Source organism: Podarcis raffonei, chromosome 2 (assembly GCF_027172205.1).
Source record: "Podarcis raffonei isolate rPodRaf1 chromosome 2, rPodRaf1.pri, whole genome shotgun sequence".
NCBI lineage: Eukaryota > Metazoa > Chordata > Lepidosauria > Squamata > Lacertidae > Podarcis > Podarcis raffonei.
The window spans coordinates 36,586,445-36,814,068 of record NC_070603.1 but is presented as its reverse complement, the minus strand read 5'-3'; the positions used below and the strand labels follow the sequence as shown (position 1 = coordinate 36,814,068).

At 44.0% G+C, this 227,624-nt stretch overlaps 5 protein-coding genes across 13 annotated transcripts; 2 read left to right on the top strand and 3 right to left on the bottom strand.

Annotated features, from left to right (window-relative positions):
• Positions 1-7,141: 7,141 nt before the first annotated feature.
• On the bottom strand, positions 7,142-15,686 carry LOC128403584 (eukaryotic translation initiation factor 3 subunit A-like). Its single transcript, XM_053368485.1, has 4 exons — positions 15,367-15,686; positions 14,801-15,296; positions 9,218-9,305; positions 7,142-7,773 (listed from the first exon to the last, which is right to left on the bottom strand). Exons 1-4 carry the CDS (start codon positions 15,684-15,686, stop codon positions 7,697-7,699), a joined length of 981 nt encoding a protein of 326 aa, XP_053224460.1. The 3' UTR covers positions 7,142-7,696.
• Positions 15,190-77,748, top strand: RHBDF2 (rhomboid 5 homolog 2). Its single transcript, XM_053376018.1, has 18 exons — positions 15,190-15,421; positions 53,299-53,457; positions 54,690-54,820; positions 56,125-56,317; positions 57,165-57,377; positions 58,985-59,113; positions 59,867-59,997; positions 60,510-60,716; positions 61,075-61,186; positions 62,527-62,601; positions 63,200-63,361; positions 64,238-64,344; positions 64,472-64,535; positions 66,293-66,387; positions 66,919-66,994; positions 67,198-67,298; positions 68,474-68,627; positions 75,995-77,748. Exons 2-18 carry the CDS (start codon positions 53,323-53,325, stop codon positions 76,412-76,414), a joined length of 2,505 nt encoding a protein of 834 aa, XP_053231993.1. The 5' UTR covers positions 15,190-15,421; positions 53,299-53,322; the 3' UTR covers positions 76,415-77,748.
• Positions 77,749-79,472: 1,724 nt separating this feature from the next.
• AANAT (aralkylamine N-acetyltransferase) lies at positions 79,473-95,947 on the bottom strand. 2 transcript variants are annotated; one of them, XM_053376017.1, is made up of 5 exons: positions 95,363-95,947; positions 89,621-89,696; positions 84,465-84,733; positions 83,006-83,160; positions 79,473-80,882 (listed from the first exon to the last, which is right to left on the bottom strand). In XM_053376017.1, the coding sequence occupies exons 3-5, from the start codon at positions 84,619-84,621 to the stop codon at positions 80,577-80,579; spliced, it is 618 nt and encodes a 205-aa protein (XP_053231992.1). In that variant the 5' UTR covers positions 84,622-84,733; positions 89,621-89,696; positions 95,363-95,947; the 3' UTR covers positions 79,473-80,576. The 2 variants fall into 2 exon arrangements, with proteins under 2 accessions (XP_053231992.1, XP_053231991.1); XM_053376016.1 differs by lacking the exon at positions 95,363-95,947 and having other exon boundaries at positions 89,621-90,655.
• Positions 95,948-96,237: 290 nt separating this feature from the next.
• Positions 96,238-181,868, top strand: UBE2O (ubiquitin conjugating enzyme E2 O). Of its 6 annotated transcripts, none has more exons than XM_053376009.1 (20): positions 96,238-96,821; positions 128,298-128,357; positions 131,057-131,167; positions 132,484-132,581; positions 134,096-134,159; positions 136,190-136,333; positions 137,161-137,270; positions 137,785-137,935; positions 140,540-140,581; positions 143,290-143,798; positions 145,442-145,596; positions 146,864-146,976; positions 147,647-147,775; positions 148,745-148,834; positions 153,412-154,078; positions 155,069-155,205; positions 156,015-156,218; positions 157,420-157,477; positions 162,914-162,991; positions 181,816-181,868. In XM_053376009.1, exons 1-20 carry the CDS (start codon positions 96,432-96,434, stop codon positions 181,851-181,853), a joined length of 3,348 nt encoding a protein of 1,115 aa, XP_053231984.1. In that variant the 5' UTR covers positions 96,238-96,431; the 3' UTR covers positions 181,854-181,868. The 6 variants fall into 6 exon arrangements, with proteins under 6 accessions (XP_053231984.1, XP_053231986.1, XP_053231985.1 ...); XM_053376011.1 differs by lacking the exon at positions 181,816-181,868 and adding an exon at positions 176,831-177,671; XM_053376010.1 differs by lacking the exon at positions 181,816-181,868 and adding an exon at positions 164,804-164,900.
• SPHK1 (sphingosine kinase 1) lies at positions 165,665-213,350 on the bottom strand. Of its 3 annotated transcripts, none has more exons than XM_053376012.1 (7): positions 213,244-213,350; positions 203,365-203,495; positions 200,235-200,876; positions 173,971-174,120; positions 172,365-172,459; positions 169,955-170,070; positions 165,665-166,917 (listed from the first exon to the last, which is right to left on the bottom strand). In XM_053376012.1, the coding sequence occupies exons 2-7, from the start codon at positions 203,381-203,383 to the stop codon at positions 166,083-166,085; spliced, it is 1,857 nt and encodes a 618-aa protein (XP_053231987.1). In that variant the 5' UTR covers positions 203,384-203,495; positions 213,244-213,350; the 3' UTR covers positions 165,665-166,082. The 3 variants fall into 3 exon arrangements, with proteins under 3 accessions (XP_053231987.1, XP_053231988.1, XP_053231989.1); XM_053376013.1 differs by having other exon boundaries at positions 203,365-203,519; positions 213,244-213,343; XM_053376014.1 differs by lacking the exon at positions 200,235-200,876.
• Between the last annotated feature and the right edge of the window lie 14,274 nt (positions 213,351-227,624).

The following is a 227,624-nucleotide window of genomic DNA, read 5'->3' as shown; positions in this document are numbered from 1 at the left end:
TCCCAAGGCAGGAATTGAGCCAGCAGATAATTCAGGAATTCAGGAGCCGCAGGAAGACTGATGGAGCATGGAGACTGCCCTATGTTCTCAAACCACAACTTTGTTTGGTTGGGGGATTTTTGTGCATCATGGTTTTCCCTTGGCCTGGTGATGGTTCCTCTGTTCTGCCTGTCTTCAAGTAAGGAGCAGCATGTTTATGGAAAGTGTCAGTGGCTTCTCTCTGCACGCTTGTCTGAACCTGAAGCCGAGAAGAGCTCTGAGTGCCACAAACTATTTTCATTAGCACCTGTGATTACAATGTTTATCTACAGCTATCTGTCAGGCAAATTTAGATTTCTCATTTGAGAAAAGGCAGTGAGGGAAATGAACTGGCAAAGCAGCTTCTGCATGCGGGAAAAGTTATTTGCAAAATGCCCCTTGGTGTCTGTTTCCTGTCTCTTTTCAGCTGCTACCAGACTGGCGTCTCCCTGCGCTACTAATCGTTGCTGTAACACACAAAGGAATTGCAATTGGCTTTCCACACTATTGGAGATATAGCGCTTTCCCTATGTGTATATATTCCATCTACCCCAGTGAGAAAGGGAAGATATAATTCATTTGAGTGGCCATCTAAAGCAAAATTGAGGGATCCTTTTTTAAAAACAACAATTATTTAGCATAAATCATTAGCACCAAAAGACATTCATTTAAGCATGCTTGCCTGATTACTGCCTACGAAATCTCAAAAAACAAAGTGTTGCAGCTTTTGTTTTGGATCAGAAAATAGGAAAAGTTTAATTAGAAGAAGAAGAGAAAGAAAAAAACACTTGCAGGTAAAGTGTCTCCACTGCATGATTTAAAACAGAATACTATGATACCTAACCATTTTGCCCTTTTTCTATCCTGTCATGCCTCCCAAGGGAGCATAACTGACAAAACAAAACAAGACATTAATAATAAGAACATTCAAAACATCAAACAGATCCTAAATTTTAAATAAAAAAGCAGAAAACAACCCCCCCCCAGACCACCAATCATACTCCAAAGGTCTGGACATGTAGGGGAGTTTTCATATTGTGCCTGAGAATTGCAATAGTGAGAGGGATGTGGGAGTTCCAAAAAAAGGGGTGTCACCACTGAGGATGCCCTGTCTCGTGTGATTATTCTCCTCACTACCACCCATGACAGAAAACAAGCAGGGCCTATTCCGCGGATGACAAAATCTAAATTGGATGTTATTGGAGAAGTCCATTCCTTCTAGAAGTTGAAGGTGTCTCTTTAATGGACACCAGTGGCTATAAGAACATACCTGCTCAATGGCTTCTGGTGGTTGGTAGGAACTGGCTATGACATATCTCAGCTGTTTGGGTGAGGGCTGGAGCCACACTAACTGTTTGGCAGCTGGAACACAGCCTTCCAATGGAATTTTGCTATTATTATCCATTATTGCTAGTATTATTCTAAGGTCTCAGGGCAGGTTACAACAATTTAAAATACAACATTACAAGCAGTTTGAAACAGCTAAGGGCTCTGAATATAGGATACTTCCAGACTATTGCTATTGTTGAGTGAGATTCAATCACATACTGGCAAATTCTGGCTGCATAATTGAAGTTGATCGCAGACCCTCCATGTGCCCTTATTTTCCAGGGACAGTCCCAGATTTACAGAAGCCATCCCAGTTTCTGATTTGATCCCAGAATGCCCCGCTTTTCCTTAGGGCATCCATATTTTCATCGGAGAAATGTTGGAGGGTATGGACTTATGTGACCCCTGTGTCAAGGAGATAAGTACGGTAAGTAGATAGCCTTTAGAAGACATCTGGAGGCCCCCCAGGACAAAGATTTTTTAAAATGTTTAATGTTTTATTATGCTTTTACATTTGTTGGAAGGCCACCCAGAGTGACTGGGGCAACCCAGTCAGATAGGCGGGGTATTATTATTATTATTATTATTATTATTATTATTATTTATGACGTCCCTATTTTCATCAGAGAAAAGTTGAAGGGTATGTAATTGGGAGGTCTTAGGCACCAAACCTGCTTTCCCAAAAGATCAGACTTTTTGCAATAAGGAAAGTGACAGGAAAACGCACAGGGAAGGGTGGGGTAACACAGGCCTCGACACCATGTTATCTAGCCTCCCCACAAACAAATCTGATTAATGCTAATGAAAAATCTAACATTGTCTAATCTCCCCACAAACAAATCAGAACAAATGCTCATTAAATAGCCAACTCTCAGCTAACCTCCCTGAGGGCAAATCAGGATGAAGGCTCAGAGGCTCAATAAACAGGTCATTTGTGACTCTCCTCGAACAGGTCATAGAATCATAATCTGGAAGTACTTTTAGGGAACTGGTGCTACATGCATTACAAATAAGCTATGCCTTGTTTGGGTCCCTGCCTTCTGCTTCTTCCTCCTGAAACTTCCAACCATTCCATAAAGTGGAGACTCGCAAGACAATGATAGGCTCCTCATACTCTTGTGTCTACGACAGAAGCCATCCCTGCCCTTATGAAAAGGGCTCACTGCCCATCCCCCTCTCTCCTGCAGCAGTCTCCCCACACACCGGCCCACTGGCTCCCTCTGTAAGAAGCCTTCCAAGCAGCTGGATTGGTGCTTCGCTCAGCTACTGTGCTGGTTATAAATAATATCTTAATCTTCGCTGACAAAACACAGCTGGGGTTCTGGCTGTGCACCAGAGTGAACATCTCCCAAGCAATCAAGTGGAGGGGGGGGTTGGCTGGGGGATAATATTCATGATTTTAAGCTCATCAGGCGGGGGGGGGCATTCCCTTTGGCTGCTTCCAAAGGACCGTTTTCTCTGGAAACTTGTTTGCACGTAAAAACCAGCAGCACATTGTTAATCCTGGGCAAACTCCTCTCTCTGTTCCTTCTCTAGCATTGGCTCTTGTAGCGAGCACCTGGCCTCTGAAGCTACGTGCATTCTTCCCAAGTGAACATATGCCAAGGGAAATTGGAAGCTCCACCCAGATGTGTTGCGTTGCTGTTCATACACAAGGTCAGGCGCTGCAGAATCGGCGGATTGAAGACTTCTGTCTGTTGCTATCTTATCGTCAGCCTGGATAGCTCAGTTGGTTAGAGCGGGGTGCTGATAACGCCAAGGTTGCAGGTTCGATCCCTGTATGGGATGACTGCATATTCCTGCTTTGCAGGGGATTGGGTGAATTAATTAATTAATTGATTGATTGATTGATTGATTGATTGATTAACTGGCTGGGTTTCCTGTTAAGTTGTGGGTGAACATATCAGACGACACAGCGATTCTTCAAACAGCTCTTGTTTATTCACAGGCCAAAACAGAACTGAACTGAAGGGTTCAGCCAGCCGGCTTATATAGAGCTCTACTAGAACACAACAGTAACCATTTTCCGTAACTATCCAATCACTAAACGTCACTTTCGATCCCTTATTTGCATATGTGGACCTGAACTATCTACAGTATCCCCCTGCTGGCCCAGGGTGAGAACTTCAGTACAAAATACCCCTCCCCACCGAGATAAGGCATTAGTTACAATCGTAATGGTTTCCTTATATACAGAACCCAGGGTGAGAACTTCAGTACATAACATTTCCCAATGGAATATTAAAAACACATCAAACATTATTGATGATCCTCAGGGTCCCTTCCAACTCTATGATTCTGTTGTAGCCCCTGCCCTCTTACAGGAGACAAGAGGCAATAAACATATCCAAAAGAAGGAGGAGGGAAATTTCAAATGAGGCAGCTAGTCTTCGAGGTAGTTTTTTTGCATAGTCCAGACACTAAAGGAGGGAATTCCAAGAGGAGGATTTATCCTTGCTCCATAAACTCGACCACTTTGCAGACCAGTGATCGAGAAGCGCTGGAAACCAATGCTGACAGCGTAAGTCTGAATTGCAAGCTTGCTCCCAGGCAAGTCCCACTGCCCCTAGGAAGCCTATTTAAACGGCAGCCGAAGACACGCATCACTTGCAGACTGGCCACCTGAAAAATGAAAGCGCCTCCAAGGACCGTTTCATACTTACACAGAGCAGACGTTGGCAGATGTCTTCCCAGGACGCCTGCTTGGGGAATGGTAACGCTGACACCATGAGCTGAAGTGGGAGAGATGTCTCTGCAGAACCTGTAGTGGCTGCGTGGACTCAGTGGCGCCAAAGCCATATGGAAGGTCTCCAGCTTGGTTCATTGAACACACGTCCCCATGTGCTTTCTAATGTGCATCGGATGTGACTGGAAAGCGGTTGGCCTTTTGAAGTCTAAAATTGTTTGTTTCAAAGAGCACACACACACCCTCCATCATCCACTACTTGCTATTACAGTGGTACCTCGGGTTAAGTACTTAATTCGTTCTGGAGGTCCGTTCTTAACCTGAAACTGTTCTTAACCTGAAGCACCACTTTAGCTAATGGGGCCTCCTGCTGCTGCCACGCTGCCGGAGCACGATTTCTGTTCTCATCCTGAAGCAAAGTTCTTAAACCGAAGCACTATTTCTGGGTTAGCAGAGTGTGTAACCTGAAGCGTATGTAACCTGAAGCGTATGTAACCCGAGGTACCACTGTATTCTACTCCTCTTTTATGTGGTTTTCCCTTCCTCTTGCTCCCCGCTTCCTAGTCAGGGTTCAGGGCAACCAAAATAATCAAGGGGATGGAGCAACTCCCTCTAGGAAGAAAGGTTGCAGCATTTGGGGCTTTTTAGTTTTGAGAAAAAGGCGAGTAAGAGGCGACATGACAGAGGTGTATAAAATCATGTGCAGCATGGAGAAAGTGGAGAAAGGTTTCTCCCTTTCTCATAACACCAGAACTCATAGACATCAATGAAGCGAAATGTTGGAAGATTCAAAACTGATGAAAGAAAATCCTTCCTCACGCAGTGCATAGTGAAACTATGGAACCTGCTCTCCCAGGAGGCAGTCACTGAAGTGTAGGTGGGTTCCCACAAGGCAAGACACAGTGATAACAGCAAGAACCTTTATTGAACAAACAGAACTGGACAACTACTGCTTATATACATTTCTGAAGGCCTGGGCCACTCCCACTCCAAACGGGATTGGCTGTCCAAACTTCCAAGCTGCGAATCATAAGTCAGAGTTTAAGGGCCAATGGCAGAGGCCCAAATCCTGAAATGTTCTGTGATTGGATATCACATATCGAATCAGAACACAGGGGCTCAGAATCCTTAGTCCAGACTCAAGCTCAGGCAAACACAGGCCACTGAATACATAACACCGGCATGGCCACCAATGTGGATGGCTTTAAAAGAGGATTAGACAAATTCATCAAGAAAAGGGCAGTTGCTGGATACCAACCATTATAACTATGCTCTATCTCCACAGTTGGAGGCAGCAATGCTTCTGAATGCCAGTTGCTGGAAACCACAGGAGGGAAGACTGCTCTTTGGCTTGAATCCTGCTTGTGGGTTTTCCATAGGCATCTGGTTGACCACTGCGAGAACAGGATGCAGGACTAGATGGACCACTGGCCTGATCCAGCAGGCTCTTATGTTCTCAAGTGGGTTTGCCCAATTGCTGTTACTGCTTTTGTATTTTGTGATCGAAGGGAAACCCAATGGTACAACTTTAAGTACTCTCACGGCTCCAAAGCTACTCTGCACTTCCCGGGGAGCAAGCCCCATTTTCTACAGTGGGCCTTCCTTCTGCCCACTAGGGTGTGCTTGCACGTGGTCTTAAACACAGCCCATCTGTTTATCCGTTTGAGCGGCCCAAGTTCTTCTCCATTGACCTCTCGACTTCATCTCCCAGTGCAACCTGGATCTTGAGAACGTGCCTCCTGCTTTTGAAATCCCTACGGGGCCTATTTCTGGGACCAGACCAGGGGATCTATTTATAGCCGCGATGTCTCACTGGGCGGACATTTATGTGGGAATAAAGATCAGAACATCTAAACCATGCTCCAGCAAAATGTGCCAGGGGGAAGCGTGTTGTCTTCCTGTTGAACTAAAGTACTGTACTCCCATAGTCCCTGGCACATGTTTATGCTTTGGGAAAGCAGTAAAACAAAAATATCCCACTGGGCAGTCAAATGTAATCACTAATGCTTCCTTACCGCACTGTGTGCGTGTGCTTGAGAGCGGCAAAGACAAACACTCCTCTATGCTGCTCCGGTGCCTTTCGTGGAAGGCTGTAGAGCATGAGACCAGTTTTTTAATAGGTTTGTGCAGAGTTCAGCAGAAGGAGAAGTTAGTTTCACCAAATGTCCAACACTTCACTTTAGGGAAGGATCCATAGCTCAGTGTGTTGCATGCAGAAAGTCTCCATTCATGGGCATTGCTACGTACTTCAAAGTCTTAGGGCACAGGCTTGTAACACAAATTTGCACAGGCAAATGTTTATGCTTAGATACAAATTTAGGCCAACTTTCAGAGGGGGAAAACACAAACTCTGCCTCTTTGCTGTCAGGGCTTCTTCTAAACCACATGGTGCCAACAAGATAATCTGTAACCAATACAGTTTATTTAAATTTATATGCTGCTTGATTGTAAAAGGTAAAAAGGCAAAGGACCCCTAGATGGTTAAGTCCAGTCAAAGGCAACTATGGGGTTGTGGCGCTCATCTCGCTTTCAGGCCAATGGAGCTGGCATTTGTCCACAGTCAGTTTTCCAGGTCATGTGGCCAGCATGACTAAACTGCTACTGGCGCAACAGAACACTGTGACGGAAACCAAAGCGCATGGAAACGCCATTTACCTTCCCACCGCAGCAGTACATATATATCTACTTGCACTGCCGTGCTTTCGAACTGCTAGCTTGGCAGAAGCTGGGACAGAGCAACGGGAAAGAACTGCTGCTTATGTACATATTAAAACTAAAACAAACATTGTCCGACATTTTAAATAACTCTTTTTCATTCTCTTACTTTCTCTCAAACTTACCATTTATTTAGACAATTTACATGTTGCTTCATTGCAGTGGCCCCTAAGCAGTGTACAAGGAACGGAATACAATATAAATTGGTTTAAACTATTAAATCATAATTCATTTATTATGCCTGCTGGAACAAAGAGTCTTCAGTAGATGCTGGAAGTTGTGATAGGCTTGGCAGCAAATACGATGCTCAGGAGTCACAGTTCAGGAGGTCCAGAGAAGGGCAGGAAATGACAAAGATGCCCAAATAAGCTTCCCACTCCACTGGCCTGAAGGGTGAGAGGTGGTGTTCTTACTCCCAAGACTCTCTCACCTTACAGGAATGTCAAGCTTGCAAGGTTGCACTCCACCAACATTGGGTGGGTCTGCTCTCATCTGCCTTATGGACAATGCTACATTTTCCTGTCGGGTCCCTGCCTCCTCCTTTTCAGTCTCCCCCCCTCAGCTGATCAAAGCCTTCTCCAGTCACCTCTAAGTCTCTCTGCTCCTGAGCAGGTCAGAAGGCAGAGCTGGCATCTCTGGTCCCACTTCTAAAGTGACTGAAGTCAGGGTGGAAAGGGCAGAGCCCCCCTCCTCCAACCCAGCTCCCTGCCATTCAGCCCCCTCCTCCATTTCTTCCTCTTCCTGCTCCTCCTGCATCGCAGCCTGCCAATCCAAGCCTGTGAGGCTCAGGACATAGTCTTGCTGCAGTCCCCACACTGCCATGCTGTTGGCAGGAGAAAGGGCCCTGGGACTCTCAGAGCCCTAGCAATCTTATCAAGTGCCTGGGTGCTACGGTAATGCCATAGATAGCAAAGTTGATGAGCTCCAGATATTGATGAATTGCAACTCCTATGGGACCGACGGATGACGGAGTCCAGTAACATCTGAGGGGTGCCAGGTTGACACTTGCTGCCATTTTTTCAAACCTGGAAGGAGAATCGGAGATCTGAGTAAATGCGACCCGACTCTGAAAATAGGTTCCTGGCTCGTCAGACTCTTTTTATTCTGAAAACATTTTACGGAAATGTTCCAGAAAAAATGAACTTTCATTTTTGTACCAAAACATCAGCGAGAACTGGTTTATCTACTACGGGGCCTTTATGTAACATCTGTCATTATAGCTGGAGAGGGTAGGAAAACAACATTTGCAAAGGATTTAGCCAGAGCAACAGTGGGCTCAGACTGCCCTCTGGTGTTCAAAACAGGGATAAGTGAAAAATGAAATGATCCTCTTAGCAGATACAGTGGTACCTCAGGTTAAGAACTTAATTCGTTCTGGAGGTCTGTTCTTAACCTGAAACTGTTCTTAACCTGAGGTACCACTTTAGCTAATGGGGCCTCCCGCTGCCACCATGCGATTTCTGTTCTCATCCTGAAGCAAAGTTCTTAACCTGAGGTACTATTTCTGGGTTAGCAGAGTCTGTAACCTAAAGCGTACCTAAAGGTACCACTGTATTTTATTCAGAGTTCCTCTAGACATGATTTTTGTTCATAATGATATTGGGGCAGTTACACGCATTCCTGCTGTCATTATTTACAGCTGCAAAAGTGTGTTTTTTTTGGGGGGGTGCTGTATTTCCCTTAGGTCTCTGCTGAAATCCTGCGTACTACAAATCCTTTCATGCTACAAATATTCTGGGGTTGTTTTCTTGTCCCACTTTATTTATTTATTTATTGCATTTACATCCCACCTTCCCCCCCGCAGCTGCTCCTTACATAGTTTTCTCCCCCCTCCTCATTGAATCCCTACAACAACCCTGTGAGGTAGGTTAGTCTGAGAGGCAGCAACTGACTCAAGGTCACTACGCAGTGAGCTTCATGGCCAAGTGGGAATTTGAACCCTGGTCTCCCAGATCCTTGCCTGATGCTCTAACCATTAGGCCACACTGGCTCTTCTTCTATAGTGCCAAAGTACAAGAGAGCCCCTCCAGATTGCAATAATGCAGCAGCATTGGGAAAGCACCGCAGAACATCTAACAAAGCAGAATGGTGTGTTGAGGGTCAAGTATAAATCCAAACACATGGAGAAGGGGGTGCCATCCACAGTGTCACATCTCAAAGCGCAGGGACGAGGCAAGGCAAACGGTTCAAACAAGTTCAGAGGTGATATCAAAACTATCTGCTCCCTCTTGACTTTTTCATTCAACTTCCTATCAAGCTGTTAGACTTTTGCATTCCTGAGATCCCATTATCAATACAGCACATTTAGTATCAAACCAAATCTCAAAATGGGAGAGAACTCCCCTTCCCCCAAATATGTGGGGAATATTATTAGGATGTCTCCCAAACAATGTTCATCAGATGCACATCTAGGGTTGTGCTCTGTGATCTTCCCTGAGCAGTGAAATTTAGGGCATTCTGGCTACCCACCTTCTAGGACTCCCTTCCTAAGAGTTGGTGCCTGGCTGATTCTCTTCCAGCGATGAAGAACTTTCAGCTTCGGGAGACACTTTGGTTCCTGGAGGAGGAGTAGATGAAACAACTTTTATTGGACCTCATGTTTGGTCTGATTCTTTGCTTTCAGAATCTGTTTACAGTTGTTCATTCTAGGATGTTTGTTTTGTAGTGTTGGCTGAATTACTGTAAGCCTCTTTCGGGTCCTGATAAGGCTGGTTAAGCAGCAGGTTGTAGATCAAGGGTGGGGTATCCCAAACTGGGAGGCTGAGTGTGGTTTTCATGGTCTCGTCTGTGGCTGTATCTCCACACTGAGGCTCCAGTCCAAATCATGTCTCAGGAGAGCTATAGCCTGGTGGCCAGGACTCAGGACCCAGGAAGGCTTTCCTATTACAGGTGCCTCGGGTTAAGAACTTAATTTGTTCTGGAGGTCCGATCTTAACCTGGAACTGTTCTTAACCTGAAGCACCACTTTAACTAATGGGGCCTCCCGCTGCTGCTATGCTGCCGGAGCACAATTTTTGTTCTCATCCTGAAGCAAAGTTCTTAACCTGAGGTACTATTTCTGGGTTGGCGGAGTCTGTAACCTGAAGCGTCTGTAACCTTAAGCGTCTGTAACCCGAGGTACCAGTGTATATATTCTGGGTTTAACAAGACATGGGACCCTCACCTGAGCCTTCTCCAGCTGAGGAATCACACACCTCCTCCCCAAGCTAGCAAGCCCCATCTAGACCTGGAAACGATGCCTTATGAGGAACGGCTAAGGGAGCTGGGCATGTTTAGCCTGGAGAAGAGGAGGTTAAAGGGTGATATGATAGCCATGTTCAAATATATAAAAGGATGTCACATAGAGGAGGGAGAAAGGTTGTTTTCCGCTGCTCCAGAGAAGCGGACACGGAGCAATGGATCCAAACTACAAGAAAGAAGATTCCACCTAAACATTAGGAAGAACTTCCTGACAGTAAGAGCTGTTCGACAGTGGAATTTGCTGCCAAGGAGTGTGGTGGAGTCTCCTTCTTTGGAGGTCTTTAAGCAGAGGCTTGACAACCATATGTCAGGAGTGCTCTGATGGTGTTTCCTGCTTGGCAGGGGGTTGGACTCGATGGCCCTTGTGGTCTCTTCCAACTCTATGATTCTATGATTCTAGACTGTGGATTCTTGCCTGTCTTCCCTCAAAACTGACAGCTGTAAGTTCCGGGGTGATACGTCCCATTTTTCCACTTGAGGCAAAACAGGAGGTGCCACCGTGCTCTGCCACACCACCACCAGAGGGACACTCACCACCACTGCCCCTGAGAACTGCCTTGCGTCCCAGACCACTTCCTCACCCACCCCTTGATTGGGATTGAAATTAAAACAGTCTTTTTTTTTTTAACTTCCTCTTCTATTTCTATATTGCTTAATATTTCTTCATTCAATCTCCATCAACATTGTGATCTCACCTCCCCATGTAGGATTACCATTATTGTGATCTGATAAAGGCCTTGGTGATCATTTTTTATTTTACTCTTGACCCTTATTCTTCCCTCCCACCTCCCCCTTTCCTCCTTACCCCTCTCTGTCTCTACCTATCTACTCTCCTTCTTCACTTATTATTATTATTTATTTATTGAATTTATAGACCGCCCTATACCCGAAGGTCTCTGGGCAGTTCACATAAAAGATCAACATAAAAACCACAATATATATAATCAAAATAAATACAACCCAATAACACCCCCCCAAAAAAGCCACATTTTAAAACGGTCTAGGATGTCAATCAGGTCAACCAAAGGCCTGCTTAAAAAGGAACGTTTTTGCCTGGCACCTAAAGGCACCAGGTGAGCTTCCCTGGGGAGCCACTGCAGAGAAGGCCTGTTCTCATGTTGCCATCCTCAGGACCTCTAAAGGAGGAGGCACAAGAGGGCCTTAGAAGATGATCTCAGGGTCCAGGTAGGTTCATATGGAAAGAGGCGGTTCTTGAGGTATTGTGGTTCTGAGCTGTTTTAAGGCTTTATAGGTCAAAACCAGCACTTTGAATTGGGCCCAGAAACTAATTGGTAGCCAGTGCAGTCGGATCAGGATTGGTGTAATATGCTGTCTTGCTCCAGTGAGCAACTGGACCACTGAATTCTGCACTAGCTGAACTTTCCAAACCGTCTTCAGAGGCAGCCCAACGTATAACACATTGCAGTAATCTAACCTTGAGGTTACCAGAGCACAGACACTAGTTAAGCTATCCCTGTCCAGATAGGGATGTAGCTGGGCCACCAGCCGAAGCTGATGAAAGGCACTCTGGGCCACTGAGGCCACCTGAACCTTGAGCGACAGCAAAGGAGTCAGGAACCCCCCCAAGCTACGAACCTGCCCCTTCAGGGGAAGCGTAACCCCATCAAGAGCAGGGGATCTCCCACCCATCTGGTCTAGGGAACCACCCACTAACAGTGCCTCAGACTTTCCTGGATTGAGTTTCAGGTTGTTGGCTCACATTACTGAGGCAAGACACTGGTCCAGCACTTCCACTGCCTCACCTGCAGAAACTGCATTTCCTCTTTCTCCTTCTTCCACCTCCTCTTGTTGACATTCTACTGATTGTCCAAAGTCTTTTTTATATTGTCTCACAAATGATCTGGCTTTCATTACTTCCACACATCCTTGTTTATTTCCTTTACTTACATCATAGGAGCCCACACAACACAAAACACTGTTGCTGCATGTAGGTTTTATTTTGTTTTTTTTAATCTTATATTTTAGAAATGTACATCCATGGGGTTTTTTTCTTTAAATTTTTTTTGGGCCCCCAAGAGAGTGGGGCCCTAAGCTATAGTTTGTTTAGCTTATACGTAAATCCGACACTGCCTCTGGGTATTCCCACTGGAATGAAACCTTTCTCTTCTTGTGTCAAGAATTTGTATTCATCCCTTTAAAAAAAAGAAGTCTTACCGGGATTTCCTTTAAGATGATGATTTTTTGTTCCTGAATTACCAGTCCTTTCCGAAAGTGGGCTTGCAGTTCATTATCCTTGAAATTTCTGGAATTGAATATCACTAGACAGCCACCTGGTAATCTCTTACTTTTTGCACAAGGTGATTTCACTCTGTAAATTTTATCCACTGCTCTGTTGGCATCTTCCTCTTCACTTTCCAGTAAATTTGCTAGATAATGTATAATAATTTCTGATTTGTACATTTGGATGCTCAGGCATGTGAAGTACCAGATTTACATATAAGCTAAAGAAGCTATAGCTTAGGGCCCCACTCTCTTGGGGGTCCCCCAAAAAATTAAAAGAAAAAAACTGGATGTACATTTCCAAAATATTAGATAAAAAACAAATAAAATAAAATGTACATACAGCAACAGGGTTTCGTGTTGTGTAGGCTCCTATGATGTAAGTAATGGGACCCGCCTGCTAGCCTGATCCCTAAAGTATCACTGGTTTGCTCATTTCTGCATGGATTGGTTGCATGGCAACATGTACAAGTGGCTTTAGATACCTATTAGGTCCATAAATTACCATATAGCATATATTCAACACAAAAAAACAGCAACAATTAGTTGTTGACAAAGGACAGCTGGATACATAAAGGGCCCCATTACCCTTCAATAGTAGGGCCTCATCAAACCTAAATCCGGCCCTGGGCATGTGTCATCAGTCATCTTTGCTTTTTGTCAGCTTATTCCTTTGCTCTCTTTCAGTTCTATTGCAATGGTTACTCTCCCTTGTCCTTGAGTGCAGCTGTTGTTTTGCCTAAGTTATTATAGATTATTTCTCCTAACTTTCTCCTTAGGTAGAATTTGGGAACACTCAAACATAAATGATACTGGCCCTTATTAAAATATTGTTCTTTTAAAGCCCAGTTTATCAACTATTTGCAGATTCCATTTACTGTCTCTTTTTTCTTTTACAAAGTTTTTTTTTGTCCTGCTTGCACACAAATAATTTCCAAGTTCTATTAATTTAATTGTCCGTTTTCTCCTCTATGCTTTTATGCACAGAGATGGGGGGTAAGGAAGTTGTCTTGTCTCAGAAAACACAAGGTATCAAATACAGTAGTACCTCGGTTCGCGAATGTAATCCATTCCGGAAAACCGTTCGACTTCCGAAATGTTTGAAAACCGAGGCGCAAAGGGCTGGCTGCAAGTTCAATTGGAAAAATTGGAAAACACGCAGTAGAAGCCGTTTGACTTCTGAGGCGCGTTCAAAGATGGAAGCAATTATTTCTGGGTTTTTGGCATTCGAAAACTGGAATGTTCAGCTTCCGAGACACTCAAAAACTGAGGTACCACTGTAAATCATAAGCGTCTTATTTTTTATTCTTATGTTTCCTCCTTAACGCAAGTCTATCTTCTGAGTTTTGTGCGTCCTCTTTAGACATAAAGAAAAATGGAATGCATGGGGTCTGTTGTTACATTCTAACGGTAATCTTTCCTTTCTCTCATACTTTCTGCTATTTGCTTGTCCTGTTTATGGTTTTTCAACCTTGTAAACTTTTTTGTCCCAGGTGAAGCATGCAGAGGGTATCCAAAGCATCCATTGAGGATCCTAGCCTGTGTGGGTGTGTGTACGCAAATCCGTGGGTGTGAGAGTGTGCCAAACTGGGTCTTTGACTGGATCTAGACACGTCAAAGACATGTTTCAGTTAAACGCGCAGCAAACTTTGTATGAGAAATTGAGTAAAAGCACAAACAGAGCTCCATAGCACCATCCGGTGTCACTTGAGTATCTAAGGTCAGACAGGAATTTTGCACATTTCTAGTGCCATGGCACTCATAAACTCTAGTCATCACCCTTTTGTTTCTTCTGCTTTCCTGGATAGACAGCTACCACCCTATGCAAGCTTATTGGAAGCATTTCCCGCTGTGTATTTTCTGGCTAGATCACACACCATACATATAAAACCCATGACTTCTCACCAAAGAATCCTGGGAATTGTAGTTTAAGGGTACCGGGAACTGTAGTTTGTGACAAGGAAATCCAGCTCCCAGAATTCTTTGGGGAAAGGCATGTACTTTAAATGTGCATTAGATGTACTTTGAGTCTATGGTATGGATCCGCCATCACAGTTCAGAAGAGACCAGCTGAAATCGAGCTAATTATGATTACTTTACTTTCAGGGGCTGTATGATTTACGCAACTGGGTCTAACTCAGTGGTTTTCAACGAGTGGGTCAGGACCCACTAGTGAGTTGCAGTCTGATCCAAGGCAGGTCACGACAGAAGCACTACCACCATGCACATATGTGGTAAAAGATTAAGAAATGGATCCCCCAAATGCATGTTTGAGTTAAAATTATGTCTTGGGTCTGAAAAGGTTGAAGACACCTGATCTGACACACTTCGTGCGTGCAAATCCAGTCCACAAGCCTATTAATAAAACAGGTGTGCGGGAGAAGTGGTGATTGTGTGGATAAATTAATCAAAATTAAAGTGGATATTTTGGAGAACATCTCCCCGGCAGGATGGGATGAGGGTGGGAAGACGGAATCCACAACATCTGGAATGAAAAGCTGCACCCGATTTTCCACCGAAACCTCGCCGGTAACCAGGCGGGAGCGCGGCAGCCACGCCCCGATTCCGTACCGAGTTTGGCGCGCAAAAGCGCATGGAAGCGCAGGGCGGCGTTCCGAAGCAGCGGCGCGTCTGGGGAGCGGGACAAACCGAATTGGCTGCGAGGGGCCTTTGGGAAAGCGGCGGCGGCTCCCCGAGGCCACAGGGCCCTTTCACCTGCCGAAGGGGGGCGGCGCCCTTCCCCTTCTCCCCGCCCCCTCGGCGCCTCCGCCCCGCTCCTTCCCCAGGTAGAGCGTCGTCGAGGGGCGGCGCGCTGGCTCGGGCGCTTCCTCTCCGGCGGCTCCGGGGCGGGGAGGGAAGGCAGCAGAGGGAGGCGCTCCAGCGACCCGGCCGGGAGGTGGTTTTGCCCTCGTGTTGGGCGAGCACGCCTCGCTTCCTTTCCGCCGGCTTCCTTGTTTGACAGTCGAGCGGGGCAATCCGGTCCCTCCCGCCGCTCTCCGCCCCACCCACCTGCCCGCCCGCCCGCCTGCCTGCGCCCTTTTCCCAACGGCGACGCGCAGCCTGAGCGCTGGAGGTGGAGGGTCGGAAACAGATGAGTGGAAGGAAGGCGGGCGCGCGGGAACGGCCTGGCGACTCGCATCGACGGCGCTGAGGCGGCCGAAGGCAGCGCAACTTCCGCGGGGTCGCCGCTAAGTAAGTGTCTGCGCGGCTTGCTCCCTTTCTCTTTGCCCCGTCTGTTGCTGCTGGGGCTGCTTCTTCCACCACCGCCTCCTCCTCCTTTCTCTTTCTCCTTTCCGCTCGCCTGTGTCACTTGCTTCCTCTCTGAAATAGTTTCTTGAGTAGGTGTGAATGGTTTCTTGCCTGGGTCCTCCTTCGCCTTTTTTTGTTCCCGCGCTTCCTCCCCTTTCTCTCTCCCCGCGCACCCGCCCCTGTCCCGACAGTGTGTATTTCTGGCCATGTTGCAAGGCTGCGTCTCCTTCCTCAGCCTGCCTGTTTCCCCGCCGGGGATGAGGTGCTACTAAGGCAGCATGGATGCAGCTTGGAAGTTCCCTCATTTCATCATGCACTTGCCTTGGGCCTTCTCTCTTCCTTGTCACTTGGCTTCTCTTTCCGCCCACCCGCCCCGAAGTTTTATTCCAGTGACAAACCAGCAGATCTCTCCTCCAATTCTTTCTTTCCCCCAACTTTTCTGTAAGTTTGAGCAGTAGGAAACCTCTAGCTATGGATAACGCATGTATGCCATGTTTATTTGCTCAGAAGGTGAAAATAGTTCACAGTGAAAATGTATGCCATATTTATTTACTCAGAAATAGGCTTGATATCTGCATGGTTTACTTCCAAGTAAGTGTACAGAGGGTTTGCAGTGTTGGTTGTGTCCTCGTTCGTTTTATTTCTGATATGTTAAAGTATTTTTTTTATAAGCCAAATATCCTGCTTTCTATCACCATGCAGAAAGGGAAAATAAGTCAAGGTGGCCTTTAGCAGTAAAAAATAAATAAAAACAGAAGCACAACATACATTAGGCCACCATCATGATAAAACGCAAGCGGTAACTATGTTAGTCCATTGCAGCAGACACAGCAAAAAGGTCTGTGGCCTAATTTTGGAGGGGGGGGAGAACAGCAAGGCAATCCTAGCAGAGTCTTGTGGTGCTTTGAAGGCTCATTGCTTCTACAATCCTAGCCATGCCTCCTCAGAAATAAACACTATTGACTGCGGTGGGGCTTATTCCCAGATAGGTGTGCTTATGATTGCAACTTTTTATGAAGCAAGTTTCTGTGAACTAGGGTCCACATCATCAGATGCATAACACAAGGAGCTACCGATTCTAGCAAAAGCAGCAATTCAAAAGGCCAGAACTAAGATAGAGATAAATAGAAATAGCATTTACTTACCTGCAGAAGCGCGGGTGGCGCTGTGGATTAAAGCCTCAGCGCCTAGGACTTGCTGATCATCAGGTTGGTGGTTCGAATCCCCGTGGCGGGGTGCGCTCCCGTCGCTCGGTCCCAGCGCCTGCCAACCTAGCAGTTCGAAAGCACCCTCGGGTGCAAGTAGATAAATAGGGACCGCTTACTAGCGGGAAGGTAAACGGCGTTCCGTGTGCTGCGCTGGCTCGCCAGATGCAGCTTGTCACGCTGGCCACGTGACCCGGAAGTGTCTGCGGACAGCGCTGGCTCCCGGCCTCTAGAGTGAGATGAGTGCACAACCCTAGAGTCTGTCAAGACTGGCCCGTACGGGCAGGGGTACCTTTACCTTTACCTGCAGAAGATTAGTTTTTTCATGTACAGACTTTTTAAAAAGTCTGCAATGCAGGAATCTTTTCCCCAATGTGGGGCTCAAACCTATGACCCTGAAATTAGAGTCTCATGGCCCATCAAAAATCCCAAAGTTGTATACTCATGAGAAGGTCATGGACACATCCAATTGTATGCATGGTCCTTTCCTTGCAATTGGGGGCCTTGATTAGCCAGTGTTTCCCATTGCATGGCAGAGCCCTTTGTGCATAGGACCCTTTCTTCTTAATGTTTTACATGGCATTGCAGAGGGCTGTGCTAATCAGGGGTGCTCTCCCCCCACACACATTCTCAGTGTACAAGAAAAAAATTTGACCACTTATCTGCTGCATCCAGTGCCAGATAACTGCATAGGATTACAGCCTATTAAGTAGAGTGGGTTGGTGCTATTGCACTGCAAAGTATAGGTTGAGTCATTGAAGCATCCATTTAAAGTAGATACTCAAAGAATCCTGGGAATTATAGTTTACCCCACATACAGAGCTACAGCTCCCACTAACTACAGTTCCCAGGATTCTTGGGGTTGGGGATAATGTGCTTTATATGTATGGTATGTATGCGGCTGAAGATGTGTAGCCATGATTGTCAGATGCATTATTTACAAACTCATGGGAAAGTCTTTTGTGGAAAAGGGCAGTCATGGTAGAGACATGAGTGTGCAAATTTGCTTCCTTTATATTGGCATTCTTTATGTTGGCACAAATCTGCATCCATTATATCTAGTGGTTAGACGTTATAATGCTATTGCAAATATTGCACAACTTAGTACATTAGGCTGATATCACAAGTAATACCTCTGTAATGATGGTGCATTCTAAACCTTACCCAGTTGGGGTTAGGCATATCTCGCTTTGTGGTGAATGTGTGTTTTTGCACTAGGGTGGAATGACTATGAATTACAACTCATCAGTTCTGTTATCTGCTGCTTGAAGATTACAGATGTTTATCATGCTGCATACCACTGTTGTCGGTGCCAAGACCGTATGTGTTACTGCAAACACTGCCTTGTCAATGGTCACTGCAATTGATTTTCTTATACATAATTATATCTGATCTTTTAGCATTTGGTTTGACCTCATTCCTCTCTGTTCCCATCCCACCCAACTGTGGGTGTATCACACATGCCTGACAAGTTAGAATTATGCTTCATGCATTTGAAGTGGACTCTGGTCCTTGGAAGGTTATCGCAAAAAATTGCTCTTGCCTTTCAGGTGGTATAATACTGTCTTCTTTTCTAAAACAGGTATCACCAGCCCAGTGTCTGCAGATACAGTGGTACCTCGAGTTACAAACGCCTCAGGTTACAAACACTTCAGGTTACATACTCCGCTAACCTGAAAGAGTTACCTCGAGTTGAGAACTTTGCCCCAGGATGAGAACGGAAATCGTGTGCCAGCGGCAGCAAGAGGCCCCATTAGCGAAAGCACGCCTCTAGTTAAGAACAGTTTCAGGTTAAGAATGGACCTCCGGAACGAATTAAGTTCGTAACTAGACGTACCACTGTACTGGCTTTCACTGGTGCCCCACAATCTGAGCTTATTTTGTGACTTGTACCCTCACAGTCTCTCAAAATTCAAAATGGGTCCCCTGGTCCAAAAAGGTTAGCAACCTCCTGTCCTGAAGAAATTGTAGAAATCTGAGTTTTCCACTAACAAGGCACTGAATCCTGCCCACTGTACTTCTTGTTCCTGTGAATAGCCTGGCTGCTGCATTCTGCACTAGCTGCAGCTTCTAGACCCGATACAAGGGCAGCTCCACATGAAGCACATTACAGTACAGTAATCAAGCCTTGAGGTTAGCAATACATGTAGTGGTCAGGCTTTTGTGCTTCAGGAATGGCCACAGCTGAAATATCAGCCCGAGTTACAGAGATTAGAGATACAGCTACTTTAGCTTGTTAAATTACTTGTGTTGTTTACATCTTCCTTTATGTGAGCTTGTAGACTTGGGGTTTTTAACAGCTTTTTAATGGGGGGCTTCAAGAACTCTTACAGGGAATTTCCTAAATGTGTTATTGAAAGCAGAAACTGCAGTTTGGCAAATGGTGCAAGTCTGTGAGTTCCAAAATACACCATTTATCCTTGTTGTTTATTGCAGTTTCACTTAAATATCCTAAGAAAGCGCTTACTAGAGTCTTTCCTGCATATGATCATTGATCTTCAATGTCACCTAATAATATTTCTTAGTCTTTGGACAAGGCCAGTGAACTTAAATAAAATCTGCCTTTGAACCATTGATCTTCAGCAGTAAAACCAGTATTAACCTAAAATAGATTATTAAGATGCTGCTGTAACGTCTTGTTGCTGAAGTATCTTGTACTGAGATGCTGTAAGGCTGTAAATGTTCATTTTTGTGTGATGAGAGAGTCATGCCCGAGATCACCAAATGAAACTTGGTGAGATGACTACATCTGATTTGATATTATGGCTTTCGCATTCTACAGTGCCTGGAAAATGAACTCATAGCAGTAAAGTGTGGGTTGTGATGCAGCGGAAAACTCCCTTCCTGCCATCTGGCCAGGAACTCTGCCTTGCTGTTTTGTGTATGTGTGTGTTTAACAGATCATTTGCCTGGGATGTGCCTAGTAGAAGCTGAAACCTAGATGGATACACTGTATTTACTCTGGAGATGTAAGTCCTGAATGTTCATGATTCTATGTGTTGGACTAGGCCAGTGTTTCCCAAACTTGGGTCTTCCAGCTGTTTTTGGACTACAACTCCCATCATCTCTAGCTAGCAGGACCAGTGTTCAGGGGTGATGGGAATTGTAGTCCAAAAACAGCTGGAGACCCAAGTTTGGGAAACACTGGGCTAGGCCTTGCGGGAGACCAGGGTTCAAACATCTATCCAGTCATGAAGCTCACTGGATGACCTTCAGCCAGTCAGCCTAATTTGCCTCACAGGGTTGTTGTGTGGGGATTAAATTAGGAGGGGAGAAACTCTGTATGCTATCTTGAGCTCCTTGGAGAAAAAGGTGGTATAGAAATGCAATACAGTGGTACCTCGGGTTAAGTACTTAATTTGTTCCGGAGGTCCGTTCTTAACCTGAAACTGTTCTTAACCTGAAGCACCGCTTTAGCTAATGGGGCCTCCTGCTACCGCCGCGCCGCTGGAGCCCGATTTTTGTTCTTATCCTGAAGCAAAGTTCTTAACCTGAAGCACTATTTCTGGCTTAGTAGAGTGTGTAACCTCAAGCGTATGTAACCTGAGGTATCACTGTAAATAAAAAATACTGGATTGTTGGCAAGATTGAGAGAATGCTGTTCAAAAGTGATATGAACAGTTTTAAAGTTCTCTATAAATACTTACTACCTGCTAACTCTCGCATACAAAATGGTCCTTAGCTCTCAAAAAAAATTGAGAAATGACTCTAAGAATGAGGACCAGGAAGAGTGCAGAACAGTGGCTTCCATCACCCATGAGCTCTTACTAAAAGTAATGCTTCAGGGCCTAAGCTGTGTATAGCAGCTACAGTGGTTTCTTCCATTTGGTCAAACAGCACTTTTGATGGGTGCTATCTGTGAATTCCGTTGATTATAAGGCTTGTGGCTTACACCCACTGCTTAATGACCAAACGGCTTCTACTGGGTTCCATATAAATAGAAACCTATAATGAGCAATTAATATAAGGCTATTAAATGATGCTGAATCATAAGTGCTTCTGCTTGGTGAGGCTTTAACCTACTCATCAGCCCAAGCCCTTTCTGTTTTTTCCAGAGCTGTGGAGGAAACTGTTGCTTTCGGTTTACTTGGGCATGTTGTGAAACTGGTAGAAAAGTCATCTTGTCTTTGAGATCTCATTTGTCTTGAGCGTTCTGGGAATAATACCGTAATGCTTTTACTTCATTTTTAGAAAACCACTCCCCTTTTAATTTTCCCTTGTAACTTAGACATCATTGGTCTGTTTGCCATATTAATTTTTAAATGGCCCAAACAACGTTCTGCAGAATTGTTACATCTGACAAAGTGGGCCCTAGTTTAATGTATGAAAGATGTGCTCAGTGTGCCACAAAAAATGTCTTTTTTTTTATTCTGCAGTGTTTTTCTTGCCTACTGATTCTGAGTTATTAGAGAGGGTTTAAATAACTTTCTCTGTTGCACCACATACCTTAGGAAGAGCAAACCATGACCCCCCCTTTTCTTGCAAAGTCTAACTTCCCACTTTGTATTAAAAACATATGAACATGCCAGCTAGTTCTCTGTTTTCCCATTCTATGTGATTGCATTGAGGAAGAAGTTGTGTGTAGGGTATTTACCAAAGAGGGAAGACAATGCAACACTTATATCTTAAAGCAGGGGTAGAGAACCCCCATCAGCCCTAGCATATGTTCAGGGACAAGGGAAGTTATAGTCCAGCAACATCTGGAAGACCACAGATGTTCACCACCTGTGTCTTAAAGGCTTTTGGATCTCATTAGGATAGTGGCAGGGTTTGCCACTGTTTTCAGAGAAATGTCCTAAGTTACTCTGTAGTGTTTGCATGTTACCTATAAATGATGTGAATGCCTTGTAGCTCGGAGAAGACCAATGAAGAAAAACTTCCTTGTGGTGCCAAATGATTCCTCCATTTTCCTATTTGCTCAGATAAGATCAGTATCTTGTGCACAAAAGCTCAAAGAAAGAATGAAGCTGACAAGATTCCTGTTTTGTGTAGTATTTCCTGCTGTTTTTCATACATGCATAAAAAGGAGCAAATATAGAAAACTCTCCAAAAATTCACATATCCTGGTTTTTTTAGCCCCAGCTAAGTAGCAGACAGTGTTTATTAAAACAAAAACAAAAAAATGTATTATATTTTTGTCCCACCCTTTCTCTAGAATGCTCAGGACATGATCAGTCAGGCTCCAGTTCCTCCCTGCCCCCGATGACTCTATCTCCCATCAGTTCCAGGCAGCATGGTCAATAATCAGAGATTATGGCAATTGTATTGGAACATCTGGAGGGCCCATAGTTGGGTAAGATTACCATTCATGGTTCTTTCCCGCCCTGGGGAGACTTCAAAGAAGTGTGTCTAGCCCAAGGTCACCCAGCAGCTGCATGTGGAGGAGCGGAGACGCGAACCCGGTTCACCAGATTACGAGTCTACCACTCTTAACCACTACACCATAACATTAAAACTTCACAAAACACTGACTAGTGAAAACAACTCAAAAGTTTTTTTAGAATGAAAAGGTCCCCAGCTAAACGCAGTCTGATAAGTGGGCTTCAAAGATGAGTTGCTGTGTTTCCTTCAGCACTTGGTCAGTTATGCCATCTTTTCCAGTCTGGCCAGAATCTGTGGTCCCAGCAAAGGAGCTGAAACAAATGAGGAGATGACCAGAGGGAGAGCCCAGTTTGCCAGACACCCAGCATGATAGAACCAATCTTGATCGTGCAATAGAATTCTACCCATTTAATGTGTGTTGCAATGTTGCTTTCCTAACTGGTTTTTGCAGCTTTTCTGAAAGTCTGTCAGCGCAAAAACGCCTCCCTTCCTGGGAAGTCAGGCACTGTGCTGGCAGCCTCATCTTGTTAGTGACAGGAAGCTGACTCTGCACAGACCTGTCATTGTGCAAGCTGAATATCCTGGGAGCAGGCAAAGACAAAATGCCCATTTCCAGCAAGGCTGTGGACATCTGTGCATTCGGGTCTACGTTCTTGACAAGGAAACATTGCCTATCTGATGATCAAATCTGCATCTTAACAGTAGAAAAGCATATAGCAGGAAATTTCTTAGGAGATGAGGGGGAATCTACACCAGCTTAAAGTTTCTAAGACTGGCTCGTCAGTAGACCAGTTTCAACACAAACCGTGCCTGCCCTGGAAGAATACGCATGTAAAAAATCTGAGCATAAGATATCTGTGGATGTTTTTCTTTCAGAAAAATGCATGAGGAGAGTGGGGGCAGAAGTCTAGTGTTTGCTTATTACAATATGCATTCTTGTGTGATGTTTGACACCTAGCGTATACAGTGGTACCTCGGGTTACATACGCTTCAGGTTACATACGCTTCAAGTTACAGACTCCGCTAACCCAGAAATAGTGCTTCAGGTTAAGAACTTTGCTTCAGGTTGAGAACAGAAATCGTGCTCCGGCGGCAGCTGGAGGCCCCATTAGCTAAAGTGGTGCTTCAGGTTAAGAACAGTTTCAGGTTAAGTACAGACCTCCGGAACGAATTAAGTACTTAATCCGAGGTACCACTGTATATCTTGAGTTTCTAACACTGCTTCAGCTTCGAGCTGCAAAGCAGGCATGGCAAAGATGTCTTCTACGGGCCATTCTGTTAGGAGGAAAAAATGCGGGAAATTGCCTTGGTGCTTGCTTAGCCTTGCCAACTGTTTCACAGCCTTGCGATTCTGTGAACAACATGTATTAATGGAAGTTTTGGATGTGGTTGCCCTCTTTCTTTTTCCTCTTCTTCTTCCCAGAGCCATGCAACAGCTGCTGGACTCCCACCCTGAATCCCCGGCAGGCTCTTGCATCTGCCTTCTTGCTTTCCAAAGGGTGGGTGTTCGCTGACATTCTCCTGTCAGATCAGGAACTTTCCCCCTACACAGCTGTGTTTTTAAATTGTGTTCAGCGGCTGGTGGAAGAATCCTGCAAACTTCATAAGCAAGTGCTACAGAGGGTATGGTATGTTCAGATGCCTTTTGGGGGAAATTCTCTTCATTTGCTTCCGCTCTCCGCTTAGAAGAGTGTGAATAATTACAGCGGAAACGTTTGTAATGGCTTTTCCATAATGTATGGCTGGTCTCATATCTGGAAGCAAACGATCCACAGTGTAACCTGACCCCCCCCCCCCAACATTGCAGGTGGGGGGCAGTGACAACTGTATTCTGTTTCTAGAAGTGAAACTAGCTGTGGTGGGGGATGGAGAGCAAAGGAAGGCATGTTGCTCCATAATGGAGAAAAATGTCCGAACAAGGTTCTCCTATATACACACACACACACATTATTCCTAGTTATGTATACTGTTGGGTTAGTGGTAGAAGGATGTAAAGTGGTATAGCTAAGAAGAAACTATGAATGTGCTTCCATTTTATATCCAATGTATTTAGTATTTTAAGGGTTCCTCCAAACCTGAAACTTAAATAAGCACAAGTACAGTGGTACCTCAGGTTATGGACTCTTCAGGTTACAGACTCTGCTAACCCAGAAATAGTACCTCGGGTTAAGAACTTTGCTTCAGGATGAGAACAGAAATCGCAAGGAGGCGGTGCGGCGGCAGCAGCGGGAGGCCCCATTAGCTAAAGTGGTACCTCAGGTTAAGAACAGTTTCAGGTTAAGAACGGACCTCCGGAACGAATTAAGTTCTTAACCCGAGGTACCACTGTACTGAGAATTCTGAATTTGAAAAGCTTCTGTTAAATATTCAGTTATATTTCTTTTTGAGAGCTGTTATTGCAGTTGAAATGCATCTGACTAAATTTCACATGAAACTTGCACATAGATCTACTTGACTGTGTTCAGATAATTCTTGGCCTCTCTTCCGCCTTGCTTCCTGTAAGCTTCCCCTTTTCCTGTCCAAGAGAAACTCGCCACCACAGCCTGCAGCATATTCATCCTACATGCACAGAGCTAACTTAGTCCCAGCTTTCCATGCCTACCTGCTTCTACTGCTAGCACCTGAAAGTCTGAAAAAGGAGAGGCTCCTGTTCTGACCTGAAAGGGTCCAACTTTTCTTATTAGGCCTCACTAACTGAATGATGTTGGCTTAGGTGGAGGGAGGAAGACAGGAGAGGTGTAGATTCATAATGACTGAGATTCTCCAATAGACATCAAGACACCTTCCAGTGCAAACCTAACCATAGTCTGCTCAGAAACAAGTCCTACTGAATACAATGGGACTTATTCCCAGGTAAGTAATCTTAGGACTGCAGGCTTTGTTATTAGGAAAGTTTAGAATACCTCCATGTTTAAGGGTTGATATGCATGGTCTTGTTCTGCGTTTATAACAACTTTGAACTAATACCGTACCCCAGAGGGATTTGTGGGGACTTGGCCCCCTCAGGGAGATTTCAGGGTCCTTTCTTGAACTTTGAGGGATTTTTTAAAAATGCAAGCATTCAGCCTGTTTACTTGTGTGGCGATAGAAGGAAAAGCAGTAGTCGATATCCTACATCTTCCCCCACCCCACCCCCCCAGTCTTCCGGCCAGTGGATAAAATGTGATATTTTTATCTTACAGTTAAACCTCGGTTCCCGAATGCCTCTGTTACCGTACGTTTTGGCTCCTGAATGCCAAAAATCTGGAAGTAAATGTTCCGGTGTCTGAACGTTTTCCAAAACCCGAGTGTATGACGCAGCTTCTGCTTGAGTGCAGGAAGCTCTTGCAACCAATCAGAAGCCGCGCCTCGGTTGTTGAACGTTTCGGAAGTCGAACGGTTTTCCGGAATGGATTATGTTCGACAACCGAGGTTTGACTGTACAGTGGTACCTCGGGTTAAGAACTTAATTCGTTCCGGAGGTCCGCTCTTAACCTGAAACTGTTCTTAACCTGAGGTACCACTTTAGTTAATGGGGCCTCCCGCGCCACCGCAGAACGATTTCTGTTCTCATCCTGAAGCAAAGTTATTAACCCAAGGTACTATTTCTGGGTTAGTGGAGTCTGTAACCTGAAGCATCTGTAACCTGAAGCATCTGTAACCCGAGGTACCACTGTATTAGTATTCAGTACAATCAACTTTTTCAAATATATAAACCTGTTAATCTATCCCTAGAAAAGTTCTGGCTGTTTTGCATGGGTTCACACCCATCCACTCACTATGTCCATAAGAGCATAAGAAGAACCCTGCTGGATCAGGTGAATGGCCCATCTAGTCCAGCATCCTGTTTTCATGGGGGCAGACCAGGTGTCTGGTGTTCATGCAAGCAGGACTTAAGCGCAGCAGCACTGCCCACCTGCAATTCCCAGAAACTGGTATTCAAAGAGCTCCAACAGTTTAGGTAGACCACAGCCGTCCTGGCTAGCAGCTGCTGATAATCTTTGTTGAATCCTTTTTTAAAGCCACACAAGACACCACAGCCTCTGCAGTAGTGAGTTCCATAGTTAAACTCCATGAAGAAGTACTCGGTGACCTCCCCCCACAAAGAAGTATGTATGTGCTCCCAAGCCACAAAAGTTCTGGTTGCAGGCTTGGCCCGACTTCTGAGACTGCAGCTGCTGAGCAGCTGGTCAGCACAGATCTTCTCACAGTGTGAGCTGTGGTATGACTGGTTGTGTGCCTTGAAGCCTACCAGCTTCTTCTTCGTTGCAAGGAGCGGGACAAAGAGAGCCTTGGTCTCTGTCTGGTTTTTGTACTATACTGGTTTAAGAGAAAGTGCCAGATTTAAGTTGGCAGTCCTGTGCACACTTAGCTGGGAGTAAGACCCATTGAAATCAATAGGATTGACATTTCAGTGGATGCATATAGGACTGCTCTGTAAACAACAGCAACAAGTGTTTCTCCAGTCAAAAGCATGCCATTGAATTTTATTGATTCCGTCCCGTTCTGAGACACGCAGCAAGAATGGGAAAGAACACATGTTGTGCGAGGGAAACATAATTGTCAAACCAGAAGCATTGGCAGGTGGCCCGGAAACAAGTGTGATATTGGATACTTTTGACATATTAGATTTCTGCTGTTGTGGCTGGAGTTGAGGTGCAGCCTGAAGCCAAAAGGACTGGCCTTGCTCCTCTTCCTTATTGGATGTGTAGAAAAGTAAAAGTTGGCTGCAGAGCCAACCCTAGTTCACTAGAGAAAAGTGCCCATGATGAAGGCCAGTAACTTGGTGGGTAGAGCACCTGCCCTTTCCGTCCAAAAGGTCCCTGGCATTTCCAGTCAGGATGAGCCATTGCCAGTCAGTGTAGACAATATTCAGCTAAAACAGGGTTTCCCAAACTTGGGTCTGTTGTTGGTCTACAACTCCCATCATCCCTAGCTAGCAGGACTCTGGTCAGGGATTATGAGAATCGTAGTCCAAAAACAGCTGGAGACCCAAGTTTGGGAAACCCCAAACTAGACAGATTGCTGGTCTGGTTTGGTATAAGGCAACTGCCTATGTCTGCAATCCGATTGGGCTCTTCGGAGTTTGTGGTTTGGGTGCCCCTTTGAGGGAGTTAAATAGGTCACTGCTGGGACTGTTTTTAATGCTCCAGCACTTTGGCCAGATTTGCACCAGTGTGGCAAGTGTAGGTTGAGCTGTGGGATTGTGTTGAAATTGTTGGGATGTGCACTGATCGGAAACAAAGCAGTATGTCCACCCCAAAGCATTTGCAGGTGCAAACAGTATTGGAAGTGGGATGTGTCTAACCTCCCCGATACTGTCAAGACCACAAACCATCACAAATGCACAATAAAAAGGATATCTGGAGGACTCCTATGTTCCTGTACTGCCTCTGGCAGTTGGCAGCTGAGCTCTTGCTCTTGTGGTTCAGGCACCTCTTCTCACTACTCCAAATATCACTGAGCCAGGAACATTGGGGGTCATGTGGTGCATGTTCGTCCTCAACTGTCTGGGCATAACTTGCTCAGTCAAACACTTTTTTTTTTATGTGGTTGTTGGTGCTGGGGGATTATTTGAGATTATCTCTGTAATTCATAGGCTGGCATGAGTGTGACCTTATTATATTGGCTCTGACATGAGTGTGACCTTATTTTATTAGCTCTTGGCTAAGCATTGTCATGTGCTATCTGTAAATCTGACCAGCTCTGATTTGCTTGCCTCTGCTGGAACAGCCTGCTTTTTAAATCTGGGCAGGAAGTGAAAGCTGCTATACAGTATGAAGTTGTGCCATTTTCATGGAAAATATACCCTTTGAAGAATAGTGTTGTCAGACCCATTTTTCTCTACACCCACTCTCTTTTTCTGTAATGGTTAAATCTTGCCACACAGGCTCCTTCTCTTCTTTTTTTTATAAAAATTTTATAAAGATTTTTACATTACAAAATAGAAAAAGAAAAAAGTAAACATACAAAATAAAAGTAGTTAAAAACAATCAATCTTTTCATCACAATATTTTTCATTTACTTGTTTCTCGGACCTCCTTATACCTCCCTTTTTTGTATTCCAGTTCAAATTATTAGCTCAGCAGTTTCTTTCCCTCTTTATTCTACCCAGATCTTTAATCTTAAATTATTATATCCTTGAATTTGTACTTATAAACAACCATTTTTTCATATTCTTTTATACCATTACAGCTAGAAACCACTTAAATTCTATCCGACATCATTCAACATTCATTAATTTTACAATATTTCTGTAAATAGTCCTTAAATTTCTTCCAGTCTTCTTCCACTGACTCTTCTCCCTGGTCTCGGATCCTGCCAGTCATTTCCGCCAATTCCATGTAGTCCATCACCTTCATCTGCCATTCTTCCAGAGTGGGTAAATCTTGTGTCTTCCAATACTTTGCAATAAGTATTCTTGCTGCTGTTGTAGCGTACATAAAGAAAGTTCTATCCTTCTTTAACACCGATTGGTCAACTATGCCCAGGAGAAAGGCCTCTGGTTTCTTCAAGAAGGTATATTTAAATACCTTTTTCAATTCATTATATATCGTCTCCCAGAAAGCCTTAATCCTTGGGCACGTCCACCAAAGGTGAAAGAATGTACCTTCAGTTTCCTTACATTTCCAACATTTATTATCGGGCAAATGGTAGATTTTTGCTAGCTTGACTGGGGTCATGTACCACCTGTATATCATTTTCATATATTCTCTCTTAAGGCATTACATGCCGTAAACTTCATACCTGTGGTCCATAACTGTTCCCAGTCAGCAAACATAATATTGTGTCCAATATCTTGTGCCCATTTAATCATAACAGATTTCACCGTTTCGTCCTGAGTATTCCATTTCAACAGCAAGTTATACATCCTTGACAAAGTCTTAGTTTTGGATTCTAACAGTTCTGTTTCTAATTTTGATTTTTCCACCTGGAAGCCAATTTTCTTGTCCAAATTGTATGCCTCCATTATCTGATAATAATGAAGCCAGTCTCGCACTTTGTTCTTTAGTTTCTCAAAACTCTGCAGTTTTAGTCTATCGCCATCTTTTCCCAAAATTTCCCAATATTTCGGCCATTTAACCTCCATATTGAGCTTTTTCTGAGCTTTCGCTTCCCTCGGTGACAGCCACCTTGGGGTTTTATTTTCCAATAAATCCTTATATCTTATCCAAACGTTAAACAATGCTTTTCTAACAATATGGTTTTTTATCCTTTATGCGCTTTGACCTTATCATACCACAAATATGCATGCCATCCAAATACATTGTTAAAACCTTCCAAATCCAAAATGTCTGTGTTTTCAAGAAGTAGCCATTCTTTCAACCAGCAAAAAGCTGCTGATTCATAATAAAGTTTAAAGTCTGGCAGGGCAAATCCACCTCTTTCCTTTACATCTGTTAATATTTTAAATTTTATTCTAGGCTTCTTGCCCTGCCAGACAAATCTAGAAATATCTCTCTGCCACTTCTTGAAACAGTCCACCTTGTCCACAATTTGCAATGCCTGAAACAAAAACAACATTCTAGGCAATACATTCATTTTTATAGCAGCAATACGGCCCAGCAATGAAAGCTTCAAATTTGATCAGATTTCTAAATCTTTTTTCACTTCAACCCAGCATTTTTCATAGTTATCTTTGAATAAATTCCCATTTTTTGCTGTCATGTTTATCCCCAGGTATTTAACTTTCTTAACCACTGTTAAACCTGTCATGTTCTGAAACCTCTCTCAATTGGTGATAAATTTTTCTCTAAAACCTTGGTTTTTGACTTATTCAGTTTAAACCCTGCGACCTGACCAAATTCTTGAATCAGTTCTAAAACCCTTTTAGTACTAGATTCTGGCTCCTGTAACGTCAATACTAAATCATCTGCAAATGCTCTCAGTTTGTACTGTTTGGCTCCGACCTGTATACCCTTAACCAACCCTTCTAATCATGTTCACCAATTGCATATTCTGAATGGCACCTTCTATCTCCTGTTCAGTTATTTTATGGCTCAACATTAATTTATTTTCTTGAGAGATTTTTTGTAATCCATTTTTTTCCAAAAATCGGTCTACATCGGTTTCTCTCTGTTGCCCTTGTGTGTATAGTTGTTTGAAGTACCTCTGGAAGCAATTTCTGATCTCAGCTGGGTTCTGTATGTTCCTTCCTTCCACTTCTAAATTAGTGATTGTATTTAGTTTTTGTCTTTTTTTCATTTGCCAAGCCAACAGTTCCCCACATTTATTAGCTGACTCAAATGTCTTTTGTCTCATTTGTTTAATTTTCCATTCAATCTCTTGGTTCATCATTTTCATCAATTGTACTTGATATAACTTTATTTCTCTCAAGATCTCCTGCGACTTGGTTTTGCTCTCAATTTTTTTTCACCTTCCTTTATTTCCTCCAAAATTTTTTCCTTCTTCTCATTCTGGATTCTCTTTTTTAGTGCGTTCTGTTGTATCAAGAACCCTCTCATAACAGCCTTGCTAGCGTCCCAGATTACTCTTTTTTCCACATTGGTGTTCATATTTATCTCAAAGTAGTCTCTCAAGGTTTTTTGGGCCTTCTTTAACACTTCTTCATCTCTAAATAAGGTGTCATTCATCCTCCATCTGAAGGAACCAGTTGGTATTAGTTTCATTTCCATCTTGACAGCGTTATGGTCGGAGCAGGTTTTTGGGCAGATTTCCACTTTTCTAGTCTTTGGTGCCATTCCTCTAGTTACCCATATTTGGTCAATTCTAGTCCATGTCATTTTGGCTTCAGAAAAGAAGGTTCCCTCCTTAGCCAAGGGGTTCTTTATTCTCCAAATATCAACTAAGTCCAAGTTGTCTGTCATCTCGAAAAAAGTTTTCGGTAGTCTACCATCTTTGGTGACTACCTGTTTTTGTGCCTTGTCCATATGTGTAGATACCACTCCATTCATGTCTCCCAGCAAAATTACATTGTAATCCAAATAGTCCATCAGGATCTCATGCAACTTTTTTAAAAAATCAGATTTCCCCTCATTTGGTGCGTAGACACCTACTATCAAAAATTTTTCTCCCTGTGTTTGAATTTCACTGCCACAAATCTTCCTTGGTCATCTTTAAAGATAAATTTCGGTTGTAATCTCTCTTTTGCATAAATCACAACTCTTTTTTTTACCTTGTCCGATGAAATAAACTCCTGACCAAGTCTTTTATTAATCAATAGTTTCCTGTGTAGCCTTGTTATATGTGTTTCTTGTAAACAAATCAGATCCAATTGTTCCTTTTTTAATAAATGAAAGACAGATCTCCTTTTCTGAGGGGAGTTCAGACCGTTACAATTCCAACTTAATAGTTGCAGAGCCATGATGTAGTTACTGTGCTTCTCCTCCAACTGCACCCAGTGCACACAGGCTCCTTCTCCCCCTACCTCTTTCTCCAACCCCACCTCCCTCCCCCAGCTCCAGTGTGACACCCCAGAATGTTCTGAGCAGTCTTTCTGAAGCTCATTCACTTCTTCTGGAGGACTAGAATTTTGGGAAATAGTGGTTCTAGTGTTGGGCATGGGAGACTGGCTCCAAATCTCTGCTTGGTCACAAAGCTCACTGGATGACCTTGGACCAGTCATTGCTCCTTAGCCTCAGATAACTCATTGGGTGGTTGTGAGGAAAACAAGAAGGGGGAGAAGGAGAACCATTGGTGCCATCTTGAGCTCCTTGGAGGGAAAGTGGGATATAAACATAATTAAAAAATAAAAGTGGCCACTTGTTGCATTGGGATGGAAGGAAATGTAGTAGAGGTGGTTCTGACAAGTGGCACGCCGTGCCAAGAAGTCATAAAAGTAAGAATGGCCAGTTTTATTTTGTCTCTTTGTGGCCTAGTGAGTTGTCTACATCATGTAATATTGAGGAGCTGGGCTTCTTGACAAAAAGGAAAGGTGGTGCTCTCTGTGTAAAAGAGCAGGTGAGATGTTCCTCAACCAGGACCTCACATTTCTGACTCTACTGCAAGCTCCTGCTGGATAAGGCAAAGGGATTATCACAGCATATCTCGTTCTGGCTGTACCAATACATATCAGTGGTAGTAGCGTGGATGGTGAACTTGAAGGGAGACTGTTCCCTCGGACGTGACACAAACGTACTGTTAGTTACCTTGCCTTCAGCCCAGGAATGCTCTTCAGGGATAGATGCCCAGTGCAGAAGAATCTTTGTGTTGCCCGAGTTGCATGATGAAGGGATGTCTTGCACAGTGTTTGAACTTTGGTGTATGTGCTTTTATGCCTCACCTCCATATGTTGAGATTGTAGGAAATTTTAATGGAACATGAATTCATTCATTACAAAGGGTGCATGTTTCAATGGGAAGTGATGGGGATTTATAAAGAGGAATTGCTCTTGTAGCTCACCAAGATACATATGCTGAAAGCCCTTCTAGAGTTATGTGTGTGTTCATTTTTAAAAGAGGAAATCTTGGCCAGTCTGAGGCCACAACATAGTCAAAATTCTACATAGGTGCAGAGGGAGCTTTCATTCCCCTCTCTTTCAGGAGTGTTGCGTTTGTATCTTCTTTTAGAAATCTAAAAATATGTCAGACCCCTAACACTGATTTTAAATTAATTTTCTGTGAAACTTCCCTCCCTTAAAAAAAATAAAAAATGCATGGAACCCTCTGAGAGGTTTTTCTGCTGTGAGGAAGCAATGGGGAGAACTTCCCCATCTTGTGAATACATGTGGAACAAAATGCAAACTAAAGGAAAGCAAAAAAGAACTATGACGTTAATAGTTGTTTTATCAGTTCTATCCTGGGAACTGGTGTGGAATGATACTGCCCTGTCCTGCTTTGGGGGGGGTAAAAATTGCTGTGTTTTCAGCTATATCATTCTGTTGAGCATGTGTATGTTAATTCCAATGTGGCTGCTGAATGTGTATGGAATTCTTATGTCCTAAAAAATGTCATTAAATGGAACCAACATGTCACTACGAAACACAGAGCCTGAGTGCTATTTTTGTCTAAACTATTTTTATATGTGCTGAATTGATGGCAGAGTCTAATCCAGATTCTGGTCAATTTTTATGGTGAAGCTTTTTCTTTCCTCTCCCAAATAGAAAGGTACTTTGGGATTGTTTAGAATACTCAGAAACTCCGGTCAAATTTTATATTTGATGTCTGCATTCTTCCTAGTTCGATTAGGGTCAAGTTTAAAGCACATTTAAGGTAGTTTGAAAGCACATGGCTTCGTCTAAAGAATCTTGGGAACTGTAATTCATCCCTACCAGAGCACTCTCAACAAACTACAGTTCCCAGGATTCTTTGGAAGAAGCCATGTGATTTAAATGTACGGTATCAATGTAACCTAGATCACAGATGGGGAACCTGTGGCCTTGCAGGTATTAGACTCCAAGGGTCAGGGATGATGGGAGTTGTAGTACAACATCTGGAGGACCATGATTTCCCAACATTGCAACAGATACTGCTGCTCTTTCCATTTCCTTGTGTGAAAAGGCTGCAGGTTTTCGTTTTTGTTTTTATCAATGGTGATATACTGATTTCAGACTAAATTAGTGTGTGCATTATTCGGAGCACAAGGTTTCAACATGTTATCTCTCCCCCTCCCCTTATCCTCCATGTAGTAATGCTCTGGTTACTTTACAAATATGCTGAGTCTTTCTTACATGTAGCTCAGAAAGTGGAGAATGGTCATCTTGCAATGCTTCTCATAATAGTTGTGACCTGTTTTTTCTTCTTCCCTGCACCACCCTTAACAGTGAGAAGAGGAAGGCAGTTTCCTGGTAAGACTTTGATGCCCTAAGACCGAGCACTCTGACTTCTGCATTTCCCAGCCTGACTGGGCTGTATGGGGTGAAACTGCTTGCTGTGCAGCAAACCACCTCTTAGCATGAGGCTACCCTAGGGAAGGGTCACCTGCTGCAGCCAAGTCCAACACTGGTGGGAATTCACATGGCTCAAACATGGGTCATCTTACTAACGCAAACACACTTGGTTTTGTGTCTGCACAGGCAGCCCCCTACTTCCCTTTTCTGCCTAGGCTGGGGTTAGTAGTGATGTCATTCTTCCTGACTTCTTTGCACTGTAGGTTATGACGGGACATTTAAAAAGCAAATGGCTTGCTAAGGTCTCTTGACACATATGCACCGCACTCTGCAACTGCCTAGCTTTGTAGTCAGAGTGCAGAACAGGCGGATATTGAGCATAAGCTGTGAGGAACAGCTTAGCCTTGCTGCAGTCATAAGACGTGAGCTCCTCCAGTGAGTTTCTCGCCCCTAATCACCACAGGAATGCTGGTAGAGCAGGGGTAGCCAACGTGGTGCCCTCCAGGAGTTAATGGTACTCCATCTGGTGTTATTGAACTACATCTGCTGATGGAACTCCTCGTTTAGAACATCATAAGAGCCTGTTGGATCAGGCCACAGGGGCTCACCTAGTCCAGCATCCTGTTTTCACAGTGGCCTGTTAGATGCCAATGAGAAACCTGCAAGCAGGATTCAAGAACAAGAGCAGTCTCCCTTCTGGCCGTTTCCAGCAATTGGAATGCAGAAGCATTATTGCCTCTGGTTGTGAAAGCAGAGCAGAGCCATCATAGCTAATAGCCATCGTGCTAGATTGCATGCTTTGGCTGTTGGTGGCGCAAATCATTCTGCAGAAACCATTTCCAGTGATTTTTGTGTTATGTTTGTAACTTGTGCTGAGATGTTTGACGCTGCAGCAAGAAGAAAACACTGGTGTTGTGTATTTTTTATCTAGAACTTCAGTTAACTGTATCAATTTTTCATTGTATCCTGTAGCTTTACTAGTCTTTTTTTATTATTTTGAACTTGACCCTTTGATAATAACTTGAGAATTGACATTGAAAACAGGCAGGTATGTCTGAACTTGAAAATGTGCTGCCTGTCCAGTAAGAGAAGACTTGTGAAAATATTCTGGCGGGGCAGCAGATTCCCATGAAAACATTTCCTTGTATCGCACACCACTGGGTCTCATTAAAATTTCTTCCTCGGCTGATTCACTCACCACCTCCATGATCTGTTCCTTTTCTTAATGTGAAGCAAAGACGTGAGCTTGTTCTCTCCCCCCCCCCCCAACCCTGCATTAAATGTTAGTAGGTAGGCCAGTATAACCTTCCAGGTTACAAATAGTTGGAGTCCAGGGAGAAAAGATGGTTTTTGTTCTGCAGCTGCTGGATAGCTCAGTCAGTAGAGCATGAAACTCTTAACCTCATGGTTGTGAATTCAAGCCTCACATTGGGCAAAAGATTCCTGTATTGCAGGAATTTGGATTAGATGACTTTGGTGGTCCCTTCCAACGCTATGATTTTATGGTTCTTATCAGCAATGGGGAGCCTCAGGTAAAGAGGGCAATTGCTTTCCTCCAGGCCTCTCTCCGTGGCTCTTAGGAGTCAAGTGATAAACCCCTCTGAGCCATGCCCCCTATCCAGCCCTTCTTTTCACTCTCCTTGGCTAGAATGGGACCTTGGAATCGGAGAAAGCTGTTTGGTTTCCTGGATGGAGGGCTATGAGAGAGCGTGTGTTAAGGAACTACCCCACTGAGTGCACAGGTAAAGCTCGCGTTTATAGCTCTGACCTCTTCTGCCTCTGGTCCCACACACATAATTTTTATTTGCATTCTGCCTTGCCACAGTTCAAACCATGCTCAAAGCGGCTTACAACATGAAACAAATACATGACCACAACATAATGAAAGTAGCTGTAAACAATAAATTAAACTTTTAAATATACACAACCAAACTGAACAATTTCCACATGAATCAAAACAAGGTCTAAAATAAAGATACAAAAAGACAACAGCAGTAATCTCCTCTGCCCTGAACCCTCCATAAAAGGCCCCCAAACAGCACCCCAGCCTCAGCTGTTGTAGCTGCAGTCAGTCAGGGCCCTACCCTCCAAGGCCAGTGGGAAAAGGCCTGCAAAGTCTTCCAGGATTCACAGCCAAGATGGTCTGTGGCCTCCTCAGCAGCCACAGCCCATAAATCACTGGCATATGCCTTCACTGCCGCCATGTGGTCCCTAGTCGGAAAAAGGTTCCTCACCTCAGTGCTGGATGGTCTCTATTTAGTGCTTGCTGTTTGGGATTCCATCGAAGAGTCCATTACTTTGATGGCGCTTCTGTCCTGGTGTGGTTCCCTCTTGCTCCCTCTTGCTTCCATTTATGTGCTGTCCTTTGGGGCATGGCTTCTGTTGATGAGGGCAAAGTTAGACATAAGCCAGTCTCATTTCTTGCCCCCCCACCCCCCACCCATGAGCCTTCTGCTGTATTCGGGCCTTGTCTGGGTTGTTTCAGATCTCTTTCTTCCCACTCCCATGTCTCTGTCATCTTTCTCATCCTATCTCTTGGCTATTTCCTGCTGTGTCTTGTTTTCGCAGGAAGCAGAAGCAGGGGGCGAGGCGATGGTAGTGGCTAAGCAAACATGTTGCTGCCAGCTGCATTTTGGAACAGACGGCATTCTAGTAGGGCATTAACATTATTAGATATTTATATTTCCCTAACTGGGACTCAAGGCGGCTTACAGATAAAAATAGGAACAGCTGAAAACATTTAAAAACAATTAAATGTTGATATGAGTTAAAACTCTCTGTAAAATACACCGATAATTACCTACTGATGAGGAATTAGTGAGACCCTGACATTGTCACAAGATTCTCTTCAGAAGCATAAAACCATCCCTGTCTTGGGAGTATCGGATTTGAGTTCACTGAGAATAGAGTCCTCTTTGTGGCCCCATTACAAGTTTTTGGCTTTAATGTTCTTTAATAAGAGCTGGGGGTGGCAAGCCTCAAAATGGCACTGAAAAATAATACCGAGAACCTTAATGTTTCAGTGCAAATCTTCATTGGGGGCATAAGAATTCAATTAGCTGAGCAATTTTGCCTCACCAGAATAACAACAAACTGAATTCTTGTGTCTCCGAGGAAGGTTCCTCTGAAACGTGCTGAGCAATTTAATACATTATTAAAAGTTTTCCTATTTTTCAGAACCCACCCCTCTTGTAGTTCCTCCTGAAGTAAGAAATGGTCCTCTTAAAACGGGAGTGTGGCTGCACTGCAGACTGGGGCAACAATGGAATTGCCATGGCTGGCAGTCTTTGAGCCACTGCCATCAATGCAGGCATGGCATATTCTTGTGCTTGCCATGGAATAGTTTGTGGAATTCTGCTTCTTGCTTCAGTCCAAGGAGAACAGGCAGGTCTGCTTGGAAACTGGTGTTCTCACCACCATTCCTCCTTGTTGGCCTTTCCATGAGCCCAGAAAGACTGGCTTATGTCACTCAGTCTTGCCAATTTCTTTTGTCACACTGTGGTAGGAAGCTTCTCTCTTATTAGATATTTCCTGCCCACCTGTGTGTTTTCTAAACCACCCGGATGGCCCTAGTATGTTTTACTGCTCTGTAACGTTTCCCTTTTAATTCTTTAATTTTGGCATTCATTCACCGCTGCCCAAAGATATTTTGCTGCCAGAACTTGCATCATCCCTGCCCATTGACCACACTGGCTGGAGAAACATTTATCTGAAGCCCAGCAGCATATACAGTGGTACCTTGGGTTAAGAACTTAATTCGTTCCGGAGGTCCGTTCTTAACCTGAAACTGTTCTTAACCTGAGGTACCACTTTAGCTAATGGGGCCTCCCTCTGCTGCCATGCCGCTGCCACACAATTTCGGTTCTCGTCCTGAAGCAAAGTTATTAACCCAAGGTACTATTTCTGGGTTAGTGGAGTCTGTAACCTGAAGCGTCTGTAACACAAGGTACCACTGTATTAGCATTCAAATTAATTGTACTTATTCCTGGTAGAAAATCCTTTCATTGCTGATTATACTCCACGGGGGGCCTTAAAAGGCATTGCTAAACCATACCTTTATTTGCCCGGTGCATTTGGGAGCTCACTCTGGTCCACAAGTCACAGTTTGGCTGTCCCCATGAAATATTTTCCTCGCAACTCCAGTGTTTGACAGCACAAGGCAGTAGCAGTAAGATGATGGGGAAAGCTGGCTGTGGAGGTCTGCTGTGTCCAGAAATGTGTACATACACAGTCTTGGGAGGAATGTGTTGAAACACTAGCACTGACATCACTACCACAGATTTAACCACACTGAAACTTGCAAATGGATGGGTTCCACCCCACCCCCTTTCCTGGAAAAAAAAGAAGAAACCTCTATATGCATTTGAAAGCCTTCTTTGATGAGCCTGCCTTGCTGCCGCCCAGATAGTCTGTTATCATCGGGAATAGGACCTTGGTGATGACGCCTGGGTGACAAGGAGACGCTTGATAGGAAAGGAGACTGGGCAAGAAGCAGTTCTTTGAAACCAGCTGCGGGCGTATTGCACAACAGTGATGAATGTATGTGAGTTCACTTCCTACATTTCATTCTTCCAGAAATAGCTGTTGTCAGTGACATATTTTTTTAAAGGTCAGTTCTTTGTGCTGACTGTATTTAACTGTGCTTTACGATGACCTATGTTGGGGAGGGAAGGAGCTTTGACGGGGCATTAAACAGAGGAAGGTGGCCGCTTCAGGCACTGAATTTGGGTGCCATGAAAAGGCAATAGTAAATGGTTGGCTAGTCTGTTGTGGTGGTGTTGTGTTTTTAATGTCAGGGTGGGGGAGAAACACTTGTGGGATTTTCTGTCTGGGGTACCAAAATAACTTGGCTTGGTTTCAGATAATGCACACCTTGGCTTTCAGGGAAGGGACACTTTTGCTGCTCCACTTCAGGTAGCAAAATGCTAACAGCTTTTCAATAACATGTGACAATTCTGCCTCATTTTCAACACTTGGGATGGCAGTCCTGGAAGGAATCCTACCTTCTTCAGTCAAAGTTTCCCAACCTCCCATGGTTAATGTGATTTAAGTGAAATATTTGTTCCAAATATTCCAGTTTAAACCCTGAATGTTTAAAACCCAGTTCTTTCCTCAAAGTCCTCACCAAAAACCTTATTTTCTGAAGGATATCTTTATTACCTTGCCTACTTTTTCATTTGGGTTTTTAAGTTCAGTGGTTTTTTCTTTTTAGTTTTAGAAGCTAGAAAGAATATATACTGAGAAGCCACAATGAGGCATTCTCATTTGGTCAGCTTAAAAAAGTGTGAACTCTTTCCCAGCATTTGTCATACATTCATGCAGGCAAACTGAGGCAAGGGTTGGTTGTATGCAAAACATACACTGAGTTAAAAAAAATAAACTTGCCTCTTCCTCTTTGTGGAGATGGTTTTGCAGCCTGCCAGTTGTCAAAGAAAGAATGTCTGTTGCTGAAGGGGGACAATACAACCTGCCTCAATGTGTTCAAACAAGTCTTCAGTCCCTTGGTGCCAGATGGGAGCTCCACCATTTGGACCTCAGTACCAGCAATTAGCAGGCATGGCCATCCATTTAAAACTGACAAGACAGGCAGAGTTTTATTATTACTGTTATTATTATATCTGGGCACCAGGAGTAGCAAGCTAGGATTAAAATTTATTGCCTCTGTTGGCAAGTGGCACTGGTCTCCATCATAACCTCAGGTTTTGACAGCAATAGTAAGCTGAACTTCTTTATCTTGTTTTATTGTGGCATTGGGATCCTAGTCTCTCCAATTGGAGTCTGCTGGGATCATACAATTTATTTTGGGATCCTACATTCAACTCTGTGCAGCTGGTTCTAAAACAATGACTGATTTGATTTGATATATATTTATTGTTTCTATGGTGTCTGTCTTATTAGATACCTGGTGTAAATTGGTTAGCTGAAAACTTATCTATGAAACTCACCTTCATCGCTGCTAGTCTAGCCTGCCTCACTTCTCTCTTCTGGTTCATAGTGTACTCACTTCCACACACTTTCTTAGCTCATTAGAGAGACTTCTGGGTTGAGGCCTTAATATTCTGTTGCTGACAAATTTCTAAGAGCCGTGTTATTATTACTTTTATTCTGTGGCACAGCTCTCAGTGATGTGTCCCACAGGTGGCCGCCAGTTTTGAACTTCATTTTTATGTGCGTAAGAAAAAGCAGATTAGATTGTGCATGTTCCACTTGGCTGCAAACAACTGTTACAGAACTTGGTGTGTGTGACTCTCAGGTGTTGGTTTCATATGCAAACTTAGACCTCCTGGTGATTGGGCCTAGACAATAGCCACTTTGCTATTGGGCTTGGAAATAAAAGAGGTATTCACATATGTTCCAAATAAGTTGTCAAAAGCGTCTTAAAGCTTTTCCCCAAGTTATTGATGCTAGCTGCTCATTTTGGTTGCAAATGCATTAAAACTAATGGACCTAAGTCATGTCCATTAATTTCAGCGCTGTGACTCAGAGTACAACTAAAGTTGGCAGTCACCCGGTGTCCTTTCCCCCAGAGGATTTTAGAAACTGCCTTTCTTAAAGTGCACCGAAACTTACCAGGTGTACTCCATCAAAATAAATCAATCAATCTCTCAAGGAAAGTCCCCAGTCATGCAAAACCAGGGTTGTTGTTTTTCTGGCCTTATTTTCATGCCTTTTAACCCTTATGCTTCCCTATCACACTTTGACATCTGAGCCATTTCGTGAGATCTTTACTGTAGAAACTGTATCTGATCAAGGAGCATATTCTTGAAAAGCAGAGTTTGGAGGAAGGTATTGAGGTAAGAAGATGGAGATCCAAGTTAAGTGGTCTGGGCAGAGGCAGTGGCAGAAGAAGGGGGTGCAGTAGGTGCGGGCCGCCCCAGGTGTCACCACTGGGGGTGTGTGACAAAATGCTGGGTGGCACTCACCATGGGGTCTGCAGTGCGCCTGAGCCACACGTCTCTCCTGGGCAGAGGGCCCAGTATTGGATAGTGGCAACCTGTGCTTTAGCCTTGATGTCTTGGGCTGCTTTATGGAATTAAGCACAGTATCTTGTTGGGGCAAGGCTGCTTAGAGTTCTGTTGTGAGGCAGTTGTGAAGCACCCAGCCCAAAAGTTACTTCAGTGTCTGGCATTTCTCTTGGGAGTTTTGAAGGGCAAGGCTTTCTAGTACTAACCAAATGAGGAATATATGATATTTATTATTTTTACTTGGTCACCTCTTCCTGTTTAAAGGAGCTTTGCTAAATCTCTTTTGAAATGCCACCTGCTGTGTGTATTTTAATATGGTACATATTTTGTCTTTTTGATAGCAGAGAATGAAATGCTGCCCCCCCCTAGTTTGTGCTGTCCCTTTTTACAAGACAAGGAAGTCACTAATTCCTATCTCTATTTTTTCTTTATGCTGGAAATCAATAGAGTGTTCCTACCCCACGCCCCCTCACACCCACACCCACCCCTGTTCTGCCCTGGTACAGTACTCCATTGGAAAGTGCAGTTGGAGTACCGTACCAAAAAATGGAGAAGGATATTGAAAACAAAAACTTTCATTTAATTACACAGTGAATTTTTGTGATCACCGTCAGGTTTGCAGCAGCACAGTCTTTGTTTTAATTCTGGAGCGTTTGCCTTGTTCAGTTTTTATTTATTTAAAAACAATAGTATCAAATGTCAAGGTCCTGGGCTTCTTCTTTTGAATCCTTCAATAACATTGTGCCACATCTGCATAAAGCCCAAATGTATACAAGCACAGAGATTATTCACAATGGCAATAACTCGTGATAATCATCCTATCTCTGTTCTGCTAATTTATTTCATTGCCTGTTACTGCATTTGTGAGGGTGGGGCTCGTCGTACTTGTATACACACTTTGAGTTTTGCCCAGACATGTTTGAGACTAAGTCTCTTGCACTGAATGGCCCTTTAGCTTCACTGAATACATATGTGTAATATTTTTATTGCACATGCATACATGTTATGTGCACATGCACACAGGTGTAATGTAAAAGGTAAAGGGACCCCTGACCATTTGGTCCAGTCATGGCCGACTCGGGGGTTGCGGCGTTCATCTCGCTTTATTGGCCAAGGGAGCCAGCGTACAGCTTCCGGGTCATGTGGCCAGCATGACTAAGCCGCTTCTGGCGAACCAGAGCAGCACATGGAAACGCCGTTTACCTTCCTGCCGGAGCAGTACCTATTTATCTACTTGCACTTTGATGTGCTTTCGAACTGCTAGGTTGGCAGGAGCTGGGACCGAGCAACGGGAGCACACACCGTCGTGGGGATTCGAACTGCCGACCTTCTGATCGGCAAGTCCTAGGCTCTGTGGTTTAATCCACAGCGCCACCCGCATCCGTGTAATGTAAATCTACCAGCTAATTTAGCTCCATAATTTAAGTGGGCTCTGTTCAACGGCAGCTTTCACTGGGAATCGAGGTGACACCTGGCCTGTTTCCTAGAATTGTTGGTTTGTGTCTTGGTTTTGTTCCCTCCTATTATGTGTTTCCAGCTCAAAATAATATACTCTCCCTTCACTGCTTCTGGTAATGTGATGCTCTGAAACATCCTTGTCCTTGGGCCAGCATGAGTAAGGAATGTCACCCTGTAATTGCCCTTAAGCCTTCTGGCTACCGAACAGTGCAAACAGGTGCTGCCTGGGTAGGCTTCGGAGAGAGCTGTGTTGGGACTTGTTGAATGAAACTTCTCCAGTAGGCAGGGATTCCCCATGTATTCCTTGGGGCGAGGCTAGGAGGGTAGGTAGGATTTTTCTTTAGAATTCGCCTGCTTCCCATTCCTAGGATTGGCCCTTGTCCTGTTATTGTTTTTGGAGCTGATTCAATTCTTGGCTTGGCACCTGCTTGACAGAATATATTTGAGAAGGGTGGGAAGTGGCTGCTAGCTGTGGCATGTCGCTGTAACCCTGAATGCTGTTGGACAGGGAGGAATAAAGCTGGTAATTAGAACAAAAACTGGGAAGTTGATGCCAGTGATAAAACTGTGACAAACCTTCATCTGGGCTGTACCACTTCAGGCTATGGAAAGGGGCTCATGCGGTAGTATGTTCCACCATTTTAAAAAGCCACCTCTCCAGACAAAAACGGAACAAAACTAGATGTCAGGAAGAATGGTTTAAGCCTTGTCCCTGTTGCATTATCGAGAGAGAGGGTGAGGTGGGGGGAGAACAGGGCCTTTGCTGTATACCGGGGTAGGCAACCTAAGGCCCGTGGGCCGGATGCGGCCCAGTCACCTTCTCAATCTGGCTCATGGACGGTCCAGGAATCAGCGTGTTTTTACATGAGTAGAATGTGTGCTTTTATTTAAAAAGCATCTCTGGGTCTGAGGGACAGTGGACCGGCCCACGGCTGAAAAAGGTTGCTGACCCCTGCTGTATACAGTGTGGCACAGCCCCTCAAAGAGTGTCAGCTGGGGCTTTTGGGTTCTTTCAAATACAGTGGTACCTCGGGTTACATACGCTTCAGGTTACATACACTTCAGGTTACAGACTCCGCTAACCCAGAAATAGTACCTCAGGTTAAGAACTTTGCTTCAGGATGAGAACAGAAATCGTGCTCCGGCGCAGCGGCAGCAGGAGGCCCCATTAGCTAAAGTGGTGCTTCAGGTTAAGAACAGTTTCAGGTTAAGAACGGACCTCCGGAACGAATTAAGTATGTAACCAGAGGTACCACTGTACAAAGAGATGGTTGGGGGCCTTGAACCAAAAAACCTTAGAGACAAAGTATATGTTTAACTCGGTTTTTCTTAGATAGCAACTGAACTCTTTAATAATATGCTCCCTGCAACGAGAAGTTCCGGGGACAGCGCTAAAGGGTTTAGTTTTCCTCTTTGGATGATCTCCTCTCTCTTTTAGTTGCAAATGTACAAGTAAAGCACTGTAGAAGCATACAGTCAGTCCTGGGACAAGCAGCAGATCCCCAGAGAGCCACTTAAGCTGACCCCACCCCAAGGCTCAGTTTCAGTTAGTTCCAAAGTAGAAACTCTCAGCCCACTCTTTTTCTGACACTGTCTCTGACAGTTCTGAGGCAACTGTCGGGGATTTTTACACACACATATCCCTCTGCAGTGTCTTTGGTTTGAGGAGCCACCCCCTACAGTTGGATTACCCATAAAGCCCTCCAGATGTTGTTGGCCTCAAAATCCCATCAGCCTCAGCCACCATGGCCAGTGGTGTGGGATGATGGGAGTTGTAGTCCAGCATACCTGAAGGAGCGTCTCCACCCCCATCGGACACCAGACACTGAGGTCCAGCTCCAAGGGCCTTCTGGCGGTTCCCTTACTGCAAGAAGCAAAGTTACAAGAAACGAGGGCCTTCTCGGTAGTGGCACCCACCCTGTGGAATGCTTCTCATCAGATGCAAAGGAAATAAAGAACTACCTGAATTTTAGAAGATATTTGAAGGCAACCCTGTTTAGGGAAGTTTTTAATATTTGACGTTTTATCATGCTTTTAATTTTCTGTTGGGAACTGCTCAGAGTGGCTGGGGAAACCCAGCCAGATGGGCAGGTTATAAATAATAAATTTATATCATTATATTATCCCCCATCCCGACAACTGTTCCACCAAAAGGCATCACTGTTGTCAGTTGCCTCTTTGCGAGCTATTGCTTGGTGAAGCATACAGGAGATTCGTTTAATGTGAAAGGAGGAGGGAAGTGGAGGTTGTATCCCAAGTATGGTTAAGAATTTGGAGAGCCACCTCTGTGGCGCCTCCAAGTGTCTCCATCTCTCCTTTCCACTTGCTACTACCAAACCTTACAGGTAACTTTGTGCTTTCTGGATTTTCAAGGCGTGCAGTCTCCCTCCCATTTTGCCTGACTGCATGTGCATGTTGTGTCATGAAATGGCTGGTCACTGGCTGCGTTCTTCTCACTTGCCACTTTCAATGTCCTCCTTCTTCTTCTTTTGAAGCTTTCATTCCTCCTGTAGGTAAAAAAAATAAAAATCTCAGGCACTCATTGTCCTTAGGCTTGCCAGTGAGTCATGTCTGCTTTTCTCCCGCCAGCCCAGCCACTCAGCTGTGCCATCTCTATAAGCTGGCATTGTGAAAGCCTTCTTGGTTTGGCACAACGAGCCGGGCAGGACCTTGCATTGTTATGGAAACCAGCTGAGATATGTCAGCAATGTTGGTAACATGGCAAAAGGCATCTCAGACATCTGTTCCGCTGTTGCTGACCTTGTTCTGATAAACCGTTGCACGATCTCTTACTTGTTCTGCTTTCAGTGCCTCCTCTCCTCCTTCTTCCCCCTCTGCTGCTCCAAGGTGTTGACTATTGCGACTGACAAGTCTGGCTGGTGTGCTGTCTCCCTTCCTGAGGGAAAATAAATCTCTCCCCTAACTCCCCACAGAGACTTTGAAGGGGAAACTTTCCATCCAGCTTAAGCCTCTCTTTTGCCTGATGGATCCATTCCAAGGTGTTAGCTATAAACATGTAAGCAAACTGAATAAAGAGCACCAGTGTTTCTCTTGTGCGTGTGTGTTACATGATCAGGCAGCTTTGAAGGATTTCTGCTACCATAGTGCAGTAATGATCTAAGTTTTCAAATTATAGAGCCAAGCCAAATGGCTTTGCTTGATGTTCAAAGCTTATGAATTTTCCATTGGCTGCCAAGTCTTGGCAGAAGGAAGTTTGGGAAATGGAATATTTTTAATAAAAAAAGTTGTTTGGGAGTGCATAATGTAATTTAAGTTGAATTTAAATTCAAATGTAACCTGAAAAAACATTCCTTCCTGATTTGTCCTTGCAGTGACTAAATAATATTCAGTGGCATAATCTACAGTGGGTTATAAAAACCACTTTTGCCTGGTAAACTATTCCTTTATGTGGTCTTTGTTTACAGGCCACAGGCCAGGCTTACGTATTAGTGACTGAAACTTTCAGGGCCAACCACTTCCTATGTGGCAGAGCGCTCAGAATGCCAGGCCACGATTCGTTAAAGTTAACCACAAGCTGTCCCACACACTTTCAAACAAACCATGACTTGTTTCTCCAAAGTTTGGCTGGTGTTTTCCATCTATTCTTGCAATATGTTCTTTAGGCTCGGTGACCTTTAGGTTCACGTGGGCAAGTTAGTGACCAAAGAAACCATGATTAAGGAAGGGTCCTGGATTCACATGTAATGCTAGCCATAGATAAAACAAACCAAGGTTTATAAGAAACCATAGTTTCAGACTGTATTTTGTTGGCAGTAAGCAAAGTCTGGATAAGTCACAGGATGGAGTTCACACATAATAAACCACTGGTTAATAAAATATGCCTTAGCATTAGGTGCAGACCGGTGTCGGGCAACCATGTTAAATAGAGTATTACAGATGCCAGGATGGCCTCAGTTAACTCAAGAGGGGGGTGATGTCACATTCTAAAAGACCCTCTAGTTTCTGAGCATGACGGTCTCTGTCCATAACAATTGCACATGAGTTCCTGCTCATAGTTTTTTCACTCTAATGCTTTCTGAGGTGGCATAGTGTGGGTTGTCAGTGCCCGGGGGCCACGTGGAGGTGGGGGACAGATGGACAGAGTACGCATGCTCATTCAACTGCCTAACGGCATCCGCGTCACTCAGGAGATTGCAGATACAGAGATGAGAAAAGAAGAGTCATTCTGTTTTCTGGAGAGGCCACTTCCTGGTTTGCATGGAGATGCCGTTTTCAATGGAGTCCAGGAACAGGAGTGCGCAGCTGTATTGAGGCAGTACTGGGTGTTTGAAAATTTTCACCCCTAACAATTTTGCGCTCACCCTGTGACACCCCCCCCCGACCTACACTATGCCAGTGGCTTTATGTTCCTAAAAACATTGGGTCATAAAGAAAATAGGGTGCACATTTGCACATATGAAGATTAGATGCAGAGATAAATGCATGACATGTCCTGAGATCCCTATGGGTTTCATTTGGAGAGTGAGTAGGATGAAGGACTTCTAATTCCAACAGGTATTGGCACTCTCAAGCCCTGGGAAATATTGGTGGGGCATTAAGTTCCATTTCTTTATGTCCCTGTGCATGCAGCTGTAGACATTTCCTGCTCTCCTGTTTCTGTGACCACAGTGGACAGCATAGGCCATGCGGTGGTCTCATCGAAGGACAACTTCAGAATCAGATTGTCTATCCGTTCGACAGGCATCTCACTGTACCCTGAGACAAATTCTATCTCATAAAATACCTCCTCACACATTCCTGATTGGTTGCTTGCCTAGATGTGGTACATTGCTGACTGTGTGGATACAATAGGTAACAGGCTCTCCACATAGTTGCAGTCATCCGTTGAAAAGTATGTAAGCGACCACCATTATAGCTAAATAGCACCTGCCACTATTGCTAATGATACTTCCTTGGTTACACAAATATGCCTTGGTTATACAAATATTGTTGCTGTTTGGTGGTGCATTGTTATTGTTTTAATAAGAAAGTTTGGGTCCATCTAGGATCTCGACTGCCTTTTCCCAGTAGCTTATGAGTCAGGGGATTGTGCCTTTGGAAGTGAGGACTCTTGCTAATTTGCTAGTAGTTCTAGGAAGGAGGTTGGATTGAAGTGGAAAGGGAAGCTGATCCTCTCCTGATGACTCAGTTGCATCATGGAAAATCTCTTAAGACAATGCTGAGAGCTGGGCTTGGGGTTGTCCTTGCACAATCTCAGCCAGTCTCTCTTTCTTTCTTACTCTCTGTCTTTTGGTGTCATACACTTTCTGAGAGAATGAAAGGGTAAACTATGCCGCTTTGCTCAGCCTGACTTAAAGCCTCATGCGCCGTGAAGGAAATTAAGAGTTAACTCGTGAAAGTGATGCATAGAAATTCTTGGGTTTTTGCTTTAATACCAAAGTCGCTGAGATTGATGACCTATCTAACATCATGCCTTTCATATGACATGAACATATGTGTACAAGAGCATGTATGGTTATAGAATCATATAGAAGTGTAGAGTTGGAAGGGACCCTGAAGGTCCTCTAGTCCAGCCCCCTGCAATGCAGGAATCCTACCCACAGCTGTCTTTGGGTGGGCTCGAACCACCAACCTTTTGGTTAACAGCCAGATGCACTGACCCATTGTGCCACCTGAGGGACTCCTATAAGGAAAGGGATGCTTCCAACAACCAGCTGTTAACACTCAAAAGACAGGGAAAGCCCTGGGGAAACAACAACACTCCTCCTCCTCTGCCAGCCACGTAGACTTGCACCTGGTTCTCTGCACTTGTTCAGCGGCATCAACCAGGTGAATGTAGATAACTAGTAGGAGCTGGAGTACGGTGCATTTGAAATGCTGCAGGAGCACTTCCAATCCTCAGAATAAGCGCTGCATGCAGAAGTGGCCCTTAGAGCCAACTTGAGCATCGTTGGAGTTTTGTCTGTACTGCATTTCTATTCGGGGAGATGATGAAGGTGGAAGGCAAAGCATGACTGTACGCGGGATTGTTGACACAAAACTCCTGGAAAGACTGTCTGCATGGCTGTTTGTATGGCAGTTGTGCCTCTTCCATCAGCCCCAAAGACCTCTGTTGTTTGCTGATTCTGCTTTCCCGTTATGTGGGTTGAATGGACTATAAACATTTCCTTTCCCCTTGAAGTTCGGAGATGGCTCTGGCTATAAAGCATATTATGGATGACATAAGCAGCTTGAGGCGCCAGTTCCCTCGGTGCACCATTGACATGAGCTCTCTTTGCTTGCCCACTCAAGCACTTTTGAGAATTGCCGGATAGGATGCTCATTCCCCCTGGATGCTTCTGGTCCTGGGTTATTGATTACGGTGCTCTTCTTGCTGAGAGGGACCTCCTTAAACATTTATGGTCTCATCATCTCCCTTGAAATATATGGGGGTATCTGTAATGTGCTCCCGGTGGGATACTTTGCTACAGAAGCTGCTGCTCTTTCCAAGCCTCGGAACATAAGGGGAATCTTATTGCAAGATAGCCACAGTCTTTCTTTTATTTTCTTTCTGTCAGTATTTATACCTCACCCTTCGAATAAGTTGTTAGGGCAGCGTAAAGTAAAATATTCAGAAATTTGTTAAATAACAATTATGTTAGAATTAACTGAAAACAGCAGCGCCCAGGTAAAAGAATAGTTTTAAAGCCTGCATACTGTGAATCAACAGCTGGGAATCCTTTCCACCCTGAGGGCAACATTCCTCCATGGCTGGAGCAATGGATGTGACTCTTCCCTTTTGTGCAGCAGGTTACATTCCAGCTGCACAAGTGCCATAGGTTTGAACACACATACCCCCTTCAATGCAAGCTAGAAACTGCATTACAGCTCAGATACCTTCCAGCCTGGTAAAAGCACTTAAGGGAGACATGGGCAAGGGATGGTGAGGAGTGTGGCCTGGGTTAAGGAGTGTGGTCTAGAGAGAGTCCCAAGGGTTAGCTGGAGCAACCACATTTGGCTCTTTGGCCGGTGGTTCCTCCACTGCTGCTAGAGAGCTGGTTCAAGGGACAAGAAGTCTCTGGTGCAGCATCTGGAGGGAGGGCTGTTCCTGTCCGCGTTCAAAACTCCCATTGTTCTAGGCATATTTTGCGACAGGGAATTTCATTAGCACGAGCAGTTTCTGAACTCTGGGCACAATAGTTCGCCTAACATTTCAAGATTAAAACTGCAGAGTGGAAGGAAAGGAGGACCTAATTCTGCCTCCCCACTTCCAGCTACTCTGAAGACTGGAGAAGAGACTCTCTTAAGAATATTGGGGGGGGGGATGAACAAGGGAAGGACCATGTGAAAAATGAACATAACATTTTAGCTGCAGTTCATTTCCACCTTTGTATTCTTGTTATAGACTTTCCGTTGTTGTGCCCATAGCCTGTTTTAAAGGTGCCATTTAGCTCCTAGCTTCCCTATCTCACTATCTAACACTGGTTCCTGTGTGACATTGCTACTGGATGTAGACTGGACTTTCAGAGTTGTTTTAGCCTGAAGCTGAATTAATTTGAGGATGGGATGTAGTGGAAGAGGGAGCATGAAATATGGGATAGGCTTATGCTTTTTATTTGCAAACCAGCCTGCAAACTTTGGTTGAAGGGTGGTATAGAAATTTAATAAGTAACAATGGAATAAATAGCCTCTTGCAGCAAGAAACAAAAAACTGTCAGGAGAGTTGTACAGCATCTTAAAAAATACTTAGCAGATTTATTGGTGTCATGAGGTTTTGTGGGCTCACCTTGTGAGATTTTTGAAGTTGGCTATATCCTGGGTTGGCAGAGAGAGATGGCTTCCCATGAGTATGAACGTGGAGGAGAAAAGGGTACAGAGTTGGGCCAAAAGGTCATGAAATGCCTGTGACATTTCCATGTAACGTTTAGCTGTATACAAGAGAAGTGCAGTGACCATTATGGCTGTTGTGAATGGTCAGTGTGCTTTTGAACTTTGAGTAGAAATGTCACAGACTGTATGTCTTGTATTCTGTGGCCTTTTAGCTTCACTGTTTACCATTTTTTTCCTTCTATACCCACACAGTAAAGACTGCGGTTTGTTTGTAGGCTAGCTGAGAAAGCTTTGAAAGTGTGCTGCCGCCACCTTGTGGCTATTTATTTCATTATCAATGCATTTGAGATGAACTTTCCATGTCTGGAGGAAATATAATATACCGTATTTTTCGCTTTATAAGACGCACCAGACCACAAGACGCACCTAGTTTTTGGAGGAGGAAAACAAGAAAAAAAATATTCTGAATCTCAGAAGCCAAAACAGCAAGAGGGATCGCTGCGCAGTGAAAGCAGCAATCCCTCTTGCTGTTCTGGCTTCTGGTATAGCTGTGCAGCCTGCATTCGCTCCATAAGACGCACACACACTCCCCCTTACTTTTTAGGAGGGAAAAAATGAGCCAGTGTGGTGTAGTGGTTAAGAGCGGTAGTCACGTAATCTGGGGAACCGGGTTCGCGTCTCCGCTCCTCCACATGCAGCTGCTGGGTGACCTTGGGCCAGTCACACTTCTTTGAAGTCTCTCAGCCCCACTCACCTCACAGAGTGTTTGTTGTGGGGGAGGAAGGGAAAGGAGAATGTTATCCGCTTTGAGACTCCTGAAGGGGAGTGAAAGGCGGGATATCAAATCCAAACTCTTTTTCTTCTTCTTCTTCTTATAGAGCAAAAAATACGGTACTTTCGACTTTGGAGTGTGAAAGGGACTTTTAGAGTATGTTTTCCTATTGCTTAAGCTTTCAGCTCAAGAGATCTCCTCTGCCTTGCCTCCTGCTTGCTGTGTCCATATGGCATATCTGAAAAACCTTACCCCTAGTGTCAGGAATTGAACATCCAAGATGCACGGGAGTTTCATAAAGGTGAAATATTGAAGGCACAAATGCAGACAGCTGGAGGCATCTATGAATTTTGGGGAGGTTAATCCTGGAGAAAGGAACAGCACACTGACCAGTGAGAAATTGGTTTTTTTAGAATGCTTCTGAAATAGCAGGGCATTTGCTGGTTGAGGGATGGTGGTCATAGCAAACATAAAGCAAACCAAGCAGCTCTAAACCATGGTTTGCTTACTTGTATATTTGGTAGCTCAAACCATGGCATGCTGGGTGTTTTTAAATTCTGGTTAACTCCAAACAATAGTTGATTTGGTTAGGATGTTTGAATGGAATGGAGCTTTAGAGAGAGATCACTGACCTGAAACCTACAATAGCTGGATCACCATCTACTTTGTACCAATAAGATGTTGTCACTTTTGTGTGTTGCCTCCTTTTGCTACCTGTCTGGAGGCGTTAACCCTTCTCATGCTAGTGTTGACCGATCTCTGGGCTTAGACAGCCTAACCTACATAGCTTCAATCGCAGAGTGGGTGAGACCACTGAGCTGGATCGTTAACCCTGGCTTGACCCACTCTGCAGCATTAATCCCATCCAGAGTCTTCCCATCTTGTTGTGTGGGAAGCCCCTTGTTAATGTGACTGCCGGCATTGGCTGTATGTTCTGCCTTGCACCTGCAGAGGATGAGATCATTGGCCATCCTGAATAAAGCCAGGATTATTAAAGAAGGCGCTAGGGGCTCCCTTGTGTAACACACTTAGGCTGATTGGGAAATAGCACCAGTTCTTAAGGTATTCAGGCAAATGGTGCCTACCCTGGGCTTGGCGACAGGAAGAATGTTGATTGTTTTTGCCCATGGGGTTTCATGTGGTGATGCAATGCAGCCCCATCTGGCTTGGAAGCTGGGGAAATTCCAATGTACTCTGTACAAATGGAGATCTAATCCCTACAGGGGCAGAGGGGAACCTGGAGGCGTGGCTTTCAAGCCCAAAAGCACTAATAAAAAAGAAACACGGCGCATACTAACACCAAACGTTATGGCTAGGTCTTGTGTATTATTGTGGCTAGGGCCACGTGTATCCTCCATGCTAATGTCACCCTCCCCCAAAAACTGGGAAAATTCTACATCCAGGCAATTAAATTTTACAAGAGAAACAAATCTGCAAAGCCTCTTCTGCAAATGCATGCCACTGACTGATGAACTTCACATGCCTTTTCTTGTTTCACATAAGTTATCCTGCAACATTTATTGTGCATGGGTCTAATTTTGCTAGTTATAAGAGAGAATGTGTGTGTGTGTCAAGGGGGTGGCACTACAAAGCCAATAAGAGAGGACATGGCCTACTTGTTCCCATCATGACAGAAACAGTTTTCCTGAAAATGGAATTCAGCCTGGTGCTGTGGCTTAAACCACAGAGCCTAGGACTTGCCGATCAGAAGGTCGGCAGTTCAAATCCCCGTGACGGGGTGAGCTCCCGTTGCTCGGTCCCTGCTCCTGCCAACCTAGCAGTTCGAAAGCACGTCAAAGTGCAAGTAGATAAATAGGTACCACTCTGGTGGGAAGGTAAACGGTGTTTCCGTGTGCTGCTCTGGTTCGCCAGAAGCGGCTTAGTCATGCTAACCACATGACCCGGAAGCTGTACGCTGGCTCCCTCGGCCAATACAGCGAGATGAGCACCGCAACCCCAGAATCAGTCACAACTGGACCTAATGGTCAGGGTTCCCTTTACCTTTACCTACCAGCTGTGGCACTGTATCCAACATGGACACTATCCCTATTTGTTGCCTCTTTGTTGTTGTATTACTGGGTGTTTACGAAGGCATGGTACCAATGAATTGATAATAAATATTGATATGCAGCTGAGCTGGAGTTCTCCCACTGACTCATGTGTTCCTGCATTGGTCCTGGATGCGTACCAAGTTTTCTGTCCCTTCTTAAGCAACAATAGTATGCAGCTCTTTAGAGGTTCTGATAAACCATGAAAGTAGACATAAGACAGAGTGGTCCCCTTGATAGCCTCAATATTTAATCCGCCTTTAAAAGAAAAAATTAGAGGAAGCAGTTTTTCCACTTTGCTTGCAGAAGGTCCTCACAGGTTTAATCCCTGGCATCTCCAGTGAGAGCCGGGAAGGATCCTGCCTGAAGCCCTGGAGAGCCACTGCTAGTTACTGCAGACAATACTGAGAAAGGTCGGACTCTGTATAAGGCAGCTTCTTGTGCTTCTTCTTTTGGGCTTCAGCCCAGGAGTTCTGTAGGACCCTGACTCCTGTTTCTTTCCCCTCCTATCAGGCTGACTAAATAATCCAATTCAACATGGCGGACAGTGACAAGAATGGGACCAGGCGCTCCAGTACCAGCAGCAGTCGCCTACAGAGCAAGAAGCCCCCAAACCTGTCCATCACAATTCCACCCGTGGAAGCAGCCGAGGATGTGAACAGCCAAACAGTGGTATGTCTGACTACAGTTTTCCCTAAATGCTTACGGGCCTGTTTCATGTCTATGGTTACTTGAGATGGAGAGGTGTCTGTTAGTTGCTGTCAGGATCTTGAAGTTAAATCTGATTCCGCCACACCTGCCAAATTGCTTTTGCCCATGTGCTGTCACAAGCTGCAATGTGACCATGGATATTTAACCAGTGCATTGGCACTTAGAGAAGCATCCTTTGTGGCTTCTATGTAGAAATCTAGACTGCCTTTTCTGGAAGCTCAAAAAAGATTGTGTGCCACCTCAGGCATGTGGAAAGACCCCTCTCTTTTGGGGACTGGGACTAAATGGACCCATGGGGTTCAGGTATAGCTCTTGCATTTTATGGATACACATTATGACTTGGGGAGGAACATCCTTCCCCAAAACAAATAACTGTCAGAGATTACTGGCCAGTTGAGTTTTCTTAAAAATGCACCTTCACACCATGCTGTGTTTGAGCCCCAGATATTCTCGCTTACACTCACAGCACCTTTGAGGTAGGGGAAAATAAGAGTCCCTTCCTGAATCAGTGAGGAGCAGACATCCTTCATGAGCCCTGCTTTGCCCTAAGTTCCAGCAAATTTCTTTTTTACTCCAAATATTCAATCAAGACACTTCCTGAATGTTACTAATAGTGTAGAACCTTCAGCCATACCTTAAGTCCATTTCTTTCTCTCTCGTCCACAGCCCCCCCAGTTGTAAACTGCATAAAAAGTGAAGCTTTGTAATCAAACATGCATGATGCTCCACATAGATGTGTGATTTCACATAACGCCCTGCCTCCATACCTACATACCTGTATGCATCTAGCACTATCCTGGCCACCTATCCAGGCTCCCTATCCAAGTACAGTGGTACTTTGGAAGCTGAACAGAATCCGTTCCAGAAGGCTGTTCAACTTCAAAACGTTTGGAAGCTGCGCCGGACATTCGGGTTCCAAAAGAACGTTCGCAAACCAGAACACTCACTTCCAGGTTTGCGGCGCTCAGGAGCCAAAACGTTTTGAGTGCCAAAGTGTTTGGATTCCAAGGTACAATTGTAGTCAAGAAGATTCTTCTGGTTTTCTCCCTCCCTGGTTGAGGAGTGTGATTTGTAGTTATGGGAGCTGCATAACAAGGACAGACCTCAGGATATTGCCCATTCATCAGTTGGGTGTTCTGTGTCTGAATCATATCTTCCTTACAATCTTTCTTTGACTTTAACATTTCTTCTAGCCTCTGAAGAAGAACCCAGTTTATCAGAAGAGTGTGAGCCTCCAAGAGTCCAGGATGAAACGGCAGGACAGCAACTTTGAAAGACATCCTGGCTTGCACAGGCAAACTTCACTGTCCCACAGTATTCGCAAGTAAGGAGATGCCTAGGCCGCCATTTTGGGTTGGGTGGGGGTGATGGCCATGAAAGGTGTTTTTTTCCTTACCTTTGAAGGCATTGAGCAGAGTTACTGCTTGGCGTTCTTGGTTCTCTTGTCCCTTACTTTGAAGGCAGAGTCTGTACTGAGATAATCATGAGCTTTCACAACAGGCCATGTTGTGGACTCCAAAATTTTGCTCATGGTGATAATTATTTTGACAAGAAGAATGCTTCAAAATAAGGTGTTGCTTTTGGGCCTTGCTTTGTTCAGAAGACTTGAGATCTGCTTCACACAAGGAAAGTGGAAGCAGATGCATTTTAAGTATTTTGTCCATACCTCCTTATACAGTGGTACCTTGGGTTACATACGCTTGAGGTTACGTGCGCTTGAGGTTACAGTCTCCATTAACCAAGAAATAGTACCTCGGGTTAAGAACTTTGCTTCAGGATGAGAACAGAAATCATGCTCCGGCGGCCCGGCGACAGCAGCAGGCCCCATTAGCTAAAGTGGTGCTTCAGGTTAAGAACAGTTTCAGGTTAAGAACGGACCTCCGGAACAAATTAAGTACTTAACCCGAGGTACCACTGTACTGCATAAAATGAGACAGACAAATGTCATTTCCCCGCTCTTTCCATCTTATGTACAAGCCATAAATATAAGCCTATGTGTTGGGAATCAGTTATGACTCCCTGCAGTGTATGTATGTTCCTGTGGTGTGCACTTGCTAGAAAAAGACAGGTTGCTGATAATACAACTGATGCTCTTCTCACAGTAGACTTTTTAAATGAGGCAGTGTGTGTATGCTGAAAGCTTTTGCAGAAGTGGGGAGGATTGCCACTCAGGCAATGTTTCCTAAATTTGGGTTTCCTGATGTTTTTGGACTACAACTCCCATCATCCGTAGCTAGCAGGACCAGTGGTCAGGGATGATGGGAAATGTAGTCCAAAAACAGCTGGAGACCCAAGTTTGGGAAACCCTGCACTGGAGCATGTCATTGGGGAAGGGGACAAAAGCAGTGCAGGTTCATGGGGCATCGCAACGTGGATATTTATGTGTCAAGCCACAGGTTAGCTGGTTTGGTTTCTGAGGAATAAGAAGCCATCTCTCCCCCAGAGTCGCTGCCATGCGGAAACCCTCCCAGAGGGCAGCCATTTTGGAAGGCAAGGGTGGAGAGTTTCTGGAGGAAAGATCTTGTTAGACTGGGTGCAGGCTGTTGGCGTCTTCCAGGCAATGTTAACCTGGGCTACTTTGCTGGGCTTCTTCATGTGTGTTGTCCTTTTTCTGTTTCCTACACCCAGGGGAGCAGCTCAGTGGTTTGGAGTCAGCAGCGACTGTGACGGAAAGCGGCAGCATTGGCAGCGCAAAAGCCTGCAGCACTGCAGCCTGCGGTATGGGAAGCTCAAACCTGCCTACCGAGAAATGGAGCTGCCCAGCCAGGAAGTGCCTTCCTTCCAAGGCACAGAGTCTCCAAAGCCACAGAAAATGCCCAAGGTTGGTCACCCCTTGGTGGTGGAGCTGGTTGCCTTGTGCTTCAGAGCACAAATGGATCAGCTACTCCTGGATTTGCTTGTGGGAGCGGAGCTGGATTTAGATCCCAATTTGGATATAGTGCTTGCTGGAGGAGGGCTGGTAGAGCATGTGCCTTGCATGAAGGAGGTCCCAGGTTCCATGCATGGCATGTCCTCTTGAAAGGACCAAGTAAGAGGTGATGTTGAAAGACCTCTGCCTAAGATGCTGCAACGCCACTGCCCATCAGAGGAGACAGAAATACAAGGCTAAATTCTCCAGCAGCCTTCCTTCCTTTGTTTGTTTAGTTGTATATTAGTTGTGGAGGTAGGTGGTGGTGGTGATAATAATAATAATAATAATAATAATAATAATAATAATAATAATATATTATTTATTTATTTATTTATTTATACATGCATACATACCCCGCCCATCTGGCTGGATTTCCCCAGCCACTGTGGGCAGCTTCCAACAAAATATTAAAATACAGTAATGCATCAAACATTAAAAGCTTCCCTAAACAGGGCTGCCTTCAGATGTCTTCTAAAATCTGGTAGTTGCTGTTCTCTTTGACATCTGGTGGGAGGGCGTTCCACAGGGCGGGTGCCACTACCGAGAAGGCCCTCTTCCTGGTTCCCTGTAACTCGGCTTCTCGCAGTGAGGGGACTGCCAGAAGGCCCTCAGTGCTGGACCTCAGTGTCCGGGCAGAATGATGGGGTTGGAGACGCTCCTTCAGATAATACTGGACAGAGGTGAGGCAAGTCACAAGGCTGCTACATGGAGGATAATGGATAATGGCAGCCATTTGGGCTCTTGTTTGGTCTTTCAGATTGTTGATCCCCTGGCCCGAGGCCGTCCCTTCCGGCACCCGGATGAGATGGATCGCCCACGCACTCCACACCCTGCCCTGGCCCCAGTGACCCCTGGCGTCATGTCCTTGACATCGTTTGGCAGCGTACGGTCCGGCTACGGCCGCCTTCCCCGCAGGAAGAGGGAATCGGTGGCCCATATGAGTTTCAAGGCAGCTGCAGCTATAATCAGAGTGAGTTGTTTTGTTTTGTTCCACTCCTCTTTCTTTACTGCTGTAGAAGATGCTTTTTGTGTGTGTGGGTGCTGCTTCCTTACCCCTCTTCTCAGCAACAGTACAACCAGATATCTGAAAACACGGGGAGTTTGTGTTGTCCTTCTTCAGAAGTTTCAATTTGGGTGAAAAACGAAATAAAGAGAAATCCTAGTATTCTCCAGTTCTTTCCAAGTAATCTTATTCCTTCTGATATCATGGCTGTGAAGCTCCATGCGGGATAAAGTTTTTTGAGTGGGTTGGGCTTTTTTGTGTGTGGTGTGGAATAAAATATGATATATGTCCATATGAAAGTATGTCGTAGGCCCACCCCAACACATGCTTTTTAAAGGGTAGAATGGTATCATAGTAATCACCGTGAGCAGAAAAGAAAAACTTGTTTTGTAGGATCAACACAAGCTCCTACTTCGCAAACAAGGTCATTGATAATACTGTACATTTAGCTGGCAAAATGTGCTAAATTGATACCAAATCCTAATTTCAGTGAGACCCCGAGAGCCAGTGATCGTTGGGCAGAATCCAGTGTTGTGCAACTGCACTTCCACTCAGACAATGGAGCTCCCTTTTTCTTTTTAAATAGTTGTTATAATTTCAACCCTTCAGAGCAGATATTTGAGAGCATGAGGGGAAGCCCAAAGTGCAAAGATAAATCCATTCTGCTTGTGCACAGAGAAGCATTAGACTCTAAGGCTGGAATTAACCCTGCTTCCCTAGAAGTAAGCCCCATTAAATTCAGTTTGACTTACTTCTGAGTAGACATGATTAGGATTGCACTGTTAATCCTTGGGGTGGGCGCATTGCTTGGCATCTCCAAGCCCTTTTTTCAACTTTTAAATTCAGAACTTAAATAGACTACTCCAGATGGCATGGGATGCCAATGCCTTTTGATTCTGAACTTTCAAAAGTAAGTTGGTTGTTGTTGCTGCTGCTGCTGCTCTTCTGTGCTGTTTTTAGTGTCAGACTGGTGGATCTTTTCAAAACACTCTTGCTTTCAATCAACCTTTTAGAAGCATTGGAAATCCTGACAGACGCACAGCTATGGATTGTGACATAATCCCGTGATCTGCCAACATGAGCCATTAATTAATTAATTTTATTTGCTTATTTGAAGCATTTCCCCTCTCCCCCCCCCCATACACAAACATTGAAAAAGCAGTTTACAAACCATCCATAAGAAGATAATAAATCAGAAGAACCACCAGATGATGCTGTTGTATGGCTCAGAGGAAGTGAGGCAGGCTAGGACTGAGAACAACCGCCTTGGAAACCATTCAGTATTAGTGCTTGGTTTTTCTCTGTGCAAAGCTACCCTCCTGATATTTGTGCAATTGGCTTGTATCCCAACAGTCTGGCTGAACAGGATGCTGGTGTAGCTGTGTTGCTCTTGTGTGTCGTTCTCAGTTAACCCATATTTGTAGGTTCAAGAGTCTCGACGTGAACTCTTCACCTTGCCCTTTCCATCTTCAAAAGGGCAGCACCCCAGTAACGAACACCAGGACCTCTTGACTATTAATAGAAAGTGTTTCGAACTTGCTCACTCACTGTTCCAATTTGATTTCTCTGAAAAGGGACGTTCGGTTCTGGAGCCCTCAGCACCGAAGCGGAGGTGCAACAAGCAGAGCTTTATGTATCCCAGCTTCATGGATGAGGATGTGGTAGATGGCATGGATACGTTTGACTCCTCGTTCTTCAGCAAGGCAAGCATGGTTCCATGGCCTCCCTGCTCCACCCCTTCCCAAGACACACCCCCCACCCCCGCTTTGATGATGTCTCAGGACTACCACCACCACCATAATCTCTCATGGGGAAAGAACTGCGACCATTTCTCAATGAAGCCCCTCTGTTGGCTGTAGGAGGATCTTAGCTTTACTGAATCCCCGCTCCCATCCCTCCCCTCTTGCCTAATGGGATGCCGAAGCTGTTTTCTTCTTTCATATTCATGTACTGCTTTTTCCCCATGGAGCAGCCACAGTGCATTCACTGAAACCAGCCAGCTAAAATAATGCAACATTTAAGCAATTGATCCATGTGTTGTTGTTAGCCACAAATCTTCCCATCATCTGTTAAGATGGACTTAATTGACCAATGTCTGGAACGTGTGCATGTTGTTTCCTGTAACTGCCTGCAATGGTGCTGCAGCTAGCATTGTTCCAGTGGCTCTCATAAAGTTGGGCAACTATGTCGGTCATTTAACAAGACTGAGTCTTGTTCTTGCCAACTAGACAATGACAAGCAGAGGGTTGTTTCCAGTGAGACTTCCCCATCTCCCCTCAAAATCTGCTCTGGAAGCTCCTCCAACCCTCTGGAACAGATTTTGAGGATGTGTGGGGAGCGGGGGCTTCAGGGAGAAGTAGAGGAGGGGGAAAGTTCCATTGCACAAGCAGAAGTCTGTTGTTCTGATAGAAGCAGTGTTGGATATAACCCAACATTTCTGTATCTCTTTCTTGCAGGTTGACGCTCATGATGAGTTGTGCTCCATGCCAGATGATGTGTTTGAGTCCCCACCGCTCTCTGCCACTTACTTCCGAGGGCTTCCTCAGCCAGAGGATGGCAAGTCACCTGATGCTGAGCAGCCATTTCAGTAAGTCTTGGGTTCCGCTTCAGAACGGCCCCAAGATCTTCATAGCAATGCATTTCTGCAAGTCTCTTCAGCCTGTAGCCATATCTAAGAGATTGCCACCAGCAGCATTGCATGGAAGTGAAGGCAAACATTTATCCTCAATGCCTACAGTGCGATGGTTGGCTAGCCAAGAAACTGCCTCTTTGGAGGTGGCCCCCCTGATTGTGGAATCCTCTTGCCAAAGAGGCTTGCCTGGTGCCTGCTTTGTCATATCAGAAACAGCAACCCCCCCAAAAAGAAAGATCTGGGGGATGGGAATGGGGATGTAGGGGAGGCAAAACAAAACCACATTTGATGCCTGAGCAAATGGGTGCTCTCCTAAAATACAGGAGAAGAAACCCACCCTCTATATTTATGGGGGGCAGTGGTGGGGACAGAAGCATTTTAAATCATTGGTATTCAGGAATGGTTCAGTTTGGGCATCTGTGCTGCTTCCGTACTTCAAATCACATAAGCCCTTTCTTCTCTTTCAGGCGGGCAGGACCTTCTCGGGGTCTGCCAGCGGTGGCAGCTGGTCCAAAACGGGGAAAGCGGATTGCTTCCCGGGTGAAACACTTTGCCTTCGACCGCAAGAAGCGATACTACGGGCTGGGAGTGGTGGGCAAGTGGCTGAACAGGACGTATCGGCGGAGCATCAGCAGCATGGTGCGCTCCCAGCTGGAGCTCACGGACAGCCACAGGTGAGAGCATGACTTGCTCACTTAAAGCATGCTGCCGCCGTCACTATAACCCATCATCTGCTTGCAGGAGTCTGAACAAGGCTTTGACCATCTTGCAAAAACCCTCCTGGTTCCACAGTGGTTCCTTTTTTCTTTTTTTAAATGACAAGGAACATAACTGCATCACCTCATTGGTTCCTAGCTGCTGTGCATTCCTTCAGTTCTGTATGTCAGATTAGATGTGTCTTTGCACGTCTCAGGCAAAGTCCTTCAAGGTGTACATTGCTAAGAGTATTTTGTTAATGAAAGCTCTTCTAGGAATAACCATGGCCTGTGGTGCTTGTCTCCTCTCCCACTTTTTCTTCCATGTCGTGACTAGACCCTACTTCACCTACTGGATCACCTTCGTCCATATCATCATCACCCTTCTGATCATTTGCACCTATGGGATTGCTCCCATTGGCTTTGCCCAGCATCTGACAACAGCATTGGTGAGTCTTAACTATGTGAATGGCATTCTACAGTACTGTCCTTTAAAAAGCCTCAGAGTGGCTAATAACAATTAAAAACATCAGATCACTACAATGCAAATAATTTAGATGGGCCTTTGGTGTGATCCTGCAGGGCTGTTCCTAGTCCAGCTGAAGAGATTCACTTTCTCCATTTGTGGGAAACCAATTGATTAGTGGTTACAGTGACCTTGTTGAACGTTGACAGCTGCCAGTCAACCAATGTTGGCCTGCGGCAGCTGGGAAAATTAAGAATCTGATCCACTGGCCAGATCCAGGTCCTCACCCCTGCCATAAAGAGTCTGAGATCTGAGATAACATTGACCTCTTAAGGAAGTATATCCATAATGAAGGAGTCACCACTTAGAGTGCTCTGCCTCTTTTACCAGCCAAGTATTAGACAAGCACACATGCAGTTGGTGGCATTCTGCAATATACCCTGGACCCAATCTTCTTAGGACTTGAAAGGTCAAAAACAGCACTGTGGATTGTACCTCAAAACTGTATGGCTCCCAGTGTAGGGCTTTCAGCACAGATGTTATGGTTTTTCTAAAACTAGCTGCAAACGACAGGCCAAGTGCTGGCACATTTTGGAGTGGCTGGCATTTCCAGAGTCTACCAAGGCAGCCCTCTATCAAGCAGAAACAAATAGCAGTGCTCTCTGGACTCCCCCTCCCAAAATAAAACATGGCCTGTGAGTTTCATTAAGGTGGTTGGCTAAGTGTCTGCGGATTTGTGGTTGAAGACAAAAGACGGCACATCCATCACATTCAGTATTCATATTTATATTTGATTGTGTTTTCATTGCTTCTTTTAATTTATTGTATTACAGATTTAACCCTATGAAATTCAAATTGTAACACAATAAAATGTGATCTGCAAGAAATACAAGAAGCAATTAAAATCATACAGCACCTAGCACTGTGCACTACAATTGCTGCCACAGGCAGAAAAACCATTTAAGTGGTCTGCCAAGATCCTCAGCAATTTTCAAGTTGCCCATAGAGTGGGAATCACTGCTGTAGAGTGAACTGGCTATCTAGGAGTCAAAAGCTTTGCAAAAAATTGCAACTAGAAATACCAGCATATCTAAACAGAATAACTTGACATTAAACAAGCAAGAATTGAATGTATCCTGCCAGATGTGTGACACTGTGGTCACAAATGCAGTTCAGCTAAAGTTTTGGGTTAGGCCTCCTTTAGCTTGGCATGGAATCCCACCTGCCTTCCCTGATGGCAGAGCGGGGAGAGTCCGATCTGTCCTTTGTCTCTGGGTGCTTGCCCCATCTCTTAGCCAGGGAATTTCTCTGCTGTGTCTACAGGTGCTGCGAAACAAAGGCGTCTATGAGAGTGTGAAGTACATGCAGCAAGAGAACTTCTGGATTGGCCCAAGCTCGGTAAATGTTGTGCTTCTGTTTCGTTTGCCTTGTTGAGATCATGCTGTTTAAAGGAAATTCAGTGTACAGCTCTTCAGAGTGCCTTGAATCATCCACACCCCCATAAAGCTTGCCTTACACTAGACCGTAGCTTGTCTGGAGTGAAATGAAGCATGATTTGCTGGTTTGGACAGAACACTAAACCAGGGATGTTGGATTGTTTCTCCTGTGTGCTACTAGGGAGGAGCAAAGTGACCTAGAATAACTTTGGCTTGCCTTGATACAGTGGTACCTCGGGTTACATACGCTTCAGGTTACAGACTCCGCTAACCCAGAAATATTACCTCGGGTTAAGAACTTTGCTTCAGGGTGAGAACAGAAATTGTGCTCTGGCAGCACGGTGGCAGCAGGAGGCCCCATTAGCTAAAGTGGTGCTTCAGGTTAAGAAGAGTTTCAGGTTAAGAACGGACCTCCGGAACTAATTAAGTACTTAACCCAAGGTACCACTGTATATGGATGAGGCCGACATGATGCCAGGGTGGCAGCGTTGGCGTTGAGAAGTTAGTCTGCCAAACTTCTTTTTCATTGTGACTCTCCCCGCCACCCCTTTTCGTTTCAGATTGACTTGATCCACCTGGGAGCCAAGTACTCTCCCTGCATGAGGAAGGACCAACAGATTGAGAAGTTGATCCAGAAAGAGAGGGATCAAGAACGCGAGTCAGGTTGCTGCGTCCAGAATGACAACTCTGGTTGTGTTCAGACTCTGCAGGTGGACTGCTCAGTGAGTGAAATTGCGTCAGGGTTTCTCTGGTAGCAGCAACTAACTCCTTTAAACGTTCGCATAATATTTCAATCTGTGGCTTGATGGCCCTGCATTAACGTTGCCTTTATCTGTCATGCCATGAGAGGTCTCAGTTCTCTGGATGATAAGGCAGAGGGGCACTACTTGAGTAGGAAAATGCCCCTTTGCCATCAGTATTGTTTGCTCACATTTTGGATAAATTGCAATTTATGTGACCAGCCAGAGCCCAGAGAAGTTAATGATTGCTTCAGATTTACAAAACCGTTCATAGAATGGCGCTGTGGGTTAAACCACAGAGCCTAGGGCTTGCCGATCAGAAGGTCAGCGGTTCAAATCCCCGCGACGGGGTATGCTCCTGTTGCTCGGTCCCTGCTCCTGCCAACCTAGCAGTTCGAAAGCACGAAGTGCAAGTAGATAAATAGGTACCGCTCAGGCAGGAAGGTAAATGGTGTTTCCGTGTGCTGCTCTGGTTCGCCAGAAGTGGCTTAGTCATGCTGGCCACATGACCCGGAAGCTGTACGCCGGCTCCCTCGGTCAGTAAAGTGAGATGAGCGTCGCAACCCCAGAATCGTCCATGACTGGACCTAACTGTCAGGGGTCCCTTTACCTTTACCTTTATGTCTTATAATTGGTATGTTTTGGCGGAGGCAGGCCTGAGGTAACACATTCTCAGTGATGTCCCCAGCCGTTAAGAAAATATTTCCTGTGTCAAGTGGAACATTTGTATGAGCAGGCCTCTCTGGTGGGATTCTGCTCCTTTGAAAAATAAAAGTGTGTGAGAGAGAAATGAGCACTAATTATGTATGTACGAGTGAGAGAGAAATTTAGAAAGCCGTTTCTTTGTTTCGCGCATAGGAAACACTGGCTACTTTTGTAAAGTGGCCGGATAATTCACCAGCTTTTGACCTCAACAATTCCAGTCGGAAGAGGATTTCAGGAGCTGTGTGCGCTCAGGATCCCAGGTAAGAAGGGGCATGTGGAGGGGGGGAAGAGAGGGGATACATATGTTTAGAGCTGTAGTGGAGCTGGGGGAGGTGATGCTGTGTATGGTAACCCCTCATTACTTGTTGGCTATCTGTCCCCCAACAGGACTTGTGAGGAACCTGCTTCAAATCTGCCACACATCTGGCCTGATGACATCACCAAGTGGCCGGTAAATATTCCTTCCTTCCTTCTTTAAATTGTTTGGCACAAATTTATCTTGCAAAATATTTGTACGGTGCAAACAGAGGTGGATGCCCTTTTAGAAACTTTTGCCGAGTGTGGGCGGGGGGGGGGGGCGCACACACACCACACACACACACACACACACAGAAGTGATTTGTTTATGACTGCCATGTTATCTAATGCAAAGTCCAAGCTGCTTCATGGAGACTGCCTTACGAATGGGACAGTCCACTGAGGAAGGCATTGGACATATACTGCATGCAGCTGCATGCATGCATCCCTGTCCATCAAACTCAAGCAAGGAAAGACTTGGGTACGCTAGTCTTTTGCATGGCATGCAAGGCTGAACTTTAACAGAGATGGTCTTACTGAAAGACAAAGGTTTGAGGTTTGAGATTCCCCCTTTATTTCCAGATGCATGGAGACGTGGATGAAGAGGGAAGAAGGCTGTAGCTGTGCATTGTGTGTGTGTGTGTGTGTGTGTGTGTGTATTTTAAGGAATGTATTTACATGTGCACATACAGTGGTACCTCTGGTTACGAACTTAATTTGTTCCAGAAGTCCATTTTTAACCTGAAACTGTTCTTAACCTGAGGTACCACTTCAGCTAATAGGGCCTCCCATTGCCGCCGCGCTGCTGGCACACAATTTCTGTTCTCAACCTGATGTAAAGTTCTTAACCCGAGGTACTACTTCCGGGTTAGCGGAGTCTGTAACCCGAGGTTTTTGTAACCCAAGGTACCACTGTACACGCAAATGCACACGCTCAAACGCCAATCTCTTCTTCCATTTTCCTTCTGCCTTCCAGTGAAATGGATCCTAAATCTTTCTGTGTGTAGGATTATAGACTCTAGTAAGCTTTTTAAAAAAATCACAGCCCAGGACTTGGTGATATCATGATTCACACCCCTAGATACATGGACATGTTCCACCTAGTTGCTGTCAATTAAATTTTGGACAGAAGATAAGGTAGAAACACTCACTGTAGTTAGGTAGTACCTGCTAGAAGGATAAACTGTGGTGTTCTCATGTTCTCACCCACACTTGACTAATGACTCATGATGGCTGAATCCTGGTTTGGTTGATGATGAAATGGTACTACTCAAACCTCTTTTATTCCTCTCTGTTGTAACCCACACCAAACTAAATACTGTTGGTAGACGGTATTGTTTGTTGCTATGTTATGCATTTTTGGGGGGTGTTTTTTCTATTGCAAACTGTCCTGTGATCCTCAGATGAAGGGAGGCATAGCAATTTTATGAGTAAATAAGCAAATTTCTCCTAGCAAATCTTTCCGCTTGGTGATTGCCTGTTGGAAAATAATGTGCTCTGGCTGGAGGACTAGTCATGAGAAAATAGCTAGGGGTCTTAGAATCCCTGAACCTGAGTTTATACTAGATGTGCAAACAATTTTAAGAGGACTGTTGGTTTAGGACAGGGACAGGAGAACCTCTGCCCCCTACCAAATGTTGTTAGTCTCCAACTCCCATCAGCCCCAGACAACCTAGCCCATTGTCAGGGGTGATGGGAATTGGAACCCTGCATCATTGGATGCTTTATGGGCTCCTAATCTCTGGTTTAGGATATCCTCTTGTTTGTGTTCCAATCTGTCTGTCGCCTGGTAGGTCATTGTAGTAACTGACAGTAGTGGTTAAATGATAAAACTGGCAAGTATGCTGAAGGTAAATTACACATGGATTTACTTAAAGCCTTTTATTCTAATTGTAAACCTTTTATTTACAGATATGTACTGATCAGGCCAAAAGTAACCACACTGGGTTGTTACATATAGACTGTGACATCAAAGGAAGGCCATGCTGTCTTGGAACCAAAGGCAGGTAAGTACTCACGTCTCATGCGGCCCTAAGTGATGGTGTTAGCAGCCACAGACCTGCCTGCTTCTCTTATTTGGGTAGGAACTTGCCTTTGATCCAGTCAGCTTCCTTAGCAATCCTAGGTCAGTTAAGGGAAATTATCCTTTCTTAACATGCTGAATTACAAAGGACACTCAGCAACGCCAGAGCTGAGCTTTTAGAAAGCTTGTATCGTCAGAATCCTGAGATCTAGCTCCTTAGGTTTAGGTAGGTAAAAGAAGAAATAATTTCAACTTAGGAGTCACCAATGTTTTTTGGCCAGTGAGTAGATTTGGAATTTTGAGGAAGTGGCATGGGCACCAGTCACAAAATGGCTGCCATGGGGTGTGGTAAATCCAAAAAGGCTGCTGTGGGGGGGGGGTGGCATAATGGCCTGTGTAGGAGAGACTGAGCAGGGAAAGCAAACAGTCTACTTTGGATTGTTAAGGGGATATTAACTGAGACTTTCCACAGGAACTAAACCCCTATAACGACATTTCTCTCTCTTTGTACTAGTTGTCAGATCACTACTCGAGAGTACTGCGAATTCATGCATGGCTACTTTCATGAAGAAGCAACTCTCTGCTCACAGGCAAGTAATGTCCCAGGGTTTGTAGGTGGGAAATCCTCTTAAAGTTCAGCCCCTGCTTGAAGTTAATATGACCACTTACATGCTAGGAAAGTCCAGTAAGAAGGTGAACGAGCATCAATTCCATCACAGCAAAACTGGGTTCAGAGGGTTCCATTTGTCTACATGCTTTAATGCTCTCTCTCTCTCCCCTCCCCTCCCCCCAGGTACACTGCATGGATGAGGTGTGTGGCCTCTTGCCGTTTCGGAACCCAGAGAGTCCTGATCAGATTTATAGACTCTGGTTGTCCTTATTTCTTCATGCAGGGTAGGTGAGAAGATTGTGGGGAGTGCAGTGCCTTGGGTCTGAGCCTTTTGGGCTCTGTGGCTGGTTTTTTGTTTTGCCTGTCAAAGCCTTTTCATTGAAGCTTTTATATTCCACACATTTTTCAAGACCTTGTGCAGTTATTTTCTCCCCAGCACTCTGCTGCGTTGGTCAGTCAGGCAGAGAGATGGTGGCTGTGAATGATTAAGAATTTGAACCCTGGTCTCCCCAGTCCTTGTTAGACACTCTGCCCAGTGTACCACTCCAGCTGATCACTGGTTTCAGGTGCCTTTGGCCCTGCCTTGCCTGTCAAGCTGCAAGGAATAGATTGAAATCTGCCTGAATTTCTTTTGCATTAGGAATCTCAGGCTCTAGAGACATTCCACCTTCTAACTTTGTTTCTGTGACACCGCATCCTTCCTGGATTCCTGTTCTGTTATTATAACTGACACACCTGTTTCTGTCAGTCTCACCCAGACAGTTTAAATGGGACAATTCTGGTTGTGGCCTGGATTTATGGTCTTGGGTTTATTGCTCAGGACTTTATCTTGCAAGGATGCCTAACCTATCCTTGGGCCTTTGCCCCCTTCCCGACCCTCTAAATTTGACCTTTGATTCTGTGACTGAGTCCTGGCAACGTGCCCTGGCAAACTGTCCCTTTTTGAATATTGACTTCACAACCACTTGCACAAATCCAGGGATGTTTCTCAAATTGCCAAAGGCCCATAGATAGATAGATAACTTTATTCGCATTAGCCAACGACCATGGCAACATAAAACAAGCAATATATAAAAATAAAAAAGACAGCAATGGGTAAAAATGGCAATCAAATGACCAAGATTATCGTTCAGATAGTGGCCCTTAATCTCATTGCACCCTCGATAAACCTAGCAACCTTTGCTGTTGTCTGATCATTTTGATCTGATAAAAGAAAGAACAATGTGGCCTCAGATGGGCAGCCTGGGATGGTAAGAGTGGGGTAATGATCTCATTCCCCAGATCTTTATAAAGGGGACAGGACAGGAGAACATGAGCCACTGATTCAAGATTGCCAAAGGCCCATTTAGCATGACGGACATTACTTGTGAGTTTTTCAGATAAGAGCGGAGGAAGGAATGCTGTTGCGATGCCAACTAGGAGCTCAAATGCAAAGCATCCGTCTGTCTTTGCCCTGTAGGGTTATCCACTGCCTGGTGTCGGTGATTTTTCAGATGACAGTCCTCAGGGATTTGGAGAAGCTGGCAGGCTGGCATAGAATCTCCATCATTTACATCCTCAGTGGCATCACAGGCAATCTGGCGAGTGCCATCTTCCTTCCATACAGAGCAGAGGTAAGTGCCACCTTCATGCAGTGGGGAGGTTAAAACCCCCTTTTTGGAGAGTAACTAAATAGTGAACTCCTTATCTGAGCAGCAGTTCTTATGGATGCACTCTCAAGAAGGAGAAATCAGCAGGCTCTGGCTGGCTGGCTAGCTCAGGGGTCAACAAACTTTTTCAGCAGGGGGCCAGTCCACTGTCCCTCAGACCTTGTGCCCCACAAATAACCCAGAGATGCATTTTAAATAAAAGCACACATTCTACTCATGTAAAAACATGCTGATTCCCGGACCGTCCGCGGACCAGATTTTGAAGGCGATTGGGCCAGATCTGGCCTTAGTTTGCCTACCCATGGGCCAGCTGGACCAATTGAATGAGAGCACTCCATACAGCAGCATTTTGTCTTCATGTGACTTCCTCTTGTGTGTGACAACCTAAGTAGAAAATGCCCCAGCTGTATTCAGAACTGGGCATGCCCATGGAATCAGAAGTGCCGGAAGACCTAAAGCCTGCAGCCCTGCAGATGTGGTAGGACTACAACTCCCATCATCCCTGACCATTTGCTATGCTGTCTAGGGGTGATGGGGATTTGGAGGCCCTTGAGATCTGGCAGGCTGCAGGTTTCCCCCATCCCTATGTTTAAAGGGAAGGGGGTTCGATAAGTCTGAGCAGCCGGCAAGAATGCCTTTCCTCTATACAACAAGCACTGAAACTGACAGTGCAGAAATGAGGTTGATAATGAGCAGTGTGTGTGATCCATACGATGCCATTGTGATTTTAGTAAACTGGACATAGGAAGCTGCCTTTTACTGAGTTAGACCATTTGTCCATCTAGCTTGGTATTGTCTACAGTGACTCTCTAGGATTTCAGGCATGTTTCTGGCTTTCTGTGTACAGAGGGAAAGGCCTGTGCATTGGCAAGCATTGAAATATACACTCCCCACTTGATGTCTGGAGACGGGCAGTCCCAAGAGGGCTTGTTTCATTTGATATTTCAGCATATTTGAGTAGGCCTCCCCATAGCTCTCTTGGCCATTATGGAGTCAGTGCCCTCTTCTGCACTCATTTTTGATAGGTGGCTGACGAGTTGCTCCTGACAACCCTTTGAATGCCTGGAAAAGAAAACGCAAAGAAGCGGTGGGGTTGTGCATGCAAGCCTTGCCCCAGCGTTTGCATCGATTTGTGAAGGTCTAAAGAGGGCTTCTATCTAGGAAACCCCCTGTTGGAAACCTCTATGTGCTTGGAAATCCTGCACACTTTTAAGTTGTGTTCATCTGAACGTGCTCAGATGCCCCCTTCAGGCCTTCATCCTTGATGCAGGAAGATCTTGGTGGTGCATGGCAGGACCAGGATATTGGACAAAGCGCACACACACCCTGCACACTCCCTCTGCCCCCACAATTGTTGCTTAGAAATGAAGGTGGACTTTTGTCATCTGCCATGGAAACATCTGGGTCCATTGTCAATCTTACTGTGGAGCAAACTGGCTAATGGGGTTTTAAAAGGGAAATCTGTGAGCTGCATCTGGCACATTGGCCTCCTGTTGCGTTCCCTCGCCTTGGAGGGATTATTTCAGGAGCTGCTTTCCCTTAGATCTATCCTCCCACCTCCTCTGCTCCTCTCGGCCCACGTGAAGGTGATGTTACTGCAGGTGAGTGATGTCATGGCCCTGAGTGAGCTGCCAGCTGGCCAGCTGCCAGCTGACTCCTGACATCGCCCAGGCACGTGAGAGCAAAAAGAAGCTCTGCTTTGGTTTCCTTGAAGATATGAGAAAGGAGATTTTGCAGAGAGTCATAAGCAGCTACAGCCAGCAAGGTGGAGCTATCCTTTTACTCAAGCTTTAAATTTCCCTTCCACGCGATTTGTGTGTATGTGTTCTTGCATGCTCTTCAACACAAAGGGCTCTCAGAGTGTCTCTCAAACCAATGTCAGGTAATAAAGCATCTCTCCAATGTCATGTTCCTCTGGAGCAAAGGTGGTCTGGCTCAGTGTGGTGTTCAAGCTGGAAGGGCCTTCCCCTTGCAGGCAGTGACCAGCTCCTGTGTACCAAGGCTGGGAAAACTCAGGCTAGAGGGGATGCTTGTAAACCTCAAGACCCCTCGTTGTGTCCCTCATGAAACTTCCAGGCTACAGCCTTCCACTTCCCTGCTCCAAACCCTCCACGAGTGCTTTTGACTTGAATGTGTGGTGATGCCCCTTGCTTGACTGGATGGGATGTTGTTGTTGTTTAGTCGTTTAGACGTGTTTGACTCTTCGTGACCCCATGGACCAGAGCACACCAGGCACTCCTGTCTTCCACTGCCTCCCGCAGTTGATAGAGGGGTGTTTATGTGTGTAGGCCTGACCTTCTGTTTGTAGCTAGAATGTACTCTACTGTACATCATATATGTGGCTCCAGTTAGTTTTGCCTCTGACCCCACCCACCCCAGCATGTGGCCCCCAGAAAGTTGTTCATTATGGAATGTAACCCTTGGTATGGGAAAGATTCACCGCCACTGCTATCTATACTAAGACTAAACTCATTGTTTGAGTGCCTATTCAAATGGCATTGTCCATACACAAGGGATATATATGTGTGTGTTTATACTACTCTGAGAGCTCTTTCACAACACACTTGCATGGATGTTGTGGGGTGGGGGGAGTCATCTATGCAATAACACTGATGGTGACTCTTCAAAAATTAGTGTGAATTAGCCTTTAGCTGTCTAGTGTCTTATCAACCCTTTGGAGAACTAATTGCACTTTAATCCTCCAGAGGATGGTGAAAGAAGCTTACAACTGTGGGCTTGTGTGTGTTTTTTTAAAAAAAAAAATAATCCCAATGGACCTTGACTTGAAGATAAATGTGCTTTGGATCAGAACTTTAGACTTCCTGTTTGGAAGAAAGAGGGATGGCAGAAACCTCTGCACCTGCAAAGTGACAAAAGAATATTGTCTTGTACGTAATTTCATTAGAAAGACTTAAATAGATATTCTACGTATGTACGCAATTCAGCTCTCCTGGCAAAAAAAAAAGAAGGCCATTATATGAGAAACTAAGAAGCTTACAGCAAGGTAGATGCTGACAGTGAGGTGTCAGTGCCTCTTTTTGGCTGGCTGTTGTGGACAGCCTCCCTGGTTTTATTCTCTTCAGTCAGATGTGGGAGCGAAGTGATGCTTTAGCAATTGCAGCTGTCTGGTTTCCATGTGCTGGACCAGCACATGCTGGCTGCCCTATTTGTTCACACGTGAGGGTGCCCACCCCGCCTTTTATAGTTGATGGAACAGGCAGGTGGCTAATCTGACGTCCTGACAGGCTCTAAAGGAGATCACCCATCTAATCCCTTGGATCTCATCAGCAGCTTCTCCACCTACAGCCTTGTGGGGCAGCGGCTGCAGCCGGCTGCTGAGTCACTGCAAGCTCCTGAGCCTTCTCCTTCTGAAATAACTCTCAAGCATTGCAGCTTCATTCCATCCTTAGGCACACCAGCCTGGGGGGGCCCACCTTGATAGGGCATTTGCCTGGAAACTGGGATGAGCTAATGCAACCTGTGTGACTTGGTGGTTGCACCAAGGATGGCAGCCCTTGGTGGTTTTAGGGGCTGCCCTATGTTGTTAAGTTCATATTTTAAAAAAGGAATGATCTGCCAACTGGAAACTACCATATAATTGAAGAGGTACCATTACTTGTCGGTGTGGTGTTCATTTTTTGGTTTTTTAAATAATACTTTATTATGCAGACTATTTACAGTCTTCGTATGTGGTACCGTTTTATAGGTACCGTATTTTTCGCCCTATAGGACGCACTTTTTCCCCTCCAAAAATGAAGGGGAAATGTGTGTGCGTCCTATGGGGCGAATGCAGGCTTCAGGAAGCTATCCGCAAGTCTTGCAAGCCCGGCGGGAGGTCCCGCAGGCTCGCAAGGCTTGCGGACAGCAGTCCACAGCCCAAAAGCTCGGGGCACAGCGGGGAGGCGCAGCGCCGCCACCCCGCTATTCCTCGACCTGCTTCTCCCCCCTGCCAGCCCCACAACCTCGGGGGATAGCGGGGTGGCGGAGCGCCGCCACCCCGCTATTCCCGGACCTGATCTGGAGGCTGGCGGGGGGGAGATGCAAGCTTGCTTCTCCCCCCCACCAGCCCCACAAGCTCGGGGGATAGCGGGGTAGCGGAGCGCTGCCACCCCGCTATTCCCGGACCTGATCTGGAGGCTGGCGGGGGGGAGAAGCAAGCTTGCTTCTCCCCCCCACCAGCCCCACAAGCTCGGGGGATAGCGGGGTAGTGGAGCGCCGCCACCCCGCTATTCCCGGACCTGATCTGGAGGCTGGCGGGGGGGGGAGATGCAAGCTTGCTTCTCCCCCCCACCAGCCCCACAAGCTCGGGGGATAGCGGGGTAGCGGAGCGCCGCCACCCTGCTATTCCCGGACCTGATCTGGAGGCTGGGGGGGGGGGAGCAAGCTTGCTTCTCCCCCCCGCCAGCCCCACAAACTTGGGGGACACGAGGCAAGCTGCTGCCCCACGGAGCCTAGAGAGGCTGTCCCTGAAGGCAGAAGAGGGAGACGGAGCGCTCCATCTAACTCTTCTAGCTTGGGGATGGCTGCGCAAACCTGGGGGGGGGAAATAAAATTTTTTTCCTTGATTTCCCCCCAAAAAAGCTAGGTGCGTCCTATAGGGCGAAAAATACGGTAAATGGAGTGTTTTCACCTTCAGTTTCTTAAACTTATCTCTTCATTTGGTTGTCAAAATGAATGGCATTCTAACATGAAGAGGTTATTGTTAATCACTTTGCACAACTCTAGTTCCCCGGCATGAAACTTTTTAAACTGCTAAGCACACACACACACCCCTTTACCAGTACTCTGTGCGCACAGAAGGCGCAAACTCTTGGTGCTTAGGAAAACTGGATGCTGCCACTGGTCTAAATGATTGAAATTTACTCAGTTCACTCTGCTTCTAGGCAAGGAGCTGTACTGGCCATTGTCATTCTACTCCAGCTTCTGTGTCCTCACCAGATGTTGCCCATTAGTTTTGAGGCAATCTTCATGAGGAGTATATATCCTGCTTTTTGACTAGAACCCTCAAGCCAGCTAAGAACTTCTATAAAATACAACAGATACAACGAAAACCACATGCTCGCAAAACAACCAGCCCAGCTGAAATAGAGACATTATAACTCGTAGTATTGTTGTTTTAGTGCTACTGCTACTACTACAAAATCCTGTTATTCACAGGTTTCTGAATTCTGGGCTTGGTGCCAAAATGAAGCAGTGCTACTGCTCTTGAACAAAATTGCAGAAAACATTGCCTTGGCCTTAACCTATGTCCCTCAGGATGTATGGGGCATACTAACCACAGGACTTGCTTCTGCATGTGGTTGGTTGATTGATTGATTGATTGATTGATTGATTGATTGATTGTCTGTATCCCTGAGTGCAGGCAGAGGAGAGCATAGAGTATTCCATTCCTGCAGGACCCCCATCTCCTTTAATCCAGCACTTGGGGAAGGCACAAGGAAATTAAGGCCATTCTGAAGGGCTCCAATCAGCCAAGATGGGCTGCACACTCTTTGCTGAGTTCTAGCATCCCAGCACAATAGCCTGACTTTCATGGGGCTGGTTGGCCCATCCTTTGCCAACTGAGTGGCCTCTGGTTGTTTTGGACGACAACTTCATTGTGCTGGCTGGAACTGATGGGAGCAGCAGGCCAAAATATCTGGCAAGGACTCGATTATCTAGTGAATTTATGGTCCCTTGATTTAGACAAACACACTGTAACCTTGAATAACCTTTAATTTCCCCCTTGTTTTAATATGACTCGGGCCTTTCTCTTTTGCTGTATGAGTTCTAGGGCCTAAACCAAGGTAAAAACATAGCAAAGAACCCCAAGTATGCTTTATTTTGACTTGGCAGTTCTGTGCTCTGCTCAAGACCTATGAGCTGAATTCTGAATATTGGTGTTTCTAAGTGTTGCTCTGATGGAAGGAAAGTTTCAGTGTGACTCTGTCCAGTTCTGTTTGAGGACAGGGAAGGTGGCTTGCACAGTGGGGATTAGCTGCTGAATGATGGCAGAAGTCAAAGCCCATGTGAAAGAAAGTAGGTGATGCAGATTGAGATCTAAACTTCCTTTGTTTTAGGCTACAGGAAATGTTTAGCTCTCATGGTTGGGCAAGATATTTTTGTAAACGTTCGTGCAAAGGGCCTGGCGTTCAGGTAGGGACTGTCAGCCGTACCTGTTTAGCTACGTACCTGTATCTCATGAATTCCAAATGTTGTTTTTAATTATTATTTTTTAAACCCTACGAAAACTCAAATATCAGATTGAGAATAAAGCATGCAATATTTTGCAAAATGACCAACATGCCCTTTGATGCCGAACTTGCATGTTTGGTCCCCCCCCCCAAAAAAAGGGGTTTCTTTAGCACAGATTGAGAAATCTTTTAGGGCAGAACAGAAGGGCCCTGCCATGCAAAACATAACATCATCATCATCATCATCATTATTATTATTAAATTTATATACTGTACACCCTTCATCTGAAGATCTTTAGTGATTATAGTGCAACCTTTACAAAACCAGGATGAAGACTTCCATCCTAAACTCATGTAATAGGGAGAGAATCTAACTAAATTCATAGAATACATATGTTTAAGCTTGTGCTATCTGGAATTGACGCTGGAATTGACACTGGAATTGACACTGCTGTTACCTTCCAGGGCAAGGAAACCTGTGGGCCTCCATATGTTGGATTGCAACTTTTAGCATCCCTGACCACTGGAGTTGATGGCAGCTAGGAATCCAACAACCCCTGGAGAGCCAGAGATTTTCCCCACCCCTCCTTTGGGCGTCAAAGGGTTGGGTCATAAGTACGGCTTATTACAACCCCCAACCTCCCGACTTGTTGCCCTGATGAGTTGCTTTCATCCCGTTTTGTCCTCTGAGCTCTAGCTCAGTGTTCTCTACTCTGAGTGGCAACATCAAGTTCTTAAGCTCTCCTCCCACTGAATGTGGGGCTTTGTTTGTGTACAAATATGTGTCCCACCTGAGACATTTGCTGGTAGAGGCCAAAACTTGCTCTTGGCACTGTGATCTGAGGGATTTGAAACCACAACCCCAGAGGAAATGAAACTGAACCTAGGTTCAAGATCTGAACCTCAAAGTTCTTGCAGTGGAACCAATACTCATTCCCCTTGATCAACAAACCAACCGTTAAGGCTTAATGAGAATAACGGTAAGATTACCATGCAGCACAATAAATCACTGTACTAACAGCTTCTGGGACTCTGCTGCCCATTTGCTTTTCCAGGGTTCTCTGTTGTGGAGAGAGGAGAAAGCCTGGCTGGCCTAAGAGCGGACTGCATCTTGCGTGATTTATTTTTAAGTTTCTTTTTCCTCCTTCCCTCTTCTAGGTGGGCCCTGCAGGATCCCAGTTCGGCTTGTTAGCCTGCCTTTTTGTGGAGCTTTTCCAGAGCTGGCAGGTCCTCGAGAAGCCCATGAAGGCTTTCCTGAACCTTTCTGGGATCGTCCTCTTCCTCTTCCTCTGCGGCCTCCTGCCATGGATTGACAACATTGCACACATCTTTGGCTTCCTGAGCGGCCTGCTGCTCTCTTTCGCCTTCCTGCCCTACATCACCTTTGGCACGATGGACAAGTACCGCAAGAGAGTCATGATCATCGTCTCAATGCTGGTCTTCGTCGGGCTCTTCGCATCTCTGGTGATCTGGCTCTATGTGTACCCTATTAACTGGCACTGGATTGAGCACCTCACTTGCCTGCCTTTCACTGACAGGTTCTGCGAGAAGTATGATCTGAACCAGGTCTTGCATTGATGGAGCTGGGAGGCTGTGGAATGGGGCTTGCAGGAGAGGATTTTAAACTTGGGATACCTGTCGGATGTTGAGCAGCAGTGGAATAGACAGAGGCAACACTGGCAGTCAAAAAAGGCAAAACATCTGCACTTCTCCAGCTTTCCCTGTACCACTCGTGAAACATTCACGCTCCAAGTGCTGAAGCAGAACACCTGTTACCTTTTGCAAAACTCCTAGGTGCAAGGGATAAAGTCATAAGCCAACCTGTCTCTTGTATGTTCCTCTCTGACAGTTCTGGGCACCAAGCAGCCATCATTGAGAGGTATAGCTTTGAAGCAACATCACCCTGTTGGTGTCCGAATTGGGTCAGAGTCTCTTACGAGAGGCTTCTCCACTACAGTGCCTGCAGCGGGTGGCAATCTTTGCTGAAGTTTCGATGTTGCGATAACCACCAACCATTTGGAATGTAGTAGAGAATCTACAAGCTCTGCCTCTTAGGTTGAGTTCCTTTCTATGAGCTGCCAAAGCAACCAATCCCATCCTTCATCCATAGGACTGACTAGGTCCTTTGTGGGATGGAGGCCTGGGAGGCAGTCACTTCAAAAGAGCACTTTAGTGATGAGGCAACATCCTGTTGAACTGCTCGTATTTACCGTCTGCCTGTGTCTATGGTTTCCTACTTGAAGTTCCTCCTTTTATGCAACTCCTGGTTTTTGGAGCCCCTTTCCTAATTGCCTTATGGCACAAGATGGTGCTTGGACTTTGTGGCAATCTTCCCTGCCTTAGTGCCTTTTTGTGGTACTGTGAATTGTACTGTGAAAACCAACAACCTGGTCTTTTTTGCCCAAGGGATATTTTATATGCATTTCTCTTCTCCCCTGCCCCTTCTTTACATTTGCGATCTCTGCTACCAAACACTTTATGGCAAGTAGCGTTGATGCTTTGAAAGAAACCTTGTGCCATCTGGAAGAAGTGCTAGTACCTCGTCCAGTATTTATACGGAGTGAATTTAAATTTCTGTAGCAGACTTGAAGGATAACTTCACTCTGATAAAGAGGCCAGGCTCACGCTGTAGCGACAGATGAGATTGTTGTGTGGAGGGTGGAGGAGGATATTTTTGGTCTAAATAAATTAAATTTAAATTTATCAAAAGCAAATGTGTGTGTTTTTTAAAAATGTGATTTATTTAGTGCCTTGTGTAAACCTTTTAGCCAGGGATGGAAATAGCTTGTCTTGTAAGTGGCCCCACGTAATAGACGTTGGTAAATCTACAAAATGTTGTTGCTTCAGTGACTGACTTTATTTTTAGAATGCATTTATGAAGAAAAAATGTATTAAAGAAACCCCAAACCCTCCCTTTTATTTAATGTGTAATTCCTTGCAGTTCTCTAGATTTAGCAAGTTTTCATGAGATTGCCACCAGAGCACAGGAGGTCCATGGGGTAAGGCCCCATTGCAGGTATATCTAGGTCTACCTACAGCTGTCATTCAGCTAATGTCTGGAAGAGCCCTAGCCTTCTTATGTTGCTCACATTGTCTAACCAGCCACTTCCCAAGTTGCATTACCCTGTGCCCTTGCCAGCCGCCTTCTGTATACCACTCGGATGTCCCTCAGGACCTTCAGCTGATCGCAATATAAGTATTTTTAACTTCTTGCAACCTTTCTCTCCACCTCCCATCAAGGTCTTAAACCTGCCCCATTGCCTGCACAAAATTACATTCCACCATCTTATCACTGCCTGATTTGATTACATAATTGGGAGTGGTGAAGGAAGGGTGTATAAAAAGCAAGACCCTCTTAGAAAAAAAACCTGTTATTTATTTGCTGACTCAACAAAGTGAAAAATGGCATGCAAAGGGTTGTGGGAGGGGGAGAAAGCAAATGCTTTTTCTTGCTTAGTGGAAGGAGCTACAAGTGTTGATCAGCGTCCAGGGCTAACCCGCATGCCTTGGGCACCAAGATAACATACATTTCAATCCAGCCATTTTACAGTTAGTATAACCTCAAACAGATTACACTTATTTCACTTGTGAAACCCTTCCCCAACCCCAGAGCTTTTAAGAAACAGGCACCTGCTCTGGCCATGAGAAAGGCATATAAGAAACCCATCTTAAGTAGATCACTTTGGGATCCAAAACTTGCTCCTCCTCAGTTTTTGCTTTCCCTGCAACTGTAATGTGTAGGTAATCTAGCACAAGAGAATGCCCATGTTTGCACCGGACCATAACTAAACTTAAAAAGCATTTCTACTTTAGTTGTAGCCACTGAGCTACAACGCATGCAACTATGAAAGCTGTGTCATGGTGGTTTTTGCCGACTTCCAAACATCATTTCCCTAGGCCTGCCTTGTTTCATGGTGGGGGCACATTCCTTCCTTACATTCAGTGCAGACTAGATTAATTACTGAAGATGCATGTTGGACTCTGTCCTTAAACTCGATATGCAGACCTCTAGTTCATGCTGAAGGAGCCAATTTACCTTTCAAGGGACAGGAAACATGGCAAAGGCCTACCCACTCGCCAAACATCAAAAGGATGAGGAGGGTCAGGAAGCATATTGGGTGCTAGCAGCTGGACCCCACCCAACACCCACTATGTGCTATTTATCTCTGTGGGTGTGATGAGCATTGTACACATGAGCATCCCCTCCTCTCCCACCACCATGAATGATCATCAGCTCTTACATATGAGCACCTGCTAATATCGACACAGTCCTCCCAGGGGCATAGGGACATACTCATTCTCGGGGCATGCGCCGAGTGCTTTTGCTTCAGCAGTAAGTCACTGCATTTCAAAGCATGTACATTAACTGCAATGAGTTAAGTACTCGCTGCACAGCCTCAAATTTAACAAATCCATTGCTCCTGCTAGTTGTAGACCTTTGTTGCACCTGGGCGGCAGGAGGAGGAGGAGGGAGGAGGTTCTGCACCTCTGTGCTGTGGGTAGCTCTTGTCAAAGCCAGAAAGGGAAACACCCTAAAGCAAATGTGGCTTGCCCCTTGTCAACAGGGACTTGGATTTATCTGTCAGGCAAATACTTATCTGGGGAGGAACTCGGCTAAGAAAGAAGCCTGCTCTGGTTTTAGCACATAGACCACATTTATATACATATTTTTACAGAATATACAAGCACAGATTCCATGCATTTCACAACAACAGAGCAGCCAGTGCAAGAAGACATGGAGTTTCTCCACTGCAAGCAAAGAGACAACAATTTCATCTGCGACGGCTGCTCCTTTCCAAAGGCAAACAGTAATTCTACAAAATGGCAGATGTAACTGAATGATTCTACTTCTCAAGTAATGTTTTTCCTAATTGCTCTATTAATTCCAAAAATAGCATGCAGTCTGCTACAACAGAAACCACACTTTTGAGAACAGAAAGCTTGATTTCTGGAAGCATTTGTATATGCCAATATTGTGACTTGCTTCATAGTTATAGATGCAGCATTTGTCTTCTTACAACCATTTTGATGGGTGATGGTAACCACCAATGTCATAAGGCAGAAAGGCAGCTGGGGCCCTGGTTGACAGTCTGGTTACTCTGAAAGTTGCCAAATTCTAACCTGCAGACCTATAGTGTACTGGCAACAACAGTCACTTAGTTGCTCCCTTAGTTGATGGGAATAATGCTTAGCGGCTACAACTTCACCACCATGTCATGCTGTTGTCATCTTCATAGCTAAATTGAGGAAAGAGCAGTTACTGCCTTTCATTGCCCCATGTATACAATGGTCACTGCTGCAGGGCGCAAATTCAGCTAAGACACAAATGAGAAGACAACTGGGGTGCATTTTAGCTACCAGTTTGAAAGGCAGTTGTGAGGTTACAATGCTACGACACCTATTACTGGCTACTAAAACGCTACTACGCATTAAAATCTGTGTTGCCTTTGCAGCAATGGCTATGATAGGAGTTGCTTGGGTTAACATATCAATCTGCGTATTGCAGTGGTTCTCAAACTTCTTAAAAAGGGACCCATCAGTAACTTTAATATGTGTGTGTAGGCTCACTTGCCTAATTCACCACTGATGTGGAAGTTCCTTATCCCAGAGAAGAGAACTTGGCAACTTTGTGACCCACCCATCAGACTCCCCTGACCCATTGGTGGGAATCATTGGGAAACTGGGCTTCTTTGCCTCCAAGAACACCAGCCAGATGTGGATGGAAATGGGAGGCACCTCCTCAGCAACCACTGTTTCTGCGCATGAAGGCATGGCCACGAACGGCATAGTCCATCTCGATGAAGGTCAGAGAGCCCACCGTGATCTCACAGGGGCCCAATGCCTTGAAGCCACACTTGGAGTAGAAGGGGACGAGAAAATCCTCACACATCAGTGTGGCTCGACGCACGTACGGCAGGCAGCACAGGTACTGCAGGTAGCGCCACATCAAGATGGAGCCCTTGCCTTGCTGGCGGAAGGTACGGTGGACTGCCAGAACATGGATATGGACTGTGGATCCATGAGGCTTGTGCAGGGTCAGAGCATCCTGCCGAGGGAGGAGAAAGAGAGAAGATGGTTGTTAAGAGATGTGGTCCACCCACTGTTAACACCCTAGCGCAGACTGTCTCTACTACTTATAGTAGACAAGGGACAACTTTCTTCTATAGGATGATGATGATGAAGAATCAAATAGTTTCTTGACTGGCATGCATTGGGAAAGCCACTGGTTCCAAATCACATTGTACTTGATTTAGGCTAATGTGATGAGATTCATGCGGCGGGAGAAAGAGCTGAAATGCTCTAATATTTAGAGCAGGAGTGAGGAACCTATGGCATTTTTGACTGCAAGCCTCATCATTTCTAACCCGTGGCCATGCTGGCTGGGGCTGCTGGGAGTTGGAGTCCAACAACTACAGGAGGGCCACAGGTTCACCCACTCCCAATTTAAAGAGAGCTGTGCAGCCTCTTCAGTATTCAGAATGTTAAAAAGTGAAATGCTCGTTTCACACTGAATCCAGCATCTGCCTTAGAGCTGCTCCAGGGCAAGACTCCTGATCAGTAGTCTTCTCAAGGAGAATAATGTGGTTTCTTATTAATGCATTTATGTGTTTGTACAGGTACCATACTGGCTCATGCCTGCAAAAATCCCAAATCCTCTAGAGTCCCATCAGGGAAAAAGCAGGGTATAAATATAACAACAACGTTGGCTTTTAAAGCAGATACTGCTGGGTAATGAAAAATTGTTTTGTTGGAGCGCCATTACACTTGTTCCACAGTGGGGCAGCATACTGGCTTGTGAAAACTGAATGAACTTCAGCAGCTGAGTGAAGGGATGTTAAAGTGTGGGGCAAGCATGATACTAGCCCATTCACCAAAGCATGTGAAAAGTAAGAGAAGAGTTCCCAAGCCATATGTACTACAGCAGGCTTCCTCAACCTAGGCCCTCCAGATGTTGTCGGCCTACAACTCCCATGATCCCTAGCTAGCAGGACCAGTGGTCAGGGATGATGGGAATTGTAGTCTCAAAACATCTGGAGGGCCGAGGTTGAGGAAGCCTGTACTACAGTGGTACCTCGGTTTTCAAACAGCTTAGTTCACAAACAACTTGGAATTCGAACGCCACAAACCCAGAAGTAGATGTTCCGGTTTACAAACTTTTTTCAGTGCCACACTTCCGTTCTGAGTGCCCCAGCTCCTGCTTGCATGGGATTAGGAGCTGGATGGGGCTGCTCACCTGGAGAGGTGTAGGCTCTGTCACACTTTTCCATTGAGGGGTGCGTGGCTGCATTCACCTCAATAAAGAAGTTTAAAGGAGCATCGGTGGCAATGCAGAGACAGCCGAACAGCTGCCTCAGCAGCGGTTTAGGGGTTCTCTGATGCAGCTGCCGGGCTGCCTCCACCTTCACCACCCCAGCAACTATTCTGTTTGGCTGCCTTCAGGTGGTACATGGGCTCCGATGCTGACGTGGGGGCTCCTTTAAACTTCTCCCTTGAGCGGAGAAGTTTAAAGGAGCCCACAGACGCAAACCCCTCAATGGAAAGTGTGACGGAGCCTGCACCTCCCCAGCTGAGCAGCCCCATCCAACTCCTACTTGCGTGCAAGCAAGAGCGGGGCTGGGGATCTCTCAGCTGGGAAGCAGAGGCTTCATGTTCCACAGCTGAGCATTTTAAATTAAAACTGAAACTATCCAGAAAACCACAAAGCCAACAAACTTGCAACTCATGAAAAAGCAGCAACACAACAAATTGAAAAAACAAACCAACCGCAAATGAATCAAAATCACAAAAAATAAAACAACAGTGACCCTAACCCTAATTCTAATCCTTCCCCTAACCCAATCCTAAAATTAACCCTAGCCCTAACCCAGAAATGGTATTGTTAGATAATAAAATTCATGTTAATTTGCTGTTTTAGGGGTTGTTTTTAAAAGTCTGGAACAGATTAATCCATTTTGCACTACTTTCTATGAGAAAGCATGCCATGGTTTTGGAACGCTTTGGTTTTAGAACGGACTTCCAGGATGGATTAAGTTTGAGAACCAAGGTACCATTGTACTCTCCATCAGTATAAGAAGGTGATGTGTCTTTACGCCAGAGTCTGTCTATGTTCTCTCTCTGTCAGTTACGTAATGGGAAAGTGATGCATTTAAAAGGATTTCCATTTCCTACCTGGCTGAGTCGTTCCTGATCCCAGAGAGAGCCAATAATGAAAGCAACAAGCCGGCCTTCTTCAAACCAGCCGAGCGACAGCTCCGGACACAAGTTCAGAAAGTGGCGAATCTCATCCAGGTGGAGGGGGCAGTCTCCCGACACCGAAATGAATGCTGTAGAGGACAACAGAGAGAGGAGTTGAAGGGTTAATGTCATGCTGCTGTCTAGATCCAGGCTGCAGTTTCCTGGTCGCTGGAGACATGTTAGACCTGACCTGAGAACAAAAGTTCAAAAATGGAACTAGGTGGAAGGTTGGAACTGAATTCCTGAATCTAGTGGGCTGCAGTTTTCAGGGTAATTTGATTCCTATTTGACTTTTGTTTGCTTCTGTTCAATAAGTGAAAGCTGAGGTTCCTGGGGGTGGGCAAGACAGAATAGTTAACCCTTCCCACTGGTGGTGAAATTTATTGGTGGCATCTTTTATTAGAATTCTTCATCAGGTAGAGGAGAAAGGTAAGCCCATTCTAAGCTAGGCCAGGCATATTTTATAAACTTCAGTAGCCTACCTTCAGCTTCCCATTGCAGGATGAGCTGAGTCATACCTCAGTGGGATAAATCTATTGTCTTATTAGGATACCTTTGATACTAACAAGTATTTCTCTCTCAGCAGCTGCCAGTCTGACCTAGCACTTAGTGCACCATCATATTCAAATACATTTATTTCCTTTGTCTTCCTTTGTTTTTTGTTTGTTTGTTTGTTTTTAAACTCAGTTCCAGAATATTCAAATTTGGCTGCAAAACTCAAAATGTCCATAACGGGATTTGTTTAGCCACCCAAGTACGAATAAAGACACCTGAATTTGACCACCAGTTTTCAGATCTTACCACTGAAATTCAGATGTGGAAAACATTAATTTCCATCTGTCAGGCTTTTGAGTAGGTGGCCTGTAAGGAGCACATTCACTCAGCCTCCACTTCCCTAATGCTTCTGACTGATCTTTAGTGTGCTACTGATGCTCCAGTTTATCAATGATCTCGATGCTTCCATTACTTTTTCACCTGAGAGGTTAGGAATGTGATTCTTCCCACACTGTACACGTCCATTTTTGACTTTCTTCCTGCATTCAATCTTACACTGAACACTCTAAACACTTGGGAGCTGTAAGCCATATCTGGGTGATTCCCATAATGCCGCATGCCTGATAGGCACAAGAAGGCCGACATTCCAGCCCCTCTCTTGCTGTGTCTTGGTGTTAAATTGCTCACGTTAAGCAAGCTGGCTGCCACTTGTGTAACCTATTTGCTTGGATGTTTTCCCTTCCACCTCCTGCCTTTTCTTTCCTCTCCTACTCTGCCCTCAATAAAGGACCCCAAGTAACTCAGTGCTTCTAAAGTACAGAAGTGCCTTTTATTTATTTGGGGGATGAGGTGGAGGGCGGTTCAGAAAACGTAGGAGACAAAGGAATTGGCGCCTTACCTTCTCTCTCTATTTCGAACACACTGATGGCATCCTCGGGGGTGAGGCACCGGAACTCGCTGGCGGGCAGAGTGTGCCTGCGTTGGCGCCCAGGGGAGCTCCGCGGAGGTTTGAGGTGGATGGGCTTGAGAAACGGCAGGGCGCTGATCACAGACATCTTCTCTAGTTTATTCCTGTGCCTTCTGTAAATGCTCTGCCCGCTTTTGGAGTAGCCGCGCTGCTATTTCAGTCCACCACCTCCAGAGCAGTCAGCCAGCAGCTGAAAATACCTGCAAAATGCATATCAAGTTAAGTCGCTTGCGTCTCTTTATATAGGCACACACATCCGCTGAGACTTCAGGCACCTTAGTCCTCATCATCACCACCAGTGCTGTGAAAACGGAAGGTCCGTCAGGTCGCAGAGGTGGGTCCTCGCTAATGTCCGACTCACAAAAGCAGAAATCCAGCAAATGCCCAGATGCTGTGCATTAGAGCAGTAATGACAGGGGGGCGGAATCAGAAGTGGCTTTTATAGCTTGGAGGCTTGCTGGCAAGGTTAAGTGGCAAGATAGTCAGGGTTAATACTGACGTGGGCTGTGAAGGAATAGTTATTCTGAGGTCACCAAGAAGCTGGATTGGATGACTCAAAAGCGCTCTTAGGACCTAATCCTGACAGATACAGATCGCTTCCTGCTAGATGCTGGGTGCCTCAGATTGCAGGGGCACAAGACAGAGCTCAGAGTCAGGAAGAGCATGCTGGGTCTCCGCACAGAATCAGACTCTTAATGCTGTCAAACCAATCTTCCGCCTTCTGGAAAGCTTTCCTGTGATTGTTAATTAACCAGCCAAATCAAAAGATGTGAGACCAGAGTTATTTTCCCTTTGAAAGAAGAAAGCAATTGTGGGAATGAGGGTTTCTTCTTTCAAAGGAAAATAAAGGTACAGCAGAGTGCTCTTAAGAGATAGCCAGGGTGGGAACCTTAATCTTTTGAAAGGGCAAGTTAATCAGGTGCTCTTGTGGAAAGGCTGCTGCAGACAATCCCTTTACCGAGAAATCAGCTTTCTTAAACCCACCAGCCAATGACAGAGAGCCAGCAAAACGTTCCAAATCGGTTTGGGAAATGATGCTCTCTGCCTGGTTGCCCTGTTCTGTTGTGAATGTCCTATGCTTCTATAAACACCAAGTATTGCCTTCATTTTGGGCTGGTGTCTTAAATGCCCCTTACAGAGGAATGGGGGAAGGGACATATTTTGGGCAATTCCTCCTCTCCCTTGCAGCCCTCAAGCCACTAAATCTGCTCCAGAGGTTTGGGGGAGTCTCCAGAGCAGATCTAGGAAGGAGGGGGGAATTTCTGACCAAAGCCTTACCATCAGCTGAGCACCACCATTGGATGCAACCCAATATCCTTGGAGAACAGAAGTCTTTTCCTTTTCCATTACTTTACAGCAGGGATGCAGAACCTGTGACCCTCCACCTGGTGTTGGTCTCCAGCTCCCATCATCCCTCACCGGCTTGATCAATGGTCAGGAATGATGGAAGTGGGGTCCCAGCTACATCCGAAGAGTCACAGGTTCCTCATCCCTGGTCAACTATGACAGCTCCAAAAGCTACATGGAGCACCCTTTTTTCCAGACACTGTAATTCAAGAGATTCACCCGTTTCTACCATTATTTTTTTTTCAATCTAGCAAGCCTGGCTCCTTCCTAAACTTTAACTTTTTATGTACAAGGATACCTCTTGTTTATTCTTTCAAGCTTTGAAATCAACAACTATATCCCCGAAGCATATTTCTCATACATTTTACACCAAATGGCCTGTGTGGGTTTGGGCAGATGTCTAATGAGCTATAATATCTACAGGAAAGCAGCAGCCAAACCATGCTGGTGCATCTTACGATTTATTCACATTGCCTATTTTGGGCAATCATTATAGACCTAGCGCTTGCCAAGCTCTGAACTGAGTTGGAGGCATCAAGGAGCATGCATGATTCATGATGTCTATTTTGGGCAAAATCTGCCAGGTTCAGGGCCTGTGGTCTGAAAGTGTTCACGATGTCAGACCAAACCTGGGCTCCAAATGTCATGTTAGGCTTTCTCCATGAAGTTTTGCTCAACTTGGGATATATGCCTAGCACAATTTGTTGCAGAGAAGGGCTACAGCTCAGTGGCAGGGCATCTGTTTTGCATGCCAAATGCCCCTGGCATCTTCAGGAAGAAGATATCTGAAACCCTGGGGAACTGCTGTCAGTCAGGGTAGAGAATACTGAGATAGATGGACCAAGGGTCTACATACATGGATATGTAGTTCCCAAGTTTCCATGCAAAGAGAAAAAGCATAGCTGCATCATTACTGATAATTAACGGGTGTTCACTTTCCTATCTAACTGCAGGCTAGCAATGTGGCTAATGGGATCTGAAGTAAAAGCCAAACAAAATAATTGCAGCACTAGCAGCTGTGGGTGAACTGAAAAGGGTGGGCAGGGCTGTTTGAGTGCTGCCATTTCCTGGGATTGTGTGGGTTCGTGCTCCTACGGCCCTGTGAGTGCCCATGCGGGAGCTTTTGACGCAGCTTCGTTGCAGAGGTGATGACCCCTAAACACCTAGGGAACAATGAGAATGCCATATACGTGCCTGTGCTCAATGTATGACATCTCAGTGTGCCGTTTCTCAATGTGCTTTGCAGAGTGAAAGGGAACCGAGGGACAGGTCAGGTGAAGGAGATTAGCCCATTCATTATGACAGGTCCTGGAGCTTAGTGCATAGTCGTGACAAGTGATCGGGACACAGATGTCTTATGCAACCCTCTCAACTATCTTTCTAGGGACAGAATGTATGTGGTTGTTGGCAAAATAAGAGCCAATAGGAAGTGACAGCAGTGATAAGGGTAACTCCAGATTTGGTCAAATCTGCCCAGTTTGGCTGGTTCAAGTCTTCCTTAATATACAGGCTTATTGCACACTCCATAACCTGTCCACCTTCTGAGCTGTGAACTCAGCTGAGGGTATCTGTTGATGGCAAAGGCTGCTAGGTTTGGGGTCTTCTGCATGAAACTGATTTCAGCAGCATACCATGGGTTGCATCCAATGAAATTGCCCCATTAACGTAAGCACTTCTGCCTGTGCAACAGGACTTTTTCTCCCTGCACACACCGCTGTGACCCCCCCAACCTTTTCTGGGTTCCCCCCAATCCTCCAGAGCAGATTTTGGGGAGTGGGTGGGAAATACACGGGGAAAGAAAGTCCTGATGCATAGGTGGAAGTCCTTGATACAGCCCCATATGCATGCAGCACAAGCTATAATAATAATTTATCCCACATGAACTTTTGCAAAAAAAAACTTAAAAAATGGATTAGGTGACAAAAATCTGGAGCCTTTCTGTCTAGCATCAGATGCCGAATCGTAATAGGGATTTTATTTTCACCAGCAAACTACAATATTTCTGAGGCTTTATGTTTTTTAAATGCAGAGTGACTGAATTTGAATTTAACTTTGGGAGTAACTTCCATGCAAGGCTTAGGATTTCTCCCCAGCTGTACTGAAAGACCCCATAGGACAAGATCTGGGAAATTCTTAGGCAACCTACAGGGCTAACTGGATGCTGCAATCTATAAAAGTGCAGAAAGTGCTACTGGATGCTGATCTTTTCATACAGCATTCATGGAGCACAAGAATATAATGATAGAAAAGGCAGGCTTCGTGAATCCAGAATAACATAGCCAATGGGCCTAAATGCTCTTTTCACACAAGGGGAGGTGATTCAAGCAGAAGCACGGACCTTTATCCAAGGCACAAACAGAAAGAACAGACTGTCCCTGACTTTAATTATAATGGTCTTTCAAGCCAACACCATATGTGGCACCATGGAGATTGACATCTCTCATTCATAATCATGCCCTAGAAGATTATATGTATCTCTAGATATAGAGATGTACAATCCATATTTATGTGCACAGAATAGGCTCTCATATGCACTCTCAGAATGGACATGCCTAGTAAATTTAACCACAAACTATCTGCATTGGAGTCACTAATTTACCGTAGTTCTACTGGGAAATGTGAGGATGCTTTCTGATTACAAGCCACAAGTTGAGATCTGGGAATTCCTTCATGTTTCCTTTTCCCCAGACTTGAAAGCATTAATAAATATGTAATAACAGATTAGCTGCTGATCCAAGAATACAGATTTCAATTAAAAGTGCCCCCTTGCAGAAGGTTTTCAGTGTTGGTAGCATTTTTGTTTGGGGGAAAAGGAATCAGAAAATGTGTTTCTCAATTATTATTAGGGCCACAAATCATTTGCCTAAACTGCAACCTTCATCAAATATCCCTGTCTATAATTTGCTTTGACATTATGTAATATTTATATTAGGTAACTGTTACTCCAACAATCAATCAGTTAAAAGCAAGATTAAAACCTCAATCCTACACCTACTGGGTGGAATTCACCTAACCCAGCCCCATCAGAGACACCCTGCACAAGGACTTCTGCTTGCGCAATGGGGTCCTCACTCTCCAACCTCCACCCCAGACTGGCTTGGGAGAACCCCAGAAACAGCACAGAAGGCGGAGGAAAGCGAGGTCATTCTAACTGGCAAGCTGAAATCCTTGTGCAGACAGGACGCTTGGAAGAGAGCAACTCTGAATTCCACCTGCAGTCTTTAGGATTACAAGCTGCGGCCTTGGACACTGCTAACTCAGCTTATGTTCCATACATAATGTGTGTCTATATTGTATATAAAATTTGCACGGAACCATGAACAAGACTGTGTCTAATAGTAACAAATAACAGTAAAAAGAAAATGGTTATGATTTAATGCAAAGCTGCATGCATGTAAGCCCTGTTTAACTAGTGCCTGTATTTAGTTACTACCTAGCTGAATATGATGATTTTGCTAAAACATACAAACCAAAATTGGGGTGGGGACACAGTTTCCAGATTAGCAATAAACGAAACACACAGAACTGTGGAGGGGCCTGTGCCCTCCAATTAGTCTGTGATATTTTTCCTCTTGTAATCATTTAAAGTAACAGCTATTCAAAAAAAACCCTCTGCTGCTATAGAAAATAAGTGCATTCCCTTTTTGAATCCTTGGCTGTATATAAATTTAATAAAGTAAGCAAATAAAAGCTTTGGCAGTCAGCATCGCAGATGTTAGAACCGAAATAACTGATCTTACCTATGCATTAAGTTTTCTTTCAGGATTCCAATGTGTGGCCCTCTCTGGAGACAAGACTGAGGTTCTTGCAGATTTGCTGCCAGAAAGAAGAGAGCAGATAGTGAGGGCTGTAGGGACTCCTGGTGCGCTTCCAGCTTTTATTCTGCAGAGACTTCGGGAACTGCAGCTTATATATTTGTTATTTCTAAAGCACGTGATGGTCCTCTTAAGACATTTCTAAACCCTCATGTGACAGACACTTGCAAAAGGGCTTGGAGGTGACATGGCAACAAAAGGATCCCCGCAGGCTTTATTTTCTTGGCATGGTTTTCTGCTGAGGGATAAAGTGTTTTAGCTGATTGCTAGATACAAAGGGCATTGTACAAGCCACAGGTGAATAGTCAGGCGATGGGTGCTGACAGAAAACAGGTGAAGCAGAAACACATTGCATGCTTTTACTGGATCAATAAACTCTACCGTGGCATCTTCCTTGAATGTGAATAAAGCTCTGCCAATATTACTGTAAACGCAATTGCCCTCCTGGATTTGCCCTTGAGCTGCAGCGTCCCATAGCTTAATTCTCCAGAGCTGCCACATCAGCAAATGGTTGTATTGTGGAGTTGCTTTTAAAAGGAGGGGAGAGTTCTTTTCCAAATGTAATGCCCAAATATTGGTATGATTAGGTTAACAAAGGACGTCATTCTACCTTTAATAATGCTTTCCACCGGCATTCCCAAGCTAGCCAGCAGCCAGCCTGTAACTTCCATGATCCCCTCTGGGGTACATTAACAAAATTCAAAAAGGGCATCTCCAGAAAATAAGAACCAGATAGGATAAAGTTTTTGCAGATACCAGAAAAGCTGCAGCTTCTGGAGTGTCAGCCACAATTGTGTGGATAATTTACTGTTTGCAGGAGTCCTAGGGAGCCAAGTGTCACACTGCTTTCCCAAATTCATGTTGTTGTGCATTTCTTCCTCTGCTATTAGGTGGCAAGAAGTGAAACACAGCCATCTGCAGAACATTTTAAAGAGGCTACTATTCAATAATAAATAAGAAAAGATAGAAAGGGAACTAAAAAAAAAAAAGGGAAACCAGGCTCCAGCGCTTGCTGATGGCATTGCGCTTTGTTGTAGTTCAATGTGTTTATTGTAAAACACTCATTTGGGTGCTATGGACAAAACCAGAGACAAGGGGTGGGGATTGTTCCATTTGGCAAGCAGAAATGCTTGCCATTACAAAACAATCGGAAAAAACGCAACACTTCCATTTCTGATTTTTTTGGCTTACAATAGAGCAGGCATCATCTAGGTCATTTCATGCCCGTGTGATAAACTCTGTATGCAAAGACATCTAGGCCTTTGAATGTACAAATCTGGAACAACCACAGTGCAGATGACCACAGTGCCTGGAGACAGACAGGCTGTGTATCTACAGCAGTGACCAGAGGATAAATGACTGCAGGGAGGAGCACAGAGAGAATAAATGCCATGGTGCATCAAAAACAGCAAAACCGGACACCTTCGTGTGCTCCAGCTGCAATAAAACATCTCTCTCCCATATTGAACTCTTCAGGCACAGCAAGTGCTGTAACGCTCTAATGGTTTGACTTTATCCCTGATGGTGCCCTCTTCCACTGTCTCTCAAGACAGAAAAATGCCAACAACATATTTCAAGAAACAGCAGGATGTTTTAAGCAGCTGTCTCTGTACTTCATGGATTGAGGCTCACTATATTTATTGCAACGTTAGTTTGGACATTATATCAGAAACGTGAAAATGCAATGTTAACATATCTGGGTTTAGCACAATTTACTGTGTACTTACGATCTACTCTAGTCAAAGCTATATTGTCAAAGAGCGCCATCTGTTGGGAAACATGAAATACACCAAACTGACAGTTTAAGAAACAGAAAGGAAATTAATCTTTTCAAAACACATCAAGGAGAAAAAACAGAGTGGCATGTGTTTACAGAACATTGGATTCATAGGCATATGGGTGGATCACACTGAGCTTCCCATTCTCTAGAATTCTTTAAAAGCTAGTGGGACTCAGGCGTCAAGAGTTTGTGCCTGGGATTGAAGAGCCTGCTGAGTCATCTTTTTCCACCTCCAGAGCTTTGCCCCACCTCTCCTGGAGCTTCACAAAGCATTCTGTCTAGAAGGCAATACAGAGAGAGAAAAGTATTTGAAAGAGGAGCAGAGGAAGCAATAACAAAACTGCAAGTGTATGTGGGGCTTGAAGGAGGAGCCATCTTGACCTCTCCAGTAAAGAACTGAGAGAAGATATGCTGGTGACAGCAGGGAGGAGGCTGCCACAAGTGAAGAGTGTGGCTGCCATCTAATAATGCAAGTAAATAGTGGAGAACCTTTGTGGAACGGAGATCATTGTGGCCTTATACTTTACTATTTTTATTTCTGCGTTAGGCTTCATTCTCACTCCAGCTTTGTTTTAAGCTGCTAAATTTGTTTTGCTTGTTGTGTTTATGATGGTACTGTTTTTTAATTATTATGTAGTTACTTACTCACATTATTTGTAAGTGTCCTTATTACGGGTTGCATTAATCTGCTCAAAACAGACCCACTCAAATTAATGATTTAAGATGACTCAAGCCCATTAATTCCAACTGGTCTGCCCTGAGTAGAACTTAATTGAATGCAACCCTATGTGTCTTTCTTTTTATTGTTATGACTGTTCATTTGAAATGCTGTAAGCCGCTATGGCTGTGATCTTGACGAGAGCCATGCAAATAAAAGGATGATGATAAGAGAAACCTGCTTCCTGATGTCAGCATCTCAAGTACCAGTCACCACAGCTGCCATAAAGTCATGTCCTGAGTATGTTTTCCTGTTTGCTAACTGGGCAGTCAACAGCACTACATTAAGCAAGGGGACTGTAGACACAACAACCAGAAAAATTCCAGTTAGGAGAGAATAGTGGGAATAGGATAAACTGATGCTGTCTAACCCTACTTCCTGTTGCCTGGCCTGTCAGCTTCTTGCTACTGCAACAGCCCTGCTCCTGTGTACACTACTGATCATGGCAACAACATACCCGACTCCCAAACTATACACTTGGCTGCTCACCTAGCACAGGAATAACTACAAAATGTCTTAATGCAGTCTGACCACCCTCATCCCCACACCCCAGACAAGAACAACATCAACCTGCAAACATGCTAAGGCATAGAATCATAGAATTGTAGAGCTAGAAGGGACTACAAGGGTCATATAATCCAAACTCCTGCAATGCAGGAATAGTTTGCCCCAAGTGGGGCTTGAACCCATGACCCTGATATTAAGAGTCTCATGCTCTACCGACTGAGCTATCCTGAGTTTCCCTGGGTCAGATTCCATCTTCACATAGTGGGTCTAATCCCCCCACTCAAAGCCTGAGTTTGTTCCCTCACCACAAAACCTCAGAAACCTATGAGTGCCACACAAGTGTCCATCTGGAAGAGAGAAGCAGGCTGCATTCACATCGCAGTTTATTCCATTCTCGAGACTTCCCTAATGGTTACATTCTGCATTATATTTGAACTTTCACACTACATTAAAGCTGCTTCTGGAACTGCAGCGGAATATAGTGCAAGTTTAGTGCTCATTTCTTTGTCACTTGCTTCCAGAAAAAAACCTGTTTCCAAGCATTTGAAGGGCATTTTAAAAGAGAGTAACTCCAGGATCATAGGCCTGAGGACACCTCTAGAGATTGAACAGCACAGAGGAATGCAACATGGGAACATGAGGCAGCAGCTTTGTCCAGGAGAGTGCTATTCCTCGGATGCCACCAAAAATGTAAGTGACTGAGCATTTCCCAGGTTTACTCCAAGGGAATATAGATAAGTATCCTGGTCACTTTTTCCCTTCTGTAAACATCATGAATCATTTCCCCTCACTAACTGGTGTGGAAGTCCTTATAAAGTGCTTCCAGTTGGATAACAAAATGTCCACAAGATGGAGCAAGAGTCATTCATAAGATAAGCAGAAATGTAGGCAGGCAGGTCAAGTTTGATGCACCTGAGGTTCAGGAACTCCAAATCTGCTTTGGCTAGTAACATATTTGCTTAACGTTTTAGAGTAAGTTTATCCAGCCTCTTCTTTCGCCTCCTGATTGTTTGGCTGAAGTGTCTCAAAGGAGGAAAAAATGCTCATAAAACTGTACAATCATGATTCAAACGTTTTGAGAGTTATTTATCAGTTTGAACTTGATTTACAGTAATTCTCTCCTAGGCACCATGAGGTTGCAGGATCTGGGTGCAATGAAAATGTGAGACTGATCTTGCCCAGGAAAACTTCATATGGGTAACAAATAAGGGATAAATAAGGAACTGTCTTATGCTGAGTCACACCAATGATAGGACATTGTTCTTCTATGTATCCCCAGGTGTTGAACCACAATGCCCATTATTCCTGGCAACTGGCTAAGCTGGGGATGATGGAAGTTGTAGTCCAACAACATCTGGTGACCAAAGGTTGAAGAACAGTGATCTAGACCAATCTTCCAAATTATCACAGGTAACACAACTAAGCCTCAATATTATCCTGATGTTTGTACTCTTTAAAAAGAAAAGCCCAGTAACGTGGACAATGGTGGCCTCTCCCTCATTGTGGCTGTTATCCAAGCAGTGGGGAAATTGAAATCAAGTACTTGGCAGGTTAATTGAGTAAGAAGAGTATGCAGGAGATTTCAGGAGGAAGAAACAGGAATGAGAAATCTCATGTGAGTCTGCATGCCCCCACCCCGTTTAGTAAGTGTTGGCAAAAGGAGAACCTATACATTATGATTAAAGATGGAGAGGTAAAGTATTCTTCTGTATAAGGAACTCAAGTCCCTTCATCCAGCCTAGGGTAATTACATTCCACACAGGTACATCAAAATTCCATCAACATAAGATTTTCAACATGAATACAATCTTATGAGAGTATGGGACATGACATTGTAGAATGCTGCTATAAACATAGAATGTACACCACGAAGCTGAGAGCCTAGGAATTTCCTGAGCTGTGTGTATCCTAGCAACAAAAAACTCCTATCTTCTCTAGAGACCGCCTGTGTACCATACTGTAGGAAACATGGCTTGTCTTCCTAACTTCAGAAGTGGATTGCCAAGAGTCTTAAAAATTGTTTTGTACCCCCTCCCCCCATCTATACTGCAATCTTGCTGCTGGGCTCAAAGTTTACTAATTTTAAGCATGGCTGTTACTGCCATTCATATACTAAGTGGACTTTGCTTTTTAAAAGGAAGACATAAATGATAAAACACTCAAACGACTGCAGTACACCCATTTATTAGTGTGAGTAATCCCCATTAGCTGTTTCTGCAAACAACAGAGTTGCACTGGCCAGATTTGCCACTATGCTCCAACCAGTTCAATTATCTGGCTTTTATCCTCAACCTCCCTCATGAGGACTAGCGCTAGTTTCCTGCTGGTGAGAGGTGTTAACTCCAGCAACTCCCTTGTTGACATCCCTACCTCTAAGCTTCCATGCCATCAATGGACTCCCTTGACTTGTTTTCATCTAAACTGGCAGCGATCTGTGGCCGGAAAGGTTATGTGGGTACAAGATGTTCCCATGCTCAGGTTGTTGCTAGGATCTTTAAGACCTTCCCTGGTGCAGAAACAACACTGTCATTAGGAGTTCACTAGATGGTACCTATTAAGTAAGGAAACAAGTTCCTCTCTTCTTTACCTCCACGTCTCTAACTCCTGCTACGTCTGATCCACTTCAACCATTTTTCTCCCCATCTTCTTCAATTCCCCCTACCTTTGTGGACTACAATCTCTCATCCTGTCTCTTTTTGGCCGTCTCTCTCTTTTCACCAGCCTCTTTTTCTTCCCCATCATCTTCTCCTGGTCTCCCTTCCCACCGCCCTTTGTTCCCGCTGGCCCTCCTGCCTCCTCACTTTTGCCATCCTGAGTCTACCCGACGATGACAGGAGGCGCAAAAGAGCAGAGTGCACAGAAAAACCAAAAGGTGGCAAGTCGGATCATCCCTAAATCTGAGCAGCTCAGTCCGGCTGGGCTTCCCTCCCCACCTTGGTGTCTTCTTCACTCTCCCAGGGGTGCCAACGTGAATAAAATATTTGGGGGGGGGGGAGCCCCGCCGCGCATAATCAATCACATGACGTGGCACACGCATCCTATTTGAATGGCAATGTCCATTAACTGGGGGTGGGGGAGGCTGGCCCTCTCAAATATTTTATAACGGGGGGGGGCAAAGGGACCTCGGCCCCTAGGAGTTGGTTCCTATGCTCTCCCCCAACCCCCCCGCTATTTCCGTTTTATCTGTTTACCCTCCCTCCATCTTCAACTCAGGCCCCTTTCTTTGTGGAGAGGTAGACAGTGTCCTGGTCCCCCCCCCCCATTTCCTCCCCACCTACCTCACCTTTCACCCCAGCTTTCCTCCTTATGTCCCTATACCCCACCGGCCTTGCCCTCCTCCAAGCCCTTCCCACCCCCCTGCCCTGATTATTCCCCTCACTCTCCCTCTCCTCTCCCCTCCCCCACCGTTTTTCTCCTCCTCGCTCCCTCACGCACGTGCCCCTCCCACCGGCGCACTCCGCGCTCTGCCTCGGCCCCGCCCCTCTCCGGCCTCTATTTGGCGGACGGGGCGGGGCCTGTCGTTGTAGCCCCGCCCCCGCCGAACGGTGACTGCGCTGTGTGGGCCAAGCGGCCGCCGTTGCTGCTGCTGCTGCCGCCGCCATCCCTTCCTCTTCCTCCTCCTCCTCCTCTTCCCTCCTCCTCCTCGTTTCTTCTTCTCCTTCTCCTCCTCCTCCTTCCCTCCTTCTCCCCCTCCCTTCCTTCTCCCCGCCTCAGCCGGCCAAGCCACCACCATGGCGGAGCCGCCTGCTCCCGCTGCCCCGCCGGCAGCCCCGGCCACGGCCGCCCTCCCCGCCGCCGGCTCCCAGAGGCTGCTCTTCACCCACGACCTGGTGTCCGGCCGCTACCGGGGTTCGGTGCGCTTCGGCCTCATCCGCGTCATGCACGGCGAGGACTCCGACTCCGAGGACGACGACGGGGGGCGAGGCCCCGGAGCAGGAGGAGGCGGCGGAGGGAGCAGTGGCGGCGGCGGCCCCGGGGGAGGCGGAGCGGGCAGCTCGGGGGGCTCCGAGTCCGGGGGCCCCTGCGGCGGGGAGGAGAGCCGAGGAAGCCCCCTCCGCCGCGGCTACGTGCGCGTCCAGTGGTACCCGGAGGGCATTAAGCAGCACGTCAAGGAGACCAAGGTAACCGAGGAGGAGAAGCAGCAGCCGCCGCCCTGGGCCTCGTTTGCATCTCATCTGCATCTCATCTGCATACATGGCGGCGAGGGAGGGGGATAGTAGCTGGGGAGGGGGACTCCTTAGGCTGGACTCCTTAGGAGGAATGGCAGGGCCTCCGTGGGGTGTGAGGCTCCAGGCCATGTGGGTGGGTGGGTGTAGTATCTGGGGTGCCCCCACCCCCGAAAGTTGGGCATGGCCTCTGACTCTGGGGTTGCGGAAAGGCAGCTCCTGGCCTCGTGTCTCAATCACGCCTTGCAGGGGCCCACCTTGCACCAGTTAAGGATGCGCAGCAGCTTCTGGACCAAACGGGTTTTCTATTCGTTAGGCCTCCTCTCTCCCACCCATTATGCTCTCTGCACCACAAAGGAATGAGAGAACCACATTCTTCTCTCTTTGCTTATAGCTCCTGAAAATACTATATTCCGCAATAGTGAATATATTCCCCAAGAGATACAATCTCAGTTCTGCATGCTCCTGATCAGGGCAGCTACCTGCAATTCTGTATTGGGCGGGAATTCAGGTGATCTGTTGGAAATCTTCCTTCTTGAGCTTAATTGTGGCCTCTCTGACTTCTTGCAGTGATATCTGCTGATGGTTTCTTGTTCTGGGGAACTGCATAAAATTCAGTTTGGGTTTTTTAAGCAGATGATACAGTAAAGCTGTAGGATTTCAAATATATGTGGGGATGGATATTGTTTAGGGTGTACAGAAAGCTTCCGGGAACAATTATGACTTAATGTGCATTTCATTAGCAATCATTTAGATTAATTTAGGTTTCTGTAATGCTGCTTGCTAAAACATGATGAGGGTATTAATATTGTTCTCCACAATCTGTTGTTAAACCCCAAACAAATATTTTATACTAATATGGTTGTTTTCAGTTTTTTGCTACACTGTACTAGACATTGCTTTGTGGCATAAGCAGAGGGAATGTTGCAAGTGTGAGATGTTGAAGGCTAGGAATTCATTGGGGCAAAAACCCCTGCAACCTCCCCAACCCCCTGTTTACATAGGAAATGGGTAAGTGTTTGTGCTGTGTAACTTACATAATGAGCGCAAAGTTGAGGCCTAAATAAAAAGGCTCCTGTGTATGCCCATGGGGTGCAGACCTGAGTGAGTTCATGACTCTACATTTTCCCTCACAAGTGCATCTGTAGGCTAGTAACTACAGTGGTACCTCGCAAGACGAATGCCTCGCAAGACGGAAAACTCGCAAGAAGAAAGAGTTTTCTGTTTTTCGAGGTGCTTCGCCAGATGAATTTCCCTATGGGCTTGCTTCGCAAGAAGAAAGCCCATAGGGAAATCTCCGGGGACCTCTTTTAAAATGCTGGCTGTCGGGAGCAAAGACTTTCGCCCACCGCCCGCCTTCAGAAGAGGTCCTGGACCTCTTTTTAAAATCGCCCCGGGACAGCGGAGGCTTCGCTGCCGCCCGCCAGCATTTTAAAATCGCCCCGGGACAGCGGAGAAGTCTCCGCTGTCCCGGGGGCTTTTAAAATGCTGGCGGTCGGCAGCAAAGCCCTCCTGTCCCCGGAGCTTGCGGGGTGGGAGGTGGGGAGAAGGGCTTTGCTTCCCACCGCCAGCCTTCAGAACAGCCTTCTGAAGGCTGGCGGTGGGAAGAAAAGCCCTTGTCCCGCCCCCCCCCCAGCCTTCAGAAGAGGTCGGGGGACAGACTGTCCCCGGACCTGGTCTGAAGGCGGTTTCCATAGGAACGCATTGATTGATTTTCAATGCATTCCTATGGGAAACCGTGCTTCGCGAGACAAAAAACTCGCAAGAAGAAAAAACTCGCGGAACGAATTAATTTCGTCTTGCGAGGTACCACTGTACATGTTATTTGGAATGTTGACAAGGGCCTTATGTCTAGTGAACTCTAACTACTTCTCAAATTTCATTGAGTGGTGATACATATGAGGCACGAGATTAGCGGGAAGGGGTGGACACTAAAGTAATACCAAGAGGACTTATAAATGAATGTTGCATGGATCGAAAAGCTTGTGATATAGTAACAGAACTGCATGCTATGATGGGTGGAAGTACTATAAGCAATTCTGAGTAGCAGTGTCTTTGATATGGAAATTGTGTGCGCCTCTCAAAGGAAGTGGTGCATTAATTTTAAAATCGGCATGTTTTAAGTCACTTTTAGTCTCCCCACCCCCAACCCTGCAACACAGTCCATTAAGTTCATACAGAGCAGATATCAACGTCACTTGGGGGCGGGGGAGACCTTCAAAGCTACAACCTAAAAGTGAAAGGCTTCTGTTGCTACATAAATGGACACATTTCTCAAAAAAGTATGAGCTTTCTCCTTTGCAAGAATAAGCTTGGAAGCTTTTTCTGTGTGATTTCTAGGTTCTGCATCAGAATTTTGCATTTTATCTAGTTTTCCTTATTTCCACAGTAAGACAGAACTTGGAAATCATGGAATTTGCAAAATAGTAGGTGTAGACTTCATTGCAGAGCCTTTCTAAATTTATATATAGCTCCCATATATTCAGACCCACCCACCCAACACGATACAGTACTAGAAATTCAACTTTACATGGAATTCCAGCAGCTTTGGCAGCCTGTAAAGCCCATAAGTATGGTGTGGTGATAGGCAAATTGTTAAATGTTAAATGTTTTGTTTTTATATATGTTGGAAGCCGCCCGGAGTGGCTGGGGAAACTCAGTCAGATGGGTGGGGTATAAATAATAAAATGATCGAGATGCTGATGCTGATCTTCACTGAGTGTTCCTGGCCTGAGCTAAGTTATGGTGACTGTCCTGTTTCAATAGATTAGAACAAAATAGGGGAGGATGAGAACCATAAATTTCACCTTGAGTTTTTTAGAGGATGGGCGGGATATAATGTAATAAATAAATAAGCACTGTCATCCACTACTCAGTATTTATGCCAAAATGTATATTCTTTGAGTGTCAAACGAGTGAATTTAATTTACATTTTATTTTAGGTTTCAGCTATCTTAAAATCCATAGGATTACAATTGCATGAGTGAACATCCTGTTTTTTCCATAGATAAGAGGCTTAAAAACTTCGACCAATCCCTTTCTCAGATTCAGACCCGCCATGAATTTTTTACTTCTCTCTAAGTAGGTGGAGTGGATCAAAACTCACCAGCATATCTCACGATGTATACCAACTAGCCAGTAATTTTTGGAGTTTCCTGCCTTTGTCACAATAAATAGGTGTCACAGGAAATGTTTCCAGATCTGTGTGTATACTTTCAACCAGGTTTGTACTGCCTCATGCAAGCCAGGTAACTATATAAACAATCATTTCCCATTACACCTTTTTCTCCTCTTCCTCCCCCTCTGGGAATTAGGTGGCGCAGTTTAGGAAGCCATGTCTGAAATAATGGACATAATACATAGGTTGTGGTTCATTGCTTTGTTGTGAAGTGCTACTGAGCAATTTTGTAAAATTATCTCTCATTAATCCAATCGTAACACTTACAATAATGCAAAGAGCCCAACCCAGTTCTTTTCATTTGTCTCAAGTCTGTTAGGGTGAGAAATACAGATATTGTAAAATAGCAGCTGCATTAGTAGAAACAGAAAAGGGGTGGTGCTGTATTGGTCCAAATGTAAGCCGTACCCGCAAATAAGCCACACCTTTAAAATTGGGGGGGGGAGACAATACCCGAATATGTCGTTCCCTTTAAATTCCACAGGCAACTGTAGAAGAAAATCCTACGGCTACTGTTCCCCCGTGCTCCCGGGCTGCTTCCTGGGGTGGGGGGAGCTGTGCCGCTTTGCTGGCAGCCTCCCCACCTTCCCCCTTCTTTCCGGTGGTTTGGGGGAGGCTTGGGAGCCGTGGTCGGGAGAGACGCTGTTGTCCCACATCCCCAACGGCCCTCATGATGGTATCCTGGATGGGAGCGCACTTTTCATTCCGGCCTTGAAAGGCAAGGCAAGGTGGCGGACCTAGGGCTGCTGTTTTAGCAGTGATATCATAAGGTCGCAAATATAAGCCGCATTTTAACTTTTTGCGGTCAGAATTGGTGGGGAGTGTGGCTTATATTTGGGCTAATAACGGTACTTGTTTCTGCATATTAACTGTTAGGTATTTTGGCAAAATAAAGATACTTTCTAGGCTATTAGTGGTGGCTTTGTGTAAAACTTGCAAATCCTCAGCATTTTGGAGAACTAGACACAATTACTGCAGCAAGTTGGAATTAATGATTTATCTTTAGCCATTTCTTTTTTCAAATTTTCTTAAAATGAAAACTTTATTGATTTCATGTCAGTTTGTAGGACTTACTGGGTTATTGGTATTAATTTCTATCTGCCACCAGAAGTTGCATGCACATTCCTTCTCCCCCTATGTTTTGCTCCATTGATTTCTTAGCCTTGCCTGCTGACTCATAAATGAGATTACTGAAAAATCTGTTCTGAGTTCTTTTTCTTTGGTTTGCTTCGCATAGTGTAGGCTTATTTTAAGCTATAGTTGTGTAAGTGCAGGGGTCAGCAAACTTTTTCAGTAGGGGGCCGGTCCACTGTCCCTCAGACCTTGTGGGGGGCCGGACTGTATTTTGGAGAAGAAGAAAAAATGAACAAATTCCTATGGCCCACAAATAACCCAGAGATGCATTTTAAATAAAAGGACACATACTACTCATGTAAAAACACGATGATTCCCGGACTGTCCACGGGCTGGATTGAGAAGGCGACTGGGCCGGATCCAGCCCCCGGGCCTTAGTTTGCCTACCCATGTGTAAGTGCATGTAAGAATAGGTCATAAATTGGTTACTTGCTATTTAACTTGCCTTGTAGGTTGGTTTCTCCGTTATACTAGAGTTGCAACATGTGTTCAGTTGACGAGTATGATAAATAAAAACAGTGTTCCTGTTTAATTTGGAAATATTTTGGGCCCCTTTTATTTATTTTGCAAGTAAATCCTGCTCATGGTAATGTACAAATGCCAATTGTCCAGAATTTGCTTTGCAGATGTATCCTCCTCTTGACATGGTATTTACCTAGTGGTAGATGTACTGTTGCTTAAAGAATGATACTGTAAAACAGAAGTGGCTAACTCCCAACCTGGGGGCCTGATCTGGCACTCAAGGCCCAACTGATTTTGGTGCTGGAGGAAGCAAAAAGAAAACAATAAACAAAGGAGATGCAGTATTCTCTTCCCAGCTCAGCATCCTGATGGTAATGGAAATTGCCCCCTCCAGATATCAGGTTCAACATGTGATGAGCTGGGTCCGGTGACTTACATTCATCAAGTGACTGATATGATGAGCTGGGAAGGGGATAATTCGCATCCACAGAACCCAGCTAGCTGATGGAGATACAAATTGCCACTCCCCATTCATCAAGTCAATGCCCCCTTCCCAGATAATCTGTACAAATCAGCTGAGGAGGAAGGTTTGTGTTTTGTGTGAGACTCATTTTGGTTGCATCCCTGTTGGCATGTGCCCCCCCCCACCCCAGATTGGCCAAGGATGAATATAAGTTAGTCACCCCTGCTGTAAAAGATGCACAATACTAAAGCCTGCAAGCCTTGGGCAGGATTTGCCTAAGGAGCCCTATAAGGGTTTCCCCCCTTCTCTTGCTTTGTGTCTCTTTGAAATTGGCTGGGGTATGTGTGTCAAAAGAGCCCTTAGAGCAGTGCACAAGGAGGGAAAGGGGGAATCATTCCATCTGGCAAGCTACAATGCACGGCTTGATGTTGAATTCCACCACTTGTATTCTTTACGTTCTGTTTCATGTTTCATATTGTACACACTTCAATTTTTCAAATACAGTGGTACCTCTGGTTACGTACTTAATTCGTTCTGGAGGTCCATTCTTAACCTGAAACTGTTCTTAACCTGAAGCACAACTTTAGCTAATGGGGCCTCCTGCTGCTGCTGCACCGCCGGAGCACGATTTCTGTTCTCATCCTGAAGCAAAGTTCTTAACCCAAGGTACTATTTCTGGGTTAGCGGAGTCTGTAACCTGAAGCGTATGTAACCTGAAGCGTATGTAACCCGAGGTACCACTGTACTAGTTTATTTAAAGAAATGATGTTGAAACTGTTTATTTCACACACACACAGACCGTCTCCGTCTACTTGCTGTGATTCGTTCATGCACCACTTTCCGGAGAGTAATTCTGTGGGATTTATGTACATACATACAAACTGAATTGATTAAAACTCATACTCTATTGACTAAGATGTCTTTAACCAGGAGGTTAAAGCCTTAGGTTATACAGACCATCTTCTTAAGTATTAAAATATATTCTAATAAATCTAAAAGACTCAAACTATACAATTTTATGGGCTTTGGATGAAACTGTATAAAATGCTGTCACCCTTCCACCTGCCCCTGCCCCTAGCTTTGGTCGTCTAACTTATGTTCTAACAAAATTGTATAAGCATATCATGCAGAAAATGCAGGAAAATGGTGGTTTGGGGAAGCCTCATAGTTGGAGAGGTAGGTGATGAGTTTGATTACTAACAGTTCAAATATGTAGGCCAGTGGAGAGGTGCATAGAGACCTGTGGATGTGTTCTCTGTTTCTAGAAACATTTCCATGTGTCCCTGTGTGCTGATTGTCCATGTTCATGTAAAAGGTAAAGGACCCCTGACCGTTAAGTCCAGTCGCGAATGACTCTGGGGTTGCAGCGCTCATCTCGCTTTACTGGCTGAGGGAGCCGACGTTTGTCTGCAGACAGTTTTTCCAGGTCATGTGGCCAGCATGACTAAGCCGCTTCTGGCAAACCAGAGCAGCGCACGGAAGCACCGTTTACCTTCTGCCGGAGCGGTACCTATTTATCTACTTGCACTTTGACGTGCTTTCGAACTGCTAGGTTGGCAGGAGCTGGGACTGAGCAACGGGAGCTCACCCCATTGCGGGGATTTGAACCGCCGACCTTCCGATCGGCAATCCCTAGGCTCAGTGGTTTAGACCACAGCGCCACCCGCGTTCATGAGTGTTTCTTAATTCATTCCTTTTACACCAAGAACATTGAACCCTTTCTTGTCCCTGAACCCTGTGTGCTGATTGTTTAAGTTTGTGGCAGTTAGAATAATCCTGAGTCCTATGACTTGGGGAAGTCTCACGTGTTTTCCTGTATTTTATTGCTCACCGCCCTGTGACTCTTGGGTTGAAGGGTGGTGTACAACAAAATAAAATAAATGCTGCTGTAGCAAAACAAAAGCTGGTATTATTTTCCCCCTTTGAGTTTGTTGCACTTTTCAGCTAAAATAGCATCCCGGACTCTCAACTTCTCTCAGGGCAATCAGCATTTATTCACTATAAACATTGAGTCATATTTGTCAATATATATTTCAAATCTCTCAGTATGTAGAGGATATCAGAAAGATAAACAGCCCTCACATTAAATATTGTTGAGGGGGTAAGAATAAATGCTGATTAGTTTGAAGAATTGGGAGTTCTGATGCATTAGCTTAGGTTTTTAATGTTCTGAAGCATTATTCTATTCTACCCACCTAAGAAACCACATCTAGCAAACCTCTTGCTTCTGACATTTATTTTACTCTCTTGGGGATTACTTAGGAACCACCTGGCATTCACAGTGGTTTGAGACTGAAGGAAAACAAAAGGCTTACTGGAATTGCTGTAGGTCTGTAGAATTGAATGAATAGCCTGCTCCATTACTGTTGTATTTATTGCGAGGTTACTCGCCATTTACTTTCCTTAGTTCGCTCTGCAGGTTAAAGTCTGTGATTAATTTTATTTCAGTATATAAACTTGGGGCTTGTGCTTTTGAAATCTTTATTTTTAAGTGTCTCCTTGAATAACTATTCCAGCAGCCTGTCTCAGAGCAGTGATGGGAATCTTTCTGGATAGTACTTACACCCAAGATTCATTGGCTAGTGTGGATTTTGTTAGCTAATGTTACTGTGTGCTGTTAGCATCCATCCGTCTCAAGAGACAGTGGAGTGCACCTCTGAGTGTGAAGTCAAACCGCTGTATTAGCAGCTCCGAAGTGACCTCCCCGGGGTGCAAGCCTGGCATTGTGTATGGAGGTCCTAGGCTGCCCAGACATCAAGACCCACCCTCGACCTCACTAATGTGGTCCAAAGGAAAGCAGGTCAATACATTTGGCACCAGCTTGGCTGCAGGAGTTGCTGGAAGGAGGCATAAAACCATCTTGGGGGCTCCACTATGGAGGATTTACTCCTTAGCCTTTTCCCACAAGACAGTGAAGGTTTAGGATCAGAGACTTCCTTCCCAAATAGGCTGCCTTCCCAAATTGATGAGCCCCCATTTGCCCGCACTTCCCTCTACAGCACATGTAGAACCGCCTTCTTGACCATTGAACCCGCTATTGGTCTCGTCCACTCAATCTGCTGGAGTCTCGCAGGGGAATTCCCAAACTCACTGAGGGTTTGAGACACATCGGCTACCCTCACCTGGTTTAGCTGGCCGGTCAAAGCCATTCCCCAGGTGTGGTCACTGTCACATGCTGACGGCTTCCAAGAGCCACAGGTGAGAGCTAAGTATTCCAAGTTTAGTCATGCCAGAATTTATTGTAGTAGTTAGAATTTTGACTCAGGCCAGCAAAATTGGAGTTCATCTCACAGTTCATTTATGAAGTTCACTGGGTGACTCTGAGTAAATCGTTCATGCTCTGACAAGCTCACTTCACAGCATAGCTGTCAACTTTTATCTTTTCTTGCGAGGAATCCTATTCGGAATAAGGGAATTTCCCTTAAAAAATGGGAAACATTGGCAGCTATGCTTCACAGGGTGGTTGTGAGAATGAAGGGAGGTAGCCCCAAGTCTCCCTGTCATCATATCTGGCTTTGTTCCTCCTCAGCCTAACCCTTGGAACTACCAACATAGCGCTTGTGGGTGCATGTGTTCCTGCCAGGACCTTCATGGCCCCCACAGTGACTCCCTCCCCTTCCTTAATATTAGGTCTTGAATTTTTTGAAGGCTAATTGCAGTGTGGGGGCATTTGGGGGGGGTCACCACTGGGGATGAAAATATAATTTGTCCCCGCCCCAGCTGTGCCCAACCTGATGAAATTGTGTTTGTGAAGCTGCTGCTAGGCTTGGAATAAACCTTCTATTGCCTACATCACCTCTTACGCTCAGCAATTAGGCCTGAAATTTGGTTCCAACAGAAGGTGATTTAATGCACAAAGTTAACCCTTTCCTTGGTTGCACTCTCCTGGAAGATTACTCCCCAATTAGATTTGAAAGAGTCTATTGGATTTAGTTTTTGAGCTTAATTGCAAAAGGCGAGGAAAAATGTAGTCAAGAGAAGACTACAGTGGTGCCTCGGGTTACAGACGCTTCAGTTTACAGACTCCGCTAACCCAGAAATAGTACCTCGGGTTAAGAACTTTGCTTCAGGATGAGAACAGAAATCGGGCAGGAGGAGGCCCCATTAGCTAAAGTGGTGCTTCAGGTTAAGAACAGTTTCAGGTTAAGAACGGACCTCCGGAATGAATTAAGTTCTTAACCCCAGGTACCACTGTACTTTCGAGCCTAAGTGTTTGGTGGGAAGGGTGAGTGTATAAGATGTGTGCGTAGTTGCAGAGCATGTGTGTGTGGTGCCCCCGAAGTTTATTACATTCCCAAATATGCCCACTGCCCTAAAATAGTTAACACCCTCTAATCAACCAGTCAGGTAATTCCACTGTCAGACCTGGGTCTGATGAAAAGTAGAAAACAGAGCTGAGTCTCATTAGCATACCAAATACTATTCACCTCATAGTTCTGGATCATTCTATGTAAGGGTTTCACAGATATATAACGAGTAACAGACCTCTTTAATGCCCTGTTCAAAATGAAGTAATGAAATAGAAATATCTTCTACTCCAATAAAAGGACAAGTGATTAAGTCATTACCTAAATGGTTCCCAGGATGTTATGTGATACATGTGACTTCTATGCAAACTGCAAACAAAGTTTATTATGGCTGCATTTGTTATAATATGTTTAATTCATTTGGGTAACAGGAAGGATGGTTAGACTAATGATTTGGGGGGGGAAATCTTATTTTTTTAAGCATAGAATTCTTAAAATTGAAATGTCTTAAAATATACAGAAAGTAGTGAAAACACCAAGTATACTGATATTTGCTGCGGGAAGTCTTTTACCTTTCTATGTGGCAAATGTATGTATTCCTTGCTCTCCAGATGTCTTTAGGATGAGGAGTCATTGTCTCTGTTCTGTCTGCAGGCAGTTGTAACACAAACTGCATCAACTAATCTGCTGCAGTGTTGCAGGAGAGATAAGATGATCATTGCATATATATTTTAATCCCATAATTTTTCAAAGAAGTGCTGCTCAAGAGATTTAATTGCACATTATTTTTAAAAAGCAATAACCCGATGATAAAATAAGAAAACAAAAAGATATGTTCAAACTATAATGGGAAGTTAAGCAGTAGCTACATAAGTATTCAAAATACTTAGGATGTAAATGAGCTTCCTCGCTGCTCCAAAATGCACAAGTTCTATGTACAAAGCACTTCTAAGGAGATAGAGACACTTAATTTTCATCTCCCCTTGAAAATATGTGTTTTGCCTTTGTAGCAAACTATTTTGATCAGTTGTCTAGAGTAAATATTTTACCTTTGTTCTTGTGTCCCTCTTTTAAAAATGTTTTTGTTATAACTAAAGTAAACACGTTATTTTGAATGTGTTTTTCTGCAAAGTATTGCCTCATATCTGTGAATGTAAGAAACTGAGGTAGTAAATGATGAGTGCATAGTGAAAAGCTTCTTCCCCCTCTTGAGTTTTGACATAAATAGTTTTGACTATTTATGTGAGGGATTTTGCAGGCTCGAAGTCTGACAGCACCCAGATTGGGAAAATCTTATCTCAGTCCTTGACTTCTCTGTTGTTGAATTCTTTTTCCTCAAGTCATTATTTCAGGTTGTTTTGTGAATCAGAATTGAAGCACAGATGTGTATACAGTAAGTAAGTTAAGTAATTTGGATGGCAGCTGTTAGTGTATCTGGAATAGCTTTCCCTCTTTTTCCATTTAAATGCTTTGAATTCAGAATTATTAGCATGAGGAGATTTTTTGCATTGTCCCTCTTCCTCTAACAGAATATCTTCATCTCCAGGTACAGTTATTTGCTGGGGTATGTATTTTGTACCTCAAACAGTTAAAAACAACAACAACACACTGCATTCAGAATAAGCCATACAGACAAGAACTAATGTATGGTTCCTTGTTTGGGGCAGAGATTAGGCTACAGCAGTGTGACTAAGAGACAAAAGCCAGGAATGAATGTATAATCATAATGTTTAAATCCCAAATGTGTATGTTTTCGAAAGTCTAGCATTAAACTACACCTTAGTATAACATATAAAACTTAAAACCAATTAAAATTAATGGGTGTAAGTTAAAGTCCATTGATTTCAATGGGTTTACTCTGACTAACATTGGATTTTGCTGTATAACCAAAAGTTGTGATAATAGAAGATTATTAAATGATTAAAGTGCCTTACATGTTTGCTTTTTCCAAGGACAGAAGCAAGCACTTAATTGCATGTGTTTCAGTGGAATAAAATGTATTTTAATAGGGTTCTAGTTCTACTATCATATAGTGTCAGATCAGAAGTAATCATTCTTAATCTGTTGTACAGGTGAATGTGACCTGGTTGAGATATTGTGCTTTAAGACTGAGCAGCTGTAAATGGTGTGGCTTTCTAATTTTTTTTTCTTATTGGTCTTGTAATCTAAACTGCAACTTACCATATTGTAATATGCGCAAAAGTATTGGATATCTTTAAAAAACATGTGCTTAACGGAAGGTGTTTGGAATGAAGGGCAACTTATGCATGCTTTTTTCTGTAGCGTTTACTTCAGAGGACACCTGTAAACAGATTTTTTTATTACTTTTTAATGTTCTGCCTTGAATTCCTGTTTTCAGTTTATTGGAAACAATGTGGTTTTAGCAGTTACTGTTTTATGCTGTGAAACAGTATCACTTCTTCAGCTTTCATAATAGTATATGTAAATAATTTTAAAAGTAGCTGCTGATGTTAAATCTGGTGAAAAGATAAAATTATTGCAGTAAGATAAAAGTATGTGATCATTGAATAATTGCTCAGTTAAGAGATTTGGAGCTTCCAGTTGTTTTCCCAAGGCACTGTTTGGAGTAGGCAGAAGATAAAGAGCAAAGCAGTATTTTAGTCACCATAACGCAATAAGAATTTTTGTATCTAAGAAAACAGCTACTGGAAGAGCAGGAATTAGTCTCTTTGAAGCGTGTGCCCTTGCTATTCTGAAGGGGAACACCATTTATCTGAAAAAGAGAATTGCAGTGCCTGCTTTTTTTAGGGTGGTTCCATACTTTAGTGCAGCATTGTTCTTTTATAGTTAGCTATACAGTGGTACCTCTGGTTAAGTACTTAATTCGTTCCGGAGGTCCGTTCTTAACCTGAAACTGTTCTTAACCTGAAGCACCACTTTAGCTAATGGGGCCTCCTGCTGCTGCCGCGCCACCGGAGCACGATTTCTGTTCTCATCCTGAAGCAAAGTTCTTAACCCGAGGTACTATTTCTGGGTTAGCGGAGCGTGTAACCTGAAGCGTATGTAACCTGAGGTACCACTGTAAATGTTCTTAAAACTGAGATTCCACACTACACTTAGTATAGCACTGTGCTCTGTTCCTTAGCCAAGATCCATCTACAATGTTTACTTATAAGTGCCACTCAAAAGTTATTTCCAGTGTTAATGAAAAGTTTCCTGTTTTCAGATTCTGTCCATATTTCCTTCCTTTTGATTGCAGCCAGAAAGAAAAGTCCCGTGTCCCCCCTCCCCCTCCCCCGGCCATATTGCCCTAGTGTCAGTCTCTGTTTGTCCCCCCAGGGGAAAGATTTAATTACTAATCATACTACATTATTTTCTCTTTTCGCTTTTTAATAGCAAAATAGTACTATTTTCTTGCGAGAAAGTATTAGAGGAAATGATTATACTGTACCCTCATTATCAGCTGAGCAGATACTGACACTAAGGCAATTGATATCACTAATCTGCTCATTCATCACAAAGTATGATAAAAAGGGGGAAGGAAAGAAGAAAGCTGTGGATGTATTTCCCTAAAAATATAGCAGTCCCAATTGCACAAGAGTGCCTTGCCTCTTCACACGGGGCGACTGGTAATGCAATTGATTTGTTTTGCAAACAAACAAACAAACCACCCCTACTGCAAATGAAGTCTGAAAAAACAAGATACGTCAAACCACTGGATTCCCAACAACAGAGTCTGGATTCCCCATTTTAAAAATGGGTGAATAAAGGGTGGCAATCCCAGAGTAAGAAGTAGTGATGAAGCCATCTAAGTTGTTGTCCTGGTCCTTTGCATCCCCAGTGGGCCTATGCTACATTTTGCTATGGTTTGGTGCGCATTCATGAGAAGGGCTAACAACTAAGAAAGAGCTTAGCTAGCCACTAACAATTACCTGGAGTCTGTAGAAACTTGGAGCTGTAGCTGAGCAATTGCCAAAGCAATTTGATAACTAGCAGCATTTTTTAAAAAAAACCCCACTTGTTTGCAGCCAGTATACAGGCTAAGATTCATACTTAATAAGCTGTCAGGATGTCTGTTTAAAAGTGCATTATACATTATAGAAATTGTGGCTTGAGCAAGGTGGTGTTGGCCCACTCCTTAGCCCTCAAAGACCTTTCTAGTATTAGAATATGGGTATGTTTAGAACAAAGACCTTTTGAGAGGATTATAATGAATGCAGCCATAATGGATTGCTTTTATGTTGGCACAATGGCTACCTGTATTACAGAACATCTGTGGAGCCATCTAGATAAGCGAGCTAATTTGTCAGCTGCCGCTTTTCACTTCCAAGCTAAAGGGCTGATTCTACTTCGTTCTGTGCAGTTCAGAAATAGTCCTGTTTTTGATTTGATAATTCTTTTACTTCCCAAATGCTATTTTTTTAATAACCAGGAATGCTTTAGTAATTGTAGTAATAGGAGAAGTGGAATGGGGCTGATCTATTCTGCATTATTGAGTAATAAATGAGGCCTTGAATCCAGTTCTTTACTACCACATTGACCAGTTGTATACCTATACATTTTTAATAGGAAACATTCAGCAAATCATAACCATGCCTAAAATCGAACCTTGAGATCTTGTGTACTGAAATCCCTACTTTCAGCAAATGCAACTAAATTGTACATGTGAAAAGGAAGATGAGGGAGAAAACGTAGTGCAATATATGTTTAGATGTAGAGCAGAAGTGGAAAAATTCAGTAGTCTGGATTTGTGAAGTGACCTTGTCCACCTTCTATTACCTTAGAATCTATGATTTCTTCTTGCTGTAGATGCATTGTACAAAACTGTGTCCATGAGAAATTAAAATGGAAATTCAGCTCCTATAATACATTTTCTAAAAAAATATGTAGTGGTGGGGGAAGGTACAGGAGCAGAAAAATTAAATGCCTCTGTTTTGATTTATTATGAATATTATTAACTTACAGTACTTCAGACCACAATCATAGCCCTGTGTTAAGGTTGAATGGCACAATGAGAAATGGGGCGAAGAGCAGTAGATTCTATGGCTTATTGCTCAAAATGGCTCAGCAGTTTGTTTTGAAACTTGGCAGTGTAGGAAAAGTGTTTGTGTGATCTTTGCAAAATTCAGGGTATAAATTATAAGAAATTGCTTGTTTTGAATGAGATAAGTATTTGATGAGGGACTCTGGCATCTTGACTGATATTGCAAGCTTTCTTCCCATAGACTTCGCTGTCCTGATTTTTCTGGAGAGACTTCTGTTTCTACTGCAGGCTTTATAAAATGAGTTGTTTTAGGTAAAGGGTGGGGGACATCTAGAATGCACTTTTTACCTCTGAGTGTTGTAACATGGTTGTAGTTTTTAATAAAAAGGTATTTTTCTTCTTTCATTCTGGTTTTGTTTTAGCTCTTTTCAGCCAGAACTCACCAGAACTCAGTTCCGGCACCTCTCTGGTGGGCAACATTGCTATTATAACTTCTTATTCTAGAAAAATGGCACTGGTACAAGCAAGAACCGTCACCAAAATTCAGTTAAATAATTTAAAAAGGGCATTTTTTTTTTGCCAGTGTTGGTCAACAGACTTGCTAATTCTGCTGTGCAATGATTTCTGTCTATGCAATTGTTCCTATCTCATGTTAGCCTCTAGAACTATAAAAGCTTGCTATTGATAACCAAGATTCTCAGAGGCCAGGCCCTGAAGAGTTTTCAGCTCAGGTAGGCCAAGATGTTAAAAGTTAGGTGTTAAAGGAGATGAGCGAAAAAAATCACAGGGTATAAGTAAAAATAGTTTTGAGCAGTGTGTGGGAGAGCAGGAAATATTTCTGATGTGCACAGCAGCTGGATTTCTGGCAGGCAGTTTTTGTAGGCACAGCAGAGACTTCACGGAAGAAAGGTAGGCGGGAGATTTTAGGGCGGCTGTGCTTGGTTTAGCTGCTGAATTCCCTATTTAAAGGATAATTGCCAGTTGATCTGAAAACCTTCAGCTGAGCCTTCTCCTGTACCTTTCACAACCATACAATATGCAGAAATCAACCAGGGTGATTGGAGGGAATAGGAACCAATATAATCTCCTGCTAATGTCACCTAAAGAACTGATTGTTAACAGGCAGAGATGCAGTGGCAGCCAGTAAAAGTTGACAGTTTCAGTTTAAAAGATGCCTGATCAGAGAGTTGTAGACATAGCCTTTTCAAGACTCAGGTATATTAGACCATGTGTTTGTGCCACATCTTGCTTCACTACCCCACCTAAATTCCATCCTCAACATGCTGTATATTTCCTGGAAGAAGAATGTGGTACAGCATACTCTTGCCAGTTGAACTAAAGACGCCAGTAGAAATAGCATGTAAATGTGATATAGGCGCATATTTAATTCTTTCTTAGATTTCTTACTTACTGGTATGCTTCATTGCAAGGTCCCAGGGTGGGCTCTAGTTGGTATATCCAGGGCTTTTTTTCAGCCGGAACTTTCCAGAACTCAGTTTTGGCACCTCTCAGGTGGGCGCTGTTGCCATTATAAGAGAATAGGGGAGGCGTTCATGGTGAGTTCCAGCACTCCTTTTTCTAGAAGAATAGCACTGGGTGCATCTATAGTACAACCCTTAGTACAGTACTGCCTACAGACCTGTAATTTTTCAGAATTGTACCTGCCATTTTATACTGCATCATTTTTATGCAGAGGCTAATAGGGCATCAGAGATTAAGCACACAATTATTGCACATTTTAAGGTTATGACCTTCAAGTCTTCATTTGAACTATGACATGAATCAGATGTGAATGTTCTTAATATTATATGCCATTTTGCTGTTGGTAAATAATTTTGAGCACAGAGCATAATCTAAATAAGCAGTAGAACTGATCCCCTCCCAATATTTTCTATGCAGTTTTTAAAAGTTTGAGTAGGTATGGAACACCCTCCCTTTAGATGTCAAGGAGACAAAAGAACTACATAACTTTTAGAAGACATCTGAAGTCAGCCCTGTATCGGGAAATTTTTAATGTTTGATGATTTGCTATGTTTTATATATGCTGTAAGCTGCTTAGAGTAGCTGGGGAAATTCAGCCAGGTGGGTGGGGTATAAATAATAAAATTATTGTTCTTAGTAGTAGTAGTAGATTTTTCTATTCTAATAGGAGGCCTCTCCTTATTGGTCACAGGCTTCTTCTGACTCATATCTCCCTTGCGTTTTCAGGGTGTACCTACTGTTTATCCTTTTAGAAAGCAATTACTCTTAGCCCAGCTTCCAAGGTTATGTGGCAATAATACAGGGCAGAAAAGTGCCCTGGAACTGCTTTTGAGCAGGCTTCGTTACAAATGAAGACACACAACTAAGGACTCTAGCCTTTCTCTCTTCCCCTCTGAGGGGTCTGGTGTCCTATCCATCACTTCAGTCATTGCAGCTTGCTGGAGTCTGGGTGGGTGTGGATGATGAATAGAAACTGTTTGCTGTTGATAAGAAAAGTATTATTTTGGTGTAACAATGTGAGGCACTTTCTCCTGGTGGTGCCTTCCTTCACTGTGCTACCTGATCTCTTTAGAAGCCAGGTGAGGAAGACCTTGCTGGAAAAATGCTTTCTAAAGCTTCATGCAAAAGGATATGGATTAGTCTTGCTGTTTTTACATTAATGAATTGTGTTCAGCTGAATGCATACATGAAAAGCATGAAGCCCATTCTTCTAAGATTTCTTAGGCTGGGCATCTAGAAATTCCTATCTATAATCGGATAAGATGTGTTACATCATTTGTACCATACTTAAATTCTCTGTCCCATTTTTAAAGTTGTCAATTAATTTTGCCCATTGTTTCTAGCATTATATTGGGGCACTGGATTGTTGTCTACTGCTCTTACTATAGTAAGTGTACAAATGAATTTTCTTATAAAGTGGTTTGTACCATGTCTGAACCAAGTGTTGGCACTAGGGAAAAGTTCTCTGTACCTCTGTCATTTCATTGTCCCGGGAAAGCCTTTGGAGAACAGTTTCCTGTTGCTATTTTAGACCTCACTTTTTAAGCTAGTGTTTCTGTGAATGCATGATTACGGTAGAATTTACAGTAGAATTGGAAGTGGAATATTAAAGTAGCTTGATTAGGCAAGTTCCAGACACTTCATTTAAAGTCTACACGGGTGGCTGGGTTTGCCATACAAGTGTAACTTGTTTCCTAGAAATCTAAGGATGCCTTCCAATATGTTGCTGCTGCTGCTGCTGCTGCTGTCTTCAACAAATGAGCACACATGCAAAACACTAATGCCTAGAAAGTGGTGTTTGGAGGCAAAGTGTAAGCCTGATCCGAGAAGATACCTGAGACTAAATCAGCTCATTGGTCCATGTACAGTGGTACCTCGGGTTACAGATACTTCCGGTTACAGGCTCCACTAACCCAGAAATAGTACCTCGGGTTAAGAACTTTGCTTCAGGATGAGAACAGAAATCGTGCGGCAGCAGCGGGAGGCTCCATTAGCTAAAGTGGTGCCTCAGGTTAAGAACAGTTTCAGGTTAAGAAGGGACCTCCAGAACGATTTAAGTTCTTAACCCGAAGTACCACTGTAGTTTAGTGTTGTTTCAGCAGCTACTCCCTAGGACTATGGACACGAATTTTTCCAAGACTGAACCGGGGCCCTTTGGCCTGCATATGTTCTACCCCTGAGCTGAGCCCATCCTGTTCAGTGTGTTCCTGGCATGCTTTTCCTGCCCTCCCTCCAAAGAGGCTTTGTGGGATTGCACAAACTACAAAGAAGAAACTAGTCTTGTCTATAACCATTCTTAAAGTGATCCTTTGCAATTGTGAATCCTGGCTACCTTTTCTGACACAGGGTTGCTGCCCGTTAGTTGGCAGATCCTTCAGACAAACAAAAGAAATGTGGAGAGGCGAAGTTTGTACTAATTTATAGTTGCCCGAAGATTGCCTCCCCTCTAAGTTAACTGTGTGCTAACCCTCTCACGAGGAGCAAGCCAGGCTCTAGCTCTTTGCCCAGTGGTGGAGCATGAAGGAGAAGTGAAGTGATGAACCAGGAACGACACCTTTGGGTCATAGTAGATAATGTAAAATGATGCATGTTGGGGCAAAATATCTTTATTTCACATATACACATATGGGATGTGAACTGGTGGTGATGGACCAGGAATTGAGACCTTGGGGTCATAGTAGATAGCTCACTGAAGATGTTGACCTAGTGTGTGGGGGCGGCTGAAAAAGGCAAATTCCATGCTAGGGAATTGAAAATAAAATTGCCAATATCACAGTGATATTACACAAATCTGTGGTGCAACCACATTTGGAATACTGTTCTGGTCAATTCACCTCAAAAAGGATATTGTAGAGTTGAGAAAAGTTCAGAATAGGGCAACCAAAATGATCAAGGGGTTGGAGCGTCTTCCCTGTGATGAAAGGTTGCAATGTTTGGGACTTTTTAGCTTGGCGAAAAGGTGAATAAGAGGCAACCATAGAAGTTTATAAAATTATGTATGACAGAGAGAAAGGATTCCCTCTCACATAATGCCAGAACTCATGGAGATGCAATGAAGCTGAATTCAGGAACAGAAAGGTACTTTGGTGGCCACCAACCTAGATGGCTTTAGAAGAGGATTAGACAGATTAATGAAGGAGGAGGCTATCAATGGCTACCAACCACAATGGCTGTGCTCTACCTCCAGTGTTGGAAGCAGCAATGCTTCTGAATACCAGTTACTGGAAACCACAGGAGGGGCGAGTGCTTGCGGGTTTCCCACAGGCATCTGGTTGGCCTCCACGAGAACAGGATGCTGGTCTAGATGGGCCAGTGGCTCTTCCGATGTTCCCTGTTGAATTGGTGCAGTGCAGGCATGGCTTCCCCATCTCAGTGAGAGCCAAACTAGGGGAAATGTTGGTAGAGTGAGTCAACTCAAAAGAAAGAATGCAGCCAAGGAGATCAAATCAAGGCTGCATTCCTGAGGGAACAGGGTTTAACCCTTTATGCCTGTGCCATTTCCCACTCTTTAAAATCCCTTTCTCAGCAGCAGTTCTTTGCTCCACAGCAAGAAAATATGCATGTACCCTCCACACCATGGGAGGTTAACACTAAGGAAACAGTTCAAGGGGAAAGATTAACCCCCCTCTCTCTTTCTCTCATCCAGTTTTCCTAGCTAAATTTATCTTCTAAAAATAAGGGAAGCCACATCATGAATCTGCTAACCTCTTCTCCAATTTGGCCCTGTGATTGAGGCCTGGGTGATGTTAATATTGTGTGTTTTGAACTTGACTTGAAATGTGCAGAGATTACCGGTATAATTATGGGTTTTAAAAATGTATATTTCAGTCACATTGATAGATCTCATTAAATTCTTTATATTTATGAAAAGCTAAGAACAAGAGAAGCTTAGTTTTGTTACATACTTACATTTTGTAACTTTCAAAAGTTATTGGGGACAGATAAAGCAGAATAGACATTGTTTTTGTATTTATATGAAACTAATTGATAATAAAAAAAATTGTTTTATGAGCCTGAGTTTGAAACAGTACCCAAAAGGAAGTGAAGTAGATCTGACTGACTAAACTCAAGTTTTTAAAAGTGAAACAATTGCAACAGTCTAGCCTAAATGCAGTTTCATTGTTTCTAATGTCTTAAGAGTTATGATAACTGTTTGCCAAATTTTGCTGATGACTGGCAATCAATAGGCATAGCCAATACAAAAAAGGATTAGGAAAGTAATGCATGACCTCAGAATAGAGAAATAGAAATTGGATGAAATTTGATAGTGCAGAGTGTAAGGTCATGTAGTTGGGGACTAGTAATAAGCACTTCTGCCGTCTCCTGTGGGCTCATCAGCTAGCAGCAGAATTGCCCTGGGAGGGATGGGAGGCGACCTAGGGGATTGCACAATGACCAAATGACAAAAAATGATGCAGCTACAAAGGACGCAGGTTTGTAGCAAGTAAGGCTTTCTAAGGTGCTAAGTAAATATTAAGGCGGTGGTGGGACTGACCTGGAATAAAACATGCAATTTATCTCTCCTCTTCAAGGAAGGTAACGGAAAAGCTGCAAGAAAAGCACTTTAAACACAAACACACACACACACAGCCCTAAAACCTCAAGATGGGAGATATATTTGGTTTGGCAAAAAAAGCTGAGAGTAGGAGATGGCTGTCCTTTGACACAGAGGTATTAATACATTAGAGATAATTACACGTTTGAATGATAGAAAAGCTGTGTGCACTATGCAAATAGTAAGCTGTTGTTGCTCTCTTATCCTCAGGTGATAAAGGATATGGTTTGATTGATCTCCTGATAGCATGTGTGTGTTGAATCTGTTATGAACATGTTAGAGTAGACCAGGCATGTACAACTTCCAAGAAACTGCGATTGTACTATAAAACTATTAAAAAACAACAACTGGCAGTGATCTACCCATTAGATTGACCAGAGCTGCTTCCCCCTCTTTTTTGGTGGGGGGAGGGGAGGTCAGGATACCACGAACGACCAGGGACATCCTGCAATCGACCAGTATATCACGATCGACCGGTTGGACAGGTCAGGAGTAGACTGATTCAGGTGTCATGCAGAAACCATGGTTTAACTATATGGTCAAAGCTTTCTGCCTGTTCACGTTCCCCCTTTCCCCTCTTATACCAAGTTCCCTCAGTTTGGGCAAACAGACCATAATTTGCCATAGCTGAAATGAAGTTAGCAAGCTCATTGTTTGGCTACCAAATCTGTAATGCAGTGAACATAAATTCGCTCCACTTTGAAAAAGGAAGCATCTCATAAGATTCCTCTTAAGTTTTCCACCCTTTTTTTCCTATACTGGGCTTTGGCAAGAAAGGGTAGCATACAGAAAGGAAAAAGTATATAGTGCTGCTGAAGTGTCTGCTGTACTTTCCGACTGACTTTCTCACGGTCCTGTTGTTTAAGTATGTGAAGCTTTGCACAGTGTAGTGCACCCCACTAGCAACCTGATACTTAGAGTCAGTTGGGTAGATGCACTGCCTGCAGAGTAAGGAAAGCAGTGTTACAATTGCCCACAGTAGGCTACATGCTGCACTTTAAAACAGGAGGCAGTTCTTTCCTAATAGTCATGCTGGCTATCAAAATTCACCACCTCAGTGATCCAGTCTACTAAATTAGATTTACATGAAGACATGGTTTCAACGGCTTAAAAAAAGTACACTTGGATAGTCTCAGCTTCAAAACAGAAAGGTTGCGTGTGTGTCAATATTCAATATTTCTTAGCCTAAGTACAGCGGAACGTCGATTTTCAAGTGTCTCGGAAGTTGAACATTTCGGCTTTCGAACACCGAAAACCCAGAAGTAACTGCTTCGGTTTTCGAACAATTTTCGGAAGCCAAACGTGCCACGCAGCTTCCGTTTTGAGTTTCCCTATTGTATTGAGGCTTCTGCTTTCAGTTTTTGGTTTTCGAATGTTTTGGAAGTCGAATGGCCTTCCAGAACGGATTACATTCGAAAACCAAGGTAAGATTTTCTTTTTTTAAAGGCTTTGGGTTTTCTATGTTTTGATCACCACTATTTATGTCATACCTATGATGACTTGACAGTTGAGAACAGTATACTTTCATTTCATATTATTTTTTACATAATATATTTTAAAGCAATGGTAGATATGCAATTGGTGTTCCTCGTGGCATTGAACCAGTAGAAGCATCTTCTGTGAGCATCCCCACTGGCTGGGGAGAATGAGGGTTGTAGTCATATGGGGGAGCGCCAGGTTGGGGAAGGGTGCCTTATTCCACTTTTCATGCAAAGATTCCTCAGGTGCCTGCATTAGTTCTTCAAAGCCAGGATTGGTAGCCAGAGTAGTCTCATTTATGGTTTCTTCTAGCCTTTAAGAGCATGCAATAGCAAGCAGAAAAGGCAGCCATAATTTTTTTGAAACAAATTGGGGGGGGCACAAAAATGAGGGGACTCCCCCATTTTTCTGGTTTATTCCCAGGCTTTCACATTGTTATAAATGATGTTTAGGAGCTTAGCACTGTAAGCATTCTCTGTTCTGTGTTGCTGCCTGTTTTCTCTTGTGCATTTCCACCCTTCAAGAGTAACTGGAAGTGGGGGGGAAAGTCAGTGAAGTGTGACACCATTAAGTACCTAACAGGATAAACCTGACATAGCATATATGTCTGTCTGCAGCTCAAACGTGCATAGCTCTTGGGTAATGAGAAATGTATATGCATTGGCAAATGACAAGGGAGAAGGGGGTGGCATTGCTTCGAAGAGGGAATGTGCTTGGCTTTGAATGAATCTGAAGAATTCATTAACATAAATGCAGTAGTCAAATAATACTTCCTGGCAGATGCTTTAGAAGAATATTTAAATTATTGGACTAGTGGAGGTGGTTGTATATGAGCGTGTATGCTTAGGAATTTTAGTTAAAATACGTGGCTATTCTCTGACCCTATTCTCTGCTGTAGAAAGAGGCATTGTGGTGATGTGAGAGTGGTCAAGACATTTTTCTCAAGATAGAAAAGGAAATCTGGTGCTGCTATCCAGTACAACACAATGCTGGGGAAATTTACTAAAAAAGCAAAATAATAGTGTATGAAGCTGAAAGAGACTTTTTGGTCCCAATCATTCTGTCCTCTGAGAGAGATTGTTTTCTTGAACTTCTCAGCAGATGATGGCCAATTATCTATGAGCCCCATTCCAGACAATATAGAGGTACTGCTTAGTTGAGTGGTGGTCATCCTGTTCTGGAGGTGGTGGCACTCTTCTTAAAATGATCAGGTGCACTGTTGAGGGGTGTTCATTGATCCAGCTTTGATAAGCAGGGAATCAAGAGGCCTCTGTGGCTTAGGCTGATATGCTAATTGCAGCCCTGCCTTCCTTCCGTTACCTGCCTGTTTGGATCACCGCAGTGTGTTACGTGGAGTTTCCTTGAAACAGTCCAGAACCAGTAAGCCTGGGAAGTGGCAGCTTGATGGTTAACCTGCACTGGACAACTGAATGTATTATGTTAGTGCTTCATCATTTGTGCTGGCTTCCAGACCATCTCTAAGGACAGTTCAGCATGTTGGTTTTGACTTTGAAAGTCCATAACAGCTTGGGACTAGGGTACTTGAAAAGTCCTCTCCTCCCATTTTCCCTTATCCAGTCTTAGAGAACGGTGTCAGATGATGATCTCAAAGTGGCACTGCAAAGTGAAGCATGATAGGTGCCCACTATGTGGAAAGCTATTTCAGTGATGGTGCTATGGCTATGGAATAGTCTTCCCAGGGAGGCTCACCTAGTTCCTCCTAATTTCAGCACCAGATAAAGGTCTCCAGCCACTTCCAGGCATCTTAAGGTTTTTATTTTATTTTTTAAAAGAATATTTATTAAAGTTTTCAAGAATAGTACAATAAAAATCAAAAAGAGAAAAAAAGAAAAACTAACAAAAATACAAAAGTAAAAATGATTAAAAACACATAAAGTTTCCGTTACTTATTTTTCATTAACTTATTTCCCAGACCTCCTCATACCTCCCTTTTTTGTATTCCAATTCAAATTGTTAGTTCAGCAAATCCTTATCAATAAATTTTAACCTATTTCTAAACCTTTTTTTTCCATATTCTCTTAAAGCATTACAGCTGGAAACCACTTAATTTCTATCCGACAACATTCTAACATTCACTAATTTTACAATATTTCTGTAAATAGTCTTTAAATTTCTTCCAATCTTCTTCCGCTGACTCTTCTCCCTGGTCTCGGATTCTGCCAGTCATTTCTGCCAATCCCATATAGTCCATCACTTTCATCTGCCATTCTTCCAGAGTGGGTAAATCTTGTGTCTTCCAGTACTTTGCAATAAGTATTCTTGCTGCTGTTGTGGCATACATGAAGAAAGTTCTATCCTTCTTTGGCACCAATTGGCCGACCATGCCCAGGAGAAAGGCCTCTGGTTTCTTCAGGAAGGTATATTTAAATACCTTTTTCATTTCATTATAAATAATTTCCCAGAAAGCCTTAATCCTAGGGCACGTCCACCAAAGGTGAAAGAATGTACCTTCATTTTCCTTACATTTCCAACATTTATTATCGGGCAAGTGATAGATTTTTGCAAGCTTGACTGGGGTCATGTACCACCTGTAAATAATTTTCATAATATTCTCTCTTAAGGCATTACATGCCGTAAACTTCATACCTGTGGTCCATAACTGTTCCCAGTCAGCAAACATAATGTTATGTCCAACATCTTGTGCCCATTTAATCATAGCAGATTTGACCGTCTCATCCTGAGTATTCCATTTCAACAGCAAGTTATACATCTTTGACAAAATCTTAGTTTTAGGTTCTAACAGCTCTGTTTCTAATTTTGATTTTTCCACCTGGAAGCCAATTTTTTTGTCCAAATTATATGCCTCCATTATCTGATAATAGTGAAGCCAATCTCGCACTTTGTTTTTTAGTTTCTCAAAACTCTGCAGTTTCAATCTATCTCCTTCTTGTTCCAAAATTTCCCAATATTTCGGCCATTTGGCCTCCATATTGAGCTTTTTCTGAGCTTTTGCTTCCATTGGTGACAACCACCTTGGGGTTTTATTTTCCAATAAGTCCTTGTATCTTATCCAAACATTAAACAATGCTTTCCTGACAATATGGTTTTTAAATGCTTTATGTGCTTTAACCTTGTCGTACCACAAATATGCATGCCATCCAAAAACATTGTTAAAACCTTCTAAATCCAATATGTCTGTGTTCTCAAGTAGCAGCCAATCTTTCAACCAGCAGAATGCTGCTGATTCATAGTAAAGTTTAAAGTCTGGCAGGGCAAATCCACCCCTTTCCTTTACATCAGTTAGTATTTTAAATTTTATTCTGGGCTTCTTGCCCTGCCAGACAAATCTAGAAATATCTTTCTGCCACTTCTTGAAACAATCCATCTTGTCCACAATTTGTAACGTTTGAAACAAAAACAACATTCTAGGCAATACATTCATTTTTATAGCTGCAATTCAACCCAACAAGGAAAGCTTTAAATTTGACCAGATTTCTAAATCTTTTTTCACTTCCATCCAACATTTTTCATAGTTATCTTTAAATAAGTTCCCATTTTTAGCTGTCATGTTTATCCCCAGGTATTTCACTTTCTTAACCACGTTCAATCCCGTCTCATTCTGAAACCTCTCTTTTTCAATTGATGTTAGATTTTTCTCTAAGACCTTAGTTTTAAACTTGTTCAATTTAAATCCTGCCACTTGACCAAATTCATGAATTAGTTCTAAAACCCTTTTAGTACTAGATTCTGGCTCCTGTAACGTCAGTACTAAGTCATCTGCAAATGCTCTTAGTTTGTATTGTTTGGCTCCGACCTGTATACCTTTAACCAGCCGGTCCCTTCTAATCATGTTCAGCAGGACCTCCAGGACCGAAATAAAAAGCAATGGGGAGATTGGGCACCCCTGTCGTGTCCCTTTTTCTATCTTAAATTCTTCTGTTACCACATTGTTTTGCCTTTTGTTCAGAGTATATTGCACCTATACCATTTTCAAAACCTTGGCCTACCCCCATCCCTTGTAGGTTCTTTTTCATAAAACTCCAAGAGATGTTGTCAAAGGCTTTCTCCGCGTCCACAAATATCAGAACTGCTTTAGTGTTTATATTCACTTCTAGCTTTTCCAAAATGTCAATTATGTTCCTCAAATTGTCAGACAAATGTCTTCCCGGGAGGAAGCCCGCTTGGTCCTTATGAATCTCTTCCATCAATACTTTTTTCAATCTCTTGGCCAAAATGTCAGCAAAAATCTTGTAATCCACATTTAGTAACGATATGAGGCGGTAGTTCTTAAGTTGAGTCTTTTCAGTCTCTGTTTTCGATATAAGTGTGACATACGCATCTTTCCACGACTCTGGTCAGGCATCTTAAGGTTTTTAAAGATCTCTTCTAACTTACTAATCTTTTTAGAATTGAGTTAACCTTGTGTTAATGCTTCATTGTTGGTTCCCCCCCTCCTTTTTTTTAAAAAAAAAAGATTGATAACAGTAAGTTATCCAGAGAGCACTTTTGGGGGGCAGCATGTAATTGTTGTAAATAAACAAGTAAAACTTCAATCGTAACCAATTCTCACACACTATTCTTAGGCCATATGGTGTTGTAGAGTGTCTAATGCTCATAAATTAGCTTTCCGTTTATTCCAGGACCTAATAGCAGAGTACAAATATAATATCAAAGAAAATTACATGGATATGGCTCAGATTGCCAGGACTGCTTTTTTCCTTGCCTTTATATGAGTAATCTTTACTGTTTTGGTACAGAATCATATAACATTTGTAGTTGACAGATGCTTCATAAATCAGATTACTATGAAGTGCTATGTCATTCAGAAGGGACACTGACTGTCTTAATACTACTTCTGTCATCAACATTAGAGGTAGAGATGCTGGTGAATTGTATTTGGAACCCAGTCAAAGTTGCACTAGGCTTTTACAGGATGTTAGGTCTGACAGATTCCAGAATAAACTTTTGTGTTAATTACACAGTCTATGGCACATCAATGACCTAATGGTAAAGAATAGCCAATCTGAAATGTGGTGGATTTTGGATCTTCCAGTCAAAGAAATCTGAATTGCAGAGTGAAACCACATAGCTCCACCTTGTTTCCTAATTGAGGAGAAATTTCCCAGCACATTACTGATTTGTAAGAAGCAAAGGGTTTTCCCCTCAGTGGTAACTGGCCCATCATCTAGATCAAAATGCATTTTATAGAGTGGCTATTGATTAGTTTCTCAGACTGCATCCATGGACAGGCGGGAGCAATATAATTCAGATGTGCAAGGCAGGGATGGGTTTGGTACCTTGGTAAATAAAATTTGCAACATCATTTTGACTTCAAACTATTACCGTACTTATAATTTCTTAAAATAAAATTTAATTATAACTTGCTTTAAAAATATTTTTTTAAATCTCTGAGTGGTATACATAAAACAGGAATGTTAAAATCAACAAACATATAACTCAAATTTTTGGCAGGCATCTGAACAAGTGCAATGAAGGAGTCTCCCTAATGTCTATAGGCAGGAGCAAGAGATGTGCAGTTCTGTGCATCAGCAGTGGTGGATACCTTCGTCTTTGTTAAGTTGTGGGCGAACATATCAGACGACACAGCGATTCTTCCAAAGCAGCTCTTTATTTGTAAGCTGGAACAGAACTGAACTGAGGAGCTCAGTCAGCCTGCTTATATAGAGCTCCACTAGAATGCAACAGTAACCATATTTTGTAACTAGCCAATCACTGAACGTCACTTTCGATCCTTCATTTGCATAACTATCTACAGTATCCCCCTGCTGGCCCAGGGTGAGAACTTCAGTACATAACAGTCTTGATATTAAAAGGTGTGGGGTACTTGCTAGGACTCCCAAGTTACCCCTATAATCCCACTTGCATGCAAGCAAAACATATATTCCCATAGTATAAACAAGCAAAAATATGCATTCTATATAATACACGGGCAGTTCAGGGCAGTAACACCCCATTCCTTTACACATACATATAGATTTAAGTGTTTTTAAAAGATTTGCAAAATATTTTAAAATAGTTTTGCTATCCAGGAAAGAGGGAAAAGAAGTGTGGAGCTGATAATCTTGCCCTGTGACCTCACCTGCTGTGTTACCAATGAACTTTGAAGCTAGGCTAGATAACCATAAGGACTAGAAACTTGATTTAAAGAAAAATGCTGAGATGCTGAATTCTGGCCCATATCATATTTCTACAGACACTTTTGACTGTAGTAGGAAAGCAAGGCTAGAGGTTGCCATATAGTTCTGTAAATATGGGGGGGGGGCTATTCCCTATATGAATTTCCATCTGTTTACTTTTCCAAGAGTTTTTACTTCTCTTATTTCCACTAGCACATCTTCTACAGAAGAACATACAGTATTTGTAGCCCTTCCAGGAATTAAAAATAATCTCCCAGCACAGAGGCCTCATGGACCAGTTTTGTTATATGTGTAATCTTTAAACATAGAACAATATGCCTTGACTGCTTTAAGTGGACTAGGAAGGGTGGGTGGGTGGGTGTGAGAGAGAGAGAGAGAGAGAGAGAATGATGATGATTTTAAAGGAAGATATTGGTATATGGATATATAGCTGGCATCTTGATCTGAAGCTATTGCAGATAGCTGCTCCTGTGGTCTCGCCAAAAAAGTACTAAAAATGGAAAAAGCACTAGAAACATGAAGTTTCAGCTATATCTCACCTCAGGCAATTCAGTTTTGTTTGGGAGTCCTGGGAATTTTGCCTGGAATCGGAATTGTACAATAAGCAGTTTTTACAGCTTTCAGTCCCTTTATTGTTCCATTCTCTGATATTTCATTATTTATATTGTACTTGACTCTTGTCTTGACACTGAAAGTAAATGCAGCTTTCCTGCACAAAGGCGTGCGAGCCATTTTGATTGCAAAATGTTCTCATCTATCCTCAGCCAGTTTCCTTGTGGAGAATTGCATCTCTAGAATGCAGAGCAATGTGGCTGCTGAGGTATTCAGTGCGGCAGGTGTGCTGTGTACAGCTCAGCTTGGCTTATGCATATCTTCGAAAATGTCTCTTCCTAACCCCATCCCTCCACCACAGCTCATGCATCGCTGCAAAGGAGAGGGAGTTAAAACTGTTTCAGTGAATAGAAATTGCAGCCGAGTTTTCCGGCAGTGATGCAGTTGTGCTGCATTGTCCCGGTAGCTTTCACACACTCCTTCTGCATTGTGAGCGACGGGAGTGGCTCTTCTGTTTATCAGGGAAATTAAATGCAGGTCTTGGGTACACACAATGCAACTGGATTTCAGGGAAGTGTCATCTTCAATGCTTGATGTGAAGACTTAGTGAAACTTAGATTATTTCTTGTATGCCTAAGAGTCAAGTGTGATTTTGATTTCATCATCTAACCAAATAACTATTGCTGCCTTGAAATACTTAGCAGACCAGCACAACCTCAGGGTGCAATGCTGTGCACGTTGAACTGAGTCCAATCTTGTGGATATCTTTGCTTGGTATGTTGTGCAAGTGTACATGATGGCACATTAAGGAAACCTCACAAAAAGATCTATCCCATGAGACAGTGTTTTGTAGTTATAGGAGCATTGGACCTGGAGACACAGGTTCAGATCCTTGGCTAACTGAAATATATTATTCTGCTTCTTTGTGATCTTCATCTACAAACTATTTATATGTGGGCACAATTCAAGGTTATGGTTATTGCTTTTAAAGTTATAAATAGATTGTAACTTGGACAGTTCTATCCCATACTCTCCAATCTGTATTGCAGATCCTGCTCCAGATTTTCCTGCTGGCTGAAATGGAGTGGATAAGCTTACTGGGGCAAGGTCTCTTCAATATCTCAAGGAGGCCTAAATGACCCCTTTATTTTCACCCCACCATTTCATTAAAGACATAGATTTTTAGGGAGACTTGGATAGAGGCTGAGAGGACCCAATCCAATTATCTGCTGTGCTGCTGGTGAACCTCATTATTCTGCTGACTGCACAGCTAGAGATTCACTATCAGCATAGCTTTGCAGTATACAGTTAATCCTGGTGCTTTCCGAGATGCATAAAGCTTGCAGTGACACCTATGTGTTTCTCAAAACCAGGCAGCTGATTATCTCTAAACTGCCAAGAAGACTTGAGAATGCTGTTGAATGCAATGAGAGCTTGTGTTTCCCTCATGCTAAATAATACCCTGCTGTTGTTGTTGTTATGGTTGTTAGACAAACTAAGAAAATATTGCAGACAAGCATTGCGCTGCCAAGGTGAGAATGGAGCCCTTCTAGCTATAGATTTTTAGTGAGCTGAAAAGGAGGATACATAAGACGGTGTTGGAAGGGAGGCAACCGAATGTGCTGACTAGGGCAGAAGCATGAGTCTGTTGTAAAGAAAGGGTTGTGTGGCGGGCATGATCAAGTTTAGTGAGGTGAGCATTTATCTGTAGAGCTGCTGTTTCACATTTCTGCAGGTGTTCATAATGCAGATGCTGTATCGTAGTGTTGATTGTCATTGAGTTCCAGCTCAGTGGGAGGATGAGTGGTTTGAAAATGCTCTTTATTGCCATCACAACTGATAGCCTTTTCTTAGACAGAATGATTTGGCCATCAAGTACCCTTTGCTTTCATCTGCTTGTTCATTTGACAGATCGATAATATTTGAATTGCACCACATATTTTGAATAAAACACCTATCTCTTACTTTTTTGTGCATGCATGTCTGTAGTGCCTTGGCATCACCACCACCACCACCACCATTATTATTATTATTATTATTGATTTGGCACAATATGTTGTGGAAATGGCTTTGCTCCAAAAACAATCTGAAGATAGAGGTACATCTGATCAAGCAAGCATGCACACCATTTTATATGCAGGAGTCCTAGAATCTTCCTCTTAAGCCACACGCTCCAAACTAGCACTGTAAATTACTTCTTGTTGTGTGATCCACATTCCTCTGTGCTTTGAAATGTCTCTGCTCTGGGCAGAGGTAAAACATATTTCTCTCTGCTAATCAGAATGACCCGTGTTGTTTCTTTCTAAGGAATCTGATAGAGAGCAAGATTTCTACTACATTTCTAGTAGTAAATGCTATGTAGTGATACTCATCCCAGATACAAAGAGCAGACCGAAGTTCCACTTTTGATGCTAACAATACTAATACCTGAATGGGAGAAGTTCAGTGAACCTATTTATGCAAGTCTGAGCTTCTTGGATGAAAGGTGGGATACAAGTAAACAAAATTAAATGATGGAATAACAAAATAAAACTCCATATAGTCTTGTCTTGTTGCCATGTCTATCACTAAAGTGGAATTATGAACACCAGCAGCATTGTATGAATGTACAGATAATTACTTCATTGTGCAGCTACAGCTTATATTGGTACAAAATGTGTGTGTACACACACATATTATATGTGTAAAAAATTAAAAAAGACCAACCTGGTAGTCCACTTGATTCGAAATCAGGCTGTACATATGAAGGTATGGTGAGGATCCATCTTAATTATATTCTCTCTCTTTTGTCTTTTCCTCACCACCTCCCCTTCAGCTGAAGCTTGAAGACCGGTCAGTGGTACCTCGGGATGTTGTCAGGCACATGGGCTCACGGGTAAGTGCTGCTGTTTTGTGTATAGACACGAGAAACCAAAGCCTAGTGTTTCAGTAGTAAATTTTGCATAGTCTGAATCTGCAACATAGGAAATACTTGGCTTTGAATGTGATCGGACTGTATTGTAAAATTCATTTGCTGTGTTTCAGGCATGGCATTCTATAGAATCAAATGCAGTGTCTTAACACATTACAGCAAAAGCTGCAGCCAAAGCCAGCCATATTAATATGCATCTTGCGCGTTGAACCTTTTGGCCAGAATAGCAGTGTCAGCATTGGAGGTGCATTGCTGTAAGCCTTTCCAAATGACGCTGTGGCTCAGATGTTGATTTCTGCAGAGAGCAGTTTGCACCATTACTCAGAGTCCTGGAACAAATGTAGCTATAAAATGAAAAGGTAGATTTAATGGTACTCTTTCAGTTTGTGTCCGATCAGTAGCCTTATTCAGGATTTAGTAAACACTCTTGTTCTCTTTTCCATGGCAAGATGTAAGTGTGAAATCCTGAATCGGGGGTTTGATGGATTCTTAACTCAATATCAAACTCAATATTGAAAATGCATCTGGATTGGGTGAGGGCAATTAGGGGTGATACCGAGGGACACAATACACCTTGCAGCTAATTTGCACAGTTCAGTTTCGCATTCAGTTGCCTTGCATGAACAATGAGGGTACCAAACACTAACCAGTGTTTGTTATTCTCATGGTGGAGATTCTTTGTGAACTGTTGAAGAGGGATTCAACACTCTCAGCCTTATTTTGTCACCCCAGTTCAGACGTATGAAGTTAAATATTCTTGCCTTCCATCATAATTTTTTTAAAGACATGCAACACAGTGTTCAGATGAAGAAGAGAACAATACATGTGCTAGGATGCTTGGGTATGCCTGTACTTGCCAAAACAAGTGATGTGTAGTAGCTAACGTTGGAAACACTCTTCCTGGAACCCTTTTTGATGTTTCTTTCAACTGCTTTTGGTGATCCTGAGAATTTCTGAACCCCAACTGATTTAAAGCCCCCCAACTCATGGTTATGTTGCAGTTAGCACTTTTGTGTGTATTGATTGTGTTCTCAGCTGCTGCAAGATATTCTATACAGGGAACGGTGAGTATATTACCTTTTTAAGAAACAAAATACAAAGCATTATGTTGGTAGCATCATCAAAATGTACCTTGCCACCTCAGACCATGAGCTGGCCTTAGTAATTTTTAAAAGGGGAGAGCAAGACACTTGAAGAATGGGAGAAGAAAAAGAGTGGCATACATAGAACAAAATAGCTTGTACTTCTCTGAATCACGGTCCTGACTTGTATTACAAGTTAATGCAGGTTCATATGCCAGTTGACCTGTATTACAGTCATACCTCTGGTTAACTGTGCTTCAGGTTGAGCGTTTTCAGGTTACGCTCCGCGGCGACTCGGAAGTAACGGAGCGTGTTACTTCCGGGTTTCGTTGCTCGCACATGCGCAAACGCTCAAAATAACATCACATGCATGCGCGGAAGCAGCGAATCGCGACCCGGAGACGCGGGTTGCGTTCGCTTCAGTATGCGAACGGGGCTCCAGAATAGATCCCGTTCGCATCCAGAGGTACCACTGTACAAGTTAAAAGCCCAGCATTGGGAGTCTACTCATTTCCCAGAAACTCAGAGCATTCCACACCCCACCCTACATGCATGTAATGTCCAAAGACTTTCTGGGCCACACTAGATCATAAAGGTTCTACTCTTCCCCTTTGGAGTCCTCCTTCTGGATGAACAAAGACACCTATTTAACAAGGAGAGCAATTTTTAAAATGTGTTTCAGCAGTAGGTGGAGGAAGGGAGAAAAGCATCATCATATGGTTAGAGAGCTAATCCATATATTATAAAGCACCAACCCTCCAAAGTGTGTGTGTCTATGTGTGTTTCCATTAATAGACCCTGATGTTTGGGAACAGCTACAGAACCCAGCCATCAGCTGCATTTTGTAATGGACTATGTTCATTAATAAATAAAAATAGGTTATTACAGCAGCTGCCAGTTGACTAAGAATTAGTTGAGTTATGAGTTAATGATGCATCTGGGTTCATATCCTCTTCCTCAGCAAGCCAAACAGTATGCAGGCACAATTGAGCTTTTCTTTACAGGCTCAAAGCGACACAATAAACAAGGCTTATTTATTAATTAATACTTTGCTCTGATACTTGTTCTGCAGATAGCAGGCAAAATACCTGACATTTCTACAGCATATTTCAAGTGTTTCAAAGAGCACGATACCTGAATATTGTTACATTAGTCCTATCCCCACATTGCAATATAGTGAGGTTGAGAGAATGCCGACTTTCTACAGAAATTACTTTCGTAATTTCCACATTACTTTCGTTCGGCTTGTGGGTAAAATGAAGAGACCAGTCTTGGTCTGAGAGCTTACTTATTAGGCAGTTACCATCTAGTTTAGCAAGCAAACTATCTGATGATGTACAGGGGTCCCCAACTTGCAGGGAAAGGAACCTATATAAACTGGGTTCCAAAGAAGGTTGACAGGAGGTCAAGCAGGCAAAGAATGCGGACGCAATAATTCTCTGGGGACTCTGTTTTTTGCTTTTTTTCTTGGGTCTTGAATTCATGTTCTACTGAGAAATAGCAGGTGAAACTTTCAGGGCTGTCTGTTTCTGCACAACTTGTGTGCCCTGCAGTTGAAAAACCTTTCGTTCACCTTTCCAGGACAGCCAGTGTGGAACAGTAATTGATGTTAATATAGAGTGTGCCGTAAAACTGGTGGGGACCAACTGTATTCTTTATCCGGTCAACAGCAAAGATCTTCAGAATATCTGGGTGAGTGTGTTTAATACTACTTATCCTCACACAGCATGAAAGCTAACAACTTAACAGATTTAATCAGGAACAGGCAGGGATGATGTTACATCCCCTGATGTGAGTGGTTTCTTTTAACAAGACTAGAGTCTTCTCTGAAGAGAGTAATGCTTCTAAGCCCTACATGAGATGCAATTCAGAGACCTGAAGGACTGCTTACTACCACATAAACTTGTCTGCACATTAAGATGTTAGTTGTAAGGCACTTCCCTGGGTTCTCTTATATGGATTATGACCTTTTTGGTTGTAGTATCCTGACTCTGGGAAGCCTTTCCTGGGACCAGGCAAACCTAATTTGTCTGGTACTATAAAGACAAAGTAAAAGCCCTTAAAAAAACTAATCCCAGTTTGTAACTGGCTTAGTTCTCTACTCTGACTTAATTTTGAGGAGTTCCTTATCTGCTGTCACACTTTCTAATTGTTTTTAATTGTTAATCTCTGTAAACTGCTGCCCTGGAACTTTTAATATTGAAGGGTGGATTATAAATATTTGAAGTAAATGATGCAATACTTGCATTACGGCCACACTAGTTCTTTTCTGAATATGTTGCTAGGTTCTGTCAGACTGAGCAAAGGCTTAGTCTATAACAAATGGGGTGAGAAGCTTCTACATAGTGATTAGCTAGGATGATCACTTGATCAAGGCAACAGCGTGATCCTGAGCTGCAGTACAGTTAAAACATGGTGTTAGTAAAATCTTTAAAGGAACAAAGTATGTACATAAAAAATGTACAGGAACTGGCTGCCTGTAACTTCTGAGTTCGTTTGTTCATTCTAGATATTTCCTACCTTTATTTCATTTTTTACTGTTTTTGTCAAAGGGGGCAGGGAATGGGTCTACAAAATGGTTTTGGCTATAGTCTGAAACCTTCCCAAACGAATATAAATATTTCTGCTAGCATTCTTAACAAGGCAGAGAGATGCAACTCCGAATTGATTATAAGAAAGAAGGGCAGTTGCGTTTCCTCAATCACTTAACTGTGATTGTGAGATTACCCTGGAGTTTACCCAGTATACTTGATATGTTACTGTTCATCTTTGCCATGAAATTTGTCAGTAACACACTTTTCCATCTACCCAATCTTGTAGTATGGTGGGGTGGTGGAAAAACCTATTTCAGTAACCTGGGAAATGTACAAGTGTTAAATTCTTTTATATGCTGGGTGTACTCTAATTCTGAACATCAGTTCATTTTATTCCATGAGCTGAACAATGTTATCTAGTTGTGACTATATGAACCAAGCAAGCAGGCATCATAATTTTCTTCTACCCCTCAGCCTTTCATGTACGGTGACTGCATTGCCTATGACTGGTGGCTTGGAAAAGTGTATGATTTAAAGAACCAAATCATCCTGAAGCTCTCTAATGGTGCCAGGTATGTCTGTTGCTTCTGTTACAGAGCATGCCTTTAATTTCTTGGTTGAGTAAATGTAAGACAGCCTTCCCATATGTTTTTTTAATTATTACTTCAACTCTCTTCAGCTATACTGGCTTGAGCTGATGGGAGTTGTCATCCAAAACAACTGGAGGGGGCGCCGGGTTGGGGAAGGGTGGCAGATTTCAGCTATCCTGTGCACCTTGACTTCATGGGACAAGTCCCATTAAACTTGATAGAACATCTGCATAAACACTCACAGGACCGGGCAGTTATATTGCTAAAGATCTTCCTATGCTTGTGCGCTCAGCCATGCAGACAAGCATCTGAGGCCCCCCCAAAAAGAGACTGGTTCTCTGGACTCAGGTAGTTTGGTATGAGGAGAGATGCTGCAACAAATACCCAGGTCCCACATCTTTAACACATTAAGCCTTTAAAGTTAGCACCTTGAATTTGACCCAGTAAAATATAGGCCAGGTATGAATACCTTGATTTGGTCAGTGAACCTGATCGGTATCTCCCCCTTCTTCACATGTGTAGCCCAACTTTGACAGCTAGGCAGAACCACCCACCAGTGAATCATCTGATGTCACAATGGCAACAGGTGATTGACACCAGACAAAGCTCAAAGCAGGTTGCTGCGACTGTCCATCAGCTGATCTTGGTGACAGGGAGCCCCTTTGGAGTCTCTGCAGGGGGGCAAAATGTTCCTAAAAATTGAGCATCTTGCCTTCTGTGGAGAAAGCAGTTCACCTTCAAAATGCTTCCTCCATTGGTTTGAAGAAAACTGCCTTCTCTGGAAAGAAAAAAAGCTCAGTTTTTAAACTGATTTTTTCCCCCCAGAGAAAGCAGTTTGCATTCAAAGCATTGGAGGAGTCACTTTTAATCTAAGCTGCTTCCTGCAGCCCCCTCGACAGTACTAAGGAGATTCAAAAAAAGGGGTGGGGGACCTCCCATTCACAGCCAATTCCAGTTGATTGTTGAAGCTTTGGCCATGCAGGGCTTTCTTCAAGCACAGACAATCAGCTGATAATGGGGGGCGTCAAAGTACATGACACAGGACTTTGCAGGTGCCACCAATTAGCCGAGCCCCCTTTTGATCCAGCTACAGCTTTACTGGTCCTACACCTGATGTCATATATTACATCAGGCAAAGGGCAGATAAGTGAGACTTGGGCAAAAGGGACTGGTGGGCCTAATTAGGCCTTGCAGACTGCAGCTTCCTCACCCCTAATATAGGCTGCCTGTGCTAATCCTACAAAATTGTCATAAGGAATATGATAGTTTGCCCCTGACCTGTAACATTTCTCAAAGCATCCCCGTATCTATTCCAGGTTAAACACATTGAATAGTACTTTTAAAATGGAATGATATCCAATATTTTCCAACTGCATGGCTTAGTGTTGTTAAATCTAGATATAAGAGCATGCTAACACATATTTGCCATTAAGAAAGTAGTGCTGACTCTTGCAAAATCTGTGTCTGTGTTTTTAACAATTATTGCTTTTCCTTAGGTGTTCTATGAGCACAGAGGATGCAGCAAAGCTCTATGATGTCTGTCCACATGTCAGCGACTCAGTAAGTTCCCCCTCTTTGTTAGAATAGTTCTCAGTTTGTAGAGATACCTTTTATCATATGGGCCCCACTTGTGGGGTTCACATCTATCTGATGGATTATCCAGTGTTGGAAATTTGGAGGTAAGGAGGAGGCTTTGTTGCTACCACAACAATAGTAAAGTGCCTCTCCCCCACACAGTGATTGACAGCCTTCTATTTATGTGGGAGAAAGTACATGTTTTCATATAAGAATATTTATTCATTTTTTTGCAAAAATTTATCTACACCAGCATCATCATAATCATCATTATTATTGCTGCTTATTTACTTACTTATTTACTTATACCCTGCCCGTCTAACTGGGTTGCCCCAGCCACTCTGGGTAGCTTCCAACAGAATATATAAAAATACAATGAAACATCATTCATAAACAACTTCCTGATACAGAGCTTCCTTCAGATGTCTTCTAAAGGTTATATAGTTACTTATCTCTTTGACATCTGATGGGATGGCATTCCACGGTGTGGGTGCCACTGCTGAGAAGGCCTTCTTGCCTGGTTCCCTTAACCTCACTTCTCGCAGTGAGGGAATCGCCAGAAGGCCCTTGGTGCTGGATCTCATTGTATGAACTGAACGATGGGGTTGGAGACACTACTTTAGGTATACAGTGCTGAGGCCGTTTAGGGCTCTAAAGGTCAGCACCAATAGTTTGGCTCCAAGTACATTTCGAAGCACAATTCAGTGTGGGTCTTTCCGGACCAGTATACTGTAGTATGGTCCCGGTGGCCGCTCCAAGTCACCATTCTGGCAGCCACATTCTGGATTAGTTGTAGCCCCATATAGAGCATAAACACAGAATACATCATTAATCAACAGATCAGCTTACTCTCAAATGGTGGACCAGGACCCACCAGTGGGCCTCAGTACCACAGCCTCCACAGCCCAGCCCCCTAACCACTGTAGCATGTGTAAAAGGAGAATGGAAAAAGTTGCAGGAGATGGGTACGTTTGAGTACTTTTGAGACGTATATGGGAAGGGAAAGGTATAAAAGGAAAAGCCCACACCTAGAACCTCCAAATCAGCCTAAAATGTAGAGGCCAAGTCACAGTGCCTCCAAAGCAAAGTCTGTATTTAATTTGAGGATTACTGAACTGTGAAACGCCTTACCAAAAGGAAAATGTTATAGCAAAGTATTTAGCAATTTGCAAAGATGGATTGGATATCAGTAGAAAATGTCAGTAAGTGCTCTGAGTGCCTTGTGGCGGTTCCCTCATTACGAGAAGTGAGGTTACAGGGAGACAAGCGGAGGGCCTTCTCAGTAGTGGCAACCCCTCTCCAGTGGAATGGCCTCCCATCAAATGTCAAGGAAATAAACAACTATATGACTTTTAGAAGACATCTGAATGCAGCTCTGTATAGGGAAGTTTTTAATGTTTGATGCTTTACTGTGCTTAATGTTTTTAATTTGTTGGAAGCCTCCCAGAGTGGCTGGGGCAACCCACTCAGATGAACCACATATAAATAATAAATTATTATTATCACATTGTTGTTGTTATTACGGGTGTCAAAAAATATACAGTTCTCACACTGTTCAGATGTCCACCTTGCCAGTTTGAAATTTCCTATGTTAGGAACAATTGTTTCCACCTTTATAACTAGGGAAATAGAGCCGCTGAATGCAAGAACTCCAGAAGCCACTGAAGATAATTCAATCATATTTTCATGGTAGATTTTCCACCTGCTACTTGGTACTGAAGTAATTCAAATGAAACTAGGAGCTGTTCGTTTCTAGTACCTTATGATGTTTCCTCCACTATTTATTATCCTTCGTACCTAAGATTTCCCTAGTTGCCTTAGAAACTGCTGTTGTGGTTGACTGTAGCAGAGAAAGAGCATTTCAGGACCAAGGAATCTTAGAACAAGTTCTGTTCACTTAAGAATTTTGTTAGTGACTAGCATTGGAGGAATCTCATTCCACAGGGACAAAATGTGGTCTTAATCATACCTGGCTCTGACTTGCACTTCTCTCTTGTATTGCTTCTTCTTTTCAGGGCCTCTTCTTCGATGATTCATATGGCTTTTACCCCGGGCAAGTTCTCATTGGCCCATCAAAAGTCTTCTCGAATGTGCAGTGGCTTTCAGGAGTGAAACCTGTTCTTAGCACGAAGAGCAAGTTCAGAGTGGTGGTGGAAGAGGTATGGCTCAGTGAACTTGACTGTGTTAAGGGATCACTGCCTTGCCTGGAGTTTTCCGCAAAACAAGCTGTGTTGTGTCCTTTGAACCAAACGCTCTCAGACCAGGGGTTGCTGAAAAAATCTAAAACAGGGATGCAGAAAAGGGAGGCACGGGGAAGTCGTTGAAATTGGGTATATGAAAAAATTTATGAAATTATACATGTTTATATGTTTGTTTGTTAGTGTTTGTTGTTTGTATTGTCTTATATTACATGTTGAAAAACCAATAAAAATTTTATAAAAAAAAACAAACAAACGCGATGAAAAAATATTCTACAAAAGTTTAGGATCAATAATTGTTTTTAAATTATGTACAACTTGTGAGTGAGGACCTCATCTATCATTTGTACTTTGCTTAAACTAGAAATGACCCCATTTTCACTTCCACTCCCTGATTGGTACTTTGATTTGAGTCCCCACTCAAGCCCAGCCATGAAAAATCTGTAGGATGAAAATAGCCTTCATTTTAGATTGTATCAATGTTGGTATATGAATGGAACAATCCTCAGTAAGTGATGCCAGCTTGATAAAAAGCAGGTTTGTTTGAATTGTTTCCAAAAAGCAAATAACTGCTTCTTCATGCTATAGCTACTTAGGTCTGATACAGTTATGCAGCACCAAAACCAAGATAATAGTCCTAGACAAACTAAAGGCATTTCTGTGAGTTGGACAAAAGATATCAAAGTATGAGTGTCTTAACAACTTCAGTAACAAAATGCTACTTGATATTTAATCTCGTGAAATTTTCTAAAACCATTCTCTTCTCTCCTCTGCCTTGTTTTCCTTAGGTGCAGGTGGTGGAGTTGAAAGTGACTTGGATCACTAAAAGTTTCTGTCCTGGAGGTACAGATAGTATAAGTCCCCCACCGTCTTTAATCACCCAAGAGAACTTGTCTAGGTAAGGAGTTCTTCATATTAATACCCTAAAAGCACTCCCCCATTAAATTACTTTCTGCCAGAAGGCTGCTACCAGAAAAGCAATAGTTTACTTGGATGAAAACAAAGTTATTGCTATAGTATTTAGTGCAAACATTTGAGGTGGGATGGTGAATGATCTAATAATCTGAAATGGCATGTGTGCAGCTGTTTGTGTGCTGTTACAGAGCAAAAGGACTTTAACAATCTGCTTATTTTCCTCCTGCACATTCAAACTTCATAGTATGCTTTATATAAGAGAACATTCCCCTTTGTCCTGCATTAACAAATACTTTTGCACTGTTGAATTAAGCCTAAACCCATGTAAAATGAGGAAGTACTGTCATTGTCTCCTAAACAGTTCCCCCCCCCAAAAAAAGTTATCATCTTGTAAGTATATGAAAGCCCCTGTAGAGGTGTCAGCCAGTGCTAGGACTTTGGGGGAAATTGTATCAGCCAGCAGTAAGGTGGTATCACGGTCACCTTGTTTTTGACAGGGTAAAGCGCCTGGGGTGCTTTGACCATGCTGAGCGGCAACTTGGAGAAAGGTGTCTCTATGTGTTTCCTGAGAAAGTGGAGCCGGCAAAAATCACATGTGAGTGCCCAGAGAGAAACTGTGTTCTGGGAGAAGGATCTGTTGCCAAAAAGGTATGTATGCTGGCATCATTTGGCTGATAATATCAAACTGCTTCACAGAACATCAAACTTCTTTGAAAATTCTTTTATTCAGAATTTCTCTAGACTGTTTTGACAGTCTTGTTAAGATGATAATCCGCTGATGTGATTAAGATAATGGTAGTGAGCTTTTGGGAACTACGCACCCTTGTTCTCCTTCTGCAGCCTCCTCTGTATTGAGAACACATTTTCCCTTACCGACACATAAGAGAAATACTTGCACCAGTGTTGATTTCAATTAGGGTTTGAGTAGGTTCCCTGCTTAACCAATATTCTTAACCATCTTCAGGTGCCAGAAGAACACCAATTAAGTGAAGTCCCTGCTTAGTCTTAACCATAATTCCATGACTGGTGTTCATGTTTCCCTAAAATATATGTCAGGAAGGAGGCAGTGGCTCAGTGAAACTGTGTGATCCCACAGTTAAAGAAAGCAAATTGCCAGTAGCACTGTGGCACAAAAGATATGATACAAGATGATCAGAGAAAATATGAACTTGTTGAGCTGAATGGTCTATAGACAGAGAGTTGTTATGGGATAAGTTTGCCTTCATTTGGCAACTGTTGCATTTATTAGATAAGAAGTGATTGAGACGTGATTTGTAACCTCCTATAATCAATTTCTGTGAAAAATATGTTAACAGAGGCATATGAATGTCCATCCGATTTTGATGCATTCCACTGATGGTGCGCTGTCTTCAGAGTAAATCTCTGTTGATTGGCCCCTTCAGTGATCCAAAATGCGAGATGGAGATTTGTTTAGAATCCACATTGCAGGTGGTTGTTTAAATTCTTTCAGAGATTTCAAGCAGAAAAAAATCTCTCTCTTTTTAGCTTTAACCATCCAACATATTCATTCCACCGTTCTGAGACAGTGGCTCTGTTCTCATGTAATATTTATCCAAACCATGACTTAGCATGAATGCACAGGCTCCTGGAGAAGTCCCAGCTGCTGCTTTGCTCCTCTTCTGGCCCTGTTTGCTACTGTTCTGAGCTAAACCAATGATATTGGCTTAGTATGTTGTCTAAACCTGGGCTCATGGTTGTCTAGAGCAAAACAAACCACCAGCCCTGGGTGCAGACAAAAAGATGGAGCTAAACCATTGCAGAACAGCGCAGCAACGACAGAGAATTTGAAAAGCACCCACAATTTCCTCTCTGAGAGTCTGCACATTCCTACTAAGGCATGGTTTGGCTTGGTGTTACGTGTGTAGCAGGGACTCAGCTATACAGCTGCAAACAGAACGTTTTACATGTGTTTTAAGTTCATTATACAAATGTGACACTAGATGGCAATGGCAAGCTTATGGCAAATTCAATATATTTTTCAAAATGCTTTTAAAAAAGCATTTTCACAGCGTTTTTTGTATGTTTCTAGATTCAACCCAGGTCAATGGCTCTCTACAACTTCCACCCACGTTGCTTATTACCTACATGGGATTTTCCCCCCCTGAGATTATTCATTCACTTCAATGCACAGTGAGGGGGAAAGTAGCTAGCTCAGAGAAAGTTGTGTGTATCGATTGAATTTAACAAGCATCTCTCTTAGGTCAAGTATGAATATGCATTTGCCATGGTTTCTGTCCCTCTCCCATGCATGTTTATATTGCTTCTACCAAGTGTAGAAAGGAAACTACACAATTAAAATAATATAGCTAAGGTGTACTGTGCTAGATATAGCTGCCTCCTTCCTTTTTGAAGTACTTTTGGACCTTTCTGCTCTACTTATGTTTCAGTGAATTTATTTATTTTTTTCCTACCTAGCCTGTGGATGCAGCTTCTTAATACTTACAATTGCTAAATATCTTCACTTTAATAGCCATTCAAATATATTGAGGGTTTTGGTATCTTTCCATTATCAGATGTATACCATTCTAGCAGCTACTTTTGACAGTGAAAAAGAGTTTAACATATTTGTTAATAATGAACAAAATATGGAAATTCACATATTTCTAAAGAATGCTCTTTAACTAGGATAGAACAGCTTATTAGTGTCTTCCAGTGTCTTGTTGTAATAACATGCTAAGTTTCATTTCTGCCCTTGTAGTTTTAGTTTATGGACAATTTAGCTGTTCATAGTGCAATTTGCTTAGCTCTGTTAGTAACAGGTAGGTCTGTGTCTCTCATTACAGTATTTCTTTAATGAGAATTGTGGGGACTACATTCCTTAATCCTGCTTGCAGATCCAACCAAGTGCAGTCTACAGGCATTAATAGTGGTTTACCATAGGCTCAATTAACCCCCTGTTTTTGTTATCTTTTTGAGAGAGGTTGTTAAGCATCTGACAGGCCACGAAACATGGTTGTCTGTCTGCTTGGCTCACTAGTTTAGCAGCCTGCATAAGTGGTTTCACATGTCACTATAGTAGTATTTTTCCCCCTACAAAATCAGCATTTACCTCTAAGAAAACGGAACCAAAATTTTCTAAATTCCACTGCATTCCACTGAATGAACCCTTTGGGTTAAAATATGAATAAGATGCAATCAAACTGTGAATCATTTCTTTCGACTTAATTTTCCTCTTTAAATATTCCCATGCTTTCATCAATAATACCAAAATTGTGGTGTTTAATATTGCAGATGGCCTGTCCTTGTTTCGTATCCAACGTAAAGCCTGAAAAGGTACTGTACTAAACACTTGTTCTATATCTGTTTTTAAAAAGCCTTGAACTTCCTCCTGTACGGTAGCTAAGTGTCTCCAATTTCAGCATGCAAATGCCACCTTCCTCCAAAAAGGTTGTTCATATTCTAAATAGCTTATTTTTCCATGTAAACTCATCAGCAGATTTTGACATTTGTTGATCTCTTTCTAGATAAACCCACATTGCTTAAGAAGAGTCTATTTGTAGGTGTCATTCTTTTTAAGTGCCATAATTCCTCCTCCAGGGAAAGGTTATCTTAACCTTTTTAAGAACAGCGTAGCCAATTCTAACTTCATTTTGTATAATTTTGATCATCTTCTAAATTAGTAATAATAAGATTCATGTCCGTCCGCGTGATAGAGATATGCCAGGAGGAAAGTGCATGTTTTAACTGAAATCTGTATAATATTCCCTGCAACACTTATTTCCCCATCCTGACAGAGGAGGCCCCTGCTGGTTGAGGTCACCAGGCAGAAGGGGTGTTAGCAGGTCTTGCTCCCCTGACAACAGTGCTTTGCATTTTGCTATAGAAGTAGATAATATCTTATCACCTGGAGACAGGAGCATGGCCTGCCCTTGATGATGGCTGTGTCTGGAATAATTGACATGTTTTCTCCTCTCATGGCTGCCTTAGATGCTGCTTATTTCCTTTGTTACAGAACTCAATGGGGGCAACCTAAATGGTATCCACTCCAGTTAGTGCAACTAAATATTACCATCCAGGTTTCTAAGCTCTTATTTGCTGTAGTGAGAGGATTGTAGGCATGAGGACACTTAGGGAGGGAGGAGAGCATAAATGCCTCCTAAACCTAGAAGTCCTCTTGTGCAAGTACCTCCTAGGGAATTTTCTCCGCATCAGGACTTACTTCTGGTTTTGAAACTTGGCAGGATATATGTGGGAACCAGTTACTAACATCTGGGTTGCGCATTTACAGGGGAGAACTGACGGTGCAGAAAAATAATGTTTAAAGTATTCCGCTTTCTGATTCTCCCCCACACATCCTCTTCTCTTTCCCCCCACCTTTTGTATTTGCAATATGAGGGAAACACAGTTGGGAACCTCACTTTTCTCTGTGTTGGTATGTGTTGACATGACAATACTCTGAATTGCCTTGTGTCAGTTATGACACATTATAGACTGTAATGAGCCCAAGAACTTAGGTTTTTATATTGATACTTGCCACCACAAACTAGCTGATGGGCAGTGACTTCAATCCTGCTTTCTGCAGGGATCAGCTGCAGTTCCCCATTGGGAAAGTCGGTTGCTCTTCCAATCCAGCCATGTCTATACCTGCCACACACCTGATTGCGCATATAATGTCAGATGTGGAGCAAGTGAGTGCAATTTGGGGGAAATTGCCCACAGGCTGGAGGTTCTCAGTCCCTAAACTAGAGTGACAGGAGTTTGGGGGGGGTTAAATGTATAAATTGATTACTAAACTTTCTGTCGGGGTGAGTGGCTCTTGGGTGGAAAGAGAACAGAATCTGGTGGGGAGTACCGTTTTTGGGGACGGTGCTCTGCTGGCTTTGACTAATGAATAAGGTTTTAGTTTTATATTTAATCATAGCTGAATCTTTGTTATTCCCTCCACGACTTAACATTAAGGTATAATGGCTTTAGATTTATTGCTATGAAGCTAGATGTAGTGTTGGGGATATGAAGTCCTCCTAGAAAAAGTTAATCTTCCTCCTGGAAAGCAAGGATAGCTTCACGACTTCAGAGACTTGTTCCTGCCACTTTTTGCAGTGCAATTTCTGCTAAATGCCAGTAAACATACTTAAGAAATAAGTTTGAACAGAAAACCATAGTAATGGTGCTATTAAGAAAAAATTGGTGAGAGAGGTACATTGTAAAGAAGGCTAGGCAACTGAGTCCCAACTGGGCAACATAGTATATTAATAAGGTCTTCTTAAGAATGTCTTGAGAACTGTTGTGTTTCACCTTGCCAGTGCATTTACAGCATTTATGAACTTTTAAAGTCTCTTCTTCCACACTCTCCTCTTACTGTATTTTCCTGGCCCCATGCTGGCCTCTTTAAGGCCTCTGTGGCCTTTGGCTACTTGTGCTTTTATCCACATCACCTTGGATACCTGAAAGTGACATGATGTTGTCGTGCTGGTTTGTCTTCATTGCTCTCCTTAATGGACTGGACCTACTTTGTGACACCCAGAACTGAGTCACTCTGATGGAGAAATCTAGAAATGGCTTGCCAGGGGTGTTTCCTGGGTCAGCCATTCATAACCACTGTGGGTTTTAGTAATGTTGGTACAAGGACCCCTCTGCCTATGCAAAAGGACTTCCTCTCCCTCTCCTCTCCCCCGTGTGCCCCCCCCCCCACAATATCTACTCTGGGCAAGGACGTCCTTTGAATTGAACCAATTGTACAGGCAGAAGTCCTTGCGCTAATGGGACAAGATTGCTGGATGCAACCCAGTTGCTTGTTGCTTCTCAATAGAGTGGTCACTACTCCTGTAGAGAACTCTGGGCCAGCAAGGAAGACTTGCCCATCAGTCTTCCAGAGAAAGCAGTCTTAACCCAAGGGCCAAAATGCTAAAGGAAAATAGAGTCCAAGGATTCCATAGAATACAAAACCGTTCATCTGCTCAACTCAGCAGCATGATTAGCTCTGGCTAAAACTCTTCCTACATCTTGGGCTGCATCTGTTGACCATCCTTTATTTTCTGCAGGTGAGGAGATTGTTGAAGAAGCAGATAGTGAAGATCATGTCGATATCCCCAGACTCACAGGGTGCCCTTGACCTCCCTGAAGCAGAATCTGCTGCAGCAGGTGACCAACCATCTGAAGAACCTAAAGCCAGCTTAAAATGTGAACTAGAGGACTCTGCCCATGATGCTGTAAGCTTACAAGAAGTAAAGGAAGAGCACCTTGATGGAACGGGAAAAGGCGTCCCTTGCGAAGCAGCTGGGCTGCAGTTGCAACCCCCATTTGTTCTGAAACGGAATGATGGCTCCTCCGACTACAAGCTCCAGTCAATAGAACAGGATGCTGACGACGAAGCAGCAGATGACACAGATGACACCAGCTCTGTGACCTCTTCTGCCAGCTCCACAGCCTCTTCCCAAAGCGGCAGTGGCACAGGGCGCAAGAAGAGTATCCCACTCTCCATCAAAAACCTCAAGAGGAAGCATAAGAAGAAGAAAACCAAGGTTTCCCGTGAGTTTAAGCCAGGCGACAGGTAAGGCTGCCCTTAAACATGCCGTTAAATCCTGCCAGTTCTGAGTTTTCACAGTCAAATGTGAGTTCATGTTTAAAATGCCCGTGGCACAAGGATTTGTGCAACCTCATAAGGATGGGTTTTTAGTTCGACAGCCTGTGTAGAACGTTCACCTTGGTCATGTTTCAAGAGAAATGCAAAGAGCAAACTGCGATGACTCCATGGATGCCCGGTATGAGGCGAGTGTGTGAATTCAGGCCTCACAGATCTCTGTAGAATGAATAAAATTAACCCAATTAAAGGCACCAGTCTGACTGCCTTTTCCCATTCACTGGGACCAAGTAACCCAAAACCCCAGTTTCTACTGCAGCCTTATAAACGGATGCCTTCCGATATATGTGGGGATTTAAAAAACACTTTTGGAAAGTGTTTGGAGTAGAATTTTCTCCATTCTGGCGTTTCTGCTGCTCTTGGTGTAGAGGCCATCTGGGAAGTCCAGCAGTGCCACAGCCCATCCACCACCAGCTCCTCCCGCTTCTTCATCCACATCTTGGCCAATGTGGTGGCAAAAGTGGCCAATGAGGGGAGCAAGCAGGGTGGGTAGTTGAGTCCACCAGGCAGGAGAGAGAAAGAGGCCACAATAAATATGCTAAGGGGGGCTCAGGAGGATCCCGGGGGCCTGAATGAGCTTGCAGCCGGTGACTCGGAGCTCTGCCTCGGTCTCAGCGTCTGGGCCACTGCCAATGGAAGGCATGAAGCGGAGGGCGTCAGCTGGCAGGGGTGGAGGATGAGATGTGGGGGTGGGGCGAGGGGGCTCTGCTCCAGATCCCTGCACCTCAGAAATGGAGTCAAGGAGGACAGAGCAATAAAGAAAGGTAGCACTTACTCTTTATACAGGACACTAGTCTCTACACATACACTCCACACTCCTATGTATCCTCCATCAAGGGAAGGAAAAAGCATTATCCGCATTGGTTGGCGCATTCCATCCAGGCAAACATAGTCAAGGGCCAGTACTGGATGTGGCTGGGGAGGGGAGATAGAGAGGCCTGTAAAGAGTCCCAAGGAAGGGCAAATAGAGAGGCTTGGGGGACTATGTTTAAACCATTGGCCTAGGGTTCTCCACTCCTGCTTTAAGAAGTACTGTATATGAGCTGCAGTGTCATGCCCATTCAGCTGTAAGATGTAAGTCCAACCTCTTTTACCACCATTAAAAAGAGGGGGAAATTAAGCTGTGAGGCAATAGGCATGTGTCACCATTTTAAGTTTACAAGTGAGTATAAGGTGGTTTAAAATCAAGTACATACAGTACGGACAACTAGGTTATCTGTTAGTCACTACCCATTGCTTCCAGCCAATTAGATAAAATTACAAGTTCATCTTGAATCATGTCCTTCAAGCCTAAAAATAGATATAAAAGCTTTTTTAGAAATCAAATGGTACCCAGAATGTTTTCTTGAGACATTTTGGGCCACTTGTTCTTCCCAGTTAGATAGAACAATGGTTGGTGCTTGATGAGAATAGAAGCTGCAGAAGCACATAGTTGAAAGGAGCTAGTTTCATCTGATGTGATTGCTATTGGTGCGATCAGAAGGCCCCATTTTGTCTGACTCCACTTGCTGTAGGAGGCGTCTTCTGTAATTCGCTGCCTTTTTTGGTCACAGGGTTGCTGTGGAAGTGGTGACCACGATGACTTCAGCTGATGTGATGTGGCAGGATGGCACAGTGGAGAAAACCATTCGTTCCAATGAGCTGTTTCCTGTCCATCACTTGGACAACAACGAGTTTTGCCCTGGGGATTTTGTGGTGGACAAGAGAGGTAATTGGTGTGATGTGCATGGTTTTTCACCTTTACAATTGTGTTTTGAGTCTTGATCTTTAGACTGCCAATAACATTGAATGTAATAACACCAACACTGTCCGCTTTTACCATTTTTCCTGAGAATCTTATCTTGTTGATGATCTTTGACCCTCACAATTGTTAAAGTAATAAATTGGAAAATGTGGCACCCCTTCATATTCAGGCAGTAGTGAAAGGTGTTTTTGCCTATTCACCATATTGTAAATTGATCTATCCTGGTGTTTAAAAAAAACATACAGGTAGTCCTCCTCTTGAGATACCAAGTACCTCAGATACAATATGGCAACTGTGCCTATTATATTTGGCAGGTAGAATTTCTCCAAAGAAAATAAGCCACTCTTCAGTTTGTGTCTAAAATCTGTCTCCATACAGTATTTTCATTAGTGGACCATAGATGAAAGGAAAAGGGGCTGTATTCATTTAAATAGGATTAGCACTAGCGCAGTGTGATTTCCCCCCTATGTGTGCCCCATGTTATCCCCAAATCTGCTCCAGAGAGTTGGGGGAACCCTCAGACCAGATTTAGTGGGTGCACAGGGGGAGGAGAGGGAAACAATCCACTTAATTCTATGTTGAATATGACCCAAGGAGCGCAAGTAAGTGTTTGAATATACTTTCTACTTATCTATTAAGAGACTTCCAGTCCATAACAGACTCCCAGGAGAGGTGGTGGACTCTCTTTCCTTTGGAGGCTTTTAAGCAGAGGTTGGATGGCCATCTGTTATGGATGATCTAGTTCAGGGGTGGCCAACTCCCAAGAGACTGCGATCTACTCACAGAGTTAAAAACTGGCAGTGATCTACCCCCTTTTGGGGGGTTCAGGTCAAGTTGTTGAGCTTTTTTAGGGAGGAGGAAAAAAAGCACTGTTTTTTGAGGGGGTGCAGAGCTAAAATGTTGAGCCTCTTTAGGGGAGCCAAAGTTATTGAGCTTCTTTGGGGGGAGCCAGTGATCTACCAGTGATCTACCATGCACGTCCAGTGATCTACCGGTAGATCACGATCTACCTGTTGGACATGCCTGATCTAGTTGAGATTCTTGCGTTGCAGGCAATTGGACTGGATGACCCTTGGGGTGCCTTCCAATTTTGCAATCCTATTATTCTAATCCTGGTGGAATATTAGTCCTTTTCCCACTGTTGTTTGCCTAAGCCTCTAGAGAAAGAGGATTTGACACTTCAGTATGCTGCTCTCTCTTATTGGAGTCTTCTTTCTTCAACCCTAAATAGCACAGGGTTCTCAGGATCCTGGGATGTATGGAGTGGTGCAGTCAGGTGACCATGTTGGCCGCACCTGTGTGGTGAAATGGTTCAAGTTGAGGCCTAGTGGAGATGATGTTGAGGTAAGAAGCAAAGGTCCTCGTCTTGTGTGCCCTTATTATGTTTATGTGGACTTTTATTCATTGTACACTTCAGTATACTGGAAAAGCTGTATTTAAAAGTGATAGATACTGCGCTGACTTTTTTCCTTTCCAACCTTTTCCCCAATAAACCCTAATGTGGATTTTATCTTTTTTCAATGCCAGATCAAGGTTAGGTGTAAGTAACCTCTCCTACCCTGAGAGGATACTCTCAGATCCTCTTACTGGATCCTCCTTTATGTTAAATGTTAACCTGGGCAGATTGATTTGTTCTCATCCTCTGTTTTGGTGCCATGTGGGGGAGAACAGGAGCCCTGAATGAGTGTATTGTAGAAGGTTAGAGCTTGGTGCAGATGGACAGGACTGTACAGTCCTCCTTTCACGTGACTCTACCACTTTGGAAATGCACGTGGAGGTTTCTTGTTCTGAATCTTCCACCGCACTGTGGTAAAAGTTGTGAGTGCCTACCTGTTTTAGTCAACTCTTCAGAGCTCTTTTAAAGATTATATATGCATGAGGCCTTGTACCAGATATCTCAGTGCAGCAGCATTGAGCAGAATGTCTTGAGTTTCAGGCTGTTGTTTTTGGAAGCATTTAGGAATTGGAAAATCTGAACGAGGATTGGTCTTAAACATGGTGTGTTCTTTGCCAGCTGATTGGGGAGGAGGAGGATGTCAGTGTGTATGACATCGCTGATCACCCAGACTTCCGCTTCCGCACGACTGATTTTGTGATCCGTATTGGCAATGCGGAGGATGGTGCTTCAGTTGGTGAAAATGAGGTAGGTCTTGCATGTCCTTGGGGCCTAATACTGCGGGAGGGGGAAATGCAGTTGTCAGATTCCTCTGTGCCTTGGTTTGGACTGAAAAGGAATAGGCCGTCTTGTCCTGCTTAGTGTTCCTAATAGACATGCATCCTTGCACACTTTCTAGAAGAAGAGAGGCTCTTCTCTTTTGGCACATACATAGAACTGAGGTCCTCCCCTTGTAGCAGATGCAATAGCTAACCGGAACGTAACAATGAGGTCATCGGAATCTATCGGCCGCAGAAGCGTAAAGCTTACATAATTTGAGTGGAGAGATGATACATGCATGAATTAATAGCCTAAGAGGCCATCGTGCCTCTTCCTAATTGCCTTCTTCAGTAATGAAGCTGTGCAGAGAAATCTGCAAACCTGAAACTTCTAAACAGCTTATGAACACCAACATATCACTCGGCTTCGGGTACAATTTTAATTGGGCTTTTTAAATTCTTGTCTCTGGCATCGTATTGAACATTGCTGAGCAAGTGACAGAGACAGCTTATTGTGAACATGTTCAGCATATATACAAAGCCAGGTTTAGCGTGGATCATGTCTGTGAGAAAGCCACATGAAGACGCCATCTGCCGAGGGGGAAAGGGTTTGAAAGGCTCAAAATGCCAGTTCCTCAATCCACCGCAAGATGGCAGCCCTGTCAAATACTTTAAAAATGGATTCTTCAGAGAGACTGGAGATGAGTAGCGCTGAGGTCGTTTTAATGTACAGTTCACTGTCTTTGAGGTGGATTTGTTTGGGAAATGTCCTGCGCGTGACGTCCCCCTCCGTAAAATTGCAGCAGCAAGAATCATTACAATTTCTCTTGGCTTACTCTGTTGATATCCTTCTCTTGCTTATGCACCCCACTTGCTTGAAGAAAGTAGTTGCTAACCGCTGGTATTCCAGAAGGTTGAGTTAAGCTGGCTCTAAGGCTTGTTGTGTTTGTTTCCGTAGCCCTCTGTGGGTCAGGTGGCCCGTGTGGATTTCAGCAGCAAAGTGGAAGTTGTGTGGGCTGATAACTCCAGGACAATCGTTCTGCCACAGGTAAGCTGCCTCTACTTGGTGGAGCTGTTGTTCATTGGGTCCCATGCCTTTATAGCAAGGAGGGGGCATTTTGTCTGAAACTGGGAATGCTTGTTTCTTCTCTTTCATCAGCTCTTAGATTTGCTTTGAATTTGTTGAACCTTTGAAATGGATTGCTCTAAGTCAGGGGTCACTAGGTCAGTGACTGTGGGCACCATGGTGCCCATGAACATTTTTACTTGTGCTCCTGGGCTGATGCCCAAGACTCTGAACTTTCATTAAAAGAAAGCTATGGGGCAAAACCTTCCAAGCAATTCCTGTGACATGAGAGTGAGTATGGTGTGGCCACTTTGTATATTTTTCCTGATACTGAGGAACATTTCTTGTTGCTATTAGACAGTGGCAGCATCTATATGTGTGTGTGTAAAATCAATATTGTGTGATCTCACAATCAGAATGAGCAGGACATAGCTGACTTCCCATGTTAAGCATAAGCTTGTCAGGAGTGGCTTTCTCTCTAATTTTGGGTTAAGCCATGCAGCTTGTGGCAGCCATTTTGTGGTATGCCACCCCCACCCACCCCAAAAGCAGATATTTTGTGACTGGAGCCCTCTGCACACTCAGAGAATTAAAAATGTGCCCCCTGGTCCTAAAAGGTTGGAAATTGCTGCTCTGGATGCAAGCTGTTGATGAAACCCACTTGTGGCACTACTGGTGTCTCTTTATTCTGCAGTCTAAACTTGCTTCTTCCGTTTTCATTTTCTGCAAAGGCCAGGATCCTTTGAATGCCTTTGCAGGGAAATTTTATACACAAGGAATTTTGCTAGTAGCTCCTGCCTGCAATCTGCAGTTCCCCCTTTGTCCTTGTTGTTGTTGTTTAGTCGTTTAGTCGTGTCCGACTCTTCATGACCCCATGGACCAGAGCACGCCTGGCACTCCTGTCTTCCACTGCCTCCTGCAGTTTGGTCAAACTCATGCTGGTAGCTTCGAGAACACACTCCAACCATCTCGTCCTCTGTCGTCCCCTTCTCCTTGTGCCCTCCATCTTTCCCAACATCAGGGTCTTTTCCAGGGAGTCTTCTCTTCTCATGAGGTGGCCAAAGTATTGGAGCCTCAGCTTCAGGATCTGCCCTTCCAGTGAGCACTCAGGGCTGATTTCCATAAGAATGGATAGGTTTGATCTTCTTGCAGTCCATGGGGCTCGCAAGAGTCTCCTCCAGCACCATAATTCAAAAGCATCAATTCTTTGGCGATCAGCCTTCTTTATGGTCCAGGTCTCCTTTGTCCTTAGCCCATCCTTTTCTTGCTCATGCATCTCTGACATACACCTCACACGTTTTCAGAAGGTTGATGAAGACTTCTTTTGTTTCAGTGGGCCTTTGCATGTCGAGGCCTGTAGATTAACAAGTTATTTGGAACTTTAGGTTGCAGCAGCGGGAACTGCTAGATAGAGTTTTGGGTTTTCTGATGCTGCTGACTTGTACTCTCTCTGCTGGATTTTAACTTAAGTCAGGGAAGAGGAGCATGTGGCCATCCAAATGGTGATGGACCACAGCTCCCATTGCCCCTAATGATGAGTGGTCATGCTGGGTGTGCCTGATGGGATTTGGAGTTCACCAACATCTGGAGATGCTCCCACTCCCAATTTTAAGTGGATCCAAGGAATTGCGAGCAGAGTTCCACTCATGCCATAGGGCTTCCCCGCTCTCACCTTCCTGGGTGTGCAGACCCTTTTGTGTCCTTCCAGAAGCATCTCCTGCAGCTTTGCAGGACCTGTTTGGATGGTGCGCAAAGGGCTATTTGGATCCAAGCCATCCTTTTCATTTTCTCCCATGATTAGCTGCTTTGAGGGCTCTGTGGAGCCACCTTGATGGGATGGAAGGTATAAAATAAAACCTCAGCTATGGCACTTGTGCCACTGATTCCCATGAAGGTAATTTTTGAGTTAAAGTAGGTGTAGCATGTAGCCCTCTCAACGCTTGCATAGAGAGCAAGTGCAGGTAGGCACATTTCTCCAAAATAAACCCCAAAGGAGAAACCCATTGCTGTAGTTCAACAGCTTTCTAATTTTTCATATTTACTTGCATGTCAAGGAACCTCTACATATTGCAGAAGATTCTTTGTAAGGAGGTGCTAGGGTATGCACACAGTTGAAGCAGGGTCCTGGTTAGGACTGTTGGCCTACGTTGTCACATATTGCAGGGTGCATTCAGTTCATGCCCTCAACGCTTTTCCGATAGCTGTGTTATAAACACTTGTACACAGTGGATCTCATTGACAGAACAGAGCTTTCAAGGAAGCCCGAGGTTCATGGAAAAGCACTGCCCTAGCATGTCTCCACATGCATGAACGATCGTAAAATAATACCCTTAGTTGAATTAGAGAAAGGGAGGAGGAGCAGATGAAATAGAATGGCTTGGGAATAAGCTTATGGGGCAGGGCAGGCAACATGGCAACTTTCAGGTGCTGTTAGGCTCCATCTCCCATCAGCCTCAGCCAGCATGACCAGTGGCCCAGGATTATGGGAGTTTGAGTCCAACATTTATCTGGAGGGCAAACTGTTGACTACCCCAAGGGTTTCACTAGCTCGAACATCTGCAGTGCAGCAGCCATGCTCCCTGCCCCCATTTCCAGTTTTCCTGCTTCTAGAACACTGATGATCAGAGTGTGTGTAGCATCCTTGCATAAGCTGGTGTTTCTAGGTGAAAAAGATCCGCTGGGAGAGGCATTATAGCTAAATTTGTCCCAAAGCAATGTTAGAGGAGACCGCAGTACTGAAAGCTTTTTAGCTCATGCCTGGTCTCTTCATTTCCAGATAGGTGCTGCGTCTCTGCTATAGCCAGCACCCGCAGTGGTTTGCTTTTGCCTCAGAAGCCTGTTCATGTGCATAAATGCTTGGCATTCGAGGCTTTCTTTTTCTGAACCAGCAGTTCTGCTTTAATTGCAGCAGAATGGTCCAGTGCCTGAGCTATGGAAGTGGGATACAAAGCCCTCTGCTGTCTCCCTTCCCACTCCTGTCACATGTGATCAGATCACAGGTCTGGCGTACACTTCCACAAAGGACAACTGTCTCCGTACAAGTCTGCACCCAACCTATAATAAAAGTTTATACCGTTTTTAAAAAACCCTGTTAATTTGATTTGTGGTTGTAGATTAAGGTGTACAGCAAACAGAGGTTCCCGAGGAAACTACTTCTGCAGCTACCGATGCTTCTATATATTTTTTTTTCCCCTCCATCATGGCAGGGATCTGTGAAAAGGTGTACCGAAGCCCATATGCAGAAGGGTATCTGTACATCTCATGCAACCTCCAAGACATCTTTGTTAAATCCCCCTGCAGTTTGAGCAGAAAGAAAATTGGGCTGGGTGGTGGAGAACAAGAGGGCCATATTCTGAAAAGTCACATCCCTAATATACACAACAGAGATCAGAAGGGGCACACCGTGGAAACAAGAGCGCTGTGGAGTGCAGCAGCCTGAGGATTATCCGGATCATAAGAACAGCTCCGTGTAGGAGGAAAGCGATAGGCATTTCCGTGTAGTTCACAGGTTGTCACTTTGAAAGTGGAGGGTTCGGTCCTATTCCGACAAAAACATCAAGCAGCTTATCAAAAACGGCAAGGGAGAAATGTGATAAATGGCAGCATGGAGCAAATAGACTTGTTAAGAGGAGTTCAGTATCCTGGGATCTTCCGTCTAGCAGAGTTAATGCGTGCTGCTCTAGTCTGCTGCAGATCTTCAAGCTCACTGTAGCCTTTTTATAAACTGCTCCAGTTAACCCAGGGTGCCCTACTTTTTGAGGGTAAAGTGCTGATTCAGAATCCTGTAGATGGGTATTGCATAAGATCTGCAGTCGAGGCATGTAGGATCCACCTGAAAGTCAGTTCAGTGGGAGTTTGCCTAGCGATGGGCAAATCTGTCCATTTTGTTTTTTCTTAGCTACTCATTCTTTCAATTTCAAATTCAGTTCTCCTCATTTCCACTTCAGTATGTGTGCACTTTTTTTGAAGTCCGCATGAAAATTGTACATGTTTTTGCTTAATATATGAGGGAGGTTTCCACAGAGCACTAAACAGATTGTTCCATCAATTTCCCCTCTCCTCCCCCTTAGCGCTTCTCTGGGGATTCTCCCAACTTCCCCATAGAGCTGAATTGTGGGAGGGGGTAGCCCCATTGCAGTGGCAGAAGTCCTTGGTCTTGCTTCCGGTTAGTTGAATCTGGTGCTGTGTTTTGGGGTGTAGCTTTCCCTTACAATAGAAAGCATTTTTGTACATGACTTTCACTAATATAAGTATTTTGCACACACTTTCCCTCATATATACTTTGTCCTCTTTTTATTTATTTATTTTTGGTTGGAGAAGTGCATCACACCATTCAGAAAGAGCAGGTTAGCTGTGTTTTGGTTCGTGTGTTATTTTAGGAAGTGAGCATCAGGTAGACTTGCATTAAAATGCAAACCAAACTAATTTCTCCCCCAGTGTCTGCTTCCGATGTGTCCTTAGCGTGAAGAAATGCTTCTGTAGCTCATCCCCTTTTACTGGTGGGATGACAAACCTTTTCTTAATTAATGGATCTCTCTCTCTCTCTCTCTGGCTTCTAGCATTTGTATAACATAGAATCTGAGATGGATGAAGAAACAGACCTTGATTCCATAGATGGCAGCACGAGTGGCGCCTCCTCAGATGAGTGGGAAGATGAGAGTGACAGCTGGGAGACGGACAACGGCCTCATGGAAGATGACCACTCCAAAGCAGAGGAAGCTGAGCCTGAGGAGCCACCTGTGGAAGAGGTGAAAAAGGTGGAGGAGCAAGTTCAAGGTGCTGTGGCAATGGCAGTGGCCGACTTGGCAGCTGATAAATCAGGCAAGGAAGGGACCCCCAAGAGCTTCCGAGAGTTGAAGGAGGCCATCAAGATCTTGGAGAGCCTGAAGAACATGACCGTTGAGCAGCTGTTGACAGGCTACCCGACTTCTCCGACGGTCGAACCCGAGAAGCCCACCCGCGAGAAGAAGTTCCTGGACGATATCAAGAAGCTGCAGGAGAATCTGAAGAAGACCCTGGACAACGTAGCGATTGTGGAAGAAGAAAAGATGGAGGCCATGGCAGAGGCAGAAAAGAAGGAAGAGAGAGAGGCGCAGACGCAGACCCCAGTGACGTCAGAGTGGCCTAGCGAGACTCCTGTGCTTTGCCAGCAGAATGGAGGCAAGCCTGGCGTTACATTCACCAGTGCCAAGGGGGAAGTCTTCTCTGTACTGGAGTGTGCCCCAGGTGAGTGGCAGGCAACCGCCTTTCAGGGAAGGCAGTGCTGGACAATAAAGCGGCAGCATCCCTCTTTCATTCTATAGAAGCCTGTATTTAAAGGTGGGATAAAGGAAAACTTTGCAGAATTTGTGTCTGTACTTCAGCATGTGCCTCAACTTGCATTCAGTCTCTTGCACTTAATGGTCTGTTGCAAATAAACAACAACACTTTCAAAACACATTGCATTTTGTTACTGTACTTAGAAGCCATTTTATCCCATTGTTTGGCAGCTGCTACAACAACAACAACACCAACAACAATTTATTCATACCCCGCCCATCTGGCTGGGTTTCCCCAGTCACTCTGGGCGGCTCCCAACAGAACATGAAAAACACAATAAAACATCAGACTTTCACATGGTTGCCTTCAGGTGTCTTAGAAGAAAAGTCAGATAGTTGTTTATTTCCTTGACATCTGATGGGGGGGCGTTCCACAGGGCGGGCACCACTACCGAGAAGGCCCTCTGCCTGGTTCCCTGTAACCTCCTTCCAGTGAGGGAACCGCCAGAAGGCCTTTGGCGCTGTAGGTGTTTGTAGACTGTTACAGTTTGTAGACTGTTACACTGCAATTACCTGCATTTTACAAATATGCATTGTATTTTATCATTGCTGTTTTTCATGAGTAATTACCTATTGAGTAAAATTTAGTTTAGTAAAAGTCAGGTAGTCCTGACTTTTTACATTGTATCTTGGTGTAATAACTGGCCATGGATTATTCTTCTTTGTCTCTGAGAGGTGTTTTCATGGCTGAGCTTTTTATGTGGCCTGGGAGGAAAGATGTGATGGAAACACCTGCTAGCTTTTTTGACCACAAATAGAAGGGCTAGCATAATATTTTAAGCAATTTCTGACCAATATAAGGCAAAAGCAACACAATCTCCTTAAGGATAATTGCATGGTTGTGTTGGGTGGGAGGTTCTTTTAACCCACTGTCTTGGTTTTTTCATTGTCCCATTAGATAGCCATGCCTTTAAGAAAATGGAATTCCAGCCTCCAGAAGCCAAGAAGTTTTTCAGCACAGTGAGGAAAGAAATGGCCCTGCTAGCAACCTCGTTGCCAGATGGTATCATGGTCAAAACCTTTGAAGACAGAATGGTAAGTTCACACAACCAAGAGTGTTTTGGTACTCCTCATCCTTGTTAGAGCTGTCACCATTGAAACACAAGCCAGGATCCAAACGACGACTCCATCATCTAAGATGCATCCTAGTTGAAGGAACCATATCGTTCATTTGTGAAGACCTTGGCCAGCCTTCAGGCAGATAGAAAAAGGGTTTCATTTTCCTCCTGCAGCCATCAGTCACTAGCATCTCTGCTTCTGACTTGCTCAGCTTATACAGCAGTTGTGAATAATCCCATTATTGTGTCCTGTGTGTTCATCTCGCACTTTTGCATAGAGTACAGTGTAGAAATTTTGCATTCATTCAAACATAACTGAATGCTATAAAAAGAATAAAGAGCAGAAAAATGGCAATATATTCCAGAAAACTTCCTTAAGCACCCACAAAATTGACTGAAATAGCCACCGTAAATAACGAGAGGGGTTATCTATCACACCAAAAGAAATCTGGCATTCTCTTTGGCCATGGCAATGGCAAATAAATGCTTTCAATGTTGCATTCTGTTACACCAGCAAGTAAAATAACTCTTTTGCTAACTCGACAGGAACTAAATTCTAGGAGCTGGGTTAAGTTAAGTACTTTTGCTCTGATATTTTCATAAATGGAACAAGTGGGGGAGCAGGGGGTGAAGTTCAATAGCTTTACCAACACAGTGCTGTTATCTGGCATGCAGCCCATGTAATGTAATGTTGCTATTTTCCTAGTTAACACTGCAGAGGCTCCCCGGAAGTTGAAGTTGATTTTTCTTCATGGAATTATGCTTTGGCTTGTGATCTCTTCACAGGATCTCTTTTCGGCACTCGTCAAAGGACCTACACGCACACCATATGAGGATGGCCTCTTTTTATTTGACATCCAGCTTCCCAACATCTACCCGGCTGTCCCCCCTCTTTTCCGTTACCTCTCCCAGTGCAGTGGGAGGCTGAACCCCAACTTGTATGACAATGGAAAAGTCTGCGTAAGCCTTTTGGGGACCTGGATAGGCAAGGTAATACAACTTCAAACTATTTCCATTGGCTCCTCCAAGTACCATTGTATAAATTGCCTTAGGTTGCCCTTCTTCCCTTCTTCTTCTTCTTCTTCTTCTTCTTCTTCTTCATCTTCATCTCCTTCATCTTTTCCTCTCAAAAGACAAGGTTAGGGTGCTGTGCTAGCAGTCTGAAGATACTACTCTAAACTACAGTTTGCTGCCCATGCACATATCTCAGAAGTATATATGCACCCCTTAACTGTAGCTTGCGAGTGTTAAACCATTGGTTTAGTTAATGGGCTCCATAGCTTTCTGCTGGAAGGGCTTCCATTCTCCCAGCTGGTCACAGCCACAGCTCAGAGAAGTGCTCCTAAGTTTATGAAGGAAGCAGAACAACACATAGCAAAATGACACAAGAAGCTTTCGTCAGAAAATACTTCCTTTCTTCACGACACACTTTAGAGCTGACCTCACTATTAAAAGCTGACATGATATATAAGTGGAATCTCACTACTGAAATCCGTTGTGGCTCAAAACACAATCATTCCACCAGATCTTATATACCGTATTTTTTTGTTCTATAAGACTCACTTTTTCCCTTCTAAAAAGTAAGGGGAAATGTGTGTGCGTCTTATGGAGTGAATGCAGGCTGCGCAGCTATCCCAGAAGCCAGAACAGCAAGAGGGAACGCTGCTTTCGCTGCGCAGTGATCCCTCTTGCTGTTCTGGCTTCTGGGATTCAGAATATTTTTTTTCTTATTTTCCTCCTCCAAAAACTAGGTGCGTCTTGTGGTCTGGTGCATCTTATAGAGCGAAAAAATACGGTGCGTTGTCGCAACAGCGCCGTCTCTTGGCTGTGTCAAGTTCTGCAGCTGCATTGGCCTTCATTTGGCTTGCAACGTGCAGCTCACGTAGCAGCCCTGTTCTTCAGTGCAGTGATCTTTGGGCTAGTGGAGCAGTGTAGTCTCCGGCCACCAGGACCCAGCAATGCTACGGGCAGCCCTTACCACATAACTTAGAAGGTGATGCTCTGCCATGTGTGGCGTCACCACAGTTCTGAGCATCAGCACAGGTCTTGGAAACATAATGCAGATGTTACACCCATAATTACATAGAATGCCCATCCCATCCACATGATATTAAACTCATTGTTCTCATGTAAAGCTTTAAAATAAATAACATTAAATACATTGGCTTACTTTTTTGTTTGTCTATTCCAGGGCACAGAGAGGTGGACCAGTAAATCCAGCCTTCTCCAAGTACTCATCTCAATCCAAGGTAAATTCCCGTGTTGGAGCAGGGGAGAAACATGGGGCCCAAGAGTACCCTTCAGCAAGGGAATATGAGAAAATAGGTAGAATAACCTATTTCTTCCGCAGCTAGCTGACTTTGTAGGCTAATTTCATTACCCTATAATTGTGGATGCCCATACGCATTTACTTTCTATTTCATGTCCTGAAAGGAAAACCACCACCACCACCTAGACAGCTGCCAGCTCACAGAAGGAGCTGCAAGTAACTCCTTGAGCTTGGCTGGCCGTTAAAAGCCAATAAGCAACCAAGCCAGCCCACACAGTGTTTATTTTTGCATAGGTGGATTTTGCATCACTGTTGCTCTCTGCAGGTGGGCATTCCGCAGTCTACTTGCTCCAAGGGAAGGGCCACTGTTGCACATGATTCAGCACCCAACCTGGCATGTCCAGAGGCAGGTTGGAGCGCCTACATGAGTAGCTTTGTGTGTAGGATGTATATTTCAGGGGACAATGGGTCTCATGCAGGTATAAGACATTAAGAAGTGCATTCTTCTCATGAGAAATTGTTGGGTGATTTGTCCCCTATGATAATTTAACATAATTAGTGTGCCTGGACTATAACCATTTTCTAAGAAGCTAGGAGGACTTTCAGTTAGAACAGTTTGTCTACTGGCAGTAATTAAGGCACCCAAAACCCATAGAGGTGTTTTTTTTCTTAAAAGAAAACTTTCCAAAAGTGCTGTCACCCTGTGGAATTGTGCTTTAATTTTCATCAAAACTTTGCATGGTGGAGGTTTCAGCTTCATTACATAATGAGCCTAGTAATTCTGGGTTAGGATTCTGAAATGGGTGTTAAAACCACCTTAAATTTGGAGTAATTGTTGGGCTTCAGAGCCTGAATAGTTTGGGGTTTTTTTTTCAAAACTGAGGTTACTTCCACCCCTCCCTTAAATTCTAAATAGTGCTTCCATCTTCCTGGTACATTTAATTCCTTGCCTTTTTTTCCTTTTCCAGCCGTGTGCCATAGTTTGCTGTAAGGCAGCCGTGTGCATTTCCCACATCATTGCAAACTTCTAAATTCTTTGTTCTCCCTGCTCCCTCTTCTTCCTCCCCTTCCATTTTCTCACATCAGGGCTTATCCTAGTCAACGAGCCTTATTACAATGAGGCTGGCTTTGACAGTGACCGCGGTTTGCAAGAGGGCTACGAAAACAGCCGCTGCTACAACGAGATGGCTCTGATCCGGGTCGTTCAGTCGATGATGCAGCTGCTGCGCAAGCCGGTGGAAGTCTTTGAGCAGGAGATCTTCGAGCACTTCTGCTGCAACGGTTGGCGCCTGGTCCACCGCATCGAGTCCTGGGTGGAGACCAACGAGCTGGTGGAAAGGAGTCATGACCACATCAGCCTGGGAGAGCCTTCCTTTGTGCATTCAGCCTGCGGTGTTTTGGCAGAGAGCCCTCTAGATGGCATGGGGCCTCTGGGAGAGCTAGAGTTAGGGGCTGCTGCCGCCGCCGCCGCAGTTAGCCAGTTGCCTGACGGCAAGGAGGAGCTGGAAGACTCTGGTTGCGCGATGTCAACGCTTGCTGCCAGCGACGCCCATCAATATTCGGACTCGGAGAGCATGGGCCAGGCCAGGGCAACGCACTTTGCCAGAGACCCAACGGAGGAGGGTAAAGCTGCCCAAGACTCTGCTGCTCAGCCTAGTGTGAAACCAAAGAAAAGGAGAAAGAGCTACAGGAGCTTTCTTCCGGAGAGGAGCGGCTACCCCGACATCGGCTTCCCCCTCTTCCCACTGTCCAAGGGGTTTATAAAGAGCATCCGCGGAGTCTTGCAGCAGTACCGGGCTGCCTTAGTAGAGGCCAACATCCCAGAGTGGACAGAAGACAAATGAAACATCAGGTTAGGGGCAGACAGACGCACAGAAAAGGAGGGGAAGCCAGGAGGAAGCAGCTAGCAACCGTTGTTAACAATAAATAGACTCTCAGTGCGCTCATTCCTCCTCGGCTTGGTTTGTTATAGAGAAAGCAGAAGCTTCCATAACTCATTTTAGGCTCTCTCTCTTTCCCCCCTCCCACATTCCAGGTGCCCAGGATGGCTGAGCAACTCTGCACAGCGACATACACATGCACACACCCACACCATGCTCCTGTTTCCAGGTTGTTCCTGAGAGAATAGGAGCTGTGACCTTTCCATGCCGGATCTTGTGCGAAGCTGGCGTTGGATCTTCTCAACTCCTATTGGTGCAAAGGCACTCCCTCTTCCCTGGGTGATCCTCTTGGGTGCTATGGGTGATCTTGATGGTCGAGAAGGCTTTTGATTTAAGCCTGGGGAGAGCCTTGTTTTTATATCTTGTGAGGAAGATGCAGTGCTGTGGTTTTATATCTTGTGAGGAAGATGCAGTGCTCCTCTCTACCTTCAGACATAATGTCACTAAAGCCGGTCAGTTAGAAAGCCCTGAATAGCCCACATTTTCAGCTCTGTGCCAGTCCTGAGCGCTTTCGTGATTTGGTTCGCTGCTGTGAGCTGAGGAGATAAATACCCCGGAAATTGGTGTAGGCTTGGACTTTTGCTGCAAGAGAGCCACAAAGTGGTGAATATAAGGCGTTTGTTTTTGCTTGACTGTATGGCCACTTTGAGACAGAAGTGCTAGGTGAGCTGTCCTTGATGTGGTCCACACTCAGCACCTCCTCTCTGGCTTTCTGAGGATTACCTGCTGTCTTATTTAAAATGTACAATTTCTTCCGAACAGCATATCTCTTTCCACTTTGCCTTGAGAGGGGAATAGTGCATATAGCGTAGCCTGCTACTCTCCTGGATACATGAACACTCTGCTACCAACTCAACTCTGTACACCGAGGTACCTCAGGATGGCGCTGGAACAATTGCATGGTGCAGCCCACATTTTCCGATTTCGCCTTTCACTTAGGTGTTTGCAAAGTGGCAGCTCTGCCCGACATTGTATCTCCATGGACTTACACCAACCTTATAGCAACAAACCTCCACGCTAATATAGACAATGGGTTTCCCTAGTCCAGCATCCTTAAGTTACAATTGCAGCCTTTATTGTGAGTCACTGTTATTTCCTATCCCCTGATCCTAGGCTGTGTGCAACCACCACCGCCACCTCCCTGCCGGCTGTGGTACAGATCATGACTGGCGATACATTCATATTTTTGCATCCTAGATGAGGTTACATTCTGTTCCTTGTTCAGCATACCCACATCTTTGCACGGCGTCACAGTCACCCTTGTATTTCCCTTCCTCTGATCATGACCTGGGTGCCCTTCTTTCACCCTCCCACTTGAATAATCTAGTTCTGAACAGGGTGACACGAATCTTGTGTTTACTCGGATATTAGTTAGTTGTTCTAGTGTTGCAGATTAAGATTTGAGAGGTAGCGGTTCTCCAGTTGGGAGGCTGCAGGATGCGATCTTTTGTGGCCATGCTGGTAAAAGAGCAGCAAAAGAAATTAAGTTGACATTAGTACCCTTTGAGGACAGGGACAAGAAAGGATTTCTCCTTTTTTTTCTTTTTTGCTTGCATTGCCAGACACTCTGTTAATTGTGTGAAAGGGCAGACAGTGGGGGGGGGGATCTGTCTGTGTTTCTATGTGTCATCACATTCCTCATGCAGATGTGGTCGCGGCGCCTCTTCTCCCCAAGAGACAGAGGAATGGGCCACGTATTTTATTATGATGACACACTAACGAAAACAAGCAAGCTTTCCCAATCCCCCAATCACCTAGCTGCCCACCCTGTTTTGAGAAGTGGCTACTCTTCCATTTTGAGTAGGGGAGCAAGGTGGGAGGAGCCACAGAAGAGGAGGCAAATGGTGCTATGGACTGCAGAGAGCTGAGCTTCAAGGGGACTCCCTTTTTCCAGAGTGCAACTGAGAGCTGTATCTTGGGAAGATCTTGCTTACTCTTTCCTCCTCGGGATCTGCTGCCATCTTTTGCATTCATCAAGCACTGTCCCTTATCCTTGCTGTCGGGCCCCACCAGAGGCATGCACAGAAGTTTACACTTTCTTTTTCTATAAGCTTTTGAATAATGTGAAGCTCTCGGTTATGCAGTTGCTGGTGAGCACACACCGTGCAGCTATAACCTCTTTTTGGTGTATGTACGTAATAAAAGAGTGAAGAGAAATTTCCAAGAGGCAAATGCTTAAAACACCCCAAGAAGCCAAAGCATGAGGCACATTGTTAGTCTTGAGATGGGCTACATGATTGTGATGTATAAATTTAAAATCTTATCTGTTTAAGTGCTGGGGAGGGAGGGGAAAGAAATATTACAAAAAAAAGAAAAAAGAATTTCTAGCCTTTCTGTACAGTATTTAAAACTGATGGAGCTGTCATATTGGGGCAATGCTTAGAGGTGTGTTACTTTTGCAGCTGTGAATGCTTGGTTGCTTACAATATATGTATAAAGTATTGTGTGATTAATCTTTTTTTACTTGCAAACTTTGTTTGGCTAACTAAGATGTAGTAATAAAGGAGAGAAAGTGGCTTGCCATTACGTTCTGCCGCTGTGAATAGGTTTGGTTGTGCTTGCTGTGTCTCTGTCCATCTGGCGAGATTTGTATATAACTCGAATTCTCATTCGCAACTAAGAGGGATGTAGGCATTCCTGAAAAGGCTGGGAAAGGAGGAAGCTTCTTTGCCAGTCCATCTATTATATGTCATCTAGGGAAGGGGGAACCAGTCCTATAGCTTGTGAGTCACTCTCTACCTGTGTCTCCCACTGGCAAAGTTTCCCTGGAACCCTTCCCTTTGAGGCCCTTTAAGCATACCTGGTGTCCGATTCTTGCTTGTCCTATTGAGGTATGTGTTTCAGTGTTACGTTACTTGATTATTTTTGAGGAAGCCCTCAAAATTATGTGTAGTGACTCAGGCAATGACTGTCCTCACTGTATTCTGTGAGTCTCGGTGTTCCTTTGCACACTAATGACACATCCACCTGTTCACTCATGTAGCTGGAAGTGTGTTCTACCAGCAACCCTCAGCGGTGGGCTTTACCAAAGAAAACATGAAAATCGTTCACAACATCTGTGTGTACGTACATTTAAGAATGGTGACAATGACTTAGTCCGAACTTCTCATAGGTCTCCTTTCTGAAAACCCAGGCACACACCTCAGCAACTGGAATCTTAAGTTGCCCAGTTGGTGAGAGGAATGTCAGGACACAGCAAGTCCTGTACACATGTAAATCCTAATATCCAACTCTCAGTATTTCATGTTGTGTCCTTGCTCAGCCTCCCTGGCCCACACTGGAGCAGAAAGTAAAATGTTATTTGGGAAGGTCATCAAATGTAAACAACATTATTAAATATTAGTTGACTAAAATTCTGTGGTGGTACTCGCTGACCCTAGCAGGAGTGATTCATGACCATGTGAAACTAATATCTGGAAAGGTTTTCTTTCTTTCTTTACACATTTTCTGATCATCTAGTTTCTGTTCTCTTCCAGGAATACGAGTCAGGAGGCAGACAGTGCAATCAAGGTATAGAGGAGCATTCAAACCACATGACTCCTGTGGTTATACAGGTCAGACACAAACATATGAATTTGTTATCTGGGGTGAAAGAACTAGACGTTCCAGAAAAAATATATAAGCCAGTTCCTTTGCTCCAGTAAACATGCCACTCAGCACTGTGCTATGCATCATGTTTACTTTTTTCCATGTAAATTGAACTAGCTAGTCATCATTCATTGCTTTCAAATAAGAACTGCTGCAGTCTTAACTGATTGGGGTGTTTTAAACAAAAAATGCGAGTTTGACTGTGGTTTTTCAAGGGTTTTTATATAAGAGATATGGGTAAGAAAGAGTGTCTCTTCTTCCCCACCTTTCAATATGTTTCATCACAATCTCCATTCTTCAGTCTACTGAGGATTAGTTCCGCTGTTGCCCGGTGTGATAAGACTGCAAAACCCAACCCACCCACCCACCCCCCATGTACGCTCTGCAATCTGATCACCCATTTTTCTTTGTAGAGGCAGAATGTATGAGTGGAGACTGCACATGCCGCTATACATCTGGCCTCTGCATAACCTTGTATGCTCCGTGTCCCCTGGGATTCTGTGCTATCTTGTGCACCAGCCTGGCTTCAAGGCACTGTATATCCAGTATATGTCGCAGAAGCCTCCAGACCCCGGGCCCCATCACCATAAGGGCAGAATCTCCAGCAGTTTTAATATAAGGCAGGGTGGGAGACCAAGCCATTGCCTTTGCCGAAAAATCCAGGCATTCAGACTGGTTTGATAAAATGTTGAGGTCCATTTGTGGCTCTTGTCACAAGGACCATACGCTGGCTTCAATTATAACAAAGCTTCTAAGAGCTAGTGTATGCACTACAGCACACAGCTTTATCTATAACATCTTGGCTTAATGTCTCTTTATTGCAGTGGTACCTTGGTTTAAGAACAGCTTAGTTTATGAACAACTTGAATTAATAACACTGCAAACCTGGAAGTAGATGTTTTGGTTTGTGAACTTTGCCTTGGAAGCAGAACATGTTTCGCTTCCTGTTGAGTGTGTTCCATTTGTAAATTGAGTCCCTCACTGCTATGAGAAAGCACACATTGGTTTAAGAATGCTTTGGTTTAAGAGCAGACTTCCGGAATGGATTAAGTTCGTAAACCAAGGTACCACTGTACAATCAAAGCTAATTGTAGGATAAAAACAATATGGTAATGTACTAATTTAAACATATTCTGCATAAACTCAAATGTGATTTCATAGCATCATAAAGCTCAAAGGGATCTCAAGGCTGTGTGGGCCAACTTCTTGGTACTACAGCATCCCTGATAGGTGACCATCCAGTCTCTGCCCATAAACTTATAATGCAAGAGAATCCACCACCTTCTAAGACAGTGTCTGTTCCACTGTCAGGTAGCTTATACAATCAGGCAGTTCTCTAATGTTTAGTCCAAAGCCACTTTCTTGAAATTCAGGGCATGTGGTTTCGGTCCTACCTTCTGCAACTACAGAAAACAAACTTGTTCCATCATCTTATGTGACAGCCCTGCAAATATTTAAAGATGGCTATTGTAGTCCTTTATTTTTCTCTTCTCTAACCCTATTCAATGCCACCAACCTTTTTTGTATAGGGACTTGGTCTCCTGAGCTCTCAGCTCCTTAGTTGCCCCCTCCACTGGACATGTTCCAGTTTGTTCAATCTGAGTCTTAAAACTGCAGTGCCCAGAAGTCGGTAGCAAAACATTGGTAACTGTTTTTGTGTCAATTCCACCAATTTGATACTAAATATTTAAGGGATGGTTCTCGCAGCTGCTCTGAGAGTTATGAAATCAGGATCACTGCCCATCCGACTACTTAATCCTCTTATTTCTTTACCTAAGGTATGACTGCTGCATCATGAGATCTGTATTGCTGCTTGCTTTTTAGCAGTTAACCTGTGGCCCACCAGCTGATGTTGCACTCGTAACTCCCATCTGCCTCAGCTAGCACTAGGACCACAAGTCAAAAGCTAACAATAAATCCTCCTGTCTACTTTTTTTTGGTAGGAGTGTGTGTGTGTGTGTGTGTGTGTGGGAGAGAACACCAGCTTTAAAAGCAGTTGTGCTATTAATCTTAACTTTCTAAAACAAAGAATCCTTGTACATTATCTGAATTTTTCACCATTAGGTTGGTGTGCAAGTACAGTAATGTTAGTCCACCTTCATGTGTGGGTACCTCTGACAAAAATCACCCTTTTCTGTTAGGACTCTTCATGGACCACTCCAATTTTGTCTGCATTTACCTAATGAATAACTATGAAAATATGGACAGGAATCATTTCAGCCATTTTTGGCAATAAATTTCTTATCTTTTTACCATCGTCTGCGAGATGATATACTGGATACCTTGAGAAAAGCAGAGGTGCCAGTTTAGTCCAAATTAAGGTGCTAGTTTTGTCATAGTATGGTAGGAAAGTGGCAAGCATGTCAGTTTGTTGATGTACCCACTATGGGAGAAAGTTAGCGGCTCTCTCATTAGTCCAGTGTTACTCACCCACCTGTCATTTGCAGGCAAGACTAAAGGATTTGTTAAGATATGCTTCCCTTTCCAAGGGAACAACCTAAAACTTAGCATCAAGATTACTGCTGGCATCATTTTAACCTTAATTTTTCAAGATAGTGCTTTTTTTCTTTTGGAAAAAGGGTAAATCTTTATTCCATCTCTCCTTAAGAATATAATTGGCTGCTACGTACAACTTTGGGTGTGTGTGAGAGAGTGAGTTTATTTTAAAAAAAATTACAGGAGGATTAAAAGTGGTCCCCAAAGTGGCATTGGACTGAGGCATTTTTATTCACGTAGCCACTGCATTGGGATGACAGCAGGTTCTCTGCTTCAGCCGCAGTTGGTGTGCATAGAAGGTTTGATATTGGATGGAGAGGCAAAACAGAGCTATGGTCTTGGAGACCTGCTTCATCTCTTCCTCTGGGCAGTGCAGAGCAGGAAGACATTGAAACTGCAGGGAAGAGTGAGAGTCTTATGCCCACCGGAGGACAGGCTCCACCATTACTCGTGTTGTAGTTTCAAAAAATGGCTCTGCAAGCCAAGTTTCCCCTGAGAATTATCCCTGCCAGAGATAGTGTTGATGATGTGCAGCATCGGGGGTCCTCCCACCCCGCCCCTTCAACTCCCTGTGCTACTGATGACGCGGGCAAGCCGCCTGTGCATTTGACCTTGCACAGGTTCGCAGGGCAGCAATTCTCCATCCACAGTCATGGAGCCCTTGCGCACCAGGGGCTCGAGCCGAAAAGCTTTGACAGGCACATAGTGGAGATAGGGGCTGTTGAGAGCCAGGTGCGTCCCTTTATCCATGGCCATGAAAAACTTGACCATGGAAAGCCGGGAGACCCCCGCCGTGACGTAGAAGAGGTGGATGGCATCGTCGTACAGCTTGGCTTGGGGGGCCAACAGGAGGTCTGCTCCCAGGTGGGAGTGTTGGATGCAAATGATGGAGACAAACTCCTCCTCCGGGGCTACAGTCCAGTGCTCAGGAACGGGCTGCTCAAAGGGTACCAGCAAGGAGTCCTCGAGCAAACAGCTCTTGCTGCTGGCGCACGAAGAGACCGACGGGAAGAAGCTGTATAGGGACTTCTTGCTGCTGAAGGAGAACTGTTCGGAGTGCAGCGCCGACGGGGAGCCGTGTCCCACCGCAGAGGGTGAAGAGCCAGGGCTGGGGCTCTGGTCGCCGCAGGGCAGGTAGGAGAGGCGGCCCTTGTAGACCTGGAGCGTCGTCAGGAGCTGGAATGTGCCCACGGTGAAGCGGGCGCCTCCCAGCTTGCGGTACCTCTCGCTGGCAATGTCCACGTCGGAGATGAAGCCCCAGCCAAAGCTCAGGAAGGAGAAGAGTCGCTTGCCTGAAGCCGTGTGGAGGGACATGAGATCCATGGGGGCGTGCAGGCCTTTGCAGAGGAAGTAAGTGCAGTTCATGAGCAGCTCCTCCTTGTTGAAGTGGCCCTTGCTGCAGCAGGAGAAAGAAAGGGAGCGCATGAAAACAGTGGCATGGAAGGGGCCAGCCCATGGGTAGTTGGAGCTGGAATATGGTCAAATAAAGAAGTGGTTGCACAAAAGGTCTCCTATCCTGAAAGTCAAAGGTCCAAGTTACCTTCCTCTTCCACAGGGTGGGGGCTGGGACAAAACAGTTTTTGGACTCCTGCTTTGGTGTCCTTGTGTGCTGCCAGTACAGTGGTACCTCTGGTGTGGGAGTCAACCATACAGTGGTGGTTTCGCTTCAGCTAGGTCATCACACAGGAAGCACAGTATCAGGGTTCTGTTCTCTCAAGCATTCTATAGGCGGCCCGTTGTCCCAACAGCCCCTTGTAGCCGCATGAAAAAAGGTGGGGCTGGGATGCAGCAGCAGATGGACAAGGGAGCAGCGCCATATTGCAGCTGTCAGGTTTCATCATCTGAGACTAGCTAGAGTGACCAGAGGGCACTGGACTCCCCCCACCAACATGAATCATCAAAAGTGCCCCCCCCCACAAGTAGGGATTTGTGGGTGTCCCATTATGGCTTCTTAGCTGATGCGCCTTTGGGGCAAAGACACACCTAGAGGCAGCAGTGGGAGAGATGGGAAGCAGGGCCAAGGGCATCGGCTCTGCGGAGAAACTAGCTCCAATTGACCTGTTCTTGACCCTGAAGCATTTCCATTCAAGCCGTTCATTATACAGACTACTATACAGAACTGAAGACAGGAGTGCCTGGCATGCTCTGGTCCATGGGGTCACGAAGAGTCTGACACGACTAAACAACAACAACAGTACAGAACTACTACCTGGGTTTGCTGGTTTCCCCCTTAGCCCCTACTGACAGGCTTGCAGCATAAAAGGACAATTTCATGAATGTGGCTCTGGGAACCATGTTGGTGGAAGATCAGGGTAAAAAAAGAATGCCCCAAAGACAAGTTTCTACAGTGCTAGGTTTTATAAGTGAATGTTTATACCCATTATCAAGTGCTTAAACATCTTCCAGGCATCTGATTCACAACATCTACTGAAAACCAGTAGGGAGGGAGAGGTCAGTGTTGCCACTTTGGTGGCAGGAGAAAACTAGGCTTCCATACAGAGGATATCAGAGGTTTGATCTGTTTAGCTCACTATTTTCTGCAAGGTTTCAAGGTAGGAGCCTTCCCCAGTCTTGCCTGGAGAGGTCAGGAATTGAACATAGGGCATTTTCTATGAGAATCACATGCTTTACAGATGAGCTATACACCCAGTAATTCCCCCTGCTGCCATTTAGTGTTGTTACTGTACAAAATCCGTCATCTCCAAAGGGGCTGCAGATTCCCCTACAATAAGATATTACAGGCAAGCAAAGCAACACTATTTAACTTTAAAGAAGAGCAAGCAAGATGGTGGGCCTGAAGTGTTTCTTGAAACATCTGGAAGGCACCAGCTTGGTTACCCCTGTGTCAGTGTCCTAAGCATGACTCACTTTGCTCTCTTGGACTGGGCCCAGATATGCTCTCAAAGCCTTATTTCCCTGAGAATTACGCAGCAGCATTAGTTGGGGTGCAGGAGCCAGGTGGCTGAGCCAGCAGGACAGGGAGAGAAACACCCATTAGCGACACCCTCGACCCACCTCATTGCCTCTCCCCTCCCTCCTCAAGATGAAGCCCACTAAGAAATGAGGATTAGTCACAGAGCAGATGGGAAAGGTGGCCAGCTGTGGAAGGGGCAGAGGCCAGGGCTGGGGGATGTTGGTTGTGATTGCAGGGAGCAGATCGAAACCTGAGCTGAGGACTTGTAATTAAGCTTCTTTTGTGAATGCACATTGTCCCCCTGATGCCCTTCCTCTTTGACAGCAGTGGTAGGAGATTACAAGACACCATTGGCTGTCAAGCAAAGTCTGTCAAGTGCAGCTGCCTTGCCAGCCCCACTAAGCAGAAAGATGTGCAATAAACAGGGCAGGAGCAGGTACCAATCTTGGTCCAGCTGCAAGCCTGGTAGAATGTTAGAATGAGCAGAAGACTGGGGGTTCCCATAGAGTTTCGGTTTTCTGAATGTCTCCTTCCCCTTCTATTCTTTGCAGAACAGAAGCCTGCAAAAGGATATCTGCAACTTTGCAGCTTACCATTGCACCACACAACTTAGCCTTCATGCAGGATCTGTTTTTATTTAACCACTCAGTGCTCATATACAGCCCTGAGCACTCAGTGTGAAATGTGGGCTGGCTTTTTGGATGAGAGCAGGAGATGCCCTTTGCTAACTCTCACCCTATGTAGCCTTTGAAATCATGCTGTCCCATGACCCACCTTTCATGCTTTCCTCCAATGTGGGAACTGTATTGGGGCTCCTGCATCTTTTTAAACATCATAAATTTTAGATTGACAAAAGAAAGATAATTCAGCATGGAGGGGTTGTTCTGGAAACTCCCAACATTGCTTGGAGCTCAACATAACTGTGGTGGCTGCTAGAAATCAGCCATGTGTGGGTGCCAGTACACACACACACACACACACACACACACAATTTCATGCTTTTAACCAACTGTAAAGCAAGGTGTGCGCAAGTAGGATTCTGTTGGTAGTGGCACCTGCACACCACCAGTTCAGCATGTGCCATAAGCCAAATGGGTGGGAAGTAGTTTAACGCACCCTCACTTACCCCAAGGCCTGAGGTTCCTAGGATGGAGAAGCCCCAGGACCCAAACTTCACACATGCAATTATGGGTACATTTTGCTGCCTGAAGCTGGAGAGTGCACACACCCAAACTCCACAATTTGTTAGTGCCAAAGCCAGCAAAGCTGGCGGGTGAATCTGCCCCCAGTATTGAAGAGGAAATGGAATCTTCCACCTGAGAACACCAGGTTAGTTGAGCAGGTGTAGGGCAAGCTGTGTGGCACACTTGACCCTGTCCTCCTCCAGCACCTTGCCACTGCTTCTTCTTGACCCACAGCATTCACTTGAGACAGCCACCTCCCCCTGCCTGATGGTAGGGCCGGCCCTGGAAACACACATGCAGAGCTGCCACGGGTCCAACCGCCGGTGATGCCTTACCTTGTGTAGTGATTGAGAGAAGCAGCCAGGGCATTCCCAGAACCCCCTGGGAGGATGGCAAGAGGCTTCTGGATAGCAGATTCCCAGTCGGGGCGCTCCATCAGTCCATTTATCACCTACAAAAAGTATACGTGATAGCAAAAATGTTTACTGGAAAGGAAAGGATAAGGGAACGAGGTGTTTTTTTTCCACCTCTTACTTGGCTTGGTCAGCACAAAAATGGCCAGTTCATTTAAAACTCCAGTCTTCAGGGTGGTGGGGTCAGGCCTTAGGTTATGTACATACAGGTACTGCAATTCAAACTCTGAAAATCTGCACGCAAAACCCGCTGGTTTATACACACCTTTCTAAGAGTACATCTCACTGAATTCAATGGGACTTGAATCTGCTTGGACATGCACAGGATGTTATTAGAGGAGTGTGTGTTCCAGGCACACCTCGTAGTTACAGTATTTGAAATGAGAGGACATTAATAAAGAATATGCTACAGGTGAGAGTTCAGTCAAGCTATCCCCAACCCTTGTCAGGTATGACCAGCCTTCCAATGACAGAATGCTCTAACTTCTACCAGTTCAAATAGTCAAGCTTTCAATTCACTGTAGGGTCATTCCATATCAAGTGATCCAACTTTGTTACCTCATGTCACCCATTTTTCTGAATGTTTTGTACTCTTGTTGAATGATCAAAACTAAATTTAAATCTAAAAATTTAGCTTTTTATCTCATCCCATTTTTGAGTTATGAGGGCCTGAAATTTCAAAAAAAATGACAACTTTGGCCTTGTCGGACTACGCAAAAACCTTAAAAAGCTGAGCCCAGCATTGAGATACGTCAAAACCATGAACACCAATCTCTTCAGAACTTCATGGGCTTTAATATGATATGTTACAAGATGGACTTAGATTTAAAATTTAAAGTACGTTACAAAATTTTAAAAAGTGATTAAAAAATTAATAGGATTATGGATTTTCAAAAAAAGTATTGCTTATTTCATATTTCTAAGATCTACCTGCAATATTACATCATGAGATCACACTGGGAGGAAAGATTTTGTACATACATGTCTGCCTTACTGGCTTCTATTTAGGATAAATGGGTCTTCTTGGAGTAAAATATAACAGAAAAAACAAAACTTCAGACTGTAATATCAGTTAATTCAGGCATTTCTTTAGAAAGTTATGTAATTAAAAGGTATCTGAAAAGCTAGCCAGGCTTTTCTTTTAAAAATGTGTTCTAAAACGGAGTGATAGCTTGTTGTTGCGTTATAGAACACACGCTTTGAAAGTATTATTGTTAGTACTTCATGAAAATTGCAACAAAATACATATGTAACCGAATTTGACGTATCTCAACTTAGTTTTGATCATTCAACAAGTGTGCATACAAAATATTAAGAAAATTGGATGACATGAAGTAAAGAAGTTGGATCTCTTGATATGGAATGACCCTGCAGTCAAATGCTTGGATTGAACCCACCATTGGAAACCATATACACTCCACATTCACAAAATAAGAACACAGAAGCATCTTAGAGTTCTGCATCAGAACCTGCATTTAAGCTGCACTTCTATTGAACACTGCAACTTTTGGATCGCTTCGCCATTAGCAGGCTGCTTATTGTTCTCAAATATCTTTCCATAGCCATGAAGACTGAGAAGACTCTTTAAGAAAAAGGAAGGGGAGTGGGTATTCTATCAGTTTCTGAAGCAGAAACTACTAGATTTTGCCTTGTGTAGCACAACCTGCAACCATACAGAAATTTTCCACAACTCTTTTTAAGGAAAGGGTTGCAAGTTTACTATGGTTTTATCCTTTGATTGCTGCCATGCAACATGAATCCAAATCAAACTGGTCCAGTACCAAAGGTGCAAACTTTGGTAGGGGAGGGGAAACACGCAAATATTTAATGTGAATTGTTAGGCATTAGTTTCCACATTTTAAAAAACTACCCATATGAAATTTGCAAACATAAATCGGAGGCCTTCCCTCATTTATTTTTGCAACCTCCTTCCAATTTAAATCCTTTCCGGCCAGTGCTGCCATACACTTACCAGAGTCAATATGGAATTGGGTTCCCATACCTGTTTCCCACTGTGCAGCAGGAGGAGGACATTTCAACGACTGCAGGACAGTGGGAGAACTGTGACCTGCAGACTTTCACTGTCCAAGACTGGATTTGCAACCCTTGCCAGTTCCCACCCACTTCCAAAGTACAGTCCCCTTCCCAGACACTTTGCACTGCAGTGGGCCAGAAGGTCTCATCGGAATAAGTAGCAAAATCCTTTACAACTATTAAACATGGGCCCACCTTGGGCAGCATACGGTCTTTGGTGATGGGAGGCGCACTGTGGTGCTAAGACACAACAGGCAAGGGAGCCCATAGTTAGCCGGATCCCACTTGCCCCCCTTACCTCATATAGCAAGCCGTCCCCAGCCATAATGACCAAGGCGCTGTACATGGATAAGTCCGTCTTCCTCACCAGATCCCAAGCGTGGTTGTTCTTCTCTAGCAACAAAGACAATGAGCATGTATGACTTGTATGTTATGTCCCAGAGGGATATAGTTTTGCATCCTCTAAGGGTTCCTATTATTGCTTGGGGGGGCAGGCTGGCAGTATTATTGTTGTGGAAAGTGGAGCCAACAGCTATTCAGGAGTGTGGCAGTGAGCATTCCCTGTCAGGAAGAGCTGAGAATGCACATTCTTACACACAGAGAACTGTTAATCATCCTCCTCTTGCCTTAAAGGTAATGGGACCCCTGACCATTAGGTCCAGTCGTGGCTGACTCTGGGGTTTTGGTGCTCGTCTCGCTTTATTGGCCGAGGGAGCCGGCATACAGCTTCTGGGTCATGTGGCCAGCATGACTAAGCTGCTTCTGGTGAACCAGAGAAGTGCACTGAAACGCCGTTTACCTTCCTGCTGGAGCAGTACCTATTTATCTACTTGCACTTTGATGTGCTTTCGAACTGCTAGGTTGGCAGGACCTTACTCTTGCCTTACTCTTGGCTAAACCTTTACCAAGAAGGGAAATAGAACTAAAAAGTAGAATGAACCTTTTGGACTAGTCCACTCAGCCTTCTGGAAATGACATTTCTCTCCCCCGCCCACACACACGAAATTGAGAAAAGCAAAACAAATTTGATTGGGCAGGGGGAAGTGGGGATAGTTGACAGAAGGACCATACTTCACACTACAGGTGAGGCAGGACAATCCTATCTCCAAGAGGTGGCAAAATATGTTCTTCCTGGCCATCATTTGATGTCAAATGGAATGCTACCTGTGCCAATCCTATTTGATGGAAATGGCAAGCTGGTTTGAAGCAATGTTTCATGGAATTACCGGTAGGTTACGAACTGAAGGGGATGGACATCTCAAAAAATGTGTGTAACAAGGAGTTGTTCTCTCTTCCCATCCCTTCTTGGAATGGGATTAACAGGATCAGCCAGACCTTTACAGCAAAGTTTGCTGCACTTTGAAATCAGTGAAATCACAGCCATGCTCACAAAGCAGCACTCTGCAGAAAAGGGTCAACCTGAGTTGGGCTGGAGGGAAGAGTTATTTGGGTTTCCTTTCCCTGCAAAAAATCTAAGATTAGAGCCTTGTCAAGCCTATACCTGCATTTTTAACTCTTCTGTTCACACGTAGGTGGCACTGTACTTAAACGGGGCAGGCCGTGATCCTGCTAGATCAGCCTTCCCCAACCTGGTGCTCTCCAGATCCCGACCATCAGCCAGGCTGGCAGGGGATGGCGAGAGCTGGGAGTCCAACCAGATTGGGGAAGGCTGCTTTAGAATATTAGCTACCCAGACAGTTGAGCAAAGGAGTGTCCTCCAGTTTGGCAGTGCCAGCAATATCACAGGTGTGGGTGGGTGGGTGGGTCAGAGCAGAGCTGTACATAAAGGTTTGAGCAGAACCACTTTTGTGGGGCTCCAGCCATCTTGGTGCATGCATTGTCCTCTGTCATTCCAGAGAGAGACTGCAGTTTTCACTGTGGTCTTGTTCAGGCACAAGACTTACCAGTTATAAACATGCTGAATCCTATGTTGGCTTCCGTCAGCATCGGCTGCACTTGGGACTTGAATAGCTGCAGGGCCCGGCCTGACCCGCTGCGTGGATTCAGCAACACCATCACCTGGCAGGGCCGGGAGAGTAGCCCAAAGGTGGCTTCTGCACAAAGACAACAGAGGTGGGGAGATTGGGAATTACACCCTTGTGCAAATTAATTGAAACAAAGCATATTTTCTATCTTATTTGTAATCCTGTACTTAAAACAAACACGAAAAGTCAGTTGATCATTATGGTGTCAGAACCCTGCAGCCAATAGAAGGAATGATGCGCTCACCACAATATATTGAGGTTCAACAAGAGAGTTATTCCAGAGCTAGAAAAGAGGTATCCTGATGGTACTGGGATATTGAAGCAAGACCTAGCCCCCTGTCACACATCAAAAGTGGTGAAGAAATTCATGACAGAGCAGCAAATACAGGTACTTGATTGGCCAGGGAATTCCCCGGACATAAATCCCATTGAGAATTTGTGGTCTATATGCAAAAGTCGCCTCCGTGCTGTTGACTGTGCAACTATGGAGAAGCTCATTCAAGTGCTGATTCAAGTGTGGTACAGGGATCCGAAAATCAACAGTGACTGTTCAAAACTAGGAGACTCCATGCCAAACCGTGTTCAAATGCTGCTTAAAAATAGCGGAGGTCATATCCGTTACTAATGTCCATGTATGTGAGTTTTGTACATGTATATGTGAGTTTTATACAATAAAAAAATTGAAACTACATGGTTTGTTTCAATTAATTTGCACAAGGGTGTAGCATCATGGACTAAGGCATCTACTTTTCTTATTCTGGCCTAATACATTTTTCATTTGTTTGACCACTCAAGCCGAGTTCCAGTTTAAACAATGAATAAATGAAATTAAATGGAGAAGCAGATGCAACCATCAGGAATGGAGGCAAAACTCTTCTCCCTGTTGCACACTCCCAACCTTCCCATGTGCAAAGATGTTTCAAGGATAGCAAGGCAAGGGGGAGAAAATACTACAGACCTCCTTTCCTGACACAATTGGGAATTGTGGTCTGCACCAAAATGGCACTCACAACCCTTTCGCAGAAGAAATACACTACTGGGTTCCCTGTCAACTTTATTTCAGCAACTGAGAGACAGCAACCTATGGATGGTTTACAAAGGAAGACTGACCAATAGATTCTGCCCACCGCCTGCCCTGCCTTACATAAGGCCTCTTCCTTTGAGGGTGGAGGTGGGAATCAATTTCTCAAAGTTTGGGTGGTGTGTTCAGTTAGCTCCCATTAAGGAGAGGTCGCAAGACCAAAATAATCTAAGACGAGCCTGTTGAATCAGGCCAAAGGCCCGTCTAGTCCAGCATCCTATGCTCACAATGGCCAACCAGATGCATTTGGGAAGCCTGCAAGCTGTACATTAGTGCAACAGCGCTTTCCATCCAGCAACCAGTTTTCCTATGAAATGAACGGTCACTCAGCAGCATGCAACACCAGCAAATCCTAGCAAATAGATGAAGACAGAAAGGTGTGGCAGAGTTATTAGAGAGGTGTGGCAGAGTTATTAGAGAGTTATTAGGCAGAGTTCTGAGAGAGGGGTGAAGATACTCCTCAGTCCCTTTTCCTTCTGACCAATGCCTATTGCCTAGAGCAGTCAGGTGGGTGCTGTTGCCAACCAAGGGAGGGGAGGATATTTCAGATGTTAAATAAATAATATTTTAATTATTATTTGCACTGGTGTGCAGATTTTCATCTTAAGTATCAGGTCTGTAGCTCCTTGCAACTGGTGCAAATCGCCTCCCGCTCACCCACCAAAACAGATGGCTAGGGCAGGGTGAGAGTCCCACTGGGTGGTAAATCAATCTCTTGGATCCCCAGCTTAGAAATAGAATTTCTAACTACGTATTCCCAGGTGGGAAAGGACTTGTTAGGACTTTGCTTTATTTTTTTTAAAAAAAAGAATAAAGGCTGTAACACAATTGTACAATATTGGAAAATACGTTTTTTTAAAAAAAATACTGGACCTGAGCCATAAATCTCTCCAGCAGATTTTTGGCTGCTCTTAGTTATTTTGATGGGGTGGTGTTGTTTTTTTGCTGTTTAATTGTTTACATTGTTCTGAGTTGACCTGAAGACTTTTTATGCAGAATGGTAGGGCAATTAAAAGAAAAAAAGAAAAAGGTAATGTGTTGCTCCTCAATGTGAGGAAATACCTTCAACGTTCATTACTCCTTGCAGTGAGCCACTTGCCATGCTCTTCAAGTTCACCATTTACCTTATGCCTCCAATCAACCAAGAGCATCTTGCCTTCCTCTTCCCCTCTGAATGCTCTGGCATAAAGAGGATTTCTCACAATGTAGTCCACCCAGTTATCAACTTTCCAGTCTCACTGTTCTGTAGACTGGCTCAGCAATCAGAGCCGGCAGATAACCCAGCACAAACGATGCAAAAAAATTTCCTGCACAAACACACCCTATTCTCTCTTCCCCCTTCCTGTTGCGTATCGTGGGTCTCCCATGATGCATGATTGGCAAGCAGGAAAGGAAGTAAGTAGGAAAATTAAAATATTTTTGCTGGGTGTTGGAATGGGCTGCGATGAGAGATGGTGTTAGTTACGAAGTTCTCTGGAACAAATTAAAAGAGGCGGATGGGGCTGGTGAAAGTAACTCCCAATTCAAATGCCTTTGAAGTAGCGCATTGCAAAACATCTCTTGAGTAGATGAGACCCCAAATAGGATAGACTGTTGTTTACTCTGCATCCAGCGAGTTCTTGCTGCTGGTTTGAAAAGCAGTGTACACACAACATTGGTCACAATCCATATTTATCCTGTATCTAACTTGTTTCTTAGGAAACGCTATGTTCTGATGTCCTTTTACCCAAACCAGCTTTGAATGAGAAAATGAATGACCTAGCTCTGTTTAAAGCTGATGATGTGTACACAGCTTAGGTACTGAACACGTGGAGAAGGAGAGCAGAGGGATTCTCGGAAACCATGTCAAAGGTTTCGTAGGGACAACGCTAACGTAAGGAAATAAAAGCTGTGCTTTAAAATGTGCCATCAGTGCTTTGAGCTCTCATGCTTCATTTCAGATAACATCTTTGGCACAGCTAATAAAACTACCAGCCAAGCTGAATGCACAGGCTGGTTTAATGTCAAGCAGGTGTGGCATTGTTCTTCAACAAGAACCAGGAGACAACCCCACTACCTGTTTGTCATCTATAGCGCAGTTAATTATATCAGTTCCCAAAAGAAAGGCAGTATCACTACCTTCCCCCATCTGCAGCAGGCACAGAAACTATGCTAAGGGGTTGCTACAGTTGCTTTCAGAAAGTATCATCAGACCCAATTAACCATGCGTGCCAATTAGTTTCCAACATGTTGGCTGCTAGCTAGATCTTTTTGACTGCTACCCTGCAAAACGGGGCCATCCCAGGCTCCGCTTCTGTTATTTTAATAGGACTACAGTATGCAATGCTGAGAAACTGAGCTACATGAATGATTCAGAAGCAGAAGACTGATGCTTGTGGCTTCGCATCCTTTCCTTCTTCCTGCCTGCCTACCCCACCCCAAAAGCCTAAGAGTCCATCCCATTTATCTTCCTGATACAGATTGTTACGAATGAAGCTGCTATCATGTCCCAAGGGGGAGCCAAACCACAGATAAAACTGGCAAAAAAAGATCAAGTTTACTCGTTTTCCTGACTGGGTCTTTATTCAATTTGGGAGGTTTTGCTTCTTAGTTAAAAGGATGTAGTAAAAGGCGTAGTGATAGCCAACAGCTTGGATGGCTTTGAAAGACAACTAGACAAATAGATGGATGATACGGCTATCAGGAGCTACCTGATGGCTCTTGTTCTACCTTCATTGTTGAGGCAATAGGCCTCACCAGGATGGAAGAAGACATCATTTCCCATTCCAACCCACTATGTGTCACACACAGCACTATTTCAATGCTGCTGCAGTTCATCTTCCACCAAAAATGAACTTATTCGTCTCGCTGTCTACTTAGGCAAAATTACGTAACTTTTTGTAGTTTCCGCAATTACATTGTGGTTACTTTGTTCCACCTTGTTCCCTTCAGTGCAAAGGAAACAGGATAGGTTGGGTCCAAAGCAGTGCTAAGTCATGGTCCTTCCCTCTCCTCTCCCATGTTCCCCAAACCTGTTTTTCTCCAGAAGTAGTTTAACAGGGAGGACTAGAAACAATGATTTTTAAAAGCTAGTGCAGAGATTCTGCTGGTGCCATTAGCTCCCATTAAAGTAGCCAGCACATTGCATCTTTGATTTCAAGACCCCCTGCCCTTGGTGCTGAATGCATTTGCTTTAGCAGGCAGGTGGAAAGCAAAGCCAGAACACTGCTTTTGACCCAGTTCTTCCTCAGCTAAATAAGTATAAGCTTTGTATAACAGCCAGCCACAAACCTCTCCATGAAACGGTGCGACTAGCCTCAGGATTAAGCTTCCACTGCCTATCATCACGTTTTTCAAGCTGCATTTTCAAGAGCGTGAAATCTTGCTAACCCCTCCAGAAGAAAACCATGCACTCCATTTTCCTCAATCCTTTTCTTCCCGTGCAGAACTGGGGAGGAGAGTTCAGCCCGCCCCCTCCCCAACCACTGCAAGGCTCATAGTTCACAATGCCGGGACATATTTATCTCCTAGAGCCCACAGATTACCAAGGTCAAGGAGGCGGCTGTTGATGGCCGTACAGTGCAGGTAATAGGTAGCAGACAAACTGGGGAGTGTTTAGGGCGATAACAAAATGAAAAGTAACTCAGACTGGCAGAAGCTGCTCAGGGAGTGCTGGGATGTGAGCAATTGTTTCTGCGGCAAAATGAGAACACTGCCTGGAGCGCAGCAAGAAGGTGGCTGCGCCGTCCGTCAAGGGCCTTCAGGTTTTGCATTTAGCCTAGATGAACAATAATCTTGCAGTGACGAATTTAGAAGCATGCAGGCATTCCTGGGGTCACAGACATGGGCAAGGAGAGCCAGGAAACACCTGTATTTGTTGGAATGCCATAGGAACTTTGTTCACACTGCAATTATTTCCCTTGTTCCTGGGTTTGGTGTGATGACCGCATCCATTCCATAAATCCAAAGCATTTTTAAAAAGCTATTTTAGAGGCTGGGAGAGAAATAAAGCAGAGTCTACTGTTCTCTTAAAAGTGAGGAAGAGGGGGTGGGAAGTATGGTATCAGCTCTTTCCTTGATCCTTTTCAATCTGGCTTCTGGCCCTGATTATGGAAAAAAGATAGATTTAGCTGGCAGAATCAATCTTTACAGACAGAGAGGGGGAATGCTTCCCTCTCCATCCCCACCCCCAACACTCTTAAGTCTTATCACACTGTCTGGAACATCTGGCTGAGGTGCAGGGGCAGACCGGTTTTGCTCCTTTGCCAGAAGGTAGCAGCTGGAGGAGAAACACACACTTTAGGTAACATGCTGTAGGGTTCTGTAGATCAATCCCATTGCCATGTTATTTCGTATCTCTATGCATTTAACCCGCTGGGAGACAGATGGTCCAATGCCCCAAGTCCACCAAGGAGTCCCAAAAGGATACCATAATTCAGGCATAGGCAAACTCAGCCCTCCAGATGTTTTGAGACTACAATTCCCATCATCCCTGACCACTGGTCCTGCTAGCTAGGGATGATGGGAGTTGTAGTCCCAAAACATCTGGAGGGCTGAGTTTGCCTAGGCCAGCCATAATTGATGGTGCTGAACACCATTGATAACCAAAAGGGCCATCAGACTCACAGGCCCCTCAACCACTAGGGAAACCAAGACCAATTCGGTCTCATATCAGGGTGAATTCGTCAGTGATGTGTTTGGCAAATAGTTACACTGGGCAACCACAGGTTCCACCAACCCCTTTTGCAGCCCAGATTGCTGAAGGCCTTCTGCTTCTTGAGGGGAGAGGACCTCCGCTGGGTGACACTGGGTAGATATGCTTGGTGGCAAAGAAATGAGTTTTCCTCACCATCAGAGATGTACATTGGAATCCCCCAGAAAATATATCTGGGCCACCCCTGAGACCAGCAGCTCAGCAGAGAGACTCTTAGATAGTGGCATGAATGGAACCCTACCAGCAGAACTCCTTGCCTCTCCTGATAACCCACTAGACACTCAAAACGGGAAGACGGCTGAGCAAAAAAGAGGGATGACACCACAAGAGATTACTTCAAATCCACCTGCTCGCTGAGCCAGTGTTGCTGTTGCTTCACCAATAAACCACAGTTGGGTTAATCCGAACAGGTCTCGGTCACACCAGCTAGGTCAGGGTGTTCTTCCCAAATCAAATCCTGGATGACAGACATTTGTTTTCCTGGCCACAGGTCCTGACATTCAGAAACACTACCAAAGGACCTGGCAGGTTGCTGGCATGCCAACCAGGATCTCTCAGACTGGAGGATGAACTGAAAGGGAAGATAGTAGAAAGCTGCCTAATTCCCCTTCCCCTTAACAAGCTCACCAGAGGCCCACCATCACTCTCTCCCTATGCCCTGCCCTGCCCAAAATACTACCAGTGGTGCACAACCATCAACACAGGTCCCACATACACTTCTATTAACTCAGGCACCAGCAGGAGCCAACAAGCCGAGGTGTGTAAAGCAGATAAAAAGCAGCAGCAAAAACCGGAAACTCATTAAGCACTCACACTCGCCACCTGACAAACCGAAGCCAATTCCACCTGCGTCTGCTCTCAGCCAGTTCTTAAAAAAGAAACTTCCTTTTTCGCAAGGAAAGCTGTAATTCTCAGGAAGCCGAATTTTGCAGCGAGCGCCACATTCTGGGCTTTTTTTGGGTTCCCACAGATTGCAACATGCGCGCAGCCGCCGGAAAAGCACAGAATGAGTCATCCGTTGCATTGCGCTTCCTGAGAATCTGTCATTTTGAGGAGGGTAGTTCCAGCCCTTGTGGACACAAAGATATACCTGAATGTAAGCAGGCAATGCCTGCTGAAGTGTTGGAAGGAGAGTATGATTTCAAGTAGTTGGGGTGGGGTTTCATAACCGGAATATATATATATATTTAAAAAATTAAGTCACCGAAGATGCAAATTGGTGTGATTTACAGGCTTCAGAATTTAGAGTGTCTGGGAACAGAATTTTAGTTTTGACACCAAGCACACACAATCCCTTGTTGTACATCTGCCAAGAGTCAAAGGCACACATTCAAGGCAAAGGGGAGGGTAAATAAAGAGGCAATTGTAGTGAGGAAAGAAGAGAGCACTACCACGACCCCATGGGAAACTGGCAGAGTCTGCAACATCAAGTGATATAACAGAGTTCAAAGCAGGATGGAACGAATGAATGAAAGCGGTCCCACCTAGATAATATCTGTTGGCTATGCCAATCAGGAAATGAAGCTTCAGAGATTGCCTATTTCTGCATGAAAGTTAGAACAATAGGTCCATCTGAAGGGAGGTCATACAGAAGATGGGGCTGACTTGTTCTCTGCTGCTCCAGAGGACAGGAATAGAACAGAATTTCAGGATAACTTTAGCCGAACGTTCCTAACAAGAAAATCTAGTTGAAATGGGGCAGACTGCCTCTGGAGGTGATGGGTCCTCTTTCCCTGGAGGCACTTAAGCAGAGGCTGGACAGTCATCTCTGAGGGATGCTGAAGTTACATTCCCTGTGGCAGATCTTGCAGTGCCTAGATGACCTTCAAAATCTGCCCCAACCCACGTGGCTTGCTTTTGGTACATTGCCTTGGATAAATCTTGTTAGAGGTAGAGGGAATGACCCAGTGAATGACAGCTCTGATGACTGACCCCTCACATGTCTAGACTGTCAGATCCTCTCTGCTATTATTTCCTTTGCATCTTTCAGAAAAAGTGCTTTCCAGAAAGTTGGTGATACAGTTTTAGGTCTTTCCAGCTCCCTCAATCAAGTTAAGATTTTGCTGACTCGACCACAGAGCTGGAGAAAATACTGATGCTGCCAGAAATATTTGCTTGGTCATGTCTGAGAGGAGGATGGGGCAGCACACAGACATCATCATGAAAGCAAACCATGTTCTGCAGCTCAGAAAGCTCTGAAATGACAACAGCCTGTCCCTAAGGATTATACGCTAGTGAGAAGGAAGAGCAGGCAAAGGCTAGATATGGTGTTAGATAGTTCCAAGACAAGGGATAAATTTGGTTTTCTGTGCATTTGAAGGAGGAATTACCTAATGTGCACTTTTCAAAGCAATATGCAAACCAAAACACAGCTATCCTTTGACGTTTGCACTAAACCAAACTTTGTGATGCAGTTCTCCAGTCAAACAGGGTGTAGAAAAACAGGTATTTGGGGGCAAGCGTGCATAATGAATACCTTAGTGAAAATAATACACAAAAATCTTAGTGAAAATAACATACAAAAACACTTTACTTTAGGGGGAAATGACTTGCAAAAATCTGTATAATAGAAGAACTTTGCGCTAAAATGCTGCTGAATCTTCCATGAGGATTTAAAAAAAATAAAAAATGTGGAGAACTGAATTTAAGATTGGAAAACTGAGAAACAGAAAGAAATAAAAAAAATTGAAAGATTCACAGCCACACTAGCCAGAAGAGACAAGACAGAATTAAAGCTTCTCCTTTACTCAGTGTTTCAATTTCATGTGCCCCCCCCAATCCAAACAAACGCAATATTGTTCTGACTACAGAAGCCTGGTTGTTGTAATCAGGATGGTTGTATACACCTAACATTTTATTCTGGAATCACTGGAGACTGAGTACCGTACTTGTTTTTCTGCTAACTCCACACCACGGTCTAGAACTACTGCATATCTTTTTTGCCTCTGACAAGTGCTTCTTGAGAAACTGTTTTCATTCTGAAAATAAAAGCTCATTGTAGATTCATAACCTCACAGTGTGGAAATAGGTGGAAACGGATGTAGGCGGTCCTGGTGATGGGATGTGTGTCTATCCACACTTGCACAATGGCATGGTGGATGGGTGCGGATGCATTCACAATCACCACTTCCTCCTTCATTCACCTGGGGCATGGGCAGGGAGGAAAAGGTACATCCGAGGGAAGGATTTTCAAATGTGCATCAAGTAAACACACCCATCCTTGAGGACAGCCGGATCTAGAATCCATCTAGATCAAAAGCAGCATTCTGAGGACAAACAAGCACGATGATTCCACATTGAGAAAAAACTACATTTTTGTGCTACAGACTGTTTAGTATGTGCATGCTACCAGCCAATGTGCGTAGGGGCATGGGTTTGTACTTGTGTCTGTGCCCATGAATATTGTGCATAGCACATATTGCCCTTATTCCACAAATACATATCTGATAAAACAGCATCTATTAAAGAATTCAGTGAGATATCATAGGAGATGTTCACTTTAAGGACAGAGCCAGTTGCTTACTAGAACATCTCTCTTCAATGAAATGTGTATCTTTTAAGAGCTTTTTATAGAATCATAGAATTTAGAGTTGGAAGGGACGATGAGCGTCATCTAGTCCAACCGCCTGCAATGCAGAAGTCTTTCTGCCCAACATGGGGCTGAAACCCACGACCCTAAGATTAAGAGTCTCACGCTCTACTGAGTGAGCAGTCATTTTTTGAACTCTGATACTGGTACTGTGAGTGAACACGAAATCCACACAGTTCAGCTTTGTGCTGTGTTACAACTGCTTTCTTGTGTTCACTGTAAGCTTGCTGCACAATCCTTTTATAGCAGTCATCCTCTCATCATGCAAGAGGATAAAACGTTCTCCATTCGCTTTCTTTAATTCACTGACGAGTTTATTCAGTTGAAAACACAGTGCCTGCCCATTACATTCTGTTGGAGAATGATTCCCCCCTCATCTTCACTCATGGACTCCAGTTCCCATCTTTCCTTTTTTTTTTAAAAAAAGATATTTATTAAAGTTTTCAAATTTAATACAATAAAAAAAGAATCAAAAAAGCAAAAGCAAAAAAGTTTAAAAACACATAAAGTTCACAATACTTATTTTTCAATAACATATTTCCCTGACCTCCTCATACCTCCCCTTCTTGTATTCCAATTCAAATTGTTAGTTCAGCAAATCCTTATCCGTAATTTTTAACCTATTTCTACACCCCCCTTTCCCCCCCCCCATATCACTCAAAGCATTACAGCTAGAAACTCCTTAAATTCTATCCGACATCATTCAACATTCATTAATTTTACAATATTTCTGTAAATAGTCCTTAAATTTCTTCCAATCTTCTTCCGCCGACTCTTCTCCCTGGTCACGGATTCTGCCAGTCATTTCTGCCAATCCCATCTTCATCTGCCATTCTTCCAGTGTGGGTAAATCTTGCGTCTTCCAATACTTTGCAATAAGTGTCCTTGCTGCTGTCGTAGCATACATAAAGAAAGTTCTATCCTTCTTTGGCACCAATTGGCCGACCATGCCCAGGAGAAAGGCCTCTGGTTTCTTCAGGAAGGTATATTTAAATACCTTTTTCAATTCATTATAGATCATTTCCCAGAAAGCCTTAATCTTAGGGCACGTCCACCAAAGGTGAAAGAATGTACCTTCATTTTCTTTGCATTTCCAACATTTATTATCAGGCAAATGGTAGATTTTTGCTAGCTTGACTGGGGTCATGTACCACCTGTATATCATTTTCATAATATTTTCTCTTAAGGCATTACATGCCGTAAATTTCATACCTGTGGTCCACAACTGTTCCCAGTCAGCAAACATAATGTTATGTCCAACATCTTGTGCCCATTTAATCATAGCAGATTTGACCGTCTCATCCTGAGTATTCCATTTCAACAGCAAGTTATACATCTTTGACAAAATCTTAGTTTTGGATTCTAACAGTTCTGTTTCCAATTTAGATTTTTCCACCTGGAAGCCGACTTTCTTATCTAAATTGTAAGCCTCCATTATCTGATAATAATGAAGCCAATCTCGCACTTTATCTTTTAATTTCTCAAAACTCTGCAGTTTCAGTCTATCTCCTTCTTGTTCCAAAATTTCCCAATATTTCGGCCATTTGGACTCCATATTGAGCTTTTTCTGAGCTTTTGCTTCCATTGGTGACAACCACCTTGGGGTTTTATTCTCCAATAAGTCCTTATATCTAATCCAAACATTAAACAATGCTTTCCTGACAATATGGTTTTTGAATGCTTTATGTACTTTAACCTTGTCATACCACAGATATGCATGCCACCCAAAAACATTGTTAAAACCTTCTAAATCCAAAATGTCTGTGTTCTCAAGAAGCAGCCAGTCTTTCAGCCAGCAGAACGCTGCTGATTCATAATAAAGTTTAAAGTCTGGCAGGGCAAATCCACCCCTTTCCTTTGCATCAGTTAATATCTTAAATTTTATTCTGGGCTTCTTGCCTTGCCAGACAAATCTAGAAATATCTTTCTGCCACTTCTTGAAACAGTCCATCTTGTCCACAATTTGCAGTGTTTGAAACAAAAACAACATTCTAGGCAATACATTCATCTTTATGACTGCAATTCGACCCAACAAGGAAAGCTTCAAATTTGACCAAATTTCTAAATCTTTTTTCACTTCCATCCAACATTTTTCATAGTTATCTTTAAACAAATTCCCATTTTTAGCTATCATATTAATCCCCAGGTATTTCACTTTCTTAACCACAGTCAAACCTGTTTCATTCTGAAACTTCTCTCTTTCAGTCAATGTTAAATTTTTCTCTAAAACCTTAGTTTTTAACTTGTTCAATTTGAATCCTGCCACCTGACCAAATTCTTGAATTAGTTCTAAAACTCTTTTAGTACTAGATTCTGGCTCCTGTAACGTCAAAACTAGGTCATCTGCAAATGCTCTCAGTTTATACTGTTTAGCTCCGACCTGTATACCTTTAACCAACCGGTCCCTTCTAATCATGTTCAGCAGGACCTCCAGGACCGATATAAAAAGCAATGGGGAAATTGGGCACCCCTGTCGTGTCCCTTTTTCTATCTTAAATTGTTCCGTAACCACGTTATTTACAATTAATTTTGCCTTTTGTTCAGAATATATTGCACCTATACCATTCTCAAAACCTTGGCCTACCCCCATACCCTGTAAGTTCTTTTTCATAAAACTCCAAGAAATATTGTCAAAAGCTTTCTCCGCATCCACAAATATCAGAACTGCTTTAGTATTTATCCATCTTTCCTGACCAATACCCATACTGGCTGATGAGAGTTGGAGTCTGACTACATCTGGAAAGCCATGGGTTAGCTATCCCTGGAGTAACCCATTGTTAGTCTTGACCATCTTAAATCCCATTGGTTCAAATAGATCTACTGCAAGATGACTAAGCCTAAATCCACTTCTTTATCAATAAATTTCACTGCAGGCTCATCCACACTTTCGCCTGACCTGTATTTTGATCATATTGTGCACTGATTAATTCCCTTGGCTCCAAGTTCTTCTGATTGTTCCACAGCTGTGCCTCACCTGCTGAATCAGGTCTTATCAGATGCATGGGAAATCTAAAGAGAGATTTTGCTTAACAAGCCTTCAGTTCAGCAGGCGAGGTTTCACAAAGCACAGCCGTGTTCCTCTCCCCCATTTCAGAAGAGCAACACACACACACACACACTTATGTCTCCCAATATATTTATTGACTTCTGTTGACACATTATCCCTCACAGACTATGATTCCTTCCCCACCTACCCTCCAACAGTCAATAGAAGAAAAATGAATGATTAAGAGGCATGGCAATTCTTCTTCCACTCTCACGTCAACTCTAGGAGAAAAGGGCCATGTGAATATGGTGGGGGCAATACCACAGAATGCCTGCTGATGCCCTTTAGCGTTTTCTGCCAATTATTGAGCAAGGGATGTACCACAGAGAAAAAGTATACAAAGATGTGGGCACTTCAGAGGAAGACTGGATATGAGCTGGCAAACTGCCAAGCAACCAATAACTTAGAGACAGGCTTGTTTCAAATGTCACATTCCATTATTCCAAAACATGGACTGGTATTGTGTGGTGGACCCTCCTTCCACACTTGCCTGTTGATTTGCTCTTCCCTTTCCTGGTTTCCTCTCACCATTATTAAAACTACGGTTAGCACATTCCTTCCAGACCATAGGTTGAAGGCAATCCTGATTAGTACTGACTAATTTATCCAAATTCATCCAATTTGGATAGCATGATAAATTAAAGTTAGAGAAAACAGGGGAGAGGAAGGTTGACATTTGCAGGAGACACAGGAGAAGCCTGCATCACATTCCTAATCCCCCCAATGAAAGTTTTAAAGGATCAGAATATGAACATCTGAACCAGGTCAGAATTTTCAAGCTCCTGGTCCCAAATGCCTGAGAGCAATTCCCGTTACCCAGGCACCCAAACAGCATACCTAGTCCCAAAACCAGAGTGCCTTGGCACTTTTATTTATAACATCCCTAAATAAAACAGAGCAATGTACTGATGGATCTATAATAAATAGGATTTTCTAAAACTAGCAGCTTCACACTGAGCCATGGATTCATTTTGTAACCTTGGGATAAACCTTTAAGTTTTTATGAAACCTCTGAAGACTTGGATCCAGGCACCCAGGTGCCCAGTCAATTGTCTGGAAACATTCAGAAGGTGAAGCTTGCTTATTTTTAAAACCACAAAGCCCCATCTAGAAAATGAGTCAATGCTGCATTTTATTTTAATTTTTGCCAGATGTTTGTGCTATGGCCAGACAGCTGTGAATCAGCATGGAGCGATGGAAGAGACTTGCCAACTCGTGAGAGGCCGGCATTCTTGCTGTGTCATCTTTTCACATTTCACCCTTCCCATTACCCCAGAAGAGGAAGCTGGTGATTGTTGCAAGTCATGGTGGCTTTTATAGCAGCATAGCCGTAGGCTGTACAGATCTGGGACTATACTGTCTACGTGGCAAGTATCTCAGGAACAATAGTATCAGAGGGAACAACCCAAGTATTCTCTCTGCAGTGTTTCACTTTCTTCACCACTATGTTCCACAGCCCCACTCTACAGGGGGGTAGCACAAGACATTTTGCTGCCTATGGCAAAGAATAGGATGTCACCCTAACTCCTTTCCATGTATAAAAGCCTGGCAGACTGAGTGGTCTTCCACTACATCAGAGGCCAACAGGCTAGCTTAGGGGACATGGGATAAACAGTGTGGCATGCACACAGAGTTCTGCCCTCCACTTGATCCCAGCCCCCTAGAATCTGTCACCTGAGGCAGCCTCCATACTCTACCTAATGGTAGAGCCAGGCAGTCCTGCACTGCTAGGAGCATGGAAAGATCCTGTCTGGGCATCCTCTTAGTATCGCTTGAAGCTTTGCCCCAGATCACTCAAAACCTCTCCTTCTACATGCAAGCTGTCTTAATTATCCATGTGAAAGCATGCTAAGAGACGATATACAGTATGAATCGAGCAACTGTGGCTGCTTAATAATAGCAGTGCCGCACTCAATCAAGGCAACTGGATAAAGCAATGCTGTGTTTATGGGAGCTGCTGTATCCATGGTCACACGGCCCATAAGTTATTCTGATACCTATACCTGAAGACACTTCTGTATAGAGCAAGACTGGTGCTTATTTGTAGTAGCATTACCATTAGGAAGCTCATTCAACAGATGTTGCTTATGCTATTGAAATAGCACTAGTCTGATGGCCTTGGGTGCCAGTCTTTAAAGGGATACTTCCCATGGGCCTAGTGTGCTGTCTTTAATTATGGAATAATGGAATAAACTTCAGTTCTATTTTTGAAAGAAACTGTATGCTTGCAGCGATCCTATGACACTGTTCTTATCTCTCTGAACACACCAAAGGTGTAAACTCCTGATATATATACTACTTGTCTATGCAAAGGGCATCGCACTGAATTATAATATGCATACGAGAGAGAGAGAGAGAGAGAGAGAGAGAGAGAGAGAGAGAGAGAAAGGGAAACATTATGTGAAAAACTCCTTCAGACCCTTGCTACTTTATAATTCTGAACTGTTTTCTTTCCATCTTTTCTACATATTCCCTATCTGTAACACGGAAGCAATCTTATAAGGATGTTCATCCGTACAAAACACCCCTAAACAAGATTGGTGCTAAAAAAAATTCCCACACTGGAAGTGAAGGACTTCGATCATTCACAAAGTGCTTTGGCATGGATCTTAAGTAAACTCTGTTTACTGTATATCTTACTGATCTTCTGCCTATCCGTGTGAAAGGTACTGGGAATCATAAGCTGAGAGTCAACATGCCTTCTTCCCCCTGGCGCACCTGCACAGCCCTAGCCTCACCGCAATGCTGCCCTGCCCAGCCCACCCAGGTAAGCTGCAGCAATGGCACGGTGGGAAGGGCAGTGCCATCTTCCAACTCACCACTGGCTATGCACTAATGTGCAGAGTGGCATTAACTTCCTAGTTTTCTAGAGACCATTTCCGGCTCAAAATACCTGGAGTGCAATAAGCACACATACACAGCTTCCCCTTTAGCTCATGTGAGCCAGCACATGTAGCTTAGTAGAAATGCAGGCACTGTTGTGCACCACGATACACACACACCGCAAAGCAGTTCCCCACATGCCTTACAAGCAGATATTATTTGGGTCTCAAATTCTAGTTTTACAGCTTATTGGGGCTGTTGCAGTTGATGAAAGGCCTAATGCCCTAATCAGTGAAACAGGAATTTTTGGACATAGTCCAATGGACATGACATTGGACTTCAACCAAAATACTCCTATCTAATCAGTTTCTACACTGTAGTTTGCCTGATGATCACAGAGGAAAAGTCTAACGTCCGCTTGCGCTCTGGACCCTTGCCCCTCTTGGCTGATAAAAACTAGCAAGGAAGAGATGGCTGGCTAGGCTAGGGACATGACTGATGCCTCTTTACGAGAGGGGGTGGTCCCTGCCTGCTTGAAGGAGGCGGTGATAAGACCACTCCTTTGGAAGCGCACCCTGGATTCAGAAAATCTAATTACTGGCCAGCTGCCAATCTCCCCTTCTTTAACAGGTGGTTGTAGACCAGATCATAGAATCATAGAATTGTAGAGTTGGAAGGGACCCCAGGGGTCATACAGTCCAACCCCCTGCAATGCAGGAATCTCAACTAGTTCATCCATGACAGATGGCCATTCAACCTCTGCTTAGAAAAACCTTCAAGGAAGGAGAATGTCCACCACCTTTCATGGGAATCTGCTCTACTGTCAAACAGATGTTACTGTCAGAAAGTTCTTCCCAATGATTAGTCCTTTCTTGTAACTTGAATCCATTGGTTCAGGTCCTAGCCTCCAGAGAAGGAGAAAACAAACTCGCTCCATCCTTCATGTGACAGCCCTTTAGATATTTGAAGGTGGCTATTATATCCCCTCTCGGTCTCCCAACTCCTTCAACTGTTCCTCATGTCTGTTTTGCCAGGCAAAACTGTTCCTCATCTCCCAGGCCTTTGGCTAATTAAACAATCTATGGTCTTTTAAACTGTTGGGGGAGTATTGTTTTTGTTTGTTTTTCTACGTTATGCATTTTTGTGTTTTCATATTGTGAACCACCCTGAGTTCCTCGGAAGAAGGTTGAGATAAAAAATTAATAAATAATAATAATCAAGCCGGCATAATACCTACAGTACTCTTTTACAGCTGCTAAATGCTGTGCCGGTTAACATAGAGTCAAATTTAAGAACCTGAAAACTTGCTTGCTACTTTGTGACATTTTAGTTGGTCCTAATTAAGGTATCACCCTCTGATGACTTGGGGGTTTTGTTTATTTTTTAACCTAAGGGACCAGCTAAACCTGGTCCACATTTGAATGAAAGCATCAGGTTCTGGGGGACATTGCTAAATAAATTGGGAGGGGTTCATCAGGAAGACAATAAAGAGAAAAGTATTTGAAGTTCAGTAAAAGAAGATTCTTACCAATGGCAATATTTGGCTGTAACTGGGAGGAGGGCTCCTTTAAAGAAGTGAACACTTGCCTTTTAGCCTCGGGAATCAGTTTTACACAACACACACCCCAGCACAAGGCCAAGTGGGTGCTGACAGTGCCTCTTCAGAGGCAGTAATGTTAGCCTTTTTATTTTATTTTTAATCACTGCAACCAAGCATAAATTAATAACTGGCACATCTCACTGAATCTTAAATTAGCAGTTCAAAGATATACGAAGTAAACCAAAGCCATATTGGATATAGCTCTGAAAGAAGAGAATATAGAATTAAAGTGTAAACAAACATGTGCCTTTGCAAGCTACCCAGTTTGAATTAAAATGCATTTGGCACAATCATGTTGGCTTACAAGTGGCACAACTCATAAAACCAAGCCGATAAGCCAAGACATACGTACTTTAAGGCTTGCAGGAAATAACCATGACCTGTTTGTCACCCATTCTACCTTTGGCCAGGTCTAGGAATAAACTAGAAGTGACCTGTGAGGACACCATGAAGAGTTCCGGTGGCTTTGGCCCCATGCAAATTTCTTTGAATGATGGCACTGCATTCTGTCAAGCTACTATAGGCTGGCTGCCATGGCTGCCACACATCTACAAGTATCCAAATCTGTGTTCTCATGCTAAATAACCTCACACCATCTGATCTACGATCAACAGAAATGGTATGCGTTGACCTGTTCTTTGTGCTCTGAGGTTAGGGTGGCCTGCCTTCCCCTGTCGCCACTGCCCAGCTTGCCAGTAACACCAACTTCTGTAGAACTGCCTGATTTCCTTTCATCTTTTGTTCTTCACTTCGAAGCAATTTTAAGAACATCTTGGAAGATTAGAGAGCTGGGCCCAGGGCCAGGAAGACACATGATGGAACACTTCTGTTCCAAAGTTTTCACAAGAAGGTTGGTAGAGCTTTTCAATAAGGGTGGGGGTGGATGCAGTAATAATGAAGGGTGCGAGAAGGTAAGATGCAATGTGTCTGCACTTTTCAGGAGCTATGTTCTGTAAGGCACTCTCAGGGACCAGGAGTCAGATGCCTCTTCGTTGGGTGATGATGCAAGTGAAGAACCTGACCAGGAAGCAGGAAGGGGACCAAGGGCCACCCTGCTATCGGATGAACCTGCAGGGCTGGTCTCAACCCCCACCCCAAAAAGGAAGTGGCACTGCCATCCTCTGACTCAGAGAACTCCACTGCAACAGACCCATGGCAACCTGGGTAAAACAGCATCTTGTAGCAACATCAGAGCTCTCTGTCCCCCAGAGCGCTGCCTGAGCCTTGCCTTGTATCCTGCCTAAACCATGCCTACCCCAGCTGGACTTTGCCTTGCTTGGCTACACCACAGAGCAGGACATACAGTCAGTGCATTTAGATAACGACAAGCTGTCAGGCATAGAAAGTTTACACAGTCCATCTGCATTCGCCACCGAATTGGCTCTGATCACACTTTCTTGTACATGTTCCAGGGTCTGGTCTGAGGGCACATGAGGCCGCCACCATCCTGAGGGCTAATAGATCTGGGAACAATGTGCATCCTGCCCTAGGTGCTATGACAGGAAAGTTGAGATATAAATGTAGGATAAATAAATAAATAAATAAATATGTTGTTTTACTTTTTTAAAAAAAATTATATACCGCTGGCCTACAGTAGTCTCTAAGCAGTTTAAGACCAAAAAAAATCAGTTGAAACTAATAAAAGCAAACATCAATTAAAATGCCGCTGGAATTAAAATAAGTGCCTTGAGTAGGTGCTGAAAGTTCAGTAGCGAAAGGCATGTCTGTGTTAGGATATTTCTGTTCCACCTTAAAAGGGAGCAGGCTGTGAGTCACAGAGTCTGCGTATTTCCTGTTTCACAGGATGTTTCTGTTGTGTCTTTGCTTTCGTTTCTTTTGCTGCCTGAGCATACCGAAGCAGGCAGTCATGTTTTTTCTTTGTTCTGACCAACGCTGAATAAACTTGTAAATATGCTCTCCTGCTGTGCATCTTTCGCTGTGTGAATTCTGCTGATAGAGTGTGCACCAGCCTAAGAATGTGGAATACTATTTCTGAGGCTTCGTGTCGCTAATTGCTGATACTGTGTGTCTACGGGAGATCGATGGATTGTCCGGCAGCCGGCTTGGGGGCTCAGATGGACTTTGTCTCCCTGGCAGTATCCCAACAGTCTGACCTCAGTTGGGAGTTCTGTAAAATACCTAGAGCAAAGTATGCCAATGGATGTTGGAGAAGTAAAACCAGACACTTGTTCAGCCATCACCTTTGTTGACATGGGTGTGACCACCATGCTAAATGGTACCAGTGGCTGTTTTATTGAAGTGCACTCTGGGTTCCCATCCCAAGAGCAAGAGATGGTGTAGCAAATTACAAAACACAGGGACGCTCTTCATGTTTTGTGCCTGACCTACAGATTTCAGAGAGAGTGGAAGGCTTCAAAAGAAGGGAATTCTGTTCTGCATAGGGCTAGAGTTCTAGGATGTCCATCGATCTTTTAAAAATCCTGGCTATGTCTAAAGTAGGGAGTGGGGACACTCTGCCTGCTCCTAGATGACTCTCTCCACACCAATTCCATTTACACAAATGCAAACCTATGGGGACTGTTGGCCTGGTTAATTCTGGCACAGCCACTCGCCTGTTTTTGAGAAGCACCCAGAAGGGTATCAGACTAAAACGCAGAGAAGTTGGGACAGAGGAGAAAGTGCAAATCACTTTTGGAGGAGCAGGTGGGGCAGGGGAGAACATATGCTCCTACCGATAAGATTAAATCTGCCTGGGACAGGAAGGTTTCTGGAGGCCTTAGATAGACAAGCTGCTAAACAGCAGGGGGTTGGGGCGGAAGCTCCTTATAGGCCAAGTCTCCATTTCTCTCTAGGCAAAATGACCAAACCAAGAAAAAGCGTCTTCTGGCTATCTCTCCCCGCCACTTCTCCTCATCTGTCAGTTCATGAACTGGATTACAAAGCAACATTCTGGTCACAGAGTCAGCTGCCATCGCTCCCCGTGTCACTCTCTCTTAGCATCGCCCACCAGGAGATCTCTCACAGAGAGAGGAGCTGTGTGGTATAATTGCTCTACTTTCCCTCCTGCCTAGGACACAGAGGGAGAACAGAAATTGTATAGGAGGAATCCTTTTCACTCTCCAAGGCCAACTGTGTTGCTGCTCCCACCTCCTGTGCATTTAGCGCTAATGATGGAGTGGGGAGGGGGTGCTGAGTCACCGCACGGAAGACCCAGCCAGACGTGCTGCTCAAAGTGGTCACGTGGTTTCCAAATTCCTCCGGCCCAGCTCTGCAGCATGCACTGATGTCACATGGGAGATCCATGGATGACTAGCTGTGCTGATGAATAGGAGCTCTGGCTAACATTCATCTCTGACTAACATTTTCAACACAGGATTTAACTAGAGTGAAAGACTCGATCCTGAGAATTCAAAAGGCACTGAATTAATTTGGCTTCAAGAGAGGGGACAGTCAACATTTCCTACAATTAGACCTTTAAAAAAAAGTATGTATGGCGTTATGTGCACACATACACACAGGGTAGTATATTGGGCTTGCAGTGCGGGGGTCTGGTCTCCACTAGATCTGCAATGTGTTAGTCAATCAGGATTAAAACCTTTCAATTTACTAAAGTAGTGCTCCCTTACTGATTGTGAAACAGGTGTTTTCTTAAATAAGCCATGTAACTTTTCCCACCTTTGCAAGTGCATGCCTAAGAAAAAGACTGAGCTGGTCCACACAATCACGTGAATTTTTTCAGAACGGTGGGTGATCAGAAGATTATATGTTCCTGCTTGTGAGTCACATTACACAGAATGATTATCTTATCACAACACCCTCCTGCTCCCAGACAAAGAGTCCATTTATATTCTTCTGAAACAGCCAACAAGGGGCCTGCTAAATGTTACCCTAGCCAAATGGCAGCTGCTTTTTACAGGAGCAGATTCCATGCAGCTAGGAAGATGGTCAAACGACCCAACCTCATAGGCCTGGACCCAACCTCTGATCATGTGGGTTCTGGCTATGAGATTATCATTATTATTACTATTATTGAAGAAGAAGAAGAGTTTGGATTTGATATCCTGCTTTATCACTACCTGAAGGAGTCTCAAAGTGGCTAACATTCTCCTTTCCCTTCCTCCCCCACAACAAACGCTCTGTGAGGTGAGTGGGGCTGAGAGACTTCAAAGAAGTGTGACTGGCCCAAGGTCACCCAGCAGCTGCATGTGGAGGAGCGGGGAATCAAACCCGGTTCGCCAGATTACAAGTCCACTGCTCTTAACCACTACACCACACTGGCTCTTTGAGGTTAATATTTTCATTTGTGAATTGCTTCCCATGAGGTATGCAGAAGCAACTTAGAATGTAACATACAAAAATAGTGGTGTATGTTAAAATAGTTAAAAGAACTGCATATACAAAATCTCTCTCTCTCTGTGTGTGTGTGTGTGTGTGTGTATGAGAGAGAGAGAGAGAGAGAGAGAGAGAGAGAGAGAGAGAGAGATTAAAAGCAGTTTAAAACAACATCAGGTACAGAAAACCAACTCAAATCTAAGACAGAGATAATCTAACTGAGATAAAGATTTTAGAAGGCACCACAGTGGAAGGGATCATTTGAGAACTAACGTGGCTTAGAGTGGTTAGGGTATTGGACAAGGACTGGTGAGACCTTGGTTCAAAACCTCGCTCAGCATGGAAGTTCACTGAGAAACTGTCAGAAACGCCAACAGAACCAGCATTCCGAGATACACCCATCTTCCATCCTGACTGCTGCCACACATAGCCCCTAAACGATCAAGTGTTGTATACAGCCTGCTAGATAAACTCAAGCCTGTTTTACTCTGGTATCAGGTCTCAAGCCTGGCTCATGGGGCGGGGGCTATAGATAGAGCAGGGGGTTGGGGGCTTGTATGTGGGCATCAGAGCATAGTTTTACATGGGCCTAGCCCACACCTTGCCAGAACTGACTAAGCCTGTTCACTTTATTGGGGGAAGAGGCAGGGAAGGCACAGGCATTTATTTACCTTTTGTCTGCCCTCCACCCCAAAAATACTGGTTTTAGACAGCTACTGGGAGGCATGATTGGGAAGGAGTTCTGGGACTGGTCTTGTGGATTTCTCCAAGAATGCTTCTCTCTTTCCTGCCCCACACCATCATTCAAGTACTGACACATGGTGAGGTCTGGTCGAGCTGTGGAGAAGTTGGCAATCCCTGGAATAGTCTCTTAACTGAGTAGCAGCAATGACATGTTTATGGAGGGACAAGTTGTTGTAGCCAGAGAAATAGCCCAGGGTAGCTCTGTGCTTTTAACTGCCTCCTGGCTAACTTTGGCCAACTTTGTGATGTGCAGCATTCCAGTTCTTTTTTCTAAGCCGGAGTTTTCAAAGGGGGAAATAAAGGAGCTAGCATTAGACTGAATACGAGCTCCTTTATTGTACTGAATGTACTGCGAGATGTAATGAATATACTACAAGAAATGGATTTGCCAAGACAGCTGACAACAAAAAATAGCCATTGTTACAACCTTAAGAGCAATAATGGTCTTGGGAAATAAATTCAACTGATTTCTGGGAAAGTATGTTTCAACCGGCTTCTTAGATGACTCAGATCACCAAACAAGTTCCACTTTTATTATTCAACAGGCTGGACAACGATGCAGAAAAATAGCAACGAGCAAATCAGTGTGAGTAACCTAGGGATGAAATGGTAACAATAGTTCAAGAGAGCCTGGCTTCCCATGGGGCACCATAGTCTTATCCCACTGTTTCCCCTGGTCAAGGAGGTTTCCAAAACAATATAAAAACCTGCAAAACCTCTGACCCTTGCAGAGACCAGATACAAAGCTCTTAAATAAACCAATATGAAGTTGTTTTGCACACAACTGAACATTCCTGTATCTAGCCACAACCAGCTCTTGGTGTTCACGTGGATTTTAAAAAATAATTACTTAGGGTGTGCGTGGAAATGAATTGTCACTTGAGAGCGTGGCACAACAACTTTGGGAGAAGCACCCATCACCTTGTTAACATGCACACGGGATACTCAGGCTTGCCTTGTCAAACTGGTTTGCAGCCGGAAGTCAGCACAACCTATTGCACAGGCAGAAACTAAGAGGATTTGGGAGTTTCGTGTTGACTGTTGAGAAACACGCCTCTCTGAAACATTGATTGCAGCACACAGTCCTGTGCTGCAGACCATCTAGCTATTTGCTCAGTGGTACCAGGGACACTTCTGCTACGATGCATAGCACATATGTCCCTTTCCTCTCTCTGATAAAGACTTAGTCCTCCAGCTTTCATCCACAGTTCATTCATTTTCACAGAGACTCAGCAGCACAATTGGCCTTGTTGTTTTCACCAAATATTTAGCAAGATGAGCTAGGAGATTTCCATCTCCTTTCCCACGCTGTGAAGTGTTTGACACCAGCTCTTTCAACATGTTTCTGTAAGGTTCTGTATCTTCTAGCAGGAAGGTAAATATTCCTATGTGACTTTGCTTTTGAAATACGGGGCTTTAATTTGGGTTCTACATGCAACTGCCTTTCCCTCATGAGGCCTAGAAACAAAGCTGAACATCTTTTATCACAATTTTTGCTATATGGAGAATTTAAGTTGACAACTTTGCTGATAAACTTTGCTGATAAACTTTGCTGAGGTGACAACTTTGCTGATAAAAAATATCAGGGTGACATAACCAGTTGGTTTTCCATAATGATCTGTGCAACTACATTTGGACCACAGGTGCAAATATTGTGCAAGAAGAAATAGGAAATGCCATGGAAGATGCTGAAACTTCAAAAATGTACCTGGCTGCTCTGGGGAACCAGAGACCAGACAGAAAGGCTTAAGGCCGATCCAGCAATTCACTTATGTTCTTTAAAAAGCACAAGAAATTTTCCTTTTTGTTATCACCTTCTGCAACTGCAGTCCATACACAATTTCTTTCAGAGCAATACTAGACTACTTCCACAGTGGTTATATCAGAAAAACTCTTGTGGGGAAGGCTGGAGGAACTGAGCTTTGCTCCACAAGTTTGTTTTCTGAAAGAGCAATAATAGTGTATAGACAACTTTCCACTTATGTAGGAGTTACGTTCTGCAGATCGTGCATAAAGCCAAAATCGCATATAGTCAAAACCCACCCCCTTTTATTTATTTATACTTTTTGCCAAGTGCATAAAGCTGAATGAGCACAAGTTAAATTGGTGTAAGTTGTGACTTACCTGAACTTGTTTTTAATGGAATGAACTTTCAGATAATTGTAATTTTAATCAGTGCTATTTCAATTTGCAGTTGATGATTAAATTATAATCAAGTAGCCTCAAGGACCCAGCAATGGTGAAGGGGGCAAGCTACTGGTCAGAGAGTGCTCCTCACTCCCACCCCTTTTGTGCTACCTCTGGAGGTCAGGTCAGTTCAGCAGGACTATGGCAGAGGTAAAGCCTCTGTGGTTTGCAGGTTTGAGAGTTAAGCTTCTAAAGCAGGGGTGACTAACCCCCATTTCAGGGGTTTGATCACACAGATCCAACAAGCAAATATTTCTGGCCCTACTAGATCCTACTAATTTTGGTGGTGGCGGCCAATTTTTTACTTTAAAAATTATTATTTAGTAGACACACCCCTGGAAGGTAATCCCCTCTGCTCAGCTGAGCTCAACCTGCTAATGGGGATGCAAATCACCCTCTCATACCCATCCAATTGATTGATTGATTGATTGATTGATTGATCGATCGATCAATCAATCAATCAATCAGTGAGTGTGGAGCCACAATAACTCCCTCCTCAGCTGATCTGCTCAGACAAGCTGGAGGAGGAAGCTGTGTATGTCCTCTGAGCATTTGTGTGTGAGAGAATTTTAAAGAGCCTTACAATGAGACCAACATTCATTTGCATTTATTTCTAACCCATCTAACTCTAACATAGGAATGGCTAACCTGTTGCCCTCCAGAAGCTGCCGGACTCCAACCCCCATCAGCCAGCATGGTCAATGGTCAGGATGATGGGAGTTGTAGTTCAGCAACATAAGGAGGACCACAGGTTCTTCCAGTGTGGTGTAGTGGTTAGAGTGGTGGACTCGTAATCTGGTGAACCGGGTTCGATTCCCTGCTCCTCCACATGCAGCTGCTGGGTGACCTTGGGCCAGTCACACTTCTCTGAAGTCTCTCAGCCTCACTAACCTCACAGAGTGTTTGTTGTGGGGAGGAAGGGAAAGGAGAATGTTAGCCGCTTTGAGACTCCTTCGGGTAGTGATAAAGCAGGATATCAAATCCAAACTCTTCTTCTTCTTCTTCTTCTTCTTCTTCTTCTTCTTCTTCTTCTCTGGTGTAACCCTATGCTAGGTTCAACTGCGAAGTGCAGTGCTGGTGAGAACTAGTCAAGCACCACCGTCATTATGTCTCGGAGGCATCTATACACATAAATTAACATATGCAAACTTAATACAGATTTGAGTGATAGGCCGGCGCTCATGCACCTAGCAATGTACCCGAGTAGACATGCAATCCTAAGCAGGTTTACAGAAATAAGCCCCACTAAATTCAATGGTTTACTCCCCAGTAATTGTGTTAAGGTTTGCAGCTCAAGTCCCATTTAATTCCATGAGCTTTTTGCTTCTGAGTAAGCAAGTAAAAAGCCATGCTACACAGCCCACACTTCGCATGTTACAAATTTCCTGTATGAAAGGCATTTAAGTTATGCACAGGAATGAATCTACAATGTGTAAGTCTACTCTCGCAAACTGACTTGCAGACCTGTGTTCATTTTGATGCATGTACAATATGCTGGCATAAATTGGTGACTGTTTCCCAAAGTGCATGTGCACCCACCCACCACTAAATGCACATAGGAGCGATTGTTACACAATACAACCGGAATAGCGACTGCACTAGTTAATTCCTACAAATAAACACTTTCCTGCAAGTAATTACTTTCTGAGTAGGAGCTTCACAAAAATAAAATGCCCCTCTCAGGGGGAACTATGCCTGTTTCAGGCATTTGTGGCTCACATGGTAAAGGTAAAGGAGAGTTTGGGGGTTTTATCTTTAACCATTTTATAGTCAACTGATAAATCTGGAAAGCGATTTACAACATAGGGAAAAGGCAAGCCGCTGCTATGCCCATTTCACCAGACTGAAAACTGAGGACCAGGCGGGGGAGGGGTTCCTCCTCGGGGGTCATAGAGCAAGGGAGCACAAGGGTCATCTAGTCCAACCCCCCTACAATGCAGGAATCCTGCCCACAGCCTTGCCTGGGTGGGATCGAACCACAAAGGTCGAAGTGGGGCTTGCTTCCGAGTAAACATACACCTCCTGGAGCGCAGGTGAAACTGGAGCCCGCGCTTGCCAGCTCGGTCCCCCCCTCCCTCCATCCCGCGATAGAGACGCCTCTACTTTCCGGGCGGGGCACTCGCTCACCTTGTAGGCTGAGGGTGGACGGCGTGGACAGCTCCATGATCTTCCGAGCCCAGGTCTCGGCGATGCTCCGGTTCTCTTCGGCTTCCTGGGACTCCAAGACGCGGAAAGTCTTGGCCACCCTGTGGCGGGACTCCCCGGACACCCACCAGCCCTTCTTGAAGGGGTAGCAGAAGACGGTGAAGTAGGCGGCCGCCGGCTCCGGAGCGCCTTTCCTCTGGAAAGCGTAGCAGCCGATGCAGTCCGAGAGGCTGAGCGCCGTGATGGAGCCGCTGGGCTCGGACGTGTCCAGCCGGCGGAGCAGCAGCTCGGCGCTGCTGGTGAGGCTCAGGGCGCAGCTCGACTTGGGCGCCGCCGCCGGGGCCAGCGAGAAGATCCCCGAGAGCACAACTTCGCGGGAAGGCCCGCTGCTGCTGCTGCGCAAGGTCTCCCCGGAGTCCGACAAGCCTCGCTCCATCGCCGCAGCCTCATGGAGAGGGGACGACCCAGCGCGTGCGGAGGGCGCTGCTGCTGCTGCTGCTGCTGCTGCTCCGGGAGCCCGGGCGTTGCAACCCTTCGCTGCCTGGCTTATCAATGAGCGGCGGAGGGCTGGCTTCCACACGGGCGCTCGGGCGCGCTGCTCTCTGCTGCCACCCGGCGGCGACTCTGCGGAACGACACCAACTTCAAGTTCATTCATAAAAGCTCCAAACGCGCAATAATCAAAGAAAGTTGCTAAGCGAGGACATTCCCCCCCCCCCCAAGAATTTGCCCTTCCGAGCTGCGGCTCGGGAACCTCAAGGAACCGGTCTAAGCACGTGCTTGCTCAAAACTCAGCCCCGTGGGAATTAATCCGTAACAAGCCCCACCCCTTCCCTTTTGTCCCGGGACACCCAAGTCCTACGCCTCCTCCGGGTTAAGAGGTTAGGCAACAGCAAGCCCTATGTAGGGGCGCGGGGCGGGTCCTCCAAAGCAAATAAAATGATTTTATTTTTTTACGGGAACAGGAATCCAAGGGCCAAACTCCACGGTCAAGCAATGGGGATTGCTTCCACCTGCGCTTTTCATTTCTTAAGCGGTGCCTCCATTGACAGGCACCGACTTTGCCCCATAAGAAAGCTCTGCCCACGGTAACAAGCACCAGCGTTTCTTACTCGGCCACGTGAGAGGTAGTGCTCATGTCCTACAAACACTTGGGTGAATAGGGCTGGTCTCCTTTTTTCTGGATGGGCTGTTGTGTCTTTAACTTCCAGGTGGAGTATTTCCCTGGCATGGAGATGTAATGTTGAGAAAATAATAATAGATTTTTATTTGTACCCCGCTCTCCCCTACCAGAGCCAGGCTCAGGGCAGCTAACATCATAAAACTAACACAGTATACAAAGAACATACGAACGTAAAAACAGGCAATCAATTAATTAAAATACATCTTAAAATTAGTTCAGAGCAAATTAAAATCTGGACAGATGGCAGTCCACCGGTAAAACTGAGAGTGGTTAATATTCTCCAGGGCCAACTGTTACCTCTTTAATGCTTCTATAATGCTTGTTCTTATACAGAAAGAAAAGAATCAGACTAAACCCCGACCAAAGGCCTGGCAGAACAGCTCCATCTTGCAGGCCCTGCAGAAAGATGTCAAATCCCGCAGGGCCCCAGTCTCTTGTGAGAGAGCCTTCCACCAGGCTGGGGCCAGGGCCATTCTAATCTTCCCGGGGCCTGGGATCTTCGGGGTGTTATTATTTGCAGACCTGAAGTTTCAGTGCTGGATTTCTGCCTGCCTGGAAGCTGTTTAAAGGCAAAAGGGGGGCTCTCCCTGCTTGATCCCTTGCACAGTTAAAATGGGAGGCAAGTCCCACTGAGCTGAATGGCCCTGAGGCCCTTTGAGCAATGTGGAGGCTCCCACAGAGGCCCCACTACCTGCAAAATCTCCCACCCTCTGATGGCCTGGCCTCTGTTGGCATGGCAGCGGCACAGCCATGGAAGAGGTGAAACCTTTGCGCAGAATCAGCCATGGGACGGAAAGAGCAACCTAATGCTTCACTGGGTTTGGCTCCAGATTCCTTTCCCACCTTGTGCCAAGCACAACCTATAACATTATGTCCTTACCTATCCTTGCAGCATGGCCAGGTATGGCTGAGAGATAAGTGTCCAAAGGACACCTGTGAAGGCAGTGATGTGGCAGTGGCAGACAGCAGGCCTTCCAACAGCAACATTACTGCAAATTACCAGGATAGAATAGAGCAGAGTGGAAGTGAGGCCAGGGCTGTGCAGGAGCACCAACAGGATTTGAACTCGCAGCTCCACTCCATCCCAGAAAGCAGCAGTGACATCACCGTTAGGGGAGCACAATGTGGCACTGCCCTAGCCACCCCTGCAGAATAGGGCCAGTTTATAAAAGGTGGCAGGCAATGATAACACTCAGAAAAAGGAAGTTAGACCCACTGAGATTAATGGGACTCAGTCCTTACAAACATGCCTAGAGTTGTAACCAACCATGGAGCTTTATTAGCCACGTTTATTCAGAAACTGATCTTGTCAGGTGCCTTGGGGAGCCCCTTGAGGGCCAAAAGTTTGGGCAGAACTGATTTTATAAATACCTACTTATAATATATGTTTCTGTGTTAGAATTTTGTAGTGTGACAAGCAGCTCCTAATTTTTTTTAATGGCAAGTAACTAGACTAGAGGGATAGTGTCAGGAGCCACAGGAGATGCATGCAGCTCCCCCGTGTGGTGAACCACCACACTGCAGTTTGCAGCAGGGAGTCTCCTCTACTCATGGTGCCTAATTTGGAAAAGGAAGACAAAAAGTCCACCAAATCAAATATTTTAAGTAAATTCAATTTTGGGGTGGCTGGGTGGGGGATGACAACAATTACAGCTTTTAGAAATGCATAAATCATACCAAAAATATTTTTTTCCTAAACAGGAGGCACTTGGGTGGGGAAACGAAGCTGGTAAAACGTTTGAGCATCGGTTTAAGAAAGCAAAAATAAAGATGACATGCTGGGAGGATTGGCAGTGCATTCCCACGCTTACACGACTGCTTACACACCAGTGTTGTGATCATTAGAATTGGTGTGCCCCTCTAGACTTGGTTTGTTCTCTGGTCTTGACTCGTTCTGCCCTGCTTCTCAGTTTTGTTTTTGGGGTCTGACCTGTTATTTGACCATGCATCTTGCTTTCTCCTCTAGCCCTGACTTGCTCTCCAGTTCTGGCTTTCTCTGCAATCGATTGTTCCTCCTGGTTTCTCCTTTTCTGCCTTGTGCCATGGCTTCAGTTGTCTGGCCTCTGATCAGGTAGCTATGTTAGCCTTTGCAGCAAAAAGAAGGAAGAGTCTTAAAGATGAACATATTTTTTAATGACAAACTTTTGGGATTTTATTTATTTTTTAATCCCAAATGGGACCCCAATAATTGTGGAGTATCCAAAACTTTTTGCTGCTGAAGCGGACTCTAGTGCATGAAAATTTGTAAGCTATGATAAAACTGGATTCTTGGTTACTTTGATGGTAGATAGGTACTGTCAGGGAACTGCCATCGGAGCCAGGAGTGGAGGCAAGGCTCCCGAGCGATGCCGGAGAAGGGCCCAGCAGGGAGAGAGGGAACTCATCTACTGGGGAAGGAAATCAGCGTGACACCAGGGAGGAAGGGGAGCAGAGGAGGGCTTCGGAGAGATGGCTCCAGGACTCTTCGCCAGAGACCAGCGGGGAGAGCACGGGTCCTCCGCTGGCCACACCCACCCTGCGCAGAAGACTTCCGCACAGGGAGGCTAGGCGGAGACTTGGCGTCAAAGAACTTTTATGCTGGAAGAAGTTCAGGAAACGCCCACTGACGGATTCGGCCAGTGACTGATACAGCCGCGGAGTCAGGGCTGTGCAGCCAGGGAAAGGTTTAACCAGGCAACCTTGCCAAGAGTAGCGGCAACTTACGCACGAGCAACCCCAATTCCCATTACAGGTACTTTCCCCACTATTTAGCTGCAGGTGCTAAGAAAAGCTTTACCTGTTGAATTTCTGCATATGAGGCTGTTGTTAGAAGGGGAAGAGCAGGATCACCCCCTAGACCACACCCACCAAATGAAATTGTAAACATGTTGTTTGCATCTCTTAGCTCTGGAAAGATAACTGAACTTTTCAAATGCTAACTGGGTTGCCTGTATTTTAGCTATCTGCTCCCCTTCACCTGAACTTACTTGGTTGTGTTTCTTTGATTGGTTATTAAAATCCATGGTAGATTAGTAAGAAGCCTTTTCATTGTCACTGGCCGTGAGATCATAAATTGTGAAACATTCAAGCAGTACTCTACTCTGCTTTTGCCATACAACCCTTCACAGAGGCAGACCCAACGGAAGGGCAGGTGCTAGAGGCAGCAAGATCCATAAGGGGCACATTGTTCAAACAAGGCTATCCTTTTCACAGTATATGAAGATTCTATGGAGCCTCTGAAATATCTCAGTTCGCATATTAAGGAGGGTTCACTGAGGGTGAATGTGCTACTGATCTTGCACGTGAAATCTGCCACATTATAAATAACATGGTCCATCTGCTTCTTCTGTTGGGCAAGCTACCAGTACTTTAAATTTCCTGCACCCACACATTGAGAACATGGTCACCACACTCCTTGTACTAATCTGCGAAGAATCTTAATAGGTCCTTTTACTGGGTGTGCTTGTGTTTGCTTTCCCAATAGCTATACAGTATGATGTTGACATTATATATTTGTATGATAGCTAATCCAGCACTACATGAACTCAATGAATGTAATAAAGACAAGCAGTTTAGAGAAGATTATAGGAACAGTAAGAAGAAAATCAATGGGAATAGTTCTACCATTGGTTGTGTTTTAATAAAACAGTGGAAGGGAGGAATGAGCAATGCATAATTTCTGCTCCTCTATCTGATCAGATGTGCCACTTGGAACAGATTGTGCAACATGTTGGCTTTTTGAATAAGGGATAAGGCTGATCTCTAAGGAGTCTTAAACCAGGATTTATAAACTCTCATAAAACCCCTTGAATGCACGTGTTTTCTTACTCAAAGGATTTACTTTACATCTTGAAACTGGATCTTGTATCAGATTTCTCTCCGGTTCTAAAGAGATTGTAGCTATTTGTTTGGCGGGGGGGGGGGGGGGAGAAGGGAAACTCTGCTCATTTTATATATTTTTTCCAGTCTGCCCTGTCTAGTCTTACTTCATACTAATATGTTAGTTGGATATTATTATTGTTGTTGTTGGTATGGTGATGGTTATTGCAGCTAAGGGAATTACCTCTTTTCTGTCCTATATGCCAGAAACAGCTTGAAACCAGCTTAGGTTTCAGTGCTGCATTCCAGGGATGGGGGAAACCCATGGCCCTCTTAATGTTGTTGAACGCCAACTCCCATCAGCTTCAAGGAGCATGGCCAATGGCCAAGGATGATAAGAAGAGTTGCAATCCAAAACATCTGGAGGGAGCCATTTTGTCTATCCCTGATTTTTAGGCTGTGAAACTGTGTTCTTACTTAAAAGATATCTGGCCTAATGTGTCCAGCGAGAAAACATCCACATGTCAGTGCCACTGCTATGATCTGTGGGAGAGCAGCTTTTGAAAAAACTTGAATACATTTCAACTAGGTGGCATGACATTTCAGAGCCTATTTTGGCTCTTCCGAAGCCACTAATTGTCAGGTAAAGTTTTGGGTCAATTGCTGCTATTTGTGGATGTTTTCCATCCCACATAGCAATGACATAAGCTTGGCTTCCCTTTATACACACAGCATTGGCAAACATTGCCCAGGAAGGATTGCATGCATCTCTGTTTAAAAATAATATACTGTGGCAAAACTTTATTCTATGCCACACACCAATTCACTGAGGAACATTTCACAAATTGAATTTTGTGGACAGCATTACAGGGGGTGAGAGGTTAGCTAGAAGAACCAAACTTTGGTCATGACTTATGACGACCGTTTCTTCCTTATTGCTGTTTGAAGCCTGACACTTCACTTACTCATGTTTCTCTGTCACATAAATTAGCTGTCTGCCACTTAGCTGACACCTTTCCAAATCTCCCCTGAGTTAAGTACGGTAAGATAGTTTTATCCTTCCCCTTGATTGCCCAGCTAATGTGTCACCCTGTAACCACAAGAAGTGATAGCCTGAAACATTTTGCTCCAAAATAATCATATTTTCTTTCCTTCTCCGGTTCTGGTTTCACTATAATTGGGGTGAAATTGCCCAGTGAGTTCCTTCTCTGGGGAGGAGAAAGCTCAGAACATTGCCTCTGGGAGGAATACTTAAATATGCTTATGGGAAGGAGAGAAACCCCTCCCTCCTTGCCCTGATTTCTCCTTTGTTTGCTGAAGATACCAGGGCCAGAGACCATTGTGCCAGCAGCAGTTTTTCTTCTAAAGATGGCCTAGGATTGAATTCATATAATCTGAAATCAGACTCCATACTCGACAGCTAGATCATCAAGCTAAGTGTGTGTGTGAAGTTGGCTGTGGCTTTTTGAACCTTTCTGTTTTATTGTTCTTTCCCTATCTTTGAAAGTGTGCAAACTCTTGCCTTCCCTGACAAACCTACTTATATTTTTATGTTGCAGACCAGGTCTTGTTGCACTACAACGCCCATAAGTTTTGCCTGCTTTTTCTTTTGCTCAGATTGGGGCATTTTCCTGAGTTTGTTGTTTGGCTGTTTGGGAGAGAGGTTCTGAGCATTGTCAGCTTTTCTTCTGTGAAACTGGTATTTTGTGGCATCAGTGACAGTCCCCCTAGGTTTCCAAACGTGCTCCTGGGCCCAAAAAAGTTGGGGACCCCTGACCTTTGGGGTTAATTTTACACTCAAGTTCTAACCACTCACTCTGCCACTTGGCCCCTACTCAGCATTTTTGAATCCTCCTTAGTTAACAAAGGGTTCCCTGTTGTGTGTGGGGATAAAGGTAAAGGTAAAGGGAACCCTGACCATTAGGTCCAGACGTGACCGACACTGGGGTTGCAAGGGAGCCGGCGTACAGCTTCCGGGTCATGTGGCCAGCATGACTAAGCACTTCTGGCGAACTAGAGCAGTGCAAGGAAACGCCGTTTACCTTCCCGCCGGAGCGGTACCTATTTATCTACTTGCACTTTGACGTGCTTTCAAACTGCTAGGTTGGCAGGAGCAGGGACTGAGCAACTGGAGCTCACCCCATCACGGGGATTTGAACTGCTGACCTTCTGATCGGCAAGTCCTAGGCTCTGTGGTTTAACCCACAGCGCCACCCGCGTCCCAACAAGTATTTAGAGGTCCCATGGAAGAGTTTCTTCTGTTAAAAAAGAAGTAACCCTGTAACAAGTGGTGGTGGTGATTTTCAGTGTTTTATGACCTAAAAAGAGAGTCCTGGGGAGAATTTTGTGTCCACAAGCAACCCCAACGTTACACACTGAGCACTCCACAATCCTACACAGGACGGTAGGTATGTGAGTGTACTGGGGAATAGCTGTAAATCATGTAATACTCTCAATTACTGTGGTGCAAGGAGCTTTCACTAAGTAATTAGTGCACTTCAGTACACAACGCTCTCACAGCATGCTAGGGATGTGGGTCATGCAGTGGGCATGATACAATCCTGGCTACACCATTTCATTTATTAAATATGGAGTTGGAAATCATCTCATTAGGTATAACTTGCAACAGCTCATCATTATCCTACACAACAGTGAGTTAAGCAACACTATGCATTAACCATTATAAATTACTCATTTGTTCTCAAAGCATATTTGCTGCCTCCAGAAACCTTCTATTCTCTTGCCACCACCATTCCCAGTTGTTTTGGTTTTTTTATGAAACTGAAGATAGGACTGATTGGAATGAGTTCAGGCGCACAAATCTGCCTTTAAACCCCTTCCCTGCTGAACAAATTCTGCCCATAAACAACGTTGTTTTCTGCCTAAGCAAGGAATTGGTGCATTTTGCTTAAGACATGAGACTTGGGGGGGGGGCACACCAGGCTTTCTTTTTAAACTCAAGTAAGCCATTCAACCAATACTGTATCTGTTATTAGGAGATTCATATTACCAAAGTTCATACCAATGATGGTTCAGAGTGCATTACTGCTCATTTGTTCCCCCATCATGTTTCCTTTTTATCTATTAAAAAAAGAATCTCAAGTTCTTCTCCAAGGGCCCTGTTTCTGAAGCAATACTGGTTCCGCTGAATGAAAGGGCTACAAGGTCTAACTCAGATCCTGAGATATGTGCCATTCATAGTTTTCTTTTCCCTCTTCCCTCTTTCTGCCTCAGAGGAGGCTGCTTAATCTCTCACATGGCCCAGCAATTCTGCACAACTCCTTCTCCTCTCCTCCTTCTCCCTCCCTTTTCTCCTCCTGCCCCTGGTGACAAATCTTGGTTCATGTTTATGACTCATGTTTGTTATTGTCCAGCCAGGGGCAAGATTCTCAGGGACAGCAGATTATGCAATCGTATTAAGTGAGCCGGCTGGGCAGAGCTGTGACACACTAGAAGAACAAGGCCAGGACATGCCATTCTTCAGCTGAAGATTGCGGTTGTTTTCACAAAAGAGGCTGAAATTTGTTTTTTGCTTTTCCACATCTCCAGTTCAAATGCAAAACCTTTGTTGGCTCAAATGTGCATTTGGTTTAAAACTTCTCTGTCTTGCTTCCTACCCCATGTTAAATACTCTCACAAAAATGCATTTACTTTACATTATTTACATTACAGTGGTACCTCGGGTTACATACGCTTCAGGTTACATACGCTTCAGGTAACAGACGCCGCTAACCCAGAAATATTACCTTGGGTTAAGAACTTTGCTTCAGGATAAGAACAGAAATCGTGCTCCAGCAGCGTGGCAGCAGCGGGAGGCCCCATTAGCTAAAGTGGTGCTTCAGGTTAAGAACAGTTTCAGGTTAAGAACAGACCTCTGGAACGAATTAAGTACTTAACCCGAGGTACCACTGTAAAACAATTTCTTAGCAGCACTTGTGAAAGCACCCGCAGTGTAAGTGGCCTAGGTTAAAGGTATCAGTTACTTTAGAGTCTAAGGAAAGTGAATGACAACTGCATTGCAGAGTCTATAAGAGGTTCTGGATTGCTATGTCTCTTGAACCAAGGAGCAAGCCTAGCATGATGAACTGATAGTTGAGAGATAATTGCAGGATCATGTGACTGAAGGACAGGGCTTTTTTTCAGCCTGAACCCGCTTGAACTTAGTTCCGGCACCTCTCAGGTGGGCACCAGTGCCATTCTAAGAGAACAATGGAGGCATTCGTGGTGAGTTCTGGCACCTCTTCTCCTAGAAAAATAACAGTGCTGAAGGAAGAAGAAGAAGAAGCAGTATCTCCAGGTAAACTAATCTCTTCCCAGGTAGTCCAATTTCTCTGTAAACATAATAGAGATGCTTGCTCTCCCATCATCCTTTTGACAAATGTGTATTATTATCATATGTCTTAAGGGAATGTGATTGTCAAACAGGAATGTTCTTTTGTCCTTGAAGACAAAGGAATTTGATTCATCCTTCAATTGGAATAAGGCAAGGCCAATTGAACACACAACCCAAATCACCACATGAGGGAGTTTATTCAACTTGTGTTGCCATCAGGCTACTGATGACACACAACTCTACTTTTCTACAGATCAAGCAGGAGTACAGAGGTGGATTCAGGGGAGCACAACCGGCTTGGAATTGCACTGGGCATGGAGTCTTGGGGGTGCCACAGCTCAGATTTACAATGGAGCACAAGAAGCAGGGGGCAACAAATTTTGGCATTGCACAGAGCGCTGAAATTTGAGACCCCAGGGTTCCCCACTGCAGGAGTAGCAGTGGATCTGTTGCAATTGTACCTGGCCTAAGCAATGGATGAATAAGAGCCAACAGACTGGAGCTCAATCCAGGATGTTAATGGGTAGTTCTTCTGTTCAGATGAATGGAATGCATCCTGCTCTGTAAAGTCTCTCTTGATATTGCCTTACTAGGAAATTGCCTTACTAGGATATTGCCTTACTAGGAAATGCACTGAGCATTTTACAATTTGGTTGCCTTTCTTTCTTTTCTTCTTTTTAAAGTATAATTTTGGGGACAAGGGCTGTGGGAAGAAGCCCACAAGCTGGACCAGAATTCAACAGCACTTCTGATTCCCCCAACATTGGAAGTAGAATGTAGTCATCATGGCTAGTACCTATTGATCGCTTATCACAATGGGATACCATCATCCACTTTACCTGAGGGCAGCAGGGCTAGTTTAGAGGATGCATGATGTGTGGAGGTCACACACTGCTCTGCCCTCCTCCAGATGGATATGCCAAAGAGACTCTGAGGGGAATGGCTGCCAGCAGGCGGATGGGCAGGTCTTTCACTGCTGCTCCCAGCATCTGTTTCCTGAGTCCATTGCCTCATTCTGCCTAATGGTAGAGTCAGCCCTTTTGAGGTCTGATGTGGAAACAAGTGAGAGGTGGGATAATTACCATACAACACGCCCCCATGTATAAAATGCCCACTATTTTGGGGGCTATAAATTAAGAAAATGGGGGGGGGGTGCCCAGAGTTGTTGAGGTTTTTTTTAGAGGGGGATTGCCGAAAATGACTCACCCACCTGGCCGATGCTAACACACACACACACATCGCAACAACAACCTCCTAACGTCTGTCCCATCGCCGACAGAAGCAGCCTATTGCCCGCCCAATTGCCACAACAACACCCAATCAACACCACCCCTTGCAGCAGACACCAATAACATGCTGCAGACCATCTCCGGCTCGCGGCATCAACCAATCCCACATCCCCCCTAGGCACTACCCATGTATAAGACAATCATCTATTTCAAACATAATTTTTCAGTAAAAAACAACCTAGTCTTATACACGGAAAAGTACAGTAACTGGAACTTGAGTTACATTATAAGCAAGACAAAGGAAATTGTAATATGATTTCATTGTAATATGACCCAGGAAGCCAGCTCTCATCAGAAATAACATTTGTTAATCTTTAATTCAGCTACTAGTGGCAAACAGATGAAGACAAAATATCCCCCATTCAGTGTAAACATGAAGGCACTCTAGTAAGAGATACAGATTTCAGCTGAGAACAGCGTTTAGTTTGCTATCTATCGCTATAAAGATCTTGTTCCTAAAATGATGTCATCTTCTATGCAGAGGCTATTACTAAAATGTGAAGAAAATAGCAATATTTTTGAATCTGACATTTTCTATGCTATGTGAGGAGGAAAAGCAGTATACTTAGGGAAGCAACAGAAATGGAAGAACTTATACATTCAGGGGGGGAAATCTGTGCCAAGTCATTTATTATACCTTGTTGGATATTGAACATAAAAGGTCTCTGACTTTTGACCTTTTTCGTTCTGATAATTCTTGCCTTTATTCCCCCATAGCTCTCTTGTACTGATCAATAGATGCATAATTGGCAGCAGTTCAGCTTTTCTCATTGCTGCACATGCACACCAGCCAAATTTCTGCAGAAAAGGTTTGTTGACCTTTTGCAGGGGCTGCCTTTTCATAACCAGTATGCTTTATCTAATATTTTGGAACCTGCCTCCATAAGTTAAAAAACTTTGGATGGGATTCACCTAATGAGTCCTGTCAGCGGAAGCCCCAAGCAAAGACTTCCACTTGTGCAACAGGGTGTCCTGGACTGGCAGGATGCTGAGAAGTGGTGGGAGGCACCAGATGGGGAACCCCCAAATGAATCCCCGGTGAAGGCTCAGAGCCAGGAGACTGGTGGTGGGACAATGATGCATAGTCAGAGGGAGAAGAGGGAGCAGACTGGAAGGAGGAGGTGTTGGAAGCTGAAGAGGACACAGGGTTTAGTGAGCAGGAAGAGGCTGTGGCAGAGAGCAGTCTAGGCTCAGAGGCAGCAGCAGAGGGGGTCAAGAGGAAGAGTGGAGGCAGGCTGCAGAAGAAGCCAGGGAATCTCCCCCTCCTGCTGTAACCAGATCCCCTCCCTGCTGGTCTCCCAGAACACCAAGATAAACAAAGAGTTCAGAGCAAAGAGACAAGAGACAAGGAAGAAACTGGGGGACGAGCCTTAGATAGACGTGGGAAGGTGGGAACCTTCAGTCCTTGCAATTTCCTCAGAGGGGCAAGATCTACAGGGAAGAGTTGCTGTAACCACTAGGCCTGCACTGTTTTGGCTTATTTGAATAAAGAGTTGACTTCACTGACACCAGGTGTTTTATTGCGGACCATCCCCTGACTCTGGCTCCTGATACAGAGCTATCACCCCCTCCTGCACCTCCCCATGTCCCCCCCCAAAATGGGGGGGGTATAAGGAAAACTCCTGGACAGTGCATGGGAAGAGGAAAGGGGGATTGTTCCATCTTTTTAAAGTGAAGTGACAGAAGTCAGTTTTGTATGTCCAAAACTGACTTCTGTCACTTCAGTTTGTTTTTTTAAAATCTATGTTTGAGAGGGGGTGGCAAAGACTACGCTTTCAACAAAAGAAAAATCCTGAAGCGTACCTAAAGAGGCTAAAGTGATTTGTAGAGACAAATGTTGCCTTCTTTGCCATGCCCGTTCTGAAACTGCTGTGTTGGATAATAATGACCATTTGGCACCAATACACCCTCGTCTGTATTCAGAAATTAAAACGAGGTGGTTCGGATCCCTCTCCTTATATTATGGTCACTAGGATCCCCCCCTCCACCTCAAAACAAAAGCCCAGTGCCCCCTCACATGGCAATTAGGTTTGAAAACAGACTTTCCTTGGTCCCTAATGGAAGGCTGTTTTGAACCTAACTGCCGTGTAGGGAGTGGGCTGGTCAGGTGAGGAGAGCAGGCCGCATGCTGGAGGTGTAGGCCCTGCAGGCTACCTCAGACCCACAGGGTAGATGTTCCCCACCCCTGCCACAAATAATTTGACACCCTACTTTTCCCCTATGTGGGCAAATCATCTATAAGTCGCCAAGTTAAAAGCTGGTGCCTGCAGAACCTTCTCCTTATGACTTCTTGGGAATTAATTCTTTCTAGCTTGGACCACGAGTCAGCATCACCTAGAGGCTGCATGTGGCGGTGATACGTATCAGAAAAATAAATAAAGAGCGTTACCTGCCTGTAACAGCTATTAGTGAAGAAGCAGCTCCGTGCAGCCACATGATGCCAAGCCTTGGTTACTTGGGCACTGTTTGCATAGAGTTTCTGGAACATTCTGAAAGAATGTCTGCTGGGCAGAATGCTTCTCTTTCCTCATCTCAGCCTCACAACTGGGTGTGATATAAAAGGGAGGCTGAATAATGAGATACAACCACCTGGATAGATTTTGAAATCATGAGCTTTAATTTCAGAGTAGGGCAATGAGCAGAATGATAACCAAAGTGTGCCAGGGAAGGGGGAACGATCGCAGGGATAACTGAAATTTTCAGTCCAAACCTTAAACTTGTATCCCCGTGGGGCTTACCTCTGAATAAATGTGCTTCAGGTTGTCCCAAAAGATTAGTCTGACTAATCTTCCTGTAGGATTTTGAGAAATGGTAGCAGGAGAAGTAGTAGGAGCACAGATTTCCTGTGGCACAGTTCCCAAACTGGGAGTTGTGAACTACATTCAGATGATCCTCTCTGTGTGTTTGTGGTTGAAGATGGGAGATGTCACATCCAGCACATAAAATATTCATATTGATTTTAATTTTTTTTATTGTGTCTTTTTTATTTATTATATTGTGTTTGATTGTATTGCAGTTTGAATTCTGTGGAATTAAAATTGTTGTGCATTAAAAGAAACGAAGAAATGAAATACCATTAAAAATCATGCCGCGTCTAACACAGTGCATTACAATAGCGGCAAAAGCCAGGAAAAAATAATTAAGCCAAGATCCTCAGCAGTTTTCAAGTGGTCCGTAGTGGTTCCTTCAAAAGATCAAACCCAAAACGTATGAAAAGCCTTGGTTTTGCAAAATTTTTATTTCTTGTGCCCTCTTCACTTCACTGGCAAGACCAAACTGTGCTGCTAATGAAATACAAGTGTTTCAGCAATGAGTACACACATTTATGTGTTCACCAATTTTATTTTATTTTTTTTATTAAATATTTATTAGCATTTTCAAGAATCAAACAAAAACAAAAAATAAACAAAACAAAAGAAAAATACAAAAATACATAACAAAATTAAACAACAAAAAAGAAAAAATAGAAAAAAACACATAAAGTTACTAATACTTATTTTTCTTAACCTTATTTCTCAGACCTCCTCACACCTCCCCTTCTTGTATTCCAATTTAAATTATCAGTTCAGCAAGTCCTTAACTTATTTCTTTACCTTAATTTATACATTTATTCTAACATACCATTATTTTACTTTGCTTCTTTTTTCCATTTCCTCCATTTATTTTTTACAATCTTATTTTCAGTTAATTTAAAAAAGAAGAAACCAATTTTACCTTATTAAAAACACACATCAATACTTATACCTCATTAATTGTTCTTAAACCTTTTTCCTAAAGTCGAACAAAATTTCCCTTCCACGATTTACCCAATTTCCTTACCACTAATTAAAAATGAAAAGAAAAACAAATTATCCTTATGTGCCCTTTGGATTCCCAACCTCCACCCGCCCTTTTTCCCGGTTCCAGTCCCCGACCAATGTCCATCAGTCTTTATGTTATTTATTTAGCCTGGAGACCTCACATCTGAGGCCCTTTTATCTCTCTCAGTTCCTTTCTGCCGGTCTCTTTGATGGTCCTTAATGTTAAACCCCAAGTCTCGGAGGGGCTCCGGCCCAGCAGAATCCTTGTTGCTTCCAGCCAGTCTTCCATACTTGAACGCAAAGCCTATGGGGGGCTCCAACTCTTGTTTCAAATTTCTTACAGATCCAGATGTCCCCAAGGCTCCAGCTTTCACCTTCCGCAGATTTATAATCTCCCATTCAGACCAGGCTTTCCACATCCAATTTTTATTGTCCTTTTTTATCATCATGTCAGGCCTCATATTGTAACTCTCCTTTAACTCCTGCACATCTCCTGCTTCTCCTTCATTTTCTTCAAAAACAGCACCTTGCTCCATCATTTCTGCACTTTCAGTTTCATTTACTTGTTCAGTTAAGTAGGCTTCCTGTTTCAAGTCCTTATCAGGCTCAAAACTATTGTTTACTGTCCAGTGTAGTAGTGATATCTTTGTAGACATAACATTGTATTCATCTTTCAAGTTTCCCAAGAGAGCGAGTGTTCTATCCAGTTCTGCTTGAAATTTACGTACTCCAGTCATTTTTGTAATGTAGTATCCCTATTACCCCTCTAGGGGGATTTTAGTTCCTTAATGTTCCTTTCAGCTCAAAACCAAAAGTCCAGTTATTTTGTATCAGCCCTCGTTATTTTCAAATAAACCAACAAAAACAGCAGAAACAATGTTCTCTTTTTCCAGCTGGCAACTAGCTGACTCGCAGCTCTCTTGACAGCTGTCAAAATCTTCCATGCAACAGACTTTCTCTTAGGACGTTCCCGGGTCTCGGGGGGGGGTGAAATTTCAGTCCCCAAATTCTTTTTATCCTCCAGTCAATCCTTATAGTGTCAAAACCGTGAAATCAAGATCTTTTCACTAAAAACAGGTTCTCTCGACCTTAGTTGCCCAGTCCTTTGCTTTAAATTGTTTACAAAGAGGGGGGGGGTGACTTCCTTTTTAGCCCCTTCCTGCTCGTTCCAAATCCAGAATTAAATTTTTTAACGTTCCAATCTCCGTATTACTCACGGGTTTATATTTTAGAGTCCAGTCGGTCTTGGAAGAAGTTGGCGCTCTCTGTCTATGGCTTGCGGCTTCACTCCGTAGGCGAGGGAGTACTCTCAGCACCACGCCTCACCCTGCCTCCGTTCCGAAGCCTTTAAAAAGGCTCCGTCGCGGATTGGGGGGGGCGCAAATGGTGCCCGCCGAGTCTCTGTGTTCACAGGCATCCGCACCTGTGATTTTAAGGGTCCCCGCTTCGCCGCAGCGGCCAGACCCAGACGCTACGGAGCCGATTCCCTCCGGAGCTCGGAGGGAATCCGCCATTAAACAATGGCGCCAACCCAGAAGTCTATGTGTTCACCAATTTTAAAGTGTGGTACAGAAAACTTTGTGGTCGGAGCTGTATGTAAAGTGTAAAGGTGGGGGTTTAAACATTTTAAATTCTATCAAATACTACTACGGTTGAGGAACAGCTTTTGCACTTTCTTCAGTTTGGCTATTTTTGCTATGATTAAATGCTCCCAAGTCATGATGTCCTGAGTAATGAAACAAAGCAGCTAATAATAACAGAAAGTTCTTGCTAGTAAATTATTTGAGATTATTACAAGGTTACTTAAGGGTTCAGGGTTTTGGACGCAGTAGGTATAGCACACTGAGCAAGACAATTATCGCTAGCCACAATGTTCCCTGCCGAATGTGGTGATTCATAAATTACTCTGTGATTAAGGCTTACAATGCTCCTTTAAGAAGCAGTATCTATGCCTCAGCATTTCCAGTGACTGTCTCCTTTTGTGATACTTCTCAGCAGTACTGCTTTAACCACCCCCTCCTCGTGTCAGTTTTCCAAACAAACAGCCTGAAGAAGGCATAATGAGGGTGTGATACAGTCCTCAAGACGCCATGCACAGTTGCGCACTCTTCTTCCTGTTCTCTGCAAAAATTAGGGGACTGTGTGCCAGTTATGCTGCCTTGCACAGACAAAAGAAAGTACTTCTTCACATAGCACATAGTTAAAACTATGGAATTTACCTCTTACCACAAGAGGTAAGGGTGGACACCAACTGAGATGACTGTAAAAGAGGATTGGACACATTTGTGGAGTGTAAGACTATCAGTGGCAGCTAGCCATGATGACTATCTTCTACCTTCATTGTTGGAAGAGGTCTGAATACCAGTTGCTGGAAACCACAAGATGCTCCTTTTGACATTCTGTCTTACCCTGCACATGGTCGAAACCTCATGTCGTTTACCTTCCAAGTTTGCCTCATGGGATCTAGGCCTCCCTTAGAACTTACCACATCCTTAGCATGCTCCCATCTTCTTGTTTGGCAACAACAATCCCCTCCCGTTGCCTCTGTCTGTTTCTCTGCCTGACTTCCTTCTCTACAAAACTAATCAAGTGAGTTGTCACATTGGATCTGTATAGCCTCCATGTCTATTTTTGTGCATACTATGAATACTTATCAACTACTCTCTGTTTTGCCTGCTGCTGATTTCCCACTGGTATAAGTGCATAAAGCAAGTTCTTTGTGGAATGGTGTGGCTGCATGAGAGCTTAGGAAACACACTTCCATTAATAGCACATGTTTACATGTGTGTTTCCACATGTATAGTATGACCAGGAGTATGTGTTAACTTCCATTTTCTGGTTGGGATGGATACAAGGCAGACATGCTTGCAAGCAAGGTGTACCTGGCACACTTACCCAGCACAGACTGGGTAGTGTTGGGGAATGTTCCTTGGGCTGAGCCAGAAGAGGTTATTAGTGGATTCCTTCCTTCCTTCCTTCCTTCCTTCCTTCCTTCCTTCCTTCCTTCCTTCCTTCCCTCTCTCTCTCTCTCTCTCTCTCTCTCTCTCTCTCTCTCTCACACACACACACACACACCCCTCTCTTCTCTCTCTCTCTCTCTGATTACCAGTTTGTTTTATGGGCCCAATTCCAAGTGCTGGTTTTGACCCCAAAAGCCTTATACAGCTTGGGACACCTACATTTAAAGGACTGTTTTCCCCTTCCGCTATAAACCTACATGTACTCTGAGATCGCTCACTGATGCTCTTCTCTGCATGCCACCTCTAAGAGAAACCTTCTAGCAAGGTGGGGCTGACAAGGAGAGAGAAATGTGGAGGCAGCACCAAACACAAAGAAATGGAACTGGGGCAAATATATATGAAATCCAACCAAATAATACAATGTACAGCAGTTGGCAGTGAAGACCTGCTGCAAGGGCATAAGAACACAAGGTCTCTCTTGATTTTGCATTACTATGGAAATTGCTTTCTGCCCCTGAATAAGGAGTTCAACAAAAGGCACTGAGCATTTTACAATTTGATTACATTTCTTTCTTTCTTTCCAGTTTTTAAAAAGCATAATTTTGGGGACCAGGGCTGTGGGAAGCCCACAAGCTGGACCACAGTTCAGCAGCACTTCCGATTCCCTCAACAGTGGAAGTGGAACATATTCATGAATGATCATGTCATGGCACTTGTTTTTGACCCAGATTCCCATAGCCAGTGCTACTCTCATTATAGCAAAAGGAGCCAGATTGCAAGAGGGGAGCATGCGAGGTATTCTCTGGTTCTGGAGGGGCAGCACACTAGGTCAATCTCCTAAATAGCAGAGGGCTATTCCCCACATGGCTTCTGGTGATCTTTCATGCAGGAAGGAATAAGACAGTGGAGGGAGCTGTTCCTTCTGCAAACCATCAAGGGCAAAAAGGCGGCAGCAGTTTTGTGATGCACCAATTGATACTCCACCCTGCAGTTGTGGCCATTCAAACAGAACTACAAGCTGATTATCTATGCCTCTTTACCTTATGTCCCTACCGTTAAGGAAATATCACTTCTCCCAACTAGCTGTCTTTTATAAATTATCAAAGGGCTCCTCTAGATTACCTGTTTATTCAGTGCTCAACCTGATTTGCTTGCCCAAAGCTTATGCAGAGGTTAAATTATATCTCATCTTTATTGAGCAATCATTCTGATTTGTTTGTAGGGAGGTTATACAACAACACAATCTTATTGAGCATTCATCCTGATTTGCTTGCATAACACACTTTTCAGTGCACAACTGTCACTTCCCTAAGCACAGAAAGTGCATTTTTAAAGTAAATTTTTAAAACACTAAGGTGATAAGAGTGTTTCACCCACTTTAACTTTGCAAACCTAAAATTTCGGTATGCACTTGAGTCATTTCCCCAAAATAGCAATTCCCATCTTGATTTAGCCTTATCAAGTACCCCAGCTGTTTACACACTCGCATTTACTCTGCATCCAGTGTATTCCCACCACTTGTCTGGGAAGCAGTGTACAGTGGTACCTCGGGTTACAGACGCTTCAGGTTACAGACACTTCAGGTTACAGACTCTGCTAACCCAGAAATAGTACCTTGGGTTAAGAACTTTACCTCAGGATGAGAACAGAAATCGCACGCTGGTGGCAGCGGGAGGCCCCATTAGCTAAAGTGGTACCTCAGGTTAAGAACAGTTTCAGGTTAAGAACGGACCTCTGGAACAAATTAAGTTCTTAACCAGAGGTACCACTGTACACATGACATAAGCCAGAATCCATATCTATCCTGTTGTTTCTTAATAAATATTGCATTTTGATGTGCGTCCATCCGTCCGTCCGTCCCCCTTAGCTTCCATCCAAATTAAGAAAAAGAACGACCTTCCTGCATTTTATGCTGGCAAGATATACACAGCCATATTTTGGAGAGAGCTGCTGCCCCCTTGAGGAAGATGCCTGCAAGTTGAGGTAGCTAGCTGGGCATTAAGATGTCATGTGAGAATGAAATTGCCTGCAGTGCTGATAAAGAACAGAGCTTAATGGAACTGAAAAAATATGGGGCTGTTGCATCTTTCAACAGGATGTGATCTTGTGCGCATCTGGAAGAAGGCAGATGTTCAAAAGAGGCCATGCCTAAAATCTTTCTAGTCTTGTTTATCATTTGTGGTCCTATAAATAACTTTCCCATTTTTTATTGGAAGATCAGAAATGACAAGTTACAAGGATTCTTTAATTACAGCATCTTACACACAAGGAAAGCAAGAGGAGAGGGCTCTGGTACATGGTGAAATAACACTAGGATATTTTAATGAGAGCATTTGCAGCTATTGTAGCATGCGGGCACAGAGGCTTCTCTGTTCAAAATGCCAAAGGATCTAGATGCGAAGGCAACTGCTGTGAGCTGACAAGCTGAGAGCACAGCAATTCATGCTGGCTACAAGGGTTATCATTGCTTGTTGCCCTAAAGCTCCAATCAGTGTGGGATGCCTGGCTGCATTAGAACAAGTTATTAAACATGTGGTTTCCTCCTTCAAGGCAGCTGGCAAATCTGGGCAGCTGATCCCATCAGCTTTTTTAAAAAAAAATGATATAGGGTTTTTTTTTTATTTTAAAAACCCTCTAAAACAGATCAGCAGCTACAAGGAGTTGAGATTTTCATGCCACTGTGGAATAAATAAACACATGAAGGAATAACAGGGATGGAATGAATCTCTCAGATCAGGCAGTTCATGCATGAATGTCACACCTCCCAAAAATATGGAGAAAAGGATGAAAAGGGGCATTTCTTTTAAGTAAGCCATGTGACACAACTTAAGAGGAGAGGCTCTGGAATTCTTTGCTGAAAATCCACTCAAGTCTAAACCCTGTAATTGCAAAATCCCCACTCTGTGATTGGAGATTATGCAAATTTAACATTTGTACAAATTCACCTAGTTGACCTGCTTCTAGGGTAAGGGTCTGAAAATTGTTTCAGTCCAGTCCCTTGATCTCAGAGTTCTCTCTGCTTCCATTCAAGACCTATCAACATGTCTTCATATTCCCCCTGCCCTCAGAATCCTTGGAGGACAGAACCATACTTTAAACAAAATCCTAGATTGCAAGCTCTCTCTTACATCAGCTAGATTCTGCATTAAATGCCATATTGTGTTATATTGATCCCTTGGAAGTGAATTAGCAGAGTCTTCTCATAAGAGGTACTGGTAAACAATATTTTCAATGCAACTTCTGAACCTGGATAATTTAACTGCTTGTCAGTAGGAATCAAAGCAGCAAAGACCCCAAAGCCTATAGGTGTGTATTTTTAGCCTATTCTGAAAAATAACTTCCTTTGGAAATGAGGCAAAGCGGAGACTGTGGTGTCTTTATGATATATGGTTTATTTACACATATATGCAACTTGAGCCTACAATGGAGACATTCCCAGTATTGCACTCCAAGAGGGTCTCTTGATTCTCCCATGGGTTCAGCAGCCTTGGATCTAAAACAGAAATCAGTCATGCTCTCTGTCTCCTTTTTACAGCTTGTCACAGTCTTCTTGCCAGCACATCACTGCCAACCACCATCCTAAATACTCTGGCCTTTTGTCTCATGCTAACTACCTCTATACAGGAAGGAGGGGCTCACACCCCTCAGCTGTCCAGCACAGGGTAGCTACTTTGTTAATCGTCCATCTCCCTGCCTCTTTGCTTGCGTAACAACTCAGCCATTCTCAGATTTTGTTTTCCTAACGACTCATACTCTGTGATCACCAGGGTAGCCTGGCTTGTATTTTTAGCATAAGCCCTGAATCCAGTAATTCAGTGGTTGACACAGTTTAACTCCTCAAACCTTGGTTAATTCTAACTTTTATTGGACCCAGGAATTTAGGGTGTCTCAGACCCCACAAACTCATAAATTTTTTTTAGGGCTTATCCACACCTCTGCTTGTCCTGTTGCTTAGCGCAGGGAAACCTACAGTTTAATGCCAAATTGGAACAAACAGCAATCGGGTTTTCTTCAGATTGCTGTTTGTTCCAATTTAGCACTAAACAGCGGGTTTTCCAGAGGAAAGTGCAAAGGCAAAACTGCTCAGATCCATGCCTAGAAAATCGCTCAGACCCATATCTTTGGCTACTACCAATGACTGCATTTGCACAATATGCATCAGATCACATTAATGACTCAATCACTTAACCTTAACATTTTGTAAGCTTATAATGCATTTAGGATATATAGAATTTCATTTAGAATATTCATAAATTCCAATATCAGCCACTTGACTCTGCAAAACTGTCATTAGGGCCCCCTTTGGTAGTAGTTTCCTGCCTCTCCTATTCTGTGCTATATTTGGTCCCTTCCCCTGCAATAATCTGTCCCTACACAAGACTTTAGATGCCCCTGTGAGGGGTCAGCATGGGTGATTTCCCAGCTGCCATAACATTTCCTTTTAATATATTTTTAAAACGAGAGGCAGGACTTCATAAAATTGCTCGACACAACTGTCTTCTTAAAAGGATGTAAATTAGAGCGTAAAACACATCTCAGGGAAGCAGCGTTTATACTTGGAGTCCAGCAGGTGGCATCATTAAAAGAAACACAATAGAATAACCAGGCATCTGATCACACTTTCCTGTAACGGAAACAAACTTTTGCCACGGTGCTGTGGCTTTCCCAGCCAAGTGAGATGGTTTCTTGGCACAGGGCAAGTGGAAGGGTGGACAATCCCTTAAACCAGGAGAGCTAGGCATATATCCCTGTTCAGACATCATGGCCACTAGGTGGTCTTTGGGCCAGGCACTATTGCTTAGCCTATTCTACTTAGCAAGGCTTTTGTGAGGACGAAATGGAAAACACATACACCACCTAAGATAAATGGTAAGTTCCTACTATGGACTAAAGCTCAAAATGTACATAGAATGCTTTTTCACCCTTAGTAGCATATTAAAGAAAGGATCGGGGGGACCTTCTCTTGACAGGAGCAGGTCCAGGACAAGCCATCCATCTTATTGCAAGCAATAAGTCACCTTTCTTATTGGATGTTAAGCAGCTACTAACTGGTTTTAGACATAATTTCTCTATGGATCTTGGTTTCCCTTTTTTCATGGCATTTGGTACCAAGGTCTTTCTACTTTTGGCATCCTGTTCTTTCTTTCCTATCTTAGGCAACACAATGGTATTCCCAACAAAATAACAAAGTTCTTTGTTCCATATTTGCAAAAGGAACCTAAGTGTCTCCAAAGTTCATAAACATGCGGTATTGCGACCATACTTTGATAAGCAGCACAGCAGAAACGAGGCATCAATTGTTTCACGAGTCAAATTGAAATTTGTGAATTTCATACGCTCAGATTTTGCACTTGAAATTTAGCTTTGAGGGATCCTTTAAAACCCTTACATCTCAAGCAATTTTGATGACTTTTTCCTTCGAAAAGATTGGTTTAAGCTGCCACCTTCAGGGAAATGACAGTACAGTGGTACCTCGGGTTAAGAACTTACAGTGGTACCTCAGGTTAAGTACTTAATTAGTTCCAGAGGTCCGTTCTTAACCTGAAACTGTTCTTAACCTGAAGCACCACTTAAGCTAATGGGGCCTCCTGTTGCCGCTGTGCCGCCGAAGCACGATTTGTGTTCTCATCCTGAAGCAAAGTTCTTAACCCGAGGTACTATTTCTGGGTTAGCGGAGTCTGTAACCTGAAGCGTATGTAACCCAAGGTACCACTATAATTCGTTCCGGAAGTCCATTCTTAACCTGAAACTGTTCTTAACCAGAGGTACTTTAGCTAATGGGGCCTCCCGCTGCCTCCGTGCCGCCGCTGTGCCATTTCTGTTCTCATCCTGAAGCAAAATTCTTAACTCGAGGTACTATTTCTGGGTTAGCGGAGTCTGTACCCTGAAGCGTCTGTAACCCAGGGTACCATTGCACTTAAGAGAGCAGGAGGTGCTGGGCCTGTATCTATGGCCCTGCAGCAGTGAGTCCTTCTGAAACTCCATATTTGAACGCTAAGATAATATCACTTCATAAGAACATAACAAGAGCATTCTAGATCAGGTCAATAGCCCATCTAGTCCTGCATCCTATTCTCACAGGGGCTGAACAGGGATAAACCAGCAGGTGGGACTCGAGCACAAGTGGCTCCCACCAACTGATATTCAAAAGCTTTGTTGCCTCCAACTGTGGAGGCAAAGCATAGGCATTATGTTTAGTAATCATCAATAGTGCTCTCTCCTCCAAGGATTTGCCTAACCCTCTTTTAAAGCCATCCAAGTTGATGGCTATCACTGTCGCCTGTGGGAGGCAGCTTCCTAGTTTAACTATACACTTCATTCTTTTCCACCAAAGTAACTTTAACTAAGTGTATGTGCTGGAGAATTCTGACTTCATAATTTACTTCTGTAGTATTTTCTCCTTCACTCAGCTTATTAATTGGCATTAAGGAGGCTTTTCTACTTTTTTGACTGACTATTCTTTCTCAGTGGTGCCTCAGATCTGATGCCAGTAATTTTTTTTTTTGCTCTAGTTTCACCATGTAATCTTATTATGGCTTAAGAGTCATTTTCAGGTCAGAAGAATCAGGACATCAAACAAGCTAAGTCCATACAAGTATTCATAAATGCTGGACTTAAAAAGAAGCCTCAGTTGTGAGCATTCGGAAAACTCTGCAAGACAGTGCAATGAGGAGCAAATAAAAAACTAAGGGGGTCTGTATCAGTGATCTACTTGTTCAAATGATCTGACAACTTTACGTCCTTTTTCTAAAACCATGCCACAAAATATGCTTTAAAATAAAATGTAACTCTGAATTCTCAATGTACTGCATTTCCAGTCAATAAATTTTTATAGACTTCATGCTACGCATTGCTTTTCTAATTTACTGGTCCACATTCTCTTCTCTGTACTTTTATGAAGCAAGAATCTTCAAGTATGCAGTGGCTCTATCTATGATTTTTGTCACAGATTTAGGCCACATATTAATGGCATTTGCCTAGCTTTCTTAAGTTGTGAACAGAAGTAGCTTTGCAAGAGATAAAGAGTTGATTCCCCACAATTTGGATAAAAGGTATGTTCTCATTCTCTTTCGGATTCTTTTGTGGTGTCCTTTTAATTTTTCAGAAATGAGTATTTAATGTCTTTAAAAGAAAGAGAGAAAAGAAAATGTTTCCTGGCTCTGTCTGTTAAAAAGTTTAAAGACATTTAATAATAATGGGCTGTATTATAGTTGTGCTAGCAGGAGCCAGCACAAATCCTCCCCTATGTCCCTCAAATTGGTTTTTTGGGGTCGGGAGAACCCAGGAGAGCACATGGAAGAAATATAGTTCCATTGGGCAAGTTGAAATGCTTGAACCGATGGATTGAACACCTTAATACAACACTGAATGCCACCAATAATATGAATAGTAATGTTATGCCTTAGTTCCATTACAGTCTATGCAACATTCCCCCCCCCCTTGACATATTTTATTTAAATACAGTACTTAAAGACGAAAAAGCACCAGACCTTGCTTTGGCCGTCCCACTGCAAATACAACTTGTCAAATGACTATGGTGTGCAATTAAAGGAAAGTAAAATGGTTGGCCCTGCTTTATTAATTTAAACTCGTATTTAGGTTTATAGAAAAATGTTGTATTGCATGAGTATACAGAGAGCACATTTTCTTAGCATTTGAAAAAATAAGAATTCAAACAGTCCATTAGTGTTTTTAGTTATCTAATGACAGATTGCTTTGCTCCTGGAGAGCAACTTTGCTGGAACCATCAAGAGGCAAGCCTTGCCTCACCTCCCTGACCCCGACCCTTAGAAGGAAGAACTGTTCCTGCTCTCTCTGACAGGAGACACAAACATGAATGTGTTTTAGATTCTTTTGAAATGTTAGCTGTATTTTTTTTGGCTTGAATTATCTTTTGTATTATCCTTTGCAAGCCAGCTGGGAGCCTTTTTTGGCCAAAAGGCAGCATAGAAGTAAACTTCAACAGAACATAACTGTAATATAGCAAGGTAGGAAGAAGAAGAAGAGTTTGGATTTGATATCCCGCCTTTCACTCCCTTTAAGGAGTCTCAAAGCGGATAACATTCTCCTTTCCCTTCCTCCCCCACAACAAACACTCTGTGAGGTGAGTGGGGCTGAGAGACTTCAAAGAAGTGTGACTGGCCCAAGGTCACCCAGCAGCTGCATGTGGAGGAGCGGAGACGTGAACCCGGTTCCCCAGATTACGAGACTACCGCTCTTAACCACTACACCACACTGGCTCTCAAATGGTACAATGGTTGTTAGATGTTTCATACAGCTATCTCTAGGTTTCCATTCAGTTAATGTATACACTTTATTTGTTCAGAAACAGGGCCAGTGTCAGCACCTGGAATAGCTGAACTATCCTTAAAAAAAATTTTTTTTAAATTGGCCGAGCATTCAACTGTCCCAAGCTAGTGGGTCTAGCTACCATTTACATTTCCCACAATCCTGACATTTATTTATTTATATGTTTATATACCACCCTTCCTTCAAAATGAGCCCAGGATGGTGAACAGCATGGTAATACAGTATAGAACACATTGGGTAGGCTAAGGGTGGTGAGAAATTTAAAAGTTGGCTACATCCAAGTTCTCAGCGTTATTCGATAAAACTGTTGCCAGGTTAAGCCTGGCCTCATAAAAACAAGAGAAAACAAAGGAGATACTTTCCACTAGAAATGAAGCTTGCTGAAGCATCTGGCAAGCATTTAATGGACTTGCAGAACATGCTACAAAGTAATGGTAACACAAGATATACATACTGGTGAGGCCTTTCCTACAGAAGATACTGGTTATTGACTCTGGATCAAATTCTTGGCTGAGCCAGGACAATTTCCTACCTGCAGGTCTTCATGGATGCACTTGATGATGAACAGAATACTGTATTACATATGCTTCCCAACAGCTCTTGCCATTTACCCCTGTTGAGATTTGAAGATGGGATAAAATAGCTAAATAGGATTCCTGTGTGCCTAACACTAAAGTGGATTGCTGTCCTGGCTAGCCAACTCATTGCCCTCAATTCCAACATGCCCAAGAAGACAGATTAAGGAGACATTATCTGATAACTGTGGGTTATTTTACACACCAAGAAACAAGAGTATGCATCGAAAGATTCCATGGGCTAAATTTCAGGACATGTGCAATCAGTAAATGAGTACCAAGTAGGCAATGAAATGAATAGTTTGTATTTGATTTCCCAGATGCATCGGACATTTACAACAATAGACATTATAGTGTTTGATTTTAAAATACTTTTTATTTGGCGTTAAGTGGAAATATATCAGGTCTGATATGTAATCACTTTTGCTTGAAACAATGGTAAAACATAAGACTTTAGGATGACCTCTGTCCTGCCTATTATGTAGCAGTCAAACATTGTTCTCACTAAGTGAGATCTTGTTGTCTAATTTTGGGAAGGGGAAAATAAATCTGGTGGCTTTCAAGCCAGTTCCCACTATCCCTGTGCATTAGGTTGTTGGGTTTATGGCTGAACCTTTGGGTATTCTTTGTTTGCTAGCTCTTTAAAGTGTTAGATAATGGAATGCTACGTAAGATGTAAATAAATGTTAAAATGTCCCATGTATAAATTATGATTACATGCTGACAAATCTCAAGAGACTTATGTTTAAATTGCCATTTGCAAAACAATATTACAAAGATCCCATTATACTAAAACTACACCCATTAATGACCTTATTTGTATTTTTTGTCTAAAAGGAAGCAGCATCTCGATTAAAGTAGCAGTAATCTTATCTAACTTTTGGCTGAATTGCATTGCCCCTTTATAGAATTACTGATTTAGGGCACATACTCATAATCATATATTATTTAGATTGCATCAAATATGCACTAGGCACTGTACAGAAATAATATACAGGACACACAATACTCTATCTTTGCAATTCAGAATAACGGCCTCTGAACTAAAACTGCCTGGTTTTGTCGAGCAATCATTAATGCCATTTCAAGTTACATCCTATTGCTGGGAATGCAATGAAGGCTGGA

Coding starts and splice junctions, on each gene's coding strand:
- LOC128403584 (XM_053368485.1), bottom strand. CDS start 15,686: ATGGCCAGAAATACACACTGTCGGGACAGGGGCGGGTGCGCGGGGAGA. Junction 15,297..15,366: donor GCCGCCTCAGCGCCGTCGAT/GCGAGTCGCCAG, acceptor CTCCACCTCCAG/CGCTCAGGCTGCGCGTCGCC. Junction 7,774..9,217: donor TAGGAAGGGAGTCCTAGAAG/GTGGGTAGCCAG, acceptor TTCTCCTTCCAG/GTTTGAAAAAATGGCAGCAA.
- RHBDF2 (XM_053376018.1), top strand. CDS start 53,323: ATGGCGGACAGTGACAAGAATGGGACCAGGCGCTCCAGTACCAGCAGC. Junction 53,458..54,689: donor ATGTGAACAGCCAAACAGTG/GTATGTCTGACT, acceptor CATTTCTTCTAG/CCTCTGAAGAAGAACCCAGT. Junction 59,998..60,509: donor GATGCTGAGCAGCCATTTCA/GTAAGTCTTGGG, acceptor CTTCTCTTTCAG/GCGGGCAGGACCTTCTCGGG.
- AANAT (XM_053376017.1), bottom strand. CDS start 84,621: ATGTCTGTGATCAGCGCCCTGCCGTTTCTCAAGCCCATCCACCTCAAA. Junction 83,161..84,464: donor GTTCGAAATAGAGAGAGAAG/GTAAGGCGCCAA, acceptor TGTCCTCTACAG/CATTCATTTCGGTGTCGGGA. Junction 80,883..83,005: donor ATCAGGAACGACTCAGCCAG/GTAGGAAATGGA, acceptor CTCCCTCGGCAG/GATGCTCTGACCCTGCACAA.
- UBE2O (XM_053376006.1), top strand. CDS start 96,432: ATGGCGGAGCCGCCTGCTCCCGCTGCCCCGCCGGCAGCCCCGGCCACG. Junction 140,582..143,289: donor CCAACGTAAAGCCTGAAAAG/GTACTGTACTAA, acceptor TATTTTCTGCAG/GTGAGGAGATTGTTGAAGAA. Junction 147,776..148,744: donor CTTCAGTTGGTGAAAATGAG/GTAGGTCTTGCA, acceptor TTGTTTCCGTAG/CCCTCTGTGGGTCAGGTGGC.
- SPHK1 (XM_053376012.1), bottom strand. Junction 172,460..173,970: donor ATTCAGCATGTTTATAACTG/GTAAGTCTTGTG, acceptor CTTTGTTGCTAG/AGAAGAACAACCACGCTTGG. Junction 170,071..172,364: donor GGGACGGCTTGCTATATGAG/GTAAGGGGGGCA, acceptor TACTTTTTGTAG/GTGATAAATGGACTGATGGA.